Here is a 235,167-nt window from a genome sequence, read left to right as displayed (position 1 = left end):
AGTTGAACGATAAGGTTCCAATGTTGAAGAGAAAAAAACAGCCTTGCTCGTGGCCCCAACAGACAAGACAGTAGTACAGTGGTATCTAACGTGTTCCAAAACAAATAAGCCAACAGAACCTCCCCGGAAACTCCAATGCAGCCGTCATGTCTACGTGGGAACCCAAGTCGTCTCGTCGGTCACAGTCATGCCTCTCTATACGCGTGCATCATTTCACATATCCACGCCGCGGGTGTCGTCCATGGCGTCACTGCCGAGCTCCTTCTCGAGCTCGTCCGCAACAAATCCCTCGTAATCCTCCAAGTTCTTCTGAACGTGCACCTTGAATTTGATGATGTCGTTCAACATCTTCTCAATCTCGGTGTGTAGCTCCTCGCGCAGCGAATTCGCGCGCAGAGTGAGCTGCTCGTATCTGTTCGAATGTTAGCATATCGTTTAGTGTAGACGCGAAGCCAGACTAGCGGCGATGGGACGTACTCTATATTGGTGTTCATTTCACGTTGTTCCATCAGTTGGACAGACTCGGTAAGTTGCGCGCGCATCTTGGCGAGCTCCTTCTCCATCTTCTCGATTTGGGCATCACTGGCCAACTTCTGGGTGGTTGTGACCTCCTTGGTCCTCTCGTACTCCTCCTCGGCAGCACGGACACGGTGCTCGAGGGCCTCGACCTCGGATCGCTTGTCTTCGATGGCTTCTTTAATGCCATCCAGCAAGTCGTGGTCCTTCATCATGGCATCCATCGCTGCGCTACGGCGTTCACTGATATCCTTCCGCAAGGCCATGAAGGCGTTCTTAACGCTGCCCCTCAGATCCAAGTTCAAAATATGCGCCGGCTGGTACCCAGTTACCGGGTCGGCTAGCAGCCGCTCCGAAGTTTCCGGCATTGCTCCTTTGTACGGCCCGTTGTTCATTACGGAGCCTGTGAAGTTGGACTCGTTGACTGTGACGGCTAGCTCAAATTCCTCGCCATTGGCGTTCACAGCAGTACTAGGAATCAAGCCGATCTGGTAGGCGAGGGTGTTGTACTTGTCCACGAGGCGCTCAAGCTCATCGAGCCGCCGGCTAGCATCCACCTCTTTCTCCGCCACCTTCTTCTTGACATCTTCCAGGCGCAGGGCGGCTGATTCGATGCCCTTCTGGAGTCTTTCACGCTCCGAAGTCATGCGGTCGATATCCTGCATGCTTATTCCCTGGTCGTCGACTTCTCTCTGCAGCCCGCGCCGTTCGTCTTCGGCCTCCTGGAGTTCCTGTGCCAACTTGTCGTACTCTTCTTGCAACACCGCGATGCGGCTCTCGTACTTGTCGGAGCGTTGCATGGCGAGTGCGTTGTATTCTTCAAATTTAGTCTTGTCTTCCTCCATAATCTTGAAATGGTCATCCAGCACCCGCGGGTCTGGTGTAGCCTTCTCCATGTCTTCTATTTCCTGCAAAAGTCGTGCGTTCTCGGCCTCTAGCATGTCAAGCTCAGATTGGTATTTCGAGTTTGATCGTTCGAATGCCTCGGCCATTCCCTGCACATGCGGCGCCAGCGCTCTTTCCGCATCCTCATCGCCGGCGTCGTCGTCCATGGCAAGCCAATCGCGGTATGCGCTGCTGAGAAAGTCAAAGATGATACGATCGCCACTGATATCGACTCCGGCCTCTGCGCAGGCGTCATCATAGCGGTAGCAGGAGTAGCCTTCTAGCATCTGGGCTAGCTGCATCATCCAGTGCAACAGGCCGAGGAAAGTGCTCCAGTTCTGACCGCCTACAGCAGCAATCTGGGATTTGGTGATGCTCCTCTCGAAAGGATACCGTAGCTGCTTCAAAATAGGAGGCACTTCCTGGTCGATGTTCTTCTGGAATCGATAAGCGGGGTCGATACGGTGATACAGCCATTGAAACAGGTAGTTGAAGTCTTTTTGCGTCGGCGACTTCATAATATTCTGGGAGAGATTGTGCTTCATCTCCATCTCGAAGTTGTTCTGCACCAGGTAATCCAGCAGCTCTTGGCCGATGCGCGCCTGGAATGATCGATCTTTCAGTGGCCGGGGATCCCTCGGGACTCCGGCGGCTTGCGGCGCCTGCTGGAAGAAGCTCTGGTGGCTCATAGGGCCATTGTTGGACGGGTGCGATCGATACACGCTACTCCGGCGCGCATCGCCCTCGGAGTTGCGGCCAGGCAGGCTCCCGGACGCGTAACTCTTGAAGGCCGAGGGCGGGTGCGCGAGAGACTGGCGCTTCACCGACGATAGGCCTAATTCGGGGAGATTGGTGCCCGAGGACGAGCGACCGAACATGGGCTGCGTAGGGCGACTCATGGCCAGGGAGTGCCTAGACCCCGACACGGAGCGCACATGGTTGCCTCCGCTGTTCGAATTCGATCGTTTCATGGCCGATGCTGGGTGTGGAATGGCAGAGTTGAGGTTGATGCCGCCTAGGGTCTAGTCGCCGAGAGCCCAACATCAGCTGTCATGTCGCTATCGGGGGAAAAGAACCAACAATGGACAGCAAAACAACAAACGTACCTCACGTGGTCTTCGAACGCTCCAAAGGCCTGTATCCTGCGACATGTTGCAGGGGGGTTGCGGCGGGTGTTGTTTTCCCCCCAGAGAGGCCAAACCGTATGTATTACGACAAATCCGAGCTGGGGAGCGTGTCCAAGCTACTGCAAATACGTTGTGCGACCAGGTGATTGCATACCCAAACCGAAGCATCACCAGGTGTTGTTGATATGGCCAACAATTGCCGCGAGTCGCAAGTCGCAAAATAGATTGCTGCCCAAGAAAGACGCTGCCGTTGCATTGATTGATCGGTGTTGCTACCCTGGCATTGAAGTAAACAAACCCCGTCGAAGAAGCTGATTGGGTGGGAATAGTGGAGGCGACAAAACGCTTGCTCTTAGCCTGCTGGCTCCACTAAGCCCGCCGCCCGCCGTCCACCGTTTGGGAGAAGCACTCCTTTCTTTTCGGGGTGTCAGTGCTCACCTACTACTTGCCTACCAGCTACTTGTTGGGGCATCGTCTGGGTTCAACATTCGATATAAACTTTGCATTCACTATTGATTCTCGTCTTGCCATGAATTGAATCCAGCTTGGATATAGCAGGCGACTTGTTCCCACTTCAGTCTGCTATCTCTCTCTATATAACCCAAACTTCAAATAACCTTCGTTTCTTCTCGAGAATGGATCTAATGCACACCAATTCGATCCACCATGGCGCCAAAGAAGCTTGTCATATTCGCTGGCGCTCCAGAGGACAGCTCTCTTCAGCATGATGGCCCTGGACTTCTGGATGCATTCCTGGAACCTCACACGAGCTTCATGCACGGGCGAAATCCACTCCAACGTTCGAAAATCTCGAATCCCGAGAATGGCCATGACACAGCTGCGTGGAGGTCCATACCGTTACACAGAGGGCAGCTACACACTGGTTTCTCACAGGTTCACGAGTTAAGCCAGGATTATGTTGGCCACGGCAACTTCTTCTCGTCAATGCTGGCATCATGCAGCTTCGACGAAACAGGTAACGGTACGACGGAAATGAGTCAATCATTGCTGAACGATTTTTATAATCATTCACTTGCTATACATGAGGATGTACGGTCCTCTCAGCTGCCACCCGAAAGCTACGGGTCAGCATCGCAATCTTTCACCACCACCCTGAGCTACGATGATTCTTTCAGCGATGGGTCATCTTCTCAAGCAGATCGTACCTTGGGGTTAGGGTCTGCGAGGCTAAGCAACCTGTGCGACATACCGAACGCGTCACATTTGAACGCCATACAGCCCCAGACGATGAGTGTCAACCTCATTGTAGGCATCATCTCCATCGCAGAACCACGTACCATCACGACTAAATGGGGTGCAAGCAAGACACTCATCGAGCTCTCGGTCGGAGATGAAACGAAAACTGGCTTCAGCATTACGTTCTGGCTGGCGGCCGATGGAGACGCACAGAATGAGACGGATGCGATCTTGCGGGATCTACGCAGGCGCGACGTCGTACTGCTCCGCAATATCGCGCTTAGCGAATTCAAGACCAAGGTGCACGGCCATAGTCTGCGCAAAGGCCTAAGCAGGATCCAACTACTGTATCGGCAGAGGCTTGATGAGGACGATAAAGGCGGTTTCTATGGTGTCAGGGATCTTACATCGAGGAGTGCAACCCATCCCCAGGCGTTGAAAACAGCCAGGGTACGCCAGTGGGTGCTTGACTTTGTTGCACAGCCAGTCTATGCCGGGCATGGTAACAGGCAGGGCCTCAAAAGATGGGAGCTGCCACCTGATGATACGCAATAACCAGTAGCCAGACCTTGGCGCCTGCCAATCCGACAATATGCAATCGGTCAGATGTGATCCAAGAACAAAGTCCGTGTAACGTCGTCAATGGAAGTGTCCAACTTTTGCCTCTGCAAGATGCTCGAGCAGAATCGAGGACCCTTATCTGATGGCGAATCGCATCCACCCCTGCCAGGCTGGGTTCCCAGCCAATTGGGCCCGCCGCCAGCCCGCTCTGTCTTCGACGTAACCGCGGGGCACGTAAAAAAGTGAAAAGTGAATGGCCTAGCATCGGAGAGAGCCCCTCCAAAATTTCATCCAGTCACCCCGCGATCCCACATGAATTCGCGCGCAGCTGGACTTTGTCTTCCCCTATAGTCTAAAGCAACCGTCTTGGTCCATCCTGTAATTGTTGTTCCGCATCAGCTATCAAGGCTTCGACATCGCCAAAATGGCCGAATACGACACGTACAAGACCCCTCTTGACTCTCGCTATTCCAGTAAGTCATCCGCGGCTTATAGTGTTGGCCTCGCAATTTATGGGACAACGCGCACCCGCTGTGCCCATGGGGTCTGAGTTGGCTATGCCACAGCAGCTGACCTAGTACCCTAGGCGACGAGATGAAGAAACTTTTCAGCCAGCGCTCGCGCCATTCGACCTGGCGCCAGCTTTGGCTGTATCTGGCTGAGGCCGAGAAGTAAGTACTCGGCGATGCTGCGTTGAGGCTGATGCACGGGACTCTTGCTGTCTTTGACGGGTCTTTCATTCGGCTTTGGGGCTTGAAATGAGACTAACCCTTGCTTCAGGGAGCTCGGCATCGACACCATCAGTGACACGGCAATCGCCCAGATGAAGCAACATCTCATTGTCTCCAACGACGACTTCGGGGTCGCTGCTGTTGAGGAGAAGCGCCGCAAGCATGATGTCATGGCCCATGTCCATGCCTTTGGCAATGTGAGCATCCTGTCGACCTCTTGGTTCGGCTGCTAATCGGGCTCGCAGGTCGCACCCGCTGCCGCTGGTATCATCCATTATGGAGCCACATCATGCTATGTCACGGATAACGTAAGGACTTGTCGCTCTCCAAGAAATGACCGGGTCTTGTTGGGCAGTGCTGACTTGTCGTGCTGCAGGCTGAGCTTATCTTGATGAAGAAGGCTTTGGAGCTCCTTCTTCCTAAGGTTGCGAAGGTCATCTACAATCTGCGGTCTTTCGCCCTTGAGTGGAAAGATGAGCCTACTCTGGGCTATACTGTACGTTATCGCTAACGGCCAAGAGCTCTCACCGGTAGCTTATTTGACGTTACTAACATTCGAACTTGTAGCATTACCAACCGGCGCAAATGATTACTGTTGGAAAGCGAGCCTGCCAGTGGACTCAAATGCTTATGATGGGTAATCACTTCCCATGCTCTTATTCGTTATTTACCGGTCCACGTCATGAATTACAATACCTTTTCCAAGAGAACCTGGCAAATCATCGCTTCTCACAACCTTGGCTGGAATATGAGGACACTAACTATAATGCATGATACAGACCTGGAAAACATCGAGCGCGTATATAATGACTTGAAGTTCAGAGGCGCCCAGGGCACCACTGGTACACAAGCGTGAGTCTGACAGCTTTACAACTGTACACAACACACCAAACGCATCTGGAAAACGCTAATATAACCTACTTAGTTCGTTCATGGAGATTTTCGAGAACGACGCCAGCAAAGTGGATCGCCTGAACGAGATTCTGTGCCAGAAAGCAGGATTCCCCAGCTGCTACGACATCTCTTACCAGACCTATCCTCGAAAGGTCGATCTTAACATTGCGAATGCTGTTGCTGGTCTTGGTGGTAAGTTTCTGACCCTAAAATAGCTTTGACCCCCTTTGTCAGGTTACCGTTTTGCCGGTAGCTGATTTATGCTTATAGCTACTGTTATGCAAATCACCGGTGATATCCGTCATCTTGCCAACATGAAGGAGCTTGAAGAGCCTTTCTCCAAGGTAGGTTTATAAGTTGTGTCGACGTTGTGCTGCAGTCACTTATACTAGGCAGGACCAAATTGGAAGCTCTGCGATGGCTTACAAGAGAAACCCCATGCTGTAAGTCCCAACGGCGGGCGATACCGCACCCCAGTTTTGTTCTGGGACAAGTGACTAATGATGCGCTTCTCCTTAGGTCTGAGCGAATTGCTAGTCTTGGACGAAAGCTGGCTTCGCTCCCAATCAACTTCATGAACACCATGAGCACTCAGTGGATGGAACGAACTCTCGACGACAGCGCGATTCGCCGCAGCGATATCCCGGAGTTGTTCCTCCTTGCAGACGCGTAAGACCACCTAGGCATGTGGTTTATAACCTGGAATAACGATACTAATATATAGCAGGTGTCTGATTGGTATGGATGCTGTTTCCAACGGACTCGTTGTCTACCCGCAGAGGATCCATGCGCACAATCTTTCTGAGCTCCCATTCATGATCACGGGTGAGTGATACTTCTCCCCATCCATCACTCTTTGATTTCCCCTTTCCACGAACGGGGTAGATGCGCGAATCCACCCCAGGAAGTCTGCACTTTGCTTAATGCGCCAGTTTCGACTTATGCTATGGGATACTGATGCCGTGATAGAGAACATTATCATGAAGATCTGCGCGAAGGGTGGTAGCCGCCAGGATGCACATGAAGAAATCCGAGTGCTCTCTCACCAAGCCTCGGCGGTGGTGAAGAATGAGGGCGGTGAGAATGACTTGGTTGAGCGAATCAAGAAGACCGAGTACTTCAAGCCAGTGTGGGATGACATCGACGGCATGATGGACCCTAAGCTGTACGTCGGCCGTGCCCCTGAGATCGTCCAGCGATATGCAGGCCAGGGAGGTCCAGTCGAGGTCAAGCTCGCCCCTTACATGCAGAAGATTTTGGGCACCTCAACAGTACAGCTGAATGTCTGATATCCCAATGAGGAATCGGGACAGCCCAACTGTTCTTGCATTGCGTGGCGTTTTGGAGGGGGGAAGGTATGGTATAGTTATACAGTTGTGTGCACTATTCGGATGAAAATAAAAGTATGTCGATAAAGTCAATAGCGTGCACAGGCCGTCAATTTTTGTAGCACTAGCATACTGCTTGCTCGATATGACACAGAATGAATTGTGTTTGATGTAAGAAACACGGCGACAGCAGCAGAGTTGTTATTATTAGCGCATTTCGCCGTAGCAGCTGGCAGCCTAGCCTGGGAGAGTTCGACGTCACTGGAAGCCAGGGGATCGTTACCGACTCTCCTTCAAATCCACACCCACACCCACATCCATCTGGGTACATACATACATACACACATACATACATTTAACGTACATACAACGTACATACATATGTACATACCACTAGACTAGACTGACTTATCAGCCGCCTCGCCCCGCCACATTGGTCGCAATCACACAACTCTCACCCCCATCCATCCATGGCAATGACGGCCTAAACTTGGCATGGAAGACCCGCCTGCCCTCAATATTACTCGATATGGCAACATATGTCTCCAATAGTCCTCTTCTCTCGCCGTGATCGATTGTGCCAGCTGTCATACCATTCCAACTAGTCAATCAACTGAAGGCGCGTCTTGGCCGCCGCGATACCTCACTACCTTGATACCTCGAGCCACCGCAATCGTCCCTAAGCGCCCAGCCATCCGCGGCCTGACTGAACTTTCAACAGCCCTCGCGTCAATCTGCCGTCGTGAAAATCGGTTAATTGAATGGCCAAACTAGGCTACCATGAGGTGGCAGTCATGGAAGACTTGAAAGAAGGAGGCCTTGGTGGAGCAAACATGACAGAGAGCGGGAGAATGGAGAGATCGCCCTTGTCCAAGACTAGAAGTCTATCCGATGGAGGAGGCACACAGTTATCGCCCTCACCGCTCATCGTCGAAGCTGCGCGACGGACTTCGAAAGACGACAGCTCATTGCAAGACCCTTCATTTGTTGCAGGAGCGACCACCGTCGCCCCCGTGACTCCCCGCAGGCCAGAATTCCCCATGCGTGGGCTTTCCATACAGCTCCCTCCTCGCGACGCGTCTCCCGTCCCGACCCCCGTCTCAATCAAGCCGAGCCCTCTGTCCCCGAAACTCGACCACTCCCAGATCTATGCATCGCCGACAAACATTCTTCCTCGGCGGTCGCGAGGCCTAGACTTCTCGAGGGCAGCCACCAGTCTGCACCACTCGACCCTCGCCGAGCAGTCCTCGCCTGACTCTTCCCCCCACCATTGGCGGTGGCAACGGGAGGGCCATGAACATCCCGGGACGTAAGGTCGGCGATTTCGGGTTCGAGCAATCGAATTCCCTGTGGTCCATGATGGGAAACCAAGAGCGCATGAACATCTCTAGTTCGGTCGGCAGCGGGAATGTGGTGGCCTCGGATAGCTCTTCCAGCTCGGACGACGACGACCTGATGGACGACGATATGGAGGATGCCTTCATGGGCACTCCTCAAGCCACCAAGATCGGACCTGTGACGAGCGACCAGACCCCGCAAGGCTATGGTATGAGCCCTGGTACACCCTGGCTCGCAAGCAATTCACCCGCTGCGAATAGTCTGGCTAGCTTTCGAACCCGACCTCGGAAACAACCAAAGAAAAAGTCGCGAGGTTTATTGGGGCTGGGCTTTAAGTCCGCCACCACCGCGAACCTGGGGAAGTCGCCTCCCAGCAATATGATGAAGGACATGAAGGATATTCCCACGACTGCTCATTCACGCAGGGAAAGCATCAGCTGGGCCGCTAATCAACTACATATATCGGGCGTTGATGCGGAGGACAAAGCAATGGACTCTGTGGAAGGTGGTCAGAGAGGTGTAATCAGGCGCACAGTTACGCGGCGAGGTAATCTCTTTGTAAGACATCATATATGCCACCCTTATTGTTTTCATATCTTGTGGATGTCTACTCACTTCTAGCACAGCCGAAAACAAAAGGTTTCGCTCGCATCCGAGCTGCCCTTGCCGAGGAAAACCAACCCGTCGATTGCGAAACTCGGCGCGAAGCCGAAGTAATTCGCCAAGTTCGCGAAAGCGACATGGATCTCGAACCACGGGTACCTTCCGGCCCCCTCCGCCGCTGGATATCGCCGCCGCGCAAATGTCCCCCAACCTACAAGGTGAAAGTCTGGACGACGTTCCCGAAGACGAGATGATGATGGGTGAGTCCGGCGTGTCAAGTAGCTTCAAGCAGCAGGCCTTGAAGAATTCTAAGGGAAAGGTCTTCTGGGATACATTTTCTGAGACAGGCAGTGCCGCAGGCAACAGAGTTACCCCTCCACCACCCGCCTTCCTCCCACGTGGCTCGTCGTCCGGCATCAGCGAGGACATTAATATGGACTCGCCTTCTCTATCGGCTGGATCTGGCGCTGCAAGTTTGTTCGGCCCGGGCCCTGCTCTGGCGATGATCGGTACCGGTAGCGACAGTAACCGATCCGAAACCCCACAACCACCCCCTTCGGCCGGGGGTTCGCAAGGTGGCGCCCGAATACCTCCCACGGCAGAAGAGATTACTCGGCGAATCAATAACAAAAGACGAAGAGACGACGATTTGGATTCCATCAGCTTTAAGCGACGAGCGGTAAGTCCTGGCATGAGTGTGCATAACTCGCCTGTCATGCAGAGCCCCCCTGCAACGTGACAACATGCCTTGGGGCTCCCGGCCAGGAAGCAATGGGGGAGAGAAAGCATCGGGTACGCCTAGTGACACCGGAAGTTCCGGGGGCAATAACGGAAGCGCAGGACCAGGTAGACCTATCAACGGTAGCAAAGGCAGGGTGGGCTTCCAGGGGATGACAGATACGCATGATGGCCTCATGCGGATGAGTATCGAGTAGAAGCTGGCCATGGGGGTTTATCATTTCATTGCTTTGCGAGCGTCTTTAGCGTTGATATTGGCATTTTTGGCGGGCGCCAGGTGGTTATCTGGGCGCCGTGTACATTTTCGCGGGCATGTTTATGCTCTTGCATCCATTCCAGGGTCTCTCTGCCCGACAAGAGAGAATCACGTAGGTTTACCCATCATTTATGTAGGCCAACGCGGAATGGGCAGTTCCAATCCTAAGCTGTTGGCTTGCATGATACCATCCTTGTATACGAAACATCATCTATAGATCCAATGCGATGTATTATGTGGCTTTTGATGGCGGCAAGGTCGGGACCGATCATCGGGACCGATCATCGGGACCGATATTAGCACAGTCGCCCAAGGTTTGGCGCTTGGCGAGACGACAACAAAGCGCGGGCTGGAGTCAGTTCCACCTCAACATGCCGTTCTACTTTCCCTCCCAATCCAGTACAATACGACATTATAGAGATATCTAGGTGTCAAGACCAGATCAGAAAACACATAATCCTGACGCAAGCTCGACAGCCATGCCTCTCCGCGGCCCTGTTCACGTCAACCACTGCACCCGCGCCAACTCGGAGCGTGTGGCGGTAGGCCCGACCACCATCTACATCTACGAGGATGGTTCGCGCACCGACTCGCGCATCGGGTGCATGGTGCTCGAGCTGCCCGCGGGCGCCTCGGGCCCGCCGATGCACTGGCACCGCTTTCACGACGAGTGCTTCTTCATCACTAAGGGTTCTGTCACGTTTGTCACCCCCGACGGCGACGTCGTCTGCGGGACGGGGGAGATGGTCACGGTGCCCCCGCGCGCGGTGCATACTTTCAAGAATGCCAGTGACACCGAAGATGCCGAGTTCTTCATGACCGCTACTCCTGGTACGTCTGGTGATGACTACCATGCCGGCTCCATCTTGAAGTCTATTGGTCCTGCTGACGCTTCTCTTCTGCACCAACAAAACAGGCTACTACATGGACTGTAAGCGTTCCTCTCTTTTGTCCCCGATTCCGTCCAGGCCCCAAGCTCTGTTGACTGACTGAAAACACAAGACTTCCGTACGATGAGCAAGGTGACCACCGAAGGCCAGAAGTTGACACCGGAGCAAACCCAACACATCATGGAACTCTTTGGGACGTTCCCGCCCGATGTGGAGACAGAGCCGTGAGATTTGGGGTGGTGGGAACTGCTTCCCCGTGGAGATGCGATGCGATCCCGCCCTCCCGCAGGTGGGAATGTGGAGTCATGTTGGACTAGCAGCGGCCATAGAGTCTGGGGATAATCCACAATGCAAGGAAACGGGTGGTCCCATTCGCAAATACAGGAACTTGACAGACACGTTTCGACACAAGTGCTCCGTGCCTGCATAGGACCGCTCACACAGTTTAGAGTCTATATACGTCCGAGTCTCTACCTACCATACAGCCTTTGCGTCAATTATAACTTGGCCTTGGTGGCCAGGCCCAGCTTGGACTTCAGCGTCTCCTCCGCCTCTTTCTCGATGCGTTTGACCAGGACATCGCATGTCGGGATGTCGTGAATGAGACCGATGACTTGGCCAGCAGTCCAGACCTGCGTTCATGGTTGCGTCAGCAATTTGTATCTCCAGGGGTGGTGTAGGGGCGTTTCAAAACCGCGCAATACTTACGCCGTAGTCGGGATCGCCGTTGATAAAGACCTCGCGGCCGCGCTTGCCGCTCATCAGAGGCGCCATGGGCTCGAATGTGGAGCCGTCGGCAGCGGCCTCGACCTTGATAGCCTCTTCGGTCACCTTGTTGCGGTACAGGCGCGTCGTGTTGGTCCACTTGCGCATAACCAGCGACGTGTCTGTCTCCTGGGCCTTGCAGATGGTCTCCTTGATGTTTTGGTGGATGGGAGACTCGACGGTACACATGAAGCGGGTGCCCATGTTAATGCCTTCAGCTCCCAGGCAAAGCGCCGCAGCGAGGCCCTGCCCGTCTGCGAAGCCGCCTGACGCGATGAAGGGCACCTTGAGCGACTGGCGAGCGCGGCTCAGGAGGATGAAGTTTGTGATATCGGACTCGCCGACGTGTCTAGAAGTATATGTTAGCATCCATGTTCAGGAATCAGCCAGGCGTGAGGAAATCACTGACCCGGCGCACTCGAAACCATCGATCGACAAGAAATCGACACCAAGCTTGATGGCGCTCTGGGCATGCCGGATAGTGGTGCACTTGTGCAGAATGATGACGCCAGCGGCCTTGAGCTTCTTGATGACGGGTCCCGGGCTGTTACCCGCGGTCTCGACGATGTTGATGCCCTCATCGATGACAACCTGGGCGTAGGCGCCGTAGTCCGGGGGTTGAGGGCGGGCAGCAGGGTGATGTTGACGCCGAAGGGGTGGTCCTTCTTGGTCATGGCCCGGCAGCGGCGGATCTCTTTGCGCAGGTCCTCGGGCGTCGGCTGCGTCAGCGCCGTCAGGAGCCCCAGCCCGCCAGCGTTGGACACGGCCGAGGCCATCTCGGCGTAGCCCACGTGCTGCATGCCGCCCTGCACGACGGGGATCTTGATGCCCAGGCGGCGCGTCAGCTCTGTGTCGAAAGGCATGGTTGACTGGTGACGGGGGTAACGGGTGGACGTTTCTGCTGCTGTCAGATGCTAAACTCGAGCCGGTGGCAGCGGCGAAAGTCGGGGCGTTCCAAAGGGCTGTATGAGGCACGCCAAATGAGAAATGAGAAAAGTGGCTCGGTTTATTGGGGGAAAGGAGCAGCCGTAGGTTCTATTGATCTGGAAAGATGTTCTATACGTTGTCCTGAAGAAGACGTCGCGTCGCATCTGTTGCATTCTTGACATTGACAAGCTGTGCATGCACCTGACCTTGGGAGATGCCGAGGTACTCCACAACTCGGCTTCTTGTCCAACCCCCTGAAACTCGGCGGTCGGCGGTCGGCGAATGTGGCTCGAGGCTGTGCTTCTGACCGAGCCACATGCCACATCCCCTACTCTTTCTTCTCTGCTTCTTCCTTTTGCCTCCATGCCTTGTCCATCGGCTTCTTCTAGCCTACACGTCGATTTCTCCGATGTGCTTGAACACGAACTGCACAATCAGATGCCAAAAAAGCACTGCTGGAAAGAAAGGAACGCGGCTGCGCGGGTACCACGGGCAGGCAAAACAGGCAGACTCGTAATTTTCTCAAGCGATTGCGCGCCGGGTGCTGAGTGACGGGGGTCCTCGTTTTCCATTGTCATGTCTGCCCGTACCACCGTCTGCCGTGTTGCGCATCTCTTAAAGTCCAACCGATGTCATGTCAACCACCTGCTGGTTCTACATGGCGCCACTTTCAGGCTCATCCTCCCTACTCTACACGTCAGCCTCTCCTCTTGTGTCGTGTTGTGCCGGGTTGGCTTCGCCTAATAATCCATTTCAACTCGACGGGCCGGGAAGGTCTTCGCGGCAGCACTTGGCGAAGACTCTCCCGGGCCTGCAACCTATCCATCTTGTCTCCCAGGGGTGACGGGAGCCCGGTTGATCCGAAGTGCCCCGTGGGATGGACGGGAAGGATTCCTTTTTTGTTGTTTTGGCTGCGAAGCTCGGTCGTTTGCAAAACAAACGAAATCGATGGCGTCTGTAGGGACCCTCCCGTCTGCCGTGGACAGATTTCACGTCAAACATGACACCAAACGCGAAGATTTGCTACAGATCGCATACGGCAACGAGATTTGATGCCTGCCTCGAGACAAGGAGTCCGAATGGCCAAATGACAGACTGGCCAGCTACTGCCGTGCTAAACATCCTGCTGCAAGGGTTCGAAAGCCGTCGCTGGCCAAAGCTACACTCCTAATCAGTGCTGAGCCGAGCAGTCCACTGTCTACTGCCACGATGGCGCAAGTGATCTGGGCAGAGGAGCTCCATCCAAGTCGGACTCTGCTCGGCAAGGTATATACGGCTTGTCCGACTGAGCGATTGTAAATTCCTGTCACATTTTCCATGTGCCCCTTGTCTGCGGGAGCGGTTCCTCTTCCGCATCACCCAGCGACCATGCTGTGCCTGTATTCTATGCAGAGGGTACTGAACTAATGGGTCGTGCTTCAGTGCAGTGTTGCCTGATGTGCACCCATGCGAGCTTATTCATCTGCTGTATGTAGTACCGATCTAGGAGGTTTTTCAAGTCTCTTTCCCCTTTGCTGCAAATGCTCTGTCACCATGCAATGGCCCCGGCCTCAGTCGTACTGACATGGCCGAGGACCCGTGCTGTCGGATCCGCGGTGGCCCAGCGTAGAGAGCCGAAGCCCATATGGCGTGGCTTGATGAGACGTGTTGTGTTTTCTTATTGCAACTTGTCCAATTGCAGGCCACGGGCCAGGTTCCAGCTACATATGTCACAGGAGTTGGCAATGCCGGTCAAGGCTCTTGGGTTGGGGTTTCTGTTCCGACTGGATCAATCTACCATTGACAGCTACATGGCTTATGGCATGGGCATGGGGGGGGGGCTGACTTGCTGAGTAGGCATGTATGCGGGGTGATGAAGGCCAAGCTGGATACCCCGCGATACATACAAGAGAAGTTCAAACGCCTTTCCTTGTCAACTAGACATGACTGCATGCTACGTGGACCCATGCAGTAGCCATACAGATCAGTAGTTTAGATCGTGTCCAGCAGTGACGACAACTTAGACGACGTGAGCGTTAAATCTGACTCAAAGCTAGACATGGACAACACACTGCTGCTGCTGCTGTTGCTGCTGCCCAATCTATTTTTCCAACTTACACATATATCTACATCTTCAACAGCAGCACCAACCAGCTAACTGCCCAAGCAGAGAAAGCCACTGCCGTCAGTCCAACGCAGAGAGAGGCCTTGCCCGGCATCCAAATGAGTATGCTTGAGCACGAGCACACGAGCACACGAGCACACGAGCACACGAGCACTACCTCCCTCCTCCCTCCTCCCTCCTCTCTCCCCCTCGCCCTACGAGGCCTCCTTCTTGATGCAGACACCCTAGGTACGGCAACACGCCGTCCCGCCTTCAATGGGTACTTGAATGCTTGCTTGCTTGCCAAGGGGCTGCAAGGCCTACCTGGCCTACCATAGAGTCCCATCATATGTGATGCACTTTATTTGGTTTTCATTCATGGCTAGCGGCTTGGATTTGATTCTGATCCGTTCGTTTGCGAAAAGCAAACATGTGGGAGGAATGACGGCCAACAAACGCGATCGATCCTCTTATAGACAGAAACACCACGCCGGGGCATTTCCCTGCGGCCGCGAGTTTCGGCATCTTGCTGCCTTGCTCAGATGCCCACGTGCTACTTTCCCAGCCGGAGCTGCTGTGTGGTATGGTAGGGCTCGTTTGGCGTTGGGTCTGATCGATGCGCGACAATCACTTGTTGCAATGCAACGCGACGCAAATAGCCGACCAGCGAGGGAAGAGAGCAAAGCCATTGGGCAGCAAGAGCCTCCTCCCCGATGAGCTTGTTCGTCGGTAGCGACAGCCGCAGGAGATGCGCAGTGCTACCCTAGCAGCCTAGCAAAATTGCCCAGTCTGTGCTTGGGTGACGACGGTTGGTGACATCTTGATGGCTGCTGTACTCCGTACGGCTTTTGCTCCTGATGGGTAAGGTCGCTATCTGCTTCCTACCGCCTGGCCTACAGCACGCACACAACACAGCACATCAAAGTGACTGACGGACTAGCTGAGTGACTGACTGACTGCCTGGGGAGCATGCGTGTCTCCCCATATCTTCTATTCTCTTTACAAATCCCTCGTTCTTCTCATCATGCCAAGTGGCTACTCGGCACAAGTGGAACGAGGGCCCGACGTCTCGAGATGTCTGTCTGCCCATCTTGCCTGCCTTGCAAACAAACCAGGTACCAAGACGCCATAAATTAGCAGGTGAAAGTACCTAGCAATCTTGGTCGCTTTCCTTCCCTTCCCTTCCCTTCCTTCACACTCAAACATGCCCCCTTGAATTTATGAAAGAAGAAAAAAAGCAAATTCGTCTATCAAGTAGCAAATCAGTGCTTACCTGAAAAGGAACTCCCGGACTGGTCCTCGTCAGTACGTATGCTAGAAATAGAAGCCTCTTCCCTCCAAAGAGCGATGCAATCTACCGTCATTTGTATAACACGGTTTTTTCCCCTGTCACAGCCGTCTGCAACCTCGCGCACGCAGCAGCCGCGAACCAACTTATAGCCGATCCGTCACTACAAGCCATTACATTACGACTGCTCTTGATCGATACTGTGCTCCTGGCCGGTCAGTTTGACTTGAGCATCTTGAGGATATAAATGCCTCCTGTTTTCTGTGCTTCTTAGACCCGGGTTTATCATCACCATCCTTTCTTACCTTCTTTCCATACAGCGCCTTACAAAGCCGCCCCAGGCCAAGCCAGAACTACTCTTACGACCTGCTTTCTCCAATCGTTGGCTCACTTGCTTAACGTCATGCCATCCTCGTCTTCTTCTTCTTCGCACCACCACCACCACCACCATAGCCATCAAACTACCTCTTCGTCATGGCAACAAAAGCTCGAAGGTCAGTACTGGTGGAGTTGCCAGACATTGCTGGTTGCATTGCTAACTCATCTTAAGAGGTATGCCGTGAGTACGAGTACTCGGCACCGGAATATCAGCTCGTATCTGATAGGAGAGGTTAGTTAGGGAAACCCGCAAGACTCCATTCCATCCCTTGGGTGCAACCGCCCGGACGCCTTTGCAGCTTTGTCTCATACTGATGGATGGGCAATCTAGGTGGTCGCACAGCTTGGTCAAGCATCGTTGTCGTCTTCAACACAACGATCCAAGCTCGCTACTGGTACGACGGCAAGAATCTGAACAACGCACGAGAAGACGCAGCCGAGGCAGCCCTGAATTGGCTGCAGCAGAAGTACGGCTATGGCTCAGGCTACTAGCTCGGCAACCGCTTTCCCTGATGGACTACTAAAGTCATCAGAAGGTTGACGGATTCCATCTTCGACTTTTCCCTTTCCTTCAACATCTCATATCTATCGGTTTCGTATTTCCTTCTTCCTTTCTCTCGAACTATACACAGCCCCGCTTGTATACCATAGACCAGGAGTCGGATAGGCGTACTTGGAAAAGCCTCACGGCATCAGGGCGACGGGCATTTGGAGATTGATAATCGCGGGGTCACAAGACACACGAGAGCCTTGATTGATAACACTTATGACATCCAACACAGCCCTCCCCAATGTTTCATAATTTAGGATACAGCTTTCGATTCCTCCTTTTTCCGGCGCTGTCTGGCTGTCTGGCTGTCTGGTACCGAGGATCTACATTGGGGTGGGAAACCTGATCGCTCGACCGGGCATGGGGGCATGGCCATCGGGTTGAAGTAGCGACTGGGGTTACTAGGAGCATGTCTGCTCCCCCTCCCCTCGATGTCGCGGATCCAATGGCGTCTAACGGAACCCGGTAGCCTGCAGTGTAACGGGGATGTGTTTTCCAGAAAGTTTCTGGAAATGCCCTGTTTCGGGACGGCGGTTGGCCCTTGGTGGTTGGTCGCATTTTTCTTGTATTTCGTTCTACAGCACCTTCGCCTTGAAACGCGGGCAGGGAGAGACACCAGCAGGGTCAACAGCCCAACAAACTCCGGCAAACTCGTCTCTTGCGAAGCCGCGTCACAGATAACAGTTTTGGAAACCAACGGTACCCATACACAGGCATATCTACTATTAGAAGGAGATTGAAATGAGTCTACTCATGAGATTTAGGGGGCGTCTGGGCACTCTTGGTTTAGGATGGAAAAGCACTTTTTTGAGACTTGCCGACATTGGGGTGAAAGATGCAATCTTCTTGTGTCGGAAAAGGAAACGTGGAGGCGAGACTGTTGATCAATGGCATATACTGTTTTGGACATGGGTGCTGGCTTTTTGTTCTTTTTTTCCTTTTGCTCTTATTCGTGGATCCCCCACGCAAACTGCCCGATACCCCCCCTTCTTTACTTTCCGTTTCGTTGAGGCATTCCCGCCCATGTAATTCCTGCAGATCCTAGAACATCATCTCCGCTGTTCTGGTCAGGTCTGCAAGGAAAAGATACTAGACCGCCGTCTTATCGGTGTGGTAATCGTTGACCTTCGTATGGAACTCGAGCTTCTTGTCTTATATCAGACCAGGCATGGGGGAGGGGGAGGGGAGGGGGAGGGGGGATGAAACCCACGTCAGGTCTAATGTGACTGAACAGCCCCTTGTCTTACTAATTCCAAGTTTAAATGATGACAGGGTCGGACCCAACGAGGAAACCGACCCCCCGCCAGCGGTGAAGGTGAGGAGGCATGGCCCATATCATACATACTTGTGTCCTCACCCTTGCAATGAACCGTTTGTCTTCCAGCTACCAGCTAGGAATAGCACTTGCCACAGTCAATACAATAACCAATAGCGGCCAAGATTATAACCTCTCATGTTTCTTCAGCCGTTTTCCTCACAGGCCACCATGGGATGTATATCCCATCTTACTACTGTGCATTCACGCATCGAATTACCTAATGCAGTATAAGTGGCATTCCGTGGGGGGCAGGCCTAGATGGTTGGTAATGGACCATGCTCGGAGAACAGAAGGAGGAAAAGGAAGCAGGTCGGTTGGCTGCGGTCCTGGAAGCCGGGGAGTATGAGCCTCATCCAAGCTGGCTTTTTGCTTTTCACGTCCGTCACATAGCGAGCTGTATTTTTTCCATCCAGCTTGCTCAACCCCGTTAGGGACTGGTGATGCGCAAATGGTCATTTGGACGCCATATCTGCAAGCACATTCCATCGTGCTTTCTTCAGGTGGCTTGCTCTGCTCCGTGGCTTTCACCGGGTGGGATAGCCGGCACCTGCCAGAACTTGGCCACCCAGCCCCCCATTCCATGCAGAAAAGCACACACAGCATGCGCGCTGTCAAACACATCACGGCCCTAACGTTGGCGCATGATGCCACAAGAAATCGAGGGTGGTGTACGGATGAGGCTTAGGCACGCTCTTGCTTTCCTGGTTCTCGTCAACTATGTCTCCCAAACCGTTGAGTTGTGAGACGAGACAGGAGGAAAAGGAAAACAGCTACGGGTGCCAGCCAGTAAATCTTCGCACCTTTTCCAGGTAAAGCACATGCACCAAGACACAGTCGGTGTAGTTCTCGCTCGCCTCTCGAAGAAAGCAAGAACAACAACAACAATAATAATAATAATAAGTAACGTCAAAAAAGAGAAACAAATTGCGACAAAATCACTTGGCGGGCTTAGTTAGCGACAGCGTAGTTCTTCTTTCAGCCGCCAGGCCACGCCTGATTTGCGTCAACGCATTGTCAAATGCGGCTTGTGTCATCGCGGACGAGGGGGTTATCGGATTGGCACATCGTATCTGCGACAACAGGGTAAACGGCCCTATGAGATAACTGCCGAGACAGGCCGGGGCAGGGCAGCATTACAGGACGCATAGATATGTACATATATACATCCGAAAGCTGACCGACCGGTCGGCGCTTGATCGGCAAAGCAAGCTGAGGCAAGAAAACCCAGCTACGCCGCATATCAAATAGTCGTCCGCTGTCACATCTGGAATGGAGGGGAAAAGCAAATATACCCAGAGCTAGCCGTGCTGGTCCATGTGGTCTTAAAGCCTGTATAGGGATGATTTGAACTGCAGCATCAAACGTTCGAATGAAGATGCGCTGATGCATTGCTTCTACAAATTCTGGCTAGACAGTGAACTGGCCTGTATGGCCGTCCCGTCAACGGTTTAGGAGTGGCAGGTCATCACCGAGTAGCAAAAGCCATAGCTTCAGCAGAAAAAAAAAAAAGTCTTCTGTGATTCGTAAGTACGCCCAAGTGATAAACTAACACTTGAAGCTAGACCAGGGATGCTTTCTTCTTTCTGGGGTTTTTATTCTTGGCCCGCGAAGTTCACTCGCGTGAGACCCCAGCGACGATCTTTCCAAGAGGCCCGGCCGTATCCGAACACCGAAGAGGCTTTTGAGTACACCGAGAAAAGATGACATGTCACTCAACGCGGTTGTCTCGAACAGACGGCAAGGCCTAGGTCATGTGCCTTCCACAAGTCAGACAGTGACGGGAGGCTCAGTCTGTTTCAAGACAAGAAGCGCATCGCTAGCCAACCGTAGGAATCGCACGTGCAGTTCTCCGATATAGGCCTTCAATAAGTAGTAGCTTCGTCAAAATGGGTATCGCGTTAAAGGGAAATCACGAGGCAACATTTGGTCTGTTTGAAGCAAAGAACGAGCGAACAGTCAGGGGCGTGCCATGATATGTTCCGTCCGGAGTGCATCCTCCCGATCAGATGTCATATCATCGTGAAGCAAGCTGGTTGGCTCAGTCGTGCTGGAATAACCTAGACAGCGACTCGCCGTAGTGGATTCTTCGTATAGCCTCCGCAAAAATGGGCGCAATGTCCAGAATCTCCAGCTTCGGGCACATCGCACTGTGCTGTCCCTGAGGCACTGTGTTTGTTACAACAATCTTGTCGATCGCGGAAGCGTTGATGCGCGCCAATGCATCACCGCTGAAGATGCCATGGGTTAAGAGAGCGTAGATGGCAGTCGCGCCTTCGCGATGCAATAGCTTAGCTGCGCGGGTGATGGTGTTTGCAGTATCAGCCAGATCGTCAACGAGAATACAGACCCGGTTCTGAACTGATCCTACAAGCATCATAGTGGCGTTCTGGCGGTCTGTTATGTTGATCGGCCGTCGCTCCTACAGGGTGAATTAGCACAAATTCAATTGTGGTCATATCTCATCGGCTCACTTTGTGGATGAGGGCAAAGTCCATTCCGAGAGAATCGGCGATGGCTGTGGCGCGTTTCGCGCCTCCTGCATCGGGACTGACGATTACAGCTTCCTTGTAGTCAGGAATGTGCTGTTTAATGTAGCTTTTCAACAGCGGGCGGCCGTATAGATTATCCATGGGTATGTCAAAGAAACCTTGGTACTGGGCGTCGTGCAAATCGAGTGCGACCACACTAGTGTTAATATTAGCATGCCTGCGTGGTAAGATAGCCAGTTCCTGGAGCTCTTATACGTACTGATCAGCTCCAGCACATGTCAAGAGGTCGGCGATTAAGGTGCCAGCCTGTGCCACCCATCTTTTATATCCGGGCTTTGCCTCAATGGCCTCGACAGCTTTCGGGTCCAAGTTCACATCGTAGTCGTGGGTAGTGAAATTGCCTGGCTGGGATGTTAAGGAACCGGAATGGTTTCGACCAGTGCTTCCGTTCCGCTCGTGATGCGAAAGGCGGACTTTGTTAAGAGCCTTACTCAAATCAACGCCATTGCTCAAGGCGGCACTCGGGGTGACCCCAGGACCAGGGGTGGCCGGTACACTTTCGAAGGTGTACTTGCTATCGGATGTTGGTTTGGTGAGAGGAGCACCCTGCTTGCGGTAGGCTAGGTCGGGCTGGCGCGAGTACGGAAACAAGGGGGTCACGGCCGTCACTCGTTTGGCAGAGCCTGTCTTGCAAGCCGATATCACTGATGGCAGATTCTGATTAGACAGGGACGTACACACGGGATTGATTGTAAACTTACTAATACATAGCTCCATCAGGTTGTCGTTCACTGCGCCGCCTCCGGTCTGAATGATGAAAACATCTTTGCCTCGCACCGAGTCCTTGATCTCGCATCTACTCTCGCCGCCCGAAAACTTGCTCAAAACACGATCGCCCGAAGCTATACCCAGAAGGTTGCAAACGTTCTGGGTCAGGTGTGGGTGCGAGTTGCCCGACAGAATCACTATATTCCGGACCATTTTGGCTCGACCCAGACTGTTGGCGGTTCTGTACCTTATTCTCTAACTCGTCGCAGAGGTGGATAATGCGTCAAACGATTGGGCCTGGCGGTATTTGTAGAACTGTTCATCGCAGGCTGTTGTTGTTGAAGGGGGAAAGAGTCGCAACTTAGTCATCGTATGACTTGTGCCGTAGGTAAGACCACATACGAACTTCAATGTTGCGTCAAAAGCTTAAAGGGCCGTGGCCGGGCGGATGGGGGGAGCTGCGATAAAGAAAGAAAAACGTCCCAATCAAAACGCGGGGCACAAGGGATTGCAGTAGGTAGTGGAAAGAGCTTGGGCCTTCCTGCCTTCCAAAGAGCTCTCACTGGACACAGTGTTGGTCTCGGAGGAAGCCAGGGCGAACACTGTACGGGTAACCAGCCGGGGATATTGTGACGAAAGGCGCATCATCGACAACGAGGCTGCTAGGCACCAGGGGCAGCACCATCATCGATTAACCAACTGACCTGCTGCAGCTCATCACTTGGGACCAGTTCTGTGCCATCAGCCAACAATGCCTGAGATTGCCGAAGGTAAGAATGCCAACTCGTCTCGTGTGCCGATACCCTTCTTATTGACACGAAACGAAGTTGCTCGTATAACTCATTTCCTACGCCAGCACTTGGTTGGCCGAAGGATCAGTAAGGTCATAGCCGCAGACGACAGCAATGTCTTTGGCAAAGTGGGGACCACCGGCGCAGAATTCCAAAAGGCTGTCACGGGGAAGAAAGTTGTAAGCGCTGGGAGCCAAGGCAAATACTTCTGGTAAGAGGCCGAGCGAAGAGGCCCAAGAAGGGTTGGCATATCCCCCGACACTAAAACGGCAGCATCTAGGATCACTCTGGACAGCCCACCGCATCCTGTCATGCACTTTGGCATGACCGGTTGGATCCACATTCGCTCCGAACAGACGGGCTACACGCGATACATCGAGAAGACCAAGAACGACAAGGATGAGTGGCCGCCGCGCTTTTGGAAGTTCCAGCTGGAGACCGACAGCCTGACCGACAGCCTCCCCAAAGTCGAGGTGGCCTTCACCGACGCCCGGCGCTTCGGACGTGTCCGCCTCGTCCACTGTCCCGGCGACGCTATCCGGCAGCATTCGCCCCTCAAGGAGAACGGGCCCGACCCCGTGGTCGATAAGGACGTCTTCACCGAGGAGTACCTCAAGCAGAAGATGCGGCACCGCCACGTGCCCATCAAAGCTCTGCTGCTCGACCAGGCCATGATTAGCGGCATAGGCAACTGGGTCGGCGACGAGATCATGTACCATGCCAGGCTGCATCCGGAGCAGTACTCGGATGACTTCAGTGACGAGAACATAGCCAAGCTGTTTAAATCTATCATGTACGTGTGCGACACGGCCGTGGGCCACCTGGGCGACTCGGACAAGTTCCCCGACGATTGGCTATTTAATCACCGCTGGGGCAAGGGCAAGAAAGACGCAGCCGCCGCTCTTCCCACTGGAGAGAAGATTGTTTTTATTACCGTGGGTGGACGGACCAGCTGCGTCGTGCCCAGTGTGCAGAAGAAGACGGGTAAAGCAGCCTTGCCAGACACCAAGGAGGAGCGCAATGCTTTAGAGGACGGCGCAGAAAGCAAGTATTTCGAGGATAAGCCAGCCAATATAAGTGGCAAAGCAAAGAGGACTATGAAGACGGAAGAGAAGTATGAACAGCAGCCAAGACAAAAGGCGGCTAGATCAGCCAAGCGTAAGGCGGTGAAGGGGGAGGAGGAGGAAGAAGAGGCGCTCCCCGAGATTGCCCCTATCAAAAAGATCGCGAAGAAATTCCGTAAAGGCCTAGCTACAGACACAAAGGCCGCTAACGGGAGCGACACCAGGACGAAGGAAATCCAACCGGAAACCAACCCAGTGGTTCCTACTCCAGACTTGGGTCGCAGACGGTCAGGGAGACTTAGAGCAAAGGACATTTGACATAACCATTGTAAATTCCTATATTTGGCGTTATATACTTGATGACGGTATATATGGGTTGCAGAGGTGTTTGGATGAGTATATGGCAGGATATAGGACTATGACTTTGGCCTTGTGTCGTGTTGATCAACGCCTGGCCATATATGTTTGCTGTAATGGATATATCCCCTGTTCACCAGCATGTTCTATCTAGCCTTGGTGGATCTTGGAATTATGATACACTGGAAGAAGGGAATGCAACTCGATAAACGTCAATTGTCAATTGCGGAAGGGCGCATCACATACGACCACATGTCGTGTACCCTAATGGGGCGTAGACATTAGTTTGGAAAAGACATCGCGAATCTTCACCAGATTCCAAACCGTGAATGTGTTTCTATCAATGATTGTTATCACTGCATACTGATTGCCGAGCTTGCTGCATCTGAGGGATGAATAGTATAGGCTAATTGCCCCGTACAGTCAAATAAATTGAGAAAACATATCCTTTTTTTTTTTTTTTTTTTTTTTTTTTTTTTTTAGCTCATTCAACAATAAGAGCATGAAGCACTAAGCTTGAGGCGTAGTTACCTTCCCCCTTTACTTTATGCAGTCTAGGTACATCCCCGTAAACGCCTTCGCTCTCCACGTGAAGCAATACACTGGTCCGCTGGAACAAGTTGTCTCATTCGAGCGCGTCCCTTAGTAATCCCATCTCAGCAAGCTTGACAAGAAAGGCGTGGATCGCCGGTGTGTAGTCCAATTTCCGACTCTCCATCTGGGCCATTGCCTCGTTTCTTATACCGATAATTTCTTGTTCCTCAGGGGTCGGGTTCTGCTTCTCATTGCCACCGTTGGTGATGTCGGAAGAGATCAGAGGCGCATCGCACACTGCCAGCAAGTTATAATTCATCTGAGCATCGGCACTGGCCTCCATGCGCGCGGCGATCGCAGATGATGCGATGTGCAACCACGGCTGTATCAGCTCGTTGTCGCCGCCGCCGCCATGCTGGACATCTGGAGCGGAAAAGGTGCCATGGCAGAGCGGTTTCGCCTCAAGACCGTCGAGTTCCCAAACGCGGCCGGCCACGGGGACATAGGCGATATAGTGGTTTGCTGTTTCTATATCTCTCTTCTTTTTTCTGGGGGGCTTCTTTTTGTTCCCGTTGCCCGAAGCCTTCCTATTTATCGTTTTCTTTTTGGTACTTGCAGCCTTCTTGACCTGTTCCTTCTCCCATTCCTCGAATTTGTTATCCAGCAGCAAATCTTCAGAGAGCAAATCAAGACGTCGCGCGGCACTGTTGTGTATCCCACGAATGAAGTCATTCGTGTCGAGCATTTGCCGCGCTGCGGAGGTGGTAGATTTGCAGTAGCAGCTTTGAACTCGGTCAGCTCTGGACCGAAACCAGGATCTGACGCGTTCATCAATATGTTCATGATAGCGACAGTAGCGCAGGCATTGGCCGTGGTCTGGTTGCCAAACCAAAGCCCTTCTGGGCATTCTTCGCGCTTTTCGGCCATATCCTCATCCTCGTCCTCTTCGTTATATTGGTACAGAAAAATGAGCCCATGGACTGGCCGCGGGAGAAATGCCAGAGCTTCAGGGTCTAAGCCCCAGAGCTCACGGATCTGAAAACTCGGCGCGCCGAAGGAATGCAGCATGGCGTTGAAGAAGGCTGGCTCGGACTCGATCTCTACCCAACCTGCGAATTCCTTACGCTCGCCAGGTTGCATGGCACATAAGGCATGTTCCAGCTGGGATAGATTGGCCTTCAGCGTCTCTGGCTCCATCTTTTTGGATGCCATTGCTGCAGCTTTGCGCTTCGGCCTGGTTGACATCGAAACCAGTGTCGTACCGCTGTGAGATGAAGAAGGAGGCTGGAATTCCGTATCTTCGTACCGATTGACAATTCTTCTTTGGCGTGTGGAGCGACGAATGGGCTTTATGGGCTCCTCATCATCAATAAGCATGATGGTATCAGATCCCGGGCATGTATTGATGTTCTTGGGCTTGGAGGATGACGGAGAATCCAACTGGTTATTCTCGGAGGGGTTGAACGTAGTCGTACTCCGGTTCTCTGCCGCAGCTGTAACAACTACCCCCGAGTCCTCCGGGTCTTCCTCGTGGCTGCTCGCTGTATTGACAGCCTCATGTGGTGCGGCAAGGCTCGCAGAAATGCGTGTCTCCTCCTTGGTATTATGTTTCATGGCCAGGTTGGTGGCTTCTGAATTTGTGCCGGTCTGTCCTGTGACAGGCTCTGGGTTTGCTTCCTCCATACCATCCTTCGCTGTATTTTGAGACTCAGTCTCCATCACGTCATTGTTCTCGATATGGCTGGGTTCTGATTGATCAAGGCTCCCGCGCTCGTTGCCCGTCACATCCTCCACCTTGGTGCGGTTAACCAGTTCTGCACCTTCATCCATTGTTGCTGTGGTGTCAATCATATTTGGCGAGAGAAGGAGGATGGTCGTGATAACCCAAATGCAGGGTGAAAATGCGGCGACCGCCACCTGCGTGAGGCCAAGAAAGGTGGGTTGTATGAGCGAGAATGCGCGGGCAGCTCATGCAGAATCTATAAGAGGCTGCAGCATTGAAGTACAAACGGCAAGCGACTGACGACATACATGACAGGCACCATCAGCAGCCTCGAATGTGAATTAGACCACTTTCAATGTCTTGGGGACAAAAGAAATAGCCGGATGTTAACCCTGTATGAGAATGACTGCCATGTTTGAAATACTCTGGGTTTCAAAGGTGCTGGGTGCGTTCGTTACCTTTGTCCTGTCGTCAAGCTGCTGGGGTCCTCCTAATGGATGTTGCGATGCCATCTGGTTGAAGGAACGAAGCACCAAGCAACAAGGTAGCTACATAAAACCTGAGCTCTAGTGGGTCCGGGCCCGGGTCACAATCCCCATTGCCAATCCCCAATCCCCAATCCCACCCCACCCAAGCCCATGGGTGATGGCAGGTAGAGGTACTAGTAGCCTAGCTACCTAGTAGCTTGGGTGATAGAAGGCCTAGGATAGTGTCTAGGGTAGGTGGTAGGCTTGTAGGTAGGCAGCTTCTGGGCAGCTAGGCCGCTTAGCTTTGCAGCTTGGGGAGCTTGGGGCAGTACTTGGGCAGGACGGGGGCAGGGCTTATGCACATACCTGGAATGCTGCATATCCTGCATAAGCAAGTGGGTGCAGTTTTCATGACGCGCCCGTTTGGCATGCCCAGTCTTTCCTGGACGTGACTGGTGGGAAAGATTTCAATCAAGCATGGATCAAGCCTTTAGTGTGTGTTTACTATCCAGCCTGAGCTTCCATTGAAGGATTTATCGATTGCTCCAACAACAAAGTATTTTGGATCCCGACGATTTCTGCCTGATCGTGGCCAACAAGACACGGTTGACCGCCATTTTTCTCAACCACCAAGTAGCCGGTCGGCCCTGCATCCCGTTCTGTTTCTACCCATCCTCCGATAGCCATTGCTTCCTCTCATGATCTGTCACCACCGTCACGGAATGCCATGAATGCGACGCCGCGCATGCGGGCGGGTGGCTTTCCAGCCACCCCAGCTACAGCTGCTCCCAGAGCACGAAACGGAGATGTCTTCAACTCGACTCCCCGAGATCCACCCAAACAACAAAAGCCGGCCAAGCCAACATTGCCTCCTGCTCCCGAAAATGCTGCCGTCCCGGTTCCCGAGCGAGAGCCCTTGATACCCTTGAATATCGTGGATGGCCCAAGCCAACGATTCTACGCCTTTGCCATATACGCTGCGCTGTTTGCATGGAGGTTATACGACTGGCTCCAGGTCGTTACCACCGGCACGGGCTCCTTTACCTCCTTCACAAAATGGGTTGGCATAGATTTCGTCTATCTATTCGTCGCCTTGCCCACGCTCAGGATACCATGGCTCGACCTGTCGCAACCCGTCGTCATCACCATGTTTGTCGTGCAGTTCATCCTGAACTGGTTGTTGATGTTCAACATCCAATTCATCCTGACAACCTGGTTACTGAGCATCGTCAACCTCATGTTCTCGGAGAGCGAAATCTCTCTTTCGGGCAGCGATGTCAAGGTCAACTCCATCTTACACAACTCCTCCCTGATCATGGGCAAGCAGATCATCAACATTTTGCCCGAGGGCTCCGCCATGCTCAATCCTACAAAGACACCATTCTGCATCGGCCCGGGTCGCAATACGGTTGCGGTGCCCTTGTACTTCAACGCAACGATTCCTGTCGAGGTAGAGATCATGCGCATCGATTTCGAAACGAACAACGAGGAGGTCGTGAAGCTGAGCCGTTCCCAAATCCGCGAAATCGAAAAACAGGCAAGAAAGATCACAGAGGACGGCTCTATCACGTCTTATGTCTACGACTTCCCCGTCAAGAAGCCCGGCGCCTATCGCTTGAACAAGGTTTTGGACGAATACAAGCTTGATGTGCAGAGGGCTGGTGAGCCAACGTATGTGGTTCCTTGCCCCAAGGCGCGCGTACGGCCCGCGGAATCATCCACCAGATGCATCAACGATCTGTCAGATCTGTCCCTCGAGGTCTATGGCACCCCGCCTCTGAAGATTGTCTACAGCCGTGTCATCAACGGGCAGGATCACAGCTTCCACTTCCAAAGCCTCCAGCCCGATGGATTCTCGTCTCCGTTGATGGGTGCCGGAAAGCTTAGTAGCCTGGTCCGCCCTGGCGAAGAGGACTTCACTTGGGCTAGAGCACAGACCGTTACAGTGGCGCTTAATGAATCGATGAACCAGGCCGGGCAGTGGCAGTACTCGATTGATGAGGTGCATGACGTCTTTCAGAATGTTGTCAAGTATGCCGCTCCGGATAACGAGGTTGATTTTAAGCCCAAGCCCAAGCACCTATATCAGAATTTCGGGGTTAGGGAGCGGCCTCGGGCGACATTGGTCGGATGTGATCTACGCAACCCGCTCAAGGTTGCCAAAGGTAAAGACAAGAAGTTACCGGTCAAGTTCGATATTGCCAGCCCGGAGGCGCAAAGCGCCACGTATACAATCAACTGGCTATTCTCGCCTATCGACACACTTACGAAAAGCGGTGACCACGGGGATTCTGTCGAGACTGGGTCGTACACTGCCAAGGGTGCTTCCGACCAACCCAGCATTTCCGCCCCCGGACTCTATACGCTCAAGTCTGTCACTTGCGAGTCCTGTGAGGGCGAGATTGATGAGCCATCATCATGCCTGGTGCTCAACCCTCTGGAACCTAAGTTGTCGATCCAGGCGGAAGAAATTCCTGACAAGTGTGCTGGCAACTCGATCGGCCTAAGAGTGAACTTGGATCTCGTCGGTACACCTCCCTTCATCATCCAATATGATGTTATCAGTGACCTCGAACGCACCAGAAAAGAGAAGGTCGAGGTCAAGGGTCTAAGACAGCAAATCGAACTCCTCCCAAGAAGCGCTGGCAGATACCAGTACAAGTTCAGACAACTGAAAGACGCCATCTACTCTGTCCCCTTACCCTTGACCGACGAGTTCACTCTTGAGCAATATGTCAAACCACCGGCAACCGCCTTTATCCAGAATCCTTCAGATGTTATTACCGCCTGCTTGGACGAACCCGTTAAGCTGGACATCAAACTGCTTGGCGATGGACCGTTCACACTTGAGTGGGAACTGGTTCATGACGGCAAGAAGAAGTCCGAGAAGGCCACTCAGATCACTAGTGATACATACACCATAGAGACAGCTCCCTTCTCCCAAGGTGGCGAGTACACTTTGTCGTTGACTAGCATACAAGATCGAACAGGATGCCGTATCTTCTTGAAAGAAGAGACCAAGATATCCGTGCGACGGCAACGTCCACGTGTCGGGTTTGGCCTACTCGAAAGCAAGAGAATCACCACGGTTGTCGAAGATGCTAAGGTTCACCTTCCTTTGCGCTTGTCTGGAGATGGGCCTTGGAGGGTCACTTACCGCAATGTTGCCGGCGGTCAGGGTGATCAAATCCGAGTTGCCAGCTCCAGTAATGATTATATCGAGATCACCGAGCGCGGCAAGTTCGAACTCGTCAGCGTGACAGACAGCCAGTGCCGGGGACAGATAGATCCTAAGGCATCAAACTTCGATGTGCACTGGTTCCCACGGCCCGAATTGAAGCTCGTCCCCGATGACACCATCTCAGAAAGAAATGACGTGTTTGTCAAGCAAGACGTGTGCGAAGGGGATATCGATGGATTTGAGGTCATGCTGAAAGGTGCGTAATAACAACATCACGATGGTGCTAATTGTAGCTAACTAAGTTTTGCAGGCTCTCCTCCATATCATGTTTCGTACGAGGTCAAGCACAAACCAAGGACTGGGTCAGGAGCAGTTGCTCAGAAACAGTTCGACGCTGCCTTGGGCAAGGCCTCGATACCCGTGGATACCATCAAAGCTGGCTTGTACACGTACAAGTTTTCTGCGCTTGCTGACAACCTGTATAACAACGACCAGAAGAAGTTCAAGCCCCTGGTGCTGGAACAGCTTGTCAATGCTAAGCCTTCAGCCACATTCGTCAAGCCCGGGCAGACTTTCAAGCTTTGCATGTCGGAGCAAGACTATGAAGAGAAGATCCCGGTCAGGCTCGAGGGTGTGGCTCCTTTCTACCTCGAGATCGAGATTCGTCACCAGTCCGGCAGTCTGGCAGAGACTCACCGCATCCCCAACATTCCCACCAACAACTACGGTATCCAAATCCCCCGGCAGTTCCTCAAGCTGGGCACCCAATGGATCCGTATTCGCAAGATCCGAGACGCTCGGAGCTGCCAGCAGAAGACGGAGGTGGGAGGACCGTCAGTGCAGGTGCATGTGTTCGACGCACCCTCGATCTATCCTTTGGAGACGCGCACCGACTATTGCGTGGGTGAGCGAATCTCGTATACGCTATCGGGAACCCCTCCGTTCGAGGTTCTCTACTCGTTTGACGGCAAGGAGCGAAAGGCCAAGTCTCAAACGACCAACTTCCGTCGTATTGCCGAATCGGCTGGTGAATTCACAATCACGTCGATTAGTGACAAGGCGTCGGAGTGCAGAGCCGCCGTCAATTTGGCCAAGAATATCCATCCCATGCCCTCGGTCAAGATCTCGCGTGGTAAGACCAACCGGGTTGACATCCATGAGGGCGGACAGGTGGAGATTCTGTTTGAGTTCTGGGGAACGCCGCCTTTTGAGTATACGTTCACGCGCAGCACCAACGCGCGGCGGGGTCAGCCCAGCCAGATCCTCGAAACGCGTCATGACATCAGCTACGATCACAGCAAGTCGATCATGGCCAACCTCGAGGGTACGTACGAGGTGGTGGCGATCAAGGACAAGTACTGTGCTTTCAGTACGTTGGGCACGGAGGCGAAGGCGGATAAAGGGCAGAAGAGACTTCAATACTAGGGCTCTTCGTCGGCGGGGGAAGCCGCAATCTTGGAAAGATGTCAATATAGGGTGGGTGATGTATGGATTGTAAGGGATAGCAGAGGCAGGGAGGGGGTGGTTGGGGAGCTTGGGGGTGGAAAAGCATCTAGAATGCATGCATGCATGAGCAATGGCGTTCTGGTATGGCAATCTTGACTGGCTTGCTGTGGAGAATAATAATGTATACCACAGACGGGCATAACGAACAGGCGGGTAATTCGCCTCCAATCAAACCTATGTTTTCTTGTTCTTCTCCCGCTGTGCCGACGTGCCGAGGATCTATACATGTATGCTTCGGCTTCTCCATGCTGGTTCCGAACTTCGGGGTGGGTCAAGACACTAACGTCGTCTCAACATTGACGCTTCGGTTATCATCGCCTTTTAGTTCTTGCATTCTCCGTGACACTTTCGTTTTTGGCGGCAGAACGACTTAAACCCTGGCCCATTCCCCCGCATCATCCCCTGGGCTGAGAGAAAGAGCTGAGAAAAAAAGGAGAGCCATGGCGGACCAGCAGACGTCGTCCCTGTCGCCTGCCGACCGAGCCCGGCGCGAGGCCCGAAAGCCAGTGCCGAAGATGCCGCCCGCGTACCTCCCCACGGCGTCGGGAAGTCCGCTGGCCGTGGACGCAGAGTTGTATCGGAAGATCCAGCAGGCCCCGCGCGTCCTGGACCAGGAGTTCCTCCTGCCTATCCGATCGGGGCGGGCTTGGAAAGTCACGGCAGGGGCAGTGGTCCGCATTAGTACGCCCGAGGGGGCTCAAGTCGGAGACTTGAACATCTGGAATGCCCACAACCCGCGCGAGCGTTTCTGGGCCTCGCGCACGCGGCAGCTCCACGCCTCGCACGTGAGCACCCACGACCGCCTGTGGTCCTGCCTGCCCTACATGCGCCCCCTGGCCACCATCATCCACGATTCGCTGGCCTGGTACGGCGTCGACGAGCACGGGGGCCGGGTCCACGACCTGTTGGGGACCCGTTGCGACCCCTACATCAACGCGGTCCTCTCCGGCACCGAGTCGAGTGGTTACGATTACCATTGCCACTCTAATCTAACCCGGGCCGTTATGGAGTTCGGGCTCCGCGAGAGCGACGTTCACGACGTCATCAACATCTTCCAGGTCACGGGCCTCGACGAGCAGGGCCGCTACTTCATGAACCCGTGTCCCGCTGAGAAGGTCGATAGCATCGAGTTCCTCGCAGAGCAGGATCTCCTGATGGCCTTGAGTATGTATATGTGTTTCCCTTGGTCGGGAGCGTAGTCGGGCTGACAATGGCTGCAGGTACATGTCCTGGCGGGGACCTTTCCCTATGGGGCTTTGGCGCCGACAGCGAAAGGGAGATGGTCAAGTGCTGCCGCCCGCTCAAGGTCGAAGTCTTCCGGCTCGAGGACGAGTCCCTTTTGGGTCAGAACGGGTGGAAAGCGCCCGAGGTCGCGCCGTACAAAGGTGCCCATGGAATGCGTGTTCCACGGGGCGAGTCCCAGAGTCAATGAATGGCGACACATTCTTCTATTTTCTGGGCCAAAGGATTTATCATTCTATCTAACTTTTTGCGAGCCATTGCCAATTTGTGAGATGAGCTCTTGGGGTATGTGCAGTTGCCGGTGTGATCGTCGGATCCAGTATGGGCCGAGAGATACTCTCCCTTCTTGCCACTCTAGAAAACGCCGTAGTTGACGCACTTGTTCTTGGGCAACTTGACGTCGCGGTTAACATTCACGCAATCGCGGTACTGCTGGGTGCAGGCCTCGTCGGCCTGCTTGCCGTCCGTCTTCCAGCGCTCGTGAGTGCGGGCCTGGAGGGTGGCGGCGTGGGCGGCGTCGGCCGCGTACTCGAAGTAGCCACCCTTGCCGCCTTTGCCCTTGCCGCCGTCTTTGCCCTTGCCACCATACTTGTCCTTGCCGCCGTACTTGTCCTTGTCCTTGCGCTCGCGGCCCGTGTAGCCCTTGCCGTGTTCCTTGTTCTGCTCGTCCTTGCCGTCGTTGTGGCAGCCCCGCGCGTACGTGTCCTTGCACGCCGTGTACTGCGCCTTGCAGGCTGCCTCGCAAGCATCCGAGGCGTGCTGCCGCTTCCACGAGCTGCACTTGTTGCTATCTTTGTGGGTGTAGAGCTTCAAGATGTCGCCTGCGACATGGTTATCACGTGTGTTAGCAACAACCCCCGGTCGAGACTGAGATGGTCTGGGAAGAATCGTTACTTACCGGCTTGGTGCTCAGATTGGAGGTTGTTGCAGTTGAGGACTGGCAGGTGAACATTGCCAACCGGCTTTTGGTCGTTGTAGCCGTACTTGTCGTTGCTGGGCTGCTGGCAGTAGCCGGTTGGGGTGGTTGGGCAGGGCAGCGGCTTGGGTGTGGTCGCGGTGGGCGGGGCCGTCGTCTTGCAGGGGTAGACGGTCGTCGTCGTCGTGCGCGGCGGGGAGTCGACGGGCGGGTAATTCTTGTAGCAGTGCTCCTTGCCGAACTCGTCGCCGTAGTATGCCTTCTTCTTGCAGTAGTACTTGATGGTGTTGCACCACTCGTGGAAGTTGAAGCAGTCCATGCAGTTAGGCCATCCGGCGTTTAGGAAGCAGCCTTGGACTTGCAGTTTGCAGCTCGAGTGTGCCAACATGCAGCCCGCCTCGTCGTCCCAGTCAGGAAGCGCGTTGGAGCAGAACTTTTCGCCGCACTTGTACTCGCACTTGGGTGGGATGACCTGCGTAGCGGTGCAGAGACCTCCGGTGGTAGTCGTTGGAGGCTTGGGGGTGGTCGTCGGCGGCTTGGGGGTGGTCGTCGGCGGCTTGGGGGTGCTTGTCGGGGTGCTCGTCGGTGGCATCGGAGTTGAAGTAGACGGAGGCCGAGGCGTGCTCGTCGGGGTGCTCGTCGGAGGCATTGGAGTTGAGGTAGACGGAGGCTGGGGCGTGCTCGTCGGGGTGCTCGTCGGGGTGCTCGTCGGGGGCAGCGGAGTTGAAGTAGACGGAGGCCGAGGCGTGCTCGTCGGGGTACTCGTCGGAGGCATCGGGGTTGAAGAGGACGGTGGCGGCCCATAAGAGCTACTAGGCGGACTCCCGTTCGAGTCACAGGGCTGGTTGGACAACATACTTTTACACTCGTAGATGTTGATGGCGCCCCTGCCGCCGCACATTTCGTTCCCATCACCGCTGCAGGGCATGGAGCAATTGCCATCGCCTATCTTGTAGGTTTGGTCGAGCTTGGTAACGCCACAGAAGCATTGGCCCGCATACTCGGTGCCGGCGTAGGGGAAACCAAGGCCCAGACAAGTCTGGAGACAGATCTCGGTGGTGAGGGCGTTTTCGGGGAGCTGATCCTGGAAGTAGCCCAGAGCGCGTCCCTCGGACAGGCTGTCAGCCCAGCAGCCAACCGGCGCGTAGTCGTCGGTGGTCAGTCCCTGTGTGCTGGGAAAAGTAGTGTCCTCGTAAATGTTGATGTATCCATTGTCGCCACACTTCTCCAGCGGGTTGCCGGAGCAATTCATGTTGCAATAGCTGTCAGGCACGGGATAGGCTTCGTTGTTGATGCTCGGGCCGCAGTAGCAAACACCTCCGTAGGTCAGGCCGGTATAGTGGTAGGCGTTGCCTAGATCGTGTCAGTAGGCCCGGTGGCCTTTGCCAGCATGGATCGGGTTCCATACGTACCTTTGCAGATGGCCCAGCACTCCTCGGTAGTCATGATGTACTGGTCAGCGGTGCTTCTCATCATAAGAGCTGAGTCGCTGCCGCTGTCATTGTAACACCCCAGGGAGTTGAAGGGCGTGAACTTCTCCAAACACCACGGCTGCTCAGGAACCCATTGGAGAGATCCTCCCGGCACCGCCGAGGCCGGGGCGCTCAGGGGGTGAACAAGGGCCATCTCGGCTCAATTATGGCGATGGAAGGAAGCGAGTGCGAAAAGGTGATATGATGGTGATTCCCAGAAGCCCTGCAAGAAAGTCTCTTGTGGAAGGTGGTCGACAGAATCCAGAACACTTCTGCTCGGGGGCAGCTGTTGGCTCTCTTATAGATGCTTGACACATGGGGATTTGTATCAAGGCCATCCGCTTCTCTGGATCGTTGTGCACACATCGTCTTCTCTTGTTGCATAGAGACATCAAGGTCCAAGAGAGCTTCGATCGCTGTGAACTGACTGCCATACCTTGTTAAGTCGCGGAAGCTGGGCATCGGAATCATGCTGACCAAAATTGGCTTGGTGGTCCTGAATGCGCTTTTCTACGACTCAATGGCGCATCAGAGGCACGCTCTAACCCGGGCCGTGTGCGGCTGGCCAGCCTGGGTGTGTCAAGTCGCCTATGACGGACTGAAGCATATGCAAGACCGGCGCGAGCATTTTTGAGTGCATGGTGATGCTTTAGACACCTTGGAGGCCACGCCAAAAACCACGTGGATCAGTCGCCCCGGGACGGTAGCTTCTCAGAAGAACATGTCTTGGCCGCGATCCACGATGGTATCTGGCCCATTGGTGTACGATCCCATTAAGCTCTCCATTGTGCGACGCGACCCAAGGGGTTCCGGCTCAACTACACATTTCTCGTTTCGTCTAGCTCGGCACCCTGGGTCTTGGTCGGATCCAGATAGCCGGGGCTGATACTGGCGATGCGGCTCTTTAGCTACATCACGGCTGCCTTGGCAGCTAATGGAAATAATCGGGGCCGAGGGGAACGCTGGAACCCGGACGACTCTCTAAACACGATAGAGATAGGTATAGCAGCTTCGGGCCGTGTCTCCCCGTTCCAAGCTCCCTGGGACTAGACTCGTAGAAGGGGGAAAGCATAACAAAGTAGACCTTACGCGATCCGAACCTTCTTCGGCGTCCAGATACGGCGCGCAGGCCGGACGCCGGCGTTCCTCATCATCCGAGTCTTCTACATGAACCTAAGCCACGCTATGGATGCCTGTATGAACTAAAGGACATTGGCGGATCATGCCTTGTACCCGGAACAAAAATGCCGTGTCCTGGCGAGGATACACTGCTTGTTTAACTATTCTCTAAGGAAAATTTTTCATATCTTATAATGGAAGTTGTTAGTTATATATACATGTATACATGGTCCGCAAGCCCTCACGCCATGAACCCGCCATTCGCAGCAAATTGAATCTGGTAATCTCTTAAGCTTGCCCAATGATGTAGCTCCTCTTCTTCGTCCCGAGGTGTCATTGTGCCGTTCACGCCTCCAGCCACGCTGCCGGTCTTCTCCAGCTTCATCATGATGTCGAGGAATTTGCTGAGGTACTCCTCGGCCTTCATCGCCATCGGCCCCTTTCGTTCGGGTGCGTCATTGAGGAGTGTGCTGGCAACTTGACGGATCTTGTTGACCAGCGAAGCTCCGTTCGGCTCCATGTTGCGCTGCGTGATAGTAGTCAGCACGGTTAAAAGGTGCTGAACAATGAGCTCGCGCTCATTGGTGATCATCTCGTCTACTGCGTCTTTGGAATCGCCTTCGCTGCTCTCAGACACACTAGACTGTGCCCGGTAGGTATCTCGCAAGTTCAGATATCTCTCCACGTAGTAGGAGCGCGTAGCTAATTGAGAAGCATAGATATTAGCCTTTTGAATCTCAAGCTGTAGCTTCCTGCGGCGCAAAGGCTGTTCGGCAAAGGCATGCCGCACGTCGTGGGGAGGCTGGGTAGCTGGAAACGCTGGTGGACAATACTGAAAACCAGACTCGTCGAGGAATTTCACATTGCTTTCAGCTTGTGGGTTCGCCGTATCCACCTGTAGTTCAGGGGGAGCGCATTGGTAATGGACTTGGCCTGGTTTAATGCATTGTTCAACATTGTCCTCTGGGCAGTCCACTCGAAGAACTTGATCCCGTAGCACATATCGATACCTATGAGCTCATTCATAGACAGATACGTATTGATGTTCCTGTTAAAGCCGGTGATGAGGGACATGGTTCCCTCTGGTTGGGGCAAGACATGATCTGCAAAAATGTATTCGTCATCGACCTCTAGGGGCATCTCTGGATATGGTTGTTGAGCATTGGGCGGCGGTATTGGAATGTCGTTGATAGAGGCCCCCATCTGCTGCATGGATCTGACGCCTGCCACCATGACCCAGAATATGCGCTTCCCGACCTGATCGGTAACATAGTTGACGGGCTTAGAGGCTAGATCGGTACTGCTCGGCATGAGCATAGATGTGTCCGATGCCTTGTGGGTACCGAGTTCTCTACAGAACGTCATTGTCTCTGCCATAAAGCGTCTGCAAGGCTTGTACTGGAAAGTGTATGCCGCGGCTAGCCCCAGGAAATAGCTTGTTGCAGCATCGTTGACCGACATATCCTCCTTGGCCATGAACAGAGGGCCCCTCGCTTCCAGAGCCACGGTACGACAGCGGTCGATCATTGATATAGCGGTGGGGAACAAAGTAGGGCTGTGAGATGCTTTCAGATGTGCCCTCACACTCCGAGGGAACGAAGCGACCAGCGAGCCAATCATGCTCGCCAACAATGCAAGAAATTCAGGGTCCGTCCGATCGGCTCGAGCATGAAAAGCTTGGCGGAATGTGGGCTCATGGGGAAATGGAACAAGAGGATGGATGTAGGTGAAGAAGTCGTCAACCAGCAAAGACAAAACCGGCCATGGAGCAATGGTTTCGGCGTCCAAAGTCCCCGTCCCCCCCTCTTGGCCAGCTATAGAAACGAGTGCTTCTGCGGCATGTTGCGGGCCTGGCGAATCGATCGGGGCCTCTTCTATCCGTGCTCGCTTCGCAGCTTTAGCAGCTTCGGCATGCTTGTTAGGCGGCCCGCGGCGCTTCATCTCCCGTTGGAATGTGCATTCGACGTTGAGATCGTGACATGGCTTGCATGGAGGGCCGCTTTCGTCGCACTGTATACCTTGGTCAACAAGCTGTTCGCTAAGCGAATCGAAGCCAAACACGATGCCTTACCTTAACTTTTCGCTGGCTGCACATGTCACAAGCGCGTCGCAATCGCGTTACCTTCTGTGCCGGAGGGGTTAACGACGACGCGCCTTGGCTGTGGCCGTTGGTGAGTGGCCCGCCCGTACCCGAGTGAGAATGCGCAGATGGTGAGACGGATACATGTCCCGCGTTGTACTGGGCGGCGGCAGCAGCAGCAGCAGCGGCCGCGGCCGCCGCCGCAGCATCATTTACATGCAGAGAGGCGGATTGGGCATACTGCTGAGCAATCAAAGTAGGCGATAAGGGCTCGGAGCTTGCGGCAGTTGCCGCTTGGAGCAGCTGGACGCCTTGATGCGCAGCCGTTGCGGCGGAGATTGGCGACGGGAGGCCATCGTATGAAAGCGGGATGTGGTCGGATTCTTGCTCGGTCGTGGTCGGGAGAGACGGTGACGGTAATTGATTGTGGTATTCCTGATGGGCGTGGTCTTGTTGTAAGGATGACTGGTCCAGTAAGGACTGGTCTGGTTGGTGTGAGTGTTGCTGTTGTTGGTCTATTTGGTGATAAGAATTGGGATCGTCGGATTGGCCGGGAATGGCTTCTGAAAGTGCAGTCTCAATTGCGGCGGATGACGGTGGAGGCGGCAGCTCTTCGGATGCAGTTGCCAGTGGGTAAGGGTCCGATGCCATGATCAAGTCGAACTTGGATCGCCCATGCAGCGGCCTTGCTGGTTTGTCCAACGGCTTTTCGTCGGGAGAGTCGGTTGAAGTTCGCTCGAATTGCGACGGGAGCTGGAGCGCGGTCGACTGAAAGCTGCTGCCGGCAAAAGACTTAGGCCAAGCAGCCAAAAGGGTAGTGGGGAGGTACCACTACTGACTACGTAGGTGGCAGGCGACGGTGCGGCACGCCCCAATTGGTCGCTTGGTTGCTTGGTTGCTTATCGTGGCCGTGGCTACTGGACATGTGCATGTGTGTGTGTGTGTACCTGGCACAACCACCAACCACCAACTACCAGCTGCTAGCTGATCACACAATTGCATTCTATCGGAGACCTGGACGCGGCCTTGACAGGAAGGTGCAGCTGTCCCTCCGAATGGCTTAGCTGGAGCAACTGCTGGGAATCCGTCACCATGCCAATCTGGCCCAGCCGAACCCATTCGAATCGCAACCCCGCCACTGTGAGCAACGCGAGTGCCGTGGCCCAGCATAGCGAAGCCATCACCGCCCCTACAAGCATACGGTCTACGAAGAACGTAGACTTTGTGGGCTGGCTGTCGATGGGGGACTTGGTTTGTATGTGATCCGCCTTGGGCTTGCCCTGCTCAGTTTCCCTCCTCCACAGTAGTGGCTCGAGCTTGGGCGACAGCGGCGATGAGGACGCGGACACAGAATCCCGTAGCTCAGACGCTCTCATTTTATCCCTCAAACCTTGAAACCATTGGTGCTGAAGGATCTCCTCGATACTGATTCTTTCGCTTGGGTTATACTTCAAGACCTTTCGGAGGAGATCACCAAGCTCGGGGACCTCGCTCTCAGGAATGGACTGACTGAAAGCGACCATGTCCTGGCTTTGATCTGGTTCTCCTTCGGCGTCGAGTGGGAAGTTAAACCAATGACGTTCCTGCGAGATGGCCGCTTCGATAGGACACGACCGGCCACTCCTTGAGAACGAATCTTTGCGTGACTGCACGAGCTCGCCTGAAGTCATGGACAAAGGCTGCGAAGGCATATCACATCTCCGCTCGTCGCTCTCCGTTAACGCCGTTTGTGTGTCCTCGTCCGGAGGTCCATCTACCCATGGCTCTTTTGCGCGCCGATACAGATCTGGCAAGGGCCCAAACAGGTATTCCAAGTCCTCAAGATACTTCTCTTCTCCACCGCCGTACCTTGCAATGCCAAGTACGCTCTTCCCGCATCGCAACTCGGCAATTGTACAGCCTAGTGCCCACACATCGCTTTCAAACCTTGGTACGGTTTCCTCGGCACTTGCGTATACAACTTCAGGCGCAGCGTATGCTAGCGGTAAGTCGGGATGCATCGGCGCTCCTTCAGCATTGTGATAGTATCCGCCAGAGTCCACTACAACTACCTCGTCCTCCACTCCAAGACCCTCAAGGCTTGTCGGGCGTACTAGGTACCGTGGCGCATGCGGCCCGGGGTCCCTGTCGCCGTCCCCGTCGCCGTCTGATATGGCGCGGCGCACTTTCTCTAACTCAGGCAGGCCAAGCAGAAGATCCATGTCGTCCTTGGCGAAACCATCATCTCGAAGCCGCAACAGCATATTCTGTGGCCGCACATCGCCATGGCGCACGCCGTGATGGTGCAAGAACTGTATGCCCTCGGCGACTTGTTGCAACAAGTCGCCGTGTGCCACGGGTACGTTCAGCTTGCTCAGGATCGAGGGCCCTAAAACGGAGAGTACAAAGCAAAGGTGCGTGCCGTTCGGGCCCATGATCTGGAATATTTCATCCGGCACCATGATGTGGTGCCTCCTAGCTTCCTCGGCGTCGATGCCTTTGGCTTCGAGATGTTGCATCAGTCGCAATTCGGCGCAGGACCCACCAACTCCATCGGTAAGGTATGAACATGCTATCAGTGATGGCGAGGAGAGAGATGCCAACATGATCTTGACTGCTCGCCAGTCCTGGGTTTTGTTATCCAGGCAGAGCCAAACTGTGGCGTCCGGGCCGTAGCCGAGCTTGTGGAAGACTTCGAAACGATCATCCAATAGGTCGCCCAAGTGCACCGGGTGGTAACCGCCTTTCTTGTAATGCTCTACATCCTCGAGGTCTTCAGGGTCATCCAGAGGTTGGTAGCGACGAACAGTCTCTTCGGGCTGGTTGTCAGTGACACCTGTAGTATGTACAACTTGGCCAATGGGCTGGGACAGAGAGCAAGGTTGCCTTGTAAAAGTAATTTCGACTTTTGCCATTTTATAGTATATTGGTATCAATCAGTGCCTTTGAGGCAAGTTGCTACGAGGAATTCGGCCGTAGTAATCTCTTCGGCCCCAGCAAGAGGGTGACAAGACTGCCTGACGAGTGACCTCTTATAGGCCATGCCATCAACTTTTCTTCTTCTCTACAGGTTGGAGCTAGACATATTTGCACGTAGGAATGTCATGGCGATGTAGACATTGCGGTTGTTGTGTCATGCGAACCGCATCCATCTCCGGTCACATTCCATTCCTAGGTAGCAAGACTTCCCGCAAGCGGTTTGACCACGATTACAGTGTTTCTCCCTCAAACCAATGCTACCAACACGATATATGGCTTATCCCATGTACAGTAAATCGATAGGAATAACTACGAATACACACACAAGAATAGGTGAGTGCCGCCTGGTGCCTGGTGCCTGGTGCCTGGCTTCCTAGGGTGGCAGGCGGTCAAAGTCAAAGGCGGTCAAGGGCGGTCAGAAGTGGGTCCACACTTTCTGCCGCCCTCACGATTATTATAAGTAGCTGCCTTCACTCCCTCCGTTTCCAACTTTCTTTCTTCTCTTTTTCTCTTCATACTTACCTTGCTGGGGCTCGGGGAGATCAAGTATTCCCTGGGCCAGGTTGAGGAACCTGCATTGCACAGCGCGGTGTTCTCTCTTCCTATACTATCCTTCGGGATCGTATTCGGTGGAATTTTTGATGTCCTACTACTGCTTTGCAGTTCATTTTTTCATCATGATCGGTGCTTCGAGCATCGTCACGAAGAAGAAGTATTCCCGCTACAATATCCATGCTCCAACCACGCGTAATCCACCATGGTGCTTAGACGTGATTGTTATGATGTTTGTTAAGGGCTCTTTCCAACAGCGTAAGCTGGGCATGAACCAGACTCTCATTGCTTCTCATCGTATGGACCTTTTTGCAGTGACTCACTGCCTACCATCGCCGAACACAGTCATGAATTTGATCGAAAGTACCACTTGACGAAAACGTCCAGTATTGAAAGCTGCTCGAACTTGTGCCCATCGATTCCGACCTTTGTCAAACTTGTCGTAGATTCACAGTGCGAGTTACTATATTTACGACCATACATATGGAATTGTCGGGGTTAGGCGGACCGGCGCTGGCTAGCTTGAATTTTTGGCAGCTCGGAGGTGCCCAGCGCTGCTTTGCGAGGTGTTGAATGTGACGTTCTTGCGACCATCCCCCTCCCGGTGACACATTGACCACTGAGCAACTTGACCGTTGCTACGTACTGTTTGACGCCTACTTGACAATCGCATCGATTCTGCACACGATGCGTCCAACGACTCTGGCGGCACCCTGCGTGCGCGCGGCTCTGTCGCGGGCCAGCAATCTGGCGATGAAGGGCACCGCCCAATATCAGCCGATCCTCACCCGACGGTCAGTAACTGCCCTGCGCCTTCAGCTTACTGAATGTGTTTCCTATCTAGAGTGTATGTGCTGACTTGATATGCCCACGCAACAGCACATTCACATCTCTTCCCTCGCTGCGTCCCTCGCTCCCCTCCGCCCGTCAGACGACCATCTTCCGCACCTCGCAGCCGACGTGCGCCCCCGTACCTTCCTCGGCGGCCGCAGTCCCCGGCAGTGATTCCGTGCTAGACATCGTCCCCAAGACCGCCATCTCCTCGAGTCCCATCTTCGGCGGCGTGCAGATTCGGTGCGGCCCGCGCCCGACCATGGCCACGACGAGCCGCCTGGTCCGCAAGCGCCGCCATGGGTTCCTGAGCCGTATACGCCACCGTAACGGGCGCCGCACGCTGCAGAGGAGGAGGACCAAGTCGCGCCACGTCTTGTCTATGTAAAAAGAACAAATTCGCAGAAACCGTCGATGAAGAAGTACGGACAAGGGCACCAACGGGCACATTATTGGCAGCGGCGGCCGATGGATTGGGGCGAAGGATTTAAAGCCCCCAGTAAAATCTTGCACGCTTAAGCTGGTGTAACCTTCTTTGGCAAAAGACTTCGGATTTCACCCATTGATGATTTTCAAAGGACCTACCAAATGGAACATCTCGAGGAGCGGTGGTCTCAGATGCCGCAGACGTATGTCAGTTTGCCGTCTCAGCTGTGTGACATAGACGTCCATGGGAAGTTTATAAAATCGTGTACAACAGGTGTGGAAATAACAGATAACAAACCCCATCTCCTGCTATTCAATATGAGATGGTTATCGGACGGTCTTACCTCTTCGGTCTGGCTTCAGTGACACGTATGTGAATCTAATGGCGAGCTGGACAAGACTGTCGTGATTAGAATGGTTCAGTTCCGCAACACTACTACTATGCGGTCATAGATCCCTTGAATGGCACATACCTTGATCTAAAACCATAGCCACCGAAGCGAACTGTGGTGTTGTGTTAGTACGAAGTATGTATGTATGGAAATAGTGATCGTGTGCCTTCGCAAGGCATGTGAACCCAGATAAGGCAGGTTCAGAACTAGTTCAGAACGAGAAAGCAAATGGTATATTATGGTCTATAGCCCTCCTTTTCTTTTCTCCCCTCTCCCTCTGGTCATTACCGCCCGATGCTTTTATGTGTCTGCTCACTGAGGAGCCTAGCTAGTTCGTAAACATGTAGTAGTTCTCTTGCTGCGACCAAAATGCGAGGTCAAAGCGACTCTGTCCATCACTCTACTTGGACGCTCTGCCTGCATTGATGACCTTCTGATTCGCCCGTTCCAGCTTGCTACGTGAATTGGCGTTGAGAAAGCGGTACCACTCTCTCAGGTAGGCCACTTGGGTTACCTCACCTTCTCCATACTCGACCGGCGGACCTCTAATCTGCGCCGGCTCGTCTTCCGTATCGAAGATGGCCCAGCTTGACGCGTCGTTGGTGCGGAGACCATAGTCCTTGCCCTTGAGCGACAACACCGTGAAGTTGCGCAGGAGAACGATATCGCCAGCCTTGACCTTAGGCAACGAGTCTTTATGGGGTCGATACAAGAGGACCTCGGCGGCCGCATTAGGGCCAATGGAGTGGTCGGTGACGGTAAACGACATCATATACTCTCGTGGGCCTCCCTTGGCACGCTGCGGGTCGGCGGGTGACATCAAGGCCACTGCCATTACATCTAACGACTTGCCGATATGGTGTCGCAGGACCTTGAGTTCTGTATACTCAGGAACCGAATCACGGAGGTGGCGTCGAATCTTTGCCTTGACGCCAGGGAGAGGGTCGAGCTCTTCACCAAACTTGGACGCCGCCGGTGACGTTGAGACAGCTTTGCTCTGGGCCCTTGAGCTAGTTTTTGAGGTAGACATTGAGGAATAGTTGAAGGCTGCCTTGGCAAGCCGGACACTCTCATCACCTTTATAGTCCGGGCTCATTTGAAAGCACATAGATCTAGTATGCGGCCGGGTACTCTCAGGCGTGACGTCGCGCTTCCGGCTTGCTCTTCTAGACCCAATCGATGCCCGCGCAAGCCTGACGCTCGGATCCGTATAGGAGTCTTCACTTGTTCCGGCAACCGATGCCAGCGCAAGCCTGACGCTCGGATCCATGAATGAGTCTTCGCTTGTCTCGACTGACGCGGAAGGCCGCCCTCTCGACCGCGGCCGGTCTAGCTGCGCCTCGGGAGTTCGAGCGGGTTCGGCATGCTCAAGCTCGTGCCCATTCCCGTGCCCATGCCCACGATGGGAACACTCTCTACGAGGTGTACTGCTGGGTTGGACCGACTTCTCATCGGCTTGATCAATCTTCTGATCGCTGGTGGTTTGAACCGAGTCCATATCCTCCCGCGCGGTAACTGACAAAGGTGCCGTGCCTTCATCCAAGGGCAAAACGGCCACCTTGGAGGTATCATTGGTGTGAGGGGTTATTTGGTCCATACCCTCTTCTCCGTGGCTCTCCTTCTCCTTTTCTTCCTCTTCCTCTGCCCCCTCCTCGTTCTCTTCCTTGTGTAATGCAGCTTGCAAGGAGTCGTCGTCGAGGCTATCACCCTCCTCTTCTTCTTCCTCGTGCAATGAAGCTTGCAAAGAGTCATCGTCAATGACATCTCCCCTCCTCCTCCTCCTCCTCCTCCTCCTCCTCCTCCTCCTCCTCCTCCTCACCCTCCTCCTCCTCCTCCTCCTCACCCTCCTCCTCACCCTCTTCTACTTCCTCAAGCAATGTCGCTTGCAAGGAATCATCGTTGATGCCACCTTCCTCCTCCTCGAGTAAGGCGGCTTGCAAGGAATCATCGTCGATGCCATCATCCTCTTCCTCCTCTACATCCCCCATCTCTTCATCATAATCATCTTCGCGCAATGCGGCTTGTAGAGATTCATCGTCCAAATCATCGTTCTCTTCCTCTTCCTCTTCCTCTTCCTCTTCCCCTTCCTCCTCGGGTTCTTCCTGCCGTACTTCCTCTTCATCCTCTTCGTCATCGTCCTCGCCGCGCAATGTGGATTGAAGAGCATCGTCGTCAAACGTATCTGGAGACACCAAAGGAGAAGTACTGCCATCCATCTGCGTATCGGAATCAGAGTGGAGTCGAGTGAGTATGTCGGGAGCAGTGGTGTTACTTGGCCCAAGGTATGGGACTTGGGTTTCGAACACAGGCTCTGACATTTCGGTCGACGCCGACGCTTGCATCGCGCCCACAGTCTCGACAGTGGTCGCAAGCTCGCTGGCCTCTGGAATGTATTCCCGCGTTTGCTCTACTATGGCGGCTTTGGCGGTGACCACCTTTTCGATCTCCATGACCATATCCTCGTCTGAATCTTGAGTTTCGTCTCGAGGCTCTTGTACTTGAGGCTGGTCAATGAGCTGCGAGTCTAGTGGTGTAAGAAGCTGGTCTCCGGAAGCCTTGCTTTGTGCGGCGGCACGTGTTTGCTTGGCTGCAGCCTCAAGTTTGTCATCAAGCTGGTTCAACAGGTTCGATTCTGTAGGTGGCAATATCGTCTTTGAGGTACCGAGTGTGACATCGTCCACGTTGCCCTCATTCTTGGCCGAAAGCGCATCAGGGTGATCTTTATCGTTCTCAAAGCTCACCACTTGATGGCTTATTCCCATTTCTGGAGGCTCATCGGCTGCTTGATGGGGCGCGGATACCATCTCGTCATCAAATTCTCCTTTGATTCCTCCAGTGGCAATGTTGTTGGTAATTTCTCTACCTGTCCTGCCGAGGTCGGGATCAGCGAGGACTTCATGCTTCGGCTCTGAGTACCGCTGATCTGGCTGAGCTCCTCCAGTCATGCTACCTGCATCGGACACGAGAACGTTATCATCGACTGTGACGGTCATCACTTTCGGTGCTTCGAGATCTTTGCCAGCTTGCTCCTTATCTTTGTTGCTCTCTCCCGGCGCGCGAACAATTGCCGTTTCTTTCTTATCCTCAATGGGGTCATCCGACTTGACCACAGGCGAATGCTTCACACCTGTGCCAACTATTTCATCCTGGTCGTCTTTCATGTGTGTATCTTGTTCCTGGCTATCATTGTCCTCTGACTGGATTTCTTCATCTTCAGCATTGACCTCCGAGATATTTTCCTCCGAGTCATCCTCGTCGTTTTCGATGTCGTCCGAGATGATTTCTTCCACTTCGACATCCTCGGCTTCATTTTCAGAACTATACTGAGGGGAACTGGGAGTAGTTTGAGCTGCAACTGGACTCTGACGCGTGGCGGGTAGGTTTGTTCTTGCTAAAGGTTGGAGTGTTTGTTCGTCATCGTCATCGTCATCTGATGATAATAAATCGATGATGACTGGTGCAGCTTTGGAGCTCAGAGGTGCTTGGCGCTGCTGTAATGGGGTATCTAGATCCATGGCATCCTCTTCCTCGTCGTCATCGTCGTAATCTAACTCGTTCTCGTCCTCCTCGAGCTGGTCTTCGTCTTCGTCCCATTCCTCGCCATCGCCATCGTCAAACTCGGGCTCCAGAAGGTGAGGTTTCAGGTCTTCGTCGTGACTGTCGTCCTCGTCGTCATTTGGACCAATGTAATTTCTTGTGTCGTAATCCCCTCCTTTCTCCATGTCGTCGTATCCTAGCTCGTCATCATCGGAATACTGCGCATCCACCTCGTTTTCGTAGTTGTCTCCCTCGACAACGTTCCATTCGGGATGATCAGACTGAAGTTCCTGGTCGGCCTCAAACGAGGCAGGATCTGTAGTATTGCCGTCGGGTTTCATCTCGCGTGTATCAACCTCAGTATCGCTGTTATCGATCACTAAAGCAGTATCGGGGGATTGGCCATCTGTACTAGCTGATCTAGTCTCACGGGCCGGATGAGAGGAAGTGGCATTGTTGACAGAAGCCCACGACGATGGTGCGTTTTGGACGGGCTTCGCAAGGAAAGGATTCATAGATGTGTCGATTGGCTCAGACTCGGGCTCCGGGTAAGATGTAGTCGCTGGAGCTGCAAATGGGTTTTGCGGCATTCCCTGATTAAAGTCTGTGCTCGCAGTGGTTTGCATTTCGAGTGGGGGGTAGTTCAAGTGGTGGTGGTGCTGATGAGGATCCGATTCCATTGCATCGTACGGTGGCATGACCTCAGGCACACCGAATCCAAAACGAACGGCTGAAAGATTGGAAGACGCGCCAGCTGAATGTTCGGGAGGGAACATAGCTGCTAAGTTGGAAGGCTGCGCACCAGTGCCAGCAGAGCCAAGGTTTGGGTCGACTTCGGGGATTTGCGGTGTCCAGTGTTGCTGCATTTGACTTCCAGCTACGTTCATATCCAAGTCTATAGCATGAGCGAAATGCGATCTTCTTTCCTCGTCGCTTATAGAAAGGCCGATATCCGTACGGGGTGATTCTCTACCTGTGGGAGGGAGGCCCCAAGCGCTTGAAGTGGCAGTCTGGTGGCCTTGGCCCAGGAATCCATCGCCATTGCCTGTTGATTGATATAAGTGCAGACTGTCGGTGTTGGCACCGAATCTGGGTGGAGGGCTCGGTAAGTCGATTTCCATGGTCTGGCAACCTTCGTCGGTCATCTGGGGCCGCTCGTGTTGAGGCGACGGACTAGGTTTGCTCAAAGGTGACTCTTGCGGTCGCTTCCTCTTCTCTCGCTTCCTTCCTAATTTCAGGTTGCGGCTGTGGTTCTGGCCCGGGTACGGGTTCTGTGTCCACTTCCGGCACTGGCTCCGGTTCAGGGCTGGCCGAGGGCGACGACTGGGTGGTATATCGCCATGCACCGCTTTGATGACCAAAGCGCGCTCTCTTCCGACCCTTGCCTCTCGCTCCACCATCCTCCTCAAACATGCCCAGCGCGTCCTCGAAAATGTCGAATCCATCCTCAAACAACGCCCCATACGAAACTTGCGCTCTCTTGATGAAAGCAGGCGATGCAAATTCTCCGTCAGCAAGTCTCTTGAGAGACCTGCTCTTGGCCGGCGGCATTTTCAAGCTTGCTGGAAGAGCAAACTCCATGTCGGGAGTAGGGGTGACAGCCGGGGCCCGGACTGGGCCTGGTGGTGCAGGCGTGTCCGATGGTCGATCGATTTCGAGATCCTTTGTCTCGCCTGTTTCGTCAAGCTTGGCCTACTCCCCAAACGCGAATGAGTGCATGCACAAGCAGAGGGTGTGTGTGATGCTTACCTGTAGGCGCAGCTTCTGCGAAAACTGCAGCTGCCACTCATGCCCCATCCCGGAAAGACGACGATTTGTCTCGGCCGCCTCCCACTCCACGCCATCGAGACTAATAGCGAGCTCGTCGCCGCTTTTGATACCCGAGCACGAGACTGCCTTCGCAACATGGCCGGCGAAACTGACACGGATTTGACCTTTCGGACGTCGGAGGCGGTACTCGGGCTCTGCCAATGTGAAAGAGAGGGAGCTAGTTGTTGAACTGTATGGCCAGACGACTGTAACGACACCACGCACGGTCGTAGTTTGACTTGGTAGCTGAGGGTTCAGCTGTGCGATTGGGGTTGGCGCATGGTCGGTGAACGCCATCTTTGCTGCCTTTGGGGCATTACGGGGCAACGGCGTTTGCGATGTATGAAGTGAAGTGAAGTGAAGGGAAGTGAAGCTTCGGCTCGTCGGTTCGTGGTAAAGTGGTAGAAAGAGACGGCGGCCGGCCAATGCTGAGTTTCCCACGTTGACCAACAATCGAATATGATGTAATGGGAAGCGGTTAAGGAGCTCAAACTAGCTCAGCCTGCAGAGTAGACTAGCCTAGGCCGATCGGTGACGGATGCAGCGTCGGAGCTGTCATCAGAAGTTGGTTTGGAACTGGAATGAATGAAATGAATGATTCAAGATTGAATTGGCTGCCGCCCTGCACCCGGGGTTTGGGGAATTTAGGTATCGATAAGAGCCCAAGCTTGCTCGAAGCTCAGTTGGTAACAGCAGTAACGGACTACCATTAATTAGCAGTGCCCCACCGATGCGGGCCCTGTTCAGCAACGTGTTGGTGGCTCGAAGCTCCAGCTCATCCGAAGCCACAGCCAACATTAATCCAACAACACACAACTGGCATTCACGAGCCGGTGCAGGAGCCGGACTCCTTTGCTTCTCTGCGGGAAACCGTGACGCACTTGAGATGTCCGACTCCCCTCTCAGTCTTCTTCCCGTCCCCATCGATCTGATTCGACATCTAAGGTAACATAGAAGGTGGGTACTCTCATGTACGTATGTAAGTACATATGTAAGTGTGTCCCACTCGGTGGGCAACCCACCCCGCCATCTGTTGCCTGTATATGTAAACCCAAGAGAATCGCAATATCAACACCTCAGCCCAACCTCAGCCCACACAGCCGGAGTTGGGTCAAGCAATCGTGATGGTCGAGAAAGAAGAGACCCCGGTTATCTTTAATGCTGTGTTGCAGCGCATGTCCATTGGTCGCTTTTGATCGGTAGTAGTAAAAGTACCGTGGCGAGATGAATAGGCGTCGGTGAGTCGAGCCAAAACTCAGCCAACCAGAGGCTTCACCATACTCCGAGATTCCAAATTTGGCAAAAGTACCGAATTTTACGGCGTATGCGGTGCTCTTATCTCGCAAGCTCGCACAGGCTTGCTGTGGTGTCACGCCAAGTGGTCGGTCTTGGATGAGCCAGATCTACACGAAATCCGCAGTGAAAAGGGGGTAGCAAGTTCCATTGTAGAGTTGGACTTGGCGCTGGCCACCGGGCGTTGAAACACAGGGCAACTGCTAATGTATATAAGGCTGTAGAGGAGTGTTGACCATACTCCAGAGCCCACGGTGTTCTCTCTCTCTCTCTCTCCCTCTCATCCTCAAAGACTGGAAACCCAAGTTACTCGTAGTATCCACCTCAGTATCATTCAAACCTCCAGACTTCGAGAAAATGCGCGTGTCTGTGACGGACATCGGCGAACTGTTGCGCCAGACTAGTGCCCGTGACTTCGACGGCGATGACACCGGCCGCTTGGCCACAATCAAGGAGGCACAGCGCCTGATCCACCGGCTCCAACACCCTACGGAGCGCGGTTGGGAGCTTGCGTTCGAGAACTGGGCCGTCCTTGGGACTTTGCAGACGTTCATCGATCTGGGCATCTTTGAGCGCTGGCACGCTGGCGGCGGGGGCCAAATGTCGCTCAAAGATCTCTGCGAGCTGGCAAGATCAGATGTCGATCCTAAATTAGTCGGTGAGTACTGCAGTCTTTTGTCACATTTATATGAAAACAAGATCATTTCCTCCTCCTTCTACTTAAATCCTGAGAAGCTGACCCCCATCTTACGAAAGTGCGATTGTGCCGTCTGTTGGCAGCCAAAGACTTCATCGAAGAGGTTGCCGAGGAGCAGTATAAGCCAACCGACTTTAGCTTGAGTTTAGGGGATAAAGATTCACTTCAATCAGCTTGGATTCAATCTGGGTAAGTCAAACCCTTATGGTTATCAGGATGAACAGTATGTTTTTCCACCTATTGTCTAATACCCCCAAGGCACGATCACTTCAAGTACGACGGACTGGACTATCTTTCACGCTTCTTGCAAGAAACGTCGTACCGCAATCCCGTAGATATGGGGAACACAGCCTATCGGCTTGGATGCCCTGAGAACATTGACTTCTGGGCCCGTTGCTCAGCTAAGCCAGAACTCCAAGCAAGCTTCAGCGAGATGATGGAGAATTGGACAAGATACAAGACCCACTGGACCGACTACTACGATAGCCGTATCCTGTTGAGCTGTGATATCGACCCCTCTGCCCCTATCCTGGTGGATGTAGGGGGCAACAGAGGCCACGACATCTCCCTCTTCCTGGAGCGGCACCGCACCGATATACCAACAGGGTCGCTCATACTACAGGACCGACCCGAGGCACTCGCCCTGGCCGAAGTGGATCAAGAAAAGATCCGCACCATGCCCCACGACTTTCTGACTTCGCAGCCGGTGCGCGGCGCCCGGGCATATATGTTCCACGCGGTATTCCACGATTGGTCCGACGAAATGTCGCTCGTGATCCTCAAGCATACGGCTGTGGCTATGAAGCACGGCTACTCGCGCCTTCTAATCGTCGACGTGGTGCTGCCACCAACGGGTGCCAGCGCTTTCCAAGCGGGCATGGACGTGTCTATGATGGGGATTCTTTCTTCCAAGGAGCGTACGCAAGGAATGTGGGAAAAGCTATTATCGGGCGCTGGATTCAGGATCCTGGAGATCTGGAAAGACCCTAAACAATATGAGTCCGTCATCGAGGCTGAACTGGGCTCTCCTGATGCGTAAGCACTCGGATTTCAGCTGTAGCGGCCCTTGGGGTTCCAACGGCCTTTGAGATGTATGTTTCGACCTGAACTGCTTACGCCTATTGCCCCTGTTTCAAGTCTCATGTCTCTGCTAAGTTACATTCGCATTGAACTGATGACAAGAATGATGTCAATTTCCATTATCGTTAAGTAAAGCATTGCACCATCCCCTACCAATACCAAAAGTTGTATTCACAGAAAAGAAAACATCGTGCCTGGGAGGCATTCTTTACTCCAGTTGCTTCATCACGAAAGGAAATTTGAGCACCGGTGACACTAAGATCCTTTGACGGGTCATACCGCTCGAGACTGTCCAACGGTTCGTACTTCTCGCTGGGATACGAGATATCGTTGTATGCGCTAATGGTTCGTCAGTAAACATCACCCCCGTCGTGGAATCAGCACTCACATCTGCCTTGAATGGCTACCAGGGTGCCCCGCGGCGTCTGTCAGGTACGGGTGGATAGAGTAGAGCCGGTTGCGGTCATCCCACTTCTCTACTGGCTCAGACGGCTCAATATATTGCTGATACATCCGCATGTAAACCGACGATATGAGATAGTATGCCCATGAGCATCTCCACGTCCCAAACTCCATTTCATTGTGGGCGTAGGTACAGCCCGGGTCGAACACGATGGTCTCGCTGGTGCTGTGTTCAGGTCCATGTCGTGGAAGTCACCAATGAAGAAGTGGACCGTTACGCCCCCATTGGTATATTGACCCCAGCCGGCTGCCTTCGGAACCAGTCCGGGGCATGCCGCGTTGATGTCGTTGGCTGACTGGAACTCCCCGCTCACAAGAGCTCGTGCTCCTTTCCCAACGGTTTACTAAGCGCTGGACTTGAGGGGTCGGCAAGGGTGTGATCAGTCGTGTCCACGAAAAGGCGTCTCAGCCCCAATGTCCTAGGCCTGGGATCTCAAAGTTTCTCTCCAATCAACACCGTCGCCGGTGCTGACCGAATCAGCCCATGAAACATTCCATGCGATCAAAATACCCCGCCATCAGCTCTGTGGTAGCCAACTTCTCGAATTCAACACCTGAAGGCACCTCAGGTCTATAGTATTGACAATGGTGAGTAAAATGTAACGATCTCCGAATGTACGAAAGCTTTCGCGGTGTTATACTAATACCAGTCGCCAGTTTCACAAACTCTCGACCTTCAGGCATAACAAAAGTGGCATGGAGAGTGGATCTCAGGAAGAAAATCATTGAGTCTCAAACGTGCTGGGGAGACCGGCGGACACCAGCTCTGCGCTCCGCGTTTCGGATCAGTTCGGATCATCCTCTTCGTCCCTTTCGTCACTTTCGACTCCCATTGCCGTGAACCAATGAGCCGGAGAACGAGTGAGTCGGAACCTGGGCCACCTGGGTTGAACGTCGTATACACGCCCGAAAATGACTACAAAGCAGTCATTGTGTTCATCCATGGCCTTGGAGGGACAAGCCGAGTCACTTGGTCGAAGCATAAGAATCCAAACCTCTTTTGACCGTTGACATTTCCACCGCTTGAACCAGACGTTTGCCTCGCTCGAATCTTAACCTTCGCGTACAACGCCAACATTCGAAAGTCCTGTCAAATTTCCACTCCAGTCTTGGACTTTGCCAAAGATCCCCTACTCGACTTGAAATATGGCAAAGATGACCAGAAAGAGGAGCTGAACAAGGGGAGGGTGAGAAAAGTCGAAACCCCTGCAGACGATATGGGAAGACTCGCAAACATTATAGGTGCCATTAAATTTTGTGGCTCACAGCATGGGCGGCCTGACTATAAAAGACGTAAAAAAAGAAACCTGAAATCCGTTATAAGATGCTGAAAATTTGCAGGCATATTTGCAGGGACAACATGATCCCGAGTACGAGACGATTTTCACAGCAATCCTAGCAATCACTTTCATTGCCACCCCTCATCGTGGAACCCATCTCGCGGAGACACTGAATCGTATTCTGAAGTCGAGGATGATTACTAATTCGAAGCACTACGTCAAGACCGAGCCAACTTGGTGGTTGTGACAGCTTTTCAGAAAGCTCCCGAGGATAACAGACTGTGTGAGCTGTTCTTTAGAAAGTTGACCGTCTCGGGCTTATCATAAGCACTCGAGGAAGACGAATCCGACATTCTGGACCTCCAAAGATCCATAGTCGAACTTTGCAGCGGATTCGCGGCCATCGATAATGGCGGTGAAGTGTCCCTGGTTCACCAAACAGCCCGCGAGTACCTGCTGATCGACATACCGCGCCCTTTTCGTGTCAATCCCAAAATTGCACATGAGCAGCTGTTCTTGGGTTGCATCAACTGCTTGCGAATGATTGGGCTACAAGCCAAGATAGCCAAAGCGCAGGTGCCGGACTTCGTCGAGTATGCATGCATTTATTGGTCATCTCACCTTTTGTTGGCCCCTGTCGAGAGCGAAGATGTGGCCACGTAGCTCATTGGTTTCGTGAATGGGCAATCAATCTTGACCTGGATACATATTGTTTCTAGGTCAAAGCAACTGCGTGTGCTGGTGCAAGTGTCGAATTATATCTCGAAATATGTGGCCAAACTGAAGACTATCCATGGTCCAAGAAGCATGAAAGCGAGCTTCATCATGCAGCAAACGTCATTAGAGAGCTGGGCCATGGACCTGGTGAAAATAATGGGCAAATTCGGATTGAACCTGATGAGAAGACCTGAATCGATCTTCAAAGCCATCCCACCTTTGCCCCCAGAACTCTGCCATCTTTCAGCAATTTGGGAAAGTAGAAGCCTCTCTATTAAAAACCTCAGCGACTGGGATGATTCTCTTACCCGGATATCCCTTGGGTCTGGTGCCTACTCGTCTTCTATTCGACCTGCGGAGAGTTACGTTGCAATACTAGCAACGCCCATCACGATCGCACCAAGCCTTGGCCCTATCCTTGGAGGTACCTTGTCATATGCGGCTGGGTGGACATGGATGCTCTGGTTTCTCGCAATAGCATCCAATACATGCTTTTAATTGGTGGTATTCCTATTACCCGAGACATCACGGAAAATTGTCGGTAATGGATCGGTACGCCCCCTAAGCACCTGAGACTGCCGCTACCTACTATTATGCGGCATTGGCAAGAAGAAGACCTCGACCTAAACGCGCGGTGGGATGTACCGAACCCCCTAAAGTCATTGCACATTCTATTACGCAAGAATAATGCTATTATCATCCTTACTTGCGACATCCTATACGTCATATACACCTGCGTAAATGCGTCACTCTCGGTGCTCTTCATCGATATCTATGGGTTAAACCAACGGCAAACCGGTCTTGTGTACCTACCGTTCGGCTTAGGTGGCACTGTATCGACCTTCTTTTCAGACCCGTTGCTTAATAACACATACCACAAGGCGAGGACCCGGCGCCGGCTTTCTACCAACAAAGTCTTTGGGGATGATCTAGACAGTTTTCCCATTGAGAAGGCACAACTTGGTGCTGTCTGAGTCCCCATGATCTTGACAACAATGTCAGTGGCGGCATGCGGTTGGTTGTTACAGCTTCGCAAAGTCAGTCAGCCAGTGCAATGCAAGGCACCTCCGTATTTCTGTACCAACTTCTCCGCTATAGCATATGGCGATTCCTCTCTTCCTGCAATTCGTTGTCAGCTTAAATCTGCAACTAGACTTCAGTGCAAGTCTCAGGATTTTAATATACACAGGGCCTCCAAATACTCATTATTACTCGTTAGGTATATTATAACATGTTACTCTTGGATAAGAACCACCAGACCCCGGCTGCTGCACAAGCCTCGAGCAATGTAGTGAGATGCACGCTTGCGGCGATCACTGTTGCGTTCCTGGGGGACATGCTGCGGGCTATGGGCATTGGATGGATTTTGGCATTTCTTGGAGCCATGTGCATCTTTGCCCCTGGCTTGTTGCTACTAGATTATCATTCAGGAACAGCATGGCGCCAGAAGAGCCTGAAAAGTTCGAAGGAATAGGTAGGTAGACTGACGACGCAAAATGCACTTGTTTTGTACTTGTGGGTGATGAGTAGCTGGCTTAATGGATCATGTCGCCATGTTCAGGCTCAGTCTCTCGAACTACTCGTTTCCTTGCAGGACAAGGAAGAAAAGTCTCTATATTATACCATATTTCGTTTCTGTTGGGTTGACAGCTTGACATTGAACCGAAAAGGAAAGAAAGAATACCCAATACCCAGCCTTGGAACACAAGAGCACCCATCATACCTTGTGATTAAGCCATTATAAAATGTAGTTGCGTACCTATTTTGGACCCTATAACAGCGCTTTCTCTTTGTGTTGTGTAGTGGAACATATTATTCAACTCGAGGGCCATCAGACACGGTTGATTTAACTGTCCTCCTTATCTTTACATTGCTATTATATGTATTAGGCAGTGCCACCTAGTTATGGCTGTGTCCAGATCGGGACATGTGAGAAGAGAATATAGCATTCGCTCGCTTCAGTGAAAATGCCGCGCTTCCTATGAGATTACATCCGCCTTGACCAGCAAAGAGTAATCGTCGCCATCCCTTTCCAATAGACAGGGTGTGATCATCAAGCTGACCTTACCGTCTTTAATGACCTGGCCCGCCTCGTTCATTGTGTTTACATTGCACTGAAACCCGTGCGTCAGCTCACTCCTAGGTTCGTTGGTCATCATCGGTATGACTTTGGTCCTCGCGAATGTTGAGCTCATATCTGCTGCCAATCTGACAATCTCACGAATATTGTCGTGCAGTTTTAGTGCATCGGATGGGGCAAACCGGACCATTGTATCATGGATCTTAGCCGCCATTTCATCAATAGTCGGCTCATCGACCTCGTAGCTTTTGTGGACCAGACGTGCGGTTTGCATCCGCCAACGCTGGAACTCGATCTGACTGATCTTGCCTCGTTTCCACAAGGCGTTCCCCATGGTGCTGAGGTGTTCGCACATTTGGGGGCCCCATACGCGGCTGAAATTGACGAAGAGGTGGTCGCAGAGAAGTCGCCATATCAGGGAGCGGAACAAGTAGCAGGGCATGCGATCGGTGCTCAAGAAGGTGCGGTAGTGGATAGATAGTTTCTCGAGCGTCCTTTCGTCCTCCTTCGATAAGGTATCAAGGGGCTTGACCTCGTTAAAGCGCTCTAAAGACAGCTGGCGCACGTGGTCGCGTAGCTGGTTCCACTGGACAGCGATGAACTGCTTAGAAGGTTGGTCGGCGTGAATTTGGGCATTCAAAAGCTCAAGCTGGAGCTTTTGCCGCGCAGACTCTTCTTTGAGCGCCGTGTATTTGCGCTCGCTGTACTCGATCTGAGCACGTGACATGGGTATCATTTCCCCGTCACCGTTGGTGCCTGGGGTGGTCGGGTCACCCATGCGCCCCGACTTGGGGGGAGTGACAGTGGCAGAAGATGGCCCTTCTGTCGACTGCCGGAGATGGGAGACTTCTTCGGTCAACGTCTTAATCTGTCGCAGTTTGTCGACCTCGGCTTTTAACGCCTTGATTTTCTCGTCGGCGTCCTGCCGAGCTTGGTCTCGGTCTTTCTTGACATCCTTGACGATCTTTTCGTATGTTTCCTTGATCCTGGCCACCTCGCTCTTTTTGGCGAATTCCTCCAATTGGCGAATGCGCGCATCCCGCTTGGCGATTTCGGCCTGGGGGTCCATTTCCACGTTGGTTTCCGCGTCCAGGGTTGGTCTTAAAAAGGATTTGCGATGGGACTTTTGATTGAGAAATAGAGGGATGAATCTGGGAAGGCTCAGATAAACCGATGGAGGAAGAAAATGATCGTAATCAAATTTTCATAGGCAGAAGAATGCATTGTTGATGGCGACCAACCTAGCTACCTTTGAAAGAGCTGCTCTTTGTGCGAGCCGAAGCGGGGCCTGGTGTGATGTTGGTTTTTAACTTGTTCATCATCGAAAGGGTTCTGCTATCACCTGCCGACTCGGGGATCCTCGCTGAATCTGAGGAAGGAGGGGAAAGAAAGAAGGTTCAAATGGTCTCCCTTGAATGCGAGACATGGGCAGCTGCTAACGCGGCTTATTGAGATTTGTCATTTGCGAGAAATCAATCCTAAGGCGACGACGTTGGAATAAACTTTGCCATCACGTGCTAGCCCAGTGGACCCAGCAGAGCTACAAGCAGAGCTACAGGCTCTCTCGCTCATCAGTGAATCTGGAGGGGCGGTGCATAAGTGACGGGTTCATTTTGCATATCATAAGTGCACGACTGTAAACGTGTCCATAAAGCTGGATCCTCTGTGTGTACCTTGGCCCCATATGAGGCTTCTTTATACGTCAGAACCCAGAGGGAACAAGTAGAAGGCACGATAATGAGGTGTCCATCAAATATCAATTACGCCCGCTGAAATGCCCTGGAACATGCAAGAGTATGTACACTAAGAAGGTAGGCCATGGCAAGCCTTGATGCTCCTCTTACACCCAAGGCAGCAACCTTTTTCCTTTGCCATCATACACAGCATCGATTATTTTCTCTTGCCACCAGCAAAGGCTCCCTCGAAACCAGCACGGCCACCCGTCTTCTTCTTGGGGCCAACCTTCTTCTTCTTGCCTGCCTTGCCGAGCATTTTTGTCTCTTTCCGCTCCCGGATGTTGGCTTCGCGCTTATGTTGTCGTTGCTTGATACTCTTCTGGACACCTTCGGACCGCTCAGCCCACGCCTTCTCGCTCTTCTTCTTGGTGGTTTCCTTGCGCTTCACCGCCTTCTTCAAAAGCTTCTCGTCGTCTCTAATCTTTTCGCCCTCGGCTCGTTTCCGGGCTGTCAACCAGGCTTCCTTCTCTTCAATGTCCTTGCGCTTCTCCTCATCCATGCTCTCTAGGCGCTTCTTTTCGTTTTGGAATTTCAGAAGGGCTGTCTTGGGGTCAGAAGGACCCTTCTTCTTGGCGTTGTTAAGAACATGTGACAGGTCATGAGATAGCTGGGCGCCATCCGCGAACGCGACACGGCCAAACGCGAAGTTGTTATCCGCCATGTCGATAGCCGGGCTAAGCATGCTGCCGGGGAGTTGCGAGCCGAGGCAAGAGCTTCTTCTCTCTTCAGTTCCTCCTCTGCCTTGGCCTTTTTGCGCTGCTCCTGTTTGTGTGCCTTTCGCTCCATCTCCTTCTGCCGGCGAGACTCGATGAGTTCTTGGCGTGTGCGAATGGGTTTTCCGTCAGGTCCATCTGCTTTGCGGGCTTCTCGGAGAGCTGTTATCCGAGCCGCAAGACGGGCTCGCAACTGAGTAGTGTCTGAAGGAATCTTGATGTGTTTCGGCTTCTCGGACGGCGCCACGGTGGACGAAGTAGATGTGGTAGTGCTTGGCGCTTGTCCATTTGAGTCGGCAGGTGTGCCGTTAGGATCAAACACGGGAGAAGCCGGAGCAGACGGGGGGTCGGATGCAGAGGTAGATTCCTGCTCTTCGGGGTCGGCTGCGATACCCGAGACATCAACTTTCTGCATGTCAGCTGGCTCGTTGGCTTCGGTCTCCTCGTCATCTTGCTCGACGGACTTGCTAGGTTGAGCCTCGGACTGTTCGTCAGGCTTGGCTTGTGTAGTGGATTGCGATTCTCTCGGACCAAGCTTGACCTTGTTGACGCCGGACTTGACGTTTCGTTTCTCAAAGGCGGCTTCTTCGTCTCGCAAAGCCTTGCGCTCAGCCTTGCGATCCTTTTTGCCCTGCTTCTTCTCTTCCTTGCGGCGTTGCTTGGCTGAAGCCTCCGTCTCTTCCTCAGTCGTCTTTTGCTTCTTCTTCTGTTTCAAGCCCTGGCCAGGCTGTTCATACTCGACACCTTCGACATCGGACCAGTCGTCCTCAGATTCGGCCTCGCCTTGGTCTCGCTTTCGCTTCTTTCGGGCCTGCTCATCCATGATCTCCTTGACGCTCTTGTTGAGTTCACTGTCGGGATCAAGCTTGTTCCGTCTCGCTTCCTTGGCTTCGGCTTTGGATTGCTTTTTCTTTTGCCCTTGCTCCTACAAGAAGAAAGCGTGCATTAGCAACTGGGAGATGCCAGACGATAACGCGTAGGCGGCGAAGTTAAGCGAAACAGGGATGGACGGCATTGTATACATACACCAGACTCTTCGCCGTAGTACATCTTGGCGGGAATCAAAGACAATAGGCCATCGAAGGCTTTAGCAGAATCGCGCAGGCGCTCCTATATTGTGTGGCTATGGTTCAGTGCTTATCCTCTTGGAGAGGTTGGGAGCCGAGAAAAGCAGGACAAAGACGGTCGCGGGGTCGCGGGCAAACGAACCTGCAGCGAAGACTCAGCCATGATTGAGTAGAAGCCAATCTATGCACAGCGATAGTGTCTTCGATGGGATCGTGAGATTGATCTGGCGTTGAATGAATGCAGAATGCTTGAGCCTATGGGGATCAATGCCAGCTTTTTTTTTCTCTTTCCCAGAAGGAAGATTGTTGGTAGCTTGCTGATGGATGGAGAAAAAACAGCCCAGTAGTTTCCGCTTTCCGTCCCTCGAGTGAGTAGGTAGACAGAATCGTGGCCAGTGATTGGTTGCACAGGCCGGAGTTTTGAGACCCGCCCCTCGAAATTTTCTGGCAAAGCAGTGGGTTTACGCTTATCGCTTATTTTTGCGAAATCTTGGCGATCTTTCTGCCGTTTTTTTTGGAAAGTCCGTGCACTTATCGCCCAAGGCGGTGAGACTAGAATGATTGGATCGCCGGTTCTACTTGCCAGTAACCTAGGCCATGGTCTGCTTGCTTGTGCATCAATGTCTTGTTAGTATAGCCTGATTGGTGAACATGGCATCTGCACATGTTGTAGGTTGTAGGCCGCATGTTATGTTGTGAAAGTTTGAAGCTATGTTTGATTGGTTCGACGCTTGTCTGTCTAGTTTGTCTGTCTCCGGTTGACCAGCTTGGACTCCAACCCAGACCAAACCAAACCAGACCATGTTCTCCGAGCATAGACTATGGTGTTGCAATAATTTGTCTTCGCTTTACCGAGTTCACCAGAATCCTATCTTCGGCTTTCCACCAATAATAAAGTATGATATAATCGCTGTGAACCCAGCCGCGCCCGCAAGGACCGCTGTCATATTGCCATAGCCAATGATGTCGCGCAAGGAACCGCTGATGATCGGCCCCAATGTAAGGCCTGCACAAAAGAAGAGAGAATTGAATCCATACAGTTGTGCATAGGGGCCGTTGTCTCCGAAGAAGCCAGGGTTAGCTTTGTCGTATTGCTGAACAACATCGCTTGCCTCGACGAAGCTCGGCGAATCGATGATCGCTAAACCGACGCCGTTGAGGGCGAGCAGAGCGCAGTATAATATGACGTTGCCTGATCCTCCGACATGCTGCTCTGACGGGAGGCGAAGTAACAGTAGGACTGGCACGAGATAGCTAAACCCAATGACGGTAACAGGCTTGGTGCCGAACCGGTCCACAGCCCACCCGGCGAGTGGGCCAAAAATCAGAACAGGCACGTTGAGGGCGATGAATAGAAGACCGGCCTTCATGGACGAGAACCCAAACAGGTCCCGGGCTTCGGTCGGAATAGTTGCGTCAAATGCTGCCAGTAACGCAGCCTGCATGAACGCCATTATGAAAGCGATAAGAAGCCGGGGGTCGCGGAAGCAGTACAATATAGGCACTGCGCGGACAAAGCTGTTCGGCTCCCCACGGATCTCGTAGCGTTCGATCTGCTTTCGCTGTAAAAGAGCATCTTCCTCGGTTGGTTCGTCGTTTGTTCCGTCTGTCTCAGGGCTACTACCGTTGCCGTCAAGTGCGCTACCATACTTGGCCGCGATCTTCTTCTCTATGACCAACAGTCGCATGATGAAATCAACAACCAAAAGCGCGGCGCCGGCTCCAAATACACCAGCATAGCCTGTCTTATCGTAAAGTATTCCACCCACTACCGGAGCCAAGAGTGGCCCCACCGAGATAAATGAGAAGATCTGACGGCGTAAGTACATTGACTGACTTTTTGAGAAACATTGGTCAACTCACCGTCCCTATGGCCTTGCCGAGATTATGAGGCCCAACGGTGTCCCTTATCATCGCTAGGCCTATGGTCCAAACGACAGAAGCACTCATACCCTGAAGCCCTCTAGCAAGCACGAGAACGCCGATGCTTTGGCCTACTGCCAGTAGGATAGTCGCAGCAAGCAAGGCAGCGAGGCCAGTCAGGAAAGGAGCCTGGCGCGAGGTGGTTCTGTCGGCAATCCAGCCAGCGGGGACTGAACATAACAACTGGACTCCGGCGTAAGCTGCCAGCAGACCTGAACTGTATGATTGAATTGCATTGTCTGGTATGGAAAGCCGGTCGTGGAGCAAGAACGGCAGAACTGGCACCACTAGGCCATACAGGAACAGGTCCGTGAAGAGACCAGTTGCAACAGTGATGAGGACGAACGATGTACTAGAACGCCAACGCAGGCCCCAGGGAGGGTGAGCCCCGGTCATATTCTTAACTGAGGGTGGTGGTGGCAGAAATTGGACAACTAGAATTGGCGAGTTGCCATTGGCGGCTTGGGTTGAAGGGACGAAGACAAAGCTGAGAGGTCGCGTAAGGCGGAGCGTAAAGTCTGTTCGGGTCGATGATATCATTATAAGGGGTCCACTGGTGAATTAGCGATTCTGGCTGGTGGGGCAGGCAGCCCGCCCAGAACCCGCCAGAGGTGCAGAGGTGGTGGGTGGTGGGTGGTGCTGCACTAACCCATGAAACCGCGGGGTGATACGGAGTACATACGGGGGAGGCAAGAAGCACGCTCGCACCGTCTCGAGTCTCGGTCAGGCTGGCTGTGGTGATGAAGACCACAACAATGTGCCACCACTGTCGTTGAACCAACTACGTAGTAATGCGAACCCGACACCCCGACTCTCCCTTGCTGTAGCAGTTGCTCCGGAAGCGGGGTTTGGGGGTTGGTGGGCAGGGCAATAGGTCAATAGAGCCTGCCGAAGCGAGCATTACGAATCAGCACCCTCCAGCCAGTGGTTGGAACCTCTCGGTTTTCGAAGCAAACAAAAAAACCCATTGCTCGGATCACTGCTACTCAAACTGGGGTTGATTATCTCTCATCACAGTTCACGGTTCAATCGACCGACTTTGCGGACAGAATGGGTATCTTTTCCTCGACGCCATCGAATATCCTGGTACATCCACGGAACGCCAAGAGCGCCTCGGACACAGCATGGGCACTTGTCACTGGTGCCACGACGGGAATCGGTCGTGACATCGCCCAAGAGATGTGTAGCCGCGGGTTCAATGTTGTCGTACATGGGCGCAGCGAGACTCGCCTTGAAGGTCTCGCTAAGGCCCTGCAGGCGGAATACGGCGTTGCGGTCAAAACATTGAACCTAGATGCCAGCTCGGCATTCAGTCCAGAATCCTACGCCCAGACGCGCGCGACCATCGCCGATCTCGAGTTGCTCGACCTGCGGGTCCTGGTGAACAACGTGGGCACCGGCCACCTCCCCGAGGGTTTCAAGCCCTTCGAGCAGCAAGCTGCGCAGGATGTCAGCAACGTCCTGGACGTGAATGTGACCTTCATGACACACCTCACCCACGCCCTCCTTCCCGCCCTCAAGAAAGGGGCCAGCGGGCCCCGTGACCCCAGCTTCGTCATCAACGCGGGCTCGCTCGCTGACATGGGCCTGCCCTACGCCGCCGTCTACGCGGGCACCAAGGCCTACGTCCGCGCTTTCAGCCTGGCTTTGGACACCGAGTTGCATGCCGAAGGCGCACATGTGCATGTCATCGCGAGCATTATCGGCGACACCGACAGCGACGGCCACCGCGTCGGCGTCAACCTCTTCACGCCCTCCAGCCGCGACATGGCCCGCATGGTGGTGCAGAGCGCGGCGATGAGCAGTGGCGGGCCCGTGCTGCCCTACAAGCTTCATGCTCTGCAGGAATGGCTGTGCGCTTTGCAACCTTACTGGATGCTACGCGCGGGTATGGGAATACACATGAAGGCTTTGGTGGAACCGCACACGAAAGCGAAATAAATTTGCGATTGTGCAAGGTATCACATAAGCAGTCAACATTCGGATATGACAAAATCATTTAATAACCACCCAGTCTTATATAACATTGTCGTACTGACTTATGTAAATTCGGCCCCCATCTCGCACAGCGCCCATATGTTCCTCTGAGGATCAAATCAAACCTCAGAATCTGCATCCTGCCCTGGATTGGCCTCTTCGTAATGCCATGCTTTAACGAACCGGAAGTACGCAGCGGCGACCATTGCTCCCAGGCAAGGGCCAACCCAGTATATCCAGTGATAACCTGGAAAACTTGCTGCTGCCACGGCACAACCGAAACTTCGTGCAGGGTTCAGTGAGCCGCCAGTATAATAGACACCTGCGATGAATAGTCAGATTAGCTGATACCAGCCTGGATCCAGCAGTGTCCAAGAGTCAAAGTAGGTGACAGCCCACGTGAACCTACCAGGAATCTCGGCTACCAACAAAGCCAATCCAATACCCACAGGAGCCAAGAAGGTATCGCGAGACTTCTCCGCCGCCAACATGAGTACGACAAAGACTAGGTAGGCCGTGAAAAACATCTCCGCAAAGAGGCCCTGGGCCAAATTGACCCCCGGCGCTAGGACCGTGTTCACCGCCGCGAGATCGCCAGGGAACATGGCGCGGACGACACCGCCAGCACACATGCACGCAATGAGTTGAGTGGGCATCAGAAAAGCGGCCCGGACCCAGGGCAGTTGGTTGGCAAGGCAGAGGCCAAGCGTCACCTGTGTCGTTTGTTGGACGTTCAGCCTTTGTTTGACGAAGAGGGTGTGACGAAGTGGTAGAAAGAAAGGGGGAGACGTACAGCAGGGTTGAAGAGCCCTCCACTTATCCGATAGAACGCCCATACCGATACCAGCAATGAGAACCCGTAAGTGAAGGCCACAACCATGGTCTGCAGAAACCCAAGGGATGTATTCGCCACACTGTCCTTGTCTGTCGCTGCTTGATCCAGGACCATGAGATGGCCAGCGTAGCCCATAAACAGAAACATGAAGGTGCCCACGAACTCACCCGTTGCGGCGACGATATGTTGCTGGAACGTGGTAGTGTAACTGTGATGATTTTGATGGTGATGGTTTTGTTGCGGGCGGTCCCGATGGTCGCCACTCCGTTCGTCAAGAGATGGTTGGCTGCCCATAATCACTATTATTGCCCCCCTTTCTCGTTTGAGTATACTGTTTGAAGATGGCCCGGGACCCGCAGACTGCTATTGTCCTGACCAGGATCGGCGATAGGATTTCCTTGTAGGATTCGGTGCTTTTTATTCTGTTCATATATACGACTATATCACAAAGTGGACAAGTAGCATGCTAAACTCAAGTTCTTGCCGCTGTCGAGGAGAATCACCGCCTTATATGCGAGCAGGACCAAAAGGCCACACCGATCTCGACCAGAGGTAAGCATCTTGTGAACTGCGCTGTCTGCTATCAACTCCCGGGACGATGACGCTGGTACTAGTCTTAGAGCAGCGGAGTGATGTAGTGGTGGCGCGGTCCTGCGCGCCAGGAGCGGCGCTAAGAATCTGGGCCCCTATTAGTGTATAGGAGGCAGGAGGAGCCCCCGCAAACACACCATCGGGCTAATGCAGTCGAGAACAGCCTGGGCCGGTGGCTGGGGACTGAGACATGTGAAACAGCTAGGTTCATATCCCTTTTCCCATCGGATCTCCGTGCCCAGCCATAGGTATGTAAATCGCATTGAGAGGAGTGCCAATTACAGCTATATCATTATGTGCCCAGCCACAACTCTTGGACTCAACTCCGACACGCTCCTCTCCTCTCCTTCCCTTCCTTTGTTATCTGATTATAACCTTGTCTAGCAGAAATGCGTTTCCTTTTCGGAAGCCCGGCCATATATCACGACCCAGTTGTGATTCGAGTCTGTAGGGCTGGCAGGCGTTGGCAGGAAGGCGTAGTCAATAGTCTTGGCGCCTTTATTGCGTTTAAAGGATTATGTTATTATCTGGGTTCTACAAACAGGGGTAGTTGGAATACGAATGCATTAGTCCATGCAGCATGACATGCTGGTGCCAGTGTTGTGAGATGAAACGACATGACATCACACACTGAAGCGGGGCAGGAAGCGAACATCAACCGCCTCGCTGCTTTGCTTTCACCTCGAGGCACAACTGTACCGCCCAACATCAACCCATTCTTACTGTTGGCAATGTTCTTGTTTCGCCATGCCGCTGTGGCTGTCCTGCCACTCGTTGCCCGAGCACTGGCTCATGGTAATGGTAGTCCCGGGGGACAAGTCGTCCTAACCACCCAGGAGTCCGCTCCATACAAGGTGCAAAAAGAGTAAGTCCATCGTCCCTGGGCTTTGGGTCGTCCTTGCTCAGTGTGTCCAGATTGAAGGATGCCGAGATAATCCCCACCGGTAAGCGGTCCCATCTATAGAGCAACCTGGACATGGTATCTAATTGGCTACCTCAGTGATTGACGACTTCCTCCCCTCGCTTATACTGGATGCTGAGTGGTCATCGGACGAGTATGCGTCCCTTGGAAACACGCTGAAAGTGAAGAAGCTTCAGCATGAACCAAGAATCACCTTGAGCGAGCCGTCCGACTCTTCGGCGTCACTTCGCGGCTCGAACATGACCTACGTCGTCACGCTGACAGACCCCGACGCGCCATCTCGAAGTAACCCCAAATGGTCCGAGATGTGCCACTTCATTGCGGCAGGTATTCATCTCTCCGCATCCACGGGAGATGAGCGGTGCTCCAAGATTCATCTCACGGATCTCCAGGATATCATCCCATACAAGCCCCCAGGGCCGCCACCCAAGACGGGAAAGCACCGCTACGTCTTCTTAGCTTTTGCGCCGGCCAACGGGACAACGGACCCACTGCACATTTCGAAGCCGGAAGACAGGCAACATTGGGGCACCGGAAAGGAGGGCCATGGTGTACGAGACTGGGCTAAAGCAAATGGTCTGAAGCCGGTTGGTAGGTCTAGTTCCATCTGGCTTAGCCTGAGTATGTTGTCACTGACAAGGCATCAGCCGCCAACTTCATATACGCCAAAAATAAGAAGCAGTAGGGCTTAGGGGCCATGGATGATATGAAACCTCAAGGCAAGATTGGGATGTTTTCGACGGTCTCCCTTTACTAACAAATTGCGATGGCACCACTCGATAGCAAATAGCAGAAACCTGTTTTGAGTAAAGAATGGAGTAGTAGTCGTTTTCCAAATCTCTAGTTGCGCGTCTGCGCTGCCTGGTGACTACGCGACTCATCGGCTTTCGCTCTTGGGGGCCGCCCTCAAGCCTGAAATCCACTGCGTCCTTGTCGGGGCTCGATAGCTATGTCGGATCACCGAGGTGGCGCAAGAGCGACATGTGTGTAAGCTCGTTTTGATTCGCCATTGCCATTGCGTGTGACCCTTGGGCTCATGCTGCAAATTCGTGAACGGAAATCTTGATTGGCGATAGCTGCTGTGCCAGGTGACCCCTAGAGTCTTCGACATGTTGCCTATTCTATTCATGGCAGTCGTTGGCAGAACAAACCGGTTCGCAGACGACTAACTACAGGGGCGACACGGGCTGTAGGTAAGGTAAGCTGACCGGAGCAACGTTGCCTAGCTCGGAGCCTCGAGCCGGATTTACGGGCTGTAGGGGCCCGAGTCACATGGACTAGCTCGGAAGATAATCTTGTCTCTTGAGCTAATGCGCTTCCAATGGCGGCGATGCAGGGATAGGGGTTAAGCAAAAAGCTAACCACATATGGCCTCCTATATGGCATTGGGTCATGTGCACTATTGCTGGTCCATAAAACAGTATGTAGGATTTCTGATCTGGAAAGCTATTGCCTGATGCAAATGGAAGCTGGTAAGCCCTTGTGCCCATATTGATATTCCTCAATCTCCTCATGATTCTGCTTTACTATCCACGGCCGTGTTACGTGCTATCAAACAGCCGCTCAGCACTCACAAGTTGTCCCTCGGTAGAAACCTGCTGCTGCAGAACGCAGCCCTATATTTCTTGAAAGACTCATGATTCTAGATTGACCTCGCATTCGCTCCACTCCACATTGCATCTTTCGTATAATACACGTTGTCTCGGTCCAGTTTACCGTCATTTCGTAGCACCGCAAGCCTCGGGCCAACTTCACCACTTTCCCGAGGGGGACAGGGTGGCGTGGCTGATGCATCATCCGAGTCCTACAAAATATACTATCAACACCCAATCGGTGATGGAAGCGAGATGAAGACTCCGTCTCATTGGGTACGCGCCAAAATCACACGTGAGAAAGCAACCCTTACGTGGACGAATCGTGTTGCGGCTGAATGCAGCCCTACAACTGATTTCCAGGTGGTCGGAATTACGATGATTAGTTCTTACTTTGTGTTACCCCGCGAGATAATCATCCCGACTTGCTTACCACGGGTGCTTCACTTCCTCTGCCTGTCACACCGATAGTAGGCCAGCAGCCTTTGCTGTGTCCATCGACACCGCAACATGGTTGGAAGTAAGGCAAACAAGGACGTTGAGATGATTAAACAAGCTTGACCAGACAGTCAGTCGATTGCTAAAACCCTAAGCAATGTATACCTGTCTGGCGGGCTTGGCCGTGAAAACCGTCGCTGCGAGGCTTGCAGGACGGCATGCGGCTGTCCCGCTCTCTCTCAGCCACCTCGGCCAAAAGACTCACCTCGCATCATGGCCAACAACAAGCCAATGGCTTTCAGCTTTCTGACAAGCGAACGTCGAACATGGACTCTTTAACATGACTCGTATAGACTCGTTGGTCAGCCTTCCTGGGGCGCAGCTCTGTGATACCCACCCAGACAGTAGACCTCGCCGCTAATCGCTTCTCATCGCGTATCCCTTGCTGATGTTGGATACGTAAGAAGCTGTATCGTTCCAATCATTGTACGGCACGGCCGAATTTTGCATTTGCTTGTGACCATTGCTTGTATATTAGGACTTGCAACTAGTTGTAAGGGGGTCGGGCCAGATTATTCGAGTATATAAGTTGGCGACTGTCTTCTCTAGCCTATCTCGGGCGAATACGTAGGCAAGGGAAGCAGGTTTCCAGCTAGCTATTCAACCATATCAAGATGGGCTGGTTCAAGATAACCCTAGAGTACGTGCTGCAAATCACGCAGCTCAACCCCTTTTCCCCTATTATTGTTGACCAAGACGTCGCCCAGAAGCCGCTTGGGTTACCGACCCAAGGTTCACATGGCCCTGCTTCCCACTCCATCCCCGGCGTTGATGTTCAACCAAAGGCCACTTTCGAATGCCATTATCCGGAGCTAGAAGCAAGTGGATGGGAGTTTTGTAACACCGAGACATCCAGGGACTGCTGGATCCAGGACCCCAAGGCCAACCAGCCTAATTTCACTCGATATGATGTCCGAACCGACTGTAAGCACCCCCGTATAAATCATTGACGCGTCGATTGCATGCTTACTGTTGATCTTGTAGACGAGAACCCATACAATAGGGGCACGCCAAAGGGTATCACAAGAGAAGTAACAAACACTCTCCTGGAGCAGGCGCAGCTTGACTTGACAGCTAGCTGACAAGAACACCACAGTACTGGCTAGACGTAACCGAGAATCCAGAGGTAAGTTTCTCTATTCCATCTACGGACCAGTATTTGCTTCAACCCACATTGCGCTGTAGCTGACTTGCTTGAAAAGCTGAAACCCGATGGTGTCGCGAAGACTAAGGGCAAGTACTTTAACGGCACCTATCCCGGGCCCGTCATAGAGGCTTGCTGGGGCGACCAGATAGTCGTCCACGTCACCAACAGAATACCTGACAATGGCACGACTGTCCACTGGCATGGAATCCGACAACTCAATTCCAACGAGATGGACGGCGTCAACGGCGTCACCCAATGCCCCATCGCCCCGGGTGACACCTTTACCTACAACTTCACGGCCATGCAGTACGGCCACTCGTGGTACCACAGCCACTATTCGTCTCAGGTTTGTCGAGTTCCATTTCTCGTCTTTGTCTTTGCGCCATGGTACACAGAGGAGATGACGCTGATACCAAGAACTACCAGTACCCTGACGGCGTGGCCGGTCCTCTTGTCATCCACGGGCCTTCCAGTGCGGACTGGGATATCGATCTGGGTCCCGTCATGATCTCGGATTGGGTTCACCAGACGGCATTTGTCGCCTACGCGGCCGAAATGACAAACAGTTCGAGCGACCCACCGCCGGCCAGTGACAGTATACTCGTCAATGGCATAGGTCATTATAACGGCAGCCAGGACCCGCAATACTACTTCAACACAACATTTACTCCGGGGAAGAAACACGTACTGAAACTGATCAACGGCGCTATCGGGGCCAGTTTCACTTTCCGGATCGACGACCACAACTTGACCGTCATTGCCAACGATCTGGTTCCAGTCCACCCATTTACCGTCCAGGAGTTGTTCATTGGTATAGGTACGTCCCATACCAAACCTCGGCGGTGAGCCTCGAGGAAAGCCACTAAAACAACACATCACAGGTCAAAGGTACACGGTGGTCGTAGAAGCCAAGAACGACACTTCGGCCGACTACTGGATGCGCACCATGCCGGCAAACTTTTGCAATTCTTTCGATCCGAGTATCGTCGTGGACGAAAAAACCGCCATTGTCCGATACAATTCCTCGAGGACTGCCTTGCCGCAGAGCAATCTCGCACTCCCGAGCACCGACTGTAATGACGTGGATCCCGTCCTACTCAACCCCATTGTGCCGTGGTGCGTCGATCAGCACCCGCAGAACAACGTCACGGCGGACACGTTCGAGGCAGGAAAGCCCAACACGACCGCTCTCAGCCCTCCCGGGCCGACGCCGTATGTGCACTGGGTTCTGGGCGACCTGCCCATGTGGCTTGATTTCGACAAACCAACTATCCTGAACATTGACGAGTCTATTGCCAACCCATACTATAAGATTGTAGAAGGTATGGTGCACCCTTGACTTCGTGATCTTTGTAATTATAGCCTGACTGACATTGGTGGCAGAGAGGTACGATCGCGGTTTCATATACGTGATTCTCGAATCGGCAGCCCCAACATTTGTGTAAGTACCTGCATCTCTCTCTATTGACGCCTACTCGAGGCTGCTTTCCCCCCTCATCTTCCTATATGGCATCCTACTCACACTCTGCTGTTCGTGCCTATAGGCCCCATCCGATGCACCTGCACGGGAGCGACTTCGTCATCTTGGCGCAGAGTAACACTACGTGGGACGAAAAACCAGCCCGGCTTTGTTCAACTACGACAACCCGCCCCGGCGGGACACGGCCTTGCTTCCAGCTGGCGGTTTCCTCGCCATGGCCTTCAGGCCCGACAATCCCGGCGCTTGGCTCTTGCATTGCCATATCGCGTGGCACGCCAGCTCAGGTAAGTGTGCTCGAGAAGGGTGACGAGGGGAACGGTGGATGGATGTGTGGTGATGAGCACTGGCCTTGAAAGAGACGAGAAGCTGACACTCCTGCCCACTCAGGCCTTGCGCTGCAGCTGTTGGTTCGACCCAAGGGCATACCCAGGTTCGACGACGACACCGAAACCCAGCGTATTTGCAAGAACTGGAGCGAATCGCCTCTGTGGCAGAAGCTCAAGACAGAAAATCAAGACGACTCGGGAATATGAGGTCGTTTATCCTAGGGATTGTGAGGGGATACGGTAAATTGATGTTAATTAGCGGTTGCTTGCTGTTGCTTGTTGCGATAGGGGGCTCTCGCCTCTGGGCTATCGCTGAGAAGGGAAAGGGCACTCGGTTGAAGCGATATACATGCGCGGGGCTACCACATAGTAAAGAAAACCGATCTCAGCATCAAAGATGACGCATATCTCGTCTTGCGGCAATGCGACGATTGAATCGTGAAGGCAGAGAAAAGGTGAGGTAGGGGTCAGGTGTGGTGGTGCGACCGGCCGATAGAAGCGACGCCAATGCCGAGGCGGGAAGCCGTCGCCTGGGAAATCTCACGATGCCTCGAAGCCCACCACGAATGGTTCCCAGGCTTCCATGCAACCACGACCCACTAGAACAGTTGGCGAAATCAGGACAAGCTTCGTGGCGGTCGATCTAGCCAGTATCCACCGATTCGGGCCGACAGCCGTATGGGCCCCAGGGGGTTCTGGCCTCGTACTTCTGCTCGTACTTTTCAGCCCCCAGGCCCCCTGCGGCCATGATGCACGCCTGTTGTAGCGGTCGGAAGCCTCTACCGAGGAGGCGAGGAGGCGAGGAGGCGAGGAGGCGAGGAGGCGAGAAGGCGACCGGTGGTACCAATTGCCCGGTTCTGGCACCACAATAAGAGATGGCTGAAATCAACCCAGCTCGGACGACTGTGGATGCCTTCTACCGAGGTAGAAGAAGCCGGCCGGCTCTTCGATGGCCCCGTTCTTGAACCTGACGCGATGCCTGGCGCCGACAATGCGACTACTCGTGGTAGATTGGATGCATTGACCATGACATCACGAGAGCTCTAGCGATTTGGAAAGACACTTAAGGGCCTCAACTGCCCGGAGACTATGTCATAGATATTCCTAGGCGCACTCAGTCAAGCACATACACACTTCTTCCGCCTGACTGCTGATACCCAAAACCAACGAGACTCACTATCTCTTCCTGCGACTCAATACCACCGACGCCAATCAACACGACGCCCGAAACACATCACAATGCCTCTCGTCGGAAACGTATCAACCGCGTCCTTCGACGCCGACATCCGGGACCGCCACCTGCTCTACTCATACGCGGTGCCGGGCCACCAAACTGAGTCGGGCAAGGACGAGACGTGGCGGTACGAGATGTGGTTCTTCAACGAGGACCGGATCGTGTACGCCATCCACGGCGGTCCCATGGCGGGCCGCCTGAACTACCAGGCCGTGACGTACCAGTGCGTGCGCCCCGGCGAGCTCTGGCAGTGCAGCTGGCTCGAGGAGACGGGCACGCTCGTCAGCATGGTCTACGACATCAAGCAGAAGCGCGTCTCCACCATGATCGGCTTCTCCAAGGGTCACTGGGAGAAGAGCGTCGACGCCCACGGCGACAAGCGCAACCCCGAGGACCTTGCCCGCTGGCGCAAGCTTGCCCAGCTGGGCTGCCAGACGGACCGCACCGTGCTGGTCGAACAAGCCGAGATCGAGGAGGACTTCCGCGGCGCCGGCGACTTGAAGCCGATTGAGATGGACTGGCCGTGCTTGTAGAGAGACAGAATGTTCATGGGATATGGGACACGATAGACGAATAGACGCATTCCTCCAAAGAAGCCTTGTGCCCTTGGAAAGACGAGCTTTCCCCAAAGAAATTGAACGTGTAGGAATCATAGCCTCTATCGCCGACGTGTGAGCGGCAGCTGCCGCCAGTCCGTCAACCAAAAACCAAAACACCACCAACCCCTGTCTAGCCAGGCCATCTGAAACAAGCATCTCATCATGAAACCGGGTGTAAGTGTTCTTAAGCAATCTGCCATACGTGAGTCGAATGATGGATGCCGAAAACATACCACATTGCATATCCCGCCAAGAAAACGACCGAACTGAAAAGACTGGACCCAAAGAAACAAACTGGAGATATAACCAAGATGAACCGAAAGAACCTTGGTCTCGTCTTCCAGACCTGCGCCCAGCCCGGCTGCGGCCGGCAGGGCCCTGATCTCTTCCGATGCGGCGCCTGCCGCCTCGTGCACTACTGCGGCCCGGAGCACCAGCGCGAGCACCGGGCCAGCCACAAGACGTCGTGCAACCTGGTGAAGCAAACCCGAGCCTCGGTCGAGGCGGCCGAGGCGGAGCTGCGGTCCCGTCCAGAAGACGAGCTGGCGCCCGCCAACGTCTTTGCGAACGGCGTGGGCCGGTTCTGGGGGCTCACCCCGACGCGCCCCTACATGCAGTGCCTCCACGACTACATGACGGCTTCTCTTAACCTTCGGACGGGCGAGGCTGTTGAGGGGGCTCTAACCACGTCCCTCGAGATGCTGCGGCTGTGCCGCGGCGACAACCAGGGCGTGCGGAGCCAGGTACCCGTGCTGTACCTACGACTGGGCCGAGACCAGGAGGCCTTCGACTTTCTGAAATGGTACGCCGTCAAGGGCACCGCCGCCGACTACGACTGGTGCGACATGTCGCAGCCGTTCCTGGACCTCGCGGGGGAAGACGCCGTCCTCGAGGACGTGTCGGTACCCTTCAAGCAGGTCATGGACCTCAGCTTCCTTGCGTCTCTGACGCTGCTCAAGACGCGGCTGATGCTGGACCTGGTGGCACTGGCGCAGCACGTTCAAGAGGAGGAAAAGAAGACGGAGGAGGGGGAGAGCCGGGGCGGAAGCTGAGCTACGAGGAGAAGATGGCATGGCTACGCGAAGAAGCCCTGAGCGACATCCTGCCCGCGCGGCGCGACATCGTTGACCGCGACGACTACCGCCCCTTGGTTCGGGACGTGACCGAGCAGGTCGCGCGGGCGCACCAGCTCACGGCGCACCATAACAAGCATTACTGGCCGTCGCTGGAGCGTCCGGAGAAGTACGCCAATGCCATGCCTATGGCTTATTCGTGGGGGTCCCGAGAGGAGACGGTGCTGGCGTTCCGGCAGACCTGGTAAGCGACACTCGTGGTTCATCCCTTCCTTTCTCGGTGTGTCTCGGGAGGGCTGGCTATCTGTCCTAAAAGAGTAATACTGATGTCGAGAATTGATAGGTATGCTTGGGCCGAGTGCGCCCCAGCGCTCGACACCGTCAGACAGTTTGCCGCGTTGGCGAGCAGTTCAAGCTGAAACTCGACCTTTAATGGATGAAGGAGCGCCCAGCCTTTTGGGGCAACACGATGTGTAAATGAGGGCAGCGCATCGCAACATACTCATATACATTTATGCAGGATCCGAAGGTCTAATGGACCCTCTTTGAATAGAGGATTGAGCTTGAGGAGACACTTCTCCGAGCAGCTTACGCGCTGAAAGACGCAACGAGAATGTCACAACGAATAAGTAGAGTAGTGCAGTAAAATTGGGCTACGGAAACCCCGAACAACACGATTATTCCGTCTTTTGCCATCTGCAATACGCGAGAATGACTATCTATCTAGACGCCAGTATGCTAGCCATGATCTCGAAACCGCAGCGAGGATGGTATCGAAAGATATCCGCCATGAATCAACCAAACGCCTGGTAACACCGTGGTGCCCCTTCCTTCCATGCAACAATGTGATTTTAACATGTAAAAAGCCCCCGAAATATCGCGTCTATCACCCATGATGCACAATACCAAGTATCAGCAATCGCTCGAAGCGCAGTGCCTACTTGAGATTGAACCCAAACCCTTAAAGAACTACCATCCGGGCAAATACTGGGTTCGAGCTTGCTACGGAGCAAACAAATGAGATTGACGTTGTTCCGCCGCGTCCCGCCCGCCCAGGTTCTATAAGCCAGCGAACTGCGGGCTGGTCGGGTGAAGGACGTTGTAGTTGGGGTTGCTGGCTGACTTCAGGAAGGCTTGTTCCCGCTCGAGCTTCTCGCGGTCCAGTTGGGCTTTGTCTGCCTTGGTCATGCGAGGCTTACGTACAGCGCCGCCGCGCGAGCCAGGTCCACCACCGCGTCCTCGAGTAGTGCCTGCAGCTCGAGAAGAGCCACGCCCGCCTCGTGACCCACGTCCTCGTTTAGGTGCGCCGTCGCCACTAGAAAGCAGAGTTAGTAAAGACACTTGTGATGAATAATAGCTCAGCAAAGAACAAGAAATCGCATACCGTCCAGGTTCCGGCTTTTCGACCTCAGGCACCAGAGGTCCGGAATATACAAAGAAACCATCCCGACTGGCAGCGGCCTGCTCCTCCCAAAGGAGCTCAGAATCATCGACGAAATCGTCCTCTTTGTCGTACTCGTCCTCCTTAAAATGACGCTTCTTTCGCTTCTTCACCTCGCCAGGCTTGTCGGGTCCGCTTGTGCCGCCCATATCAACATTACTGTCTTCATTTTCCGACTCATCAACACTCATCTCGTCACCTTCTCGGCTGGAGTCGTTTTGGGCCAAGGCAGCAGACGCGGCCGCGATACGCGCTTTTCGGGCGCGTTGCTCGGCTTGCCGCGGGTGTAGAGCATCCCACCCATAACGTTCTTCGGCCAATCTCATGAAGTTAACATACTTGTTCGTTTCACCTGTAACGAGAGGAATGTGAAGAGAAATCGAAGGAGTTGTAAGTTCCTGGCCTGGCTCGGCCTTGCCGAAATCCAATATCGAGCGCTCCACACCTCCACCCATAGAAAAGGCGGATTCTTTCTGGGCGCCCATTTTCGGAGAGGACGAGGCTGCGCTCTGGTTTTTTGGAGGTGTACGCTTCGATCCAGCTCCTATGGTAGTGATGGAGGTTGGGCGAATCTCAATGCCTGCTTTGGATGACAGCACTGAGGCAGGAGTGGACCTCTTTGCTTCAGGAGCCGCCTTCTTGACCTCAGGGTCCGTTTTCTTCACTTCAGGAGCGGCGGGCTTAGGGGCCGGAGGCGCTACGAATTCTTGTCGGAAAGGATTGGGCGAAACCGGCACCGAGCTTGTCTCTGGTTTCGTACGCGAGGGCTGGGCAGAGGAGCTTTGCGAGAAGGTACTTCGCGAGGGAACTGGAGAAACCAAATTCTGAGCAGGAGGAGGGTCGACCAAGCTGGCAATAGAGGGCGACGCGCTGGCGCGGTTAATGGTGTTCGATGCAGGGCCGCGAGGCGACCCCATTGTGCTGGGGAAGCTGTGCGACACCATGGTTTCCCTGACAGGGTCGTAGTTAGATCGGATCGGGTCGTAATTGGTTCCACTAGATCGCGCGGGAGTCGGTCGTGGCGGCGGTTCGGGGTCGTTGAGGAGACTTGACATGCTGGATATACGAGGTTGGGCGCTAGAAACCTCGCGCTTGAAGCTGTTGCTTGGCTGAGCCATGGGCTCCATTCTGTTATGTATATTGGTGATTCCCATGTCCGACAGCTGTGTTTGCCGAGAGGGTATCGGTGTGCTGGACGCGCCAATAGTAGCAGCCCTATGCTCTGGCTGTGCTTCAACGACTTTGGTCTCGGGCTCGGCGGATGCTAGCTTTCGCTTGCGGGCATTCGGCGGTGCAGTGGGATCTTTGGATTTTCGAGGTCTTCGCACCTTGGCGCCGTCGCCTGGAGATCCGTCTGCCGTATTTGAATGGCGCTTTATCTTGGTACCTGGTTTGGGGCCAGGCTTTCTCCGAGGTAGACCATCCTTGGTCAAGACAGGCTGACCTGAACCATCGTAGCGATAGTCTCTTTGGTTGACCACTATTTCGTCTAACTCACCCGGCCGGTTTCTGGAGTTTCCATAGTTGGTAGGAGAGTTATCCGAGAGTACGGAAGGAGGGTCGGATAGCTCTGGCGACGAGCTATCTCGCATCGGGATATCTGTCGCCGATGTCATGTTTCGTGATCAAGGTCCTCAAAAATGAGGCAAGCGCAGATGGTATAGTTGCACTCTCCCCCTAATGCGCGACCGCGATTGGTGGCAGCAGGCGCAACTGCCGCGTACTTGTGGGAGGGAAAAGCTGTGGTTGCACAACCAAAGGTGGACGAAGATATGGAAATTAATAAAGTCCGGTATGCTTGTTCCTGCACTGCATTGGGGGCTCGGTCTGTACAAGCAGGGCGAGTATAGAAAGACAATAGTAGAAGTTGAATGCACAGGCGTGAAGGGTACAACAAGTCAATCCGACGACTATGCGCTTGGTTGGTTGGTTGAATGTCGTCCAATCAATAAGCTTGTTCAAAATTATGACGAACCGGACAGCTCCCGGGATTTGGATTGAGCTGTTTTGGGGGGTGGTCGACTATTCGGCGTTTAGAGGCGACCTCCTAGTTGGGGTAGAGTAACGTGACTTGTGCAAGGTAAGGCGCTCTGTCACTCTCTTTCTTGTGGGGCTCCCGAGGTGAGAATAACCTCAGGTCGCGGAGTTGAGAATCGTCGCCAGAAGACAGCAAAAAAAACGATTCTCGAGTCAAAAATCGATGCAGCTGGTCCAGGAGAGCGCCCGAGACCCGGCCAAATGTATGCAGCAACTTCTTGCAAAGAAAATGCTGTCAAAAAACGAATGGATAGTGCAGGGCGAAAGATGGGTTTTGATGATTGAAGTACTCAACACCACGTATTTGGGAGGTTGTTGGTTGGAAAGAAGTTGAGGAAAGAAATGAGGAGATTTGGGTGCAGATTGGGAGTTGGGGATGGCTACCTTTTTTTTGGGAACGAGTAATTGTCAGGTTAAGGCGGCAGAAAAGAGACAGACAGATAGAAGAGACAGGATTGAATGCAAAAAGGGAAAACCGGGGCCTTGACCACCATCTGACAATTGTCCTGGGGAGCTGCGTGGGAAATTTTATTATTAAAAAACGAATTAAAGATCGGACTAGGCTGGGGGGCAGCAACGTTCAAGGGAAACAGGTTGGCATGGGATGGGATGGGAATGGATGGGATGGGAGAGAGGGACATGCGAATGGGGGACAATGGGAATGGACCAACGATCCGAGCTTTGTGCCAAAACACCAAAAGCAGAAGAGGAGAGAGAGTGGGAAGCAGGCGGACAAGGGGATGCGGATGGGGGCACTAGAGATAGATTGGAAGCGAGAGAAGGGGAGGGGGGTAGGGGTAGGGGTGAGAGGATGCGAACGGGGGACAATCATCGTCAATACAACGACACCTCATCACACATCCATCCGTCGGCAAGACTTGGGTTGGCAGGCAGAGAAAGCAAAACCACCACCAGGGGTAGATGCAACTCTCTTGGGAGTGGGCGAGCGAGTATGAAGACGGACTCACAGGAGCAACACAACGCAACGGCTCTCACTCACTTGGCAAGCCAACCAGATCAGCTGCAGGGGAGCGCGAGCAGCGCGAGATCATCAGACTCCGACTCAACTGGCTTTCTCTGCCCTGGCCTCATTGGGAAAATAGGTCCGGCCGCCGGTAGACAAACGGTACTGGGCAGCATGTACAGTTATGCTTGCTGTCGTTTCTGCTTCGGGCATCTCTTTTGATAGGGTCTTTCCCCCCTAGTGCAGACCGTCCGGACTATGCCTTTCTCAAGGCGATATGCCATCAATACCGCGCATTGCCTTGCAGGGGACATCAAAGAGGTACATGGCACTGGCAGGTACACTCGTACCACGTCCGTTCCGGCTCAGCTCGAGCTAGGATCCAGTTGATTATATAATAATGCCTACCTAGCACGAACGCACGATAGCCGCAGCATGGGATCGGGACAGGGGGTGGGGTCTCGGAAACAGGGGTCCTTTCCCCAGACTTGTCGACGTGGTGTGCAACCACAGCAAGAACACTCGGGACAGCTGTTCAAGAACCTGCTTTGCCAGTTCCGCAGGAACGGCTGCACTTGGGACATTGCGCTGCGATTCCCAGTACTTCAAACCCGCAACACCGTGACTGTTCGTAGGCACCGGCATGGCTCTGGCCATGTGTTCACCGTCGAAGCGCCGATCAGATGATGAGGTAAGCAAGGCGGTCGGCCGCTCGCCCTACATAGTTTCTGTCTGACTTTTTTCGCCCGAACTTTCAGATACGGACTGCTAAGCCGAACCTGGGAACACCAAATCCAGATATAAACACTGGCGCTCAAATTTTCACTCAGTCAACCGAGAGGACAGATTGATACACGCCTTTATGGTGATTTTGACTTGGCGGGCTTCCAAGTCGTAGCGGCGGTCGTGGGGCATACATATCCAAGATAAGCTGCGGACTTACGTAGATGGAGGTTGCCAGTGAAATGTGAAATCTGTTCCGTGCAAATAAAGATTCGAGACGTTCTTGGCACTGGGCGGCAGTAAAGCTGCTGTAGGTCAGGTCCTACGCAACTGTATCTCCCCATCTCGAAAACTGGTGTTTCAAGCCGAAAGTGAAACCCAGCTGGTGTGTATGGTGGCTGATTGGCCGGCTAAGCGTATGTGGGCTGCGCGCTAAAATCGAAACCTGTTCAATGTTTCTTGAACCCGTCGCCGTGCATGGGGCAGTTGTCGTGCCGAGAAGTGGGACTATCCACTGCTGCAGTGTTCTAAATATGGCTTAGTCAATCCTCTCGGCTGCTCAGAATCGGTTCGGGCTGCAAGTCAGCTAGGAAGGATTGGAGGGAATAACGGTCAGGACATCTCATCTAGATGAGATACGGAGTGCATACATGCATGCCTGCAGAAACTCACAGGATTTGCATCATTAATTCCATATGCACTCTGACTTCTGCTTACCTCTTTTCTTTTCTTTTGAGGCTCGAACTCCCGGGCCATCCATCTCCTGCTAACCGCAAGGGGCACTCTTCTAGATTACAACCAGTTTAGGGCTCGTGCACACCCAAACGATTTCTAGCCAGCCAGTGACACCGCGCCATTCATGCAGATAAAGTGCTGTACACTATGTTTGACAGAGGCTCAAACCCCTAAGGCTGGGCTAGTAAGCATGCATGGCCTTCTGAAAGAGATGCGGAAAGTGAGTATTCCTGAATGCACCTATCTGCGTTCCTTTCCAGTCGCAAGCGGGGAGATTACAGACTTCTTGAGTGTATGGCATTGTGTAGAGACTTCGCCCGAAGGGACAATACGCAGAATAAAGCAGCCCCCACCTATTTTTCTTTGCAACCCACCTTCAATTTGCATCATCATCATCATCATCATCACATATATGCATGTGGCCTTAGGCAGACACACCCTTTAACAGCTGTGTCTCGGGATCACATCGAGTCTCTTCTCCTTTCTAGCCGCTCTTGCCAAGCCGGCCTTTAATCTTACTGAATTGTCTCCCACGTTGCCAATATGAATCCTCTCATGATTGGCGACATCAAGGAGAAGGTGACGAGTTCGCCCCAAGCGCCGAGCTTCCCACAACTCAAATCGACCGCTACTGGCTTTCCCGAACATAAGAAGCGTACGCGGATATCAGCCTTCAAGCAGAAACGACAAGGCCAGCCGGCCCAAGGTCTAAAACCCCAGTCACCAAACGCGATCCCCTCGAAACCCAGTCCGACATCCGAGGACCCCAATGCCGCACCGAGACGAAATGGCGGCGTGGGCCCCGTGCAGCAGAAATCGCAAGAGGACGTGAAGAGCAGTATAGACCAAGAGAATACCCAGCGACTTGCCAGCATGTCGCCCGAAGAAATAGAAGCAGCAAGGCAGGAGCTGTTCAACGGCATGGACTCGTCTCTCCTCCAGAGACTGCTCAAGCGGGCAAACCTGGATGAGCAAAACGGCCCTTCACCCTTTATGGACGACAAACCGGCCGAGAAGCCAGCATCACGGGGCGAAGATGTCGATCTCGCGCCGTCGCCCACTACTACAGGAATACAGAATCAAGAAGGGATAGTTCCCAATAAAGAAGAGGGACTCAAAGCACCGAAGAAAAAGGTCACTTTCGAGACGCCTTACGTCGAAGATGAAGAAGACGGCGCGGCGCCACCCCCTCAATCCAACAAGATCAACCAGTCGCTCCCCCAGCTGCCGAAGATGACGACGCACACCAACACGCGAAGACGCACTGGCCCGAACCCCCCCAGGTCCCCGACCTCGACCCGTCCGACCCCAACTTCCTCGAGTCGCTGCACGCCAAGTACTTCCCTAACCTGCCCGCGGACCCGAGCAAGCTGGCCTGGATGGCGCCGATCCCGACGACCAACTCGCCTGCCGACTTCGACAGCCCCTACCACCCGCGCCAGTCCTCGCTGCCCATCTCGCAGCTGCGCTTCGACTTCCGGGGCACCCTGCTTCCCCCACGCATCGCCCGCGCCGTCCCCGTCTCCAAGGGCCTGCACCACCATGGCGAGGCGCCCGAGGCCGCCGGCTACACCGTCAGCGAGCTGGGCCGCCTCACGCGCAGCGCCGTGCCCGGACAGCGCTGCATAGCCTATCAGACCCTCGGCCGCATCCTCTTCCGGCTCGGTCGCGGCGAGTTCGGTAGCGATGATGTCGCCGAAGGTATCTGGGCCACGGTACAAGAAAACCGCGTCATGGAGAGCATCCGTGAGGAGGCCAACGTGGATCCCGCCGACTTCGCAGCAGGGAACATGGTTGGCGACGGAAGAGGGCGTGGCCACCGGAGCGCGTATGCGTTTGCGGTTGAGGCCATGTGGTTGTTTGAGAAAGGGGGCTGGCGGGAGAGGCTGCGGCGAGGCAAATAGAGACTCGAGTAAGGTGGTTATAATTACTAGTGTATATCAATCCTATCTCATCCCCAGTCGCTCAACTCGACGATAATCAACAGTTGCGATCTCGCGTTGCGAGGGCACGGAAACACTATACCACTCCCGGCTTTATGTACACGCCGCCAAAGAATATGAATTCTTCAACAAATTAGAAGTTTAATTATTCGTCTAGCGAAAATATGGTTAGAATAGAAAAATCGAAATGCTTGACTTGAGCTAGTATAACACCACTGAAGAGAATGACATCAACCTTTCACCTTGCACCAAACAGCATCTATCATACTGCGCTTTGCTACCGGAAATTCGCATGCTACTTTTTCGTACGCCCTTTCCACAATAAAGGTGCCGTTGATGTCCTCAATCCCATGGCAATCCAAGACTTGCCTTGTAAGTCGTCTAGCCGCCCCTTGCCGTGTCCTCCAAGTTTTGCATCTAAACCCCTCCTTGTCATGTAGAGCTTAGAGCGGCTTGAGCGCTTATTTTCTTGGTACCCTTGCTCACTAGTGTTTTCCCCCTGAAATCCTCATGAAATCCTGAGTCGACGAAGATGGCATTCATTCATTGTGTTGAGAAACGTTATCAGTAATTGTCGAAGGACTATAGAACCCGAGTGTCTTTATGGGTTCGATCGATGGTTATGAAGGTCATTAGAGAAGCGAATCGAGGCGAGTAAAGACGCTCAGGCAAGCGGCAACAACTTCGAGCTGAAGCTCCTTATCCTTGGACTTGTTGCCCTCCTGTTTCAGCGCATTTGGTCAGCATCATATTCAGCGTGTTTTAACAATAATTTGGGGCCTACCTCGGCGATAACCTGCGCGATGTTGGCTCCAATTCCCTGGCTGCCCGTCTTCTTGCCGAAAGGCCATTGGCTATATTCGGCAAGAATCTCGTCGGTCTGTGTGAAGGCGCGCTCTCTGGCTTCGTGGCCAAGAGTGCTCAGCGCATTCTCCAAAACGTTGGCGGCATATGCAGCGCAGACCATGGCGATCGTTCGTGTGTAGCGAAACTCGAGATTCTCGGGCAGGAACTGGGAGGCGGGCAAGACAACGGTACGCTGGGTCAGCACGTTTCTAACGCGCCGGCGAATTTCCTCCTTGGCGCCTCCATCGGCCACTGGGTGTGTGGCCATATCGAAAAGCAGGAAGTTGCGCTTCTCGGTTCGCAGAATGCCTTTGTCGACAAGACCTTTGCACAGCCGCTCTCGGACTTGCTTCAATTGATATCCAATCTTCATGAGGTTCCATGTCTCGCCTATGGGCTGTTAGCCGCTTCTTCAACACCGACGTCTATGTGGTGCCTTGCGCATTTCGTATTTTTGGTGCGCGGATTGGGGCCTCTTGGGTACTAGAATTCAAACGTACCACTCATCAGGTCGATCCAGGAGCTGACGCTCATCTTCTCGCTGGCCTTCATCATCTTCAGTGCCTCGTCAAGCAGCACTTCGCCGGTAAGGGTGTCGTCGACGACTTCGATCACTCGGTCTGCAAGGGGAAACCGCCGCCTCGAGGGGTCTTTCTGCATGCTGACACGGCCACGGAAGGCGAGCTCAAGGACGATGCAACCACGAAGCGCATAGCTGATATTGTCATTCCAAAACGAGAGGTAGCCCTACGAGTGGCGATGGTTAGCGTCTGGTCGGGGAGAGTTGGTACAAGGCCGGGGCGGATCGGAGGGCATCGGTTACCTGCTTGTCTTTTAGGCCTAGCAATATCACCTCTTCCATCAGGGTGAGCTTGGGCTGCTTGCTTCTTTCGGCGCTCTCGCTGATATCACGCGGGTCGAAGGCAATCTTGTGGCCGTTCTCGCCCGACTCGTAGCTGGTCTCGGGGGCGGCGTCGCGAACATTAGTGGCCGACGCACTGCGACTGGGGCCGTTGCTGCCTTCACCGTCTCCCACAGCCGGGCCGCCTCCGGCGCCGCGGCGTCTGGTCAAGCCGGACGACATGATGGGTGTTGTGTTTCAGTGCAGGAGGCACGATTAGATTAGTATATGTGGTCGAGAGGGGATGGGCGAAAGTGCGTTGAAGCGTGACCCAATGCCGGTGCCGGTGAGAGGAGGCGAGCGTCGCAATGGACTCGCGTGAGACGAATGTACTGGGACAGCGATTCTTCCCCCCAATAATGTCGCGCCTATGGCTTCTTTGTGTGGATCGGAAAGCGCCAGGCCAAAATTCAATTGACACGACGACGAAGGTTTGACAGGGGAAATCCAAACCAGGGATAAGAGACGGTAGGTAGAGCAGTAGATGGCTGGCGTCTATTCGTCCTGCTTGGTCGGGATGGGGATGGGATCGTTCTGTAGATACGGTCTCCTTTCAGGCAGCCCTGGTTTGGTAGGTCGACGTCGAGTTAGAATTGAAGGTGGACCGTGTCATCAATTAATCAACGAAATGAGATGGATGGATTGGTTATCGGCCAGATTAATCAAGTCGTTCCGTCTGTCTGCGAGTGCTGAGGTGCCAGGGCAGTCCAGGGTGCGCACACACGTTGGAGGGAGGTCCCTATTGTGGCCCCGACTACCACCTACAGTAGTGGCCAGGCTGCCTTTTTTCCCCCTCTGGCTCTGGCTGGCAGTGGCTTAGGCTTGCATAGGCTTAGGGGGGTACACGTAAGGTTACGCACTGTAGTAGTTCCAGTTCCAGTCAAATCTCCAGCCTCAAGCCTGTAGGTCCACTATTTATCCCATCCGAGTGCCAAGGGAAAGGGGAGGTACAGGCGGCTCGGTTTCTAGATCATCAATCATTCCAGTTCAATCTCTTCTTCTTCATGTCGCGCGATTGGAAATGCATATTACCGAAATGCTTGCCCATACGTGCAGTACTCATGCCTAGAGGCTTGGAAAAGAAGGCAACGTGTCAGCGAGGAAGCTTGGTGGCACAGCTGGCAGGGCAAGGTCGCGTGCCTCCCCTCTCTTGTCTTGTCTAGCACATGATTTATTTGCATGCTTTTCTAGATACTTCCTTCCTACCGCCCATGTCCTACATACATTGATCTACAAACTTAGTGACCCTCAACAACCACCGCAGAGCAAATATTCTAGGTGTTATGTCATACATATACGGCTCAAATCAGGAAATCGAGGAGTGCCTATCTACATTCTAGGCAGTCCACTGCCTGTAGGATATCCCGGGCTACAAGATGCGGGGTTTCTTTGGTCGTCCTGGCGCAAATTGGCTTTGTGCTACGGCGGAATATTCAAAGATTGTCGGCCATGACAATCCATCGGACAGTCTTTAAACGTCTTTGAACCCATTGGCGTATAGAAAAAGCCTTTGTGCTCGAGTTTTACTTTTAGGCTCTATGGGAACCTATATATGTGATGTCAAGAAGCCTCCCCTGATCTCGAGACGGCATTTCATTGAACACACCCATTATCACTTCGACTACTATATTCTACCGATATCCCTGATTCGAATGGCGCCACCGGATTACTTATTCCTCGACATAGATCAGTTGGAAGATCACCATAAGTATTTGCTCAAGAGTGGACTAGGAAAAGAGGAGTTTCTCGAGAGCGAGTGGAATTGTATGGGTATCAAGCTCAAGAACTTTCTCTCGTTCGATGGTCGTCCGCGGGTCCGTGACCAAGAAACACCAGGCTCAGAGTCTGGGGCTATGAGGCTCTTGCGTGTCCTTTCTTGCAACATCATTTTGCCGAGTATTAGAGGACGGGGGTCTCGCTCGAGTGTTGCTTATTCCACCGAGCCCCAATCGTACACGAAGAGTAAGGAGTTGCCCCCAACTGCAGCGGCCCTCTTGGCTGAGATTCGTGAGAAAAAGAAACAGCAGAAGGCAAAGGAAGCAGATGAGGCCTTCTTCCGTCATCACAAGGTTGAGAGATACGACTGGTCGAAGTACGACCCGGATGCGTCTGACGACGATGTCGATGTTTGGAAACTCAAGCCCGAGTGGGATTCAGATGAGTCCTCGGTGGTCAGCTGTGAACCGTGCTCGCCGTCGGAGTATGAATCGTCGATTCACGAGCCAAGGTTCCCATCAGATTTTGGATCATCCACCCTCAGCCTGGGAGACAGCTTGTTGATGTGTCCAGAGCAACCAGAGCAACCTCGTCTTCCTACCAGAATTGCCAGAACCGTTCCACCTGTTATCCCAAATCGTTCCCTAACTACGCAGTTAGACGAAAGTATTGCCGATGTCGCTCGGCAAATGCGCCGCATCACGGTCAGTGACACACGAAAGGAACCAAGCGGCGCAGGAACCACGATGCCTGGCGAAGAGCGCCACGCCACAGACACTCGATCTACTGATTCACACCGATCGGTTAAGGCTCTCGACAAGCATGCTCCATTGACTGGTTTCTCTTCAAAGTCGAAAAAAAGGCAGTTCCAAACCGGGCCTCTCGCCTTCCGTCACCTCTGATAATTCCCGAACCAGCACTATCAGGCCAGTGTCTTCCCGGAAATCCGAGAGGGCAAACTCCATAGTGACGGTGATTGGTCCTGAGACGCCCAAGGTAGGTTCCCATTCTCGCAACCAATCTAAGCAGAAACCAAAACTTGCGATAGAGCTGCCTGTTATCCAACCTTTGGAAAAGATGCCGCCCAAAGAAGACATGGCGCGGCGCCCTATAACTGAAAGGTCGCGCAACCATTCCCATCGTAAGTCCCTGCAGATACCGTTGGCTTCCCTAGAATTGGTGAAGGGTCTCGGCCCCCATTGTCTGACAGCGCCTATGGAGGATCTCGCAATTACTGCGGATGCGCTGCCGCCGATTGTCGTGAATGCAGAGATACTACCACTCCCCACAAGTATTTCCCCTTTGAACAAGGCGGACTGCCTCCCAAGCGAGAATCCAGGCGCCACAGCCACTATTATACATAATTAATCCGGTTGCTGCTGGCGGCCGATCGATGTACAAGAGTCCCGCGTGAGAGCGCACTCCGATAGCCGCCCCTACAACGCAATATACCAGGTTATCAAGTTTAATAGCATGTAGAGGCATTGCACCTATAACATCCCATACTTGAGATCTTATTATAATATAGCATTTTAACAGCAAGTAACTCGGTACATCTTCTACGGTTCTTTATCTGGTGTATTTACGCAATGGCAGAGCCAGGAAAGCACGTGAAGCCCAAATCCAATAAGCAGTTGCCACGAGCCGGACCTTTTGCTGCGTCGATGCTGCGAACAGATGCAACGACCCGCGGCGACATACGAATTCATAGGATCGTGCGCGGCAGGCTGGAAAGCATCGCATGCACTTGGTCAGCCGTAACGTCACACAAACTCTCCACAAACCCGTCGCTGATACGCTTACCCAGTCTGTTACCGTCATTCATTTCTCGTATGCTAATCAGTTTGAAGACAAATCAACACGCAAATCACGGCGCACGTTCTCTCCCTCCATCCCCATCTTTCTATCTTTCAGTCCCGTCTTCCCCTAGCGGAGGGATTCGAGGCTCTGGCTTCCTGCCAAAGATGAGCTTTTCAACAATATCGTCGACATCAAAGTGCTCCCCTCTGTCTCCCGTAGCCCCTCCGCCATCGCAGAGCAGATTTGAGGCCGAGAAGGCGACCCCGCACCAGAACGCCAGGACAGCGGGCTCGAGTTGTACAAGTGCCATCTCGAGAGCTGAAAGGGTGCCCCGCGTACGTTGCTCTATTACCGCTATCACTGACGTACATACCCTACTTGCTCACCTACTCATTCTTTCTCGTACTCTGGACGAGTCGCGCTAGAAATCCCGAAGTAGCTGACATTTGAGGGCATCACTTAGGGTGACAGCATCGTTTCGTCTCCTCCTAGGCGAATAAGCAGTGGTCTGGAGCCGCAGACTGTGCCGTTACCGCTGCAACCCTCGCTACCCCTGGGCCCCCAGCAACTCCACTACCAGACCTTCCAGGACATCCCGGCTCCGTCCATCGATGGGCCCTCAGACGAGGAGGATGAGCTATCGGAGATCTCGGACTGGTCTAGGGTCGTCAAGGTCTTGTTTGGATTGGCCGCACTCATGATCATCATCTGGATGCTGGCCCAGCTCATCCTCGCCGCAACCCCATGGGCATCCTAGGGGAACGAGGCCCAGTTATTGGCTTGTGGCAGAAAGCGGCGTGGCTTTCTTCGTCATCTAGGGAGAGGAATGAACCATGCGTAATGTAATAGTGAAGGGCTGGACGCAAAGGTCGTAATGATAATAGTGGCTTCAAGCGACGTCTGCTTTTTGATTGCTGCTGTTGATAGAGGGAAGGGAAGGTGAATTCTCGCGCAAGCGTTCTGCATCTCATAGAAGAAGAAAGAACTTACTAAGGAGTCAGTCGTAATTAATTGCTATTTTCGGCGTAGAAGGCGAGATTAAGAGTTGCCAACTCACAAATATCAGCCCCCAGTCCGTGTGCTTTATGATACGTTCTGTCATCGAGCAAGCTAGCGGGCTTCCGTTTTATGATACAAGAAAAACTGAACTTGTCTGACAATCGTAGTATCATCTCACATACGTTGTAGGTCACTGTGCGCAAAGATGTATCGTCATGGGGACACCCCCTTTATATTTGCCTCCATGCAGCTATTCAAATCGAGTCACACAAGTATAAAGGCCATGTTTTCCACGGCAATTCTTATTTCTTCCCTCTTCTTGACTATCAACTTCTGTTTTGAGAAACGCTCCCCTTCGAATCAACTGCACTCTCCCACCTTTGACGCAACCGTGATGTTTCTGCACGTTGCTCTCCTGGGGCTGCTCTCCATGGTCTCGGCCACGGTTGATCGCATCACTGTCGACCCTAGTAGTCTTGCTGACTATGACTATTCCCTCAGAATAGAGAACCACACTGTCTCTGCTGTCTTGGCTAACGGCACCGTCATCCACGACGGCTCGGATCCATGCACCAGCTCAACAACGTTTACGGTCGGCAAGGATTATCTCGAAGCAGATTGCCCGGCTCCCATCAAGTTTATGAATGCTGACGGGCTTTGTGATGTCACCAAAGCCCAAGACACAACACACCCATGTCAAGCCTTTTGTCAAGTCCGTAAGTTAGCCCACGACGCCAAAAGTTCTCGCCTTGCTAAAATATGGTGCTACACAGGGACTACGTATTCCTACGAAAGAGAGGTGCCCTGGGGTGTTCATCATGAAAAAGACTACGCCGCATCCTACTGTCACTACAAGGCAATATGCTCTTTTAGCCCAGCAAATATGCCCATCAGCTCTAGCTACGACTACGCAAGCTTGAACGAAGTTTACAATCAAGGTATTTCGGGTGGTTGGCATAGCGGCGCGGGCCAAATTTCCAATTCAGGTCGCATCAATCTCAATCAAGACCTGAAAGACAATGAATGCGGATATTGGACTTCGATCGTTGTCAAGAAAAGAGTGTGGTAAGAGTGGCTTATCCGATAATATCTAACTTGTACATGGACGGCTCTGGCCAGCCGCTAATACGGATCCTGGGTTCTAGTGGAAGTACATCGATCTCGATTGTCAACCAGGACGTTGGATTTAGCAACTGTCTTCACGACAAGATCTGGGAGACGATGACTTATGGTAGCGTATGTGTCGACCAGAACCCGCAAAACAAAGCTGGTACCAGCTACGTTGTGGCAGCGGTGACCGTTTTCGTCAAGGTCAAGTGTTGGGATTTCACACTTTTGTCACCAAGTTCGCAGGAGGAACCGTATAACAAGCTCGAGAATAAGCTTTCTACCAGGGACCTGGGCCAATTGATGAAGACGTTTATGGATTTCAGCTGCGAAAGTTATCCGGCCTGGTGGTTTGGCGCTCCTTACCTTGTGGTCTCAGGTCGGGGGTTGCCAACTAATTTGCTTGGCGACGACGGGACGATTCTCTGGGATAGTCTGTACAAAATCTGCCTAATCCCCTGGTTGCGGTGGGCAAGCGGGTGGACGTTCGAGTGGAAGTCGAAGTGGTCTGCAAGTGAATTATGGAATCGATACGAGTGGACCGCCAAAATTCCCGTCAGTAGCTATTGGAGAGGTAACGAACAAGGGGCATACCAGTGCTACCTGGACTGGATCCGTGACCAGGGCGGGCCGTCGAAGAATTACGACAAGGACTGCACAAAGCACTAGCGAGCAGACTTCTATAGAGTTTCCACACAATTGTCGAGGTATAAGCCGGTCTGTTTAGCTACGTCGACGTGTCCTAGGCACAAGAACCAGCTTAGCCCCAACGACGAGACATGTCAACTTCAATCAAATAGCGGCCTGGGTCTTGAGGGCCCTGAAAGCATCTTCCCTCCTCCCCACGAAGCGGGCCTCGGCCATCCTCCAATTGATGACTTGCCATATGTTCTTGACATAGGACGCCTTGTCGTTCTTGTACAACAGATAGTAGGCATGTTCCCACATGTCCACGCCCAGGATGGGTATTTCGCCGCCCGCGACGACGGCCTCCTGGTTCGCAAGCGTCACAATGCGCAGCTGGCCCGTAGAGGCTTCCCGCACGAGCCAACCCCAACCGCTGCCCTGGATGCCCAGGAGTGCGGCACCGAAGTGGCCCTGAAACGTTTCGAGGCCTCCCCAAGTCGCTTCGATGGCCGCCAGCAGCTGGGGCGCAGCTTGTGTCTGGGCGTCGGGCGACGATGCCGGCGCCAGGTTCTCCCAGAACAGCGAGTGGTTGATGTGCCCGCCGCCGTTGAAGCGGATGGCCGACAGCTGCGCCGCCGAGTCGTGCAGCTTGCCTTCGGAGAGAGCGGCGGTGGAAGCGGCCAAAGCCTTGTTGAGGTTGGTCACATAGGCCTGGTGGTGCTTGCTGTGGTGCAGCTCCATGATCTCTTGGGAGATGCTGGGCTCCAGAGCCTAATCTCATGTCATCAGTAACCCGCAACACATGCGACACAGCTCATGGGGTAGCGCAACGGACATGATAGGCGTAAGGAAGCTTGGGGAGAGTGTAAGGTCCGGCCATGGTAGCGGGAGGGACGAATCTGATGACGAATTGGGTTCACAAGCCCGCCAGCGAATCGATGCAACGTCGGATTAAGGTAATCTGTGGCTGCAAAGTCGAACTTTGTAGTTTTTCTGGTCGAGTTCAACGGTGGTGAGTTTATAACTAATATGACAGCAGAGCAGGCAGAACTGCGCACCTTGAGGGCCAGCAGCTGGGGCACTTTTAAAATAGATATCTGGCGATGGTGCTCCTCGACCATCAAGGTGTTCATGCATGTTGCATAATAGAATGAGCTGGATCTGGAAACATTTGTTGCGTTACCATGTTTGACAATGAGGGGGAGAAAGGGGGATCAGCTTTTTGTCTGGGGTATGCGTGAGTGTAAAGTGCGCAAACCTGCTCACCCCCCTTATTGACCAAGCAGGGGGAGGGGGTGAGGGGTGAAACTTGCTCAACACAACGAACGGCCTTTCAACGGCTTCCTTGTTGTGTATTTAGTCTGTATCACTCTCTCGGCCCAGTCCTGATGGGTTTGACCTTTACTCCTTTCACTTTCAACCCGACAGACATCAGCTCCATACTCTTCTTCCCCACAAACCATATCAGCCCATCATGTGTGGCGATAGCTCGAGGCAGTCTTGCGGTGGCGCAATCGCCATTCTCAATCCTCCCGAGAGGGCGGCAGCAGGACTCACATGCATCGAGGCAGGAGTGTCTGGTCGTTTGATCTTTCGAAGTGCCAGGAATGATGCTTTGGCAACGGATGCCGTATTCACGCACAACGAGAGTGACGCGTGTGGCGACGAAACAATTTACACCATCGGCATCCAGTAAGACACGACCCGTCCGGCGCTTGTGCTGCCTTTACCACCACGCCTTCTGACTAGTAGTAGCAAGCTAGGAGATCTCACCACGTCGGCCCTCGTGAGCCCCTTCATACACAAATTCAGTCTGGAGGAGAGAGACTCGGATTGCAACGCTGGGGCACGAACGCTGAGTGCAAGCCTGAACCATCCCTTGAGGATTGAGGTTGGCCATGAGGGGATCATCGGCCGCAGAGTCACAGTATGGAAGCAGGGAACTATATCGCCTCTGGCTGAGGGTATCATAGGTTACAACTAATAACATATCACGTTATGAATCTTCTTTTGTACTGCTCGACCTCCTTGAAGAACAGAAGCAAGGAAACAACATTCAAAATTAAACACGCCCTACTCCTTGCCGAGTCCGAAAAGAGATCCCTTGCTGGTCTTCTTTTTGGGCTTCCTCTCCTTCTCAGCTGCCTTCTCAGCGGCTTTCTTTTGTTTCTCGGCAGCTTTCTTCTCCTTACGTACCCGCTCGCGCTCCTCCGCCTCTCGTCGGGTCCGGAGATTCTTCTGGCGCATCCGCTCCCCCTCTTCGCTGGCATCCACCTCAGTGGCACTGAGCCAAGGCGTCTTACCCCGCAACGGCTGCTCAAACGTCTTGAGCTCCCGCTTCCTGCTCGGTCCTTGTTGCGATTGACGAGTGCGGTTCGAATCACCGGTCGAGCTGGCGGCCGGGTAGCTAGGTTGCGGAGACGGCGAGTCGCGGTTAGACAAGGTGGCGGTAGAGTATAGGGATGACGAGGATGAACGCGGTGTGCTCGAGGCGACCACCTCCACCGGTGTAATAGCCTGCATGGTACTGTCGCCATGTGGAGGGACCTCGAAAGGAGACATCTGGGGTGGTGACGGTGGGGTACGCACAGGATGAGGCGGTTTATACATAACCGTCTCCATACCCTCGTCGATGTTTTCCTTGATCTGGGTCATTGCCGATTTGAATTCACTGTCGTCGTACTCTTTCTCTTCTTCCTCTTCCGTGATTCGGCCCAGGATGGGCTGGCGGGTAGTGACATTTCTTTTGGCCCGTTTTTTTATAACTAAGGGGGCAGGGAAGCCGTAAAGTTCTTGGTCAAGCTTCTAGCTGTGGTCGGAAGCGATTCGGCGTGCCTCGGAAATTAGGTCATCGACGCTATTCTGGCTATCTTCAAATTCTGGCGACTCTGGTGACGACGATGTGAGGGGTTGCATGTGAGGAGGTAGAGCCGGCATGGGAATCTTCAAAAGATCACGCCTGGGCGCCGACGATGATCTGACGGGGATTTCGGGCGGCTGCAGCTGGGGTGAAAACCCGCTGCCATCCCAGTTTCCGAGTTGCTCATAATTATCGGCCTGGGAACCAGGTGCACTAGCTTCGCGACGAAGCTTAACGAAGCCGGCCAACGGCGAGGCTACAGGGCTGATGTTGTTGTCTATGAGACGTCCTGGAAATTTGACTGGGGTGGTAGGCTCCTTGGGAGGTGGTCTGGACGGAGGCGGACCAGGAGGCGGAGGACAATCATCAGGTTCGGTATACCGTTGATACGCCATTCCATGCGGGATAGTGGGGGACTCCGGACGAGGCGTCTCTGGTTGGGCTTCATGCTCCATTGTTGCGGAAAAGTGTTGCTCAGGTGTGGGCGCCAGGATTGGGAAAAGGCCGTGGAGGTCAACAGGCTCTTCTTGCACATTTTCATCGTCTGCGTTGGCCTTCGGAACAACGGCAGGCTCATCAGCGACCAATACGAGCCTCGACTGCCTCACAAGGTCTAACATGGTGTCAAAGTCATCTGCTCCCAAAATGAAGTCTAGCTCCGGCAAGACTGGCGTTGAATCATCCGATCCTTTCAAGGGACTGATACTGAACTGTTCTTCGCTGTCCACTAAAGAAGCCACCGAAGCCTGCGTTAGTGTGATTGTTCATTTCTGGTTGTTTGTGGCCTCTACACTCACGATCTTCTTTGGCGCGTCCATCTCTGCTCGCAGGTCTTTCCTCACTTAAGGGCCTTTCATTGCTGCCCGTGTCTGATCCGGGGCCGTAGCCTGAATCGGGCGTGACTAGATTTGCATCGGTTACGGGGCCCTTTGGGATGAGAAGGCCGCTCTGGAGAGCATCCAACAGTGAGATGTTCTGCTCGGCTAGGGCAGGATGGACGAGCACGCTCAACTGCATGAGTTCTTCCGGTGACAGTTCACTTCCGGTACTGTTCTTGAAATATCGTTCCGGCACTTCACCGACAGGAACGGTGATCAAAAGGGATCTCCGGTAGGACTCATCGGTCACGGTGGTTGACGACGTACTTGACGCATCCTTTGGTTCCGTCTCATCTTCCTGAACCGCCTGTCTCTGCTTGTGCACAAAGGACAACAACTTCATCGCCAGTGTGCTCTGGGACTTCACTTTCGGCTGTTTCAAGTCTGCTGTACCTGCGAAAGTTAGTGACATCTCCTGAGTTGTTGGCAGCAGAAATCTTACCTCGAGAATCCATTTTAGGCAGCTGTCAAGGCTTTGATTCTTCCTGGGTAAGGTGAGGTTTCGAGGTGTTGTGGTATGTGTTTGCGTCAGATAGAATTCTCGCTAGGGTTGCGTGAGGGCGCGTGGTGGTGGTGTTCGTCGTGAAGTATGGTACACGGATGATGCTGTGGAATTTTCTCTCGAAACAGAAGCCAACAGATTGGACTGAAAATGAACCGAGGCGTCGGAAGATCAGTGGAACAGTAGACAATGACAATATGTTGCCGTGTTGTCAGCTGGATAATATGAGCAAAGCTCAAATTGTGTTGTTTTCTGGGACAATGTCATGGGAGTATAAAGCCACTTTGAATTATTATTAACTACTTGGGTGTTTACGAAAGGAAACTGTCCAGTTCCCCGGACGGGTAAAAACTCCCAACATATCCTGCCATGGTGAACGACGTGTGAAGCATTGGTGAGCTTGGGTGAAGCTTTTCAACTCCAGTGGCCATAGTCACCACTACAAGCCACAACCGCCTTATAGAACTTATAGGCCATGTTTCATATTTGCCGCTACGTCATGGCCCACTATTGGCAATTGGCAGAGCTGAAAAATGCCAAGCCAAGTCCGGTTTAAGCTTTGGCGTCAAGTGGGTCCATAGCTTGACCTGCCAAGTGGTTACACGAGATTGCCAATCCTTTGTGATTGATTGTGAGGCCTCCCTGATTTCCAAGTCGCGACATCGTTCTCGCCAGGGCAAAGAGGACACCCGAGACGGAGACCAATCACTTTGCTTTCGCTTCATATACACTTCTTCTCGACGGGCGACCATGTACTTGGGACGGTGTGGCAGTCGCATTGGCCGGACCAGTGTGTCGGGCCAGGGCCAATGCCAACGCCAACGCGCTGTTGCGGATCTCATGCAGCGGCAGCGGCAGCGGCAGCCTCTCCAGCCAATTGCTGCACAGCACGCCGCTTTCTCAAGCACCACCTGGCGCCCGCAACAACAAGAGGCCCGCCATGAGCAATGCAAGGCCCAGCATGCAGAGCCATCTTTGCGTTCAAAGATGGCCGAGTCTGCGATGACAACCCTCGGCTCCGTCCTGGTCCTGGCTGGCGGCTTTGCCCTCACTGCATATGCCTACCACAAGTCATACAAGCATCTCCAGCTGCGGAAGATGGCCAATGCCTTTCAGCCCGGTGATCCCGTCCTTGAGCTTGCAGCACATCGCAAGGACATGCCGGATCCCGACGCCGAGCATTGGATCCCAAGACCGGAACAGGCCAAGATTGATCAAATCATCCATGGGGAAGGAAAAGGCCACTATTTTCTGATCATGGGCGAGAAAGGAAGTGGCAAAAGCAGCAGTAGGTGGGCAGGCATCCCTTGCCCCCCTTTCTTTTGGATGTTTGCTATACAAGTGGAATTGCTAATTGTACTTTCGATAGTGATCTTGGAAGCGATGCGGAAGAACGACGGCGACGGATGCTCCATGTTTGAGGCACACGCAGACTTGGAGATTTTCCGCATCCGGCTGGGGAAGGCGCTCGACTATGAGTACCATGAAGACTACATAGGTGGTTATTTTAGCGAGCGAGGGCCAAGGGACACTACTGCGCTCTTGGACATTGAGAGGGCTTTCAACAAGCTGGAGAAGGTGGCGTTGATGTATCGAAAAAGAGAGAACAAACCCCTCGTCCTTGTTATCAACCAAACTCATCTCATCAGAGACAACGAGGATGGCAAGGATCTCCTGGAGCTACTGCAGCAGAGAGCAGAGCAGGTATGTGGCTATGCACAAGTCTTTCTCGTTTCATCCAGCCGGAGTTTCGGTTTTTCTTTCCACTCTTACTCAAGTCCGGAAAGCCGTATGCTGATCCTTCCTCCATCTAGTGGGCTGCTTCCAACCTCGTCACTATGATTTTCAACACTGACGACTACTGGGTCTACGAGAGATTCAAGCAGCTTGCGGCCCGTATGGAAGTGATTTCGGTAGCGGACCTGCCCAAAACGCAAGCGGTCGCAGCCTTGAAGAAATATCGGGCCAAGTACTTCCAGGAAAACGTGCCGCAAAGCGTTCTGGAGCAAGTTTACGACCGTGTTGGCGGGCGATTGAACTTTCTCAACCGAGTTGCTAAGTCATCGAACATGATGGCGACCTGTGAACGGATAAAAGAGATCGAGAAGACTTGGTTCCTCAACCAATGCTGGATCCTTGGCTCGGAAATGGACGATGACGTGATGGACCAGCAAAAATGGGCTGTAAGTATCGCTTTCTACGCGGCATGAATAATGCTAACAACGGTACAGTCAGCGGCAATGGTGCTTGCACAGGCACTTGTTGACAAGGAGGAGGATATGGAGAAGACTTACGACACGGTAATAGGGCATATGCTTCCCTCATTCCAAATGCATAAGGCCCAACAAATTATGACGCGCTCCGACTTCATTCGCGAACTGGACCGGCTGAATCTTTTCACCATCACAAGCACCGCACAAGTGCGAGCAAGTTCCGTCCCCATGCATATCGCATTTCAGGAGATTTGTGCAGAACAGGGCTTCCGGCAATTCCTTGAGGACACTTTGCAGCGCATCTCAGATATTGAGAGTCTGGGCCGCACCAGGGAGCTTGTTGCGAAGGATCTTGTTCTCGGCGGCAAGTACGAGTTCAGGCAAGGTTGGAGAGGCAACGTCACTATGAAGCTGAAGGAAGACCCAAACAAAGACGAGAACTAGACGGGGCTTCGGTATTCACAGGCGAGTTAGATATATGAGAGATGACTAAGCTAATATAGAGACCGGGACATGATGTGTGGCAAAGCATAGCGGTATAACATCCGTTGGGGCTGCGCGCAACCCTATTTTTCTGATGTCCAAAAAGGGGCTCTCAAAAGAGAACCTCATGTACGATTATATTATGGCTGTATAATAGTGTATATACGATACAAATAAATCGGCTTGTAGATGCCTGTTGACATTTGGGAATCTAAACACGTAAACTCCGGCCACTCCGGGCTTATCGCCGACGCGGACCCCGACTCCGACCCCGAGATTAGCTTTATCGCCAGCTTTATCTTGCCCGCCCCAAAACGCGTCATTTGTGCCTCTGCATGTACTTTATTGGCTACGGGGTCTCCAGACAGCTTTGAAACTCTTAGACCTGCGCGCCATTCCAGCTGCCAGACATGATTGTGTACGAGCCTCCAAAATTATGATTCTCAGGAATTTCTCGCGGGTGCCCGCGTGCCGCCCAACATGTGCTGGCTTGTTCAGTGCGCGCAAGGGGTCCCTGGTACCAATCCGAGCCCGCCCTACCCCGGTGTATGCGGCGTCGCAACGTCTCTGCTTCGGCCAATATGCGAACAACCAGCCGCCCAACGAGCCGGAAGCGAAAGGCGGCGCAAAAACAGCTTCCCATGTCGTCCCCAAGACTCCGAGTGCGGCCTCGAAAGACCCTCTTGCCACGCCGGACAAGACGACACAGGAGCAGCGGAAGGCAGATTGGGCTATAATGAAGGAGATGGCCCACTATCTGTGGCCCAAGGACAGCTTCTCGACGAGGATCCGCGTCGGTCTCGCGGTTGGCCTGCTGGTCGGAGCCAAGGTCCTCAATGTGCAGGTGCCTTTCTACTTCAAGAGCATCGTCGACGCCATGAACATCGACGTCAGCGCCATGGGCGGCAATGCCACCATGATCGCCGGCAGCATGATCCTGGCCTACGGTGCCACCCGTGTCGGCGCAACCCTGTTCCAAGAGATGCGCAATGCTGTATTCGCCAGCGTGGCGCAGAAGGCCATTCGAAGAGTTGCCGGCAACGTCTTCGACCATTTGCTGCGGCTGGATCTCAACTTCCACCTGTCCAAGCAAACAGGAGGGCTTACGCGGGCGCTCGATCGCGGTACCAAGGGCATCAGTTTCCTCCTGACGAGCATGGTGTTCCACATCCTCCCTACTGCGCTCGAGATCACCATGGTCTGTAGCATTCTGACGTGGCAATACGGCGCCCAATTCGCGGCCATCACCGCCGTGACAATGACTGCCTACACTGCCTTTACCATATGGACTACAGCTTGGAGAACAAAGTTCCGAAGACAGGCGAACGCCGCGGACAATAAGGCCTCCACGGTGGCAGTGGACTCGTTGATCAACTACGAAGCTGTCAAGTATTTCAACAACGAGAAATTCGAAGTAGCACGCTATGACAAGTCTTTACTCGACTACGAGAGGAGTTCCATCAAGGTTCAGACGTCGCTCGCGTTCCTCAACAGTGGACAGAACATCATCTTCTCCAGTGCATTGACGGCCATGATGTACCTCGCCGCGAATGGCGTCGCGGCAGGCAACCTCACGGTCGGCGATCTAGTCATGGTGAACCAGTTGGTATTCCAGCTCTCTGTCCCTCTGAACTTCTTGGGCTCCGTCTATCGTGAGCTGAGGCAGTCGTTGCTCGACATGGAGACCCTCTTCAACCTGCAGAAGGTGAATGTCTCTATTACCGAGCGCCCCAACGCCAAGGCGCTGCAGTTATACAAGGGCGGCGAAATCAAGTTCGAAAACGTCAGCTTTGGATACCTGCCTGAGCGACCCATCCTGCGGAACCTCAACTTGACTATCCCGGCCGGAAAGAAAATTGCAATCGTGGGGCCCAGTGGGTGCGGGAAATCTACCCTTCTGCGGCTTCTGTTTAGGTTCTACGATGTCGAAAGCGGACGCATCCTCATTGACGACCAAGACATCAAGCATGTCACGGTAGAGTCGCTGCGCAAGTCTATCGGGGTCGTGCCGCAGGACACGCCGCTGTTCAACGACACTGTCGGCCACAACATCAAGTACGGAAACCTCGAGGCTTCCGAAGCCCAGGTCGCCGCCGCGGCCAAGCGGGCCCGGGTCCACGACATCATCTCCAGCTGGCCGGCCGGCTACGACACGAAGGTCGGCGAGCGCGGCATGATGATCAGCGGCGGCGAAAAACAGCGCCTCGCCGTCTCCCGGCTTTTGCTCAAGGACCCGCCTCTGCTGTTCTTCGACGAGGCGACGAGCGCGCTGGACACGCACACCGAGCAGGCTTTGATGCAGAATATCAACAGCATCCTCAAGGAGAAGTCCAGGACGAGCGTCTTTGTGGCCCACCGTCTCCGCACCATCTATGATGCCGACTTGATCATTGTCCTCAAGGAGGGCAGTGTGGCTGAAATGGGAACGCACAAAGAGCTCATTGACCGCGACGGGCTGTACTCGGAGCTCTGGAGTGGTAAGTTACATAACAAGCCGGCGGGAGCCATTCCTGAACTATGCTGACGTTGCTATCACAGCCCAAGAAAGCCTCTTCAGCGAAGAGGGAGAACAGGGAGAAGCCGGCCATATTGGCAATGGAGTTGCATCTAAGCCCGCCAACACCCAGACACGGTTCTAGCATGATATCGCTTTCGCAACTGAACCGGCTGGACACCATGTCGCTTACGACTCGCTGACCAAAGAAGTCCCTCTCCAAGGCCGTGTGTACTGATGTCGCTACTCTCTGCCTAGCCTAGAAAGCTTCCGAATACATGTCACTTGCCAGGGCCAATAGTGTGCCGTTGTTGTCAGACATTGTGCAGTAGAAATGACCGACGGGTTGGACAGAAAGTCCGGGGCGAACCAGTGCAACCAGGCCATACATAGTCATGAATCCGAGAATCGCACAAGGGGCGGCGAACTACCGTCGTCAGCAATAAGCAAGCGTTTGGCAAAGGCGGGGAGGACTCTGCCAGGCCCCCTTCTGGAGGAGTCTATAATCATACATTCTACTCGAACTTAGCTACATCCAATGCAAGAACTCAACATATCATCACAACTCGTGAAAGATATGAAACACCCAAGACCATGTAGTCCTGGCTACGGATGTGTCTGCGAGCTTTTACCGCTGTGCTTCGGTAGGCTCTGACTAGCATCTGTGGTAGAGTCTCCCCCGTTAGCAACATCAGGCATTCCGTAGGAAATTGGAGAATTCGTATTCAAAGGACGGACTACGGATGTAGTAAGGGGGGGATCAAATCTAAAACATGTTATAACTTGGCCAAATCATAGAGCCATCACAACTCCTCATAAACGACTGTCAACGCAAGAATGAGGTGGAAACGCAGAAAGGCGAAATCTCTACTGGAAGACCTGCTGTGCCATCCCAACAAATAACTTTTCTCCATAACTCCAAGTTGCCCATCATGACTGGCGTGTGTGTGTGTGTCGTCAAACGTGGTGTAATGCTTTGAGTGGTATATCCTCTTCTTTTCTTCCTCTAAAACAAGCCCCAGCGGCCCTTCTCCTTCTCCGCGCCGCCCTTCTTGCTGCCCGGCTTGAGTCGCTGGCCCTCGCGGCCCTCCAGCTGTCTGAGGCTTTCCATCTTGTCCAGCACGAGCTCGAGTAGCTCTTTCCGGCGAATCACCTCCAGATGCTTCTTGATCTTGGGGTCCTCCTTGGCAAACTTCTCGACTTCTTCCTCGGACAAATGACGGCCCAGGCGCAGGTCTAGCTCACGCGGGAAGTTGTAGTAGAATTCGGACAACAACTCGACGTTCAAGAACAAGACGGCGGTCGAAGCCAGCTTGGTGGCCACTGCATCGAGGAAAACCTCGGGGCAGTAGTATTTGTTCTTCATGCTGGCGCATTGCTTCGACTTCACAGCCATCAAGCGCATCTTAATAATGTCGGCACGGTCCCGAAGGAATGCTGCTTCACGCCCTGCTGGGTGTCAGTGTCTGCCAAACTTCACGTGATCTTTGGGATTGGTACAAACCTTTTTCGAGCAGAGCAGCGCTGAAACCGCCAGCTCCGGCTTGGTTCTCGTTCTCGACGATGATATCGCCCTTGCGGGCCCTGTCCACGAAGTGCAAGACTTCCTTGAGCTTTCTTCGTCCACCCACAGTGCTTTCTAAATCCTTCATGGCACCTTCGCAGGCTTCCAGCTCCTTCTTGAGCACACCTTGAACGTGCTCGCGGCCCTGAGTCCATTCACGGTCCTCCATATCGATGTCAAACTTGAAAGGCTTGATACAGTTTTCTACCTGGTCGCTAGTGCTGTAGAATCGATCATTCAGAATGCTTGAGGCAGCCTCAGTAATGGCCTGGCGGGCAAAAGGATGGCTGACAAAGGTGGACTGGCCTATCAGATTGTCCACGTGTGATTGAATGGATGTAGCCACCACGGTCGTGGCGAGGCGGCCTACCCCCAACTTGGTCAGAGAGGAGGTAGAGGCGTCTAGGCGCCGGTGCCAGAAGAGCGACTCTGGGTCGGCCTTCGGCAGATCGGCCAGGTTATCTGGATCAAGGATGGGAACTGAAAGGTCGGTAATCGGCTTGTTCCAGTATCGCGCTGCCAGCAGATCAAGCACTCTTTGGTCCAGTTCGTCCTTCAGTAGCTCGTGCATCTGTGGGCGGCCGAACTCTCCTGCAAACTGTTTGAAAGAATGCTTGAAGGCATCCAAGCTCTCAGCCAGGTACGACTCGGCAGAGAGAGGCCTGTCGTTGTACTGAACCTTGAACTCATAAGTAGCTTCTTCCAACTCTTGCTGAATGGCATCACTGGTGGTCTGTAGGCTGGCGGACATGGTCTGTTCCAGAACATGCATGAGCTTCTTCCGCAATGTGGTGGTGCCAACGCTGACATCAGATCCAGGGCCAAATTCATGCGGGTGTGACGAGAAGTAGGCGTTTTCGTTTTTACTGATAGCAGTCAAAACGTTGGTCTTCCCTGTCTTGAAGAGACCTGTGGAGGTTGGCACACGAGAAACGACGCCCACATAGCCTAGTCGCAGAGGGTATTGCCTGTCGTTGAGGATAGCAGAACCTCGAACAGCGTCGACCAAATCCATCTTGGTAACGACACCGATCGTGCGCTCTCCTCTGGGGTCAACCCTTCGGCTGGCGCGTAGTGCGGCTGAGTTTGCCAAGTCCACGTCGGCTGCTGAGATGGCCAAGATGACGTTCGGTGCCTGGATATACTTGTCACAGAGCTCCGAGATCTTCTGCTTCAGCTCAAGTGGCTGGTTGTGGCCGACAACTTGGATATAGCCAGGCAGGTCAATAAGCGACAGGTCTGGGACACTCGGAGACGAGATGGACAAGCGGATGGGGTCGTCCGAAACACACTGGGAATCAGGCACCGCTAGGTTGAGCTCGGTAAGTGTTCTTTGAATGGATGAGAAATCCGAGATCTTGCCGAGGCCAAGGTCCGGGAACTCTCCGTACTCGGTAGTGGCTCCTGGGGTGTTGATCAACGTGAGCTCTATGGGCCTTCGAGTCACCATGTTTGTGCCCTTAGGTAAAAACTCGTGTCCAACAATGGCCTCGAGAACGGAGCTCTTGCCCGAGGACTGGGACCCAATCACGACGATAGATGGCAGCGTCAGAGTGCTCGACTGGCCGACCTTTTGGAGGATATTTCGAATTTCGATCATCTTCTTCGTCAAAAGCATCATCTGGTCATCCTTCGCAATCTCGTCGGAGCCCCTAGGGTCGTCTTCAGTAGAGTGCTCATAGCCGTACGCGGCGGCAGTTCCACCGACAGCGGCGCCAGCACCTATCCTGCTCCGTTTAGGGTCCTCGCCTCCAGGACCACCACCACCACCGTCCTTTCCTGTACCAATCTCTTCTTGTAGTCTCAGCACCTTCTGCATCCACTCGGGCAACTCAACCTGCTCTTTTGTGCTTTGCCAGCCTTTGCTCATCTGGTCTGCAATGTCCTTAGCACCGCCGAATATGCCACTTGCTGTTCCCGTAACAGTATTCTTGGCGGTGTTGATGGTGTCCCAAGCGTAGTTGCCGGCAGCCGAGGCTTGGTATTGCAGCCACGCCAGCCCAGCGACGGTGACCCCGCCGGCCATGGCGGGTATCCTAATGAGCTTTGCGGCCAGCTTGGGCAGGAAGCGGATGAACGAAGCGTTTCGCACGATGACGGCATTGTGGAAAGAGTTGCCGCCGTACCACATTCGTCGTCTCGTGGCTCGCACGGCAGCGTCGGCTCTAAGGAGCCCGCCGGAGGGGAGTTGGTGGTACTGGCGGGAAGCGTTCACCGCAGCCGAGCGGGCGAAGGGCAGGCGCCCGGCCGCTGCTATCAGCCGTCCGCTCATGCTGTCGGTTCGCAGCGGAGGCAATAATTCGAGGTCGGGAAGAAGACCATCCAGAAAGGATGCAACGGGGGCGTCTTTGCGAGGCTGGGAGGCAATGGAATTGTTGGATCTAGTAGGAAAGCGAGCACGACAGCAAGCTTGACACAGCCATACTAAGTGGCGTGGAGCTTGTGAGATTGGCTGCGTTCATGCAGCAATGCAGTTTGATAGGTTGGTAGGTGAATCTGCTGTGTGGCTTGGCCGGCCAGTTGTGGCTTAACCCGTAAGTGTATCCCGGCCTTTTCCGATCCCGCCATGCCACTCCTCGTCCGCCTCACGATCATCTCAAAGTACTTCCCCCGCCGTATGAGGGAAGCGCGATTTCCAGAAACCGTATCGCCATGTCGCCATATCGCCATGTTCTAGCCCCTATACGAAGGTCGTTCTTGTCTTGTCTTGGAATGCAGCTTCAAATTGGATGGGACTCTGGTACCTGCATGCCATTCTTCCGGGCCGTATTGCAGATAAACGCTCGAATCACGCTTCACGATGGGACCATGGAGTACGCTTCACTCGGTCGCGTCTATTCCAGCCTTTCATCCATTGTACATTAGAGAGACGAGCCACTGACGAGTCTCGGCAAGAGTACATCAGCCTAATTCATCGCCTGTTATGCCTGCGGCTGCGCTTATCGAAGACTTGGTACAGCTTCCTCCTTCGTGGGGTCGCAGTCGGGCACCCTTGCACAGGGTTACAGGCCTTGTGGGCTTTAAGGCTACTCCGTGGGCGGCCGATAAGCCGGTGTATCTAACTGTGCCATATCGTTTGCTCGAGCAGCGGGGGTGCTGCCCTTTGACGTTGGGTCAGCGTAACCCAGAAGCTGTACGCGGCAAGTGCTTCCATTCTTCCATATTGATGTCCTAATGAAGACGAGAGCGGATGTTACTCGAGCACACTGATATGTTCTTGGCATGAAATGTTGTGATATAAAGGACCAGGTTTGTCTCGAAGATATAATCCCTCCGGCACTTCCGCCAGCAAGAACTCTCTCGACGAACGAAGATGGTGTGTTCAATGTATCTCGCCACTGTGACTGTCTGCGTGGCTCTCGTGGCAGCACAAGCCCAAATATCCATCGAAGGGAACTGCGGGAGTGGCATTACCTGCATTGGCTCCAGTGGGTGACTCTCCTGGTGGCAATCCGTCCGACCATCCGGACTCTAACCAAGATGAACACAGGTTTCGGCGAATGTTGCTCAGAGCATGGCTGGTATGCTATCATGGAACCCACCAAGTGTACCTAGGTTCATGCCTCTTACTGCAACGACAGGTGCGGGAACTCTGGCGACTACTGTGAAGAGGGATGCCAATCTCAGTGGGGGATATGCAACCGACCCTCCGAGGGAACCGGAGTGGTATATGTCACTCATACGGTAACCGAGACCTACACGGACATTGAGACATCCACGGTCCCTGTTTATTCAACCAGTTACCTTACTCGTTTGATTACGGTTCGGACAACAGCCATTGAGACTATCAAGCTGAACCTGACGAGCACCGTGGAGACCACCGCAACAACAAGTGTAACTCGGACAGATATTACAACGAAGACAAATGTGGTCAACAGCACCGAGTTCACCACTACCACGGCCGTGTCAACTCGCACAGAGCTGACAACGAACACGGCTACAGCTACAATCACGGACACAACTACTGACACACGCGTGATCACATCAATCTCCTCGGTATTGGTGACTCACATTGATACCGTCCTGATGACGGCCACAACGACCTGGATAGACGTCCGCAATACCACCGTCACAAGCACGGCATTGGAGACGCAGATAACAACTGACACGGAGATCTACACTGCTACCCTGAATGTAACCGTGACGGACACGAGCAAGACAACAGATACGTCCCACACCACACTGACAGACCATGAAACCTCGACGGCGACTACCACTTCAATACTAACCCAGACCGTGGTGGAGACGGTATCGGTCCCCAGTACGGGCCCGGCATCCACGGTGACTTCCTTCGTGACAACAACAGCGACGGCCGTGATCACTACGGCCCCAGCGCCAGGTGAGCCAAGGGCCACTTATTACTACTGAACCCCCTTCTCATATGTACAGGTGCAACTATTCCGCAATATGGACAGTGTGGTGGCGCCGGGGGCGTTTACACCGACACGGGCTCATGCGTGCCGCCCTACACATGCTCAGCAATTAATGATTATTGTACGTCAGCCCTCCCAAGTTTCCAACGCTCCGCCCCTGTTACATATTGTGCAGACAAGGGAAATGCTACGCAACGCTCAGGGTATCTATGATTATGTATTGATCTTTCCTAGACTCTCAATGTTTGCCATGAGTTCATATCAGCCACATATGGGTGGATCGGGAAGACGCGCAGTGCCTGTAGGTGACCAAGATGAAGATGGCGGCAAATGCCTTGGAACGGGTTTTTTGTCCCACGTCAGACGAGATCTACACAACTAGCCTAGCAAATCCAATCCGCCACGTGTGTTCAGGTAGATTGAGGGCGGTGAGGAACGAGCCAAACGGGCGTTTTCAATGTCTTGCTTCGGATTGAGAAAAGGGTCCGAATAGCGGAGCATCACCAACTGTTTCCCCGGATTGTCCCCTACACATCTACGTATATGCAACATGCAACACTGTGACATGTAACGTCGCGGGCTTCTGGGCGGGCAAGCACCTGGGCACCTGCCTGCTGCTCATGGCGTTGCTGGCCAGTGCATCCAGGCAGAATCCAGGGTCCCCGGGTGTCCACTGAAGTTGGGTAGGTAATTGGGTGCAAACTGGGAATCTCGTCATTGGCCCGGTCGATGGTATCAGCGGTACTTGGAACTGGCGCCGTCCACCAACACACAACACACACGACATGCCTCCGTAATCGGCATACTTTATTTGGCTTTGGGTTGTATGCAGTCATCACGCACAAAGAAAGGACGATGCACTGATGCACGCCCACCGTAGCTGTCTGTACACAACTAGCGGTCCAGCTACAGCCCGCTTGCCCGTAGTGGTGGACGCCATCGCAAGTCCCCTAAATCAGGGAACTTCCCGTGGCAGTGGGGGAAAACACAAGCCCAGCCAAGGCGCCTCGGAAAAGAAAACAACATCCCTCCTCCGGCGCGGCATCCTCCAGACCATCCACCATCCCTCCCGCCTATGGCTTCTGCCAGATCCCAATCCTCCCACCCATAACTGACTGCCCTGCTCTCAAAACCCCGTTGCGCGACACCGCATCACGGACTATCCCACCTATGCGTAGCGGCCATGTGCCGCTTTCTGGTAAGCCGAATCCCCTCCATCCACCAACGTTTGCAAGTCGGTACGACGCCACGGCAAACGAGCCGGAGCCAAGACTAACCGCCTTTCTTTCCCGGCCGCATAGGTATACCGTGGCAGCGACGAGATTCTGCTCTCGAAGCTCATCCTCGACCCCACCCATTCCATCCTCAAGCAGTCCTTCGATTCTCGACTACGACTTGTAAGCTGTCACGTTGATGCGCTTGCCGTCTTTAGCGCCACCTGGGCCTTCCACCCGTTGCTGACTCCGGACGGCAGGATACCAGACGCGGCCAGAACAATGCCGACGGCTTCGGCGTTGGCTTCTACACCGATGCGAAACTCGGCGCCTGTCCTTGCCTCTTCACATCCACCGTGCCCGCTTGGAACTGCACCAACTTGCACCGCCTCGCCTCCAAAACCGCCTCCCGGCTGGTCTTCGCCCACGTCCGCGCTACCACAGAAGGTTCCTTGAGCGAAGACAACTGCCACCCCTTTACCAATGGCAGTCTGATGTGGATGCACAACGGTGGTCTGGGTGGCTGGAAGTACATCAAGCGGCGTTTGGGCGAAAAGCTCCACGATAAATGGTATCTCTTCGTTCAAGGCGGTACGGATAGCGAATGGGCGTTTGCCTTGTTCATGGACCGCCTGGAAAGACTGGGTGCGGATCCCAGCTCCCAGCCCGAGAACGGTTTCGGTCCAGCCATATTGCGCCAGGCCCTTCTTCAAACCATTGAAATCATTAACGAGCTCACCACAAGCATACCGGAGAGCATAGTGCAGGGCGAAAACGTTGACACGAGAAGTCTTCTGAATTTTGCTGTCACAGATGGGCACAGCGTAATTTGCACCAGATATGTTAGCAGCAAGACTGACGAGGCTGCAAGTCTGTACTACTCGTCTGGCACTCAGTGGGAGACGAGGCCCACCCCAGGAGACAAGGACTATCAGATGGAACGACGGGACAAAGGCGCCGATATCGTCCTCGTCGCCAGCGAGCCGCTCACCTTCGAACGAGGTAAGTGTTTTCGCCATGCCATGTCTTGCCCGCCATTTTCTAAACACGACTACAGAGAATTGGGTTAACGTCCCAACCAATTCGATCCTCACTATCCACCGGCAGTCTGTTATGGTACACCCCATAGAGGACGGTTTCTCAGAGAGAGACCCCTATCATAAGCGATCATCGGCCTTCGCCACGACGAAGGGACTTACTACCAACGAGAAGGCGGCTCCGCAAGTCATCAACAGCGACTTGCCAACGCCCAATTCCGAAGCGGAAACCGCAAGGCGTGCGTATGGTCCTGTTATCCCGACCAACCTTCACAGTCGACCTCAGGAAACTTCCGCAAACAATAGTGCGCCAATGGCATCCCGAGGGAGAACGCCCCTGTCGCAATCGCAAACCGCCGACAGCCCATCCGACATACGAATGGTGACCTCACCCCCAGCCCCTCGGCCCGATGCCCCTGCAAAGCTGCCAAGTCAAGGCAACATTAAGAAAAAGCGTCGGTCTCTTGCTCAGGGAGAATGGTCCCACCCTGCCGAGTATATCGACTCGGATATCCCACCTCAGCCGTCGGAGAGCCCCGACCTGGCCCCTAGTCGGACGGGCGAATACGGCAACAGTGAGAAGGCTGCGAGGATACTAGGGCTGGCGCTCTAGGGAAGACGCGACCAAATGATACGTAAGATTCATCTGAAAAAACCAGCATCTGCCGCATTGAAAGTTCGAAGACTTGTCGTATTTCCGAATGGGCCGGCCTCGTAATGGGCTGGCCGATGCCTGCTATTTCGGCACTGCGCGCACTTTTCATATTTTTAGACTGCATCATTGACGGAGGCGAGGCGAGGCGTTTGGTGAAATAGGTTGGCATTTGGCGAACATCTTAGGAGCTCCTTTTTTTGCTTTACCACTTCGATGTTTAGCGGTTCGTGCCCTATTCCCTGTATTATACTGCCGTGCTTCTCTTTGGGGATGCGACTTCCCGCTGTTCATATAGCGTACCACAGAATGTCAATAAAGCGTATATTGCATCAACACCACCCCCTACTTGAAGTGCTGGCGAAGTGAGTTACGCGCATTAGGGCTTGGACTCTCATTTCTCGTTCGTGACATTATAGCGCCGCCACAGCAAGGCAAGCAGGCAGTAAGCGAGTGGAGGGTGGTGTTGAACTGTTTTTATTTGCATTGGTCTATCCCAAGATTGGTAAGGGGCTGATTGGATGTTGATATCTGTTATATGTGAAGCATGAGAGAATATAATCACACTGGTGAGAAACTATCCAAAATTGAGGTGATTCGTTAGCCATTGCCCTCCCTCCTCTGCCTCTGTCTCTCTCTCTCGCGCGCGCCCGCAGATTTCCGCCACCGCTTCTACGAAATTGGCCAAAAAAGCAAACAAAATACGACGAAATTGGAATTCGTTTCGATTGCAACGTGACTACGCCATGTACCGGAACTCGGGATGCCGGTAGCCCAGGTCGGCGATCTCTTCCTCGGACTTGCCCTCGAGGCGGTAGTCGCGGCCGCCGCGGGCGCGCAGGCGGTTCTCCCAGTTGCAGTAGAAGATGCCGCCGAGGGCGAGGAAGAGGGTGCAGACCTGGCAGACGAGGTTGATGGTGTGGCCGATGGGGAAATTGGGGCCGTCGGTAGAGAGGTAGGCCCAGACGGCAAGGATACCACCCATGGTGCCGAGGACACGATCCAGCCGCCCGTAACTGCGCGGACGGCGGGGCCGGCTGAGTTGTTGAGACCCCAGGACAGGAAGCCGGGCCCGCCGGGGAAGGCGCCGATGGCGACGAAGTAGATGCCCATGTACTTAATGTTGTCGCTCGAGCTCCAGCGCAGCACGGCAAAGCCCGTGATGCCAATCAGCGTGAAGAGGGCCAGGTAGAGACCGCGCTTCTTGGTCTTGTCGCTCACGAAGGATATGCCGATGGCAACCGCCGAGGCCACCACGTAGGGTGGGACCGAGTAGAGCTGGGCCTTCTCGGCCTTCCAGCCCAGGTTGACGAGCACGGTGGGCATGAAGACGGAGATGCCTTGGACGGTGACGTTGATGAAGAAGAAGCCACCGGCACATATGTAGTTATTGATGTTGAGCATGGCGCGCTTCACGTGGTGCGGTCGCACCTTCTCGTTGAGGAGGGCCTTGTGCTCGAGGCGCAGGCGCTCCTCGGCGATCCACTTCTCGCGCTCGTTCAGCCGCTTCGACTTCGAGGGCGTCTGCGGCAGGAGCAGGGGCGCGAGGCAACCGCAGGCGATGGTTAGGAGGCCTTCGAAAAAGAAGATGTTGCGCCAGGTGTGAATGGGTGATGCGGCAGTGCCCCATTCGGGAATGCGGGCGAGCGCGGTTGCGAGAAGACCTATATGAGTTTTCGTGTTAGTTATACTATGACAGCATTCCCTTCACACTTGGACCTCCAATGGGGGTATTGTATCAAAGCATGATGACAATGATATATCGACTTACCTCCAAAAGCACCAGCCATCGAAGCGGCACTCACGTAGATGCCCACCCTGAAGTACAACTCCTCGCGCTTGTAGAAGTTGCTCAGGAAAAAGGCGATACCTGGCATGGCGCCACCCTCGAAAATGCCGAGAAGGGCGCGCAGGCCACACAGTTGCTCGTACGAGGTGACGAAGGCGGTCATCATGGAGACGAAACCAAAGCCGACGACGAGGCCGGGGATATAAAAGCGAGGGCCGATTTTCTTGAGGAGCAGGTTCGATGGGATCTCGACGGTTAGGTAAACTATGTAGAAGATGGACGTCGCGATGTTGAAGCGGTTGTCGCGTTTCAGATCGAGGTCCTTCTCCATACCCTGGATTCTGGCATTGCCAATGTTGGCTCTGTTTTGCAAGGGGACAGGTTAGTATATGATTCTCGTCCGTATGTCATGTTCTTCTCTGCCTGCATAAAGCCTGTGTTTCGCTCCCTGTTGTCGAGGGCTGGTCACGTATGGCAAGCCGTATGTAACATGACGGAATATAGCCGCCGTGATAGGATTCATAGCTTCCGGGAGAGTCGACTTTTCAGACACCCGGCTGGCAAGCAAAGCCACGTATTGAGCATCAAGCACTTGTGTTCCCGATTCCCGTGTTACGAAACTCCGGTCCTGATAGCGGAAACTTACCGGTCTAAGAAGCACAGCAGGTAAAGCAATGTGACAGTTGGGACGATTTGCCAGTCCAGCTTATGGCGTATCACAGCTTCTTCCTCGCGCGTCCAGGAGATCTCGTACGTCTCCGAGTCACTCTTCATGGCCTGCTCGGCCTCGAGAGCGCCCGCGTCCCTCTTCTCGGGCGTTATGGACATTGTGGGATATGGAAAAGTGAGTAGTGAAGTGACGGCCAGACGCGGCGCTTAAACGGTTCGCCGTTGACTAGCTTCCCCAGACGCCTGGTGTGGACCAAGGCGGTCTTGGTCTTCTATTGCTGCTTGATTCTTCGTCTAGTCCAGAGTGTTATCGAGAACAGCGACGACAGCAGCGGACCACTTCTGGACAGGCAGTAGTCCAAGAAAAGGTTAAGAGGATGGGGAGAGGAAATGAGAAGGTTCCGCGACGTGAAGTGGGTTGCAGAGGCATGTCCCTTTTATCTATTGCCGCAAACCACTGCTGTCTCCTCTATTCTCCATCGGGCATTTCCTCCTTCTCCCCAGGATTCCTTCAAAGTTTTGCCCCTGCCTGGCACTACCCGACCCCAGCCCAGGATAGCAAAAGTAAGGGACGGGACAGGACAGGACATGCAGTCGTAGGGTCGGCCAGCAGGTCCCGTCAGGCCGATTGACACCGAACTGCTGTGGTGTCCAAGCCCAGACCCTGCACTTGCACGAGCGCCAAGGGCTTGGGGTAGGAACGGCAGATGCATTGCAGCGAAACGTTGGTGTGCTGATTGGGCAACGAGGGGGTTTCTTCGGCGTGTTTGGCCTCTGTGACCTGCAACCTGGCAGACCCCCAAGTCATGTTGTGCTTGGCGCCCAGGCGGATTAAGCTCTCATAGGCAAAGCTCGTGCTACGGCGGCCTGGATCTCATTGGTCCCGCTTCACTGAAAGGAGGCAGGGATGCCGGGGTTGTTGATTAAGTATCTTCACGTCCTAATTGTCTTGGCATTTTTGCGGGGAAGCAGAGTGCCATGAGGAAAGGAAAGGAAAGGAAGGGTGGAAAAGAGAAAGGCAGAGAGAGAGAGGGAGAGCGAGCAAGAGAGAGAGTGAGAGTGAGGTGGCAGGTGCTGGGTGTGGGGATAGGAATTGGCAACTGCCAACTCCCGAAGGAACCCCAAGAGCTGACGTTCTCCATGCAACCCCAGGACCCGTCGCCGAGTGCTACAACGTATTCCAAAGTCCTGTATGCATCAGCTTGCGGGACTGTCTATTGTCTACTAGAAACACCAGCATGCAGCTAGTGGCCTCTAGCCGACCTCGCCGGCGGGAATGGAGGCGTTGTTCTGGGCGCAAATGGATGGGCATGCGGCGCTGAACTGCAGTAGGTAATCATGATCAATAAGACATGGGGAAGCCAAGACGCCTCTCCACGCGGGGAACGTCATCGGAGATTCTACTAGCCCCTGCCGGCCACGAAACCCAATTGTTCTACCTAGGTAAGAAACGAACGGGATCTCGAGACGGCAATATTTGAGAAGGCCACCTTGATCTTGTATTCGGGCCTGCCCCGATTTCTGGGGTAAAGGGTGAGGCATCCCTCGGCATCCCCCAGCATCCCCCAGCATCCCCCAGCATCCCCCCTTGCCTCCCTGGCTTTGATCCGTATTTAATTACTTACATGCGCACAAAACACAACAGCGTGCCACACTATGTTTGGCGACACTTTGCCAACGCCATCGTAACGGGACTAAAAGACGGCAAACTATGATTGGTGAGAATGGAAGTCCAAAGGATGGCCAGGCAACATGTGCATAGGCTCGACATCTACACCCTGCATACTGCTATGCATCTTTCTCACAGGAGAATCGCATTCCGGATCTGTCATTTCGATGCAGGCTATATGCATACCACCCGCCCACTTCGGTTAAATGTCGCTGGATAAATGTCACCAACCCCAACCGTGTCGTGTCACAGTGGCTATCGCCACTATCAGCATATAATTGTATCCACAGCTCACATATAGATATATGGTGTTGGAAGGGAGCCGCAGGAATGGAATGAAACAACCGAGTTCCGGGCGTCGATGCATGGTGATAGAAAGAGTAAGCAGGCGTAGGTAATAAGTATTAGTATTATTGGATTACAACCCTGCATAATCCTACGTGTCCGCCTCCTTGTTCATCTAAGTCCTAATATCCCGGCTCTAATGCTTGTTTCGTGAACGTCATTACCGCCCTCTCACTCCATACCCGATTTTTGAATTCCACGAAACGCCATGCTTGCAATCCAAAACAGCATCGCTTCGCTGAAAACAACCAACAGATTTTCAGATCCTCCCATGAACCAAATCCTTCAAACCCCTTAGGGAAGAGAAAAACAACAGCAAAAAAATAGACACGCTGGCTCCAACACTGACAACTTGAACAAACAGACAGACCAAGCCAAAGCCCCCTCACCCAAACCACATCGACGAATTATGGGGCTACTGACTGCCAGCAAAACCACCATTGGGAAAGCATATTAAACGATGACCCAAAGCCCACGGGCGACGAACCACCTTGCTACAAGTAGGATCACGACGGAGAGCAGCTCCACACTGCCTCCCCAGACCTGAGCCCATCGATAAGTGCCGCCGGTGGCATCGATGATGGAGCCGGCCGTGGGAGGTCCCGCCAACACCGCGAAAGAGATGATACCAAAGATCATGCCGATCCGGATTCCAATTCTCTTCGGGTCCTTGGTCATCCCAGCAATGGCCCCGACATAGGCCGCCTGGGCTGCACCGTTGGTGATGCCGAACGCCGCAGCCCAGGCGTACATGCCAGGGGCAGTCGTCACAGCGGTCCAACCGAATAGCGTGACCGCCAGTGATGCAACAGATAGGATGTAGGTGTTGAGAGGACCAAGATGGTTGTCTGCGATCCAGCCAATAAACACCCTGGCCGGCGTTGATACAGCGTTGGTCACCAGCAAAAGGTTCACCGTCGAGGTAGGGGTAAAGACCTCGCCAGGCAGTGTCAATGCGAAACTGTTGATCTGTTTGATATGGGTAAGCCGACGTCCAATGGTAAGCTGAAACGAGGCGAGAGGGGATACATACGTAGAAGAACCCGAAATACAGAGCCCAGTAGAAGAACCAAGTCCCCACCGCGAAAAGGACGTAAGGGACCTCCTTGAAGGCGCTGACATCAATGATAGCAACACCCTTGCGGGGCGCAAGGCGAGGCTTCAGGAGCATGCAGCCGATAACACAGATGACGACTGCCACGAAGCCCGAGCACCTAACAGCCCAGGCGAACCCGATCTTGGGAATTAGGAACTGGACCGTAGCAGGAAACACGATGCTTCCAGTGCCCGTGCCGGCGGAGGCGATTGTCAGAGCCAGTGAGCGCTTCCGCTTGAAGTACGAGCTCACGACGGCTGTCGAGGGCATGTACATTAACCCAAGCCCGAGACCTTGCAGGACACCCTGGGCGAGGAAGATCTGGTAGTACTCGGTCGCGATACTCGTCATGAAGGTGCCGATCAGCACACAGAGGGACCCTGCCCAGACGCAGTGGCGCGCATAGCCCGCATCCGAGAGACTGCCCCCACAAGACAGACCAGGGAGTTCAGGAAGATCTGGAAAGAGCCGATCCATGCTATCTGGGCAGCGGGTAGGTTGAGCGCTTCCGTGTAGTATAGCTGGTAGATGCCGAAAGTGGCCGAGTACCCGCACGAGATGGCGTTGATGAAGTGGCCGGCGAGGACCTGACGCCACGCCATCCAGCCTCCATCGGGCGCCTCATCCTCCGAGTTCTCGGGTGCCGGGGTGCCAGACTCTACGCTAGAGAGCGAGATCTGACTCTCGGAGAGTGGGACGACAGAGACAGTGACTTCAGGGAACTTCTTCTCGAGATCCTTGGTGGAAGACATGACCGGCAAGATTGCTCTTGGTCCAAGAAGGGCTGAGGGGCAAGATATGAATGATTTGCAGGATGATCCTGTATGGTCCTGGGATTGCCGGATGTATTAGAGGAAGCTGTCTGGGGAGACTGGTCTGACCGAAGCTCATCATCGAGTACGCCGCCGTCCTGTCCCTATATACCTGCCCAGGCGCTGGGGCCCGCCAAAAGGCCTGATTCACGTCGGGCCCCAAGCCATTACCTACAGAAAACTCATCACGATACCATATGGTAGCCATCATGACCAAATTTCGCTGTGCGCTCAGGGTTGCCATGTTCCGTTAACGGATGTGGAGAGACTCATGATCCACGATCCATCGAGGTGGAGCAGCAATTTGCTGATATCAAAAATTGCCCCAGGCCTGGACCGGTCTGCCTGACCGTTCTGACGGGACCACGTTTCTGACTTTCTGGGCTTCTAGCGGACCGGGGAACCTAGGTATATGGGCCCGGGGCACTCCAACTCGTGGGCGGTGGTATAGGCTTGCCAAAAAGCAGCGCTGCGACGCGTTGACAGCGGGCGCTTCAAACAATTTTTTCTTTCTCACCGCCTGCGCCGAAACATAGATCGTGAAGCCCGGACTCACGATGTCACGATGTCACGATCACCTGGGGCCAAATTTGACAAATTTGACCCTCCGCATGCGAAAGTGCGCCGACTGGTTCGGGGAAATCAGGCGGGCAGGGCAAACAAAAGAAGCACTGCTGGTTCAACCAGGGGAACGAAATGCTGCGATGCCCAACGAGATCGAACCATCCGGGTGTCCCTGCGTCGGCTTGGGCTGAGCCACCGGCAGGGACATGATGGTGTCTGCCATCTTAAAGCAGCATTTCGCTGAGACGACAACCTCCGCGCAGTGCGGGCGGCCGTTCCCCAAAATAATGGCCAACGTGGGCAGCCAGCACGAAGGCGAATGGATCTCGAAGAGTGGTGCAATGGGCTGCAACTCCCAAAACCAGACAAGTGTCAGGATTCGTGATAGCCGGCAGGGCTCGTCCGCAGCTTGGGATTGTAGCCAGGTGGGGCGCTGATCGAGTCAGCTGGGAAAGGGGGCGGCTCCAAGCTCGAGTAGTAGCATGCCGCCTTTGTAGCACGGTGGTGGGTGGTTCGGGACTGGAACTAGGGGAGGGGCGTGATTTTGAATTTTTAAAAATAAGTATCATGAGATGGGGTTTACGAAAATCCCAATTCGCTTAACCCCGAGCTATCGGCGGCGCTTTGCCAGATGCTGGGAGGGGCTGGCAGTAGCTACCATCTGCCAGGACCCCTGGTTTGCAGCCCCACCCCTGTCTCTCGATCTTTGCAGGGTTCAGACGAGGCTACTTTCAACTCAACTTCAACGTCACCGAACCCGACGGCTGCCACCTTCCCGGCTGTTGGGGAAATCCATCCAGATTTCTCGAGTCGCATGGCTCTGGCGACCAAGCCGATGGTAATTTCGACCACCCCGACGTGTGTGCGACGGCTGGGGAGGTCGGGCGAGACATCACTGCTATACCACCACCGGGGCTACCGGGATCAACGTACCGGGATCAACGTTAGCGACGGTCGTTGCCGACATAAATACCCCACATATTCTGGATGCCGCTTTTAAACCCATGATCGATGCAGCGCTGCTTCAACTCTTTCCAAGGCAGGTGGCAGCTGCTGCGACACTATACATATCAACATGTTTCGGGATGGAGCAACCGCCATACCACCGCCTCGAAACATCTCGATTTGCTGCAGGTCATGCCCGTATCATGCCTTGCGCCATTGGCCGGTCACGCTCTCTTCCAGTGATTTTACCTAATTGCGACTCCCTCATCCCCGGGTGAAAACGGCGGGCAACGCATACATACGCATGCTGCTTTGACCGAGCGGGTCACTCGTGGACGACGTCTGGGATACGATTCCCAGCGCTGCGGCGAAAGTCCGTGATCTGAGCCTGGGCGCGCGTACATTGTGGAATGTGTGATGTCTTTCGTTGGGAATCAGGAACAAGGCCATACTACTGGCCATGCACCGTCCTACTCTGGATCTGAGGTTGGTCGTGTCACACTGGTAGGCCCATATATTTGCGGGTTGACGATGGCCTCAATAGTCGAGACCGCGCTGGCCAAGCGCAGGTGGCAAGTGAGGGGGCCCTACCCAGGGAAATTCTCTTCCCGAGCCCCTAGCCGACAATCCATTGCCTCAAACGCATCCTTCTAGAAGTACGTACCGGATTATGGCTGCTTCTGCTCTAATCTCCGACTCCGATTACACCGATTCTGGCAAGTATACTATGGGCTTGGCACAAAATACCCGATGGGTCACCTCAGTCAATCACAATCACTTTAGGGCACGAACACGATATTCGAGACTGCTCATTGATCGCTATCTTGGCACTAGAAGAATAAGCTGCTGTACGTACTTGACAAGGTTGATTGATAACCGCCGCGCTCCCGCTCGACTTCCCGCTCCCAGCCAGTCCATCCATCAACATTGAGCAACCAAATCAGAAACAAAGGGACAGACAGGGAAGAAACCAAATCAAAGAAAAACCTTGGCACCAAAAATCCGTCAAAGAGCTATTCCATCATCAAGCTTACTAGAGAGCTTGTTTCTCCAATACACCGCTACCATTGGCCTTCCACAGTTCTAACCCCAGGTAAACCTATGGCTGCCAACACACTGCTTTTTGTTTTCATCACACGCTTGCTCGGTCAATCGCTTGCTCTTCTATGATCCTGCACCCCGCCTAGTCCGCACACGTATTTCCAACATTGAAACTTTTTGTACTGTGTTGTCGTTGGTAGATTGGCAAGTAGTGATGTGCGTAATGTGAAAACCAGAAACGACGACACAAACGCCTGAGCCGTGTCCACATAAGTGGCTATAAAGGAGCGAAAGTAGTTTGATAACCGCAATATTAGATCCATCTTATCCTTAACCATCCGCCCCGTCTATACCGACAGACAGATATGCCGTCCAGGAAGCATTAAAGATGTCCCGTATAGCAAGATGTCAGACCCTGCTGAATGCGTCATCGTAGGAGGCCATGGGCATTTCCTTCTTCTTTGGATGTTTCTTTTTCTCGGATTATTAGGAATGTGTCTCTGGCTTGAAGCCACCGAACTGGTACGAGCCCATGTATTCTACCGCTTGCGCTTCTTGTTTTTGTCAGCTTGCGATACAGGAGCGGACATGCCGATGGGGGCAGCCGGCAGAAGAGGAGGCTGACCGGAAGCCTCGGTGTTTTTCAATGGTACACCCATGTGGCGACCATAACGGCCTTTGCGACCGTTTCCTTCGTCTTCGCTAACACATTGATCCGCGCTGAGACCAGCGTCGCGGCAACGTCCGCATGGTCGCTGGCGATCACAGCCCTTCTTGCTCTTGCGACATCTTTGACAGCGAGGCTTGGTGGACAGGTCCGGTTGGTCATCCTCGCCAGGCTGTCCTGGGACAAAGGGCGCCGTGATTGAGGGCTTGCGCGACTGCGCAGGCAACGAAGTGGGCGACATTGGACCGTTGGGTGGAAGATTCGTCGACTTCTTGACCTTGGTGCCGTTTGCGGACTTGGCCACCTTGCTTGCTTTGGGCTTGGTGGCCTTCAAAGCAGGCAGACGCGGCTTTCCAGCGGTTTGGGGTTTCTTGCTGGGGCCCGATTTGGCTCCAGCGCCACCTTCCTCGGCCCCGTCCTCGTAGTCGGCGTCATCGCCACTAGCAGCGGCACTGTCCCGATGCGGAACGAAATGGCTCTCGGTGGTCTGATACATCTTGCGAGTCGCCCCTGACAAATCTAGCTTTTGTCGGCGCGCAGCATGAAGGTCACCATCGCTGCCACTTTCGCTATCGCTCGTTGCGCCAGTGGAAGAGGCAGCATCAGCCTTGCCACTGAACGTGTCGTCTAATGTCGAGGCCGACGTCCTGCCATGGGAGATATTTGACATCTCGCCAAGTCGCATAAGCTGAATAGCAACGTCTTTGTCTTCTTCCGACATACAACTACCGACAGTGGGGTCTGGGGTGGGCAAGATGCCTGGAACTGCAGGATAGCCAATACTTCCACGGTGGCGTCTGGGTTCCGTGATCGGGGTTGCAAAAGTGCTAATGTGATTGTACCCAGTGCCATAGCTTTGAGGGGACTGCATCGGCCGCGGGTTGGTGAATGGGTTCTGCCCCGGGTGGGCGAAAGGCAGCGCAGGCCGTTGATGCTCAACTCGCCTGGCCGGCGAGACGGACGGATTTGAGGTAGCAGCGGGCATCTGTGGTGGCGCAAACAGTGGAAGCTCCTGAGACACCGGGAGTCATTAGCGAACATACAATTTGTGTGAAGGTCCATGTTTGGGCTGGAACAAGGACTTACGGAGCTCTCGAATTTGGCGCGTTTACGACGACCACCTTCTACTATATTTTCCACGCTTATATCAGTGTTCCCAATCTGTTCCTTCATCTTGCTGGTGACGGAGCCAGAGCCATTGTCACCACTGCTGTAACCGTTTAGGCTATCGCTGTGGTTCTCATAGTTGGGGCCACGGCTTTTAGACGAGCGGGAGCGACCTTTCTTTCCCGCGGCAGGGTTGGTGCCAACAGAAGTGCTACGTCGCCCACGACCTCCATTAGGAGAGGGACTGCGAATTCGCGATGTTCTCGAGGCGGGCCTGGAGAGATGCTGGCCAATTGCTTGATGCGCAGATTGGGGCGCGTAGTCGCCCTGGCTATATGCTGGAGTTGCCATCGGGGCTGGCGGGTAGGTGCTGGCAGGATAAGGGCCAGATGCTGGCGGGGAACCCTCTATTACTCTGACATAGACAACCATGTTGTTTCTGAAATTCTCGTATCGGGCAATGAGCGTGTTGCCTCGATCGTCTTCGAAACTGACGCCTTTGCTCCCATTCGGTCCCGAGTATAAACCATAGAAATTCTTGACAGTGGTCACAATGGACTCGGTACTATCGTGGGGGAAGATCTGAACCCGCAAAGGGAGGCGCGCTCGGTATTGGGGGGACTCGGGAAATAGTAGTTCGAATGCGACATGTTTGGGCTCGACTGGCCGCACCGGCGATTCACTGCCATTGTGGAGTCTAGCCGCCGAATAGCCTGAATAGCTTTCGACGGGCGAGACAGAAGCCATACTGGCGCTCTTGTAGGAAGATATTGTGATAGAGGTGTTGTTTAGAATACAGGGGAAGGATGAAGGTCGAATTGATGGAAAGCGCCTGCGCGGGATGGCTGAGAGCGCCCGGCGGTTGTGTGGGAAGGGGGGTACTCGGAGAAACCCGCAGGATTGAGGAGTCTTTTATTCGACGACGGACTCGATCTCTGATCTTTGAGTGTATTCGGATGTTTGGTCGAGGCTTGTTCCTCTTGTAAGCCCTGTTGTTCAGGAGGACGTAGTGTGGGTGGAAATTGTTCGAGCGGTCAGGGCCGGGGCATGCGGATCGCACAACTACGGTGACGATTTGAAGACCAACGGTGTCTTTCTGAGCCGAATGAACTGAATAGATGGTGAGATTCCTGGCCCAAAAACAAGTATAGACTATTGAATAACTCAATGTGCCGGAAGATGGGATGTGAATGTGCATCGCAAGTCGGGGGACTCGGAAGAGCGATATTTCTCGAAACGAGCGAACCGCCTGCCAGAATTGGGGGGGGCCAATACAAGAAAGGGGGAAGGCGAGGATGCGAAGAAACATGTAACATTCGATCGCATGACGATTGATAGTATATTCAACTTACCAAAAGACAGATCAACTGTTGGGAGGCGGCCTATTGATGCGTTGAATATTGTACACTCGAATTTGAGCCAAGTTCACGGACTGGGGAAAGAGCCAGCAGTAAGGACTGCGCTTTGCGAAGAGATGGGGAGGCTTGGGAAGACAAGGGAGAGTGTCCTGAGGATCATTGGACTTGCAGAGGAGTTATGATGCTTTCCCAGAAGAAACGACAGCAGAATGACCTTGTTTGGATGGGTTCTCCAGCAGATGGGAAGTGAGGAGTTAGAGAAGCGGGAGCGCAGGTCAGGTTTGAAGAGGTGAAATGCGTATCAATGGGTATGGGCCGGCCGCAGGACAGACTAGTGACACAGGTACCAATACCCTCCCTGCCTGCATACCATCATGGGCCTTTTCCCTCTTGCCCTTTTTGCCGCCGGAAGCCTTTGCAGACGAGGACGAATGTTTGGATACCCAATATGTCTTCTGTTAGAGCATTGGAAACTTCTCGTGTTATTTTCATCTCTCTTGACCACGTAGAGTTGCAGCTGCCCAGCGGCGAATCCGTCACTTTTCGTCGTCGCCGGCTCCTCCATTCCGTACCTAGTGCACATTGCAACATTTGAAGATTCCTACATCTCCGCTCTTACACACACACACGCACACTCTCGCACACCCACCCACCATCAACTTGCGGCGGTTAGGCAAAGTCTCAGCTCTCTCTGCTCGATTAGACAGCGACAGCCAGCCCCTTTTCACTGATCTTGTATACTCGTATATATATATATATATATATACTGCATATGATCCGACAGTATAGAAGCCTGCATTTGGGTTGTGGGTGGACTGGCTGGGTTGCTCGAGCTCGAGTACCGGTACCAGTACGTACGGCGCAAAGTGTGCGCTCAAGGGGATGCGCAACAATGCGCGGCGGCATCACCCGGAATCAAATTGCCGCTTCGCCTTTGCAAGCAGCGGCTCTGGCAGGTGCCCTTTCATAATGAACCACGTATTTATCGAGATCTATTTCCTAAGTTTCATATCCCGTGGGCGAAAGATTTGCGCTCCTTCTTCGTATCGACTCCATACCTAAGCGGACTGCTGTATCATCAACGTACTCTATTTCTATTACACGGGCATGGGCCGCTGTCTGGCGCAAACGGCCGCCAGACACTTAAACGCAGGATGGCCAGACTATACGGATCGCTGCGGCCATCGGCAACAGGGCCGTCGACTTTGCGAAAAGGGAAAAAGGAACGACAACCCATGCTGTCCTGTCGTGCCTACACAATGTGACCATCTGGCTCTCGCACTACTTGCGCCCGCCCAGTTCTGCGCCCAGTATCTATCTCATGCGACAACATACATGGAAGTAGTGGTGTGGGGACGGTTGCGCTTGTGCTCCACATTCTGCCATCATCTCTCTATCTAACCAGTCTGCCAGTCCAGGCCATCCTAACATGAACCCAGCAAACTTCCCCCAAAGGTTCAGACTAGAGCATCGCGAACAATAAGAAGACGGTTTGACATCTGTGCTTTGCTACTACCACCACTCCAAGCTTCGAGCTTTGTTTGCTTTGGGCACATCACATCCCACCATCGGAGGAGCTACATGTCGTGTGGTTGCATAAGGGCAGCTGCCAGTAGGAGACATCTCACCCGCGCACCGCCGGATCCTTTCAGCGCACCAGCGACGCTCGAGTTGTCGGGGACCTATGAGTAAGGTCGTAGTAGTTTGTCAGGTGTTTTTGGGATGGCACAACTTGCCTGGGCCAATTATGAGTGCCTTCTGCATGCGCCAGCCGGAGACAGGGGTTTCTTCCTTTCTCTAGCTGTCCTGTCGCCTGGGGGAAAGGGTGGGTTAGATATCCTGCCGCCTGAGGAATCATCATTGGTAGTTGGTAGATAGTCAACTTCTTCCATGTTTCGTGTTTCACCGTGCCGGACTAGAAAATCCTAAATAGAAATAGCAGCAAGCAGCACACACACACATACACACACACACACAGAGAGAGAGAGAGAGAGAGAGAGAACGCCAAAGTATCCTCGCTGCTTACTTGCCTGACTACATCACGTACTCGCCTACCTGTCTATCTGTCGAGCCTGTCTGGGTAGGTTTCCTTGCCGCCTTTCTACTCATTCAGGCACCAAAGCAAAGCCAGCACGTACCTGAGCCAAAATACGGCCTATGGATAATGATTCCGGGTCTCAGTAACAAAACTTTGCCTTGGCCCAATGGCTAGTGACAATTGGGTTGAATTGGGACCGACATGCGCTGGCGGCCCCATCCCAGGCCAAGCTCCAAACACCCCTCTATTGGCGATCGCACAATTGTTTCCCTCAATGCGCCGCTAAAATCGCATCGGTCATTGATGTTGATCTCGCCAGCCGCTTTGCGCCAATCTCTACATGTCGCCCATAGAGGCCGGAGAGCCTGCTTGCTTGGTCGCCTGTATTCGCAGGCGCATAATAGACCATGTTTGCTTTTGATTGGGTATCTTGTGTCTACAATAGGCGACGTATGCGCACGATAGAGAACCAGACGCTGGACTGGCAGACTGATGCGCCACGAGACTGCGCTTACCTAAGTAAGAACGCTATGTATGTGCTGTGTGCACAATGTTAGTATGTATGCAGCCATGTTACGTATGGAGCTTCCCAACTCATAGTTTTTGCCTAACGCACACAGTACGTGTGGGCTCGACATGCAAACTTCTCTGCCGGCGATCGCCAGGTTGTGCTTCTCTGATTTTCTGGTGGACTAGTTGTATCTAGACCGCTCGCAATGGAGCCCAGGGCCCAATAGGAAGCCTGCCGACTGCGGTGTTGTGTTTTCTAACCTCCCCATATTCGTGAACAACCAGGTATATGATTCTACACCGCAATTGAGGGTCCATACCACCCTGGATTGACAGTTGTCAGTCGATGACCGCGTATCTATCGCCTGCGCTGCTAGGCTGCATCTGCCTGAACCAATGCCATTTGCGCGAGAGCGCTTCCCAAGTTTGTTTGCACTCGAAGCAAGTAATGCACGCATACGCATACCTGGCCGGTTAGTGCCCGTAGTCGTCCGTGAATTCCAACCATCCACGCCCTAACCTACGGAAACGTGGGGTGGCCCAACGACAATTTGGCATGGAATGCCATGGACGCTTTTCTTAGGCCGGCTCTCGAACTCATCTGCCTCTGAGCTGGAGAGCCCTCAACTGTCGGTGGTTCGCGCAATGATTACCTCTATCTTTCTTTACATGGAATATATTGCTGTATGGCTTCTCATCAACCTCACCAATGAGGGGCGCGTACGTTGAGAAAGCAAGCATGCACTAGCTCACTGTTCTGAAACCTCCCCGCATAGCATTCCGCTTTCCTTCCTGGTGTTAAGTAACATTTTGTGCCGGATATATTTCGTGCTGGCCAATGGACAGGCGCGATTACGACTGCTTTACGGGCACCAAGATCTCAAGGGCATCGAAAGTTCGATCATTGTGCCGTCAAGGCCCCCATGTCTGCCTTGACAGTACCGAAGACAGGATGGTGTCATACGAGACATCTCATGATACCAACCTGTTTAACATTTGCATGACTGGTACAACAAGCCCTGATATGGCCTTTCCCATAACCTCAGCTTTAATAATTACGGTCTGACTTGGATCAATGCGAATAGGTAGCTCAGTAGCGCTAGCCAGTCGCTGGATAACCGGCATTGAGGCAGTTGGCTGCCGCAAAGGGAGGAATAGGTGGCTGGAAGACATTAAGTGGCCACCTAGCAGGTAAAGAGATATAGCTGGATGGCCGAGCAGACTGTAGATCGTGGAACAATTAGAGTGTTGGGTCTATGCCCGGAATGCCGGTAGAAAGCTGCTGTTTGCGAGAACAGCTCACGCAGGGCATTGTCGCATTGCGACCGAGAAATTGCCTCGTAGCGAGCATCGCGCATATCTGGAGACACAACACAACAACAAAGAGAACGACAACAGCCAAGCGGCCGTGTCCAAAGGCCAGTCGACGATGACCCCGCAGCGCGTGTTGTGTGCGATGGCCCGCGAAGACTGGTTGATAGGCCATGTAAACAACCTTCGCCATTGCCGAATCGCAAGACGCGCACGCATCGCATCGCAATGCTTTAAAAACATGGTTAATGCGGCCTTTTCACCATCCCCCTCTCTAAAGTGGTTCACGTGACCTCGCGTCTGAAAAGAGTGTTGACTTTGGGCTGAACGCGTAAAACCCCACAACATCAACAAGGGTGATTACAGGAGCTGGGTGTTGTCGCATTAGAAATACGATCAAAAGACGTATAGCAGAAGCCTATCCCGCAGACTTCCCAGTGCGCAATTGTTTTTGCCGGTGCTGTGGTGCCTGTATCGTCTGATCCTGATTGATCTCGTCTGTTGGGAAGACGCGACGATGATGTCAGCTATTTTCTTTCCCTCCAACTTTGGCCCAGATGTGGTGGAAAAGGAAAAACGGTTTCCCCGCTCCTCGCAAATCCCCGGCTGGACCGATGAGAGCCACCAGTGTTCCCACACACTTACATCCGCATGTTGATTCTGCCTTATGCCGCGGTGCCGCCAAGTACACCCCTGCCAGGCGGGTTTTCTCGAAGATTAGATATCTTCGTTTTCATTACCGAAAAAGACGTTTTGTGTATGCGAACCCGACCCCCTATTACTTCGCACGTTGCGGTGTGAAGATTAGTGCATTGAATTTGTCGCACAACGAATGTGTTTCTTCTTCTTCTTCTTCTTCTTCTCAGGGGTAGGAACAGTATGTAATCGCGCAGACAAATGTATGCATATGCACATTGGGTGAGTGCGTGTAATTCAATTGTTTGTTCGACCTCGATGCCGAATTTGGCCATTGCCCGGTGAACTTGTCTCAAAAGTAAGTAATGTTTTCGACACACTGCTGCTGTGGTTGGTTGGCTCCCGATGGCCATTTGCTCTTGCACAGTAAGACCCGACTACGACTAGAATAGCACACGCCAGCTTGGCCGAGAGTTCAGTTCAGCTTTGTCGCAAATGATCCTTAGGATTCATTGGCCATCGAGTGGCTCAGCTGCCTCTAGGCCAGACCCAACTCCCCACATTATCTCAGGGAGCAACACCCACCGCGGCCCCCAGTGACCAAGTCTGTTCTGGTTCATCTTATGTAGAAGGTATGTGCACCAAGGCACTGCATTTGGATGTATGGATGTACTCAGGTACCGTACCCCCGTCTCGCTATCCAACCAGCCAGTGCAGCTTTGGTCCAATGTTTATTCCATTCCAGGTTGTTTATTGACTGGCTAGCTGGTCCCCCTCGAGGTCATCACAACAGCCAGGGCCATTCCTCAAATCCTTTTCATGTTGCCCCTACCATATCATACATCGATCCAGTTGATGGAGACGTGAGAGGCCCTCAACCCTCATTTTCCTTACTTGCGACCCGATTCATTGCACATGCCTTAGATCTCACATCCTCAGCTCGGCGGCCTTGCACAACTGGGGCCATTATCTGCATCGGCATCCAGTACAGGGGACAACGCGCAACCTTGTTACCCATAAACACGATCTAACTACAAGTTTGATTGCGCTTAACAACACGAGCCACCTTGCGATATTGAATGCATTGATGAGCAATTCTCCATCAATTTTGGTCGCGCCCTTTTCTACAGCTTGTACATCCATTGCAGACATCCGCAGTTGTCTATTTTTGACGGTACTGCTCGCCCTATCTGGCCCGCTGCTGAACAGGATAGCTCTTATACAGAGTCAATAGCTTCATCCAGTAGAGCTATCCGATATCTCAACACCAACAACCATCGCCTTCACCATGGATGCTAGAGTGAGTCTACCACATCTTCACCTACCGCCACCACACTTGCAGCCCACCTATGCGCCCATCTGTTGTCCCCGTTGTTCATATCGCATTTGCGCTTGCCATGGTTCGCTCGAATGCCTCGAGCCGTGATAAGCGCACATGCCTGACCAGGTCGCCTTGGTCAAGCAGAGCTTCACTGGGATCATAATTTCCTTGGACGCGCTCAAGTGAAGGCTGGTTCGTGTCATAGTATTAGAAGTGTGGCTCTATGAACCTGGCGATGAACGCGCTGCCATTTTGAGCCAGACCTGGTTCCATCCCCCAGCCCTATCTCCCATCTCTATCCTCTATCCATCCAAAGCGCATCCATGTACATTGTTTCTCAGCTTGTTGATTTGATGTGCTAAGACTGACATTTTTTCTCTCCCTCGAACAGCCCTTCAGACCTGCGCGAACCTTCGCGGTTGCAGGAAACGAGAACCTGGACCCGACCCTTGCCAAGCAGCAGCAGCAGCAGCAGCAATCGCTCCATCAAAGATATAAGTCAACCGGTAACCTGCTCCAGCCTGTCACCGGTTCTCTTCAGGCTGCAGCCAAGCGCACTGCTTTTGCAGACCGAAGCAACACAGTCAGGGCAATTCTTCCCGATGAACCCAAGCTCGCTGTCAAACCGCAAGGTTCGGTCCCGAGTATGCCTTCTACCGCATCCGTCGCCGCGGCTTCGGCTGCTATTGCATCATCTCAGGAAAACCTAGTCCGAGCTCATGCACCTAAGAATAGCACCAAGGATGCCGCTTTTGCGCGCCCAGCGCAGCGCCCATCCTCCAAGAGTGGCCTGTCGAGCCTTCCTACGGTGGGTAATGACCATTACATAATGCCCTTGAAACAGGGCGCCTCGCAGCTTCCTTCCCAAGCTCCTGCCCGTGCCGCTGCACCAAAGCGAGCGTCTTCGTCCATCTACCACGACAGCTTCCCTCGCCCGTCTACGTCGGGTGGGGAGGTCAAGTCTTCCAACTTGGAGGCTTTGAAAGGCCTCATCATTCCTTCCTCGGAGTCTGATAGCGCATCCGCTATTCAACCGGAGGCTGCACCACGCCAGCCCCGACACCATCAGAGCCAGCCGGCTTTGAAGACTGCCCAGCAGACCAGCAATCGTACATGGGTTTCCCATTCCGAAGAAGACAATCGTACCGAAACACCATATCTGGACGCCGTTGAAGAGCTACCTCAAGAGGATCCCCAGGCTCACGAGTACCAGGCGCTGGAGTCGGAGAAGGGTGCTTTGGTATCTGGCCCCTATCTCCCCGAGGCAACTGGGCCAGCCAAATCGAGCGTCGGAAGTGTCGAAGTTGGTTCCAATTACCTCCTTTCTCACCACAACCCCGCTGCGGAAGTCATTGAGATATCAGACGACGAGGAAGAGGAAGAGTTTTACGACGACCAAGGGTTCACCACAGCTGATTCATTCCGCAATAACGACGCTACCCGTACTTCTACTGGGTTCGAAATGACCGTCATGTTTCCCCCAAGCTTGGAAAAAAGGCCAGACCGAGTTGGAGAACGCAAAAGAGATGGTGGAAAGCAAACGAACTATTGAGGAGATCGAAGAGGATCAGTGGGACATCAGTATGGTAGCAGAATATGGTGATGAGATCTTTGAGTACATGCGGGAGATGGAGGTAAGTCCCACTTTGCTGTGCTCATTAGTACAAGCAACTCGACAGAAACTGACGCTCGAATTGCCGTATAGATCAAACTGTTACCGAACCCTCACTACATGGACTCGCAGACCGAAATCCAATGGTCCATGCGTGGTGTTCTGATGGACTGGGTCGTTCAAGTCCATGGCCGTTTTGGCCTTCTTCCTGAAACCTTGTTCCTTACGGCAAACTACATCGACCGTTTCCTCTCGCTCAAGGTCGTTTCCCTCGGAAAGTTGCAGCTCGTTGGCGCCACGGCCATCTTCATTGCAGCCAAGTACGAGGAAATTAATTGTCCCTCGGTCCAGGAAATCGTTTATATGGTGGATAGCGGTTACACAGTCGACGAGATCCTTAAGGCGGAGCGATTTATGCTTAGTATGCTACAATTCTGCCTTGGCTGGCCGGGTCCGATGAGCTTCCTTCGACGCATCAGCAAGGCAGATGATTATGACCTCGAGACACGAACTTTGTCCAAGTACTTTTTGGAGGTCGCTCTGATGGACGAGCGCTTTGTGGCCACGCCTCCCAGCTATACGGCAGCTGGCGCCCACTGCCTCTCCCGTCTGATCCTGGAAAAGGGCGAATGGGTAAGCACGCTTGATGTTATAAGTTAGCCTTGGCACGATGCTAATCCTTACTGATAGACGCCTGATCACGTGTACTATTCCGGCTACACTTTCACACAATTGAAGCCTGTTGTGGCCATGATGTTGGACTGCTGTCGCATTGCCACCCGCCACCACGCCGCCGTGTTTGAGAAGTACTCCGATAAGCGTTACAAGCGAGCTGCAACATACGTGCAGAACGAAATTCGCAGCGGCTTCGTTGTTCCATACTTGGCAACAACCCCTCTATCATGGCCTTCTCAAACCCCCGACGAAGAATCCACCAGCACATCATATTTCCCCTCGGGAAACGACTACAGCCCATACCGGATGCCCATACCGACGCAATGCTGAATCTGCCCCCGAGTTACTTCAGTCACCACAGACACGAGACTCGAGTCTCAGACTTAATAACGCCTGGCCCACACCCCAACTAATTCTTGCTGTACATATGAACAAGCGCCGACCGTTTGCAACGAGTTGGTGCCTCTGAACTATCCCGTGTTTCTGGGCACGGGGGGCGGTCGGGTCGCAATTTCTTTGGGGACCCAGGCGATGGACAGCTGTTTCTCTGCATGGAACCATTTTGCAGCCTCCAACATCGTTGCCTGGGCATATCGGCCTGCGTTACGATTCCCCCTTACATTTAATAATGGGCCCCTTTGGGCCCTCTTACGAAGCTTCATGACGGTTACGACCCATACGAGATTCCCCATCGCGCTGGATTTGGTTTGCAATGAGCGAAGGCATGGTACATCTCGGCGTTCCTGGTAGGTCTCTTTTTACGAGATCATAGACATCATCATGCACCTGTGTGCATTGGCAAACACAGGCTCTAGGCGTAGGAATCACCGGAAAAGAGCGGACAGGCGAGCAATGGCTTCGTTAATATTGGCAGCCTCTATTTGCATTAAGGACTGCTCCACTGCATTTGTTTTGCATCCCCCGTGCGCATACACCCCTGGGTTGTCTCCTTAAAAGAGTGACAGCTTTGCAGGGGCCTTTTGTACAGTCTTGTGTTAAAGTATAATATTTGCCTTTTGTTGCCTCGGGCAGGAGGTCGCACATAGTTTTCTATTCCATCCCCATATCACAGGCGGACTTGTTGTCCCTGTGTTGCTGCCATAGAACGTAAGGATGGAAGCATTTCATTGACAAGCCAGCTTTCTCCCATTTGCACTCGGTGTGCGTGATCATATGTGCCTCGTGCGCGACGTATCGTTGCCTGTGGCTTTTCATTTGCAGTTGATTCTGCATCCGATCCTTGATCGTGAGCATGACCCCTGGTTGCTTGTCAAGTCGCATCAGCAAAGAATGACGTACTAAAGCTGTACCCCTGAAATCCAATGTTGAGCTTGACCACTTGCCGAAAGACATGATTTGCGAACCCCCGTCCCCTGAATTGACTGTTATTCTTTGTGCATATATACATACCTAAGTAAACATGGTCCTTTTCCCCAATAGCGTTTGTCATACAGCTGTTTCGCAATGTTTTCATGCATTCTTATTTAGTATACTACTAATACCTGTCGTTGTCGCTTGGTTCCCAGACGATATACTTTTCAACATGGGCACCCCTTGTAAGTAAGCTGTCAATGTTTTCCTAGCGTCAGGTTTCGGGTGCCTCTACCTGCATTGTCCATCTTGGGGTTTTCTGATTCCCATCTTTGCACACAGTTCTCAGTAGGTCAATAGTCCCTGGACTCTCTTGCGCCGAACAGAAGTCCGATTGTTGGCGGGGCCGTACAGATCCTGTCACATTGACTAACCGGTGCTTACCTGTCGTGAGATTAGACTATAGGAACCATAGCAGCCGTGGGTTTATACTTCCCAAGTATACCTACTTGCGTCGAACCCTACCAAGCCCGAGCCCATGTCACATGGAGGGGATCAGGCACAGAGTCGCAGGTGGTGGTGAACGGGCCGAAGGACGCTAAGCCCGTTACGGCTTATCTCATTATCGGCTATCGGCTATCGGCTAGCGCCCATCCGCCTGCCAGCGCCAACGGCGCTAGCAACCCCCAGCTCTGCGCCCAACTAAGAGAGGACTAGAGGACTAGAGGACTAGAGGACTAGAGGACTACCAACTACTGAGAGGACCGGTTCTGGACCTGCACCCAGCTGCCAGCCAACCACGACCCATCCTGCTGCGACCCGGCTGCCACCAATCTAGCCATCCATCTGGCCATCCATCTGGCCACCCTATTAGTACAAGCCTCAGAAGCCAAGCGCCTTACCGCTCCAGTCAGCGGGAGGGAAACAATCATCGACCCAGGTCTTTGGGGTCAGCTTGTCAGGTACTCATTCGCTAAAATCTTGTGCATGCCAGACCTGCATCTCTCGTCATCAGCACCCAAGCAATTGTCGGTGGAGCTTGACACATTTTTCTCTCTCGTCTTGACTCTGTCATCGTGGATCACTACCGCCGGCACCCTTGTTTCGTTTTTTCCCCTCACCCCATTGCGTGCCTTCTCTACTTTTCCCATAGCCAATCCTTGCCCAGCATTGTTTCGCAGAGATCGAGATATTTTTTAGAGAGAACGAAGCGCAGCCTTCCCCGTTCCGGTCATTCCCGTTAGTTCCGTTGCTCCTAATCCCGCATCTACTAGTCTGAGCCGGGGTAATCAATATTACCTGGCTCGTGCCCAGTCACTCACTCTCTGCACTCTGGAGGAAGGGAAGAAAGCGACAACAAAAACACAGTCGCAACCGCTCCCTATTCGTTAAGCCACACCCGAGTCCCCGACCATTTGGCCTGATTCGTGGTTCTCTCCGGTCTCTACCGACCCAACAAGCACTGAACGTGTCTGTCCCACTGTCTCTGCTGCGACTACGAGCTTGTTGTCGACTTCCCATCCATCGGTAACCATGTCTACTCCCACAATAGTGAAGGAGGCTGTCAAGGACACCCTCCTGGGTACTGAAGACCCCGTAGAGCTCTCGTCCAAGACTCGTGCCTACTTCGTTCATCACGCAGTCAAGGATGCCGAGTCTGGTGAGCTCTACATGGGCGAGGATGAGTTTGTGAACGCCATCGCACCTCAAGATGAAGACTATGTAAGTGTTCATGGAAACCATTGGCTTCGCCAACCAGCGCAGGACGGATTCTAACATCTCGCTTCTCACTAGGGCAAGATCAAGCGCGAGCAGTATGGCCTCCTTTTCCGCGTCGCCGACCGCAAGAGCACTGGCAAGCTCAGTATTTCCGATTGGGCTGCCTACAACAACTTATTGGCAAAGGCCGATGCTGAGTACGAGATCGCCTTCCGTCTCTTCGACGTTGGTCGCACGGGCAACGTTACGTACGACGACTTCCGGCGGCTTTGTGAGCTGAACAAGGGCCCAGAGAGCATTCCCTTTGATTGGGAGTGCCAATGGGCCAAGTTATACATTGGCGACAAGACCCGACGCCATACCCTCACATACCACGAGTTCTCCCAGATGCTTCGTGGTCTGCAGGGTGAGCGGATCAGACAAGCATTCCTTCTCTTCGACAAGGATGGCGACGGCTACATCGAGCCCGAAGATTTCGAACGCATCATTCGCGAGACCTCCAAGCACAAGCTCTCTGACCATCTCTTGGAGAACCTGTCGACTTTGTGCAACATTTCTCTTGGCAGCAAGATTTCATATGCCAACGTACGAGCATTCCAGAACATGATTAAGGAGATGGATCTGGTAGAGCTCATCATCCGGAAAGCATGTGACAAGAGCTCCGACGGCAAGATCACCAAGACGGAGTTCCTGAACGAGGCAGCCAAGATAACGCGTTTCTCCCTCTTCACTCCCATGGAGGCCGACATTCTTTTCCACTTCGCCAGTCTCGATGAGCCTTCCGGTAGACTGGGCCTATTCGACTTCGCGAAGGTCCTTGATCCATCCTGGAGACACCGTGGCTACTCGGAAGAAACGCATGGCGACGCAGTCACCAAGGCCAAGACCACGACGCAAAATGCCCTGCATGGTGTGCTCGCGTCGGCCTACAACTTCATGCTCGGCAGTGCTGCTGGCGCCTTTGGTGCTTTCATGGTCTACCCCGTCGACCTGGTCAAGACACGGATGCAGAACCAACGAGGTGCGGACCCAGGTCAACGCCTGTACAAGAACTCAATCGACTGCTTTAGAAAAGTCATCACGAACGAGGGCTTCCGAGGCTTGTACTCTGGCGTGCTTCCGCAGTTGGTGGGTGTCGCTCCTGAGAAGGCCATCAAGCTTACTGTCAACGACCTGGTTCGTGGTTACTTCTCGGACAAGAAGACCGGAAACATCAACATTTGGGCTGAGATCTTGGCCGGTGGCAGTGCGGGAGCCTGTCAAGTTGTAAGTTTGCCCCAGATCCTGTGACGGGCCCACAGCTAACCTTTGTCCTGCGCAGGTGTTCACCAATCCTCTCGAGATCGTCAAGATCCGCCTGCAAGTTCAGGGTGAGGTTGTCAAGGAAGCCAACGGAGCTGGCAAGCGCTCCGCCATGTGGATTGTTAAGAACCTCGGCCTGGCGGGCCTCTATAAAGGAGCCAGTGCATGTTTGCTTCGAGACGTCCCCTTTTCGGCAATCTACTTCCCCACCTACAGCCATTTGAAGCGGGACTTTTTCGGTGAGTCTCCGACCAAACGGCTCGGGGTTCTCCAACTCTTGACTGCCGGTGCCATTGCCGGTATGCCTGCTGCATACTTGACGACTCCCTGCGACGTCATCAAGACCCGTCTCCAAGTCGAGGCACGTAAGGGTGACACAAGCTACACTGGGCTTCGGCACGCCGCGTCGACTATCATGAAAGAAGAAGGTTTCCAGGCCTTCTTCAAGGGTGGCCCTGCCCGTATTCTCCGATCATCGCCCCAGTTTGGCTTTACGCTTGCTGCCTACGAAGTCCTCCAGAACGTGCTGCCCTTCCCTGGCAGTGCCAAACCCGAACAAACCCACACCGGTATCGCCGAGGTTGTCTCCACCATCAAGGAAAAGGACATCGCATCTCCTCATGCTCGTAGTCGCAATGCGCTGAAGATCATCCTGGACCTGGATGAGGACTTTGGACGGTTCAGACTGCCCGACGCCAAGGCTTGGAAGACTTTGCCGACCATGTTCGGTGGAAATGCCAAAGCTTAATCTGTTTAAACTCACACCGGCAGCGTCACGTCTGGATACGCCCTGGGTGGGACCCTCCATCAATATACCCGTTGGTGTTATCCAGTGGCCTCTAGAGCCGTCAGCACTGGAGGTCGCCATCGATCTTTTGAGCTCGCAAGATTCATCGCCCCGTTGCGACGATGAACACATCACATCGTGGGTTTTTGAAGACATCGCGTGTCCAATAGGTTCAGACATAGACCGAGCCACGACGTCATTTGCATGAAAATATCGGCGTTGAGGAAGGAAAGGAGGCGATCTTGCTTTTTTCTCGTTTGGCTTTGTTCACTGGGCTACTCTGGTTGAGTTGCCTTTTTCCAGATCTTTTGCCTTGCAAGGATTGTTTGAGTAGATTTCGCAGAATTCATTTGCAAACATATGGAAGCAGACGCGCAAATATGGGAGGAGTGGTCCATGATAGAGCGATGGTCGTTTTGCCTTGTCTTTGGAGGATGGTCTGCGTTATGGGGTGAAATGAATGCTTGAAAGATCTGGAGGATTTGCCAGTTTTTTGGGGTCGTTAAAAGGGATTGGTTGACCGCCGCCACCGATCAGGGGCTGCTGGCTGGACTTGGGATACCCCCATAGACCATAATGAAAGTCACGAGATTTAGAGAAACGATGTTTGCTTTGGAATGAAGTATAATCGACAAGTTCATGATGATTAGTCTATGGGTCTATTTGTGTTCGTATATATTCGTAAGCTGGGACAGACACCTGTGATTGCCGGCCCGCTTGTCCCCCAAGTTTTTGTTTCCCAAACTCCAAGATGATGCAACGCTCCTTAAAAAATGCTTGATGGTACAACAAAAACAGCAAGGCAGGACAGAATGGATAGTGGGTATTCGCGTGCTGAAATGCGGCAGAAAAGACGAAGATAGGCGAGAGAAGAACAGAAGCGAAATTACAGGTATGAGGTTGACCTTGAATTTCACATGTCCTCGCTTGATGCCGAATCGGAATCGGATTCCTCGTGGAACTCGTCCATGGGCTCGCCGATGCCTTTCATCACTGCGGAAGTGGTTGGTCAGTATGGAAACTGCTACAAGGGGAAAGAGAGCCCCTTGAGGAGTAGGGGTGTAGAACTTACTGTTGTTCTGAAGCCAGAGCGCGTAGGCCTCGTAGCCGCCGGCCCAGACGCGGGCGCGGCGGACGCCCCGGACGCCCTCGAGCATGCGCAGGGCACCAATGTCGGCGCCGAGGTACTGGGCCTGCCAGCCGTCGACCTCGAGCTCGTCGAGGCCGCTGAGGAGGGCGGTGGCCTGGTGCGCGTCGAAGTTGGGGGCGACGTCGAGGCGCAGGCGCAGGGTGAAGCGGCGGATCATCTGGCTCAGGTGGGCGGCGGCGACGGGGCGCTGCCCTTGTGCAGGCGCGGGAAGGTGGTCAGCATGCTGCTGTGGGCGGCGAACTTGTTGGAGGCGTAGAGGGTCTCGACGGCCTCGTCGTAGGTCTGGCGGCAGGCGCGCAGGATCTGCGGGTACAGCTCGACGGGCTTGGGCGTGGAGCAGGCCGACGACGAGGGGTTGCGCTTCATGGGGGGTCTCGCGGAGGTGGGGGTGGATGTGCCGGAGGAGGAGGGAGACTTGTGGTCATCATCCTCGGGCACCGTCAAGAGGTACGAGTATATTTCCAGACGCAGCTCTACCGGCAGGCCCATCAGCGTTGGTGAGTTTGTAGTGTGGTCCATGATGGCGGTGGATGGATTGTGGAGGAGTAGTGAGTTGAGTATCGAATATGAGATGGAATGTGTGTGTGTGTTCTTGGATTGTTCTGGTTGTTATGTATATGGCATATTAGTCGGAGGGGAGAAGTAGTATATATTATATAGATATATATATATAATATACAGGTTGAGCATCAGGCGATTCCTGCCGTAGCGTGATACGACCATGAGCAGATGGCCCGAATCGCGAAGGGCGTTTGTTTTCGAGACAGTCATGTTCGTACGATGGGTTGCATGCGGCTCAGGGATTCTTCCCGAAGCGCGAGGCACTGGCCGTCTGCTGCTGGCTGCATTGCATGCGCATGCTAGAGGCCTGGTCCCTACTCTGCCGGCATGCAACGCTGTGTTGCTGTTCACGTAGCTACTACCTAGTACTAGTCACGAAGCGGTGGAGTCCTACATTTCCCGATGTGCACTCCGTAGGTTATCGACAGCCACCAGCCCGAACGGGGATGGCTCGGAGTCCAAGGGATGTGGCAGTGGAGCGGTAAGGCTGAAGGCTGGCGAAATGGGCTGATGTTTGACGTCCTCGACTTGCCTATCTCTTATCGCAATTATCGCAACCGGCTTTCCCTCTTGTCGCCCGCCCAGCCCAGCCCGGGTCCGCCCGCAACACGCCCAACACGCCCAACACACTCGCGCCTTGCTCGCCTGTTCGCTTCTTTTTCAGCCCCCAGCCCGTGTACGTGTACTGCCCGTGGTGCGTGCAGAAGTGCGTGGCCTAGACCAGACACCGTCGCCCAGAGCACCACTTTTAATCAATCGATCTAGAAACTGCCTCTTTCTTGGCCTGCCTACCTGCCTGCCTGCTGCCGGCGCCGTCCGCTAGTGTTATCACGCTTTCTTACTCATCAATCACCTGCATTGTTGCATTGCATTGCATTGCGACGACGAACAACGAGAATATTGCCAAGGATCGACCTTCCTATTGTCCGCACCCATCTCCAAGGAAGCCAAGACGAAGAAACCCTCCATGCTGTTCCTCGAGTTCATCTCGGCCGTCTTCGGCTGGGTGTACACCCTGTGCTGGTCGGCCTCCTTCTACAGCCAGCCCCTGCTGAATTGGAGGCGCCGGTCGACCTCGGGCACAACCGTTGACTTCCCCATGATCAACGTCTTTGGTATGGAACCTCTCCTTTGTCTCGTCTTGGCAGGGGTCGTTTGATGGACTGGCGTCTAGTCGTGCCTGACTAACCAGAAGGGTACATGGACAGGCTTCATCGCTTATCTGACGTCAAATATGGCCTTCTACTACTCCCCTGTCATTCGTGCCCAGTATGCGGTCCGGAACCACGGCCTGACGCCCACCGTCGCCTTTAATGACATCGTCTTTGCCGCCCACGCCGTCCTTCTCTGCACCCTCACCACGTCACAGTACTTCTTGCCCGCCCTCTGGGGGTTCGAGCGTGCGCCTGGCAACCGCCCCTCGCGCGGCATCGTCGCCGTGGCCGCGGGCTCCGTCCTCGCCGTGTGCATTATCGTGTTTGTCGTGGCCGCCTCCGACCCGGGCGCTGACGCGCGCACCTCGTGGGCCTGGCTCGACGCCGTCTACACCATCTCCTACGTCAAGCTCTTGGTGACGCTGATCAAGTACGCGCCGCAGCTACTGACCAACTACCGCAACCGCAGCACCCGGGGCTGGAGCATCTGGCAAATTCTGCTTGACTTCAGCGGCGGCACCCTCAGCATCGCCCAACAGGGCATCGACTCGTACCTGCAGCGTGACTGGAGCGGCATCACCGGCAACCCCGTCAAGTTCGCCCTGGGCAACGTGAGCATGATGTACGACGTCTTCTTCATGGCGCAGCACTACATCCTGTACCGCGACGACAATGGAACCGATGGCTCCGATGCCAAGCGCCGCGATGAAGCAGGCGAGCGCGACTCGCTGCTGGAGAGAGGCGACTCGAGTCGCAACAGAAGGCTAGACTGAGTATCACTTACTAGAGATGATAGATGCCCTAAAGGGGCTAAAAGCATTCGGCTCTCCACGTGATTAGTTACACATATAGTGTAGGATTATCCATTGATTTAGCTTGATTTATATTCAATCTACCAGCAGAGCTGTCAGGTGGTACAGCTTCGCCATCTCTTGGCTCCGAGCCCCGGTAGTGTTGCGTGGTTTCTGGGTTCATTCACATGCCTTTTGCCCCTACTCGACATGCAGGGATGGAAAGCCTTCAATAATATATATATATCCGTGATAGCCTTTGATGAAGGCATCTACTCTGTTCTCTTACATACTTTCAAACCCGTGGATAGTATATGAATCTACCTGCGACCAGCAAGGGTTTGTTTTCAAGACATTGGAAGTGTTTAGTGCAGATGAAAGAAGCTCTCATTACCCTCGGGCTCTGTTCAATAAATACATATGTATACGTGTAGGTATGATGACAGTTACCGAATACACGATGTTACATCCCGCAATACTTTTACGCAGATGATACTTTAAGACATCTTGATAATACATGACTGTGCCCATCGTTCATCGCCGTAGCTCCGACCATATTTCAGGTTCGAATCCGCCCAGTGCGATGTCTGAGGAAAGCCTTTGTCGCTGTGTCTTCATCTTCATCTTCATCTCCGGCTGTTGAGTATAACACCTCCCACCCGTCTGGCCTCGGTAGGAAATCCGGTTTCCCATTACCACTCGCCGACAAGTCAAACATGCTCCCGGTATGCTTTGATATGATATCTGTGATAACTGTGACGACGATTTATTGTTTTTTTTAGCCACGATACTCTCGCCTTCACAACTGATAACCCACAGACAAAGAACGTTTTAGGAAAAGAGGAAGGACGTACCGAGGCAAGGCATCTCAAGTGGCCCATGAGGCTGGTGATAGGGTCTGCGGATTGTGTCACGGGCACGTTGCACCACGTAGAAGACGAAGAGGATGATGTCATCTTCTTGCTGATCATTATGTCGTCGGCCTCACGGTCCAGCAGCTCCACGGTGCAGTCCGTCACGTTGCAGCCCGCTAGTCGCACGTGCCGGGCTTCCTGGTACTCGGTGATGACGTCGCCGCACGCGTCCGTTAGGAGGTAGTAGCCGCTTGCCCGGCGGTGCTGCCAGCCCTGAATGAGCCCGAGGAACCTGTTCTCGCCTTGGCTCGTGGTGCCAGCGGCAGTGCCGTATTCCACAACGTGACTTGCGGTGGATGATTGGCCGTTCTCCCTCACTGCTTCCGCGGCGGCGGCAGTAGCAGCTTGTCCTGTGTCTATAGGGGCGGTTGGGGAGGCAAGCCCCCGGACAGCGTGGGTGAGAATGGCAACTGTTATTGGGGAGGTCTTCATCGTAATTGTCTTGTGATAGCTTAGGGATCTTGCTTTCTCCTAGTAGAACCAGCTCGGAGCAAGAGTGAAGCTCGCCTGCCTCTCCTTGGCCCCTTCGTTCGGCATCAGAGTGCGGGCTTCCAGATCCGCCCGGCCTCCATTCGCATTGCAGGAGCTGCGGCACAGCGCCGCCACTTGATGGCTTGTAGGTGACGGGGCGCAACTTCTTGTATGGTGGCTCGCTAATAGTCCAGACGAGACTTTCGAGCGGTAAATCCAGGAAGAAAGGTTCTTGTCATGAAGTCGCTGTAATAGCATCTGCTTGCTCGCACACCAGCAATGCAATGGGACCCTGGAGTTTACGTAACCTTGTGATCATTCGGCATCATCATTCGCAATTGTTGCCAGTAGTAAGCAAGTATGCATCCTGAGTGGATTGCAACTCCACCCTCCATCCCGTCCCGTTATCTCCAGAAAGACTACGTACTCCTCACCCAAGGATCGTGGACTCTACAGATCCTGGCTAGTACTCTGTAGGGCGACTCTAGACTATATGGCGGCGGTAGCTAGCTCTAACTACTCCTATTTCATACATGACAGCCAGCTTGGATAGTAACGAAAGATCTATTCTCGGGGCTTGAGTATGGAACAACATGTCACATTCGTCACAAGAGGCAAGCAGGGAAACAGCATACACAATGTGTATCATGAATATAATTTGCATTGGCTGTCCTCTCGGGAATCATGCCATCTCCATACACATTAGTATACACGAACGCCGGGCGAATATAAACTCCTACATGCAAGTATTCCATACACGGAGAGATGGGGGGGGCCATGGCAGCCTGAGCCCCCTCGGAAGATGCAGCCTCGAAATCAGTTCCTTGTGCAAACCAGGAATCCCATCCTGAAGATCCCATGTAAAATCCCGCCAAAGCCTTAGGACTCCCTGCAAAACGCCTCGACAACATGCAAAATGCCAGGAGAAAAAAATAAAATGCATCAACAACAATCATGCTCGCAACCTCCTCTGCCGCTGTACCAGCGACGACGCTTCTGTGGGAATTGGTTATTAATGTCGCCTGGTCGCTTCTGCCAGTAGAAACAAATACCAACGCCGGGATTATGAGAGCGTCCTCCGAGAATATTCTCCAGGAGTTCGCCCAATGCAGATAGATAGCCATGAAGGGGCAGGACATCCAACGTTAGCCCATGCAAACCCACTCGGCGAAGACACACCACCTAGCCGTGCGATCGGCGAGCACCAGGCCTCTCCACACTCCACGTTCCGAGCACTTGATAATGGTCTCCCACGTGCCTCCATCACTGACCTCCTCTTCAGGGCCAACGTTCTTGCCGCCGACGCCTACGCCACGTCGCTCCTCTTTGCGCATGAGACGCAGGATCTTTCCACCCGGGGTCTGGATGGCCAATTTGGCCGGCTTCTTGCCGCCCACCGACGTGCCACCGCCATAGCCGCTGCTGCTCACCGTGCTAGGGTTGGAGGAGCTCATGCTCATCGCGCTGCCGGGGCGCGCGAAGGGAATCGGGGACGGTGCTCCCGGATTGGTGGCTGGCGTCATCGAGGAGACGGGCGACAGGGACGGGTGCTGGCGGATGGCGAAAACAAAGGTATTGTTCAGAGCCAGGCGCTGGCATTGGGGCTGAACGACATAAATATCGTGCCTCTGGGCGTGCGGTGTTGGATGCCGTGTCACAAACTCATACGGCGGGTTTTCTCCCGTGTGGATAACCGGTAGGGCAAAAGCCAGTGGGTGCGGGATATCCTTGATGCTGTGCATCAGGCCACGCTTACCGGCGTAAACCTTGAGGACTCCTGTGCCTTCGTCGCCAGGAAGAAGTGCCTTGACCGTATAGCGTTTGACTCCATTAAACCATTCCGCTTGAGCCAAAGCCCGTTTCTTTACCGTGTCGCCTGACTCGAAGAAGTCGCCGTCCGAGTCGCGGGTAAAGGCGCGAACCTCAATCTCGGCCGCAATCTCAATATCGGCCGGGACGTTAAACTTGACATGGACCATCTCCAGGTCCTCGATCCGTGTGAGCGACGTATTGTAATCGACCATAGCCAACTCATTCCGGAAGTAAGGAGGGCAAGCTCCCGGCAGGTTGAGAAGGATCTCATGCGAGATAGGCGGGCAAATGTGCTGCTGGCTATGGTGCTCCGGAATGTGCGTCCAGCAAATCTCCGAAGGTCGCGCAAGAAACCACCAGCTGTCGGCGTTCACATTGCTCGAACTTGAGTACAGGCTTCGCTGTGGGTTCGACGCAGAAGCAAGGCAACAATCCATGATACGCCATTCGTTGTCGACGATGACAGCATTCCACCAATGATTGGACCGAGGCATAATGCTCGTCTCTGGAATTTCCCCTGGAGTCTTGAGATAGCCACGGACGATTTCCGAATGTAACCCAACCGAGGTACACATTTCGTGAACGAGGGCAGCGTACTCTTCGGCACACCCTCTCTTGGTTTGGATAACCCTTCGGGTGTCCACCTCACCCTCGAAGTCCTCTTCCCAATTGATTTGCTCTGCTACCCAAGTAAATATGGCCCGCAGTCTCTGTACGTCACTTCGATACGGCCGACAGACATAAGTCGTGGCGAGGGTGACAGCAGTGGTCATAGGGGGCAGATTGCTTATGAAACGTGAATTCTTGTCGACTTGGCCGAGGTTGATCGTTTGGTAGTTAGTAGGCTCATGAACTGGCATGCCGTCAGCACCCTCGTCACCCTCGATGCTCTCGACGAATTCGTCCACCGGGTCGATGGCGGGGTAATCCAGCATTTGACATCGATCACGACGCTCACTACGCTCGTTCTTGCTGAGAGTGTTGGATCGATTCACATCCCGCCGCACCTGTACCCAGTCCACGCCGGTATTGCTGCTCAAGCCCATTTCCCTGCCGGCGTCACGTGAAAGTTGGGGACTACTGGCGCTCCCACCCGCGATTCCGGTCATTCTGTTGTTGGTAGGTCCACGGCCCATGGGCAATGAAGCCCCAGATCCCGCCCCCGCCGCAATACTACTGCGGCCGCTGGCAACTCCTGTCTTTGTCGCCTCCAATATCCTCTTGATGAAATTTGATCTCTTGGGTTTGGCGTTGCCGGGTTGCACAAGACCACCAACCGCAGCAATGCCCTCGTCGCGGAATCCTGCTTGCGACTGTGGGCGGACCTGGGAAGAGGAGTGGCTGGCATGGTAAGAAATGCCGCTAAAAGGGGTAGTCGATCGCTCGAGGTCGTCATCGTCGCCGTCCCGAAACCCTAAAGCGCTGCGTGCACGACTGCGGTTCTTGCGTGCCAAGCTCCCGGCGCTGGTTGCGCTGATTCCACTGGCGGACACACCGCTCATCAGACTCCTGTTCGTACTCTGGGTGGTTGAAGAAGCATTCGTCGAAACCGTCTTCGTTGTCGAAGTCCTATTAAGAAGGTGGCGTGGGATCTCATATGCAGGCTTTTGCTTGCGTTGTCTTCTGTCACTGTCGCTCTCGCCCATCGAAGATTTCGGCCGTTCAGGATGATATGCCGCTTTCTTTGGGGGCGGTGGGGGCGGCATCTCTTGATTGTCCAAAGCACCCATGCTTGAACTATGTTGATGCATCTTCCGCAGTCGAGTTTCCATTCTCTCTACGTAGCTGTTCAGCTGGGGGAGGTTCTGCTCCTCACCGTAGCCGCTGTGATGAGTATTTTCTTGTGAGGAGCTCCCGCTATACGTCTCATAGCCTTCATCCTGCAATGCCACACCCATTGAAGTCAGTGGCCGTGGCTTGGTTTGGGCTTTACGTTTCGACCGATGTGAGACCATGTCAAACGACTCGGGTGACCACGGGTCGAATACGGGCTCCGGAGATTCCTGGTCCTTTTGTCTTTTCGAACCCAGTGCACTTAACGATTCGATGACCCCGTCCATAGCTTCTCTAAGAGGCGAGGGGTAAAGCCATCTCCGTTTGGCGAGGGCGGACATGGCGAAGGGGCCCTAGGCGTACGAGGCCGGTTATCGTAGGAAGCATTCGAACCTCCACGATTTAAAAGCGCGGTGCGATGAGGAGGGGGTGGAGGCGGAGGTGGTGAGTCCGATTTTGGAAGCTCGGCGCCGGGACGATAGGGTATATAGGACGAGGGTGCAGGTGACGGTGCCCTGGATCCGTAATGCAATGGAGACGGCTGCGGAGATGGTGCCCTAGAACCATAGTGATGCTGAGGCGGCTGAGGCGATGGCGCCCTAGCACCGTAGTGGTTATCGAATGGAAGAGGAGACGGCGCTCGGGCGTTATATTGTAGGGGATGAGGCGGTTGCGGAGATGTTGCTCGGGCTCCGTGATATGACATTCGCAGCGGTGGCTGCGGAGACGGTGCTCTGGCATCCCAGGAGCCATGGCGCGATGCGGGTGGTGCAGGAGACGTTGCCCTAACGTCCCAAGAGCCGTGCCGGCCTACGGGTGGCGCGGGGGATACTCCTCTAACATCCCACGAGCCATGCCGACCATGAGCTTGAGCAGGAGATGCCCCCCTCACGTCCCAAGAGCCATGCCGGTTTATAGGCGGTTGAGGAGACGGTGCCCTTGAATTCCAAGAGCCATGTCGATCTACGGGCGGTTGAGGAGATGGTGCTCTAGACCCGTATCCTGAAGGCGCTTGTCCAATGGAGCCATGTGACGAGTGCGCTGACGGCTGCATCGATATTTTTGAAGGTTGACGCTCTGGCATATCCCGTATGACCTCGGGTTGTTTAGCGGTAGTGTAATGAGGAGCCTTCGCGTATGCCTCGAACGGTTTGCGGAACGGCTTTTTGGACTTGGTTGTGCCATTGGTGGGACTTGGTGTATTGCTCGATATTAACGGGCTGGTCGATCTGGTAACGGGACGAAAGCTGTCGGGCAAGACTTCGACAAAGTTGGACGGGAAAACGCCGACTGTTTTGTTGCGCCGTAGCCTTCCCGTCCACCAGGACCCGTCGCCGGCATTCAGGCATTCTATCAGATCGCCCTCGACAAAACCGAGGTCTCGTTGAGACTAGAAGGGCCCCAGTTAGCATTCGCAAAAGGGAAAATAGCATAGCGATGAATCACAAACTTACCTCTCCTCCCCACGAGTAGACGGCTCTGCACCAGCACGGAAACCGCGTAGGAAGTTGCGGGGGCGCTGGTACCATGGCGCCGTATCGCCTATCTTGTCGACAGGATGATGTTTATTTTACGCCAACAAGGGCGTGTCGCAAGAGAGTGCGTCGAGCTCGGGGTCAAAATAGACGCTCTGCAAAACTCGGCCAGTCTTGGCTTGTCGAGATATCGAGTCGTCGTGTCGTTGGGCTTCAAGACGCGGTGCGATTGGGACGTGTTGGCAGGCGGTGAGGCGATTGAGTGGAACTGGCGAAGACGGAAGATTGGATCAACGGGTAGGTTGACCGAGATAGATCGTCAACACGAGTGAACGGGGTAAGCGGTGCTACGTGCACGCCAACACATCAACTTATCGATCGGTCGACCAAGGAATTTCTGGGAGGGCTGGTCGAGGTTGACTGGTTTGCAGCAGCAGCAGCAGCAGCAAGCGGCAGTAACAGTAACAGTAACAGTAGTAGTAGTAGTAGCAGTAAGTCGGGCGATGGAGATTAGAGTCCCATTCCTGCTACCGTACGACGAACTGGAGCTGGAGGTGCAATGATCAATGGAGGGGAGCTGGAGTTCGGAAGATTTACTTGCAAGGACTAGGACCAGGACGAGGTGGCTTGGGGTCACCGTGCTGCCCAAGCGCCTCCCGGAGTCGCCAACCTAAACAGAGGGGATTGGATAGTTGACTAGACAACCCACAACAGCCGGGCATGGCCTATTTTCGTCCTTGGATTTTCGTCATCTTCGTCATTTACCCCCACAAACAGCAAGGTCGCACCCAGCCCGCCGGCAGTCTCAGGCTGGTTTTTAGGATGAAGCCCTAGCAGATGGCTTTGTTTCACCGCGGGGGGAGAGAGCGAGAGAGAGAGAGAAAGAAGAACATCGCCAGCCAGCATCGATCGCATTGAATCCATTCAATATTTCCGTAGATGGACTGCACTTCGTACGGGACCTCTCCGTATGGGACTCCGTACACATGCGCTGTTAGGCTGTAGGTGTGCTGGACCGACCAGACCCTGCAGCCCTGCAGTAGAGAGGAGTCCATCCATCCATGCGCCCTTCCATTGTAGTACATCAACGCCCTCACTGAAACGCGAACACCGTCCTCAGGCGTTCTCTCTGCAAATTGCAGTACCAAATCGCATGTCACGCGGGCATACACGCAGACGCACACACGCACAGCTTTGTAGATCTGTTGCGCGAAACCGATACATTTTTAGAGTGTTGGAATGCAGGACAACAAGCAACCTGGTCTGGGCCGGTGTTGACATGGGCATTGCCCACCCATGTCTCAAGTGCAGGCCGGTGTTTATGCCTGGCCGTAGGCGCTGGACGCGCCCAATAACTGGGAGAGGCACCCCGGCATGGCGCAAGGTTCTAAACTTGTTCTCCTCTTTCTTCTCTCTGCCATCCGTTCTTCTACTGCTAGACAGCTCCGGGTCAATAGTGGGCGCGAGCGTGGGCGCGGCGGACATGGTAGGCTTGTAGGGTAGAGCCGCAAGACAGCAGACTATTGATTTGCAGGTTGCCAGGCCGTCACCAAAGAAGAACCTTAGCTGGCTGGTAACAGCAACAGCACAGCTGAAAACACGAACGGTGCTGCTCCCTCCCAGATCCTTGCTCATCTGGCCCAGCTACTTAGTGGTGCCCACCACCCGATCTGTCATGTACTGCTACTGCCCTGTTTGGCAATCTGTTGATTCAGTGGGCCTGGGTGACCTAATTGACCCAAGCTTTCCCGCCTGCCCGCCCTGGCTCCCCCAGCAACCAGGCCAGCCCAGCTCCTACCCAACTGGAACCCAGAGCTGGGGCTGTCCCGTCGCCAGGCCCGCCCATATACAGTACGCACCACCAGCACCACCAGCACCACCAGCACCACCACCACATTAACTTTACTATATCTCACTCGACCTACATGCAGACCGCCTTGTTGTTGTTGCCGGTCACCGTTCTTTCCTGAACGACCTGTCCCGTTTTCTCCTGGCCACGCGTAAAGTGGTATTTGACCTGATCGCGCCCTCACTTCTGCTGCTCCTGTCGCTGCCATTGTGCAGGAGAGCCCGGCTCTATCATTGTTGCTTTGCTGCGCAAGTCCTGCGTATCTGAGATCCATCACAACTGAGACGACATGGCAGACGGGGCTATCGCAAGTCATTACCAGGTCCTGGAGGAGCTTGGCCGTACGTCGACTATTTCCTTCGGCCTCGATTGAGAGCCCTATTAACTCGTTTTTTTCTCTACAGGTGGCAGCTTTGGAGTAGTGTACAAGGGCATTGAGAAGGCCACGGGCGAGGTGGTCGCCATCAAACATGTAAGTCGCCCGGGACTGGGCCGCAACCATGGCCGCAACCGTTCCCCACAACAACCAACTACCTGCTCCCACAGCACCATGCTGACAACATCAACAGATCGACCTTGAATCAACAGATGATGATATCCAGGATATCCAGGCTGAGATCTCAGTGCTCAGCACCTGTGCCAGTTCCCATGTTACCCAGTACAAGGCCAGCTTCCTCCGCGGGAGCAAGCTATGGATCGTAATGGAGTACTTGGGTGGCGGTTCTTGTTTAGACCTGGTAGGCTGGCAAATCCATGGATGCATCTTGCACAATCGCTAACACTAGCCTCAAAAAGCTCAAACCTGAGCCGTCTGTCTTCAGTGAGACTCAGATTGCCATCATTTGCCGTGAGCTCTTGACTGGCCTGGAATACCTCCATGCCGAGGGCAAGATCCACCGAGACATCAAGGCGGCGAACGTCCTCCTATCGGAAACAGGCAAAGTCAAGCTGGCGGATTTTGGCGTCGCCGCCCAACTTACCAACATCAAGTCGCAGCGCAACACGTTCGTTGGCACTCCGTTCTGGATGGCACCAGAAGTGATTCAACAGAATGGCTACGACTACAAAGCCGATCTTTGGTCTTTGGGAATTACTGCTATGGAGATGGCTCTTGGCGAACCACCTCATGCAAATTTGCACCCCATGAAAGCTCTATTCCAGATCCCTAAGAGTGCTCCGCCTAGACTCGAGGGTAGCTTTTCCAAAGACTTCAAGGATTTTGTTAGCCAGTGTCTCATGAAGGAGCCCGAACGCCGACCTAGCGCAAGAGAGCTCTTGAAGCACCGGTTCATCCGGTATGCCGGCAAGGTGGAGGTACTCCAGGAGTTGATTGAACGCCGGCGCAGCTATGACGTTACTAAGAGTAAAAAGAGGAGTCGCCCGGTCTACCAAGAAACACTGCAGACATTCTCGCCAAGAGATGACAAGGATGAATGGGTCTTTGACACGGTCAGATCGGTTATGCCTAGAAAAACCACGGTCAGGTCCAGAAAGCCATCATCTGTCTTTGCGACCGAGGATGCCCTCCGCCGACTAGATCTCAAAGACGGCCCTCTACAACCTTCGTCTCCCGCCACCGGTACTGCGCGCAAGGTTACAGTTCGCAAACAGCCCTCCTTGTCCCAAATAAACGGAACTGGATCTGTCCGTGGGCCGCCGCCGGCTCCCGCGCTTAGAAAGCCGCTGCAGACCGACCTGTCGTTTGGCAACTCCGGATCTTCCCAACGTCTCTTTAGGAGAGTACCATCCGATAGTTCCACTTCTGGTCATGTCTCATGGCCCGACTCCAACGACGTTTTCACCAATGAGAACCGAATCCCGCATGCTGTCGAGGCCAACAGTAAGGAAGCCATGCTGGGGCGACGATTATATACCAGGGCCGTGGAACCCGCTCTGAGCGAGCTTCATGCGCAAACCTCGGCATTGGCGAAGCGTGAAGCACTGGCGAGACTTTCAGACGCGTTTGCCGGCCTGGATGCAATCGACCCCGAGGGCGCTTATCATATGATGCAAAACCTTGTGGCAAACATGTCCCAAGACAACAGATTGTCCAACGCGTTCCTTCAAAACTCGACACCTCTCAAGTCGCCAGAACCAGGGACAACATCTGGGACAGTGATAATCAAGAGTACCCCAAAACAGGAGATCCCCAGCCCTGCCAAGCTAGTACTTGCATCCAACAACCCTCACCTTGAAAGCCACCGCCGAAGACGAGGAAGCTCAGCTGTTGACAGCAACGGGAGCCCAAAGAAACCAGCTGACAGGGAGAAGGCGGCACTCATTGCAAAGTATCCTGGTCGTGACCCGCAACCTGGAATGGAGCACAGCAAGAAAATCACGGATCTGGTCTATGGTGCTTGGGTTAACGGCCTGCGCATGCGTTGGCCGGAGCTGTGAGAGGATGGGGCAAAAAGCCCTCAGAAACGGTGGTCGTTTCCCGCGAAAGTGGCATAGGAACGACGAAGAGGGGAATGGTCAAGAAGAGCCTCTACGATAGGTCTGGCATTCGCCCGAGTGTATGACATGTAGGATAGGAAAATATTGGGTGTTGTGGTGGGCACAGTGGCTGATCTAATTTGAGCATCACGGGGTTTCGAGAGAACAGCGGACGAGGTATGGCGATGAGCTACGAACGACGAAGGCGATGATTTGTTGGGTTTTCTGTTATGCTTCGTCACTCGCCGCTTCTGCCCTGCTTCTTTGGCCGCTTTTATTTCAGGTTCCTGTGGCATCGCGACGGTGTTTGATATTCATGTATATATTTTTGTATGTGATGATTCAGCGAAATAGGGGTTTGGTTCCCGGGGAGGGGGGGCAATATCAGGAGACACGGTTATTTAGGGACTTCAGAATCTTGTCACATAGATAGGGCCTTACGGCTAGGTTAAGCAGTCAAGAATTATATATTTTGTCAGACAAACAAACATGTGTGCATTTCAATCAACGCTGTGTTGCTTAGAGACGAGGCCGCAGATCAATTGCGCGCCTGCATTCTGTTAACCCCCTTAACCCCCTTTTATTGGTCAGCCACAGGTCGACGCCACAAAGGTCCCCGTAGCGTCGTGTAGATCTGACAGGAGGCACGGTCCATTCCCATCCATCCTTATTTCCCTGCCTTGGTGACATCAGTCCGAAAAAACTCCACCGCCATTCACGATGGAATTCCACCTGGATTTTGTGTATAAGTGAGGGCGCGCGCTGGCGTCTGAGCTTGGGAAACTTATTGGTTTATGGCAGGAATCACTCAAGAGACCAGTCGCACCTTCACGAGATTCCCTCGCCCTTGGAAGAAGGCTTGACCCCGCCGACAACAACCAACTTGACACCCGGATATTTTAAGGGGGGGCTTGCCGAAATCTGGACGAGAAAGAAAGAAAAACAGGACTTCTACTACTTGGGGGCGATGGAAACCTGGATCTCCTACATCAAACGGAGACTCCTCATTCACTACTGGAGATTCCAGTCGCTGTGGCGTGGGCCCTGGTACTCGCCCTTCGGCATTCGACGATCGCTGCGCATCCTCGCCAACAACGGCTCGACGACGCCCGCGCTGGACCTGCTCCGACTGCTCTGGCCCGTCTACCCGTGGGAATGGCCGACCAAGCTGCCGGACAACCCCCGATTCCTGCGCGACCACCCGGAGCTCATCCACGCGCGGTACGAGCACATCTACGAATACCGGCTCATGCCCATCTACCGGTGGCGTGACACGCCCCAGCGTTCCCTGTACCGCATGTACGAGTGCTTCTGCGGCCTCGACGACAACCTGGTGGGCTACGAGGCCGAGTACTTCTGGAAGCACCGCGAGCCGACCAAGTGGCAGTTGGACCAGATCGAGGACCCGGGCGAGCACGGCGACCCCGAACGGCGCGCCGTGCTGGCTGCGCTGATTGAAGAGCTGGTCGCCGCCTTCAACTGGCGCCTGGAGTGGGGTCTGCGCCGCCGCGCGCCACCCGTGGAACGTGCCGACGACGGCACCCCCGCTCCCTTTGTGCCTTACCGCTGCCCCGATTGGGTGGCGACGGTGCCACGGCTGAAGAACCGGCTGATCCTGGACGCCGACGGCGAGAGCGATTCCGAGGATGAAGACGAGTGCGACGATGCGCCGGTCCGGCCCAATCCTTGGAAGCGGCTCAACATATCGAGCGCGTCACGGCGAGGCTTCCGAACAATTTGACACATCACTTGTACGCTACTATACTTGAACGAACAACTAAACCAATCCTAATTGGACGCAACCAACTTTACTGCATGTCCATACTCGACTTCAGCGAGCATCGAGCTCGGAGATCCCGCTTCAATCATCATCTCAAAACCGGAAGGGGTATAAGCTAATCGACAATGCCGTCTTCCTCAAAACGCTTCTTATATTCTTCCCTGACCTTCCTGACCCCCTTCGACATGGAACCCTCAAAGCCATTGAAGTTCATGGCCTCGAGATCTGCAGCACGTAGCGGCGGCCCGTCGCCCTTGAGATAACTCAAGATAGCTACGGCGTCCGAGACGTCCTTGTTGCTCTGGGCTGTCTGTTTCCCATTGGTAATTCTGCGTAGCTTCCTCTCCAGCTGCCAATCCAGACGCGCCGCATAAATCGTCATGTTGGTACCTTGGAAAATGACAATGTTCTGCTCCACCGACTCGAGGAAGAGACCCAGGCGCTTGGGCGCGTGTATCCAGAGCTTCACCTCGTCGTTAAACCAATCCTCCTCCATGTCCAGCGCATTCGCGACGCGCTGGACGGCCGTGCGGATCTCGGCGCGGTACATCTTGTCGGAGTCGATGTTGGGGTCGGTCAAATAGTCGACGTCCTTGGTCATGGAGCGGACCTGGAAGTACTTGACGGCCATGGTGCCGCCGACGACCATGAAGCGGATCGGGGCGACACTCATCAGTAGCGGGGACTCGCCGAACATGACATCAAGCGCATGGAGGGCTAAAAGAAGGGTGGCAATAACGAGTTAGTTCAGTGTTGTTGCAGTACTGAGTTGAGCTCGGTGTTTCGAACGTGTATATATTCCCCCGCTGCTACGCCAGTCCGTAACAGCATGAATAATTAGCGAAGCAGCAAAGAAAAATGGATGCTTACCAACGTCGATGTCCTCGGAAGTGAGCTCCGTCTTCATGCGCGGCATGGTGGGAATGCGTGTAAAATATATCTGTATCTTCCTTTTTTCTCTCAAAAATCTTCAGCTCCCCAAATCAACTACATGGAGGGACGAAAGGACCAGGTTCACATCTTTTCCTTCGCGAGAGAACGTCCGGGCAACGTAGTGTTTCTCTTTCCTCTCGCCTGCGCCAGGTAGGTTAGATTACGGTTGTATTTTCCTGCAGTGGGAGAAAGAGAGAAGTTATTGTTTTTCTTTCTTTCCCTCTCGCTCTCTCATGTATGTAAGGCGATGCAAGGTCGGGTAAGTATGTATGTAGAGATAACAGCCGATCAGCTGTTTTTTTTTTGGTTTTTTTGGCTGCAGTAAACCAACCCCGGCACGTTCCTTCAGTCAGAACAGACTTGCGGCTTGCGGCTTCGCTTGCTTTTCTTGATCAAGGTTGTTTGCTGCTTTTGTTCTGCCTCGTCGTTTGCGTGTTTTGCCGCCCCTCCTTCTCAGAATCCATCTCGATTTGTTCGGCAAACACGAAGGGGAAAGCGTGGTGGTGGTGGTGGTGGTGGTAGTGGTAAGGTCCCGGTCCCGGTCCTACTTGAATGTACATATAGTGAAGAACAAGGACAAGGGGGGCAGAACCACTTTATTACCAGGTCGACGGCCCAATGAAGCGATTCGGCGCAACCTGTCATCTGCAGGCCGCGAAGCAACAAACAACAAGGCCTAAAATGTTCCCGGAACCAATCGGAGGACGGGCGGACTCGAGAATTGTCAGAAGCCTCCCCCCTCCTGCCTCCCTTACCTAACAGCTAACTGTACCGGTTGTAGTTCTGCGGTTCTGTACACGATGCTACCCTCCCCATAACACTTGCATTCCACGGTCCTCTTTACAGTACGCAAGAGTCCCTCTCTCTCCACCCAGATGAGCATCTGTCCAGGATTATAACCATGTATGCAGATCCTTTTGGCAGCTTGGCTTGGTGTCTGGCCCGTGCAACAAGGGTATCGGTGCTACTCCATCGTCAGGTTGATTGATTGATGTACGTATGTAGGTACGGTCTTATCCAATGCTACAACGGACACCGCCTGCTGCCGTATCTGCTTCCCACTTTCCATCGTTGTTTATATGTACCCAAGGTATCGTAACGTACTACTCTAGCTTGAGAATAGTCACCCTGTTGCTCGTTCCGTATTAGGCATGCCGGTACTTGTCGTGGCCCATATCATGAGATCAACTCGACGCATGAGGACGATGCTTTGTTCATGGTCACAACACTGTTCACGCGTCCACCGCGTGAAGTTCTAGATGACCATCTTTCATGGTGTACCAAAGAGCCGTTTGCAAGCTAATCCTACGCGAAAGATACCTATGTCCCAAAATCCCGCTCGATAGCCCGTATAGCGCTTACCATGAGGTATTTACAAATATGAGAGAGTGTTGTCTTCCCGCATTCTTCCCAGAACGCCAAGATCGGCGATGCCTTGAGGCCCCGCGACAGCTGGGCCACGAGCAACAACCTCTCCCTCAATCGTCAGTCCATCTTGGGAAGTTCGGTGGCTTGCACTGTCTCTGAGCAGTACCTCCACGCTGCTAACAGGAGGGCCAAAGTGCGACGGCCCGTCTCCACTGACGCGGTAGTCGTGGAATTGCGTCTGAGTCACGGCGCCAGCAACCTTTGCCGCAGTCAAGGCGTATATGACACGTGCACCAGTGAAGATCCTCAAATCTGATATGGTTTGCTCCTTCAGAACCGGTGTTCCTGCGTTGATACCCTCCGCAACGTAAAGCAGCCGCAGCTTACCGGGTGTGGTGCCGACTTCAGGACGAATACTGTCGTTGAACTGACTCAAGAAGGAAGCCACAGGCATAGCACCATTCTGAACCAAGCTTCGGGTTTGGACCCAGTGAGCCGCCCGGCTGATGGCATTAGTAATCCTGCCAGACGCCTCGGCATGCGTCTTGAGAAGAGTCTGGGGAGTGGCGACCATGACCGTGGGAGCGATTCCTACGGTCGCCAATGCCAGGTCAGGCGAAGTACCAGCCACTGAGTTGAAGGCGACCGTTGCGTTGTAGTAGAGAGCAGCCAGTGTCAGCGCCATGGGGAATGACGAGGCCAGAGAGGCAGCGGGGAGGAAGAGGTCCGCAGGTGAGAAGCGCTGAGTAGTGGGGACTGCCGTGAGCTGAGCCGAAACGGCAGCAACCAGGTTCTTCTGAGTGAAAGTGACCATCTCTTCCATAGTGCCAGGCTTGCCAACCCAAAAGAAGACTACATCATTCGGCTCCTGGGTGTCATTCTCAGAGGGCAGGTCAGTGCCGGCAGTGACGGGGCTATCGTTCAAAATATCCTGCCAGGTAGAGACATTGACCTTGCTGCCAGTCCCCCTCAGGTACTTCGTTCCAGTCCATGTGGCTGTTGCCCTGGTCGACGACCCAGATGAGCTGTTTCAGAGCTGGGTAGCTCTTCACCACAGCATCAAAGGGGAAGGCGCCCGGAATGGTTATGACGGTGTCCGCGCCAGACTGCTGAAGCATCGAAACAATAGACTTCTCTGGCTGGTCAAAGGGGATGAGGATAGCTGTCAGGTTGTAGAAGCTGCAGGCGAACAGCGTGGCCATCAACTCGATCGAGTTGGGAAGGTAGATGGCGACCTTGCTGCCTCCTTGAGCAGACACATGCTGACCAATGAGGTTGATTGCTCGGGTAATCTCGGCTGCGAAGATGTTAGGCAAGGCAAACCGGGCTCGAGAAGCGGGATACTATACATACCTGGCTTGTGCTCGACGACATTCTCGCGGCCGTGGACAGTCAAGATACGGCCGGTACCCTTCCGCCCCTCTTCAGCAGGCGCACCCGAGATGACGCGCCTCCAAACATCGCGCAAATCGCCATCGCGTCCCTGGGCCCACTTGGGGGCGCCGAAAGGCTTCACATTGAGGCCACTGTTCAATGGCATGCCGTGAGGAGCCGAGTTCCCTCGGTAGACGGGTGACTCCCCTTCGTTTCGCACCGGAGAGCCTTGAGCCTGACGAGCGAGCAGCATAGGATGGATTTCCGACTCAACTCGGGTCATGATGGCATACGTCACGACCGCCACCATGACGGTGGCTATAGCAGTCGAGTATGTGTTCCATTGGCCGATGAGGGAGCTTATGGCCTGGTCAAGCTGACCAAGCATATCGCCGAGACCCATGGCGAATTGGAGTAGAAAGAAGCACGACGGGCCAGATAAAGCTCGATGTGTATGTGGTTCTCGGATACGAGGTTGGAAGCCCCGGATCACGCAAGTTCAGTTCAACAAAGGGTGTATGTAGACGGGGGTAGAGGGAGTGAGGGCAGCTAGCGAGTTGACGGAGTTGACGGGCAGGCCTAGTCGAAGTCGACGTCGACGGGCTTCCATGGTGGGGCATCGAAACTGGACAGTACAGACAAGGACCCGACCTACTGTTTAGCACGGTGGCCGGCCCCAAGCATCCCCCGTGCACTGCCAAGTCTCAATTTGACTGGTGGGTGGTTTGTTGCTATGCTATGGGGCTATGGGACAATGAAAACAACCTTAGCAACAACTTGGAACAAAAGCCATTCTCGCGACAGCTGCTTTTGCAGCATCCAGTCTACTAACAATACAGGTACTAACATAACAGATTCGGATCTACTTTGAGACTTCTTTCTGTATATTTGTTTTGGAAGGAGCCCTCGCATTCTGCCCTCCCGCTTCCGTCTTTGTTGTCGCCCAAGGAATTTGATCTGCCTGGAAACCATCAAGAAAGCCAGGCCAAAGTTGGCTGCCACCCTCAGGCGCCAATTGGAAACTCGTGTCCCGGGCGAGCTGAAGATATCCCATCGGGATTCCTTGCAGAAAATTTCGATTCCTTACCATCCCGCAAGCCATCATGTCGTCAACCGCGCTCCAGAGGCCCTTGACTCCGACCAAACCCTCGTCTGCGCCGCCTCAAGATAGCCCAGGCACATGGCGTCATCCACGACTGGAAGAGATCGCAAAGCGCCAGAACGCCACGACGTTCGGCGAGAAGAATGTCAAGAAGGTCGTCTACAATGCCGCGTCCCTGATTGCCATGTTCGCATTCCATGGACTCATCGCCAAGTGGTTTTCGCCAGTGTCAGTGGAACCCCTATCCTGGCCGAGATAGTACTGGCATCATACTGACACACCATCACACAGTCCATTGCCTATCAGCCAATTCGCAACCTATGTCTACCGAATCGCTCAGCTGATACCGCTCTACAACATGGCTGTTGCCTGTATGCCATTAGTCCGATCACAAGACGACATGTCAGACATTGCCTTGACGCCTGGCCAGCGTCAACTCCTGGGACTCCCGCCTTCGTCCAACCCTCCGTCTCCTGGCTCGGTCTATAGTACACCTCCGAGATACTCGCGTACTCCTTCCATGTCAGGCTCAACGAGCGGCAAACGGAACTTCTCAGACTCGCCTATTAACGGCCAGACAAGCCCGTCCTTTTACCGCAGCCCCTTGGATTTTGGCGGGAATGTCAGCACTAGCACCTTGGGCGCATCTGGATCGGCATTATCTGGGAGCCCTCTCATTCAGAAAGCTATTCAAGGCGCGCGTCGATCGTCTTTCGGGTCGTCGAGCCCAATGATCGGTAGTGTCAATGGCGGATCCATCTTCGGCAGCGGACCTGAAAGCCCAAGCCCAAGCCCTGCGAACGGCAAACGGAGTAGTGTGAGCTTGAACAACAAGTGGCTGTACGAAAAGGGAAGGAGAAGTTCGGGCAACATGTTCCTGCAGGCATCGTGAGGAGTTCGGCCACTCGGTAGGAGTGGCAGATGCTGCATGCGAGTTCTCGGCATCACTCTATAATGAATAATGGCAGGCGTATGGAGCAGCATTTGGTGACACCAATCAATGCAGTAGCATGCTCGTGTGCACATGACCAGTATGTTGCAACACTACCAGGCGACCTTGGCCTTTATTATGCCTCCCAGAGCAAGCAAGTGATGCATGGGACGGGCCCGAAATGTAATATCTTGTATCGTCATCTGCTTGTAGGAGCTTCAGGAAATGGAATTGCTTTACATAGGCGTTGAAACCCCCAAGCAACTCGCCGTATTCATACACGGATGCATGGCCTGGCGCTTCAGCTCAAAACATTGCTATAAATTTTAAGGTTGGTGGGGTTGCCCCGGCCTTCTGAAGCTGCTGTAGCCTGCCTTGCTGCCTGTAATTTCTGACCGTAGCACCCTCCGCCCTGTCTCCCCAACGGCCTTAGCGTGCTCACCAGCAGTCAGTAAGCAGGCCCGTATATCCCGAGCTTAAAGCTCAAAGGTGGCCTTATTTTGTGACGCAAGACGGACAAGATCTCGTTGTTTTAAGCACCAACGAAACATCACCACGAAAGAGGGAGGGAGAAGCTTGCAAGAATACTTCCAACCTTTTGCGGCTTCAATCGCCAACATGTACAACTCCCTGACCCGCATACAGAATGTCTTCGGCTTCTTCACCACCGTCGCATTCGTGGTCGCCGCCTTCATTGCCGCCTCCGATTTCACCTACGACCGGACGCCGAGCGCCCATGTCAAGACCACGAACGTGCAAGTGTAAGTTGGAAAGAGGGAAGATGCGAGAGAGACCACCCCAAAACTGACTGTGCGCCTGCCTACCGGTAGAGTCAAGGGCCGCCCCCATTACTACAGCACCAAGAAGGAGGAATATGCCATCATGAAATTCAGCCTGGACGCCGACCTGTCCTCGCTCTTCACCTGGAACACGAAGCAGGTGTTTGTATACGTGACGGCGGAGTGGACCAATCCCCCTTCGGCGAAATCGTCCCTGTCCACGAACCAGACCAACAGCGCCGTCATCTGGGACACCATCATCACGACCCCCCTCGTCGGACCACCTGGCCAACATCGGGCCCGCCACCATGAAGAAGCTGCGCAAGTCGGCGGCTGGCAAGCCCGTGGACCCCAAGCGCGGGCTCCTCTCGCTCAAGAACCAGCGGCCCAAGTACCAAATCACCCACCCGACGGGCCGCATCGCCGAGACCAGCGACGTGCGCCTGCGCGTCCACTACAACGTCCAGCCCTGGGTCGGCTTCCTCACCTGGAGCCAGACGGAGCACGACTTTGGCCGCTGGATGCGCATGAAGGACGGCCTCAGCCGCGCCTTCACCCTGCCCGCGGTCAAGCGCAAGGACGAAGGCAAGAAAGCCAAGGCGTAAACATTCTGACGGAGAGGTACTTGGAAACCATGGGTTGGCGGCGCTCATGTGAGCTCGAGTTAGACTGGGTGTCGAGGGAAATGGCCCTCATACTAGCTACGAACAACAAAATGGACATTGAACTAAGTTCAGGGGCCGGTCGGCATCTCCTGCAGCATGTGCGGTGTTTGCGAGTATGCGTAAAGGTTTCTTCGCTTTTGGTCAAGCGAGAATATTCGATCTATGCTATTACAACCCATAGGTACATACGCTACCCCTAAGCACCCGACACGGCATGGGAGTGTACCGGATATTCCACCAACGTCATCATCGATAACCCATTGTTGCCTGAACTCCAAACAATACAGCAGCTCGTAAATCATGCAATTCCGCTTTGCGTTCGTATACATTTTGCCGTTTTGCGATTAAGCACCGCTTCGGTACACCTGTGCACCCTGGTTCCGGAACATGATGGTATCCCTCCTTTGCAGGATCATAAGAGCCCTGTTGAGGGACTGCTCGCTGAATCCCTTGCCCTCCACCATCTCCCTGCGCAGCGTGGCCACGCTCGTGCTCCAGCCGATAGGCAGTCGTCTTTTTAGCTCTGACTCGACGCGGTTGGTCTCCTCGTTCAGCTCACGGCTTCCCTGGTTGCCGCCCTGGTTGACGGCATCCATCGTGGAGCAGAGGAAAAGGCGGATGGCCTCGTCGACGTGCTGTTCCGTGGCGACCGGCGAGAGGGTCAACTTGGCCAAGGACTCGGTAATGCGAACGATGGCTTCCAGCTGGCGGACGGTGATGGGAATGCTCGATCGCGTGTTCGCCTCGATCTCCGAGGCGTGTACTTGCTTCCTGATGGAGACAAAGTGGGATGAAAGCTTCTCTGCCGCTTCGGGTGACAAGCGGGGGGCCATTCGTCTGTGGTTGCGTCAATATTATATAACATATAGCTCCAAAAGCGGTGGCGAGGACTTACGACTTGCAGTACGAGAGGTATCGCTTCATCTTGTCGACTGGGATCTCGCTCTCGGTCTGTTCCTCCACACCACGGCCACCCATGTGGATGCCCATTACATGCTTGGCGATTCTCTCATCCTTCTCTCTTGTATGTTCATCCCTGACAATGAAGATCATGTCGAAACGTGACAGGATAGTGGTCTGGAAGTCAATGTTCTCACCCGGTGACTTCAAATCATCGTAGCGACCGAAAATCGGGTTGGCAGCAGCAAGAACCGAGGTTCGGGCGTTGAGAATGGTGGTGATACCCGCCTTGGCGATCGAGATGGTCTGCTGTTCCATGGCTTCGTGGATGGCGACACGATCCTCATCCCTCATCTTATCGAACTCATCAATACAGACAACACCGCCGTCGGCAAGCACCATAGCGCCACCCTCAAGGTAGAACTCCCGCGTAGACTGATCACGCTGTACGGAAGCCGTCAGACCAGCCGCCGAGGAACCCTTTCCCGAGGTGTAGATTGAAATCGGTGCAACCTTCTCGACAAACTTCAACAGCTGAGACTTAGCGGTACCGGGATCTCCGAGCAACAATACGTTGATGTCTCCTCTGAGCTTCATGCCGTCGGGCAGGATCTTCTTTGAGCCACCAAGTAGCAGGCAGAGGATGGCCTTCTTGATGTCTCTGTTTCCATAGATGGAAGGTGCGATGCAGTCGGCCATGGTGTTGTACAAATCAGGGATCCGACTCATTTCGAGAAACTCCTGCTCCTCCTCTTCCGAGAAGGATGAGGCTCCCTTCGCAGTGGAGTCTGTATCTGTCTGTATTCCCACTGTCCGAAGGTACGGTGTTCGGATAGCCACAGCACCACCTCCGGATGAGTTTTTGGAGGCCTTGTTTTGGTAAATAGAGAAAATGCCCATGACGGTACATCTGGATCCCGGCACCACCCTGTTCGTAAGATATCGATCGGCTGAGATCAGGACATGGCGTGGCAGTTCACCCACTGGCACTTGATCCGGCGCTTCTTGAAGTTTGATGATTTGCTGGTCCACAAACCTCGACTTCTCGTGGACAACAAAGTAGGGGTCCATTGGACACTTCTCCGCACCATCGCCGGGGGCTCTCTGCCGGGCGCATTGGCGCGGCAGGGTCACACCGGTGAAGCCACCAAAGATAGGTATCGTCTGATTGTGCAGACAGCTTCTGCACTGAATAGCCAGTTCCGTGGCTTTTGAGGACATGACGGAAGCGCCGATGACAATGCCAGGTACCCGTACCAGTCTTGCGATCGTCATGGAGTCCAGGTTTCGGATGGAAACATCCTCGGCAGTGGAGTGGAGGAGCAATTGATGCTCAGGAATGTCGGCTTTCGGCTCGTGAGGGAAGAGGATGCGATGTGTGCATTTCTTCAAGGCGGCCTCAAACTGTAGGAAACATCAGTGGCCGGCCTTGGCATAAGATGGGTTTGAATGGCACGTACCAAAGGTATAATCTCGGCCGGCTCTGTGGCCAGACGATGTGCCAACTCTTCGTTATACTTAATTAGGTCACCGATGTCAACATCGCAGTAGTACTGCTTTAATAAGGCATTTTCTCGCAGTTGATCTCTGTAAAGCGGTTAGCCACGGAGCGTGCAAGACATGGCAGCAGTGTAGCTTACCTGTAGACAAACTTGTTGTCAAGTCTGAAGCTCAGCACAAATTGCATCAACTGCTCCTGAATCTGGGTTCGGCTGTCTTCACTTTGCCCAGCCTCGCTATTGAAGACGGAGACGGAAAAGACTGATTGTCGATCCATGCTGGCGAGTTGCTGACTTCGGCACTTGGTTTGGCGTCAACAATGGTATTGGATATGAAGCGGGTGATGCGTCGTTTGGGGGTTGGGCGTTGGGTTTGGCCGGTCTCCTTCTCAGCTCTAGCAGAAAATCGCAAGCGGGCGCCCCTCCTGAGATTCAGACTCAATTAAACCCCGACGCGCGCTGGGGGTTCGGGCGCGTGTCTTCTCGCGTAACGTGTTGAGTGCTTGCATAGAACGCTAGCGCCCAAACGGGCCATAGTACGGTACCCATATCTTCGTCACGTGTACTGCGATCTACATGTACTCCGTACTGCACACTGCTGCTACTACTTGATTACGTATGCAAGAGGCAGGAGACCCTTTGTTAGTTCAATGCTTGCTATGCCCCAACTACAGTACAGTAGGTACATCCTGCACGCCAGGTACCCTGCTAACCCTGCCATAGACTGGAGCTAGGGGAAGGTGATGTGGCTGAAAGCACAGTGGTCTTGCATCTCGAAGTGTATTGAAGAGTCAACACAGAACATGCGCCATTGCTGCTCTCTATGTATCCACGCCAACTCAGGAGCCTCGCCCGTGCCAGCGGTTGCCGTTCCGTCCCAGCCATCTAGAAGCCGAATGCCTTTTCGCCTGTATACCAGCTATGATCTCCCGGTAGCCTCACGATAAGCTTGTCGACTACTCCTCCCGACTTGCTCAACCTATGCGAACTCTAAACCGACTTCCTGAGCCGCGCAACTTCGTTCAAGAACCATGTATTCCAACCAAGCAGTGCGTATGTCTGTAGACAGCCTGTCGTCGCCCCCTTCACCTCAAAATTCGCGGAGCGAATTCCCTTTCCACAGGTTCGCTTGTCCCGATCCACCCGACTGAGGTCTACAGCTGATAGCAGGCCATAGGCAAAGCTCCGTGGCACCACATCCCTCGGCGAGACGAGGCTCTGCAGCAAGCTCCATACACTCGATAGGAGGGCACTTGGACACGTCTAATAGCTGGACTCAGGGGGTCCAAGAAATCGGCCAGAATGGTATGCGACACAAGCTCCGTGTCTTCCTCATCTCTGTCGCGTAACTAACATGTGACATCAAGCTATCTCAACCCTACTTCAGCCCCCTATCGTGCGGACAGGCTTGTTGCCCCATACTTCGGCTCCCGCATCCAGTGCGCATAAGCCGCCAACCGCCAGAGATATCCCCCTGTCACCTTGACCAACATCGAGAAGATCGACGTGGCCGAATTCAAGCCCTACCTGTCGCAAGTCGGTGCCTTGTACGAACAGTTGCGCCGCGTGAAAGAGAGCGAGGATAATGGCGCCGATCAGGTCTTCCGACGGAACAGCAAGGCCGATACGATTCCTGACCTTGACGATGGCCACCTACGACCCGGCTCGAGTGGCGGCAGACCCTCCAGCTCGCGGAAAGCATCGACGTCGTCATTTGGTTCCGCCTCACCTCTCGAGGCGCCTCAGGTACGCAGGAGATCCAGCGCGGGGTTTGCCCGAAAGGCCGCTCAAGGACCACCACCTTTAAACACTATTCCGAACGTCTACTTCGACGATGACTTTCACCTGGAAAACCCCCGCACATTCGATGTTGTCAGCGAGAGGTCTGAAGTAATAAAGCCCCAACCCGGGTCTTTGGAAGAGAAGAATGTCGCCAATGGTACTACTGCGCCCCGAAAGGCGCTGGCAACAAACGCCATTTTGCAAGAAAAGCTGTCTTGGTACATGGATACTATCGAAATGCACCTAATCTCCTCCATATCCACCGCGTCCACAACGTTCTTCACGGCCCTTGGGTCTCTCAGGGAATTGCACTCGGAGGCGGCCGAGTCGGTAGATAGGATCAGGACATTGCGCAAGGAACTCGACGCCTTGGATCAAGAAATCGCGACCACTGGTTTGGATATCGTACAGAAACGCCGGCGTAAAGAGAACCTCCAGCAACTGGACGATGCAGTCCAACAATTACGTGAGATCGCGGAAGCACTGTCGGAGTGCGAAACACAAGTCGACGCTGGAGATATCGATAAGGCATTAACTAACATTGAGGCCTTGGAAAGTTTGATAGCCGGGCGCAAACGGCTCCATGGAAAGGATAACGGAAGACAATTACGGGACTTGCGCGATGCTATAGCCTTACAAGGCGTGAACACGGATATTACGGGTCTTCGCCTTCGGATTGGCAAAGCGTACGAAACTCGATTTGTCGATGTGCTGTTGGAAGATCTCCGCCGCCATGTAGATACCGTGTCTACCCAGGAGGTGCTCCTCCGATGGAGCAGTGCAACTTTGCGATCCCGCGGAGGGCATGCCAAGGATGCCTCGGCTTTCCCGCCAGCCTACCTTTCTTCGACTGGGGGCCTCCGCTCGCGGTTGATGCCTGTCGTGACAGGCTTGCACCAAGCAAAACATATTACCATGGCCATCGCGTCATATCGAGAGCTTATCCTGCGGGAGATACGCAAGCTGATACAAAAGCCATTACCTAGCTCAGACGACGATGACAATTCGACGATCATGTCAGCGTCAACAAGAAGCGGGCGGAAGCTCAGTCAACAAGAAAAGTCCTCTATTTTGGCGCGCAACCTCAGGGCGCTTGAGCCGGAAGATGCCGAATTACTCTTCACCAAGATGTATATCGGTGTAACCGAGACTTTGAGGAGATTGACAACACAGGTTAAAGTGCTGTTCGATGTTGCAAGTTCGATGGGCGAAGATCCTGATATAACATCTGGAATGCGCTCGCCACCTCTAGGAGGTCTCAAATCGCCAGCGCTGAACAGTGCCAACCAGGACGTACAAGAGGACATTCATCTGACTTTGGACATGGCAAATCTTCTGGGCCAGGCAGCAGATCTTGCCCAAGAGAAGATTACTAAAGTTCTGCGGGTCAGATCTGAGCAGAGTACCCGGCTTCCGCTTGACATGTTCTTGCGGTATTTCACGTTGAACCTGTACTTCACGAACGAGTGCGAGTCGATCTCTGGGCGAAGCGGAACGTCCATCAAAACGGTTGTCAACGGGCATATCAAAGAATTCATCGACCAGCATGGAGACGTCGAAAAGCAGAAGCTTGCGCAAGAGATGGAATCAGACCAATGGGCAGCCAAGGACTTTACAGACGAGAACAAGCTTCTCTTAGATCGTATCGTTGACTCCAGCACGAGGGACGATGTTTCCTGGTCTGAGGCGAGTAAGATATGGATACCATATACAGACACGCAGCCACAACCAAACGGACGACCGCGTGCCGAGTCGAACGGTGGTGCACCCAAGGAGAAGACGCGCAGCGCCGTCATCGACTCGGAATCCTTCATCCTACCTCAGTCTGCCATCCTGTGCCAGGAGGGCATGTCCCATTTCATGCAGCTCATCGCCGGCATCCCGTCCATGTCCTCAGACATAGCAACGTCACTTATCTCCTATCTACAAGTATTCAACAGCCGCTGTACGCAACTGATCCTTGGAGCTGGCGCAACGCGTTCTGCCGGCTTAAAAAATATCACCACCCGTCACCTAGCTCTGGCCGCCCAAGCTCTAGCCTTTATATCGACCCTCATCCCGCACGTCCGGGAATTCGTGCGCCGGCTTGCGGGTACGGGCGCTAATGTTAATAATGCGTCAGTCGCAGCGTTGATGGGTGAGTTCGACAAGGTTAAGCGCCTCTACCAAGAACACCAAAACAACATCTACGACAAGCTGGTTGAAATCATGAGCGGGCGGGCGGCAGCGCATACCAAAACGATGAAGGGGCTGGACTGGGATCGGCCGGCGAGAGAAGGCGAAGCCAGCGTAGATGTTTTCATGGAAACGCTAGTCAAGGAAACGGTCACACTGCACCGCGTCTTGACCAAGCACCTCCCCGAGCCCACGGTGCGCCTGATCATGACGCCCGTCTTCGATAGTTACAAGGCACAATTAGGGAAGGCTCTTCAAGGATTGGAGGTCAAGGAGGAAATAGGAGCGAAACGGCAAGTACCCATGCGAGGCACCATTGATACGTGGAGTTCTAACCGTTTGCGCAGAATGGAAGATAACATCGGGTACCTCATCACGCGATTGTCAAAGGTGGAAGGCTTTGCCAACACGGGCGAGCACCTGCTCAGCATTGTCAAGACCAAGAAGCCGGACAAGCCCCCGCCGGTGCCGGAGAAGAACGGGACCGTGGTGAAAGCAAAGGAGGCGGAGAAGCCAGAGCACCAGGAAGGCTCCGAGACGGCAGAGAAAAAGGAGGGAGAGGCCTAGTACGATGACAGTGTCTCGTAGTGTTTGTGCATAGCTCGGTGTCACGACAGGCGTTCAATTAGAATGGAGCGTTTCAGTCTCCTGGGCCAAAATATCAAGTTTTTATTGTTCGGAAGTGACTTTAGTAGGCAGTTGCCTGAGCGGCTGCTGCCGCTGCCGCTGCCGAGAAGGCACAGGCAGCAGCAGCAGCTCATGTGATCGCGTGCACGAACTAATTAGCACAACTGAAAACCACCCCACTTGAACGCGGTAGCGGTAGCGGCACGCGTGATGGCGAGCCACCTACCCAATCAATCAATCACTGTTTCCTGTCAAATAGTCAATTGAACAATCAAACCGCTACTATTGTGTCCCTTTTATGGGGAATCTATAAATCGAGCCCTCTAGGCATGTCCTCCGTCTGCGTTAGTCCCGGCAAGTGCTTGGTTAGAGTTGTCCTTGTCAAGGTCAAGACCGAGCCGCCACTGGATGATGACCATCTAGACATGAATCTCATCGAGATGCCGCCTCCATCGCCTCCGAGACAGGAAGGTCGAGAAGCCGAGATGGAGCCTCTGACTTCCACGCCTCCAAAGCAGGAGGATGCTGTTCCCGATAGTTACAATCCTGTCAAACTCGAGTTCCCCGAGTCTTCGAACCCTGTTAAGCTTGAACTCCCCGAGGACCACCCAAACCCTTCTGGGCCCCATCAAGCAACTACCTTGGACACATCAAGCCTGAAAAAGCTGCTCGGTTCGGACAACGTCGACACGCTAAAGCATGGTGTTAAGACTGGCGTCCGGTTTCTGGACCAGCTAGCTGCTAATCTCGCAGCCTACACGACCACCGAGACGACAAGCTGGCTACAGAACATTTTAGCTCAGAAGGAGCTTGCTGAACCCCGCAGAATTGTTGTAGGCGTTGTTGGAAACACAGGTGCTGGTAAGTCATCTGTCATCAATGCCCTTATGGACGAAGAGCGACTACTCCCCACGAACTGTCTACGGGCTTGTACGGCCTCGCCTACTGAGATCTCTTACAATTACTCGGAAGACCCCAGCGAGCTATACAGCGCCGAGGTCGAGTTTATTACCCGTGAAGAGTGGGTGAAAGAGCTCGAAGAACTCTACGCCGACCTTCTTGACCCGAGTGGAGACATCTCAAGAGACTCGTCGAATGCAGAGAGCGATGCGGGAGTGGCCTACGCTAAGCTCAAGGCGGTCTATCCTTCAAAGACCAAAGAGATGCTTGCGCAGGCCAACCCAGATGATCTCGCCGCCGAACATGGCATTCGAAGCGTTCTTTCCAGCACCAAGCTCCTCAAGGCAACGACCTCTAAAGACTTGTATAGCCAACTCCAACGCTATATCGATAGCAAGGAAAAGCTCACCGGTGACGAGCGCAAGAAAAACCCTCGAATGGAGTTCTGGCCTCTCATCAAGGTGGTCCGAATCAGAACCAAGGCAGATGCACTGTCAACCGGTGCCGTCATCGTTGATTTGCCGGGTGTTCAAGATTCCAACGCGGCCCGGGCCGCTGTTGCCGACAACTACATGAAGCAGTGCGGAGGACTATGGATTGTCGCGCCCATCACTCGTGCTGTGGATGACAAGACAGCCAAGAACCTCCTTGGCAATTCATTTCGTCGCCAGATGAAGTACGACGGCACACTGTCCAACGTGACTTTCATCTGTTCCAAGACAGATGACATTCTCGTCACAGAGGCTGCCGATAGTCTGAACCTGCAAGATCAGATTGAAGGGACAATGCAAAAAGCCAACGACTTCAAGCGAAAGATTGATGACCTCAAGGAGCAGCTTGCAGACCTCCGGTATCAAAGGGCGGCCTACGACGATACGATTGATGAAATTGAGGCATCGTATGACGAATGGGAGGAACTTGCCGCTGATCTATCAGATGGAAAGGTGGTTTATGCGCCACTCACAAAATCGAAGAAGCGAAAACGGCATGGGAGACGATCAGATGCATCCCTATCTCCCGGCAGTGGCACCGAGGGCGACTCTCTTAGCGACAAAGAGAACTCACATCAACAGCCCCGGACACCCTTAACGGAGGAACAAATTGAAGAGGCTATGACGAAGTTGAAAACAGAGAAGAAAGAGGCCCGAGCTCACAAGCGAAGTCTTGATGGACAGGCAAGCAGCATACGTAGGATGATCTCCGAGACTGAACATCAACACCGAGAGCTTATTGCGGAGGCCAAATCCACGTGTATCAAGGGCCGCAATAATTATTCTAGAAGCTCTATCCAGTGGGATTTCGCCCTGGGTATAAAGGAGCTTGACCAGGAGACTGCTGCCGAAAACGACGATGCAAATTTCGACCCCGACGAGGACGCTCGAGACTACGACACAGTTGCTGCTGGCCTCCCGGTTTTCTGCATCAGCAGTCGTGCATTCCAGAAGTTGAGTGGTCGGTTAGAGAAAGATGACTTCGATTCTCACGGATTCATGTCTCTAGAGGACACCGAGGCAAGTGACGAAGCAATATTTTCGCTCAGGAGCCAGGCTAACACCTGTACAGGTACCACAACTACAATCCCACGCCAAGAAACTGACCGAATCTGGACGCATTGCACACTATAAGGAGTTTTTGAACAACCTCCTTCGACTCATGTATTCGATGAATCTTTGGGTTACCAACGAGGGTACCTCGTCCCTGTCCACGGCGGAGAAGCGAAGTGAGGAGATACACCTGCGCAAGCTCCTAAGTGAGCTCAAAGATGTCTTTGATGCTTCGGTACGAGGATCCGTTGAAGAGATGGAGGAATGCTTTAGAGAGCAGATCTTTAAATCCTTCGATTCGTCGATCCCACCAGCCATTGAACAAGCTGTCATCACCGCTGATGGGTGGGGTGCCCATCGGAATATGGGTGGCCTTATTTGGTCTACATATAAAGCAACTGTCCGGCGTGACGGTGTCTTCTCCGGCGCTTCCGGGCCACACGATTTCAACAGCGAACTGTTCGAGCCTATATCGCAGCGCTTAGCCAGCGGATGGGAGCGAGCTTTCCAGCGACGGCTGCCCAGCATATTGCGTGAACTCACCGGGAAACTGACCAAACGGCTCGACGAGTTTCATCAGTCAATGCTGGCACGAGCTCACCAGAGCCAGCTGAGTGCGCTCCTCAATGTAGGACACCAGGTTGCGAGTGTCAGCCAGTCGATGAAAACCTGGCCAGCAAAGCTACAGGCCCGGATCACCGAACTTCAGAAGGAGGCAAGTCGTGAATTCACGCCTGTGATCAAGGAGGCTATGCTGGAGGCCTACAGGGTCTGTGTTGAAGAGCATGGCCCCGGATCATTCGCACGAATGAAGGCAGCGATGGGATCCCACGTCAGCACCGCTCGATACACCATGTTTCATCAATCTACTGGGAAGGTCAAGGGGATGTTGGTAAAACTCTGCGAGACTGTGCAGCAGGAGATTCTGCGGGATACCGGCCCCGTCCTCAATGACCTATCAAAGGACTACCTGGGGGCCATGCTGGGCCGTAACGTAGGAGAAGCCAAGTTGTCGAGTGCAGAGATCAGCATGCGAGCAAGGGTTAAGGACGTCTTGTTGAGCAACGACGCTATGTTTTCGCCCGTTGGGAAGGAAGCGGCTGTTGAGGTGGAAATGGAGGACGAGGAGGACATGCTGCAGGCCCAGCTTCTTCAGGAGATGTAGGTGCATTGTTGCTGCCAGTTGCAAGGGAGAAAAGTATTGTGTATAGGTAGAGATTGTGTACAACAACGAGGTGACTAGTAGTCAATGAGGGCTTGCATGTTAGTGCTACAACAGCACGTGCGTCACACTTACAACTTACCTGCCCCTTCTTCTTTGTCTCACAAACCCTGACCTGGCGTGTTGCGACAAGGGCTGCGGAGGCCCGAAAACGCGGGGGTCGGAGACAGATGCGTATGTATTGTCGATATGCGCCGTCTTTGCTTTCTCGAATAGGGTTTCTGCTTCGTTCTTATCGTATTCAAATGGGTTGCCGCGATACCCGTCACCGTTCCCGCTCAGGTGCGGATCAAAAAATGGCACGCCAGAGCTTATTGCGGCTTAGATCAATCAGCCAAGGCAAAACGATCGCGACGATAGATCGGCTTACCGGGGACAATGAGCAGAAAACCCATTGATCGCCATGCACGCTTAATTTGACTGCCGCGAGCCTTGGCGGGCAGCTTTAATTACCGGGTTTTCTTGTTGTGTCTAAAGAGATGAATTCATTAAATATGCTTACGTACCGTGGACGCATGGGCAGCAAGCACTACAGTTTGCTCTTTCACCCTTCACCTGCCTGAGGCTAGGGCCGAGGCCGCGACCGGTGAGAGTATCGACGCCCACTTTCAACTTTAGACCCTCTCCATTCTGGTTTCGTATGGATGTGTACGGACGAACCAACGAGATTGTGTCGAAGGAATCATGGATGCGTGCACGCTTACATACCGTGGCACCTGACACACGCCAGCGTTCGGCGACGTCATGCCATCTTGTCGTTACACCGGATCATGGCGCGCTGATTGTCACCAATGAGTCAGTTCACCAACAGCAGACCAAAACACCAAGAGGGCGGCTTACTGTAGCACACATCCGCAAGGCGGAGCGCATGCATGCACCACTCGCGCTCGGGACCCAACCACCAGGATGCCAGTTCACACACATGTTCACTTGGGATTGGGACAGCAATCTTTGGTATTGATCAAAAACTTTTGGTGTATTCAGAATTGGAAATCCGGCATCTATTGCCGGCAATGGGGAGGGGGACGCAACCAGGTTTGCTACATCCGGTGGAAGTGCATCTTTGGTGCCCCCCAAAATGTCTATGTACAAGAAAGGGTATCTTTTAAAAATGATATGGCTAAGGAGCGACAAGAATAGGGTAAAAATGTGATGTGTGTACGAGGGAAGGTAAGAAGCAAGGGAGTGCATCGAGCAAACCCGCTTCTTCGGTGGGACTGGCCACCCTTGAAGCCCAAGAAAGGTATGCCCCCTAGAGGATGCAATCCTCCGGGTGCAGAACCGGGAAGGGGGGGCTGCATGCATCAGCTCTCCCCTCCCCAATCCCAGTCAGGAAAGTGTCTCTATAAGGTGTGAAGGTTGGTTTCCTCCCCGTCGCGAGATGATCTAGACCATCCCCCTTGGGGAAAAAGGAAAACCTCGAGGTGAAAAAATTGGTCCCGTCATCCCAAAGTCTATGTCAACTGAAAAGAAATCCCATTGGCGGCGGTCCCCCCTATGCGCAGATGCGGATAATGGGTCAACGGCTCGGGTATCTTGGGAAAATCCAGAAAAGCGTGGCGGCGTAGATATCGTCATGGTCTGGCGCTCAGCGCGACTACCTCGTGCTTGCAAGGTAGATTTGTCTCCTCTTCTCTTTCCTCTCTCTCTCTCTGTAAGTCGTAGACTTAGAACTTGCCGAGGACGAACTTGCGGGGGACCAGGGCGGGCTCGTCACGCTTGCTGGGGACAGCGCTGCCGCCACCCAGGGTGGTGATGAGGTCGGTCTCCTTGGTCGACACGGTCTGGATGTCGTCGGGGTGGTAGTAGGCCGTGTTGCAGGGGAAGGTCTTGCAGCCAGAGAAGGCAACTCTGACCTTGGCCTTGGCTTCGCTGGCAGGGAAGATCTCCTTGACACCGTCGACGTCGGTGGCATCCACGATGGCGGACACGTCGAAATAGGTCAGATCGTTCCAGCCCTGGAAAGCAACTTCTCCAAGCATACCGGGGTTAGTAGGGGAGCCCTCGGCGATGGAGAAGTAGTTGCCCTGCCAGCCCTGGGGGATGGTGACCTTGGCCTCGCCATTGCCTTCGACCTTGATGGTGTCGACAGCCTGGAACCCCGAGTTGGCAGTGAAGATGACGGTCTTGGGGGTAGAGTCCTGGTTCATGAAAGTGATGGTGTTGGTTGCGCTGGCCAGGCTGGCGGCAGCAGCGACCAAAGCGGCAAGCTTAGCAGTGAATTGCATCTTGGCTGTGAAGTGAGGGTGTTTTGACTGGTGGGTCAAGTGGGTGATATTGTAAGATATCGGTTAGTCTGTCCGAATAAGACGGCCTGCAAAGCAGTGATAGCGATTGGGGCTGTATACGGTGATCAAAGAGTGAATCACTGGGGAAAGAATGTTTTCAAAGCTGCCAGGGAGCTTGAGGTGAGATGAGAGAATGTGGTTGAGTTCGTAATGAATAAACCCCATCACTGGTGGCGCGGGAAGCTGGCGACTTTATACTCAAGAGAACGGGAGTGTGTGACAAACTAGCAGCCGGTTGGCCCCCGATTCTAGGCACCGCGGCGACTGAAGGAGGTGTGGAGGGAGGGTCTATAGAACCGATGATGGAACACGCCTTACCAGGTACCCTGTGGGCCACGAGACGGAGAGAAAGAGACCATGTATCCATCGCACCAATACCGTAGCCAACCGTAGCCATTGATGGAGCAAGAATGCGTGGCTCGATACCACCCCGTAGCATCGGTCCGCTGCAGCTCGAGGATGCTAGTTCGTTTCCTCGATTCGAGGCTGCGGACACTCTGCCCCCTAGTTTGGTTGGGTTTCCTACTGCCGAAGCAGACTACCAAGCCTAGGCCTGCAAGGTCTGCAAATCCTGCAAAACCGGGCGGGCGGCGTCACGTCCCCGGCAGCCATACGATGTCCCATGGTCCCATATGGTACACACCAGGCTATAAGTCATATCCGCCCTGTTACGAGACGAGAGGAGCAAGCATGGGACCTCCGCGTGGCCCGGGTGCCCAAGTGCGGTTTGCGAAAGTATCAGCACAGTCTAGGTTCAAATTCTATAAACAAGATAGGCGGTTTCGTCGACGGGGCAATGCCACCTCGAGCATGATTCAAGTAGCGTTTCTAGCAGATGCCAAGAGGAAACGAAGAGAACACAGGGAGAAGGGTGGAAAGGGTTTTTTCCTTCGTTGCGACTTCGACGCAAGCAAGCAAGTCGTCAGCATGGCAGCGTCCAACCCCAATTGGCTAGTTGAGAAGTGTGTTGGATCGGTTCCTGGCGTTCCTGGCGTTCTTGGCGTGCGTGTGTGTGTGTGTGTGTGTGTGTGCGTGCGTGTGCCTGGTACCTGACAGCCGTGTGGCGGGCTAGACCAACTATCGGAAAAGTCGAAAGCTTGGAAGGCCTTTTCATATAGTCCAACAGCCAATCGGGAGTCCAGGGCAAACAGCTAGGCGTAAGTGCACTAGGAGGCACTAGGGTGGGATGGTGGGAATGCAGTTATGTAGTTATTGTTCTCTCTCATATTTTCTCTCATCCTTGGCGCGACACGTGTAAAGTGCTTTTTCCGTGTCGAATAGCATCGAATGACACAAGGCAATCGACGTGGCCATCGGTATCTTTATCTGCATCTTACATGCATTGTCTCGCTGGTATGGCAAGTCTCGTCGCTGGGGCCCTCTAGGCGATCTCGTCGAGGTGTCGCTGGGCATGCACCTGAAGCTGAAGCGTCCTGAAAAGGCCCAGGCGCACTCTCATTTCTGCACACGACAAAACGACCACCGGGGCCGGTCGGAGAAACCCCGCGTGGTGATGGATCCCCAACACAAAATAATACTGGATACACTACACACGCCTGTACGGAGTGTGCACAGAATATGTGCAGAGTTTTGCAATCTAGAGCTTTTTCTAGACCGTCCAAAACTGTGGTGCGAAGCCGACGGCCTGGGACTGGTGGGGGCTGTGAGCCAACGATTAAGCCGAATAACGTTCCGCAAGCAACCCGTTTCCAATCCCTGTCCACGAAAACTTTGCGCTGCAAATGCAGGGCAAATGCAAGGCACCGCGAGAAGTATCCCCCGATTTCTTGCGCCCCTAGTCTTCCGGCTGGAAACGCCCACCGCTTGAGGCATATATCGCGCGACGGTGCTGACGTGCGCGTCTCTTGGCAAAGGCCCCCTTCAATACATGTCATGATTTGGAGCAAATGCCCGCAGTCTCCGCCTCGGGTTCCTTGGACGGGCCTTTGGCGGCTTTGGCTTCTCGTGTCTTTAGTTGACCCTCCTGTCCTGAGAGGGCCACCATGACGTCCTTGCCCTTCGTATCCGGTGGTGGTTTCTGAGGCTGCGGAATATTACCAGCTTTGCTTCGGAACATGCCTGTACTCTTCGCGAGCCTTGTCGGTTCTTTTGCCCAGGCACCAGGCCTAAGATGACATAGATTAGCTAGCATAAGCGTTGAGTAATCATAATGAGACGCATAGTCCCGCCCGGTCGCTTGTCTTAGGAATCGAGATTTTAGGTGAGAACCGTGGCGACTCGTTGACATTTTGCGGCAGTTTTCTCATTGGGTCGATTGGTATATGGTCACATCTGACAGTCTCCTCGCGTGAAAACTGTCAGGCCCACCATGCATAGACTTCCATCACATTGGACAGTATTGTTCTTTGCCTAGAAAACATGCGCAGCAGGTGAGCAAGCACTAAGATGCGGGCATGTTGTAGCGATCATGCAAGTCCGCCACAGTCACTCTTCGCACACTGAAGGGAGAAAAATCTCTGCCGACAGCAAGCTGGTTGGAGCCCACGAGCCTTCCTTGTTGAAAGGCCATCCTTCTTGCGCTCCCTGGCCGGTTGGGGTGACGGTCGACCGACGGAGACAAAGAAAGTGGTGAGCATTGCGTCGGACTCTGCATCATGCAACATGCACGACCATTCCCTTTTATTGCCCATCTCAACAGAAACCGAGAGCGTCAGGGCTGACACCAAACGGGAAGTGTAATGGCACACGCCGTTCCAAATCCACGCCAACCAATACCTCATGGATGGCAGACTTGAGCGTCCCTCATCGCACACGCATGAGACGCTGCCCAAGCAACCCCGCTGCCTCGGCCTTAGAAATGGAGACCGCTATAGACTTGGGGGATTCTGGCGTATAGCTCTGGCGTTGGTTCAGTATATATGATCACCGATGCGTTTCGATGCGATGCAAGGCGAGACCTGTTGGTGACGCAGTCGCGTGAAGAGTTAGAGCATTGGCAATGGGGGTAGCAGACTTAGCACTACGGGCTAGGCAATTGACAAAACGGCCCTCAATTCGAGCGACCAAAAGCCGATCACCGCCGATAAGCAGAGGGCCGTGAGGAAGGGTCCAGCAAGACACGAACGGCGTCAATCAGTAGCCATCTCTCGGCAGAGATAGAGCCAGGGGAGGCAAGGGGATGGCCGGCGAGCGGACACATCAATACTTGAATGAACTTAGATGAAGCTCTACCCTCCCGATTTGTTTGAAGGTTTTCGGAAGCGGTCAGGCGATTTCGTCCAGGCTCAATGTGGCAGTCCCCTAATCGCCTAATAATCCCTTAACCACCTAACCCACCAATCTGGCAATTCAGCGGCTGCGGCTGCTGCGGCAAGCGCGGCGTAACGTTGAACATTACTCGGGACATGGACATCAAGGTGCGATTTGCGTCATACGTATTTCATCGGGAACGCTGGACGTGAATTTCTCGCAATCATCGATCACGTTGCTCTTTTCCCGTGCTTTGCCATCTGATTGTGTGGCGCCCTAATAGTGGCTGAGGCTGCGTCTGCGGCTATGTATGTAAGACACCAGTATGGTATGAGTCAAGCCTCGCGGCGATTACGCCTTTTCAGCTCTGATGGGAAAGCCCGTGCGAATTTGTTTCCCTTTGGATCGTAAGGTGTCCCGAAATAGACCTCTCTCCTCTTTTTTTCGCCTCCGACAAGCCTCCGCACGCACGCGATGCAAAACATTCGGATCATCTGCCCGCCTGCTGCTTAGGTGGATAACTGGGGTCTGAAGAACGAGATCGTCGTGGCTTGGGATGTTACCAACTGTGGGCGACTGTAAGAAGAGCGGCGAGGCAGCTAGGCAGGCAGGCAGGAGGTCAGAGATAGTGCAGGTGTGTTCGTTCAACTGTCAACTACACAATACGATTGTAGTAGTTCCCTAGTTCCTGCCCATGTCTGATGAGAATCGGGCAGATGCAGGCCACCCGCCAGCCTCCTCTTTCGCCCAAACCGTGTTGGATTCAATATATCCCGCCAATCACACCCTTGAGCCCTCAATAGCTCACCAGGCCGGATTGGTGCGCCATATCAGCAACTCGGATGTGATTCGTTCGCTTCCACCACACACACATACATACAGTCAGAAACCTGCATCCCCCGTCACCTCGTATTTGCGGCCTGTGATTGTGCGTGGAAGCTTCTATCACCGGCCTCGGCCAACCGAGCCTGTGCTATGCTGACTTCAGCAACGTTGAACGGCGCGTCTTCGGCGCTCACTTGACATCACCCGTAGCTATTGGCAGAAGTGCACTGTCATCGTGTAGCTGTCCCGTGCCATTGCTATAGATAGCAATCAACGGCGACTGGCCGACTGGCTTATACGATCTTTCCAGGAAGCTTTCTGACTGATAGCAAAGTGGGTCGAGGTGCTGTTGTGACGAGGTAACGCACCACCGAATCGTGCGAACCATGGGGCGTTGGGCTGAGAAGGTGTGGGCGGACTTGCCGAAGATGTAACCTGATAGCAGTAGCTTGACAGCTTATACTCCACTGGCTTTCCCATCTTGGTAATGGTCGGCCCCCTCTGGGCCCTGGGCCTCTGAGTAATTGTAGACACGGCAACGCACACGCAGATCGCATAGCAGCGCCCCCCTTACCCCCCTCCCTTTAGCCGTGTCGTTACCTCTGAAGACAGCCGGGGAGCTGCGATGGGTCAGTCAGCAAGCACACTTGACATGTAAGGTTGCGTTGCAGGGGGGCAAAATAGAGAGAGGCAGGCCTCTTCAGCCATACCTACTGCTATGTGCTTAAATACCAGGCGATGGCCTCTGTTGCGTCACACTTTCTGTTGTTCTCTACCTCTCATCCACCTATCTATTAATACCAATCACTTTCACTGTGTGCTTTGAGTCTTGTCGAATTTCGCCTGACATCACAATCGCTTCCCGCTTCACACTTACACACACACAAGCAATCGCGAAGACAAATCGCTGAGGGAAGAGGTTGGATAACTACTCTCGCTATCAGCAATACTACAAAACCCTAGTTAAGATGAAGATGATCCAAGCTGCTCCTATGGCTGGCCTCGTCGCCGCCGCCAACGCCTGGGGTACCACTGCCGGCTCCGTCGGCACTGCCTACACTACTCTCCTTACCACCCAATATGTCACCTACTGCCCGGAGCCAACCACGTTTGCGTACAAGAACGTAACGTACACGGTCACCAAGCCCACCACCCTCACCATCACGAGTAAGTCCTCGAGAGTTCCCATGTTGGCTTGATTGACCCATACAACTAACACGTCTTTCTCTCCCCAGACTGCCCTTGCACCATCAGTGTTAGCCAGCCTCCGCCAGTGACGACTACGTCGTACTGCCCGCCTACCTCGTACCCTATCGGCACGGGCAAGCCCCCTGGACCTACCTACTCTCCTCCTGTGCCTACCTACGGCAACAGCAGTATTGTGATCCCTCCCCCGGCTACTGTGGTTCCTCCTCCTCCGGCGCCCACTACAGGATACTACACCACCATCACCTACCTACCCCCGCCCGTCACCTACCTACCTGGCACTACTGCCGTTCCCGGCACGCCCGGTGCCCCTAGCGCTCCCGGTGCCCCTAGCGCTCCCGGTGCCCCTACCACTCCCGGTGCTCCCGGTGCTCCCGGTGCTCCCACCAAGACGCCCATCGCACCAACCACCACTGGCTCCATCCCCATCCCTACTGCCGGCGCTGCTAAGGCCGGCACCGTGGGTGCTCTCCTCGCTGTGGCCGGTCTAGCGATTGCCTTGTAGTGGACTTGACCTTGGCGAAAAATAAGAGATGACTAGATGGTTGGATTTGATGCATTTTACGGAAACGTTTCTATACCCTCATTTAACCAAGGCATAAACAACGCGGGAGCTTGGTATTTTACGGTGTTATGGATATATTTGGTATGACAATATATCCTCTTGGGATGATACACCAGCGACGACATTATGGCGGCTATTCTTTTGGCATTTTGGTGCATAGGAGTTGTTAGCCTGGGAAGGGGACGGGCACTGAACTAATACGGGATACCCAATTACGCTCCTTTGATATTTGCATAGCTCACCTGGAAAAATATGAGCGACCAAAATATAATACCTAATTATCCGGTCCATACTGTTCATTGTTTTCCTGCTCAGAGGTTGTCCTCTTCCCCCCTTCTCGCTCGCTACCAAATACAACCCTGCTCAGACAAACTCTCTCGTATGGTCGCTGCCAATGGTGGCATGCAAATCCTAGGCACCTGGGCATACGCTGACTGGGCCAGAGGTGACCAGGACCCCATGCAAGTATTGGTTCAATGATATATTAGATGCAATGTCAGTATATCACTCCTGCCAATGGCTTATCTGTGGTGACTGAACTTTGTTTCCATGGCAGAAAGAAGAAACAGATCCTCGTTCGTCTAATATGGGACTGACAACGCACTCGACAATCCCATGCTCCAATGCCACCCCTCAGCAGCCAACTACCGTCACATTCAACACCTCACAGCTCACCATGCAGGACGGCTGGGCGCGTGGTATTGGGAACAAGAATGTAACGGCAGCCCACCCCTCTTATCAGTAGTCTGGTCTTCTTCCTCTGGTGTAGCAAATAAGCTTTCGAGCTACCAGCTACTTGACAATAGGTTTCCTCTTTGAGGCTGTCTGTCATATCGGAAAGCTCGTATTCTCACTCCCTCTTTCCAGAAGAAGCAAAGACTTGGGACAATCAAGCAGTGGATAAGAAGAAAGAAAATGCAAGCCGTTGAGAGGTATGTGGTGCGGGGCAAGCAACAGCACATTCATAAGCAGAGGGATGAAGTATCCGAGGCAGAGGTAGAGGCAGCTGGTTGCTGGCTGGGCGAGAGAGACCCTTGCCCAAAACGTGACAGGGGTAACTGGCACGCCATTTTAGGAACGAACGCAGAGAACCAATATATTTATTTCCCCTCATCACAGCCAACTGGCCAAGACAGTTGGTCTTACGATCTTCTGCGTGCTCATATATTGCGGGAAACGACAGGGATGATGATTTCAAACTGCGTGCGTATCATGGGCCATGGCGCACAAGCAGTCTGGGCAGACTCCGAATTGGGAAAGAGCCAAGCCAACGGTATACCAAAGCGATCGCCTAGGGGCGGGAGCGTGGGAAAAGCTTGACGAGCAAAGCAGCTGGCCACACGATGGCTGGCCTACCAGAACAGCCAGGAAGCCGACTAGAGGCGTATATGTGCATGAGTGAGCAGGTCCGATATCAGTGAAAGAATGACAGGCAGAAAAGGCCTCAATACGAAAAATCTCTCGTCATCACAAATATTGACCAGGGGGCCTGGCCGGGTTGGCAGTTGCTGGGTTGGAACGAATCGCTGGCTGGCGGACTATCGGATAGTCGGTCGGCTTTTGGGGACAGGGGTGTGTATACTTACCAACCTGCTGTTACCAGGTAACCGAAAACACAACGAGCCTCAGATCAAGAGCGAACTGCGAACAGCCACCATCCCACAAAGGAATAACAGACCACCGCCATTTCTCATGTACAATGTCCACCTCAATCGTCTACCGGTATAGCTCTACCGAACGAAGTTACTTCCAATGAAGTGCTGGCAGGTGCCGGCCAACCTCTACTGCCCAGGACAACTCCGTCTTCGGATACGTGAGTGAGCACGTCAATGCAGCTTAAGCATCATTGTTAAAAGTCCCCGTGGAAAGAAAAGTCTGACATGTCACGATTGCAACCATCGGGTTCTGACAATGCCCCTCCCTGACCACTGCTTTCGCCGAGATAGATCACCAAGCCCCTGTCAAAAGGTGGGCGGTACGGCAACTGCCTGGCTATTAAAAACAGTTCGTGATTTCATTATACTCATCTCTCATGTCGCCACGTATTGATGGAACTCTTTGATCTTTCTTCGCGTCGCAAAATGCTACCCGATCAAGATCCGTCGTCAGGCCCAGTAACATCCATCCGGGATCTGACCTCTCGAATTAGAGCCTTAGCCTCTTCAACCTCCACCCCATCCTGGCAAAGCTCGCTTGCCAAGCGGTTCGCCGTCGTGTAATCCTCGATACGCATCGCGTGTTTGGCGAGCCACATGCGCGCCTTGGATGTCGCAGCGGTAACACCAGTACCCTCTCTGCCATTTCCATCTCCTTCCCTGCCATCGCCATCTTCATCAGAACCCTCATCGTTATGTATCACAATGCTCTCTCCCACGTTGTCTCCTTGAGCGCCCTCCTCTTGCGCAACACACATCTCCATGTACGCCTTGGCGTCGTCGTCTTGGTCTAGGCTTTCGTACATGATGGCGACCTGCAATAGAATCTCGGGATCCATATGGGCGCCGCGTAGGCTCACTGGCCCGCTTCCAGTGCTGCCAAAGCTGCTTCCCGTGTCGTAGTAGCTTTCGGCGAGCAGTGCACGCTTGAGTGCCTTGATACCATCCAGATTCCTGCCCATGCGTTGCAAACACGAGCCCACGGCCATCCACATCTTTCCGTCCCACGGCCGTAGGCCGGCCGCCTTCTTGTAGTACCACAAAGCATAAGCATGCATCTCGAGGACCTCGTATGTTTGGCCGAGGCCATACCAGGCGCGATAGTCGCGTCTGTTCACATCAACAGCACGCCTGTATGACTCGATGGCAGCATGTGTGTTCTTCAGCTCAACGTATTCATGGCCCATGAGAGTCCAAGCCGAAAGACAAGATCGATCCAGGGTAAGAGCTCGGCGGAAGTATTGCACAGCCTTCTCGTGCAAAGAAAGCAACGAGTAGTAGTTCCCAATAACCACGCACGATTCGGGGCGAAATTTGTCGATTCCCGAACATAGATGTGCGAGGAATGCGAGTTTGGGCCTTGAATTCATTACATATAAGATATTAGAATAATGATCCAACGAATCGAGGCGATGAGGGTGCAGAGACAGCAGTCGGCTAAAATGCTGTTCGGCTGCAACAAGATCTTTCGCGTGGTATGAAAGGAGAGCGTCGCAGGTGAGCAGAAACGACGAAGTAGGGAATATGCCCAGAAGCGCGTCCAGCGAGTTGGCGAGATTGTTGTCATGCTGGTAGAGCTCCAGCGACGTATTAATATGGAACATGAAGGAGACAATGTTCTGTGGCAATCTTGGCATCAAGCGGTTGAGCTAAGTCCCAGTCAGCAGATGTCCCATGTCGCTGTGAGTTTTCGTCAACTCACGTCTTCAACCCTGGAGATTAGGGACGTCATCTCAAGCCAGCAACCCCAGTTCATTGGGAAGAGGTGCACGCTTCTTCCCAGCCAATACATGGCGAGGTCCTCGTTCTTTTGCCTGGACAGAACCATACCATATCTGTATCCCAGTCAGCACCAGGCAATAGTATAGTATGAAGGGGTCGTGAGTCTCACAGATACTCTAGCCATCCTTGACTATCAGTATCTTCACCATCCTCGGTCTTACGTGCGTCGAACCAGGCTTCCAGATACCGGCTGATCGGCAGCAACTGCTTGTTGACACAGGCGCCGAGATCTTGGGGGCCCATGACCATTTCGGAATCCTCATCCTTCCTCTTCTCCCCGGACAAGAACTTGGCATATAAGGCGAGGAACAAACTTCGCTGACTGATTTGTGGTAGCATTGGTGTGCTTGGTGACTTTGCGCTTGCCGCCGGAGCCTTCCCTTTGCCTTTCCCCCTGGGCGTTGAAGCCTCTTTCGTGGAGATAATGCTAGCTATCATCGACTCGGGCAGAAAAGTAGCTGCGCATCGGTCAAACTCGCGACAGTCGAATAGCGATCTCGCCAGGAGGTATTTGTTGATCTCTCGCGCTTCCAGTAAAGCCTCTTCGGGTTCTGCGTTTTGGGCCAGGACTGCGGCTGGGTAGGCTCCATTGTTGGGGTCGTCGAGCCCAGGCTGGGGTTCAGGAATGGCGTTCAATAGCTCGGCGGCCCTGTTGATGACAAAATGTTGGTGGTCTGTCAACGAAGCAAGGAACGCGAAGAGGAAGTCCTCACCACTTGGAGGATTGGTACAAGCATCTCTCGGAGCACTTGATGACCGCGTCTTGGAGGGCGCTCCGGAGCTGGACCGTCTCGCGCTCGTTCAGGGCCATGATGACCGGTGCCCCGTCGGCATGGAGTCGTTCGCTTTGTCGTACACGTGCAGATTCCTCTCGTCGGGTGTTGGCGTTGGCGAGGTCGTCGGGGCGCACGCCTTAGTAATTGGGTTCCTTTTGGGCGCAGTAGTACGCGATCCAAGGGTAGCTTCCTGGTTCGTCTACTGGTTCGTCCCTGGACAACGGATAAGGTACATGCAGGTTTAGCAGTATCTACCACTACCCCACCCAAACACCAAGGGAACATTGGCTTAAATGCTCACCGCCCTCCTAACGAGGTTTATCGCCCTCTCATCTCGTGCATAATCGACAAGGCAAAGACGGGATTATCTGGACTATCAATGGCTAGTCAGGACTGGCAATGTTGAAATGGCACCTTTCTAGCCGGCCACTAACTACATCCGTGTTAACACCAATCCAATCACCCCTGGTTGTTCTTGGTTGGCGACCAGAATCATGGTGGGGGGGACCGAATGGCGAGATGGCTCATTTTAATTACACGGCCAACGTGTCGCTTCTTCTTCAACAAAAGAACTCACCTTCGTACGAAGCCAGCCTCGCGTGACAGCCAGAAACAGCCGTCGCCCTCCTAACCCCTCGTGTCATCTCCCATTCCGAGTCCAATTGTGACCGCCCAGCTTCTTCTTTCCTAGAAAACGAAAACACGAAGAGATCGGAAGTCCCAAGACCCCTCCAGTACCCCTCCAAACAGCCACAATGGCCAAAGCAAAGACCCCGGAGTACACCAAGTTCGAGAATGTCTTCAAGGACAAGCTCGTTTCCCAGCTTCTCGAGAATGCCCAGAAGTACAACCTTCCTAAGGAGCAGCTCGATTGGTTCAAGAAGGTAAGTCGAAGACTTTTTGCCGCCACGTCTCACTCCTTGTGACGCGGTGTGCATTCTCGTTTCAACCCCCACTTGGTTGTACTTCGTCGCAGCCTTGACTTTGAATCAAAACCCTTGCTATATCTAATATATGCGTGCAGGTCCTTGAGGTGAACACCATGGGTGGGAAATGCAACCGGGGCATGTCCGTTCCTGATACCGTGTCGCTGCTCCTGGGCAAGGAGCTGGATGAAGAGCAGTACTTCATGTCGGCCACTCTGGGCTGGATGATCGAGCTCCTCCAAGCCTTCTTCCTCGTCTCGGACGATATCATGGATGGCAGCATCACCCGCCGTGATCAGCCATGCTGGTACCGCCAATCTGGCGTGGGCATGATCGCCATCAACGACGCTTTCCTGCTCGAGTCCGCTATCTACACTCTCCTGAAGCAGCACTTCAAGACTCACCCTGCTTACATTGACATGGTCGAGCTGTTCCACGAAGTCACCTTCCAGACTGAGTTGGGTCAGCTCTGTGACCTGCTTACTGCCCCTGAAGACAATGTCAACCTTGACAACTTCAGCATGGAGAAGTACAAGTACATTGTCATCTACAAGACGGCCTACTACAGCTTCTATCTTCCCATTGCCGTTGCGTTGCACTACCTCAACATTGCCACCCCCAAGAACTTGAAGCAAGCCCACGATATCCTGATTCCCATGGGCGAATACTTCCAGGTTCAGGATGATTTCCTGGACTGTTTCGGCACCTATGAGCAGATCGGCAAGCATGGCACTGATATCATGGACAACAAGTGCTCCTGGATCGTAAACCAGGCCCTCAGCAAGGCAACCCCCGAGCAGCGCCAGATTTTGGAGAAGCACTATGGCCGCAAGAACAAGGAGGACGAGGCGGTCGTTAAGAAGCTCTTCGATGACATGAAGTTGAAGGAGCACTACCATGAGTATGAAGAGAAGCGTGTGGGTGAGATCCGCCAGATGATTGCCAACATCGACACCAGCGAAGGTGTCAGCTCCGCCATCTTCGAGGCCTTTTTGGCCAAGATTTACAAGCGCTCCAAGTAAAGAGTCAACCGATAATTGACAATCATTTCACCGGAGGGTGATCGAACCGACTACGGATTAAAAACAAAGACATAAATATACCCGGCCAGCTCGATGGAATGTTACCAAAAGAAAACTAGCTTCTGAGCCCATATCTAAAGACTACAGAGATAGGCAGCAGTTGGTTTAACACGCCAGGGAGAGCGCCAACACAAATACACATAATGATCATGATACTGTCCACTGTGCAGAGAACACAGTCCCTCTGGTCCCCTGCTTGCTAGCACAGTAGTATGGTATAGTTATTCAGGTCTAGCAACTTTAAGCAGCGGCCCCCCATTCTAACTTGCTGTGTTGATAGTAAATGTAAGTATTGGAAGCCCGTGGACTCCCCAAGCAATCTGCCGGCTTCTATAACGTAAACTCACTGTCGCATTTGCACATGAACTTTGATCCACTAAGGTTATTAGGCTCTTTGCCTCCTATACCCCTCCATTGTTCCGTCTCTGTGGGCATATTCCATCTGCAAGAGGCAGTATGCATAGCAAACTCTCTTGCCGCAGTTACATTTTGTGGATGTAAATTGCTATGTATGCTGTCTTGCGAATCCGCTCTCCATTTCACGTCAAGGCCTATTAGGCTCGTTTTTACGTTCGTCGTGGTATCTACCCTTGTCTCGGGGAGCCCTTGTACTCCAGGTAAGAACTTCTCGCTTTGGGAGAGCAGAGAGGGGGGCCCGAAGAACGTGTGATTTCGCAGTAACATGGAAAATCTATTCACGAAGAATGGAACCAGTAGTAGGATATTTACAGCCCACATAAGCCGCACATGCTTTGAAGAATATGTCCAGCGGCAAGGCCCAGCGGCAAGGCTAGAACAGGCAGAAAAACCCTTACTTATTTATTGTCCAGGAGTAACGCAGCTCAATGCGTACTGTAGAAGGAAGGATACTGAGGTAGATTGTAATCGCATACCCTCATATTTTTTACCTGATACTATATCGTGGCCACACGGTTTAAACCTACTGCCATCCTCAAAGCAGAAATAAGTTCAAGAAGGTATGAATTTGAAACAACTGGTTACTCTGGGATTGTATTTGAAAACTTGAAAAGGTCGGGAGTTTCCGCGGAAGCGGTATATTGGCGTAAGGAAGGGATTTCGCCATATTCGTTACGTGCCCATCTAAACCTGTGGCCAAAGGGGGCCAGGGTTTTCGCACCTTGCATTAAAGCTCGTTTGCTTCTCTGAGTTGGCCCGTCCTCTCGCTTCGTGGATCGGAGCAATAATGTTACCCTACTGTTCTTCTTTCAAAACAACCTCAGTGCCGATGATGTTGACTGTGTTTTGACCTGGACACTGCAAAGGCGCAGGTCTTCGGGCTTTCTCGGGCGAGAAAATCTGCTTAGGTGTGCTGTCGTTGGCAATACATTAGAATAGGAAGTAAACAGGGTTGTTAGATTATCGAGCGTGATCAACTCAGTCCTCTTACTCAGGTCCGTGAGGCAGTGCTCAAGGACAGCTAAGAGCGCCGAGGCAACGGATGCAGACCAGAACCAAGCCTGTAAGGCGGTCGTAAGGTATTGCGTGGCATATACCATTCTTAACTACATCCCATGTGTAGCACGATACGCCCGACTTCGAGGCTTCCATGCCAAATATCATGGGATTGTGATTGCTATTCTGAATCTGGAATTAAACCGATTGGCTAGCATACGCATATTCTTTAACGTCTCCTTCATCGTTCTGGGTTACAATGGCAAATTCTGCTTGAAAAGGTACGGATAGGGGCAGTCACTGGCGTGGATCTGTATCGATACCATCGGCCGTTCTGCTGCCCAAGAATCACACTAATAATCCATTTAGTCACTGTGCTGCTTTCAGATGTGGTGCTAGCAGAGTTATGAGGCTGCGATGCGTGATGAGAGAATATGCGATCCTTTATCAACGACACCCTCTCGACGTACTTATGGATAGCAGTAACAGTGTCAATCTCTTCAAACAGTGATCAGGACGGTTTCATATATCAATATATAATGAGAACAAGTGATATAATATAAGTGTACCTGGTTACAAGGTTGTTTAGGCATCTTATATGCCGACTCCTTAGCGCCATAAATACGTATATATACCCTTTGTGGGAGGCGCCAGAATCCCGGTAACGACGGCGCAACTGGGTGGGCCTGTAAGCTCGTATTGGTCGGTATGCGCGTGACACCACTTGCACATGCACAATCCATGGCGCCGGCGGCCTGCACGGCGTGTCACAGCATGGGCTAGATGGAGGTGGTTGCGTTCGCGATCCGTATGGGCCCTTCCGGCTCGTCCGCATAGGCGACATCACGGAACAGACAAAGGCAAGAAGGAAAAAAAGAAGAAGTCGCATAGTGTACTGGGCTCCGTTACCCCTTGACTCAGGGTGGCGAGGCTATGTGAGATGTCTGGATTACCACCCTGAGTCATCGCAAAAGGGCGGTCAGCGAGAAAAAGAATGTTGCAAGCTACGCAAGCTACACAATTTGCAGCCCCGGTGCGCCAGATAACGTGTCGCCATCGCTCCAAGGCTGACTAGTGTCTTACACCAGTGAGAGTTTCCCCTTGCCGTGAGGTGATATAGCTTGTAACATCCGGCATGTGAACAATACCCATCCAAGCAGCAGCCCAGAAAGCCGTCGATGCCGGTAGCCCCCCCTTGCGGTGAACTACAGACAACCGTTAGCCCTTGCTTCCTAGCATCAGGAGCCGAAGAAGGATCCGGCGATAAGCGGGGTGACAGGCTTTGAGGCGTGGCGCTGTGCCTTGCATTCAGTAGCATGATACTGATTGGTTCTCAATATGATGCGGGAAGGTCGCCAGGAAAGATAAAAAGAAACATGGTGGTCGGGATTTTAATAGTGGCCAAGGCAGAAAACGAAGAGGGTGGTCATCAGCTCGGAAGGTCTACGAAGCCTCATGACCCGAGTGAGCTGTATAAATTTGGCCGGATACCCTGAACTGCAAATTACCTGCACACACATTTGCGGTTGATGCTGCGCTGCCAGAGCGTTGGCTTCCGACTGTCCTTATTGTTAGCGGCAGCAGCAGAGTCCACAGCGTCTTATTTATCTGCTTCGGTCCCGACCTTTGGACGACACTGACTCAATATTGGGCAAGTGCATGCAGTGGATGATTCGGTCAGACAAGGCTCACACTAAGGCATTGGTCTTGTAAGGCAGGAGAAGGATCTGGCGTGGCTGGTGAAACATGCAAGTTGGATGTGCTGGATTGGCTGTTAGTTCCGAGACCAGATCACAAGAAGGAAGCAGCGCGGGTAGATAAGTGGCCGTGCTATAGTACCTGATCCAAGATTATAGACACACTGGTAATATTTCACAGATATAACTATAATATAGTATGCACCTGCATAGTTCCTACATACAGATGGAGAGTTATTACTCTATTTCAAGGTCATGGCGGGGAGTGGCGGGGCTGGCAAGTGTACCTGTTGATTAATGTGACACCGATTATTATTCCTAGATATTGACGCTCCTACCCTCCCGAGCTGTGAGAGCACATTCTCAGCACCCAACATGTCGAACCGACATGATATCGCCCGCACAAAGCTCCAGAACATTCGGTGCTCGCGGCAGCGGGACCAGAGCATACGTTTACTCGGAATAGATTCTCACCCAAGTCGGGCTTATGACACAACCATTGCCGAAGAAGGACAGAGGAAGATCGGTATGATATATGTAAGTATTACATGTAGATAATGAGACATAGACAACGTGTGTGCATCGTGACACGACGAGTACCCCGCATGTTAAGTAGGAATTGAAACGCCTGTTCCTTGGCTTCTGTGCACTAAACACGGCCTTGGCAGGGAGGGCATCATACCAAAGCTGTTCTGCGCGCGACTCGTACCCGACAGGCGGGCCGTTTGTAGTAGGGACAACGAATATGTCCGGGACCATGCGTTGATGCGGTTGAGAGAACGATCGAGTACCTACCGTAGAACATGGAAGACAAGTGCCTGATAAGTACCCTGCTTCCTACACACCGCCCTTGCCAGGGGGTACTTGGGGGCGCTACCAGCGTGCCTGAAGACGGCCAATCTAGAGTTTGTCGCCTGTCAGCTGAAGGACGCTACCGTGAACATGTTAATGCAGGTCGACGTCTTAGGCGGAAATGCAGGATGCGGCGATTCCAGGGGACCCAGGGAAAATGCAGGTGATCATGCCGTTGGGGTAGCGTAGCCTGTCGACTTGCAGCCTGTGGTTTTAGCCGTCGAATCTTACCAAGATGTTTTTCTCCTTCTTCTTTGCACCTGCAGGAGACTGACCTACTTGCTGTATGTGGATCACCAACAGTCTTGTCTTGTTTTGCTTTCTCATGCACGTACATATCCGGAGTACGGGCAACCGATATCTTCTTCGTGATCCCGGACGACGACATGACCCTTCACTTGCGATCAGACTGCTGTTCTTGCTCGAAGGAGGGAGATGCGTAAAGTATGATATATGCTTGATACAGGCAACAGGGTCATATGCACCCGTGTTGCGTGTTTCGAGAGACTTGCCTTTTTCGGCAACTGTCGCTGTAACCCCGCGTCGCGTAAATAGTGAGTAGCAAGCCATGATGATCCCTGGCGCCTGGGACGATGGAAGATGTGCAAGAGACGATGGGTCGGCCTGGCTTTGCGTCACGGACGCCAAGCTTCGCAGATCATGGTCAATCACCGCAAGCCTCTGCCTGCTGCCACTCTCACTTCGGCTCTCACCTCACCTCTACTATGTACTATGCATGTAGTGTAGGGCTCCACCACGCACCTCCCAACCCCTCGCCCAGAAAAGACACTACATGGAACAATGGAGCTTGAACAGTAAGGCTACACACAGAATTAAACTTCCAGCTCTTGGGGAAAGAAATGTGAGAGAAGACATGCCTAAACGAGCCCAGACCGGAACACCGTTGACCGTGCATTTGTAGCCAAGCGGAGACTCCGATATAGTTAGGTATCGCATACCTTGAATCAAAACCAAGAAGACGGGATGCATTTATATGAGCGCCCTCAACGGAGGGGAAATGACTGATTCCGCACGCACATAGAGCTGGCCACGTGTCTGGCAATTCGGTGTGTTCTAGAATAAAGTACATCCAGCACAACGCATCCTTCTCGTGTCTCACAAGACATCCCTCTTTTTCCAACTTCCAGGCCAGGGGGAGGAGAGGGGGACAAGAAACATAAGCTTAAGAGGAAGTGGTGTTCCACCAGCGATGGCCGACAACCAACACCTCTTTACCGCTCGTAAGAGGTGGTACACCCATCTTACGTTCTTGCCGGCAACGAATAACCGCCGTACACTGTAGATATCACGACAAGCCTGGAGGTTAACCTCGATGATGATGTAGAAATGAGATTCCCAACGTGCCCCTCCAGTTCCACATGACGGACCAGCTACAAAAACCTGCACTTACTGCTAGTAATAGAGCTGTCAGCCTATCGACAGCCCACCGCATTTGTTAGTAGATGCCTGTTGCTACTAAGGTGCTGTGCTAGACTGCCACTATAGCCCGGTATGTGGTGGGGAATGCCCCATGATTAGAGCCTGGCAGCCTGGGTCTAGCAAACAGGGCAAAAAGCGACAGGACCCGCCAGGGCGTTCTGGCTCGACTGGACGCTCGCCAATCGCACCTTTTTATAGAAGGGACACCCCTGTCTAGCACCTGCCGTAAGGGCGACATGTTCGATATTAGCGCCCTTCTTGCCTTCTAGCACCGATAGCCAGCCTCTTTGTGTGAATGTTGTTTTTTTGGTGCCTCTCTTTTCCCTACCCCTCCAAGTCAGAGATGGTGGGCATGCCCACTACCCTGCCAGCCACGCAAGACGACGACAAAGACACCGTCATGGACGGCTTAAGTCCGTTCCGGCGCAACCACTGCTGCGAGAACGTTACAACTGTTGGTTGCTTGCGAGGGTAGCGCTCGGCCTCCCAAACCTGACAGGAGCCTCTCCAGTGGGTCGACACCTTTTTGACTTTCGACCAGCCCTTCTGCTGGAAAGATGAAAGCGAGGAGAAAGAAGAAGAAGAGGAAGAAGAAAGAGCCAAAGCCAAGGTTGCTATTCTCCTGTGCAAGACCAGAGCAGGAAAGGCAACCAGAGTTGTGGCACTGGTCAGACTACCAATGCTTGTCCCTAGCGTCAAAACATATCGTGGATACCCCTCGTAGCGTTCTTTTGCATCCAACCTCGAGAGACATCTGTACATGCATGTGCTCAGGAACAAACAATCCGTCTTGTTTTTTACCGTATGAAAGAGGAGTCTGTACCTGGCCAGCCAGGAGTATCAACGTTTTAGTGGATGCGCGGGCACCGCCGATGTATGTATGTATTGGATATTCAAGAATAGATCTAATGCATTGGATAGAGAGCGATTGAGAGGCTGGCTCGAACTGATGTACCTACAGCAAAGGAATGGAAGACTTTCCCTCTCGTTAATTAGTTGCGAAACCAGGCACACACAATTCGTATCGTTGCGGTAATAGGGCCTTGCCAATGACTTGACACCGCCAATAACAGCGATACCCTCCCATCCCTACCTCCCTACCTCCCTACCCTCGTCCATCCTTTCAGCCAAGCGGCACGGTAGGTGGTAATGCCCCTGTCGCGGGTTCTCCTGCGAAGGTACTCGGACTTTTGTTCCATCAGAAGGGACAGAGAGTCAGGTCGAATTCGAATGGGGGAAAGGCAATATTAAGTCATCATCATTAACCCATTTCATTCCTATCCGCTATCGCGCAACAAGACCACTCCCCCCCATTCTACTACCCCCGGCTTCTCCTAAACCAAACTCCCTCTCTTCTCTCCCTCTCTCTCCCCCTTGCCACACATTCCGGTTCCGACACAGAACCCGACTTCGCTCTTCATCCCATCAGCTGTAGGCATCAGCTTCGATATTTCTCATCTATATATTCAATATTACAAAACCCCGCGGCTAGACTCAGGGACTTCATCTACAATACAGCACAGCGCAAAGCCGTCCGTCGTCCCGCAGCAGCACGCATGGCCCTCGGCAGAATTCATTTGTCGTGATCGCCCGAGCTCCCCGTCCATTTCTGGATCCTGCCCCTCCGGTGGTTGGTTCTTTAGTCTCTCGAAGGACCGAGCTTTTCCTACCGCTTGACGAACCAGCGCTTGCTTCTCATCGTTTGCTTTGCGATGAGATTCCGTGTGTAGGCTCTAAGGTCTAAATAATATCAAGGCATTATTGAGCTGGCCACAGTTTTTCCCTCTTCTTGACACTACTTTTAACTCTGTCCATTTCGAACATTGCGCAAAGCCGCGGTGTTTGTGCGGTTTCCTCACCTCCTCCCTGGCCTGCCTCTCCCGGTCGCCAGTAGCGTCTTAGTGCCCGCCCAGTATTAGAGATACTTCGTCATTCAGCTCAGCCCGCGCGACCTTCCTTTCCCCCACCAAAAGGCCCGGAAAAGACGAGAGAAACTGCGCCTGTCAATTATCACAGCCATCCACCCCCCAATTGGCAATAAGGCATTTCGGTGGAAGAGAAAAGACTATCGGATGACTTGACACGACTTACTTTACTATTTCTCCCATCACCCCCTTCACCCCCATTCTCCGCCCTCTCTCCTCATCTCCGCCTCTACTCTGGCTCTGTGTCGCATTTCATCATCTCACCCCTCCGATCCCCACCCACTGTGGCCATTTACGAACGACGTCCTATACTACGTCCCGACTCACGACGACACCAGCCACACATTTATAAACCAACGCCTGCGATAATCTATAGCCCTTTTCGATATGGCCGCAACATTCAGGCCGGTCAATATCGAAGTAAAACGGGAGGACAGCACCATGGCGCCCTCCCCCACAACTCCCACGCCGACCAAGGCGACGTTCAGTCAGCGTCCCTTGCCCACCTCGCCGTTTCCTCAGGCCGTCCAGATTCCCGAGAGCATTGATGAAAAGACGGTACCACATCGCGAAAACTCCCAACATTCTAGGAAATCGAGAGGCGATTCAGAAGACGTTGGCATGGACGACTCAGATGGAGAGGGTCACGGCGACGATGGGGCTGGGTCCGATGATGACAGCGTTAACGCCGATGGAACAAAGTCGAACAAGAAGAAGAAGTCGCAGAGGTTCTATTGTACTGATTACCCGCCCTGCAACCTCAGTTTCACAAGGAGCGAGCATTTGGCAAGGCATATTCGGTAAGTACGCTGCCGCCATTCCATACCCACAATGTATTGACTCCTAGCGAAGGAAACACACGGGTGAACGCCCTTTTCAATGCCACTGCTCGAGACGGTTCTCACGCTTGGACAACCTGCGCCAGCATGCCCAGACGGTTCACGTGAACGAAGACATACCCATCGATTCGTTGGCGGCAACGGGCACTAGGTTTCAACGACAGATCCGGACAGACCGGGTTCGTCAACCAGGTAGAGCTCGTGCCTCTACGGCAGGAAGTATGGCTGGTGGTCCAAACCGCGGTCATTCCAAATCGCTCTCCACCTCGAGCATCGGTTCTATAGGCTCCAACCTTGGCAGTCGTGACGATGCTCGCCGACGGCCGCCACCTCTAGTGATGGCTGACCCGCGGTCGCGATTGTCACTCGAGTCTTACCACAGCGCCGGCGGCGACAGTCAATATTCCTATCGGGCTGTATCCCCCAGTGACTTTAGCACACCTACTTCCGCAACCTTTTCGACAGGACAGAGCAGCCCGAGATGGTCTGGAATTGCCTCGCCCACATCGTCTCATTCTCGATCCCAAAGTATGTATACTGGCTCACGAACCCCTGGACGCCGCCTCAGTGTCCCATCGGGCGGCAATCCTTTCCAGTCGCCTCATGGCGCGAGCATTGGAAGACCTTTGTTCGGCCACTCGCCCATCAGCGCCACAAACCAGAGTGCTTTCTCTCCTGTCGCGAGCACATTAGGCTCACCAACGTCGTCTATATTTTCTCGACGGGATTCGGTGTCTAATGCTGCCGATGAAGCTTGGCGTCGCCGGACTTGGCATCCTGACTCCAGCAACTTCAGCACTGCCAATACGAGCAGCCGCCTCAGCCAGGTCATCACGCCTTCTCAGTTCCAAAGTCCTGTCGCCGGGCCCGTATCGGTTGCCAACCCTGCACCGCAGAGTTCGATCCGCTTGCCCGGCATCGAGTCTTTCGATCCTATTCCACACCGGCCGTCCTCTCCCCTTAGACGCAACCCCTCGCCAATGATGATTGATTCCGAGTCGTCGCATCCACCGGCACTCCTCCCGGCTGCAGAGAGTGCGTCTGAAGGCAGACGGGGTACGGCTAACTGGGACATGGGCCTCCACCGAGGTCTCACACGGCTTGATATAGCTTCAAATAAAACGCCCCCCGTGATGGTGCAGGTACTTGGGCTCAGGAAGTAAACCAAGCTGTCGAGGCCGAGGCCGACAGAGTCAGGATGAACCCACCAACGGTCAGGTTCAATGACGCTGTCATCATCGAGCATGGACATCCTGGACCCAGCGGTAGCAACAGGGCCTTTCACCAACACACCATGTCGGCACCATCTTTCACTCGTTCACGAGAGGGAAAGCGCCACGGATGGTACAATGGTCCAGTTATCCACAACGAAGGCCCCCTGAGAAGATTGCTCGTGTTGAACGGGTCGGGCGCATGGTTCATCCAAATATCAGCCACTTCACAGGATTTCCAGCAAGGCAGCCCACAATCTCTCAGCAGCCAGCTCCGGCCAATAACTCCACCGATAAGGACAACATGCTTCGCCTCCAAGCACTCGTAGCAGTTGCTACAAGCGAAACCAACGCCACAGCTGCTTACTAGAAGGCTATCATGGCAGCCTTTCTCTCAAGACCCATACACAACTCATTATGGTCGGATCACCTCGGCAATCCTTTTCGTCTCCTTACATTTACGACTTTTGCATTTCACGACACCATGGCTCACGAACCTCTTCCGACTTATGATGACTATTACTCCCCATCATGGCGCTCCTATCTGCATTTCAGGATGGCTTGGCTAGCTGCGAGTATATGCAACGGTGTTCAGGCGTGTTTTTCTGTCTTTGTTTTGTTATTCGGGTATACCAATCACCTACATTCGCTGCTTGGTTCAGATCCTCTCACCTCTTATCACTGCATACGAATCAGGTTCCGCCGCGCAGCTTTGGTGACCTTATGCTGCCATCTCATCCGCGGCGGACGGTCTGAATTTTCAACGCCCTAGATGTCCTGATCGACGGTATTACCTTATCGTCGCACGAATTTCCTTATTGATGATTGATGAACAACCTCAGATACCCATTCATTCTAAGATGGGGGTATTCAAAGACGACGGGACATAATAGGTGGTCTTTTGATTTATACCCATTGCATGGCTTTTCTGACGGGCTAGCATAACGTATATATGCGATGCCTGATGAACGACCTGGCTTGGTTTGTTATACAGGGCCGTGGGGGTTTTGACGAGTCGGTTTTCCCCGATATTTGATGATTGATACCCTGAGTCTATTTTCTTTTCTCCTATAGCGGAATCGTTTACCTTGTGGATATCGGGATAGGGTCTATGTGCTTTCCCCTAGTATATCGTCTATATCTACTCGTATTCGGGGAACAGCCCAAGGATTTGTTGATCACGAGCAATAGATAGACACTAGTTTTCTTTCAACGAGCATTTGCCAATCAGCAACATATATTTACAACAACGTGATTAGAGTTTTGTCACTGCCTGATACTGATCTCGGCTGCTCAGCCGTGTTGTCCCAGCTCGTAGTATGCTAACTAAGCGAATGTTGTTTCTATTTATGTGATTTCGTTAGGAAACCACGCCGAGTTGTAATTGTCCTGAGACCTCGTTGTAGAGGGATTGCATCCTATCTTCACCCGCCCCCTTTTTGGGAAAGCACAAGATCGTGTTGGCTGGTAAGGGAGGTAATTGGTACCAGGGTATATCGGATAGAGATTGGTTCTTCTAAATAAACCTTTCTTCGACCTGGTGAAGTAAATCTAAAAGGCGTGACAGTTGCGGTTCCACATCTGCAATTCACTTGCAACTTATCTTGTATGACGACCGTGCTTTCCTTTCTCTTTGTTGAACTCTACTAGTAAGCAAGCACATTATGTCTCCAACAAGCAGTTGCACTCCATGCTCTGGCACAACGGCGTTTCCTCGAGAGGTGTTGCTCCCCAACAGCGATGATTCTGGTAGTGAGGCTACCCAGTTTGACATAATCATGTTGGAAAACAATGGAGAGATCATCTCGGATCCTGCTTCGTTATCCGCAGAGGTCGAAGGCCACCAAACACTTAACATTGTCCTCCCTACATCTCTGAATCAGATGTAGGAGAACCTCATCAACGAGACCGAGTCCGATGTCAATGCATTAATCAAGTTACCCGAGCCCTTGCAGCGCTTCATGCGGTCAACTCCACCAGAGCCCACCATGCCGTCAACTATTGCATCCAAAACCCTTGGATTCCTAACAAAGCCGAAGGGACCCCGCGTAGAGAAGCCAAGGAGCAAGAAAAAGGCGGCCAAGAGGAACGAAAGAAGGTTGCGAGCCATACAAGCGCAGGCTGAGGCTCTGCTAACGGATCCCGATAGCGACGCCGGCGACACCAAATCTCCTACCTTCGAGTGTCGAGATGAGTGGGCGGCTGTACAGAGAGGCTGCCCAGCATACTCTGGAGCTTTGATGTGATTCTTGATAGCTTCTGGTGTGTCAATAATTAATCACTGTTTCAATAGTGCACTGTTGTAATCCTGCTAAAGTCATTGAGGGCTCACGGAAGTTGTTCCCATGACGAGACTCCCGCGTGAGGACAATGGCATTTTCGCCCTATTCTGCAAGTCACACGCAGCATACCCGCACCTTACTGGATTCAGCTAGGCATTTGCTACAGTAAGTGAAAGCGCAGGTGCAGTAGAGTGGTTACGTACGTGTTGGAGGCACACGTTCGGCTCGCCTCGGTGGCTCCCTCCATCTCACGTCGGACAAGGTTGCCTTGGTAAGATCTGGTATGGCTGACATGTCTTACATGACGTGTTCTAGGCCCTACAGCTGACTCACTCATGATATATGAATACCAACGCCAAGCCCATTCGCTCTAGCAGGCATGCTCATGAGTTGTTTGCGTCCTCTATCCACATCACGCCTATTATCCTGTAGTCATTCCAAGATGCCCATCCTGAGATACGGAGTCTGGCGAGGCACGGCAACCAAATGGGAGCCTACCGAGAAAGACAACGACCATGGCCACATCACCTTCACTGACGGCAACAGCTCTGATCTCGACTGCGCAGTCGACATCAAATCCAAAGACCGCGATTCCCGCATCGTGTTCTGGGACATCACCTCCTTCGACCATGCCCACCCCGTAGCCCAGAAACTGTCCAAGCTGCAGCCGGGCTACCACGCCATCGCCGACCATACGGCGCATGGCCTGGGGCTTGACTACTACCGAAGTCAGCTCGTCAAGCCCCAGCAGGGCCGCATCCTTCCCTATCACGAGAACGGCCCTGACAATGACATCCTCGACTTCTTGAACCCGATCCTCAATGCTGCCGTGGAGCAGAAGGCCGACATGTACCTATTTGGAAGCAAGTATGACGGCAATAATGGTGATGGCATCCACGATATTCACATGAATCAAGGAGACGCCGGCCACTTCGCCAAGGAGAACGGGGTATATCAGGACGGAGGCATGATCTTCAATTTCAAAGCGGGGAGTGGCGAGATGGAGGGCTGGCAGGGTGTATTCTTGGCATTTGCCACGCAGGCTACCCAAACAGACTCCAAGGGCAATGCGATGGGACCTACCTTTGCTCAGATCCTTGGCACATCCTCCTAAACCTCACATTCAGGCCTCTGAGCGCCCAGCAGGGAGTTGGGGGAGCACCAGACAACTTGGGTCGAATATAGCTACTCAATCAACACCATAAACTCCCTACGCAAGACTGCCTACTGGCGTTTCTCTTTGCACGCCAGTGGCGTGGCCGGTGACACCAAGCTCGTCGTGATACGTCTCGCCCTCTGTATCTGCACCCCACCCTTCTCTTTCGTCCTTGGGCATTCTGACAAAGGCGAAATCAATCAAAAGTCCTGCCACTGCTAGAGCAGCGCCAAAGTAAAGGGCCGCCCTATACCCCTTGATGGGGTCGACTTGACCCTTTGTAAGCTCGGTCTCGATAGTGCCGGCAAACCCGAGACCCAGACTGTTGCCATAGAGATTTAACGTGCCGATCAGACTGCCCGCAACGCCTTGCTGCTTTCGACTGACGCTGTTGCTCGCGATGATCTGGGCGGCCACGTAGACAAAGTCCGGACAGATGCTGCCGACAAGCACCGCCGGGAAAGTCTGCGCCCAGTACGTCTGCTGGACGGGCATGGTAGCCAGGAGGAGGTTGGACACCACCATGACACCAATGCCGATGGCCATGATCCACTGCGCAGCCATGCGCGGGATTAGCCAAGCGGCCAGTCCCACGGCAACGACGGCTCCCATGGCAAAGGGGATCCAGCCAACGGCGGTCTGCATCACGCTCCAACCCCGGAGCTCCTGCTGCCACGAGATCATGTACCAGAGCGATATGCCGAAGCTCATGTAGCTCAGCAGAACGACGAAGACCAAGGCCGTGAAGGTGGGCGTCCGGAATATGTCCAGGGGCATAACGGGCTCGGTTGCCACGAATTTCTCCCAGAGGAGGAACGAGGCAAATAAGGCCAGTGATAGGACCAAGCAGGCGATCTCGTAGGGTGTCTTCCAGCCCACAGACGGCGCTTGGCTATACTATGAATTAGCGAGGGGCAATATTTGCAAGCGTTTTGAGATGCCAGACTCACTTCCAGCAGAAGTTGAAGAGCAGCAGGCTTCCTACGCCCAGGCATGCGCCCGTGTAGTCGATCTTTCCCTCTTTATCGATGGGTTGTTCATGAGGCAAGAGAAAAGCGAGCCCGCCAAAGACGAAAGTTCCAAGAGCAGCTCTGGTATTATACCAGCATTAGCATTGTCATACGACTACACGTACTCTTGTGTACAGGAGGTCCCTTACATGAAGATAAACAGCCACTTCCACTCCGCTCGCGACGTGGCGAAGACGCCGGCGAACAGGGCGCCAAGCCAGCCACCGATGGGCGCGGCCGAGGCGAAGAAGCCCATGGTGAGGTTACGCGACCGGCCGGGGGCAGCATGATGGTGATCATGGCCACGGCGTTGGGCATGACGAGCCCGCCGCCGACGCCCGTCAGGGCGCGCACGGCCACGAAGCTCTCATACGACGCGCAGAAGGCGTTCGCGATGGAGAATACCACGATGATGGCCCCGCCCAGCAGAAGGATGCGCTGATGGCCGTAGACGGCGCCCAGACGGCCACTGATGAGGACGAAGGCACCCTGCGTCAAGCTATTTGTTTCATCACACAGAGACGGGGTTAGCAAACTGCTTTCGACACATTGGTTTTGCTCTCTTCGCTGGAATACCTGTAAGAGGCCGGCATCCAGTTGGCCTGGCCCGGGCCCGACTTCCGTCCGAAGTCGCGGGTGAAGGTGGTGCCGGCGGCGATGGTGACGAAGTTGGAGACGAACTGCACGACATTGGCAAGAATGATCAGCGTGGTGATCAGGGACCGCGTGGCCTTGCTCAGGGATGTTGGACGGTGCCACGTCGAAGATGCGTTGACGCGTTGAGCCGAGCCGAGCCGTCTCTGCTGCTGCTGTGGCTGCCGCGGGGTTGGACCGCGGGTTGTTGAGTGCGGGGAGCGGGGTGAGCTCAACGGTTGTGGTGGTTTCCGACACTGTAGCCATCGTGACGATACTTTTGCCGAGAACTATCCAGCACCTCCTTGCAGGAGTCTCTTCATTATATACACGGACGCATGCTATACGAAGAGCAGCTTTGTAAGCGGTGGCATGGGCCACGCCAGTCATAGTTGGGCCCAAGTCTGACTTGGCCAAGTAACCAGCAATCACGGGCAACCATGCTCGCTTATCTTCTTTCTCTCTCACCTTTTCCGTGGCGGACATCCCCTTTCAGGAAGCCCCGCTCTGCAGTCGCGCCCGGCATGGAGTCACCGGACCCGGCAGCGAGGTGCGTGGCCAGGCCGGGTATTCCCCAGCATAGCCCATTTCATGACCTCGAGGAGCCGAGATAGGGGCGGGAGGGGGCGAGATCTGCTGGTGCCGCTGCTGGCTGCTGCCCTCTACTACTGCATACATTATTAGTTCTACCCCAAACCCCGTCTTGGAGGCACAACCCCGCAAGCTGGGCATCGACTAACGGCCTGGCTACGCCTGTGTTCAAACGTGCTTACCGACGCAGCCTGCATTAGTTGCCGCCACCATGCTGCATAGAGCTGACCGTCTCCTGCATCTCTGCCAAGTCTACGACAGCACACTGCTGCGGTTCCGCTCTCATCTGTGGCCTGCTGTATAAGAAAGGCCGACGTCTTTCACGGCTAGCACCGAGTCTCCATCCCTCGTGTAGCAACAGCCCAAAGTCGTTGGAAACATGGCCGCAGTCCAAGCAAACGGTTTTCTAGACATACCCGCGAGCAGTCGTATCGAACCCAGCTCATTCAATACGGTGCCAGCAGAATTCCCTCAGGGCGAACTTCCCGCTTCTGTGAACGCCGACCAGGTTGCAACCGAATTCATTGAGCATTTCAACACACATCTTGGGAACCAAGACTGCCGGGCTCTTACGGAGTTGTTCGTTGAAGAAGGCCACTGGCGCGACCATCTCGGCCTATCCTGGGACCTGCGTGGCTTGCGGGGCAAGGATCAGATCCGGCAATACCTCGTCGTCCATGGCAAAAGCTTGAAGCAAGTCTCCATCGATAGATCAGCACCGCATTTCTCTCCAGCCATCGCACCAATCGATGCATACGGGGATTCGAAATGCATCGCCTTCGCCCTGAAGATTGTGACGGAAGCCGGCACCGGACAAGGATATGTCCGACTGATACCACAAAATGGGCAGTGGAAAGCATTTGCCGTTTACACAGCACTGCGAGGGTTGAACGGCTTCGAATCGCCCCGGGGAGCTCATCGACCCAAGGGAGACGAGAACAGAGGCGGCGGCGGCACCAAGAACTGGCGAGAGGCCCGCGCCGCGCAGGCCAGCTTTGACGAGTCGGAACCCGCCGTTCTGATCATTGGCGCCGGCCAGGGCGGCTTGGCTTCAGCTGCCCACCTAAAGATGCTGAACGTCGAGTCTCTCGTCATTGACCGAGAGACTCGCATTGGCGACAACTGGCGCCAAAGGTACAAGCAACTCATCCTGCACGACCCGGTCTGGTTCGACCACATGCCCTATCTAGACTTTCCGTTGCACTGGCCCGTCTTTACCCCCAAAGACAAGCTTGCCGAGTTCTTTGAGGCCTACGCGATGCTCTTGGAGCTGAACGTCTGGACCAAGACGGAAATGACCTCGGCGACGTGGGATGACGCCAAGAAACACTGGACGGTCACGGTAGAGCGTCAGATGGGCGACACGAAAGAAACCCACACCTTTCATCCGCGCCACGTCATTCAAGCGACCGGCCACTCGGGCAAGAAGAACTTCCCTACCATCAAGGGGATGGAAAGCTTCCGTGGACGCTTGTGCCACAGCTCAGAGTTCCCAGGAGCAAATCCTGGCTCGGAAGGGAAACGCGCCGTCGTCGTTGGATCTTGCAATTCAGGGCATGATAGTACGTTTCCTCCTGGGTCTATCCCTATTTCCGTCTCTTTTCTTTACGAGCGGTAATATTCAGAGGCCGCTCGTTAGTGATCTCGTTACTGGTGTGTGTTGTACTGATTCCTTATGAATAGTCGCCCAAGATCTGTACGAGAACGGCTACGATGTGACGATGGTCCAGAGATCGTCAACTTGTGTCGTCTCGTCAAATTCCATCACCGAAATTGGGCTAGCTCCTCTCTACTCCGAAGGCAAGCCCCCCGTGGACGATGCCGACCTCATCCTCTGGAGTCTCCCGAGGTCGGTTCATAAGGCGATCCAGCAGCAGGTAACGACTCTCTCCATCGAGAACGACCGCGCCACCCTCGAGGGCCTCGCCAAGGTCGGCTTCAAGCTGGACAGCGGGCCCGACCGCGCCGGACTCTTCTTCAAGTACTTCCAGCGCGGCGGCGGCTACTACATCGACGTCGGCTGCAGCCAGCTCATCATCGACGGAAAGATCAAGATCAAGCAGGGGCTGGAGATCGTCGAGGTGCTGCCTGAAGGCTTGCTGTTCGCCGACGGGTCCCGTGTCGAGGCCGACGAGGTCGTCTTTGCCACAGGCTACCAGAACATGCGCACCCAGGCCCGGGAGATCTTCGGCGCCGACATGGCGGCGTCGCTGCAGGATGTCTGGGGCTTTGACGAGGAAGGCGAGTGGAGGACCATGTGGCGCCGGAGCGGCCACCCCGGCTTTTGGTTCATGGGGGGAACCTTGCACTTTGCCGGTACTATGGCCGGTTCCTCGCGTTGCAGATCAAGGCGCTGGAAGAAGGCTTGATAAAGGAGTAGCGCATGACCCTGTTGTTTTATCGCAGGAAAAGAGTACACAAACTATAGGTCAGTCTTCTCGCGAAGTACCGAATCTTTTTAAGCTCACGTCTAAGATAGTATATCAGATATAGCAGTATGTGCTAATTTGACGACGGCCAGAGTTTTATTAAAGTATGTTTCTGAACCAATTACTGCTAGAATACTCTGTTGTAGACTAAGCCATTGTGTGTGATTCTGGTTGTTCTCCCCAATCGAGGGCACCAGAAGTTGATGCATGGTGTACGGTATGTGAATTCGCCCCTATTGTCGGCGATGCTGTCGTCTACCTCTATTGTGGACAATATTACCACCATTGTCCGCGGCACTACTTGTGCTGAAGGGATTTCTGTCGTCGGCGCTCAACATATTCTGTCTGTCATTCTATCCTGTCTCCTCAAACTTGTCTCCTCTAGCTCCGTCTTATCAGAATCTTCTTCAAGTTCGGTCTCGTTGGGGTCCGTCTCCTCAAGTTCGGTCTCATCGGGGTCCTCTTCAAGTTCCATTTCGTCGGGATCCGTCTCCTCAGCCTCATCGGACTCGTTCGCCGAATTAATAGAATCCTGTAGGGTGTACCGAGCTATGTTCTGCGAAGCTGTCTGAGCTCTAAGAACCGAGCACTGTAAAGCCAGATTGCATAGCATAAGCTTATGTATCCCCATTTCTACCGGCGGGTGTGAGGATCCCCAGAGTTCCTGTTTAATCCGCTCCATCGCCTCAGGAATGTGTTGTACATTCCAAACATAGCTACTGAGTTGACGTCTGGCTCTTTCGACTGGAGACTCTTCGATGTTCATAGGTTCATGAGTGGACGCAGCTTCTAATTCTATACCATAGATGTTGCAAAACATGTATCCGCATGAGCAACTAGACGTCCCTGTTAGTATTCCATTGGCTGAAGAGTGGGAAATACGAAAAGGAGGAGAGGAGGCGAGGGAGAGGAGAAGAAGCAAGATAAAGCAACGTTGACAAAGTTAGATAGGCTCGGGGACGACCTTACGCGGTGCACCGGTATCGTGGGGCACGCCCATAGGTTTCCTGCCAGCAAAAGGGGCACTCAGCCAAACTTGGCTGGTGAGCAAAGGCTCGCCAGACGTCATTGGCTGAAGGGGTCCCCGGAGGAGGGCCTGGATGAATATTTGCTGGAAATGAAGCCATATTGATGATATGGTGGTTGCTTTCTGCACTGAGGTGGATTCTCGGGATGACAGAAGAGAGGAACGAGGCCCAGCTAACTGGGCGATCCGACGTTGTTTTTCTAGGTCGGGAGAGCGCAAGTCGTGCTTGACTCCCTGGAAGGCACATGGGACTGCCATCCTCGCACCTGCCCGGCCGCCTTTTCTTGCACACGTCCTTGGCCGTGTGTATGTATGTATACATGCTAAGCTACACGACATGAACAGTACCGATCACACCAAAGAAATGCGAATCATAGTTCTGCAAATGGTAATAAAACTTGCGTATCGTTCTCTATATGCAACCAACACCGTGCGGGCCCGGCTCCATGACCCGTCCATCCCATCCGACCCGTCCATCCCATCCGACCCGTCCATCCCATCCATCCCATCCATCCCAGAGAAACGCCGGTGCTATGATCAAACTCTCTCGCCAACCCTTGCGGCAAGGCGGATTAAAACAAATAATATCGTACTAATACAAGGGTCTCGCAATATCAACGCAGTAACGACACGCCCGAAATACCTCCTGTTTATCTCACTGCCCCGGCCACAGCATCCCTCACGTTTGTTTCGCAAGACGGTGACCAAGGTCGCAACTGTAAAGGGTAGCCCGCGTCGAGAAGTTCTTTCTCGTCAATCCCCCATAGAGGCTCACGATGTTGGTTGCGGGTCCGCCAAAGAGCAAGTCCACAATCATGCGCACGTGATATGGCTTGCTCATGACGAGGTCGAAGCCCGCGTCTGTATACCGAGAGCTGAGTGCTGCAGCTCCGGGTGCTGAAGCGCCCACAAGTATGGCCCGACGAGTTGGCCGCTTATAGGGGCGTTTTTTATCCGCAACGTCCTCGGTGGCCAGAACTCTGACAGAGCCGGATGGTTTCAGGTCAGATGCTGACATGATGGGTGTGGGTAGGTCCATGTATTCCTCCTCAAAGGCACGAATCTCGCGCGCGGCATCAAACCCATTGAGGACCGGCATTGACGAGTCTGTTCGCGATCTAAGTCAGTGATGCTGTGCAATGTCTACTTGTGCCACTTGTAACACGAGCTCGGGCACAGAGCTCAAGTCGTGGGGAGGCACGGCAGAAGCTCAAGGCACATGGTACTTACCCATCAGGATACAGCGAAAACGCTCGGGGTCTGATTTGTACATGTCCACAGCCTCGCGTCCGTTGGATGCAACCTCACAGGGCTGCCCATATTTCTCGCATAGCATGCTGGTCAGCTGCCCATCGTATATTAGCTTGCCACTCGGATGACATAGATAGGATATGTGGACAGAGTTGCCATACCTTCTGGTTCACATGATTATCATCGACACAAAGCAGAGTGTAGGCACCCTTGGGCTTGGGGGCACAGGTTGCCTGCGTCCTATCGAAGACCTGGCCGACAACGAGCTGGCGCGAGACGGGGGAAGCAAGATGGGCGGCGAGGGTTCATCTTGGTCCCCATCCTCGGGCTCGCCCAGTGGATTTACCGGGGCGGTGGTAAACGTATTCAGGTATAGGGAGGGCGCCGGCAACGGAATGGCAATGGAAGAGAAGCCGGGTGGGGGTAGGAGGCCAAGGCTCGTAGCAGCTACGACCAAGGGGTGGTCGTCGAGGCGTTGCGTCGTCATGCCCGTCGGATCACTAAAACAAAATCGAGTCGATCGACCGACCAGCAAGAAAGGGATTTAGAAGAAGACGGAGAAGCGGGATTCGACGAAGATGTCAATCAACTCGAGGTCTCTGCTTGGATGGCAAGTACTTGGTTTTTGGGTTTTTTTTTTCAAGAGCCTGGCTAGGCGAATACAGGACACGAGGTTAGGCAGAGGAGTAGCAGTATTAGTATGGCCGAGAAGATTCAATCGGGCCCCTCAGTCGCTGAGATGGCATGGGCGATGCATGCAACCATGTTCCCAGTTTGATGAAAGTTTCCAGCAATATGGGGCGGGCAGAGGGGGCTCAGCAGGGCAAGCAGGACAGCGAGGACAGCAGTGAGTAAGTAGTAAGTGGTGGTGATTTGATGGATGGGCACTATTATGTTAGAAATAATGAAGTGAACCGAACTACCGACAGGGCAGACGGCAGCTAGCTAACCGGACTTTTTTTTCTTCTCTCTCTCTGGAGAGGGGGGGTGGGAGAGGCATTGGATTCAGGGAAAGTCAGGGTCCAGTTCATCCCGAGGGCAGTTTGGACTTGGACTTTGACCGTTTCTTATTTGGAGGATGGCGGCTGCCGCAAACCACGACTGACCCTGCCGATCGCTACGTCACCCCTACGGACGCCCTGTCTCCCCGAGCCACTGCGCCAATCAGAGCCCGAGGCGAAAACACTGCCAGCCCACTTCTGCCCAATCAGACGCTAGGCCCAACTTTTGCAACTGGGGCTTGCCCGGAAGAGCCTGCCTTCCTGCTTCCTGCCTCCTGCTTCCTGCTTCCTGCCGCCTGCTCTGCCTGCTCTGCCTGCAAAACACTGCCTGGTGTGGAGAAAGATTCACTCACGTGGCATCGGGAGAAACGCGTCTGCTTAGCTAGTATCGTGATTCTCAAAGCAATTGCTATCCATACAGGTCTAACCGCCTTTTGGTCAATCGATCGTGTCCTTCCCCGAAACGCCGTGCGTAATGCATGTCATTACCAGATACCGTCATGGCCATGTTGTATCTCATGATATTAGGATACATACCATCAGAATCTAGTCCCAGTGCTTTCCAGTGCTCCCAGCCTTCTGCCCATCCTATCGGGCAACAGCGGCAGTCAAAACCTGGGTGCGGAAGAACCCGCCCTTTGTTCGCTCAATCACCTGCTGGTACACGCTGCTCGGGGGTGGTTCATGACGACTGTGCCTTCCTTGTAATCGATCTTGGCATCCACACGCGTGTCGCGGATGAGGTTAACAATCCACTTCTCGCCCTCGTCCTGATCCAGGCCCAGGCGCGTGCTCAGATCCTTGATGTCGATGCGCGAGTGGATCTTGCAGTAGCTCTCCGAGATCAGGTGACGCGCCGCATCCAGGAAGGAGTCGGCCGCAGAGAAGAGGAAGAAGTCGGCCCGGAGAAGCTCGTCCGCGAGCGACAGCTGGCGTTGGGCCTCCTCGAAATCGAAATCGATGTACAGAGCCCGCACAAAGTCGGTGACGGGGTCGCTGTACTCGTAGGCTTCCTGCTTGACAATGCGCACAATGTCCTTCAGCTGCTTCTGGTGCTGGCCCGAGTTGCGTGTCCGCCCGCGGCCAGTAATAACGGCAGCGGCCAAGTATCTCAGGACCCAAGGGCAGCTGGTCTGGATCGTGTTGATGAAGGGGGGCTGAAGAAGAGGTCCAGGATGGTGTCGCGCGAGCCCTCGTCGTTGAACAGAGGGAACAGAGCCCAGTGGATCAGCCAGCTGCGGCTCTTGAGCTGCGCCAGAGGGTTGTTGAAGAGTCTCGAGTCAATGCTCTCCTTGACCTTGGTGATCTCCTCGACGGCGCCCTCCCAGTTGGTGATGAGGATCTCCGAGGCAAGCTTTCCCCAGGTGGCGGCGGCGACTTTGTCGTTATCGGTCGACAGCACACGGAACTGGTACAGCAGCTCAGCGGCAGCGCCGTAGTTACCACAGCTGTACTGGAAGTTGCCAAACTCGTAGAGGGCGTTGACATTGTCAATCGTGACCTAAAGCGTCTCGCATTAGCATCTTGTTTTCTTGATTCGCGATACGTGATTTTTGCATACCTCGTGCTCCTTCTTCAAGAACTCCAAGTTGGCAACCTTGTCGCTGCGCAGGTTGTTGACGACCTCCTCGCGTCCCAGAAGATCGGTGATCTTGCTGGTATCCTCCTCAAACTGCGACAGGCGGGTCAAGACCTTCTGGCGCATGTCGTTGAACTCGGCGGGGATCTCTTCCAGGTCCTCGAGGTCGGCCTTGAGGTTGCCGACGAAGTCGGTCATGTTGGTCGTCTTGAGCAGCTCATATTTGGCCTTTGTGATCTCGCGGGTCTTGGCATCGTCGTCTTCGGGGATCTGGCCAGTAGCGAACTCCAGCAGAGGGAATATCATGTGTCGGTCAAGATGACCGACGAGCTTCGGCATCAAATCGTACTCGGCCATGTTGTCGGTGTCCGGGGATTCGGTTTTGACGGTACTTTTGAGGTGGGTTGAGGCCGCGATTCACCGTTGCCCGAAATTCTCTACAGCAGGAAGGCGAATTGAGGGGCACGGGGCGAAGCGATTTTGCACACAAAGTTGAGAAATGGTTCTATTTGGTGGGGCTGGCGACGGTCAGGAACTTTTGGGGGGGGAAAGAGGAGACAAAACAAGGGCGAGTCAACCCGAAAATCTGCCGTTTAGTCAGCGGCCAGAGCCAGTGGATCGATCGAACCGGGACCCCACTTTATTGCTTCGGCCTCGAAAAGTTCAAGCAAAGCCGGCCCAGCGAAGACGTGAAGACGTGAAGACGTGAAGACATCGCCGCAAGACGACAAACCACACGCCCCCTGCCACCACAATGTCCTGGCGCACTCTTACACCGCTGCGGGCGGCGACAGCCGTCCGGCTACCGTTCGCCGCGCACAACGCCGCCACACCCATCTGTGCTCGATTCCTGACGACCGCGACTACTCAAACACCACCACAGGCACCCATCGCCACTCCCTCGGAGCTGAGCAGCGCAGCCGCAACAGGGCCAGCGCGTTCAATACCGGCTCTGCCGTACTTCGTTGGACGGACCCATCTGAACAAACTGGCCGTGTACCAGCGCAAGACTCAGGGAACCCGCCTTATGACTTTGGTGAAGAAAGGAGAGGGAAATCTCCAGGCATTGAAACAAGATATTGCGCAGTTTCTGGACATACCAACCCACGATGTCAAGGTTGGAAATGTGACGGGTCATATACTAGTCAAGGTAAGCGCATGGCTTGCCCGGCGCCATCTGGCAATGCCCTTGGAATACCGGGCATGCATTTCAGCAGTATCGCGGCCCTACACACTGGGTCGCGAAACGGCCAATGATCCCATTCACCAAATGTGTTTCTAACAAAACACCAGGGCCACAAACGGGACGAAGTTGTAGCCTTTCTCCGAAATTTGGGCTTCTGATCGGCCCGGGAGAAGCCAAGGACAGGCAAAGACGAATATGGTCGACAACCCGAAGCACGCCGAGCGAGAGTAGGAGGGCCCCGCAGCGAGGCAGATGCGTGCTATAACGTCGCATACCCATCTTGCATCGCGTCCCCGGGTCATTCTTGGAGCTGACTCTGTGTATCATCTACCACGTGTATCACCAATGGGCGGTCGGGCAATCGGCAATCGGTCGTGTACAGACCTGTACAAAAGCAATAGAAAGCAAGAAATGAACATGCCAACATGCTACCCCAGCACCCACTACAAACCAGCATGGTATATCTCTTTTGGTGTTTCCTGTGCCGTTCTCGTAAAACAACTTGACATAGCAAGTCTGGCGGAACACCAGCTCGAGCTAGGAGGCAGAGTGGAGGTTACTCTCGGCCATCATCGGTTCCGCAAGCGGGGCACGATCCGGAGATGGGGAGGGGCTCGGCGCGCCCTGTCCAATGCGACGCTTGCGTATTCACCATGTCTACCTAAGCTGGCTCACCTCCTCGTCTCGGCGCATGTCAGCCCCCGTCCGGCAAATAAATGCCGTGATTCCCAGCACTCGTATGCTTTCATTCTCATATCTTCGTTTCTTTTGGTTCGCTCTACGTCATTGCCTCGTAACAACGCGATCAGGTCAAGCGTGAGAGGTTTGGCAGACGATTCGTGCATGCAACTCATTGTTCTGGCTAGTCTAGTTTCGCTATCTCGCTCCTCAATACGATAATGGCATCCTCAATGATCCATCTCAACCCCATGGCGCGGGGCTATACTTACAAGCCGGCCCCCGGCGAGACAGGAAAGGCCACCGATGAGTCCATCGTCCTCGCCTTCCACCAGTCCCTCCCCTCCTATAATGAGACGACCCTGCACACGCTTCCCGCAGTCGCCGTGGCGTTGGGCCTGTCCCACGTCCTGGTAAAAGATGAATCGAACCGCTTCGGCCTACCCGCCTTCAAGATTCTCGGCGCGTCGTGGGCTGCGTACCGCGCTGTACTGACGGCCCTCGGTCTGGACGACAAGCAACAAGCCACCGCCGCCACCACTTTGATGTCAGTGGCCGAGCTCGGGTCTATCGCGAGGGACCGCGGCCTCCGCATCGTCACAAGCACCGAGGGTAACTGCGGCCGCGCCGTCGCGCGCATGGCCAAGTACCTCGGCCTGCCCGTCCGTGTCTTCGTGCCAGAGTACATGAGCGAAGCCACGCGGCAAAAGATCCGCGGCGAGGGTGCCGAGGTCCTCGTCGTTAAGGGCACGTACGAGGATACCATCCCCATCATTCGCAAGGAGGCCAAGGAGATGAAAGAGAGCGTCTTGGTGCTGGACGTTGGTCTCGATGGGTACGAGGTGGTGCCGAAGGTATGAGCAGTGATGGCGATGTGACGTTCGCACCTTGTCTCTCCCATTATTAGAGGAGACTCTGCTTCCCATGTCAACGCAGCATTGCTTAGCTGGCGAGATGAGACTGCTAATCCATAGCTGCAGTACTTCGTAGAAGGTTACAGCAGCATGCTTGCCGAGTCGGATAAACAGGTTCCGGAGCTCACAGGCGGCAACGCGGCAACGCATGCTGTCGTGCCTTGCGGTGCGGGCTCCATCGCCCAGGCTGTGGCTCAGCACTACAAAGCCGCCGAGCGTCAGGCGCAGCACGGGAGCGCAATGGTGATTGCAGTGGAGGCGACCACGGCGGCCTCTCTGAAAACATCTCTCGGGGCCGGGCAGCCTACGCTGGTGCCGACTGCGGACACCATCATGAACGGCATGAACTGCGGCAGCTTGTCCACGCTGGCCTGGCCAGTCTTAAGCCAAGGCGTAGACGCAAGTGTCGTTGTAAGTGACCAGGAATCACATTCGGCCGTAGAAGAATTGAAGAGCAGCGGCATCCTGGCAGGCCCCTGTGGCGCGGCTACACTTGCCGCGCTGAGACGGGTGTGTGCAGATCCTCGCGCCAGATCTGCGCTCGCCCTTGGGTCCGAGGCTATCGTTGTGCTTCATTGTACCGAAGGGGCCAGAGATTATCTGATTCCCTCGTAGTATTTCCAGCACACATATGGCCAGGGTAGCTGGGGACCTGGTGCCACCCCCTTAGTCCCAGACATTTCTCCCTTACCCGATTACTGAAAGTCCGTGGCACGGCATCCATAATCAAGGCAAACGAACTATCCTACTTGGCATGCTCAATTTAGTTCAAACGCGTATCGGTGTGAAGTGAGTAGGATATTGCATTCCCTTCAATAAGAGCCTTGCCGGGGTGGCCAGTCGGAACCTGTTGCCAGTACTGTGTTGCACTTGACCAGCTACGACGAGCGATGCAGACTATCGGGTGGCGGCATGATTTGCCAAAGATTGCATGAGTTGTCAGAAGTGCATGCCTGTCATGCGGGAAACCAAGCCGTTTCGGGTTTCTTGCCTTATTGTTCATGTATGGTTTGCTGCATCCCCGCCCAATTGGAGACGGTCGTCAACGGGCAATCACACCGGGGACAGCGCATTCGAGCCTCGAAACCAAGCAAATCATTGTAGCCTCGATGACGCCCCGGCCCGTTCGTGGGCCTCCCGCATGGTATACGCAGAGCCTCGAGATATCTTGAAGTGTGTATGTTGTTAGGTGCTTGGGTGGACGTTGGCTTGGACTTGAGAGCTTCCCAGCTTTTCCCAGTTATGTAGTCACTACAGAAACAAACAATGTGATTCAGATGATCCAGACGCTCTCTAGTTCATGTATGATATTCTGAAGATGGCAATACCAGCTTCCGGTGCTGAGACGTCCTTTGCGCATACCTCACGGCTGGCCACGCCGGCTTTAGCCGTTCGACGGCCGAGCGTAGTCACCCTGGTCATGAGCAGACCGACCTTGACCAGCACGACTACCATCACACTGGGTAATGACGAGCCTGGCGCTACCACTTTGCCTCCGTTAGCTGCGACCTCCACCAGCGCCACCCCAGAACCTGCCCCCCGCTGGGGGTCAGGTGGTATATCAACAACAGGTGTGGTCATTTTGGGCTTGGTCCTAGGTCTTTCATGTCTTGCGCTCCTCCTATGCTTCCTGTGCCGCAACAGGTGCCGTGATCGCGAAACGTCCAGTCCGCCAAGAAGTCTGAAAGGACATCCGCGTCGCCCACCCCCCAAGCGCTGTGGATTTCGCGGGCCCCCGGGCCCCCGAGGGCCTCAAGGGATCCCGGGACTTCGAGGTGAACCAGGGGTGCAGGGAGCGCTGGGTCGTAAGTCAACTCTCAATATGGACATTTTCTCCATAGGCCATACGTACTTATCTATTCTACCTATCAGCTCAAGGTGAACCTGGTCCATCGGGTTCTGATGGTGTTGCTGGTGCGTTTACCCCTCTACTTCATAACCACCCGCCGCGATGGTACGGACCCTTTTGTCTCATCGTACGTAGGCCAAACCGGTGCGCGAGGACCGCAAGGACTGCAAGGACCGCAAGGACCGCAAGGAACCGCTGGGCCTCCTGGCGCGAAGGGGCAAACAGGCCCACAGGGGTAAGTGTGAATTCTTAACCTATCAGGATACGTTTATGGTGGTGGCCGGCAAATAAGCTGATTTTCCCTCTATAGGCCTGCTGGACCACAAGGTAAAGATGGTCGCGACGGTCGTCCAGGGGCCGAAGGCCGCCCAGGAGCCGACGGTCGCCCAGGAGCCGAGGGACGCCCGGGGGCTGAAGGGCGCCCGGGAGCTGAGGGACGCCCAGGGACACCTGGGTAAGAATCTTCTTCCTGTATCTTCCTGTGCGCTACCACTAACTCATATGTTGAAGACGGGACGGCACGCCAGGTCCAGAAGGGGCACCTGGACCCCACGGACCACCTGGATCACCCGGGCCGCCTGGACCACCCGGACCACTGGGACCTGAAGGACTGGAAGGGCCGGAAGGGGCAGACGGCCCCCGGGACCACCTGGACCACCTGGTGAAAGAGGCCCTTGTGGTCGTGGAGACAAGGGCTGCCCGGGACCTAAGTAACCTCCCATGTTCCTTTCCAAACGAGTGACCAGTCTGACATGCCGCCAGGGGCGAACAAGGGCCAAGAGGCCCTCAAGGAGAGCAGGGTCCAAGAGGGGGCGAGGGTCCCCGAGGCGGCCCTGGTCGGATTAGATGTTGGTGTGGGACCCATGTTTGCCATGGACATCGTGAATCGTCGGATGACTGCTGTTGAGGTGTGATGTAGCCTTTCATTCGAGACAGCCCCAAGTATATGACGGGGTTTCACTTGTACTTATTCGTGTAATGGTATTCGGTGCGACACACGGGAGAAATTGACATTTTCGAGCATTATCACGAATTGAGGAGCGGAATGGTGCATGGGACTGGCTACAGTGACCTCTGCATCGTTTGGACCTCGAAAAGAGGCGTGACTTGCCCGGTCACGATATTCATGGTGTTCTTCCGCTCCAGGCGATGGAAATGCGAGAGCTTTCCCCATGCCTCAGCGTCACCAATCCTGAGCTGTTTCAGGATCTCCATGACTGCCACATAGAGCATCTCTATGCTCCCGTCCTCGATCTTGACTGCGAGGCCCAACGCCTGTCCTTCTGAGCTGCCCCCGCTGATGCGTCCGGTCTGCTCCGAGGCGCGGATGCCGACCCCGTAGCAGCCGTCCGCCCCGAGCTTCCCTATGAGATGGCCGCCGTAGGCCTGCATGAACAGCGTGCAGAAGCGGCCTTCGCCGCCCACCATCTCGGGGTAGTCCGACATCGCGTGGAAGATGCGAGCCATGTTGCGGGTCCTTCCTTCGGCGCCGGTGCTCTTGCGTCCGTTGCCAACATTGCCACCAGCTGCACCTTTTTCTTCGTCGTCGGCTGCCTGAGCAAAGGCGGCAAACGTTCGAGCGAGGTCCTTCAGCGGCATCGCCGGCGCCGGGAGATTACACCCATCTACGCCCCAGGCGATACCGCCACCAATATCACTCGCCGACTCCAGCCCCGCCAAGTCCTCCGTGACCCGTCTGACGCGGATCTGCATCGGGTGCTCCGGCCTCTCGTAGCCATCAAAGGGCGCACCCAATACGGCCGCGCCCGCCAGCATGCCCACGTGCTTGCCGGAGCAGTTGTTACAAATGCCCGTGGGGACGAAGCCGGACCGGGTCCACGACTGGTTCACGGAGTCGGAAACGGCCGGGTGCCCGCCGCAGCGCAGATCCGACTCTTGGAGCGTGGGGACGCGGGCAAGCATGCGACGCGACCGGGCGACATGGCGGTCCTCGCTGCTGTGCGAGGCGCAGAGGAGCGCCACGTCGGCCTCGTCAAACCCGAAGTGCTCGGCGGCCCCCGTCTCGAGGATTGCCAGGGCCTGGGCGGGCTTGGCGGTCGAGCGCGCTAGGGTGACGCGCGCGGGGTCGCCGACCGAGTAGAGGAGCCTGCCGGAGGAATCGACGACGGCGGCATGGACGGCATGGCGGTTTTCGATAATGCCTCCGCGATCAGTCACGATATAGTCCTCGGTGCGTGTCGATACGGTCATGTCTGAGTTTTTGTCTTCTTTTAACAGGTCTGTGGTATGTGATGGAAGACAATTCAGAAGACCGAGGCAGCGAAGACAGATTTCGAATATCTAGTTGCCGGGTCTCAGGTTACAAGCGGCCGGCCCCGTTGATTCGGGACTTGTCAACTTAGCCCGAGACACGGTCGGCTAATACGATACCCTAACTAAAACGGCGTTGGCTCATGTTGACTCAGGTTGACTCACTATGATTCATAAGTACCCGAAAGCCCGTTCCCCAACGGGACATCACCGCCTCAAAGAACGTAATCACCAGAGAGCCATTGGGTACACATTCGCTACTTGAAGCAAGCGACAAGATTAAGTTAGCCCACCGCTCAACGCTTCCTTAGCATTCATTGGACATTGTTGCCTCTGTTCAGCTCTGATGCTACATCATATGCCAGGAATGCCCTGGGGCTCCTGTTGGACAAGTCAATTTGTTATTAGAGAAAAGGGTCGTATTATGTTTTGGATCCGGTATAAGCACATGTCCCGGTATTGGAGTTTTATTCTATTTCCGCCTCTGTTAATCACTGCCTGCCTCAACGGACAGGGCGTGAAATTTCACATGTAGTCATATTAAATCTGGAGCTTCCACAGTTTTCTTCCCTTGGAATCACGCCCAGCATCCAGGACCTCCCCCTTCGCAGCGTTACTTGCCGTGACCACGCGCTCCTCCCCGATCGGAAGCACCACGGTGATACCATTCTTGGTCCACAGCGGCTCAAACCCGCCCTGCTTCGTCATGCTTATGCCAACCTGGATCTCCTCGGGCGAGGCGGCGCTGTATGTGATCTCGAAGGCGCAGAGCTCGCTCTTCTCCACACGGCTAGTCCCATCATCCTCGAGCCATTGGTTGGCGAAGGACTGAGTAGTCGCATGCGTTCCATCTGTTACAGGAGCACCGTCGGCCTGGCTCGGTATATTTGCATCATGAGCCACCGGCGGCGGGAAGATCTCGACACCGCGCCAGTCATCTTTGGCAATATTTGGGAACTCTGGATCGTCTCTGGCGAGGCAGGTAGTCGGTGCGGGCTTGCCCACTGGGATGGCCGAGCCGATTCGGGCGAGTACTGGGATCGAGGTATACCACGTTGATTCGACCTCATGCCACTTCCCTGACTCGAAGTGCTGGTAAGGAGCAGAAAGGTTCAGGAAGCCCGGGTCCTTATCCTCCTTACGAGGTAAATAGACCCGCGCAGAGCTGACACCGGGCTCATATACGCCAGCCACAAGCATCGCGTCTCCGAACCAGTACTGAGAATCGCCCTTGAGCAATTCTTTGGACCACACTGTAGGGTCTGACTCGTGGCCCCAGCCAGTCCATCGCTGAGGGGGGTTGCGTCTTGGTGAGACCTCAACATCTGTGAGTAGGTGTAGGGCACAAGCTCATACCGCCGCTTTATAGCGGCTCGGATGATTGGGTTAACGGAAGGGTACTGCCATGGCTCAATGACTTCGCCAATCAGATTGTCCGAGGGGTTGGTCTTGTAGCAATTGATGACAAAGCGAGGCGAATGGATCCCAAGCTGGATCCAGCGCACAAGATGCTCAGGGGTCGGCTGGGGTCCCTCGAACCCTCCAATGTCATGGCCATAGCACTAGACTCGGTTTAGTATAGGGGACGAAACGAAGCAGTAACCGGCAGAGATTAGACGTACCTGCAAAAGGGAGAACCCCGCATTGAGTGCCAGAGCATTCGCTCCCTTCATGCCCTCCCAACTAGTGACGTTGTCACCGCTCCAAGAGCTGGCACAGTATTTCATGGTACCAGCTGTTGCACTACGTGTCAAAACGAAGGGGCGAGCGTCAGGCTCAGCCTCGAGGGTAGCGTCATGTGAGCTTTTACCCATTAACTCTGTGTGGAGGGCGCGACCCCAAAGGCCAATGTCGTTTCGGGCTACTCCTCCCGGCACGTTAACGGTCTCCAGAGCACACTGCCAATCATCGCTAGGTATGTTGTACTCGTTGTTGTCATTCCACATGGCGTCAATACCAACATCTTTGAGAGCTTTAACCCCGTTATACCACCACTCGTAGCCGGCCTTGGAAGTGAAGTCAATGTGACTACCCTCTCCGCTCTCGCCGCCTCCGGCGCTCCACAGCCGAGCCACTGCGGTCTTCTTCGTAATGGGGTCCCTGAAGAAGCCTCCAGTTTTCGCTAGGTCGGGATAGCCCGGGTGGTTGGCCAGGACATAAGGCTTGACGTTTGCTAACAGCCGCACGCCATGCTCGTGGCATTCCTTGGTGAAAGCTCTGGGGTCAGGAAAGCGGTGGCGGTTCCAAGTGAAGACGTTCCGTGTCTTGGGCTCTGTCTCTGCCACAGTGTAGCCCGAACTCATCTGGAAAGCAGAGCACGGCATGTCATGTTTTTCGCAGTTCTTGATGAAGCCCATGATAGCGTCGCAAGCCCGAGGCGAATCCTCCATGCTGTATTTCATACCACCGCCTACGTAGCCCATCATGTATCTCGGCATCAACAAGGGGAAGCCAGCCAATTCCGCATATGAGCGGACAACTTCGGCCACCGTGCCCCCTACAATGAGATACTCTTCCAGCCCGCCATGTGCTTGCCTGTAAACCTTGAAGTGACCCCACATGCCATCGATTTCCGAACCAACGGACCAGGTACCTCTGGCATGGGACGTCGAGAAGGTGCCGATGCACCCAGAGGGAGTGACATTGATCAAGAGGGGGATGTGTTTGTACAGTGGATCTGTGCGATAAGCGTCGTAGCCGAAAGTGTCTGATGCCGAGACGATGAAGCCGCGCCCGCTCAAATCCATGGGGGGCGGCCTTCTCGCCGAGTCCAACATGAAGCGTGTCTTTCTTGTACACCGAGTAGTGTGCGATGCCCGTAGCATCCACTGCATATGAGCGAAAGTTGAGGTCTCTATGGACGGGCTTTTGAACACCATCCAGGAAAAGCGAAACGACTGGTGCGTTAGACCAGTCCACAACCGCCTTGGTCTTGCCACACCTGATTTCTCGACTGCAACGGTCTAGGTCAGTGGTAACCTCGGGGGCGTCACCGCCAAAATCCGGGGCCACACGTTTGACACTTGGAAAAGGAGGAACAGGATGCTGTGGGGTTGTGAAGGTGGTGCGGAAGACATTGGGACGGATAGCCTCGAATTGGAAGGTGCATGGATCCGATGTGCTTTCGTCACTGGATCGAAGTGAGATGGCCGGGGCTGGCTTCGATCCTACTGCATTCTCCGAAGCTTCATTGAGCTGATAGTGCTGAGGCACACGTTCATACTGGTGAAGCATGGTGACAGATCCGCGGATGGGGTTGGTTGAAGGATGCAATCAACTCAGGGCAATGTATATAGCGGACGGGCTTTTATAAGGAGCAATCGCAGGATAATCAGTCCGGGCGGGAGATCAATAATGTTATAACAGAAGGGGGTATGGACATCGCAGATCCACGATCGTGAGAAGAAGTAAGACTGGAAACTTCAGCTGTCAGGGCGGTTGGGACACGGCACGACACGACACTGGGGCTTCTTCTTGGCCACGTTAGACCCGGGGTCCAAGGACACGGACAACCATTTGGGTAAGGACTAATTGTCAAGTTCAGTACGGGGCGTGAGGGGCTCGCTCATCGGAGAGCTCACTACGCAGACTGGCGGTCCAAGGATGGCGGCGGATGATGGGCTAGGAGTGGCCTCACGATGGCCAGATGGAAGCATATGGTAACCAACCTGCATGGTACTGGGTTTGGCGACGCCCGCCTGACGGTAGAAGGAGCCATAGAACCGGCACACGTGGATAAGGCACTATCTGCAGGTGGCAGTCCAGTTTCGGGCTTATTGTGCACCGAGATGATGCTTTTCGCAATGCCGGTCTTCGGTCAGCTGCAAGCGACTTGGCCTTGGCTTCCCCTTGGCTTCCCCTTGGGCCTTGGGGCCGTGACAACAAATGGAGAATGGGGAATGGGGAATGGAGAATGGGGGCGGGGTTAGTAGGAGTGGAATGCGGGGGGAGGCAGGAGGGAGTCTGGAACAAGCATTGGCATGGGCATGGGCATGGGCATGGGCATTGACGTCGGGCCAATGCCGGTCTGGCGTCGCAGTCTCGTCGGCTTCTGGTCGGCTTCCGTCCGATCGACCCTTGCTTCCAATCTAGGGAAGCCCAGGGCAACCGGCAGGGGCGTCGGCATCTTTGGCCTGGAGATTGTCGTGTGGTGTAAAGTAGATGTTTTTGGCATCCACCTAGCTTGGGGCTGCGCTACTCTCCCCGGACCCCAGATTTCCCCAGGCCGTTTCATGGGGTAGGGAGGTAGACATGACTATGGCAGTATGGCTCTCCTCCGGCTGTCTTCGAAATGCTTTCCAGCGTCCTGATGGGCCCATGGGTCTGGATGCCTCGTCTGCTTTTCGGCTTACTTGTGCGCCGTGCCAACCCCGGACATGAGGTCAAGGGTCTCAGACTCACCGTGCTGCAGCTGCTGCATGTATACAGGCCGCCGCCAGTCAGATCGTTATCCGAGTGGTGTCGCACCGGCGTAGTTGATCTTCGCCATTGCTTAAAGCCGTCTCCAGGCCCTCCTCGTCTTCTGGCCATCTCGTCTCAATCCCTCCCCCTCCCTCTCCTTCTTCCTGTCGTCTCAAGCATGCCATCCTCCCTCCCTCTCTTTTGCCAACCCCTCTGATTAGCTCTTACCACGGCGATAGTAGTAGTGTCTCCAATAGCACAACTATGGGCAACGAGGACCCGGCTTATGTCGACAAGGCCGTGGTGGACGTGGTGGAGGACATCACCACGCACCACCGCCGCCGCGATGCCGCCGCCGAGTTCCTGAGCAAAGTGCCCGAGGGCCGCATCGAGGTGACGCCCGCAGACAACAAGCGCGTGCTCTGGCGCATCGACAAGGTCATCCTGCCCATCATGCTGACCGTCTACTTCCTCCAAGCGCTGGACAAGGCGACGCTCGCGTACGCGTCCGTCTTCGGCCTGATCGAGGACACGCGCCTGGTCGGCAACCAGTACTCGTGGCTCGGGAGCATCGTGTACCTGGCCCAGCTCGTCATGCAGTTCCCCCTCGCCTGGCTGCTCGTCCGCCTGCCCATCGCCAAGTTCACGAGCGCCATGGTCTTGGGCTGGGGCGTCACGCTGGCCTGCATGGCCGCCGCGCACAATTTCGGCGGGCTCCTCGCGTCGAGGTTCTTCCTGGGCGCCTTCGAAGCCAGCATCGCGCCGAGCTTCATTGCCATTACGCAGATGTGGTGGAGAAGGCATGAGCAGACGACTCGGACCAGCTACTGGTATGCCATGAATGGCATTACCAACATGGTGAGTTCCCAGCAAAGACTTCACCAAAGCCCTTGTTCAGCGGCTAACATGCGAAATGTAGTTCGGAAGTCTATTGAGTTATGGCCTCGGCCACATCAAGTCGCCGTTGCTGAAAGAATACCAGGTACGCCGTTTGAAACTGTCCGTTGTGTTCGTCGTCAGTCACTGATGGATTCCGGCCTCAGATAATCTTCATCTTCTTCGGTGTCATCACCGTTGCCTTCTCCTTCGTCATGTTCTTCTTCATGCCCGATTCCCCCGTCGAGGCGAAATTCCTGAACGATCACGACAAGGCCATTGCGCTCGAAAGGCTGCGGGCGAACCAGATGGGCGTTATTTCGCGCGAATGGCGCCACGACCACCTCGTCGAGGCACTGCTCGACCCCAAGACGTGGTTTTGGTTCTCCCTGATCTTCGCCATCTCCATTCCCTCAGGCGGCATCTCGACATTTGGGCCGCTCATCATCAAGACCTTCGGCTTCGACGACTTCCAGACCATCCTCTTCAATATTCCCTTCGGTGCCGTCCAGCTAATCGCCACCCTGGGCGGAGCCTTCTTGGCCCAGAAGCTGAAGATGAAAGGCCCCGTGATTGCGCTGCTGTGCATTCCTCCGGTCATCGGATGTGTAATGCTACTAATAATACCCCACGAGGCTTCCAGACAGGCGCCGCTTCTGGTGGGATACTATCTTATATCCGTGTACCCCGGCATCAGTAGGTTATACCTTGAGGGTCCAATTGCCCGCCCCCCCAGACTGGCGCATGAGCTGACATCTATTACGAATAGCCCCCTGATCTACTCGTGGTCTGCACAAAACACAGCGGGCGACACGAAGCGCAAGGTTACTAGCGGTGTAATTTTCATCGGCCAATCGGTCGGCAACATCGTTGGACCCCAGCTCTACACGCAGACGGAGGCCCCTGCCTACACCCGCGGATTGACCGCCAACCTGGTCCTCTACGTTGTCATCGTCGTCCTCTGCGGGCTGGCGACGGTCTATCTGGTCCGGCTCAACAAGAGCCACGCCAAAAGACGGGTGGCGATGGGGAAGAGCGCCGTAATTTTGGATACCAGTCTAGACTCGGCGAAGGAAGCTGCAAGAAGGCAAACCGCTGCCGATGCCGCCGCTGGGGTCAGCGTCGCCGACAATGCGGCGACGAGCCCGGTTACGGATAAGGCTTTCGACAATGCAACGGACCTGAAAAATGAGGATTTTGTGTTTTGTTACTAATTACATTGCGAAGGATCGTTTGCTGGGGTATGATCTAACAACTACACTCCTGGTTTTCAAGGGCGCTGGGCTGGGAAGCAAATGAAGATACCCCTACATGTATTTATTCCTAGTTTGAATAAAGACACACACACACACACACACAAAGGCATTATGGTATATGCATGAAGATAATGGTGGTATTTAGACATCGTATCATCTTACAAACCTTACAATGGCCATGACATAGAGAACGCTCCTAAATGATAGACATCCGGCTCCAAACGCCTCCCCTAACCCTTTTTAATGCCGTTCCTAGATATCCATATCTTCTTCCAGAAACCCCAATCCACTATCATATCTTCGTCTCTTCCTATCCTGTCCGGACCTCGCCAGTCCGTCCGACAGAAAAGAACCTGGTCGAAGCTGCTCGGCATTGTCAGGGGTCGAAACAACCCCAGGTTTCCCCCTAGAGCTACGCCGCAGGGGTTGCTGCTGCTGCTTCGGCGTGGCCGCCGCCAGCACTCGCTCGAGCTCCGCCTGCGCCCGCTCGACGGCCTCGCGAGCCGCGCGCTTTTTCGGACTCGAGGCCGGTGGTCAAGCCCGCATTCTCGACGCGCAGCTGCCGGATCGTCTCGTGGGCGCCACGGAGCGCCTCGTTGATGCCATCGATCTCGCCGCGAAGCTCGGCCACGCGCGCGTCGCGCAGCGCGAGCCCCTGCCCGTGCGCGCGGTTCAGCGACGCCACCTCGACCGCTTTGCGGGCCTGGACGTCGGCGAGCTGGATGCGCAGCTCGGCCGTTTGGGCCGCGGCCGACACGAGGCGCGCCTCCAGCTCGCGCACCGCCGCATCGTGCCTGTCGGCCGTCTCCTTCTGCCACTGGTGGTGCAACAGCTTCAGGTCCTCGTCGTTGGCCGCCGCGGCCGCGCGGGCTTCGTCGGCTTCTTCCTCCATGCGCTGCGCTAGCGCCTCCAACTCGCCCACGTCGCGGCGGTAGCCGTCCACGGCGCCGCGCAGGCGGTCGACGCCGACCTCGAGCTCGTCGATACGGGCGTCCTTCTCGCGGAGCTGGGCCGCGCTTGCCGCCAGGTCGCGGCGGAGGTTGTCCATGGCGCCGACGCGGGCGCCGAGCTGTTGGCGCAGCGAGAGCTCAAGCTCGTGGTACTCGTCGATGGCGTCCTCGTGCTCGCGCGTCTTGCGGGCGAGGTCGCGCAGGCGCACCAGCACAAGGTCGAGCACTTCAGCCCCGCGCGATGACAGCGGCAGCGTGATTTCCCCAGGTGTCAGGTACTCAAGCTCGAGCCGCGCGGACCGAAACGCCGACGCTAGCGACAACACGATCTCGCCGGCGTCGCCACCGCGGAAGCCCAGCGTGCTCAACGAGGCGTTAAGGTCCAGTAGCGCTGCGGTCCGGTCCGAAAGGCTTTGCAGCACGCCGTCTAGGCGGGCTTCTAGACCGGACTCATGCTGTGAGTCTGGCCTGGTCTGGGCCGCGGCTAGCTTTTCGGCCATGCGTGATTTGAGCGTCTCGTGGCTTTCGAGAGCGTCGGTGAGCTTGGTGAGTTCAAGACGCAGAGAACCTAGCTCGGCCTCCAGCGCTTCTTTCTCTGGGTCCGGTAGGCACGCCTGGACGCTGACATGCGATATGGGCGTTGGCGACTGTCCCCGCAAGGAACAGGGGGTCGCAGGTCTGGTAGGGCTTGTGCAAGGAGGGGTTGGGAAAGAAGCCCTGGCTCGAGACGGCGTGCTACACAGTAACTCGCCCATAGTGGTGTCGCCAAATCCGTCGCCGTCGTCGCCCATGTAACTATCCGAGAAGGGATCTCGAGCAGCCGTGGCCCAGCCGTACCGAGTTTGATCCGCCAGGGTGCTTGAACGGTTGCCCAGTTCGCCTCTAAGCTCTTTGACTTGGCGCTCCAATTCGTCGATGCGCCCCGTGTCCTGGAAGAGGGTGGCATCTCGAAGTCGCTCCATCTCGTCGTCTTTCTCGGCCAATTCGCGCCGGAGACGTTCAAGTTCTGTTCGGTCCTGCGTGGCTCGCCGTCTCTTTTCTGCTTGTATCACATTCATCTCCTCGGAGAGACCATGGCGTTTTATTCGCCGCCTAACACGGTCGTCCAGGACTTGGCGCAGAGACGCATATCGTATCTCGGTGCCGTTGCTTGTAGGGGTATTGGCGAGCTCGTCCACGTCGTCTTCGTCGCCGTGGGCCCTTGTGGGCGTAGAACAGCGCCTCCTCTTAGACGAAGGTGTCATGGCCCCAAGAGACGAGCGGCGGACCATAGGGGTCAGGCCGGTGGTGCCAGACGTATTGTCATGTCCCGGGCCTGGATCCGAGAACCTGACTCGTTTCTTGGACTTGGGCTTGCCGGGCGTCTTTGCCGAACGGGGTTCCTGACTCCCACAATGCGGTGCGGCTGTACGCCGCGGGGTCCGGCGCAAGGCGATGGGCAGATCCAAGCTGCCTTCCATGTTTGTCAGTTGAACAAAGACCATGCACCTACCCTTATAGGACCTTATAGGACCTTATAGGACCTTATAGGACCTTATAGGACCTTATAGGACCTTATAGGACCTTATAGGACCTTATAGGGCCTTGTAGGATTCCCAGCCCGTGGCAGGCCCCACCGAGGCACGGGCGCCCTCGCGTTCTCTCCCGCATCCAAAGTAAACAATCGCCCGCGTGTCAAGTCGCCGCCAGCGAACGCTGTGAAGCTTTCTATTTACTTGTTGCCTACTGTGGTCTAGCGTGGCGGGATGCATCAGTCCTTCCCGTCCAATCACACGCGCTATTCCGGCATCCCCTGATCGCCTTCCCACTAGTTTGCAAACCCCGGCTTCTCTTGCTACCACGTATACATACTGGTATACTCGCCATCAATCTAGTCTCGTTAGTTGCCATAACGATTGGCATGAATGTCGCGACACACGGTTCGCGCTTTGCCGTCGCGATCGCCACTGCCAGTCGAGTCGCGCGCGTAATACTCGAGACGCGCTATCTCGAGCGAGAACTGAACCGAACATACGTAAGCTTGCCACTCGCCAAAACAGTTGTATATCTCGGAGGCGTGAAAAACGAAATCAGCTTGGGTTAGCTATATATATATACACCCTTCTCATCTCAGATTCATAAATTTCGTACGCCTTCCTTAGGGTATCGTCAATATCGTCCACTCATTCGTTGCTTCAAAATGCTACTAGACTGGCAGCCACCAGCACGCCAGACAGCACGGCAGCCCATCGCGACACCGAGCAAACGTTCGCGGCCACACCTTCGTCGTCATCTTTGCCAGGCGGCCCCTTCTTTCCCGGCTCAAACCCTCCGCCGTCCTTATGATCGGGGCCGCCCGACGACAGGTACAGCGACCCAAGTTCCGTCAGCCCGCCCTTTTTGTCGAACAGCGAAACCTGATCCCCTGTCCACTCGTTCGCCTTTTCCCCCTTCCGGAATGCGCCGAACCACGCGTACCCGTCCACGTAATCTAACCCGTCCAGGTAAGGGAGCGTCTGGTTCATCATGCGGAGCGTCGCCTCGTCGTCCTGTTGAGGGAGGGCCATCTCTGTGACCCAGAACTTCAACTGTTGCTTCTCAGACGACGACGTGCTGTTGTAGAACCCATGCAGAGTGTCCAACCAGCCGGACAGCCCCTCAAATTCGCCGTACCAGTGCACGGCGACGAAGTCGGTAGGGCACCCCTGTTTGCGATCGAGGTCCCAGCACGATTCGTTGAACCGACGCAGCCAGTCAAGACCGCGGGGGGAGCCCGTCACGGACGGGTGGCTGATGTTCCAAGTGCGGCCATCGCCGGAGCGCAGAGGCGCGATGCGGTCCATGTAGACCCGGGCCGCGTCCTCGGGCTCGATGGCGCTGCCGCCCGAGCCCGTGTCGCCGTCGGGCTCGTTGAAGGTGAGGAGGTGGGTCGAGGATTTCGGGAGCCCGTCAAGCTGCTTGCGGAAGGCGTCGGCCTTGTCCTGGGAGGACAGGTCGTTGGTACTATGCACAAGGGGCAGGAACTCGACGTTGTTGCCATCGCCCTCGCCGGCCTCAGGCGCAGGCCAGAGTGACCACGTGTAGTACCAAGCCACGGGGGACTCTGGCGAAAAGAGCAGTCTGTTGTCCGCTTTGTGTGCGCCGTCTTGGTATGCCACTCCGCGCTTGGATTGGGCTTTGACGTTGTTGTCGTTGCCGTCTGGCTGCTGCGGTTGAGGTGCTGCAGCAACTAAAGAAAGAGAGCTACATAACAGAGGTATTAAACAGACCAGACAGGTCTGATAATAGTGTAGAGGCCTCATAGTGACTGACTAACAACGCAGTCTCGTCTCTGTATATCGGTACAGAAAATAGATAGATGGAGATGGGCTAATGGTACCGTGGGATCGCGTTTCACGAAGAGTATGCATAGTCCACTACATATAGACAGATTGTCACCCATGTATACTTACTTCACCGCTAAGGTGGTTCCTGAATCTTGAAATTCCATGATCACGCCAAGTCGTGTTCTTGGAACTGCCCATGTTCACTGCTGAATTGGCAATAGCATATGACGTCACATGGTTCAACCCCTGGTGTGCATACGCCAAGGATCCAAGACACCCCCGGCGACAGCCAGCCAGAGACTTTCGACGTCAGCCAGTAAATTACGATACGTCTGCAGTGCCCAGCCACGCGCACATTGAGAAGCTTTCAAAGAAGTCATTTTAGAGTAAATTGAATTTGTCTTGTATCAAAGCTATTAAAACGCATCTAATCTATCCAGATTAAATCTATGTCTATGGGGTATCGTGAACATAAGAAGGTGCGCGACGTTCTCATCAAGGCGGTTGTCGCTTTCTCGGACCCGAGTCCCGTCTTGTAACTTTTTGTTTTTGTCTCAAGGGTTGCTGACATAGCTCCGAGCCCTCCTCAAGTCATCGTCGTCAGTGTCGTTCTCGCGAACCCGCGAGTTTCGGCCCTGCTGGTGCTGCTTCTCGTTGTTCTCCTCGTCGCCCGAGTAGGCGTACTTGCTCTTCCGGCGAATCGCCTCGCCGTACTTCCAGAACAGGAAGGGGATACCGCAGCAGGCCAGACTGATGAAGAAGAGCAGCGTGCTTGCCCACTGGTAGCCGAGGCGGTCGTACATCTGCTCGGTGAAAAGAACGACGGCGGCACCCCAGAAGGACCGAATGAAGGTCTTGGCCGCGAGCGCCGATGCGGCCTGGTGCTGGTAGGTGTCGACCAGGTAGTTGTTGGCCGAGTTGTACAGGAAGATGAAGCCGAAGCCGACGGGGAAGCCGCCGAGGGCGGGTCCGACCCAGATCAGGTGCGGGTATGAAGTCCAAGCGAAGATGATAAGGCCCATGGGGATGAACCAACAAGAGCACATCATGGGGATCAGGCGGAGCTCAGCCGGAGGGATCTTACCAGCGTAGGGCTGGATCACCTTGAGGTAGTGCTGGTTGACCCAGGGCGAGCACAAGGCAGAGGCGATGACACCCACAGCGACGGGAATGAACATCAACCCAGTAGTGCCAGCGGAGTACCCCTTGCCCTTCTGGAAAATGATAGGGTATGCGACGAAGAACATGTACAGGAGACCGTAAAGCACCGACATGTACAGGCTGATGAGGAATACAATCAGTTCGCCGAAGAGGAGCTGGAATGGGCGGATCAAGAAGATCCGCAGTCGTTCCGACATTGGTCGCATGTCAAGCTCCTGCTCAGTTACGAAGTCTTGCTTTCCGGTCTCCTTCCTCATCTTGGCCGCTCGCTTCTTCAGGATGGTGGGTGCATAAGTCTCGGGGACCGTGAAACTGATCAACACCCAAACCACGAAAGACAGGATGAGCTGGATCCAGTATAGCCATCGCCAACCGGCGGCATCGCTCAGGTAACCGCCGACGAGCGGACCAATGGCAGGGCCGATGAAAGGTGCCGCGGAGAAGGCCGCCATGGGAATACCGCGCTCCTCGGCCCTCCAAAGGTCTGCAAGCGTACCTCCGACCAGTGTCATGGGGGCAGAGAAGGCAATACCATCAAGAGCACGGAAAACTAGAAGCACTGCGGGGCCCTTCGCAACGGCGCATGGGATGATCCAGACAACGGCCAACAGTAGTGTGCTCGCGTACAGTATCCGTCGGCCGTAGATTTCCGAAAGTGGTGCGAAAGCCATAGGCCCTGTGCAAATGTCAGCCCCTCGTTCGTCAAAACTAGCCAATGCAGATAGGACTTACCGACGCCAAATCCGACGACAAATAAGGTGATAGACAGAAGCGCAACCTCCTCGCTCACGTGGAATTCCTCGGCCACGCCAGCGATGTCTGCGGTCACAACACTGGAAGCGAAGGCCACGACGAAACAAGTCACAGCCACGACCATGGTGCAATACCACTTGTACGCCTTGCTCCAGTTCTTGGGGTTCTCCGGGTCATGTTCAACAAAGGTGACTAGCTGATAATTGGCCTGCCCGTTGGGCTCCGGGGGGCCCTCTATGGTGCCCGTGATGGTCTCTTCCAGGTATTCGTTGAAGTTTGCGTCGGCCGATAGGGTTCTGTAGGGGAGGGTGAGGTCGACATCCGGGCCGGCAGTGCTCCTCACCGTCTCCCTCGTCTTGGTCCGCTGGGGCGCATCGGCGGCGTCGACGGCGGCGGTGCTGGTGCTGGAGCTGGAGGCGTCGACGACGGCCGGCTCCCGCTCAGGGATCTGTACGTGCTCCATGGTGTATGGGTGGGAACTATTGTCGCATCGACATCCGATGGATATGGGAGAGTAGACAAGAGCGTCTTGATTGCGTACGAGTACGATGCCAAACCATGGTCGAGAAGGGGGGTCCTCTCTTATTTAAATGTTTTCACATCCTCACCTACGGCCTCAAGGGGGCAAATGACGATCCCTGCACGGCCGTGTTGATCTAGGTCGACTATCGGCCAGGCGTCGAATGAGATGGCGAGGATGCGGCTCGGAGAGCATTGTTTACGGTAATTTTGGTCAGGGTCACACTAGATTTCAAGAGCCTCAAGCCTCAAGGCTCAAGGCCGACGGGGGTACGGCCGATAGCGGGGATCACTCGGCGTTTCGCGACTTCGCGCCTTCAAGAAGATGGAGGAAGATGCGAGAGGTGAGAAAGTTGACGAAAAAGAGTTCCAAGAGTTCCACAATAAGGGTCGCGCCAAGGGTTCTGGCTGAAGCTGCGATAACAGACTGCAGTGCGTGGTGCGAGATGGCTGGAGGCTGCTGCACGTGGAAGTGACGTCGGCCTGCCTCGCAACGAGGACGTGATCAGCCATCGCAACCCCCAGTGAAGAGTTGTTGCACACCACCGAAGATGGCACGGCAAGGGAAGACGTCACCCGCTCGCCCCCTCCGCCCGAGCACTTGTCAAGGGAATGTGGTTGATTGACATTCCCGTCGTGTATGGCAATTCCCGCAAGACGAAAGAATTTGAAGAGGCCATCTGTGAGATTCTCGTTTCGGGAAGCAAAAGCTTTTGCAGGGATGAAAGACTGGGTTGGTGGATTCGAATACCGAACCCTCCCGAGTGCTTGGCTGAGGGGGTCCACACCGACCCTGCCCACGAACCACTGTAGGTAGCCAGTAGCCCTATATTAGTACATACACTCATTCATTCTGACTTTGCTCTTCAGGTTCCCCGGTCTTCATAATGACTCGTACCCAACTACAACCCGCCCGCTCCCGTCGCCCGAAGCGCCTGGGCATCCGTTGTCCCGAAGCAGCGAGCAAAGTAGAAGTCTCGGAAGGATCTTTGTCTGCACGTCGCAACAGAGCCATGCAGTCCTATTTGATTCTGGCGGTGATCAACGTGTCGTTTACGTCTGAACCTGTGCGGGTAGCACGTGAGCCTTCACCTATTCCGCATGTTCACGAGTATCGCCGTAGGTAATTGATTAGCAGGCGTCCTTGCCGAGTAAGGCAATCACCCGCAACAGAGGCACCTTCTGGACAATCACATTGGAACACTGGTACGATGCTACCTCAAATCCAACACCACGCATACGCGTCTTATCGGTGAAATGCCGTTGGGCCGCAGCACAGCACCCCTTGGCCCCCCGTTTATCTTTCCACTACGCAATCTTCCTTGGTACGTATGTATGTATGAAGGGTCTTGAGAGGGCTAGACTTTCATGAGCCAGTGTTTGGGAAAGTTCCGACTGCGCAGCTGTCTGGGAATTCGCGCTCGTCATCCACAAGGTGTGCTGCACCTTGAAGGCTGAGACCAGCCGTAAGATCTTATCGCGGTGTTCTAAACCACCTGGTTTCGTGATCGGATTTGGGCCCTGGCGACAGGACTTCTGCAGTAGGTTCATGCATTGAGGGCTGTCTGGACTCATCGGAAGTCAGCTAGTATAGCTTGGGAGCACTTGACACGGCATAGTCATTTTACTAGTTGTTGTCGATAACTTAACCGTCGTGTTGTTATGGCTGCATTCGCCATATGCTGTGGTAGTTGGGGCAACCAACGCACTCCGGCGATAAGCTAACAGGAGCTAGACAAGGGCAGGGCAGCTTCGATAGCAATGTATCTGTATAAACATTATAATATGTTATGTGTAGGTCTAAGCTCTAAAATTCTAATCTAACCAGGCGATTCTATGATTGCTTCTCCTCGTCGAATTCTTTTGCAATTTTGGCCATCTTCGGGTAGCCGTTGGTCTTGTCGTCCAAGTAGTTGTTATCTTCGTCTTTCGCTGCCACCCAGATGCCATTCCGGAGAATGGCTCGCACATGGTTGAAGAGGACAAAGATCCACATGGTGATGAGGAGGATGGTCATGATGGCCCCCACCCATTCCACAGCGGTGCTTTCGAGACTTTCTCCGATCGTGATGGTCGCAATGGTAAAGCCCACATTCGGGAAGACGAAGGCCCACCAGGTCAGGGAGTATTTCAACTCCCTCCAGACCATCAGGCAAGCAAGCGTAGAAATGCACCAGAACCACAGGCTGAGCGACCAGATAAAAATGCCCGTGACGGTCGCCAGCACCTTGAGGATTTGTATCGTCATCTCGGCGTCGCCCCAGTATCCCTGGGCGGTTGGAAAGTTCTTTGCCATTCCTATCAGCGCCAACGCTGTGAAGGCCGGTGGGCCGACGGCGATGAACATTCCCGGCCGTGACTGCGTCGCGGGGAAGCCAAATTCGATCATGCGTCGGCAGTACAATGCGTACATACACAACGAGATCAGCATACCCAGGCCCTGTGCTGTCAATCCAGCAACGATCATGGGGACTGCATGTTCCGGGGGCTGATGGCCTGCGCCGGCGGACGCAATTGTGCCCGAAAGCATGAATGGGAAGATGGGAAGGTCCCAAGCAGGTGTCATGTCTGCCGCTTTGAGTTGAGGCGAGGTGAACAGCATCGTGTACTGGCCGACGGCGATGAGAAAGCCCACAGCAAAGTAGATCCAAAACAGAACCCGGAAGGCCACTACTAGCCATGGGCCGCACTCAGGTATACCGTATCGTGCTATGCCCACGATAATGGATGCCAGACTAAGCTGGGCCGTTGCCATGAACAGGCCCTCGGTCGGAGAGGTGATGGACTTCTTAAGTGAGCCGGGAAACCGGAGGAACCGGGTGACTATGCACGCCACAACGAAGGTAAACACGAAAAGGTCGAAGATGTAGAAGACCTTCCCTATTGTTTGAAGGCCACGGAAGTTGAACGGTTGGGTTTGCTGTGCGAGTAATATCGATATACCGCCCGTCGACATGGGAAAGGTGAAGTTGGCCCATGTAAAATGCTCTAGCCGGTCCAGGAATCTAACCTTCCGGACCTTCTCCAGCTCCTCGTTTCTGGTGTCGTCGGAGTCATTTTGACTGTCGTCTGGGTCGTCACGTCGTCGCCACATGGCTATAAATGGCTTGATTGGTTGTTGTTAAGCCAGGTCGAGAAAATGAAAAAGTGAAGAGCGTCGATCTTGAGCTGTGGGAGCAGCGGGTGGCTCTCGGGTATATTAACAGACCAAGCGATGGTACGATTGCCGGATGACAGTGTACAGACAGGCACATCAGGACCAGGAATCCTCGGACAAGAGTCGATGATAACATATTGATCTCTCAGAGGTCCGGATTCACCTTGATGCTGCAGTGGAGAAACCTCCCAGTAATGGCCCCGCAGAAGGACCGCTGCAAATAGCAGTCATCATGGGTAAAGATTTTCGCCCCATAATATGGCCGTGACTGTTGAATGTTCGACTGAGGGTCGTATGTAAATTTTGACAAGTCTGTCGATGGTAAAAGCGAAGGGAATTCCGGCCCAAGCAACGTGTTTTCGAGGCAGTGGCTGAGCCTCCTTTTCCCAACCAACCCATCAACCTGGAGGCATCCGGACACCGAGGTGGTACCGGGCGTTTGCCCAGTCTGCACACCTGAAATCTCCTCTCAGCTTCGAGAGCTTCTGGGTGCCTCGTGCCTGGGTTGACCAAGCACGGCGGTGCCCATAATTGCCCGCCGCTAGAAAACGCGGTGGTGCCGGAGCAGACCGGGGGGCCAGCGCTGGGCTCACTGGCCAGAACACTGACGTCTTTCAGGAGCCAAGCAGCCAAGGGCCCGTACCCAGATCGATTTGTCTCCGTTTCTTAACCCCAAAACCCTGGCATTGCGGGCAAAACTCTGTCTGACCTGACGTACCTGTTTGTAACCGGCAATCGTCGATGCGGCATGTGACGACATAGAGTACGCACTGTTCAATTACTCTGTTGGACAATGGCTTGGACCAAATGAGTCTGCCAGGTTAGCAGGTTAGCATGGGGGAAAATTGGAAATAATGATAAAAACTCAAGCATCACGGCATGTTTGCCGGTTTGGCTCGAGGCTCTTCATCAATTACGCAAAAGTCTAGAACCCGATACGAAGACCTGCTGGCATGTTCAGGATCCGCCTGGCTGCTTGGGCACCCTTGCTCTTGCTTAGGTGTCGTAACCTTGCGATCGAAGCATTTACGCGCGTGGCGCATGGGTAGGCATGGGCGGAATATCCGAGCCGTTGCGAAGTCGGGCGGAAGTCTGATGGTGATTGGGTCGAAATTCGCTTCGGGCGTGGGTGTTTGTCTGCAATTGTTTTGCCGTCTCGTACGTTGAACGGCCAAGGAACACGAATCCTGGCCAAGAATCAGTCCACAGTCACGGGTGTTGTTTGGTCCGTGCGGTCAAAATATCGAGACTTCACCGTGATCGGTACAACGTATGATCAGTTCAGGGGAAATTTCCATTGCATTCTGCGCCTGAAAGCTTATTATGCAAGGGCGCGAGTGGTACACCTAAACGAGGGCAAAAAGGATGTTCTCTCCTCGTACTCCAGGTCACGAGTTGGGCGGCCTACAAACAGCAATTGCCTCCGTCGCACGTCTCGATGCGCCATCGTTATTTCTAGCAACCCAGCAACCCCTAAAGAAGTGCAGATAACTATGAATAGTGTCAGAACTGACTCGACCTGAAAAGCTGACTGTGTACCATAAAAATAGAACGTGACACGTGTTAGCTCAAGGTATCGAGGCTGTCATGGATTTGGGGGCTGGGACGATGGATATTAGTAGGTCTAGCCTCGAGTCACCGCTCAATATCTCGGAGAGAGAGAAGGAGAGAGGAGCCACCAACCAAAGCGACTTTCTTCATGGGACGGAGACGGGACACCGCTCGGTAACATCTCTCAGCCCTACCCGTTGCAGTGTCCGTGGGGGGGCCTGCTTTGGCGCTACGAGTACAGAAAGGGAAGGTCAAATCGGCAAACCGACAAGCTAATTGGCTCCCTGCCGATCGACTGGACATCTTCCGATAGGTCGCCCTGAACCACCAAGCAAGCTTCTCTTATCCACCAGCCTCTGTGTACACTACTTGCCCACGTGACTCGGCGTGACTGCCCCAGCACACCAGAACATCGCATCGTAAGAGTGGTGGGAGCTGGTGGGCTTTGCAGCAGGTGAGACGTATTCCGAGATATGCCACAGTTCCTGGCCTGTTTGCTTTTGTGAGGCAGCCCCATCATCCTTAGCTTTGTGCTCACGGCTCAGGCGGGTACACGACGATACGGTCGAGGTCCGCCCCCTTGTAGTCCACACCATTGCTTAGCCCGCCCACCGTGATCGTGTTGCTTGACCCTTTCTCGAGAGTCAGGAGCAGCGGCGTCGATAGAATGATGCCCTTGTGGGTATCGCGCTGGAACAGCGTCTGCACGTTCGCCTCGTCGCCGTTCACCACCACACTGCTGATGCGACGAAGCTGCCAAGCTCCTTTGATGCGATCAGGCGAGCCGCCAGCTTAAACTCAGAAATACGTTCTCTTGTCAGCTTTGAATCGAAGTAGTTGCCCAATTGGGTAGGATAAACGCGTGAGGAGAAGTGCGGATGCAAAGGGTGCTTACGTTGGTCACCAAAGCCCATGTCATCCGTGTCTGGGGGGAGTAAACGTCAGTCAGCATGACGAAGGTCATGGTATGCTTGAGCGATACCTGGAGAGGTCGCTGCACTGACTCTGGTAGTAGAATGAGACCCATTGCGGTTTACCCGAGCCCTCAATACCGCTGAATGTGACGGTACTATCATTTCCGTAGATTCCCGTGAGAATGACGCCGTCGCTCGCGAAGTTCTGCAGACCAGCAAGTCAGTGGCAAAAAGCCCCTTTTCCTCGAGAGGGGATCCAACTAACAGCCTCCTGCTTGAACGCGTTCCCACTCGTAGTGGCATCTTTCCCGAAGTATGTTTTGCCCTTCACAGACTTCCAGTCCCCAGTTTTCCTACGTGAAGTTGAAAATCGTCAGCCACATACTCACATATCCATCCATTGGTGGCTTCTGAGACGTTTTTTGACTCACACATCCAGATCATAAACATCGTGCCATTCGATCTGTAGATCCTTTTTCTTGTCGTCGATCGCCATGGGCAACCAGATATACCTACTCTCCCAGAGCGAGTTGGAGTCCCACTAAAGAAGCCACCGTGTTAGTGTATACGTGGACTCGCTGCACAACACGGCTGGGGATGTCCAGGGGCATAGCCTTACTTGATCTCCAAGATAGAGATAAGTTGTTGTTTTCGTGCCTCTAATAGTCAGCGTGTAACCAGACTGTGAGTTGAACCCTCTAGTATTAAGGGGCGCCACGATCCAAGGCTGCGACCACGGTCCTGCAAGCGAGTCGGCACGGAATGCGACGACATCTGCGCTTTGTTAGCTGCGCTGTCAATTCCAACTGCCCCGAAGTTTCTGCACTTTTCGTTGCCGTTCCAAAATGCTACAATACTAAAGCAGGAACCGATCGTGGCTACTGTTCTCGGAAGAGAATCATGTGACTCACTGTTGGGTCGGTACCCCGTCTTGTGGCTCATGAGGGCGTAGTAGCTGCTCTCCGTCTGTACGATGCAGGGTGCCTCGAGGTCGTACTTGTCGAAGCGGTGCACGACCCGCTCTAGCGCCCCGACGTCTTTGTCGTACGAGGCGACGTAGACGTCACGGCCCTCGCGGCGGTCGCCGTTCGAGTACAGCGCGTAGGAGCGCCCGTCCTTGTAGTCAGTGAAGAGACCAAAGTCCTGCGACCAGTTGCCCAGCGGTGACGATGCGTTCACAAAGGTGTAGGGTCCTCCCGCGGTCGGGCTCGTGGCTAGGCCTTGAAGGAGGAGGCCGTACGAGGAGTTGTCGGCGTGCCACCACATCTGCTTCAGGGGTCAGGTTCTGGGTGGCCAGGGGAGAGCAAATGAGACATAGCAGTGTCGCCTGCAGCTTACGTGATATTGGCTAGTTCTTTCGCTGTACACGACCTTGGGCCGCTGAATGATCATATCAGGAGAAATATAAGGGTGGCCCTCTATCGGCTCTATATTGCAGTTGGGTTGTCAGTGGAGGAGCCACGCCTCCAGTCACCAATAAGGCTCGGTCAGCGAGGAGAAGACTCACCCAGTGCCAATCCATGATATGACCAGGTCGCCAGGTCCTCCGAGCTATACACACTCACGCCGCCACCCTCGGTCTGACCCTCAACTTTGTATTCGCCGAACCACCAGAACTTGCCCGTCGCGTCGTCGAAGCTGACACTCCCAGCGTGGGCACTAATCAGGTTCCCATTTGTATCATGCCACCTAGCGCCGGGCACGATAAACTTGGCCGTTGTTAGCGCAGCCCAACAGCAGGCGACGGTAAGCCAGAGGAAGTTGAGTTGCATCGTAGGTTGATTTAGGTAAGTTATTCGGAATAGCAACTGGAGACACGAGAACACATCTTCGTCTTATAGCCCAAGGCCGGCGAAGCGAGGTGAGCGTGGCGCCAAGAGCTCTACAAGCGCTCTGCCATCTAAACCGGGTCTTCGTGACAATACCCTCCGTGGTTAACCGCAATAATTTCTCCGCATGGCACTACTCCAGGCTCCAGAAGATCTCACCCCCTGGCTGAGGATACTCGTAATGCGGGGTTAGACTCGCTTGTTGAATTGGCCTACGTAAAGAACCGTGCAAGAGGCGACTACTTCCAGGCAGTAGTCATACGAGCCCATAGCCAGGGGGCTTACGGTCCGTCCCGGTCCGAATCGAAACGGGGGAACCGGGAATATGCAACGTAAGAGGATCGACAGTCTAATAGTCACGACATGAGGTTATTGCCTTTCCACTCAAATGATGTACTATTCTCTGTTGTACACTCCGAGCTGAAGCACACCGAGGATACCTTTACCAATGCATTCATTTGCCAGGCCTAGTGCCCAACTACAGCTAACTTCTCGTACACCATCCGCCGCACCCTTTGCACCGTTTCCGTTTCCCAGCCCGCGGCTTCTACGCTGATGCGCCCAGCTGTGGCGGCTTTCTTTACAATGACAGCGTTCTGAACCAGCAACGTTCCCTCGCCCATGAACTCGGTCGATAAGCCGCTGTCGCGCAGGTCTTTCCGCAGGTTGGCGAGTCGTAGGTCTCCGACGTGGAATGGAGTAACCGAATGGCTTGCTGTCAGACCTGCGACTGCCGCTGGAATATCAAGCATGGGGCTATCATCTGCAACCGTCAGGCGGCCGACGAGGGTGGCAATCTTCATACCACCCACGTCCTGCCATCGTAGGCTCTTGACCAATGCAGGTGCTAGGTTGACTGTGTACGCATTTGTATCCGCTGAAGCATCAACAGACACTCCGATATCCGGCTTGAAGATGTCAATTGGATTCTGCGTGACGAGCTGAGGAAGATCAGCAGCCAGCTCATCCGTGTCCTCGGGGCCACCGCCAGTAAGAATCAATTTGCGCGGTTGAATGAGTGGTATAAGCATATGTAAACTTCGCTTGTCATGAATACCACTGAAGTCGATGAATGCAATGTTGAAGTTGACCGTGAATTTTTCCGTGGTAACAGAAAGCTTATAAGGTCCCGTGGAAGTGTCTTCTTCCTCATCCGGGACATCATCCAGCTCACCAACTAAGGGGCCATCAACGACAACCTTGTCATGGTCATCAGACACATTGCGCTCCAACTTCGGTCGCTTGTCGGAATTGGGGCCCTGGCCCTTGTTCGGGGCTGCGTCAGCCCATTTACGCTTCTGACCAAGATTGGCTTCCGCGTTGTTCTTTCCATCAGCCTCTCCGTCACGGGCGTCCTCATCTCGCTCTTCCGCCTTGACAAAATCTTCCAGGCGAATGAATTCACCGTAGTCGTCGGCACGCCTCCGCTGTACTGGGTGAGGAAACATGGCGTCCCTTCCGGTCTTCCCCCGTACATCGTAATCGTAGACACCCTTCTTCTTCAGGAGAATGTTTGCACCGAGATCTTCGTCAGCTAATGCTGCCTTCTTTCTGGTCGCTCTTCCAAGGGTAGTTGCAACATTCAGGGCTTTCCCCTGCTGGTGCGTTTCCGAGTCTTCCGATTCAGTAGATGACTCCGGACGAGACATCATCAACATCAAGCGACGACTCCAGTGTGGTGCCCGCGCCGGTTTGTAACGTATCTTGCAGCTGGCGTTGCTGGGCAAGCCAGAATCTGTAGATGGCTAGATCATCGCCTTCGAGTGGTTGGCGAAATGCGTTTCTAGTTTCGGCTTCTCTCCCCTCGCCCCGTACTTGGATCAAGGTGCCGTCGGCACCACCCCTGTTCTACTGGCATCCACGCCTTGCTGTTCCTTGTCAGCAACAGCATCCCTCCACCACCTATAGAAAGTACTGGCGAGGGCTGCACTGCCATCGGCTGGTTGCGTGGGGAGCCCGGTCAAAATGAGGAGGTTCTTCGGGTCTGACACAATTGCTCGGAATGCGTCTCTGGAGAAACCCCATTCGAGACTCGAGTCACTGGCCAAGATGACCTTCCCAACCGAGTCTTCACCGCCCGCCTTGGGTGCGAGAAGTTTGTCAACTTGACCCTTCCTGTCGAGCAGTTTCAAATACTTGAAGTCAAAGGGACCGCCTTGCTTGCCTGAACTGCCACCGTCCCCTGCTCCATTGGCTTTCTTGGGACCATCCGCCACGTCCTCGAATTCTTGTACGATTCGTTCATCCATCCATTCGAGCATACTCCTCGCATATTTCATAGTGCTGTGGATACTACGACCAGCAAGGTAGAGGCCAGCCGATTGAAGCTTCCCCTCGCCGGCGGCATTTTTCCTCCAGGCATGCTCCATGAGATAGGCAAGCTCCAATACACGTGCGCTTGAATCTACGGGAATCAACACCGTCCCGCCATTCGCTACGCATGATTGTATTGTCTCAAGGAGTGGATCATCCCTCTTCGATCTCGGGAGGGCGGGTTTCGTTGCGCCCTTGCTACTGCACACAAGGGCTGTCGGCTTCCGTAGTTGTTCGATTACCTCAGCACCACCGCCGCCTGCTCCTCCCAGCCAAGCTGCACCGGCGTAGACATTCTCTCGCCCCTGGTTCCAGTCCACAGCGTATACTATGGACTCCAAGCCATGCTGGATATGCCATATCGTGCCGCCTAGCGTGCTGCCAGAGTTGTGGGCTGTAATGGTAAGACCGTTCAAGGGGGGCGAGAACGGCGAAGCGAGTGGTTGATGGGGTTGGGAGTACTTCAATGCATGAATGAGGGAGAAGTAAGTAGCTATCTCATCGTGTGTCGGAGGCTGGAGGAGAATGCTCGATTCGGAGGAAGAAAGCTGGGAATTGTACGAGTACGAGAGTTCGTCCAACGAATCCTTTGATATGGTTGTTGCAGCCAAAGGCGTCGATGCGTAGAGTTCTTGCAGAAGCGTGCGCCCCAGAGATATGACCGGAGTCGTCGCATAGACCGGGATACGAGTAAATTGCGGGATGTGCTTGCAGCAATGCGCATATGCGCCGAGGTGAGATATCGTCGCATGCGTGAGTAGAACGAGTGACAGAGTCGGGACTTGTCTGAGGCACCTCGATTAGTATGGATAGGGGACAAAAGCAAACGTCAAAACCCACTTCTCCAGTTCCTTCAGCTTGTGAAGGTCGAAAGTCTCGTCCCAGCCAACATCAACAAGCACTTTGACGCCACCGTCAAGCTCCAAAATGGACTGAACGGCTGCAGAGTCGGACCGCGCGCCCTGGAGTGATGTGAAGTTGAACATATTGGGCGATGCTTGGTTTTTGGGTTCCAATTGCCGCCTTTAAGCAGAGCTGGATGTCGTTGGTTCCGAATTAGGATCGTGACAATGGAACGAGTCGAATGCGACAGTGGCACAAGCCACCGGCATCAAATCAAGCACAGCATAGACAGACAGACAAGCAAGAATAATAGTCGAGTTAATTCTGGTTATCTGGCCTTGTGCTAGCGTTCCTTCACGAGCGTTGAGGTGCTTCGCGAAATCAAAGTCTTCCTCCCAAGAATACTTTTCGCTGCCAATGCCGATGATGATGGATGGTCAGGAATGAAAGCCAAGCTACGCGGTCGGGTCGCGCCTATTGCTGGTTTGGCTGGAAGCCGGAAGCTGGGAAGCTGGGAAGCT

General features: G+C 54.0%; 92 protein-coding genes across 92 annotated transcripts; 46 read left to right on the top strand and 46 right to left on the bottom strand.

Annotated features, from left to right (window-relative positions):
• Positions 1-213: 213 nt before the first annotated feature.
• Positions 214-2,552, bottom strand: PG998_007804 (HEC/Ndc80p family protein; the record flags this gene model as incomplete). Its single annotated transcript, XM_066874620.1, has 3 exons — positions 214-412; positions 478-2,423; positions 2,508-2,552. The coding sequence occupies 3 exons, from the start codon at positions 2,550-2,552 to the stop codon at positions 214-216; spliced, it is 2,190 nt and encodes a 729-aa protein (XP_066730565.1).
• Positions 2,553-3,194: 642 nt separating this feature from the next.
• On the top strand, positions 3,195-4,280 carry PG998_007803 (nucleic acid-binding OB-fold; the record flags this gene model as incomplete). Its single annotated transcript, XM_066874619.1, has 1 exon — positions 3,195-4,280. The coding sequence occupies one exon, from the start codon at positions 3,195-3,197 to the stop codon at positions 4,278-4,280; it is 1,086 nt and encodes a 361-aa protein (XP_066730564.1).
• Positions 4,281-4,710: 430 nt separating this feature from the next.
• PG998_007802 (L-Aspartase-like protein) lies at positions 4,711-7,200 on the top strand (the record flags this gene model as incomplete). The annotated part of the gene is made up of 13 exons (XM_066874618.1): positions 4,711-4,759; positions 4,873-4,957; positions 5,067-5,214; positions 5,263-5,325; positions 5,394-5,513; positions 5,585-5,654; positions 5,797-5,869; positions 5,943-6,103; positions 6,182-6,255; positions 6,308-6,354; positions 6,431-6,580; positions 6,639-6,736; positions 6,881-7,200. The coding sequence occupies 13 exons, from the start codon at positions 4,711-4,713 to the stop codon at positions 7,198-7,200; spliced, it is 1,458 nt and encodes a 485-aa protein (XP_066730563.1).
• An 800-nt stretch (positions 7,201-8,000) lies between these two features.
• On the top strand, positions 8,001-9,919 carry PG998_007801 (uncharacterized protein; the record flags this gene model as incomplete). Its single annotated transcript, XM_066874617.1, is given in 5 exon segments — positions 8,001-8,283; positions 8,301-8,454; positions 8,484-9,135; positions 9,204-9,302; positions 9,314-9,919. 5 exon segments carry the CDS (start codon positions 8,001-8,003, stop codon positions 9,917-9,919), a joined length of 1,794 nt encoding a protein of 597 aa, XP_066730562.1.
• A 734-nt stretch (positions 9,920-10,653) lies between these two features.
• PG998_007800 (uncharacterized protein) lies at positions 10,654-11,292 on the top strand (the record flags this gene model as incomplete). Its single annotated transcript, XM_066874616.1, has 2 exons — positions 10,654-11,005; positions 11,177-11,292. 2 exons carry the CDS (start codon positions 10,654-10,656, stop codon positions 11,290-11,292), a joined length of 468 nt encoding a protein of 155 aa, XP_066730561.1.
• A 269-nt stretch (positions 11,293-11,561) lies between these two features.
• Positions 11,562-12,692, bottom strand: PG998_007799 (uncharacterized protein; the record flags this gene model as incomplete). The annotated part of the gene is made up of 4 exons (XM_066874615.1): positions 11,562-11,696; positions 11,773-12,178; positions 12,239-12,373; positions 12,421-12,692. The coding sequence occupies 4 exons, from the start codon at positions 12,690-12,692 to the stop codon at positions 11,562-11,564; spliced, it is 948 nt and encodes a 315-aa protein (XP_066730560.1).
• Positions 12,693-16,530: 3,838 nt separating this feature from the next.
• On the top strand, positions 16,531-16,997 carry PG998_007798 (uncharacterized protein; the record flags this gene model as incomplete). Its single annotated transcript, XM_066874614.1, has 3 exons — positions 16,531-16,621; positions 16,678-16,737; positions 16,837-16,997. 3 exons carry the CDS (start codon positions 16,531-16,533, stop codon positions 16,995-16,997), a joined length of 312 nt encoding a protein of 103 aa, XP_066730559.1.
• Positions 16,998-20,411: 3,414 nt separating this feature from the next.
• Positions 20,412-21,843, bottom strand: PG998_007797 (PRS5-ribose-phosphate pyrophosphokinase; the record flags this gene model as incomplete). The annotated part of the gene is made up of 4 exons (XM_066874613.1): positions 20,412-20,792; positions 20,845-21,058; positions 21,122-21,566; positions 21,624-21,843. The coding sequence occupies 4 exons, from the start codon at positions 21,841-21,843 to the stop codon at positions 20,412-20,414; spliced, it is 1,260 nt and encodes a 419-aa protein (XP_066730558.1).
• Positions 21,844-22,381: 538 nt separating this feature from the next.
• Positions 22,382-23,803, top strand: PG998_007796 (DNA glycosylase/AP lyase- catalytic domain-containing protein; the record flags this gene model as incomplete). The annotated part of the gene is made up of 2 exons (XM_066874612.1): positions 22,382-22,632; positions 22,702-23,803. The coding sequence occupies 2 exons, from the start codon at positions 22,382-22,384 to the stop codon at positions 23,801-23,803; spliced, it is 1,353 nt and encodes a 450-aa protein (XP_066730557.1).
• Positions 23,804-24,467: 664 nt separating this feature from the next.
• PG998_007795 (uncharacterized protein) lies at positions 24,468-26,206 on the bottom strand (the record flags this gene model as incomplete). Its single annotated transcript, XM_066874611.1, has 2 exons — positions 24,468-25,129; positions 25,183-26,206. 2 exons carry the CDS (start codon positions 26,204-26,206, stop codon positions 24,468-24,470), a joined length of 1,686 nt encoding a protein of 561 aa, XP_066730556.1.
• A 1,087-nt stretch (positions 26,207-27,293) lies between these two features.
• PG998_007794 (uncharacterized protein) lies at positions 27,294-31,172 on the top strand (the record flags this gene model as incomplete). Its single annotated transcript, XM_066874610.1, has 2 exons — positions 27,294-30,003; positions 30,058-31,172. 2 exons carry the CDS (start codon positions 27,294-27,296, stop codon positions 31,170-31,172), a joined length of 3,825 nt encoding a protein of 1,274 aa, XP_066730555.1.
• A 521-nt stretch (positions 31,173-31,693) lies between these two features.
• Positions 31,694-32,685, top strand: PG998_007793 (meiotic chromosome segregation protein; the record flags this gene model as incomplete). Its single annotated transcript, XM_066874609.1, has 2 exons — positions 31,694-32,417; positions 32,474-32,685. The coding sequence occupies 2 exons, from the start codon at positions 31,694-31,696 to the stop codon at positions 32,683-32,685; spliced, it is 936 nt and encodes a 311-aa protein (XP_066730554.1).
• A 164-nt stretch (positions 32,686-32,849) lies between these two features.
• On the bottom strand, positions 32,850-35,037 carry PG998_007792 (uncharacterized protein; the record flags this gene model as incomplete). Its single annotated transcript, XM_066874608.1, has 3 exons — positions 32,850-33,316; positions 33,394-34,764; positions 34,824-35,037. 3 exons carry the CDS (start codon positions 35,035-35,037, stop codon positions 32,850-32,852), a joined length of 2,052 nt encoding a protein of 683 aa, XP_066730553.1.
• A 1,206-nt stretch (positions 35,038-36,243) lies between these two features.
• Positions 36,244-38,733, bottom strand: PG998_007791 (uncharacterized protein; the record flags this gene model as incomplete). The annotated part of the gene is made up of 3 exons (XM_066874607.1): positions 36,244-36,868; positions 36,898-38,012; positions 38,074-38,733. 3 exons carry the CDS (start codon positions 38,731-38,733, stop codon positions 36,244-36,246), a joined length of 2,400 nt encoding a protein of 799 aa, XP_066730552.1.
• Positions 38,734-39,062: 329 nt separating this feature from the next.
• PG998_007790 (uncharacterized protein) lies at positions 39,063-40,976 on the bottom strand (the record flags this gene model as incomplete). Its single annotated transcript, XM_066874606.1, has 1 exon — positions 39,063-40,976. The coding sequence occupies one exon, from the start codon at positions 40,974-40,976 to the stop codon at positions 39,063-39,065; it is 1,914 nt and encodes a 637-aa protein (XP_066730551.1).
• Positions 40,977-42,279: 1,303 nt separating this feature from the next.
• PG998_007789 (uncharacterized protein) lies at positions 42,280-42,811 on the top strand (the record flags this gene model as incomplete). Its single annotated transcript, XM_066874605.1, has 2 exons — positions 42,280-42,386; positions 42,472-42,811. The coding sequence occupies 2 exons, from the start codon at positions 42,280-42,282 to the stop codon at positions 42,809-42,811; spliced, it is 447 nt and encodes a 148-aa protein (XP_066730550.1).
• An 830-nt stretch (positions 42,812-43,641) lies between these two features.
• Positions 43,642-44,838, bottom strand: PG998_007788 (uncharacterized protein; the record flags this gene model as incomplete). The annotated part of the gene is made up of 1 exon (XM_066874604.1): positions 43,642-44,838. The coding sequence occupies one exon, from the start codon at positions 44,836-44,838 to the stop codon at positions 43,642-43,644; it is 1,197 nt and encodes a 398-aa protein (XP_066730549.1).
• A 157-nt stretch (positions 44,839-44,995) lies between these two features.
• On the bottom strand, positions 44,996-47,923 carry PG998_007787 (uncharacterized protein; the record flags this gene model as incomplete). The annotated part of the gene is made up of 1 exon (XM_066874603.1): positions 44,996-47,923. The coding sequence occupies one exon, from the start codon at positions 47,921-47,923 to the stop codon at positions 44,996-44,998; it is 2,928 nt and encodes a 975-aa protein (XP_066730548.1).
• Positions 47,924-47,951: 28 nt separating this feature from the next.
• Positions 47,952-48,884, bottom strand: PG998_007786 (uncharacterized protein; the record flags this gene model as incomplete). Its single annotated transcript, XM_066874602.1, has 2 exons — positions 47,952-48,470; positions 48,528-48,884. 2 exons carry the CDS (start codon positions 48,882-48,884, stop codon positions 47,952-47,954), a joined length of 876 nt encoding a protein of 291 aa, XP_066730547.1.
• Positions 48,885-50,237: 1,353 nt separating this feature from the next.
• PG998_007785 (O-methyltransferase) lies at positions 50,238-51,616 on the top strand (the record flags this gene model as incomplete). Its single annotated transcript, XM_066874601.1, has 3 exons — positions 50,238-50,538; positions 50,661-50,766; positions 50,836-51,616. 3 exons carry the CDS (start codon positions 50,238-50,240, stop codon positions 51,614-51,616), a joined length of 1,188 nt encoding a protein of 395 aa, XP_066730546.1.
• Positions 51,617-51,806: 190 nt separating this feature from the next.
• PG998_007784 (uncharacterized protein) lies at positions 51,807-52,284 on the bottom strand (the record flags this gene model as incomplete). The annotated part of the gene is made up of 2 exons (XM_066874600.1): positions 51,807-51,996; positions 52,046-52,284. Coding segments are annotated over 2 exons (429 nt in total), but the record flags the coding sequence as incomplete, so codon positions are not given.
• Positions 52,285-53,031: 747 nt separating this feature from the next.
• PG998_007783 (uncharacterized protein) lies at positions 53,032-53,646 on the top strand (the record flags this gene model as incomplete). Its single annotated transcript, XM_066874599.1, has 3 exons — positions 53,032-53,125; positions 53,152-53,306; positions 53,461-53,646. 3 exons carry the CDS (start codon positions 53,032-53,034, stop codon positions 53,644-53,646), a joined length of 435 nt encoding a protein of 144 aa, XP_066730544.1.
• Positions 53,647-55,111: 1,465 nt separating this feature from the next.
• On the top strand, positions 55,112-55,590 carry PG998_007782 (MFS general substrate transporter; the record flags this gene model as incomplete). Its single annotated transcript, XM_066874598.1, has 2 exons — positions 55,112-55,153; positions 55,336-55,590. 2 exons carry the CDS (start codon positions 55,112-55,114, stop codon positions 55,588-55,590), a joined length of 297 nt encoding a protein of 98 aa, XP_066730543.1.
• A 505-nt stretch (positions 55,591-56,095) lies between these two features.
• Positions 56,096-57,265, bottom strand: PG998_007781 (uncharacterized protein; the record flags this gene model as incomplete). Its single annotated transcript, XM_066874597.1, has 1 exon — positions 56,096-57,265. One exon carries the CDS (start codon positions 57,263-57,265, stop codon positions 56,096-56,098), a length of 1,170 nt encoding a protein of 389 aa, XP_066730542.1.
• An 821-nt stretch (positions 57,266-58,086) lies between these two features.
• On the bottom strand, positions 58,087-59,875 carry PG998_007780 (uncharacterized protein; the record flags this gene model as incomplete). The annotated part of the gene is made up of 4 exons (XM_066874596.1): positions 58,087-58,539; positions 58,566-59,570; positions 59,672-59,755; positions 59,855-59,875. The coding sequence occupies 4 exons, from the start codon at positions 59,873-59,875 to the stop codon at positions 58,087-58,089; spliced, it is 1,563 nt and encodes a 520-aa protein (XP_066730541.1).
• Positions 59,876-60,569: 694 nt separating this feature from the next.
• PG998_007779 (uncharacterized protein) lies at positions 60,570-62,175 on the bottom strand (the record flags this gene model as incomplete). Its single annotated transcript, XM_066874595.1, has 2 exons — positions 60,570-61,523; positions 61,576-62,175. 2 exons carry the CDS (start codon positions 62,173-62,175, stop codon positions 60,570-60,572), a joined length of 1,554 nt encoding a protein of 517 aa, XP_066730540.1.
• A 510-nt stretch (positions 62,176-62,685) lies between these two features.
• On the top strand, positions 62,686-63,576 carry PG998_007778 (short chain dehydrogenase; the record flags this gene model as incomplete). The annotated part of the gene is made up of 1 exon (XM_066874594.1): positions 62,686-63,576. The coding sequence occupies one exon, from the start codon at positions 62,686-62,688 to the stop codon at positions 63,574-63,576; it is 891 nt and encodes a 296-aa protein (XP_066730539.1).
• Positions 63,577-63,731: 155 nt separating this feature from the next.
• Positions 63,732-64,741, bottom strand: PG998_007777 (aquaporin; the record flags this gene model as incomplete). The annotated part of the gene is made up of 3 exons (XM_066874593.1): positions 63,732-63,934; positions 64,022-64,325; positions 64,406-64,741. The coding sequence occupies 3 exons, from the start codon at positions 64,739-64,741 to the stop codon at positions 63,732-63,734; spliced, it is 843 nt and encodes a 280-aa protein (XP_066730538.1).
• Positions 64,742-65,655: 914 nt separating this feature from the next.
• Positions 65,656-66,645, top strand: PG998_007776 (uncharacterized protein; the record flags this gene model as incomplete). Its single annotated transcript, XM_066874592.1, has 4 exons — positions 65,656-65,903; positions 65,954-65,982; positions 66,039-66,551; positions 66,608-66,645. The coding sequence occupies 4 exons, from the start codon at positions 65,656-65,658 to the stop codon at positions 66,643-66,645; spliced, it is 828 nt and encodes a 275-aa protein (XP_066730537.1).
• A 2,019-nt stretch (positions 66,646-68,664) lies between these two features.
• On the top strand, positions 68,665-71,210 carry PG998_007775 (uncharacterized protein; the record flags this gene model as incomplete). The annotated part of the gene is made up of 9 exons (XM_066874591.1): positions 68,665-68,974; positions 69,035-69,081; positions 69,147-69,176; positions 69,253-69,543; positions 69,624-70,014; positions 70,079-70,519; positions 70,581-70,638; positions 70,819-70,961; positions 71,065-71,210. The coding sequence occupies 9 exons, from the start codon at positions 68,665-68,667 to the stop codon at positions 71,208-71,210; spliced, it is 1,857 nt and encodes a 618-aa protein (XP_066730536.1).
• Positions 71,211-72,242: 1,032 nt separating this feature from the next.
• PG998_007774 (uncharacterized protein) lies at positions 72,243-72,770 on the top strand (the record flags this gene model as incomplete). The annotated part of the gene is made up of 1 exon (XM_066874590.1): positions 72,243-72,770. One exon carries the CDS (start codon positions 72,243-72,245, stop codon positions 72,768-72,770), a length of 528 nt encoding a protein of 175 aa, XP_066730535.1.
• Positions 72,771-73,147: 377 nt separating this feature from the next.
• Positions 73,148-74,328, top strand: PG998_007773 (uncharacterized protein; the record flags this gene model as incomplete). Its single annotated transcript, XM_066874589.1, has 3 exons — positions 73,148-73,834; positions 73,897-74,153; positions 74,253-74,328. 3 exons carry the CDS (start codon positions 73,148-73,150, stop codon positions 74,326-74,328), a joined length of 1,020 nt encoding a protein of 339 aa, XP_066730534.1.
• A 640-nt stretch (positions 74,329-74,968) lies between these two features.
• On the bottom strand, positions 74,969-76,942 carry PG998_007772 (uncharacterized protein; the record flags this gene model as incomplete). Its single annotated transcript, XM_066874588.1, has 2 exons — positions 74,969-75,224; positions 75,294-76,942. 2 exons carry the CDS (start codon positions 76,940-76,942, stop codon positions 74,969-74,971), a joined length of 1,905 nt encoding a protein of 634 aa, XP_066730533.1.
• Positions 76,943-80,352: 3,410 nt separating this feature from the next.
• On the top strand, positions 80,353-81,713 carry PG998_007771 (RNA polymerase II-associated protein RBA50; the record flags this gene model as incomplete). Its single annotated transcript, XM_066874587.1, has 2 exons — positions 80,353-80,943; positions 81,069-81,713. 2 exons carry the CDS (start codon positions 80,353-80,355, stop codon positions 81,711-81,713), a joined length of 1,236 nt encoding a protein of 411 aa, XP_066730532.1.
• A 671-nt stretch (positions 81,714-82,384) lies between these two features.
• Positions 82,385-83,682, bottom strand: PG998_007770 (uncharacterized protein; the record flags this gene model as incomplete). Its single annotated transcript, XM_066874586.1, has 4 exons — positions 82,385-82,474; positions 82,537-82,988; positions 83,099-83,345; positions 83,422-83,682. 4 exons carry the CDS (start codon positions 83,680-83,682, stop codon positions 82,385-82,387), a joined length of 1,050 nt encoding a protein of 349 aa, XP_066730531.1.
• A 1,469-nt stretch (positions 83,683-85,151) lies between these two features.
• On the top strand, positions 85,152-86,117 carry PG998_007769 (uncharacterized protein; the record flags this gene model as incomplete). Its single annotated transcript, XM_066874585.1, has 1 exon — positions 85,152-86,117. One exon carries the CDS (start codon positions 85,152-85,154, stop codon positions 86,115-86,117), a length of 966 nt encoding a protein of 321 aa, XP_066730530.1.
• Positions 86,118-87,179: 1,062 nt separating this feature from the next.
• On the top strand, positions 87,180-87,772 carry PG998_007768 (uncharacterized protein; the record flags this gene model as incomplete). Its single annotated transcript, XM_066874584.1, has 2 exons — positions 87,180-87,350; positions 87,479-87,772. The coding sequence occupies 2 exons, from the start codon at positions 87,180-87,182 to the stop codon at positions 87,770-87,772; spliced, it is 465 nt and encodes a 154-aa protein (XP_066730529.1).
• A 525-nt stretch (positions 87,773-88,297) lies between these two features.
• Positions 88,298-89,790, top strand: PG998_007767 (uncharacterized protein; the record flags this gene model as incomplete). The annotated part of the gene is made up of 3 exons (XM_066874583.1): positions 88,298-88,730; positions 88,788-89,079; positions 89,160-89,790. 3 exons carry the CDS (start codon positions 88,298-88,300, stop codon positions 89,788-89,790), a joined length of 1,356 nt encoding a protein of 451 aa, XP_066730528.1.
• A 123-nt stretch (positions 89,791-89,913) lies between these two features.
• PG998_007766 (uncharacterized protein) lies at positions 89,914-90,628 on the bottom strand (the record flags this gene model as incomplete). The annotated part of the gene is made up of 2 exons (XM_066874582.1): positions 89,914-90,519; positions 90,584-90,628. 2 exons carry the CDS (start codon positions 90,626-90,628, stop codon positions 89,914-89,916), a joined length of 651 nt encoding a protein of 216 aa, XP_066730527.1.
• A 594-nt stretch (positions 90,629-91,222) lies between these two features.
• On the top strand, positions 91,223-91,732 carry PG998_007765 (uncharacterized protein; the record flags this gene model as incomplete). Its single annotated transcript, XM_066874581.1, has 2 exons — positions 91,223-91,440; positions 91,504-91,732. 2 exons carry the CDS (start codon positions 91,223-91,225, stop codon positions 91,730-91,732), a joined length of 447 nt encoding a protein of 148 aa, XP_066730526.1.
• An 89-nt stretch (positions 91,733-91,821) lies between these two features.
• On the bottom strand, positions 91,822-92,403 carry PG998_007764 (uncharacterized protein; the record flags this gene model as incomplete). The annotated part of the gene is made up of 1 exon (XM_066874580.1): positions 91,822-92,403. The coding sequence occupies one exon, from the start codon at positions 92,401-92,403 to the stop codon at positions 91,822-91,824; it is 582 nt and encodes a 193-aa protein (XP_066730525.1).
• Positions 92,404-92,553: 150 nt separating this feature from the next.
• Positions 92,554-93,941, bottom strand: PG998_007763 (uncharacterized protein; the record flags this gene model as incomplete). Its single annotated transcript, XM_066874579.1, has 3 exons — positions 92,554-93,335; positions 93,406-93,879; positions 93,929-93,941. 3 exons carry the CDS (start codon positions 93,939-93,941, stop codon positions 92,554-92,556), a joined length of 1,269 nt encoding a protein of 422 aa, XP_066730524.1.
• A 797-nt stretch (positions 93,942-94,738) lies between these two features.
• On the top strand, positions 94,739-96,645 carry PG998_007762 (uncharacterized protein; the record flags this gene model as incomplete). The annotated part of the gene is made up of 4 exons (XM_066874578.1): positions 94,739-95,276; positions 95,358-95,692; positions 95,803-96,171; positions 96,220-96,645. 4 exons carry the CDS (start codon positions 94,739-94,741, stop codon positions 96,643-96,645), a joined length of 1,668 nt encoding a protein of 555 aa, XP_066730523.1.
• Positions 96,646-97,120: 475 nt separating this feature from the next.
• On the top strand, positions 97,121-99,323 carry PG998_007761 (Iron-sulfur clusters transporter ATM1; the record flags this gene model as incomplete). Its single annotated transcript, XM_066874577.1, has 2 exons — positions 97,121-99,161; positions 99,223-99,323. 2 exons carry the CDS (start codon positions 97,121-97,123, stop codon positions 99,321-99,323), a joined length of 2,142 nt encoding a protein of 713 aa, XP_066730522.1.
• Positions 99,324-100,184: 861 nt separating this feature from the next.
• Positions 100,185-103,014, bottom strand: PG998_007760 (uncharacterized protein; the record flags this gene model as incomplete). Its single annotated transcript, XM_066874576.1, has 2 exons — positions 100,185-100,627; positions 100,683-103,014. The coding sequence occupies 2 exons, from the start codon at positions 103,012-103,014 to the stop codon at positions 100,185-100,187; spliced, it is 2,775 nt and encodes a 924-aa protein (XP_066730521.1).
• A 1,754-nt stretch (positions 103,015-104,768) lies between these two features.
• On the top strand, positions 104,769-105,110 carry PG998_007759 (uncharacterized protein; the record flags this gene model as incomplete). Its single annotated transcript, XM_066874575.1, has 1 exon — positions 104,769-105,110. The coding sequence occupies one exon, from the start codon at positions 104,769-104,771 to the stop codon at positions 105,108-105,110; it is 342 nt and encodes a 113-aa protein (XP_066730520.1).
• Positions 105,111-106,298: 1,188 nt separating this feature from the next.
• Positions 106,299-107,979, top strand: PG998_007758 (glutamine amidotransferase DUG3; the record flags this gene model as incomplete). Its single annotated transcript, XM_066874574.1, has 4 exons — positions 106,299-106,313; positions 106,417-106,512; positions 106,590-107,331; positions 107,387-107,979. The coding sequence occupies 4 exons, from the start codon at positions 106,299-106,301 to the stop codon at positions 107,977-107,979; spliced, it is 1,446 nt and encodes a 481-aa protein (XP_066730519.1).
• Positions 107,980-108,757: 778 nt separating this feature from the next.
• Positions 108,758-110,635, bottom strand: PG998_007757 (MFS general substrate transporter; the record flags this gene model as incomplete). The annotated part of the gene is made up of 3 exons (XM_066874573.1): positions 108,758-108,916; positions 108,997-109,708; positions 110,454-110,635. 3 exons carry the CDS (start codon positions 110,633-110,635, stop codon positions 108,758-108,760), a joined length of 1,053 nt encoding a protein of 350 aa, XP_066730518.1.
• A 2,308-nt stretch (positions 110,636-112,943) lies between these two features.
• Positions 112,944-114,338, bottom strand: PG998_007756 (uncharacterized protein; the record flags this gene model as incomplete). The annotated part of the gene is made up of 3 exons (XM_066874572.1): positions 112,944-113,459; positions 113,524-113,966; positions 114,023-114,338. The coding sequence occupies 3 exons, from the start codon at positions 114,336-114,338 to the stop codon at positions 112,944-112,946; spliced, it is 1,275 nt and encodes a 424-aa protein (XP_066730517.1).
• Positions 114,339-117,487: 3,149 nt separating this feature from the next.
• PG998_007755 (uncharacterized protein) lies at positions 117,488-119,469 on the bottom strand (the record flags this gene model as incomplete). The annotated part of the gene is made up of 2 exons (XM_066874571.1): positions 117,488-118,627; positions 118,702-119,469. 2 exons carry the CDS (start codon positions 119,467-119,469, stop codon positions 117,488-117,490), a joined length of 1,908 nt encoding a protein of 635 aa, XP_066730516.1.
• A 6,394-nt stretch (positions 119,470-125,863) lies between these two features.
• Positions 125,864-128,513, top strand: PG998_007754 (G2/mitotic-specific cyclin-4; the record flags this gene model as incomplete). Its single annotated transcript, XM_066874570.1, has 5 exons — positions 125,864-125,875; positions 126,288-127,338; positions 127,382-127,530; positions 127,602-128,141; positions 128,199-128,513. 5 exons carry the CDS (start codon positions 125,864-125,866, stop codon positions 128,511-128,513), a joined length of 2,067 nt encoding a protein of 688 aa, XP_066730515.1.
• Positions 128,514-129,726: 1,213 nt separating this feature from the next.
• PG998_007753 (uncharacterized protein) lies at positions 129,727-130,211 on the top strand (the record flags this gene model as incomplete). Its single annotated transcript, XM_066874569.1, has 2 exons — positions 129,727-129,739; positions 130,024-130,211. The coding sequence occupies 2 exons, from the start codon at positions 129,727-129,729 to the stop codon at positions 130,209-130,211; spliced, it is 201 nt and encodes a 66-aa protein (XP_066730514.1).
• An 816-nt stretch (positions 130,212-131,027) lies between these two features.
• PG998_007752 (calcium-binding mitochondrial carrier protein Aralar1) lies at positions 131,028-133,263 on the top strand (the record flags this gene model as incomplete). Its single annotated transcript, XM_066874568.1, has 3 exons — positions 131,028-131,216; positions 131,289-132,479; positions 132,535-133,263. The coding sequence occupies 3 exons, from the start codon at positions 131,028-131,030 to the stop codon at positions 133,261-133,263; spliced, it is 2,109 nt and encodes a 702-aa protein (XP_066730513.1).
• A 952-nt stretch (positions 133,264-134,215) lies between these two features.
• PG998_007751 (uncharacterized protein) lies at positions 134,216-134,971 on the bottom strand (the record flags this gene model as incomplete). The annotated part of the gene is made up of 3 exons (XM_066874567.1): positions 134,216-134,295; positions 134,375-134,639; positions 134,720-134,971. 3 exons carry the CDS (start codon positions 134,969-134,971, stop codon positions 134,216-134,218), a joined length of 597 nt encoding a protein of 198 aa, XP_066730512.1.
• Positions 134,972-135,980: 1,009 nt separating this feature from the next.
• Positions 135,981-136,940, top strand: PG998_007750 (cystinosin; the record flags this gene model as incomplete). Its single annotated transcript, XM_066874566.1, has 2 exons — positions 135,981-136,128; positions 136,222-136,940. The coding sequence occupies 2 exons, from the start codon at positions 135,981-135,983 to the stop codon at positions 136,938-136,940; spliced, it is 867 nt and encodes a 288-aa protein (XP_066730511.1).
• Positions 136,941-137,492: 552 nt separating this feature from the next.
• PG998_007749 (uncharacterized protein) lies at positions 137,493-138,304 on the bottom strand (the record flags this gene model as incomplete). The annotated part of the gene is made up of 2 exons (XM_066874565.1): positions 137,493-137,594; positions 137,813-138,304. 2 exons carry the CDS (start codon positions 138,302-138,304, stop codon positions 137,493-137,495), a joined length of 594 nt encoding a protein of 197 aa, XP_066730510.1.
• Positions 138,305-139,488: 1,184 nt separating this feature from the next.
• PG998_007748 (variant SH3 domain-containing protein) lies at positions 139,489-142,269 on the bottom strand (the record flags this gene model as incomplete). Its single annotated transcript, XM_066874564.1, has 1 exon — positions 139,489-142,269. One exon carries the CDS (start codon positions 142,267-142,269, stop codon positions 139,489-139,491), a length of 2,781 nt encoding a protein of 926 aa, XP_066730509.1.
• PG998_007747 (variant SH3 domain-containing protein) lies at positions 142,191-143,457 on the bottom strand (the record flags this gene model as incomplete). Its single annotated transcript, XM_066874563.1, has 2 exons — positions 142,191-143,318; positions 143,383-143,457. The coding sequence occupies 2 exons, from the start codon at positions 143,455-143,457 to the stop codon at positions 142,191-142,193; spliced, it is 1,203 nt and encodes a 400-aa protein (XP_066730508.1).
• A 2,084-nt stretch (positions 143,458-145,541) lies between these two features.
• PG998_007746 (kinase-like domain-containing protein) lies at positions 145,542-147,649 on the top strand (the record flags this gene model as incomplete). Its single annotated transcript, XM_066874562.1, has 4 exons — positions 145,542-145,593; positions 145,657-145,724; positions 145,822-145,989; positions 146,048-147,649. 4 exons carry the CDS (start codon positions 145,542-145,544, stop codon positions 147,647-147,649), a joined length of 1,890 nt encoding a protein of 629 aa, XP_066730507.1.
• A 1,006-nt stretch (positions 147,650-148,655) lies between these two features.
• On the top strand, positions 148,656-149,429 carry PG998_007745 (uncharacterized protein; the record flags this gene model as incomplete). The annotated part of the gene is made up of 1 exon (XM_066874561.1): positions 148,656-149,429. One exon carries the CDS (start codon positions 148,656-148,658, stop codon positions 149,427-149,429), a length of 774 nt encoding a protein of 257 aa, XP_066730506.1.
• Positions 149,430-149,583: 154 nt separating this feature from the next.
• PG998_007744 (uncharacterized protein) lies at positions 149,584-150,384 on the bottom strand (the record flags this gene model as incomplete). Its single annotated transcript, XM_066874560.1, has 2 exons — positions 149,584-150,185; positions 150,339-150,384. The coding sequence occupies 2 exons, from the start codon at positions 150,382-150,384 to the stop codon at positions 149,584-149,586; spliced, it is 648 nt and encodes a 215-aa protein (XP_066730505.1).
• A 1,389-nt stretch (positions 150,385-151,773) lies between these two features.
• Positions 151,774-153,546, bottom strand: PG998_007743 (uncharacterized protein; the record flags this gene model as incomplete). Its single annotated transcript, XM_066874559.1, has 3 exons — positions 151,774-152,700; positions 152,747-153,066; positions 153,123-153,546. The coding sequence occupies 3 exons, from the start codon at positions 153,544-153,546 to the stop codon at positions 151,774-151,776; spliced, it is 1,671 nt and encodes a 556-aa protein (XP_066730504.1).
• A 700-nt stretch (positions 153,547-154,246) lies between these two features.
• On the top strand, positions 154,247-155,137 carry PG998_007742 (nuclear pore complex component; the record flags this gene model as incomplete). The annotated part of the gene is made up of 2 exons (XM_066874558.1): positions 154,247-154,473; positions 154,537-155,137. 2 exons carry the CDS (start codon positions 154,247-154,249, stop codon positions 155,135-155,137), a joined length of 828 nt encoding a protein of 275 aa, XP_066730503.1.
• A 630-nt stretch (positions 155,138-155,767) lies between these two features.
• Positions 155,768-156,560, top strand: PG998_007741 (uncharacterized protein; the record flags this gene model as incomplete). The annotated part of the gene is given in 3 exon segments (XM_066874557.1): positions 155,768-155,937; positions 156,007-156,165; positions 156,185-156,560. The coding sequence occupies 3 exon segments, from the start codon at positions 155,795-155,797 to the stop codon at positions 156,558-156,560; spliced, it is 678 nt and encodes a 225-aa protein (XP_066730502.1). The 5' UTR covers positions 155,768-155,794.
• A 404-nt stretch (positions 156,561-156,964) lies between these two features.
• PG998_007740 (DNA replication licensing factor mcm5) lies at positions 156,965-159,297 on the bottom strand (the record flags this gene model as incomplete). Its single annotated transcript, XM_066874556.1, has 4 exons — positions 156,965-157,457; positions 157,516-158,924; positions 158,981-159,107; positions 159,161-159,297. 4 exons carry the CDS (start codon positions 159,295-159,297, stop codon positions 156,965-156,967), a joined length of 2,166 nt encoding a protein of 721 aa, XP_066730501.1.
• Positions 159,298-160,050: 753 nt separating this feature from the next.
• Positions 160,051-163,543, top strand: PG998_007739 (vacuolar protein sorting-associated protein; the record flags this gene model as incomplete). The annotated part of the gene is made up of 3 exons (XM_066874555.1): positions 160,051-160,142; positions 160,197-160,324; positions 160,470-163,543. 3 exons carry the CDS (start codon positions 160,051-160,053, stop codon positions 163,541-163,543), a joined length of 3,294 nt encoding a protein of 1,097 aa, XP_066730500.1.
• Positions 163,544-163,932: 389 nt separating this feature from the next.
• Positions 163,933-167,212, top strand: PG998_007738 (uncharacterized protein; the record flags this gene model as incomplete). The annotated part of the gene is made up of 2 exons (XM_066874554.1): positions 163,933-166,014; positions 166,067-167,212. 2 exons carry the CDS (start codon positions 163,933-163,935, stop codon positions 167,210-167,212), a joined length of 3,228 nt encoding a protein of 1,075 aa, XP_066730499.1.
• Positions 167,213-168,936: 1,724 nt separating this feature from the next.
• On the bottom strand, positions 168,937-169,497 carry PG998_007737 (uncharacterized protein; the record flags this gene model as incomplete). The annotated part of the gene is made up of 1 exon (XM_066874553.1): positions 168,937-169,497. One exon carries the CDS (start codon positions 169,495-169,497, stop codon positions 168,937-168,939), a length of 561 nt encoding a protein of 186 aa, XP_066730498.1.
• A 1,951-nt stretch (positions 169,498-171,448) lies between these two features.
• PG998_007736 (uncharacterized protein) lies at positions 171,449-171,805 on the bottom strand (the record flags this gene model as incomplete). Its single annotated transcript, XM_066874552.1, has 1 exon — positions 171,449-171,805. One exon carries the CDS (start codon positions 171,803-171,805, stop codon positions 171,449-171,451), a length of 357 nt encoding a protein of 118 aa, XP_066730497.1.
• A 2,755-nt stretch (positions 171,806-174,560) lies between these two features.
• PG998_007735 (uncharacterized protein) lies at positions 174,561-175,303 on the top strand (the record flags this gene model as incomplete). The annotated part of the gene is made up of 2 exons (XM_066874551.1): positions 174,561-174,759; positions 174,828-175,303. The coding sequence occupies 2 exons, from the start codon at positions 174,561-174,563 to the stop codon at positions 175,301-175,303; spliced, it is 675 nt and encodes a 224-aa protein (XP_066730496.1).
• Positions 175,304-177,455: 2,152 nt separating this feature from the next.
• PG998_007734 (Cdc23) lies at positions 177,456-179,611 on the bottom strand (the record flags this gene model as incomplete). The annotated part of the gene is made up of 4 exons (XM_066874550.1): positions 177,456-178,667; positions 178,721-178,853; positions 178,910-179,449; positions 179,514-179,611. The coding sequence occupies 4 exons, from the start codon at positions 179,609-179,611 to the stop codon at positions 177,456-177,458; spliced, it is 1,983 nt and encodes a 660-aa protein (XP_066730495.1).
• A 720-nt stretch (positions 179,612-180,331) lies between these two features.
• Positions 180,332-181,524, top strand: PG998_007733 (farnesyl pyrophosphate synthetase protein; the record flags this gene model as incomplete). Its single annotated transcript, XM_066874549.1, has 2 exons — positions 180,332-180,460; positions 180,601-181,524. The coding sequence occupies 2 exons, from the start codon at positions 180,332-180,334 to the stop codon at positions 181,522-181,524; spliced, it is 1,053 nt and encodes a 350-aa protein (XP_066730494.1).
• A 7,774-nt stretch (positions 181,525-189,298) lies between these two features.
• PG998_007732 (uncharacterized protein) lies at positions 189,299-191,290 on the top strand (the record flags this gene model as incomplete). Its single annotated transcript, XM_066874548.1, is given in 3 exon segments — positions 189,299-189,711; positions 189,764-190,892; positions 190,907-191,290. The coding sequence occupies 3 exon segments, from the start codon at positions 189,299-189,301 to the stop codon at positions 191,288-191,290; spliced, it is 1,926 nt and encodes a 641-aa protein (XP_066730493.1).
• Positions 191,291-192,625: 1,335 nt separating this feature from the next.
• On the top strand, positions 192,626-193,207 carry PG998_007731 (uncharacterized protein; the record flags this gene model as incomplete). The annotated part of the gene is made up of 2 exons (XM_066874547.1): positions 192,626-192,793; positions 192,851-193,207. 2 exons carry the CDS (start codon positions 192,626-192,628, stop codon positions 193,205-193,207), a joined length of 525 nt encoding a protein of 174 aa, XP_066730492.1.
• A 478-nt stretch (positions 193,208-193,685) lies between these two features.
• PG998_007730 (uncharacterized protein) lies at positions 193,686-194,357 on the top strand (the record flags this gene model as incomplete). Its single annotated transcript, XM_066874546.1, has 1 exon — positions 193,686-194,357. The coding sequence occupies one exon, from the start codon at positions 193,686-193,688 to the stop codon at positions 194,355-194,357; it is 672 nt and encodes a 223-aa protein (XP_066730491.1).
• Positions 194,358-194,453: 96 nt separating this feature from the next.
• On the bottom strand, positions 194,454-196,309 carry PG998_007729 (uncharacterized protein; the record flags this gene model as incomplete). The annotated part of the gene is made up of 5 exons (XM_066874545.1): positions 194,454-195,291; positions 195,350-195,419; positions 195,535-195,908; positions 195,986-196,224; positions 196,280-196,309. 5 exons carry the CDS (start codon positions 196,307-196,309, stop codon positions 194,454-194,456), a joined length of 1,551 nt encoding a protein of 516 aa, XP_066730490.1.
• Positions 196,310-197,012: 703 nt separating this feature from the next.
• Positions 197,013-199,002, top strand: PG998_007728 (uncharacterized protein; the record flags this gene model as incomplete). Its single annotated transcript, XM_066874544.1, has 2 exons — positions 197,013-198,195; positions 198,317-199,002. The coding sequence occupies 2 exons, from the start codon at positions 197,013-197,015 to the stop codon at positions 199,000-199,002; spliced, it is 1,869 nt and encodes a 622-aa protein (XP_066730489.1).
• Positions 199,003-200,768: 1,766 nt separating this feature from the next.
• On the bottom strand, positions 200,769-201,425 carry PG998_007727 (uncharacterized protein; the record flags this gene model as incomplete). The annotated part of the gene is made up of 2 exons (XM_066874543.1): positions 200,769-201,196; positions 201,320-201,425. The coding sequence occupies 2 exons, from the start codon at positions 201,423-201,425 to the stop codon at positions 200,769-200,771; spliced, it is 534 nt and encodes a 177-aa protein (XP_066730488.1).
• Positions 201,426-202,991: 1,566 nt separating this feature from the next.
• Positions 202,992-204,277, bottom strand: PG998_007726 (eukaryotic translation initiation factor 3 subunit E; the record flags this gene model as incomplete). The annotated part of the gene is made up of 3 exons (XM_066874542.1): positions 202,992-203,576; positions 203,639-203,842; positions 203,903-204,277. 3 exons carry the CDS (start codon positions 204,275-204,277, stop codon positions 202,992-202,994), a joined length of 1,164 nt encoding a protein of 387 aa, XP_066730487.1.
• A 397-nt stretch (positions 204,278-204,674) lies between these two features.
• Positions 204,675-205,264, top strand: PG998_007725 (mitochondrial 54S ribosomal protein mL49; the record flags this gene model as incomplete). Its single annotated transcript, XM_066874541.1, has 2 exons — positions 204,675-205,070; positions 205,214-205,264. The coding sequence occupies 2 exons, from the start codon at positions 204,675-204,677 to the stop codon at positions 205,262-205,264; spliced, it is 447 nt and encodes a 148-aa protein (XP_066730486.1).
• Positions 205,265-206,005: 741 nt separating this feature from the next.
• Positions 206,006-207,313, top strand: PG998_007724 (uncharacterized protein; the record flags this gene model as incomplete). Its single annotated transcript, XM_066874540.1, has 2 exons — positions 206,006-206,638; positions 206,759-207,313. 2 exons carry the CDS (start codon positions 206,006-206,008, stop codon positions 207,311-207,313), a joined length of 1,188 nt encoding a protein of 395 aa, XP_066730485.1.
• A 703-nt stretch (positions 207,314-208,016) lies between these two features.
• On the top strand, positions 208,017-209,461 carry PG998_007723 (uncharacterized protein; the record flags this gene model as incomplete). The annotated part of the gene is made up of 6 exons (XM_066874539.1): positions 208,017-208,503; positions 208,571-208,612; positions 208,683-208,782; positions 208,858-209,001; positions 209,058-209,257; positions 209,310-209,461. The coding sequence occupies 6 exons, from the start codon at positions 208,017-208,019 to the stop codon at positions 209,459-209,461; spliced, it is 1,125 nt and encodes a 374-aa protein (XP_066730484.1).
• A 148-nt stretch (positions 209,462-209,609) lies between these two features.
• On the bottom strand, positions 209,610-210,758 carry PG998_007722 (uncharacterized protein; the record flags this gene model as incomplete). Its single annotated transcript, XM_066874538.1, has 1 exon — positions 209,610-210,758. The coding sequence occupies one exon, from the start codon at positions 210,756-210,758 to the stop codon at positions 209,610-209,612; it is 1,149 nt and encodes a 382-aa protein (XP_066730483.1).
• A 600-nt stretch (positions 210,759-211,358) lies between these two features.
• Positions 211,359-214,052, bottom strand: PG998_007721 (glycosyl hydrolase family 31; the record flags this gene model as incomplete). Its single annotated transcript, XM_066874537.1, has 4 exons — positions 211,359-212,124; positions 212,175-212,380; positions 212,441-213,495; positions 213,539-214,052. 4 exons carry the CDS (start codon positions 214,050-214,052, stop codon positions 211,359-211,361), a joined length of 2,541 nt encoding a protein of 846 aa, XP_066730482.1.
• A 1,057-nt stretch (positions 214,053-215,109) lies between these two features.
• Positions 215,110-217,309, top strand: PG998_007720 (MFS general substrate transporter; the record flags this gene model as incomplete). The annotated part of the gene is made up of 4 exons (XM_066874536.1): positions 215,110-215,276; positions 215,327-216,077; positions 216,139-216,201; positions 216,263-217,309. 4 exons carry the CDS (start codon positions 215,110-215,112, stop codon positions 217,307-217,309), a joined length of 2,028 nt encoding a protein of 675 aa, XP_066730481.1.
• Positions 217,310-217,763: 454 nt separating this feature from the next.
• On the bottom strand, positions 217,764-219,761 carry PG998_007719 (uncharacterized protein; the record flags this gene model as incomplete). The annotated part of the gene is made up of 1 exon (XM_066874535.1): positions 217,764-219,761. The coding sequence occupies one exon, from the start codon at positions 219,759-219,761 to the stop codon at positions 217,764-217,766; it is 1,998 nt and encodes a 665-aa protein (XP_066730480.1).
• Positions 219,762-220,475: 714 nt separating this feature from the next.
• PG998_007718 (glycoside hydrolase family 128 protein) lies at positions 220,476-221,582 on the bottom strand (the record flags this gene model as incomplete). Its single annotated transcript, XM_066874534.1, has 2 exons — positions 220,476-221,486; positions 221,550-221,582. The coding sequence occupies 2 exons, from the start codon at positions 221,580-221,582 to the stop codon at positions 220,476-220,478; spliced, it is 1,044 nt and encodes a 347-aa protein (XP_066730479.1).
• Positions 221,583-222,160: 578 nt separating this feature from the next.
• On the bottom strand, positions 222,161-223,983 carry PG998_007717 (uncharacterized protein; the record flags this gene model as incomplete). The annotated part of the gene is made up of 2 exons (XM_066874533.1): positions 222,161-223,443; positions 223,500-223,983. 2 exons carry the CDS (start codon positions 223,981-223,983, stop codon positions 222,161-222,163), a joined length of 1,767 nt encoding a protein of 588 aa, XP_066730478.1.
• Positions 223,984-225,873: 1,890 nt separating this feature from the next.
• Positions 225,874-227,133, bottom strand: PG998_007716 (uncharacterized protein; the record flags this gene model as incomplete). Its single annotated transcript, XM_066874532.1, has 1 exon — positions 225,874-227,133. The coding sequence occupies one exon, from the start codon at positions 227,131-227,133 to the stop codon at positions 225,874-225,876; it is 1,260 nt and encodes a 419-aa protein (XP_066730477.1).
• A 2,148-nt stretch (positions 227,134-229,281) lies between these two features.
• On the bottom strand, positions 229,282-231,433 carry PG998_007715 (carbohydrate-binding module family 35 protein; the record flags this gene model as incomplete). The annotated part of the gene is made up of 9 exons (XM_066874531.1): positions 229,282-229,538; positions 229,643-229,672; positions 229,752-229,866; positions 229,927-230,014; positions 230,093-230,202; positions 230,281-230,435; positions 230,573-230,927; positions 231,000-231,088; positions 231,169-231,433. 9 exons carry the CDS (start codon positions 231,431-231,433, stop codon positions 229,282-229,284), a joined length of 1,464 nt encoding a protein of 487 aa, XP_066730476.1.
• A 524-nt stretch (positions 231,434-231,957) lies between these two features.
• PG998_007714 (uncharacterized protein) lies at positions 231,958-233,139 on the bottom strand (the record flags this gene model as incomplete). Its single annotated transcript, XM_066874530.1, has 1 exon — positions 231,958-233,139. One exon carries the CDS (start codon positions 233,137-233,139, stop codon positions 231,958-231,960), a length of 1,182 nt encoding a protein of 393 aa, XP_066730475.1.
• Positions 233,140-233,310: 171 nt separating this feature from the next.
• Positions 233,311-234,789, bottom strand: PG998_007713 (uncharacterized protein; the record flags this gene model as incomplete). The annotated part of the gene is made up of 2 exons (XM_066874529.1): positions 233,311-234,589; positions 234,644-234,789. 2 exons carry the CDS (start codon positions 234,787-234,789, stop codon positions 233,311-233,313), a joined length of 1,425 nt encoding a protein of 474 aa, XP_066730474.1.
• Between the last annotated feature and the right edge of the window lie 378 nt (positions 234,790-235,167).

This window comes from Apiospora kogelbergensis (assembly GCF_038363985.1).
Source record: "Apiospora kogelbergensis strain CBS 113332 chromosome Unknown utg000005l_segment0_segment0, whole genome shotgun sequence".
Lineage (NCBI taxonomy): Eukaryota > Fungi > Ascomycota > Sordariomycetes > Amphisphaeriales > Apiosporaceae > Apiospora > Apiospora kogelbergensis.
This window is presented reverse-complemented; position numbering and strand designations above follow the sequence as displayed.